Source organism: Eubalaena glacialis, chromosome 11 (assembly GCF_028564815.1).
Source record: "Eubalaena glacialis isolate mEubGla1 chromosome 11, mEubGla1.1.hap2.+ XY, whole genome shotgun sequence".
In the NCBI taxonomy this organism is placed as follows: domain Eukaryota; kingdom Metazoa; phylum Chordata; class Mammalia; order Artiodactyla; family Balaenidae; genus Eubalaena; species Eubalaena glacialis.
Window position 1 is genome coordinate 6,448,621 of NC_083726.1, and position 246,985 is coordinate 6,695,605.

At 47.8% G+C, this 246,985-nt stretch overlaps 3 protein-coding genes and 1 non-coding gene across 7 annotated transcripts; 3 read left to right on the top strand and 1 right to left on the bottom strand.

Annotated features, from left to right (window-relative positions):
* Positions 1 to 21,555: 21,555 nt before the first annotated feature.
* LOC133101612 (uncharacterized) lies at positions 21,556 to 22,491 on the bottom strand. Its single transcript, XM_061206620.1, has 2 exons — positions 22,288 to 22,491; positions 21,556 to 22,239 (listed from the first exon to the last, which is right to left on the bottom strand). The coding sequence occupies exons 1-2, from the start codon at positions 22,489 to 22,491 to the stop codon at positions 21,556 to 21,558; spliced, it is 888 nt and encodes a 295-aa protein (XP_061062603.1).
* On the top strand, positions 21,702 to 155,514 carry PACSIN2 (protein kinase C and casein kinase substrate in neurons 2). 4 transcript variants are annotated; one of them, XM_061204239.1, is made up of 12 exons: positions 21,702 to 21,850; positions 50,541 to 50,639; positions 114,009 to 114,147; positions 132,098 to 132,254; positions 134,275 to 134,510; positions 136,715 to 136,870; positions 140,833 to 141,008; positions 143,067 to 143,187; positions 146,883 to 147,004; positions 149,097 to 149,219; positions 149,662 to 149,858; positions 153,754 to 155,514. In XM_061204239.1, exons 3-12 carry the CDS (start codon positions 114,088 to 114,090, stop codon positions 153,864 to 153,866), a joined length of 1,461 nt encoding a protein of 486 aa, XP_061060222.1. In that variant the 5' UTR covers positions 21,702 to 21,850; positions 50,541 to 50,639; positions 114,009 to 114,087; the 3' UTR covers positions 153,867 to 155,514. The 4 variants fall into 4 exon arrangements, with proteins under 4 accessions (XP_061060222.1, XP_061060221.1, XP_061060224.1 ...); XM_061204238.1 differs by lacking the exon at positions 50,541 to 50,639; XM_061204240.1 differs by lacking the exons at positions 21,702 to 21,850; positions 50,541 to 50,639 and adding an exon at positions 64,944 to 65,025.
* LOC133101863 (U6 spliceosomal RNA) lies at positions 55,470 to 55,576 on the top strand. Its single transcript, XR_009702749.1, has one exon. It is a non-coding gene; the product is annotated as a U6 spliceosomal RNA (small nuclear RNA).
* A 10,570-nt stretch (positions 155,515 to 166,084) lies between the features above and the next one.
* ARFGAP3 (ADP ribosylation factor GTPase activating protein 3) lies at positions 166,085 to 220,057 on the top strand. The gene is made up of 16 exons (XM_061205050.1): positions 166,085 to 166,320; positions 172,669 to 172,787; positions 180,317 to 180,389; positions 182,738 to 182,869; positions 183,798 to 183,881; positions 186,530 to 186,617; positions 189,716 to 189,778; positions 191,084 to 191,130; positions 191,713 to 191,855; positions 197,537 to 197,665; positions 198,569 to 198,691; positions 204,424 to 204,555; positions 211,990 to 212,110; positions 213,125 to 213,215; positions 217,692 to 217,813; positions 219,031 to 220,057. Exons 1-16 carry the CDS (start codon positions 166,252 to 166,254, stop codon positions 219,046 to 219,048), a joined length of 1,554 nt encoding a protein of 517 aa, XP_061061033.1. The 5' UTR covers positions 166,085 to 166,251; the 3' UTR covers positions 219,049 to 220,057.
* Positions 220,058 to 246,985: the final 26,928 nt, after the last annotated feature.

Genomic DNA, 246,985 nt, shown 5'->3' on the forward strand with positions numbered 1-246,985 from the left:
GCCAGCTCACATCCAAGGCCATCCAGGAGCCCCAGCCTCCAGTCAGTAGCACAAACTCTGGCTTGCTTGGAAGGGACTTGTTAGGAACAACAAAAGATACCCATTTCACCTTTATGCTCTGTAGCAATTTCAGGAACTGGGAACAAAACTAAATATAACAAAGATGTCCCTGTAGCTCTTAGAAAGGAAATTACAAGGGTTTTAGGAGCTGTGTGCCAGGAAAGGGGTTGGAGACCAAATATATATTTCTTATAAATCACAATATCACAGTCTATTTCATAAGGGCTGTAAGAACTGATTCACAAATGTATAAAACGAGCTCTTTCCACAGAAAGTAACAGCTTCAGCATGTGATTTAGTTTATTACAAGGTATTCACGTTTTTAAAATTTGGCACTAAATTAAAAACAAACCCCAAACCTGAATATCTTACAGAATCATGCTGCTGTGAGAAAGCAAAATATTTAATCTGACAGCTGCTTTGGTTTCATTCCTTTTAGCTTGACTGCGATTTGGAGGAAAACAGGCGACTAGAAATATTCCTCAGCATTTATCGTTACAAAGTCCTTTGTCTTGATGCTCTCAGACAACTCATTTGAGTTTTGTAGCTGAGTCTGTCGGTCAGATGAGGCAATTCCCAGCATGTGGCTTATGTGACATCAGCATCTGGGTTTGCCACAGACGCAGAGGTAAGCGCTGTTGGCAGCCTTCGGCGGCGGGATAAGCTCTTGATGTGATGTGTTTACCCGCAAGCCACCCTGGTCGCCATTGACCTACAGAAAAATATGGGGCGGTAACCCGTGTCCCTCTATAGAGCGACTGATGCGTCCGAATAACCCATGGGGGTGTTCCTCTTAGTAAGAACCTTTTACTGTCACATGTGACATCTTTCATTGATGCTTCATTCACTGTCCTGAGTTTCTTTTTCAACTCCCCACCTCTTTTTGGTTACAGCGTTAGGAATAGGATTTTGTTGTTACATAATTACACCAAGGACATAGAAGATAGAGGTCTTTCCTGTACCCATGTGTGAACACCTGTCACGCTTACATGTCTCGTGTGTATACATGTGCTCACATATATTTAATGATGTTTCATGGCCATTTAGGGAAAAAGGTCCTTTTAAATGGATCTGGTACAATACAAAGTGAACGAAATGTAATACAAATGGCATTTAGCCAGAATCCAAATAAATTGCAATTTGGAGGGATCTGTCTGCTGTGTTCACGTTAAGCCTGAAACAGTTCCAGCTTATTGATCGATGCATTTCGTGTGTTCCTTAATATTTAGGCCCGCTGTGGATGGCAAGTGTGGCTTTGAGCCTCTGAATCAGACCTGGGCTTGAGGCCTGGCTCTGCCATTTATTAGTTTGTCCCAAGGCTGACAGTGGCTCTTTGGACCTTTGCTTCCCAGTGTTTAAGAAGGGGATTACTTATATTTGCCTTAGAAATAACAAGTGCCACTGCCTGCCCCACCTTGCTCTTGTTCCAGCTCTGACGGTGTTTTCTTCCCCAGGAGGGGACAAAATCCACGTGGCTGGTGGCCTCCACCCTCAGCTTCTGCACACAGCTTTTCCACCCACCACTTCTCACAACCCAGGTTCTCCATTATGTTGCTTTATTTTTGCCTCTCAGATGTGTCTGGGAAAGGGTGAAGTCCCTGGCTGGGAATGTGACCGCAGGCTGAACTCAGAGGGCAGTTCAATCACAGAGGAAAGAAGTTAGTTTGCCAATGACCAGGTTGCTAGGTGAGAGCGAGTGTCTGCTAAATAGATTTATGTCAAATATTGACTGTGACATTAGTGATGTCATGTTCTGGGGCAGATGTTTCCTCTGGACATTTCTAGAATATACATGGGTAGGAAGTATGCGATGTGTGAAGAGGCCTTGGGAAATTGTTGGGCTGTAAACAGACTGTCGGGTCATTCGGCTCAGGTCTTGGCAGTGGTGTCCCCATTTGGAATCGTCCAGGATGACAATTTTTGTTTTCTTATCAACTCCCATTATTTTTTTCCATTTGACGGGGTAGGAGGGGGTGGTTCCCAAAGTCTGAGGGTTGTAGCATCTGGTCATTTTCACAATGATTCTTTTTGTTTGATTTTTCCCAGAGTAAACCCATCATTTGCCTGCTTCCTGAACGGGCTGCTCCCTCAGTATTCTTTGGCAGATGCTCAAGCCCAGAATGAAGTTGTCTTCCTACATGTTCCCCGTCTCACAGCCCGGCAGTCCCCAAACCTGGTGACAAGCTCCTCGATGGGCCTCCCACCTGGACCACTGGGTCTCGGCTCGCAGCCCCATCCCATGCAACTGGGTTCCACCCTCTGGCCCAGAGCATTTTTCTGACCTGTGGCCATTTCCCCCAGCACACAGTTGTTCTTCGGCACCATCCACAGAGCCTCCTGTGCTTGGGGGGACCTGGAGGCCCTCCATACACGGTGTCCACCAGCCCCAAACTCACCTGATTTTCTAACCCCAGGAGACTGGCAGTTTCCACCATCCCTCTAGGTCCACTTTCCAGCTCTGCTGTCTCTCCAGCCAGCCCCGGGAGGAGCTTCCCTGGTCTCCCCAGCATCAGGCCATCAACCTCCTGTGGCCCAGGGAAGCAGGTGAGTGTCTGCTGCAGGGACCCTGGCCAGCCGGCCTCCCGCCTGATGCCTGGCACTGCCCAGTGACCAGTGCCCACATGGTGTTCATTAACAGGAGCTGTGCCCAAGTGGGGTGCCCTGGGACGTTTCAGGACACCTGTGAGGCAACAGGAGCACCATCAGATTTTGTTTCCTGTTTCTCATTCAAGCAGACGAGGTATTTTTATGTCTTTTCTGATTTGTCCCAGCCTGAATCATACTGTGTCTCATACGCTCCTCTCCCACGCCCCACGCCACGTGGCTTGCGGGATCTCGGTTCCCCAAGCAGGGATCGAACCTAAGCCCTCGGCAGTGAAAGAGCGGAGTCCTAACCACTGGACCGCCGGGGGATTTCCTCATACGCTTTTCAGCTGAAGATAGCATCCTCGTACTTCTGTGCCTAGAGGTTCTGAGCGTTCCAGCTCGTGCTGATTTCTTCCGTGGCTGCCGTGCTCCCTTAGCAGAAGGGAGCCTGAGGGTCCGCAGGGTCCCCTGCAGGGAGCCATGGGCTTCCCCGCCCCTTGATTGTCCTTTTTTTTCCCCCTTTCTTTTTCAAGTTTAATTCCCTTGACTTTTCTTACATGATAATGCTGCGTGGTAGCCCCGTATCTGGAGTCTGGGTTCTCCTCCTGGGATCTCGAGTGGGTCTAAGACAGCAAATTCTGAGCAAAGTCTCCTTCCAGGGGTTAGCGGTGAGGACACCATAGCTTGGACAGGACATGGAAGGTGGCCTGGCAGATTGCCCAGGTGGCCGTGGCCAGCAGCAGCAGCTTGGGCAGGGGCACCAGGCAAGCTGCAGAGCCGTGGCAGAGGGGCCAGTGGGGCCTTGCTGGCCTTGTTCCCAGTGGCCTCCACACCGGGAGGTTGGAAGCTTGGCCAGGATGGGCCCTGTGGGTGACAGCAGCAATTTCCTTGGAGCACCTGACACCCATTGAGTAGCCTCCAGTGCCAGCCAGGGCTTTGAACTCGGCCCCTGGGTCTACTTCTGCAGGGGCATCACCTTCAGAACCTCAATCTCGTGGGACACCAGTGACCCCAGACTTCTCTGCGGGTACACTGGGTTGAACAGTGTCCCTTCAAAACTCGTGTCCACCCAGAACCTCAGAATGTGACCTTGTTTGGAAATAGGTCTTTACAGATATAATTAGTTAAGGGTCTCAAGATGAAATCGTCTTGGATTTGGGGTGGGCCCTAAATCCCATGACTGGTGTCCCTATCAGAAGAAGAGAGGACACAGGCACAGAGGACAAGGCCGTGTGAAGACAGAGGCAGATGCCGCCCTGAGCCAAGCAAGCCAGGCGTTGCCGGCCGCCGCTTCGAAGAGAGGCGTGAACAGATCCTCCCTTGGAAGGAACCAACCCTGACACCTTGATGTTAGACTCTGGCCTGCAGAATTGTAAGAGAATAAATTTCTGTTGTTTAATCCAGCAAGTTTGTGGTCATTTTTCCCAGCAGCTCGAGGACACGAATACAGTGGGTGAGCGGCAGAGACAGCCCCAAGGAGTTGGCCCTCGACTGAAGGGCCCAGTGGTGACAGGTGACCACCTGGTTCTCAGGTTTGCCCCACCGCTCCCAGCTCTCAGTCCTGCTCAGACTCCCTACGAAGGCCCTGCAGGCTCGGCAGCGCTGGGCTGGCCACGTCTGTTCTCAGAGAAGAAGCATCACACCCGTGCCTTCTCTCTCCCCAGATCCCAAGCCTCCGCGACCTCCCCTCCTGAGTGCCCCAGGCCTGGCTGTGATTGTCCCCTGTTCTCTAGTTACTCTCTCACCTGAGTCAGATGCTTCAGAGAAAGCCCAAGTTTTCTGGGTTTTTCAGTAATGTGATTGCTATGCTGATGTAGGTTGTGGGTGACCCTCTTGCCTGAAGGACAGCAATGGCTGCGGTGTGGTGTCTCTGCTGGTACAGTGCAAGCCCGCATGCCCCTGGGGCTTTCGTGCCTCTGGTGTCTGATTCAGGGCCATTCTCCAAGCTCCTCTCCTTCACCTTTTGATTCCAGTCCTGGACTGAGCCTTTTGGGTGTTTGCCTCCTGAATTCAGTCCCCTCTGTCTCACTGCCCCCCCTAAGCCCCCCGCTCCCCGTTCATTCCACCCCTCCCCATCTTGCACTGCCTCCAGCCGGCCCATCAGGTGTTGCCCGGGATCCTCCTGGGGAGAGGGTGGGCCACAGAGAAGAGCCTCCGAGGGCTTTCTCCTGCCGGGGGTTTCTCCTGTTGTGGCTGAGGACGCCGGGCAGCTCCTACCTCAGGACCAGACTCCCATCCTGGCTGGAACATCGAGCTGGGCCGGCTCGGAGCTCCAGGTGTGCCTCCTACCTGCCCAGCCGCAGAGCAGAGGCTGTGGCTCCCCATTCACCTTGTGTCCCAGGCCTTACGCCCCACAGCAGATGGCGAGAGGTGAGAAAAAGATGCCTTAAAAAGGGTCCACAGGACTTCCCCGGCAGTCCAGTGGTTAAGACTCCGAGCTTCCAGTGCAGGGGGTGAAGGTTCGATCCCTGGTCGGGGAACTAAGATCCCACATGCCAAGTGGTGTGGCCAAAAAAAAAAAAAAAAAAGAAAAAGGAGAGGGGTTCCACGGAGGCACCTGAGGCTGATCTATCTGGAGAGACCACGAGCACTGAGCTTTTCTTTTTTTCTTTTATAAATTTATTTATTTTATTTATTTATTTCTGGCTGTGTTGGGTCTTCGTTGCTGTGCGCGGGCTTTCTCTAGTTGTGGCGAGCAGGGGCTACTCTTCGTTGCGGTGTGCGGCTTCTCATTGCGGTGGCTTCTCTTGTTTCGGAGCTCGGGCTCTAGGCCCACGGGCTTCAGTAGTTGTGGCACGCGCGCCTCAGTAGTTGTGGCTCGCGGGCTTAGTTGCTCCGTGGCATGTGGGATCTTCCTGGATCAGGGATTGAACCCGTGTCCCCTGCATTGGCAGGCAGATTCTCAACCACTGCGCCACCAGGGAAGTCCCGCGAGTGCTGAGCTTTGTCTGCTGACATTGTCCCCGAGGAAGAGAAAGCAGCCCTGACAGCCAAGAGCAGGCCTGGCCCTCGCAGCTTGGTGTTCTCCTGTGGAATGTAAACAATCGCACAGACCATCGGCATCAGACCAGGTCACTGTGTAACTGATCATCAAGGCAGAATCCTTCCATCATCGTGTCTGAACCTGAACAGCAGCATCAAAATTGTCCAAGCTGCAAAATGACCAAGCTTCCCCGACCCTGTCCTGGCCACAGGACTGACTTCACCAATCACTGCTCTTACCTGCCCCAGGCTCTGCTCCCTGTAGACAAGGTTTACTGAGACACCTGGTCACAGAATCACCTGCCCTTCCTCAGAGCATCCAATCCAGAGCAAAGCCCACCTCCCCATACCTGTCACCCAGCACACACCCAGTGCCCTAAAGTCCCAGGCTCATTCTCCTTCTAGGTAACAAGCGATTCACCCACCCTGTTCCCCCGCAGGGATGCTCCTGTCCTTTGGCTGAAGAACATAAGACTATGAGAATGTTTAATGATTTAACATGGGGAATTGCACTAGTTTTGACATGGCTGAGTTTTAAGGAAGACTGAGTCCTTCCCCAAGGTTGGCAGAGGTCCTGTTCAGTCTTAGAAACAGGTAAACACGTTTTTCTCTTCAGTTGGTGCTACAGATGCTGTGAGTGGGGAAGGGATAATGGAGGAGCCCCAGCAGCAGCTTGGAGAAGGAAGCTGGCCTCCGGTGTCCCTGCTCGGGAATGCAGCCACCTCCCTTACTGCAAGGTGGGGGGAAGGTGGGGGGAGAACCAGGGAGGCCCAGGCACTGGGGGGGGGGCTGTCATGTAGTTATTTAACTTTTACAAATTACATTTCCCACAAAGCCTTAAGGGCCTACTAAGTTAAAAACAAACAAACAACAACAACAAAAACCCAGCACCTAATTTGAGAGACACAGAATGCTGCCCAGTCCTTCATGTGCGGGAGGAGGTGACTCCCCAAGGTCACACAGCTAGTGAAAGACAGAGGCTCATTGGGACCCCGTGCATGTGATTTCCCACCCAGCTCTTTCCAACACAACGTGTTCTCGCCTATGGAAAAGGCAGGGAAACACCAGGTCCCTATGGTAGCAGGACAGTATCCAGGGGTTGAAATTGGAGATTATAAAATCAACAAATATTGGTTGCCACTTGCCATTCAGAAGGTTTGGGAAATTGGAAGATGCACAAGGGAGACTGCAGGGGGTAACAGAACAAGGACAGAGTCAGGTATCAGAAGACCCATGCCCTCTCCCTGCTCTGCTGCTTGTTTGCTGTATGACTCTGAGTTTTGCTTTCTTATCTGCCTGGTGGAGATTATAATCTGTGCCCTGCCCACCTCACAAAGCCATCACGAAGAAGGAAAGACAATGATTGCAAAAGTGCCAAATCAGCATTAGTTAACTAATTAGTTAATTAGTTTTTTGCTGTCACTTGAGTTTTAAGACCTGGTGTCTGCCCTCAAGGAGTTCACAAACTATTTCTTGTAAGAACAATGAAAAAGACAGTATAGGCTCAGTGCCAGAGAAGTGGCATGAATAATATACGCTCCAACAGCTGTGCTCTGGGTCGGCTGGGTGATCTGGGGTGGTTTCCTTGAACTGTGTCTTAAAGAATGAGTGGAAACTGGATGGGAGGCAGGGGAGTAGTGGGGGGTAATTTCAGAAAGAGGATTCAGGGCCAAATATGAAGGATCCTGGATGCCAGGCTAAAGAATTTGGCGCTAGGGAGCCATTGAATGTTTCTGAGGAGTAGAGTGACAAGGGAGGTGTTCTTAGAGATGAGACTCTGGGGGTGGTTCAGAGGATGATCGAGGTGGGGAGAGGCTGGAGGGAAGCACAGCAAAGAAGAACTGAGGTTGTGGACTAAGGAGGATATTGTGGGTGGGAGGGTTGGTGGAGGAGGTGGCTTGTGCACCCCGGGTTGCAGATCTTTAGAGCCAGGAGCAATTCTCAGTTGACCAGCAGGGGGCGTGTGTGTAAAGGGGGTTTGAGCCTTCGAAGCAGAATTAGGTAAACTTGGCAAAGTTATGTTAATTAAAGTACTTTCCAGGAGCTGTTCAGTGAGAGTCTATAATTCATGGCTATGAAATAATGTTGTTTCCATGTAACAACTGTGTAGCGAGAAAGTCACTGGTTTGCTTCAGTTCCTGAATCTTGTACTCAGAATAAGAATGAAAATGAGTCTGCCGGAAAGCTGGACTGACAGGCAAACTCTTCTCACACACGGTCTGTCCCAGGCAGAAACTTCTCCTTAGCATGCGGAATTCCCTGTTTTTCCATTAAATCACCCAATATTGAAGGAGCATTAGCGATTTGATAGCACTGGGTGCTGGGGGCACAGCCCTGGGCAAAACAGGCAAGTCCTTGCTCTGCAGAGTTCAGTCTGAAGGGGAGAGAGATGAGAGAGGAACATTCCCAGAGGTGGGCGAGACCAGAGGGCAAGCTGCTCAAGTGGACCCTCGGAGGGGCCGTGAAGGGCCTGGAAAGAGCTGACTGTGACCGGGCAGAGGTTTTGGAGGGACGGAGGGCAGTGGATAAGAGAGGCTGGCTCTCTGTGTTGTGTCTGGACAGATCCTCAGGATTAGGGGAGCGATCTGATCTGCTTGGGGGATGGGAGGGCTGGCTGCTGGGCACAGGTGATTTCTTCTGGTCTGGAAGGAGCTTGATCCCCCAAGTGGGTCTTGGGGACATGTCTGTGCTGCTCGGGTCAGCACAGAAACTGTTGAGGTGGAGGCCCCTTGAAGATGTGTTCCAGAAAGAAGGACCATGAGCTTCAGAGGCTGAGGCTGGGGGCTGTCCGGTCACTTTCTTTCCCTAGTCCTGACCTTTCAGTTCTTCCTTCGATCGCGCGGAACACTGCCTGTCTCCTTCCTGTAACTCCACCACTATTTTCAGCCAGAGTTAGAGAGAGTTGGCTGCAACTGAAAGAATTTTAACCTGTAAAAGGTCACTCAGGTTACAGTGTGGCGAACAGATGAGAGAATGGTCATCCAGACGATAGATGATGGTGTCCTGGAGAAAAAAAGTGGTGTTTGGAAGTAGCGTCAACAGGATTTGGTGGGGGAGGATGGGTGAAGAAGGGGAGAGAGACCTCAAGAAGGATGCTCGGCTTTCTGGAAGGAGGTACCATTCATGCAGGGCTCAGGGGACGATGACGCCTTTAGTGTTAGGGATGTTGAGCTTGAGGAATCTTGGGGACACTCCTGTGGGGTGTCACGTTGGCACTTGAGGATCTGAAGTTGGGCTGTGCTATAGAATCGAGGGCCACTGGCGTGGAGCTGGGAAGGGATGCTCCAGGAGACTGCCTGAGGGCGGAGGCCACAAGGAACAAGAAGGGGCTGAGATGGAGCAGGCAGAGGGGAGTGAGGAGCTCGGCTCCGCATCTCATGGAAGCCAAGATGTAGGAAAGCGTGACGAGAGCTGCGTGGGGTCACAGGAGCTCAGCCCTGAAAGGGGCTCTGGGACATCACAACCGGGGGCTATGGTGGGCCTGGTGAGAGCAGGGTCGTGGTGTGGCAGGGAGATCCCAGAGGAAGTGGACCAGCCGTGGGGATAAGTCTTTCAAGTAGGGAGGTGAGGGAGAGGAGAGGAGAGAGAAGGAGGCTCTGAGGGGCTGTGCACCCAACTGAAGATTATAACTTTTAATAGACTTCATTCATTCATTCATTCTACTGGTATTTACTGGGCGCTCACTGTGTACCATAGCTGTTCGAGGTCCTGGGGACACTTTGCTAAACAAGATGGGTCAGTCCCTGTCATCATGGAGCATAAAATCCAGAGGGCGCTAGAGGAGAAATCATCGTCTTGAACAGTTTTATTGAGGTCTAATTTACACACCATAAACACACTCATTTTAAGTGTACGATTCAATGACCTTTAGCAGATTTACAGGGTTGTGCAGTGATTACCAGAATCCGATTTTACAGCATCTCCATTGGCCACACAAGATCTCTCATGCCCATTTGCAGTAACTCCCTATTCCTACTTCTAGCTTCCAGCAGCCACTGATCTACTTTCTGTTTCTATAGATTTGTCTTTTTTGGACATTTCATATAAATGGAATCCTACAGTATGTGGAGTTTTTCTTCTTCTTCTTTTTTTTTTTTGCAGCTAGCTTCTTTTACTTAGCATCACGTTTTTGAGATCCATGCATGTTGCAGTGGGTATCAGCATTTCATTTCTTTTTACTGCCTAATAGTATTCCATCATCTGGATAGATATACCACATTCTATGTACCCATTACCAAGTTGATGACATTTGAGTTGATTTTACTTTTTTAGCCATTGTGAGTAATGCTGCTGTGAGCATTTGTGTATAAGTCTTTAGGCGGACAAATGTTTTCATTTGTCTTGTATAGATATCTAAGAGTGCTAGGTCATAGGTAAATATATGTTTACTTTTTAAGAAACTGCCAAACTATTTTCCAAAGCAGCTGTACCATTTTATATTCCAACCAGCAGTGTGTGAGGGCTCCAATTTCTCCACATCCTTGCTAGCCCTTATTATTTGTCTTTTTAATTATAGCCATCCTTTGGATGTGACATGGTATCTCACATGATTTGCATTTCCCTAATGACTAATAATGTTGAGCATCTTTTCACGGGTTTATTGACCATTCCTATGTCTTCTTGGGAGAAACTGTTTTAAAGAGGTGAATTTTCCATTCCTCGTAGGAGATTGTGACTTTTATTCTTTGGTAGAAGATTCCGTTGACTCTTCCGTGAAGACTTTCCTGATGCTCTTGTCTACACCGGTCTCTCCTTTCTCTTAAATTTTAAAGCATAAGTCAGATCATATCTGAGACTTAACGCCCTCCAAGAAAACTTCCCCTGTAATTTAGAATAAACTCAAGCTCCAGCCTCATCTCCCCACCGCCCACTCTCCCTTCTGCCCTTGCTCCTTTTGCTGGAGCCACAGAGGCCTTTGAGGGTGCCACGCTCACCACTGCCTCAGGGCCTTTGCACTGGCGGTCCCCTCTACGTGGAATTCTCTTCCCCTTGATCTCTGCGGGGCCGGCTCCATCTCATCATTTGGGGCATCTTCTCAGAGAATCTTTCCTGATCATGCTTCCAGCCACAATGTCTTATCATCTTCTCTGGCTTTCTTCAAAGCATTGATCACTATCTGAAGTTATCTTAGGTATTTACCCGCTTTTTAACTTTCTCCCCCACAAAACCATCAACTCTGTGAGGGCACCACAACCTCTGCTTGGCCCGATCCAGAGTATGGCATGCACCTGATGGATGACAGTTGAATGACTGACTGAAGGAGTCTAAGGTGCCTGCTCATTTGTGATGGTCCTCGCCCTCACCTGTGTGGCTCCTGCTGCCCCAGGCTCATGGCCACGTACCCCCAGGCTGAGGTAAGGAAGAACTGGGCGGGCTGGCATTTGTCCTGCGTGGCTGGGGCCCTCAGTGGTCACTGTGTGAAGCACTTCCGGACAGCGTTAGAGCAGCAGACACTGGCGGCAGTGACAAGCCAGAGCAAGATCAAACAGTGTGTGAGGAACGGTTTAAAACTGGAAGAAATTTAGTCTCAAGAAGACAAGATTTAGGGGTGACACAAAATATTGAAGGGCCGGGAGTTCCCTGGTGGTCCAGTGGTTAGGACTCATGCTTTCACTGCAGTGGCCCGGGTTGAATCCCTGGTTAGGGAACTAAGATCCCGCAAGCCGTGCGGCATGGCCAAAAAAACAAAAAATAAAAAATAAAAAAAAATTGAGGGGCTGTTAGGTGAAGAGGAATAATATGTAGTCGGGGTGTTTCAGAAGGCAGACCCAGGAGCAGGGGGCAGAAGTGGGACGGTAGATGTTGGCTTGGTGTAAGGGGGCCCTTTCTTGGTAGCATTGCTTGGGTGCAGAATGGGTCATCTTATGAGCCTCGCGTCTCAGGGAGGGTACCACTCCCAGGGGTGTGGTAGAGGGCATCCATCACGGATAAGACTGGCACAGGTGGCTGGTAGGGCCTCTCTGCCTCTGAGCCTCTAGGAGTTCCCTGAGCTGAAGGCATGTGCTGTCCCAATGTTCAGAGGTGACCTAGAATTTTCATCTGGGGCTTAAGGGGAAGAGTCATTTCAGGGCATGGGGAGGAAAGAGAGCAGCTTGCCTGCGCCAGCCCAACACCACTGGCGGGGAGAGGACGGGCCAAGTTCTAGGGCCCTGCGAGCAAATTTTCTGTTCACTTGCTGATTTGTGGAGTATCCCTCTCCCCCTCTGCCCCAGGGGATCTGCCCCACAAGGACAGGGACTTGCCATCTCATTCACCACAGCACCCAGAACAGTGGCCAGTGGATAGTAGGTGCTCAATAAATCTCTGATTTCAAAGCCTGACTCTGGAATCTGAGTCCCGGGAGAACCCTTGTCCACTGACTGTCTGTGTGGGTCTGCTCCATCACGTCTCTGAGTCTGTTTCCTTGTCTCCAAAGTGTGCATGATGACATGAGGGTGATTGCCATCCTTACCTGCCAGCTGGGAAGAGGCAGTGGCCGAGCTTGTGCACCTGGGTCTGGGCTGCCCTGGTTGCTGTCCTGCTATTTTTATTTTTATTTATTCTTATTTTTAAAATATATTAACTTTATTTATTTGGCCGCACCATGCAGCATGCGGGATCTTAGTTCCCCGACCAGGGATCGAACCCATGCCCCCTGCATTGGGGAGCGTGGAGTCTTAACCGCTGGACCGCCGGGGAAGTCCTGCTGTCCTGCTATTTTTAGCAGCAGTGATCACAAAGCTCTGTTGTGGGTCCCCCTTCTCTATTCCCACTGTCCCCTGGGCAGCAGTCTCCAGGTCCCAACAGCTGGCTTGCGGAGGAGAGCAGCCCAGCTGGGGAGTGGGAACGTGTGCGAGTGCCAGGGGAGGGGGAACTGGCAGAGCCCTGGGCTGGGTGAGGGCTGAGTCACAGCCATAAAAACTGGGCTGGGGGGGGTGTCATGGTTACATTACACTCACTTCCTGCCGGGAGGGTGCTGTGTCCCATGCCTCCAGGCGAGTGAGCCCAAACAGAAAGGCTTTGAGAAAGCAAGGAAACAGGAGGACAAATGGAAAATTTCAGTGAACTGGCCGCCCAGGAATCCCTTCAGCTTGGAAGCGTTCTTGGAGCCTCAGCTCCCATACCTGGAAAGACCTGTCATTTGGCCTGGAGCAAGTTTCCTACTTACAGATACGGTGGAACCTGCAGGCATCCCGCTTCCCAGCCATTCATGCCCCATGCCCGCCTCAAGATCACAGCTCCTGCTGTTCCCACAACCTGGCATCCTCCCCTCCCCTCCCCCACCTGCTGAAATCCTGCCCGTTCCTGAGGCCCAGTTAAACGACCACGTCCTTGAGTCTTTAAACCATCTTCTGACCCAGCACCTGCCACTCTTCTCTGCCTGCCCTTGACTTTTCAGTTCCACACAAGTGAACTCACTCTCACCTCTCACCTCTCTCTCCTCCCACTAAATCATCCTCACTTTTCCCCCCAGCTTGGGTATGGTTCTGGTGGCCTCAAACATTTTCATGTAACTCCACACATATTTATCCAAATTTCTCGTAGGTGCTTTTTCTGATCTCACAGTTCTATGACACAAAAGCCTGTAAATACAAAGCTGAAAAAAAAATCACCATTCCTTGGTATTTACCTAAATGAGAACTTCTGTCCACACAAAAACCTGCTCAAGAAGGTTTATAGCAGTCCTATGCATAATTGCCCAAACTTGGAAGCCACAAAGATGTCCTTCAGTGGCTGAATGCATAAATAAACTGTGGTACATTCTGGCAATGGAATATTATCAGAGACAAAAAGAAATGAGCTATCAAGCCACAATAAGATGTGGAGGAAACTTATATGCATATTGCTAAGTAGAGAAACCACTCCGAAAATGTAACAGACTGTATGACTCCAGCTCTACGACATTCTGGAAAAGGCAAAACTATGGAGACAGTAAAAGGATCAGTGGTTGCCAGGGGTTGGGGTGGGGAGAGGGATGAATAGGTGGAGCACAGGGGGATTTTAGGGCAATGGAACTATTCTGTAGGATACAATAAGGATGGACACACGTCATTATGCATTGGTCAAAATCCAAAGAATGTGCAGCGCAAAACATGAAGCCTAATGCAAACTCTGAACTTTAGTTAATAATAGTGTATTAATATTGGTTCCTCAATTATAATAAATTCACCACACTAATATGGACGTAAATAATAGGGGAAACTATTGTTGGGGGGGGATGTGGGTAGGTGGGAACTCTGTACTTTCTCATCAATTTTTCCGTAAACTGAGGGCACATTAGCAGGTGAGCGGGGGACAGCAGAGCAAGGAAGTGGGAGAGGGCGCGGAGACCACAGAGCAAGTGCCTGGAAACAGTGCCCGACATCGGGCCAGGCTCCAAGGCCAGTGCTCAGGGAGGCCCCCAGGCCAGGGGACACTGACGAGTGACATGGCCTCTGCTCTCTCCGTGCCCTCTCTACTGGGAGACTCAGCGTGGTGTGGGGTAGTGCAAAGGGTATGGCTTTGGAGCCAGACAAGAGCCTATGACCTTGGACAAGTCACTTTACCCCTCCGAGCCTCAGTTTCCCCAAGTGCAAAGAGGACTTGTCGTGAGGAAGCAGGAGTTCTCTTGTATAAAGCACCATCCTGGGACCTGTCGCCATGGAAGGGGGTCATTTGGGTGGCGAATGTGATTGTTATTGGGGCCTGGAAGAAGCCAGGGCCAGTTCAGCCCCTTGGGCCCTCCGTGGACACCCAGCAGGTGATCTGTCCCAGCAGGTGCAGGGTGAAGGCTGCCTGAACGAGTGAGTAGCGGCAGTCTCCCAGGCCTGGTCCCCGGGAGGGCCTGGGCCGGGGACCCCACTCTCTGGGCGCACAACAAGAAAGCCGTGAGCTGTAATGAAGCCAGGCCGGGCTTGGCGGGCTGGCTTTCCCCAGGGTCCACAGATACTCCCATCAGCCTCAAAGAGTGCATGGGCCGAAATCTGAAACCCAAGCCACGGGCTAGAACCAGTTGCACAGAGGACAGAGTTGTCACAACAGGAAGGGCGTGTCTGAGCCTGCTGGAGGGACAGCAGGAAGCAGCCTCGGCCCTTCGCCCCCCAGCCCCCCAGGAGCTGCCAGGACCCAGACGCCCAGAGGACAGCTCCCGGGAGCGTGCCCTCGGCTGGCCGCCCCTGCCCTTGGTCTCAAACCATAAGGAGGGATGTTTGCCTACAGCCGTGAGGGATCTGCCTGTGCTCCACCTCGGGCTGACTGACCCCCCCACCCCCACCCGCCGCCCCGAACCCCACTGCTCCCATTACCTGCCCCTCAGACCCGTCCTCCCAAGTCCTGCCCTGTGAATCTTCCGGAATCTACTCAAACTCTGCTTTTCTCAGGAGCCCTCCGGGACCCCGTCCCCAGAGCAATGCTTGGGCCCCTCACCATCACTGCTCACAGCCGCCTCCTCTGGCCCCCACCAGCATTACTTGCTGGGAAGTGGGGAATGCGTGTTTTTCATTCCTGCCCAGCTCGATACCTGGCGTCACATGTCTGCTGTGTTGGAGGGAAAGGGGGGATTGCTGTGGGGAAGTAAGGAACACAGGAGAAGGAGCCAGGAGGCCCTGGTTTGCGAGGGTCTCTGGCCCTGATGGCTGGAAAACCTCTGGTAACTCACCTGACTTCCCTGGACTTCCACCTCCTCACCTTAGACGCAGGGAAGGACTCACCTGGTCACCCTCTGGGGTCTCTGGCTTTGATGTTCTGTGGCCCCCAAACAGCTTCCTCCACCAATCTCTCCCACCCACCCCACCCCGTGCCCGGTACTGCACTCCAATGTCCCCGTGCCCGGTACTGCACTCCAATGTGAAATGTCACCCCTCTGCCTGCTACCCTGCTGACACCCCATTCTGAACTACTGTCCATCATTCATGCTGCTGGAGAAGAAAAGGAACACACGCTTCTGAGCACCTGCCACGCGACATACACAGCTCCAGTTCAGGTGGTTCAAAACCATCCGTGACCTACCTTGGCAGGCTCTGGTGTGGATCTGCCATCTGCTGCCCGGACCCAGAGAGAGGAGAGAGTGGGTGACCGTGGGCAGTCCACAGGGCACAGGAATTTCTTGAGCTTGATGTGGAGTTGGCCTCCCCAGCCCCCTGCCCACAGTGGGGCTGTCTGGATGGGAGGGTGGATTCTGACGGATCTCAGACTTGGTCGGAGGCTCCCACAGAGGGAGAAGGGTGCACAGGGAGACCAGGCGGGGGCAGGAACTGGGCCTGGGAAGAGCAGAGGGCTGCGGGAGTGGGAACACAGGCAGCAGGGTGGGGCAGCCGGTGATCTGGAGGGGTGGTGCCCACATTCCTTCGTGGGTGATGACGCCAGTGAATCTGGCACTCACTTGGGCTGGAAGTCCACCTTCCCTGGACCATGCCCGCTTTCGGGAGCAGTGCCCCGTGGCTCTGCTTCTTGTGGGGCAGGGGGTGCAGGAGAGGGAGAGGGAGCGGGAGCGGGCACGTCCCCTGGGCCCTGCCAGGCCCCTCCCCTGCCTGCCCTCCCCTTAACAGATGAGGAGGGGCTCCCCGCTCCACCTCCTCACTGCGCGCCACGTGGGATTTAGTTCCCCCACCAGGGATCAAACCCCAGCCCGCTTCAGCGGAAGCACAGAGTCTTTTTTTTTTTTTTTTTTTTTAATTATTATTTATTTACTTGGTTGCACCGGGTCTTAGCTGTGGCAGGTGGGCTCCTTAGCTGGGGCACGTGGGCTCCTTAGTTGCGGCATGCATGTGGGATCTAGTTCCCTGACCAGGGATTGAACCCGGGCCCCCTGCATTGGGAGTGCGGAGTCTTACCCACTGTGCCACCAGGGAAGTCCCAAGGAGGTGCTTGATGGTTTGGGCCAATACCAACATCAGCATCGGTCGGGCGAGCGCCTGCTGTGCGCTGGGCACCATGCAAAGTCCTTCTCATCCATTAGCATGTTTAATTCCTCCATGCCCCTCCCCGGGCGGGTGGTGAGCCACTGTTCCCCTGTCCAGATGAGGACATTGAGGCTGGGAAGCGAGGTGACGTGTCCAAACCTGTAAACCTAAAACTGCTCTACAAAAACAAAAACAAAGCAAAAAAAGAACAAGGAACCCCTGAGCCTTTGCCTGAGTCCTAGGTTTCCCTAATTGTTGGCGGAGGGGGGGAAAATTCTTTTTTGCAAAGGATAAAACTGGGCCTGTGGCCCTCAGGCCTCTCCTCCTTTCCTCTGACACCAGGAAGTGACCAGGACCCAATTAAGTATTTAACCAGAGTTGGGGTGGAAGCCTGACCTCCAGAGCTGCTTCTTGTACTACTGCCGTGACAGTAACATTGAGCTACATATAATCCCGAGCCCTGGCTGAGGAGGGGGCCCAAGTCCCACCCACCTGGAAGTGCCCACGCCCAACCCAGGCGAGATGTGGACGCCCCCAAGGCAGAGCCCCTGTCCGGCGTTCACAGATGGTGATTCAACAAGTCAGGCATGGACACGCGGATGAAGGTCACTCCTGGTCAGCAGAACCTTTGGTAATAGCTGGTCTGGGGGCCAAGAGCAGTCCTTGAGGGCTCCCCACTGTCTCCAACTGTGGTTTCAAAACCTCTTTATGTTTTTAATTGTGGGAGTCTTTCCATGACATCCTACATGTAATCAGTAGCAGCATTTTATTGGTGTACATTTATTTTATAATGTAAGTATTGGTGTACAACTTCTTTTTTTTTTTAAACAATCACTTTTGTTAACTATTTATTTATTTATGGCTGTGTTGGGTCTTCGTTTCTGTGTGAGGGCTTTCTCTAGTTGCGGCAAGTGGGGGCCACTCTTCATTGCGGTGCGCAGGCCTCTCACTATCGCGGCCTCTCTTGTTGCGGAGCACAGACTCCAGACGCGCAGGCTCAGTAGTTGTGGCTCACGGGCCTAGTTGCTCCGCGGCATGTGGGATCTTCCCAGACCAGGGATCGAACCCGTGTCCCCTGCATTGGCAGGCAGATTCTTAACCACTGCGCCACCAGGGAGGCCCGACTGTTCCAGTTTTTAAAAACAATTAACTTCAGTATCTAATTTTATTTTGTATCAAGGAAATCTGGGTTCACAGGAATAGATGCACATGATAACACTGTAAAACAAAATCTTGCTTTACAATCACAGGATGACCTTCCATTTATCTGATCCGGGAGCCTGAAAAAGGGTAAGACGATAACTTTGGATTCAGAATGGAATCACTGTGGTGTTCAGGACCTCCTCATCCTCCTGAAATGCAGGGACTCAAGGAAGGAGTTCCTGAGGGAGTTTATATCTTTATCACATGGTAGAAAATACAATGTATCACATAAAGTCTGGGCATTGCCAGGCCTTCATTCAAAGTTTCAAAACACTCAACTTGAACCTATTTGTCTCATTGTTGATACTGGTTCCACTTTGGCACCAATGGCAACACTGTAACTCTGCACTCCCCGAATGAGCTTTTCCACTTAGTAAAAGTTAGGGTATCTGTCAGTGTCAGGAATAGAGCTTCAAACTGTGTGAGGCATAAGAACCAACTGAGGAACTTGTGGAAAATGGGGTGATCCCAATGCAGGGCATCCTGGAGATGCCCACTTTGGGAAACGCGATCCAGATGATGTGACCATATCTTGCTGACTTTAGGAGGGAGCAGGCTCCAGGCCCAGGGGTCTTGCCCAGTGGTGTTGAGTTGAGCGTGGCGCATGTGAGTGGAGCCGTGTACTTGCTGGTACAATTTTATGTGAGCAGACGCGTACAGGCCAGCATGGCACAAAACAAAGCAAAGCAAGAAAGGCTGGGGTAATTGCCTCCTAATCAAGGACACATTTATACGGAATTCAGATCTTTACATGACTTGGCAGAGGAGAGCTTCATTCCAAGGTATATTCAGAAATGTGTTCCTCCGGCCTCAACAGTTAACACTTTGATGTCTCCAGAATATTAACAGTTGGTGCAGAGAGCATGTTCTTGGGCCCATGTTCTTTTTTTAATCACAAATTTTTAAAAAGAGCACTTTTACAAAATGCAAATAGGTCCTTGGAAAACATTCAACAACCTCTGGCTGTGCCAGCTATGTCCTAAGGGTATCACAGGTGTGATCTCAAGAATCTTTGCAGTTTCTCTAAGTGTTAGACTCTGTGATTATACCCATTTTACAGCTGAGAAAACTGAGACCTGGAGTGGCAAAGCAGATTGCCAGCATCACACGGCTACTCACTGCTCAGCTGCATGCTCCAGCCAAGCAGAACCCTCCTGTCTCCCTGGACAGCAGAATTTCTTGCCTCTGGGCCTTTGCCCTCATCCTTTCCATCCACTTTGGCTCAGTTAAATATCACTGCCTTCAATATTGTCACCCTCCAGGGATCACTGCGGTCACTCATCGGGGAGGCCTCTTCTAGACTCTACGTCCTTGCTGAGTCTTCCCAGGAGCACAAACAGGACCCAGGTCCGTCCCTCCCTCAATCCACCCCATCCCTTGCCCTGCACATTCTCTAAACGTCGGAAGTAATTGTCAATCAAGTGAATATCTGTAACAGATTTTGATTTTTTTTTTTTCTTGGAAGACACACGTATATCACTGTACAAGAACTGTGTCTGGATGTTTTAAATTTTTTGGAGAATGTTTTGTTCTCTGTGAAAGTATGTTTTAACATCGGCTGTCTGTTTATACTGGCTGTTTAGTGGGAAATGGCTAATAAAGGACCAGTCAGCCTTTGCCCCAGACTCAGGTAATGAGCACATTTTGCAAGAAGGAGGGAGCAAAATGACATTGACAAAGCGTGACCACGTTAACCGCTCAGATACTAAGCACTCACGCCTGCATCCAGGTGCTTTTACCTGATTTGTCCCATTTACTCCTTGCCACAGTCCTGTGAGGTGGGCTCTGTCATCACCCCCGTGTTACAGATTGGGACACAGAGATGCACAGAGCTGCAGCGACTTGCCCAAGGCCCCTCAGTGGGGGAGGAGCAGAGGCAGGATTGGGCTCCAGGCCTGTTTGGATCTGACGGGAGGAGGCTGGGTGCAACACTGTGAAATGTTTCTGGGGGTCAAAGTTGGGATGCTCACAGCTGGGAAAGGGGCGCTCTCTTTGGAAAAATAGCCTGATAAGCTGCTGGAACTGAGATGAGACTCAAAGAGCTGAGCAAGTGTCAGAGTTCTGGTGAAAGAAATGAGAGGAATTTTGTTTTTGTCTTCAGAAGGAAGGGGAGAGAAGAGAAGGGAGCCAGTGTGCAGAGGCCAGAGTGCTGCCTGGGTCACGTAGCCAGGTAGTGACCTCAGGGCCAGGAGGCCAAAAGGGCTCAGGAGGTGTCTCATGTTGCCAGGCAGTGCCAGGCTGGATGCCTCCCTGTGGGGTCCAGTCTGCAGGAACCCCTGCTAGCTTCACCAGTGGTCGGGGTGAAGGGGGATTATGTGAGTGTGTGTGCAAATGGAGACGGGGATGATGGCAAGGACCAGCGAACATGTGGGAAAGAGCAGGAGGCTGGAGGCAGAGGTGATGCACTTGTTCAGAAACCATGGGGAGACTCTGGATCTTCACAGGGCCTGGAAAAACAGTGCACCTGGAATTTCCCCAGATCTCAGAGGTCTGGGAGACCCCAGCTGATGACTGGGTTCTGCACACATGGTCCAGCGGTGTTTTGGGTGGCAGAGTGGTCCCTGCAGGCTGAGTCCTGGAGAATGGCAGGGAGCTCTTGGTAGTAGCTGGTCCTGGCACAGCATGGTAGTGCTTTTTAAAAATATATATGTCAATTGTATCTCTTTTATTATTATTATTATTTTTATTGAAGTCTAGTTGATTTACAATGTTGTGTTAATTTCTGCTGTACATCAAACTGATTCAGTTTTACACAGATATACATTCTTTTCTGTTATGATTTATCACAGGATATTGAATATAGTTCCCTGTGCTATACAGTAGGGCCTTGTTGTTTATCCATCCTATACATAATAGTTTGTATCTGCTAACCCCAAACTCCCAATCCATCCCTCCCCACCTCCCCTCCCCCTTTCTCTTTAGACTGTATGGATCCTTTTTTTTGTTTGTCTTGATTTTATTTTTTTTTAACATCTTTATTGGAGTATAATTGCTTTACAATGGTGTGTTAGTTTCTGCTGTATAGCAAAGTGAATACATATATCCCCATATCCCCTCCCTCTTGCGTCTCCCTCCCACCCTCCCTACCCCACCCCTCTAGGTGGTCACAAAGCAGGTGGTGCCTTTCTTTTCCCTCTTTCTCAATTATTATTATCACAAGCACATTGCAACAGAACAAATACTTAAAAAGGGAAAAACCACTCTGTTTCTGGTCCTTGTGCAAATGTAGTAGAAGTTTTAGAGTCCCCGCCATTTCGTATCTGGCTTTTCCTTTTAACATTTTAGTTTAAGCGTTTTTCCATATTGCTGCACCATCGTCGTGATTATTTTCAAGGTGGTGATGTGGATCCACTTCAGGCCTGGGGTCTGGCTGACCCGGGTTTTTAATCCTGGCTCTGACATTTATTTATTTACTCCGGGCCGCCCCGCCCCCAACCACCCCGGCAAGTTACCTGGCATCGGTTCCCCAAACCCTCGCGTGGGCTCTGTGCACACACGCGCGCGCGCGCACACACGCACACACACACACACCGCTCTCTGTCTTGCTTAAACTAAGCCGGCTCAAGTGAATCTGAGGAAGCCCTGATGACATTGGCTTCTGTGAGTGCCTTAGGGGAGAAAACTTTCAGAAAGACTACCTTCCCTGAATTCCCAGTTAAGTGCGGTGCTACCCTCCCGCGGTCCCCGCCTCTGGGCGCCCGCAAAGCCGAAACACTGGCTCCAGTGAGTAAGTCTTGCGAACCCCAGCTTCTGAGCGACTCGGAGAAAGTGACCCCAGCCGCCCTCTCCGCCGTTAAGTAGGCTCTCCCCCTTTGATTGACAGAGGTAGTCGCCAATGACGCCCAGGGGAGGTCCCTTTGGCGCGCTAGGGGGCGTGCCGCCTCGTCGCTCCTCCGGCCCAATCAGGGACGCCGAAGGGGCTTTGGGGCGGGGCAGGCGCCCAGCAGCCAATGGCGCGAGCACAGCGGGCGCGGCGGGGGCGGGGCGCTCGGGGCTGGCGGCAGAAGCGGCTGCGGCGGGGCAGGGTAGGGCCGGGCAGTTCGGCCAGAGCGAGGGCGGGAGCCGGGCCGGGGCCGGAGCCGGAGCCGGAGCCGGGGCTGGAGACGCGGTCGCGGCCAGACAAGGGTGCACGGCGTGTCGGGAGGCGAGCGGCGGCCAAGGTGAGGGGCACGCCGCGACGGTTGGGGTGCCGCGGGCGGACGCGGGGCGCTGGTCGGCGGCCGGGCCAGCGCCCTGTCAGGCCGCCACGCTGGGGCCGCGCTCCGCGCCCGAGGGCAGCCTCTGGGGCCGCGCCGCCGGCGCGCGAACTTCCTGTCGCTGTGGGAGGGGGTGTGTTCTGGGGCCACCGCGGGCGCCGAGGGGCGTCCGGGGGCCGAGGGGGGCGCCAGAGAGGACGTCGAGGGGCCTCCAGAGGGCGGGTGGGCTGGGCTTGAGGAAAGCTGGGGGCCGAGGGGTGCGGGGGCGCCACAGAGGAGAGGACGAGTTCTCGGGTTGAGGGCTTGCTGGAGTGAGAAGTTGGGGAGCGGGGCCCGCGGAGGCAAGAGCGCTGCTGCAGAAGGGGGGACGGACGACTTTAGGAGAGACTTGGGGAGGGGACGCGGGGAAGCCGAGGGGTGCAGGGGTTCCCTGGGGGAAGCGCGGGCGGCTCGGGGAGCCGCGCCGGAGGAGAGGGGGCCCGGTAGGCGCCGGTTGGAGGGTAGGGCTGGGCCCGAGGGTGACCTGGAGGGGAGGGGGCGGCCAGAGCAGGCGGGACACATATGCGGATGCGCTTATTTGGGGCGCTGTGATGACCGTCCTCCATTTCCTTCCTTCCCACCCTCCCTGTCCCTCTTCTGGTTCTGTGGGGCGGGGGGATGGCAAGCCCTTCTTTGTGAGCAGGTCCTAGGGCCGGGGGAACAGGCAGGAGAGGCTGGGGGTGTTTGCCCGGTTGCCCCTCGGAGTTTTCCCAGACCGTCATTTTTAGAAACGCGAGTTTCCAGCCTGCTGGGGCATCCGGAGAGGCCTGGGATTGGAGAGGTAGTGATTGCTGCTGCCGCTCGATTTCAGCGGCTTGTTGGGTTTCAGCTCCACCTGGGAAGGCTGGTTTTCTTTTCAGAGGAGTTGGTCAGGGCAGCGAGTTGTGCTGTCGCCGGGAGTCCCACACAGCTGCAGCCTTTGAGGATGCTGCTCTCGGGTTGGGTGCCTGAGGGAAGGTGGCCTTCAGGTGGGGTCTGTGCACCATTCCTGGGTCTTGTCTTCTCTCCTTTACCCCAGCTGTCCTGTGTTTCTGTGGTTAAGGAGGGTTGGCTGCTCAGAGTCTCCACGGCTACTCATTACTCTGTTTACCAAACACGCCCTGGCTGTCCTGATGAAAATCAGGAGACCAGCTCAGAGAATTTAAACCTGGGCTACAGGCGGTGAGCTCACACCAATTCCTTCCCTTCTCTGCAGTTCCTTCCTCTCCAGTTATCCCAATATTGCTGAAGTTCTGTTTTAACCCAGGGCAAGTGAGCCAACCAGGTGGGCTCGGTTGAATGCCAGCCCTCCCCTTCTTGCATGAAAGTTCTTATTCCACTTGATTCACAAGCCTGTCTACAGCCTCCCCATAGAGGCATTGAATGGGAGCCAGTGCAACTGGGGTTTCTCTTGATTCACATGGGAAACAATAATCTGTGTGCACTTAAACTTAATTCTAGAGTTTCACAGTCTCCTTGGTGAGGTTATGTTAGTTGAGATATGAGACCACTACATCAAAAACTTTTCTGTGGTGTGTTTTTCTTTTGACAATTGTCTTGAAGCTTTAAAGAAACTGGCCATTAGGCTGATGATATTTATTACTTGGGAAAGTAACGTAACACAGAGGAATAGATGAGTGATTAGGTCTGCACTCTTAATTCACTTTTTTGGAGAAGAATAAAAATTCATTTGAATGGAAATATCATTCTTAGCTCATGCTGTTGGGGAACTGAAACTTTATTACTTTTAGTCTCAAATGTATAAGATATAGGTCATAATATTTAAATGATCTAAAAGCAGGCATATATAGAAAGCTGTATCTGTTTTTTTAAAATAAATACTCCATGTCCTTTTTTTATAAAGTGTGTTGATTTTTAAAAATTAATTAATTAATTAATTCATTTATTTATTTGTGTCGGGTCTTAGTTGGGCGCGCGGGCTCAGTTGCCCCGCGGCATGTGGGATCTTAGTTCCCCAACCAGGGATCGAACCCACGTCCCCTGCATTGGAAGGTGGAGTCTTAACCACTGGACCACCAGGGAAGTCCCAATATCTAGGTTTTGAACATGGCTTGTTGCTGGGAGATAAAGTTGTCTTTCCCCAGTCTTGGATGCCCAGTCCAGATCTCTGATGGCCACGCAATTTCTGGGGTGGGAGATGAGGGGCATTTGTCCTTACATTTTTTCATTTCTTATTATTCACTTGAAAGTCTGTGCAGACCAAGTTAAGGGCCTGGTGCTCAGGTTTCCTTCTTCTGACCAGGTCACAGTTGATTCCAGGATGTTATGGAATATCAAAAAGGTGGCATAGATTCCTTAATAATAGTAATGGCACCTTGTGCTTAGAGATCATGGTAGCTTTTACCAAGTGCTCTCTGGCTACCCTTACCTGGACCTCCCATCTGACTCGGGCCTGCCTTATCTGCCATCAGATTGTACTGGTGACTTTGTGGAGGCCACCCTGTAGATTATTTGGGTAATGACCACATTCACATGAGCGATAGTGCTGGCTCAGTTTTTTTCCAATTAAGATTGTTTGGAAGTGCAGCTGCATACCTGAAGGCAGCGCAGCAGTGCCTTAGTTACGAAGTCAGTCAGTGTGCATTCCACAGGCAGAGACCTTACTTTATGGCCCTGGCAGTGATCTTTCGCATACCTGAAAGCATGTCAGTGCCTGAAACCTGGTTCCTGATGGGCCCAGTAGTGGGCCCTGGGATGGCTGTGTAGGATTTCCTTGAGACTGGTGGTATTCAGACGATTATGCTATGCTGACTGGAGGCAGTGTTAAAAGAAGAATTCTCAGAGTATTCTGCGCAATGCAACATTCTTGGCGTATGTGTGGTTCCAAAGGTAGCTATTTGAGGGGCAGTGGCCATCTAAGAGCACAAGCTTTGGTATTTTGATTAAAAACACAAAATGACAAAAACTCCTTACTTATGTTATATATTGGCTTGTAGTCATTCCCATGATTGTATGTTTATCTGTTTGCTTAATAAAACAGAGCATCATGTAGTCTAGTTTTCTTGTTTCCTAGAATAAAATCTTTATTTTCAATATTAAAACATCATCTGAGTGTTTCCTGACATTAGGAACTGAAAGAACAACATATGAGAATATAGAATGAATAAAATGCTATCTCAACAATCAAAGGCCTCGGTGATCAAAGGCCTCAGAAGCATTAAGAAAAAAAAAAAAAGGATGGAAATTTTGCTATAACTTTAGAAACCACGTGTGTGGTGGTTTGTTTTTTTTTTTAATTTATTTTTGGCTGTGTTGGGTCTTCGTTGCTGCGCGCAGGCTTTCTCTAGTTGTGGTGAGTGGGGGCTACTCTTCGTTGCGGCGCGTGGGCTTCTCACTGCGGTGGCTTCTCTTTGTTGCGGAGCACGGGCTCTAAAGCGCAGGCTCAGTAGTTGTGGCTCAGGGGCTTAGTTGCTCCGCGGCACGTGGGATCTTCCTGGACCAGGGCTCGAACCCGTGTCCCCTACATTGGCAGGCGGATTCTTAACCACTGCGCCACCAGGGAAGTCCCTTTTTTTTTGTTTTTAATTTATTTATTTAGCTATATGAGCTTTATGTGACTTTTTTCCTCCCTGGAATGTGGGATAGTAGAGGGGGAGGAGCATAGATGGAGACTAGGAACCCTGGGCTCTGTCCAGCCTTTTCCTGACTAACCCTGAGGCCTAGGACAATCGTGTATCTTATGGTCTCAGTTTTCATGTTTGTAAAAGGAGAGCCTTAGAGGTTCTTAACCTTTTGAGAATCTGATAACAACTATGGACTTCTTCCCAGAAAGCACACTTGTGGACAGCATCAGAGGCCTGGACCCCAGACTAGGAATTCCTGGATCATCCCATCTCTAAGCTCCCTCTCACCTCTGATATTCTGTAATCCTATTTTCCTGGTCATCTTTGAGCTAATAATAATGATGACTTGTATTTATGGAAGACACATTCCAAAGCATTTTCACCTCTCATTTTTTGTCCCCAAAATATTTCTGAACAGCGTGGGTGGTGATGGTTATTCCTTCTTCTGATGGAGAAAGCGGTACCAGACCTGTCCACCACTTTAGTAGCATTACACAGCCAGTGGCCTGTCCTGGGACCAGAGTCAGGGCTCCTGGTTGCCAGCTTGGAGTTTTTCCATTAGGTGTTGCTTCCTTGGTGGTTGGTTATGTTTGGCAGTGTAAATATCCCAGAATGTGTCGCTTGCAGAGGAAATACTTGTGCATCTGCTGAAAGGACTGTTTTTTTCTCTGAATTTGGATCACTAAACACCTTTCTGCCTGACTGTCAAAAGGTTACTTATTTTGTTTTTGTTATTTTTTTGTGCCATACTTTTCATAGGGAAACATTTGTGGGACTTGAGCGTTTTGAGCAGAGTTGTTTAATGTTTATTGATTAAAGAGTACATTGAGATGATTACTTTTCAGTTGAGTGGCACTTGAGAAACTTGTGAAATAAATGTTAAGTGAAAATTCCAAACATTTGACTTGTTCTGTCGAATATGTCCTCACAGATGAGACTTTTCCTGCAGCCTGAGAGGCCCCTCCCTGGGCCCAGAGCCGCTGGGTGGGTTTGAGAGTTGGGTGTGGATTGTGCCAATGACCATGACTATCCAACAGTGACTTCTTGTGGCCTTCTGGCCAGATTCTGAATATTTTAGGGACTGGTTTTTTCCAGTTTATTAACAGAATACAGTGTATCAGCTATATAAAAGGCTTGTGTAAGCAAAAGAATACTAAACTTTAAAGCCTCACAGATGTTAAATGGTTTATTACTGATGAAAAGAATCATCATAATAAAGATGTTTTGAATAACCAGACATGGAGGTAATAGGATGGTATACAGTAGGTACCACTCAAATGTGGTATATGTGTGTGTCCTCCAGTCTTCCTATTATGTTATGTCTGATACCTGTAAGGAGATTGGCCGACATCATTCACTCTCCAGGCATGGAAAAGGGTATTTGCTCATTTCACAGTGCATTTCTTTAGAATACTGGAGAGGATGAGGCAGACATGCACAGCCTCACTGACATCGAACATAAAGCCTGATGTCATGTGTCAGCTTCCCTAGGTGAGTTGCTCGCCAGAGAGGCATTGGTGAGGAGATGAGGCTGTTAGAGGGCAAGGCCCACGATGAAGTGTGAACTCCAGGCTGCCGCCACCGTGCAGGGATGGCATCCAGTTAACTACACAACCTGCCGTGAGGTCTGCTAGTATTCACGGGCCCTTCTCTGACCAGGAAACTTGCATCTGTTGGCTCTTTTCTTCCAGAGGCCTGTCTGTGATTTATATATTGATAGAGCGGCAGAGTTGTCAGTAATGAGCTGGGGAACTCCATTAGGCTGCTATGTCGAAGTACCTGCTTTTTATTTAAAGTTCACTCCCGGGCTGAGTGTTTGGAAGGAGTGTATGCCGATGACGGGAACTGGGCAAGGTGGGTCGGAGGGAGCCTTCCTGGCCACTGTGTGTGCTGTGCCCCTGACGCTTGTCTCTCCTCACAGTTCTGGGATCCCGAGATTCAGGTGACTGTTAGTCAGGAGGTGAGCTTAGAAGCGATCCCATCTTTGTGACAGTAGCAGATAGGAGTGTGTACAAAGTTGGGGCAGACAGAGGAGGGTGGATCTGACCGCCCTCAGGACACTGCACAGAAGCTGGCCTTCAGGGAGGTGACTTCGGAGTGGTTTTGCCGCTCTCCAGGCAGAGGCACGGAGTTGTAAAGAACGTGGGGGTGTGAGGGGGCTGCTGAGGGTGGAGGGGGGGAAGGCTGGGTGGGCAGACTTCAGGTTGTGTGACCTGCCTTGCAGGCCAAGCTCAGGTTTGGACCTCCTCCTGAAGGGTGGAGTTCAATGGGGAGCTGTTTTGGGGCAGTAGACACAGCAGGTTGAAGCTCTGCACAGAAGTGAGAGGTCAGGTGAGAAGTCAGAGATGCAGATGGGGGAGGGGTGATTCAAGTGGCTTATTTTAACAAAAGTCACTTATGTCCCTGGAGGCTCAAGGATTAGTGTGGAAGTTCTTAGGAAGCAGTGCTAAACTCTGATGAGAGGGGCTTCCACAGTAGGACTGGCGTCAGTCTTAACTCAGTTCCTTTGCCTGAATTTACGTTTTTAGTTGGTAATACAGCAGCTGCCTGGGTTCTGCTTCTCTTTTCATATGGCTTATGCTCACAAATCCACGCAGTTAGTGTGTAACTTTCACCGCCAGTTCCTGCAGAAAAAAGGTAGTATTTGCAGTAAGGTATAGGAAGTAGCATGGTTTCAGAGCCACACAGCCCTGGGTTTGAGTTCCAGCTCTACTACTAGGTAACCGTGGTCTTCCTTGGCCAAATACTTCAACTTCCCCAAAACCAGGATACTGACAGCCCCCTCCTCATACGACTTGGGGAGGGCAATGTGAGGGAGTGGACCGTAGACCCCGAGAGCTCAGCACCTGTGCCTGGTTCATGGTGCCAGCTCAGTTACTTTGGTATCGCTCAAAGTGCAGTGTCTACTTGAGTGAATTTGCTAATTAAGAGAAATATACGTTTAAAGGGTTCAAACTGATGTTATATTATCCAATGCTATTGAAAATCCTTCTAAGATGTGTTATTCTTTTCTCAGCCTAAGTGTATTCAGTGTACTCGGACCTCTCCTTGGTGACTCAGGGTCACAGGGATGCTGTTGAGATTGTCGACACGGATGAGGCTTCTGACCCTGCATGGAACACCCTCCCATCCCGCCCCTAACAGGGCCTGTCTTGTCTCTTCTTTCCACCTCCAGGCTTCTCTCTGATTCTGTCCCCTTTGTTGGGGTGAAGGCCTGAGGGCGATCTTTTCTTTCCTGGGTTTTGAGGGCAGCCCTGCCGCACAGAGGCCTTGCTCCCGTCTGGGTTGGTGATTCTGTGCTTGAGTTGAATGTTACCTAGGTTATAGAAAACCTGACCTTTGGTGTTGTGACTAGCCTTAGTGAATCAGAATTGGAAGGGACCATGTGTGATGGTGACAGTAGCTCATACTTAAGTAATGAAAAATTTAAAGGCTTGAAAAAGCAAATTGTAAAGCAATAGGTATACTCATCACAAGTGTAAAATATTAAAACAATGTACAGCAACTGTAGTTAAGGTTGTAGAATTACGGAAAGTTTCTCCTTGATTTCCAAACTGTTCCATTGCCCTTTTACTTTTAGAATTAATATTTAAGTAATAACTTGACTCTATAATTTAAAAAAAAATTATATATATAAATGGCTTGATTGTGTAGGCATTTTCAGTTTACTAGGAATTTTCCCATAGTCCTGATTTTGTTTTCAGAACAGCCTTGTTGGTTTGCTCCCCTCTTCATTTTTCAGAGGAGGATAAGAGGGAGGACTGGAGGGTCATTGGTTTTGCCTGAGGCTGGCCAGCCAGGACCCCAGGTGGGCCTCAGCCCAAGTCTATAGCTCTTAGAGAGCCTAGTTATGGGGGTCTCTGCTGGGGCCTGCAGGGTGGTCTTTCACATATAGAATAAGCTGTGGCTAGTGCTTTGAAGTTTCCTATTGAATAAATGAAATTTTATTATTGTAAAGTGATACCCAAACCATAGTTTGTGAACATTTTCATATTTTAAACTACGTTTGTGTTCCATTGTATCCAATTACGTTGTCGCCAACTGAGCGTGCCAAGTCTGTGAGTTGTGGTCTTCAGAAGAACCACAGAGCAGGCTCTGCACCCCATGTGGACCTCCAGGCCTGCTGTTAGTGGGTTTTGTAGCTGACTGATTGCTGGAGGATGGACCTGGCCTACCTGGGTACTGTTTAGCTTGGACATGACAATGTTTTAATTAAGGAAGCAATTGTGCCCTCTGCACCAGTGAAGGTAACCATCAGCTGAGGAGCATGGGCAGCCAATGAGGAGGGTAGATCAGGGGCAGGGCATCACCATCTGGGACAGGCCTCTGGGGGTTTCTGAGGGACCATACAAGAAGCTTCACGCTCCTGCTCATTTAATTCTAGCAACAAGATAAAGTTCACTTTACACATGAGTAAACCAAAGCTCTGAGAGATGAAGTGACCTTCACAGGGTCACCGGCAGAGCTGACCCTCAGCCTGGCTCTGAAGCCACACTTATCTGCTGTCTTGAATAAGTGGATTCTGAGTCACTTGCCCTCAAATATGAAAAAAATCTTTAAGTTAATCTTCCTTCCCCACTTCTCAGAAACATAGAAAAGAGGCAAGTTATGTGGTCTTTTGTTTAAGACAGGATCTATGCCTACAACTAACTTGATTAAGATAATCCAAGAGTTTGCAATAATTTACGAAGTGGGGAGATAAGGGCAGAAAGGGAGAGGCTTCTAAACAGTCCAGAGCTCCTGGCTTAGGTGGGAGTGCTCTCGCCTCGCCTTGGTGTCATATGAGATTGAAAAAGCACTTACTTAGGGGAGGGACTTTCCTGGTGGCACAGTGGTTAAGAATCCGCCTGCCAATGCAGGGGACACGGGTTTGAGCCCGTCCGGGGTCCGGGAAGATCCCACATGCCACGGAGCAACTAAGCCCGTGCGCCACAACTACTGAAGCCCGCGCGCCTGGAGCCCGTGCTCCACAACAAGAGAAGCCACCGCAATGAAGAGTAGCCCCCGCTCACCACAACTAGAGAAAGCCTGCGCGCAGCAACGAAGACCCAACGCAGCCATAAATAAATAAATAAATAAACAAACAAAAAATTTAAAAAATAAAAATTAAAAAAAGAGAAAAAGCACTTATTTAGGGGAGAAGAAATTACATTTCTGTAAAGCATTCATTTGCACTACACTTTGTAAAAGAGCTTCACATTTTGTTGACATTGTGATATCAAATGAACATCATTTGTACAGGTAATTTAGAGCAGATCTTTGTTTTTATGCTTGTAAATATTTGTCACTTTTGTGTCAAAAGGCTTTTTTTTGTTTTGTGTTTTTGCTTTCTAGTCTTTTAAAAATTGAAGGTACAACATAGGAAATAGAGTTTTTTTTTTTTAATAAAGAACTCTTTGTATTTTACTTTGCATATGCGTAGGGGTTTTTATGTATCTTAGAAGCAGTAGCTGCCACCTACTGACTGCTTTGCTCCACACTTCAGAAGAGGCTAGAGGCATTGCCTCTGTCTGTCCTCCCAGCAACACTCAAGACTCTGAAGTTACCAGTTTGAACATGAGGGCCCTGCAGGTAGTGAGATCATGTGCTTAGTCCAAGGTCATCAGTGTTGTAAACAGGGGAGAGAATTTGAAGCCTGCACTGGCTACATGGGGTTGTCCCCTTCTCGTCAATCTACACTGTCACAATTGTATTCTTCAGATTCCCTTATTTTATCAAATATCATGTTTTTATCATTGTCCTTAAAAAGATTTTTAATGGTTGTGTAATCCTGTTAATGTAATGAGATTAAAACATTCCCCTAATGCTGGACATTTTAGGTTATTTCCACTTTTTTTTTTTTTTTTGCTATTGTAGATGAATTTGCAGTTTACAATTTCATTTTTCTTTTTTCATTTGTGTAATTAGTTCCTGGGTATAAATTCCCAGAAATAGAAATCTTGGATTAAAGGGTATGAACATCTTAGAGTGTTTTGAAAGCCTACTCCGTTGCTTCTGGGTTTACCTTTCTGATATTTATGGTTGAAAAAAATTGAGGGATTTTTTTTTTTTCTCTCTAAAATGCTTTGGCCTTTAGAACTTCCAAGTATCTGTGAGATAAACTTTTGTGAGGTTTTCTTAAATGAGTCACATTTCCTCCTAAGTTTCTGGATATCATTTTACTTGAATTAGATGTTTTTGCTTTCATAAACAAGAAACAATCTTTGAAAAAGTCCTTACTACTTTCTTTATTGATCATCTGAGCCAATGTTCTGCATTCCCTAGGTTGTAAATGTTTATGGTTACATTCCTTCATCAATTCAGCTGTCATGATACTCTGAACCACAGTCTCTCTGAACTTGTTCGTCTTTTCTTTTCCTCACTTGAAATACGCATAGTGGGAAAGACCATGCAAGGTTGTTTCTGCTGGTATCGTCACACATCAGGACAGCCTGGAGGATCTCGTTATCCTTTGGATTTTGCCTGTGTAGCTTCTAGATGCTGCTCTCACGGACATTCCTACCATTGCTAGAGGCAAACATCTCAGAGAAGTACTGGGAGGTTTGTTTGGCTGCAGTGCGCAGCATGTGGAACTTCCCCGACCAGGGATCGAACCCGTGCCCCCAGTATTGGAAGCACGGATTCTTAACCACTGGACCACCAGGGAAGTCCGAGAAGTATTGGGAGGTTTATAGTGTTGGTGCTTACACTTTTTTCTTTTCTTTTCTTTTTTTTTTGTCTTGTTTGTTTTTCTGTTCTGAAGTCACTGTGTCCTTTACCATGTCCCTTCACCATGGGCTGGCTTACTTTTTCACCTTCCATTGTTCCTTAGGTATTCACCTGAAGATTAAGTGGAGTCCTATTTTCCTGGTGGTTCATTTTCAGGGTCTGCAAAGGAAAAGGTGCTTAGCAGGGACAAGGAGGGCCCCAGGTGGGGAGCAGTGGCCAGACCTCAACTCTCACCCTCGGGTTCTCTCCCTTGGATTCCTGCTGTGCCTCCATCACACTCCTCCACCCCCAGAAGGCTGCTTCCTCTTTAGTTCTCTGGCCTCATCCTGGGCAAAAACTCCTCTTTTCTTGGTTCCTCTTATCCTAGCTAAGAAAGTCTGACGTTCACAACACAACAAAACAGAAAACATTACTATGTACTAAGGTAGAAATAAGAGGAAATAATCACAAACAACACAGAAACATAACAAGAGTGTTGTTTCTCGGGCACAAGTAGGTTTTTGATGCCAGCACTGTAGGGCTAGTCTGACTGCATTGGCTCAGCTCGGTGCTGCCTAGCTTCCTGCTTCCTCTCCCCACCCGTTTATTTAGTCAATAAACCCAAATTTTAGAGTAATACTTTGCTCTGTGCTGGGTAATCTGTGTTTTTATCACAAGTATGGAAATTGTACTTTGCCCTGGTTTCCACAGATGCCTAAACATGTCTAAGTTGGCTGTTGCCTGGGCAACTGGCAGAGCTGTTGGCTGTGTGTGTGGTGAAGGCTCTGGTAGAGGCTGGGTGGAAGCACCAAGGCATCCTTATGGCTTCTCAACCAAGCTGGATGGTAACTACCAAGCCCCAGAGGCACACGCTTTTGGCTTCCCTTTGTCTTTTCCACGTTTCCTGTTTTATTTCCTGAGAAATCTCTGCCCAATTTTCCCAGCTTGGCAGGGTGTGGCATGTAATGGAATGGGGCTACTTTATTTCAGGACATGGACCTTTGGACCATGAGGCATGATTCCTTGGCAGCTTTTAACCCCAGCTTTATTCTGGGTTGGACAGGTGCACATTGTTCCATCAAGTTTCTTCTGCTTCTTAGAACTGGGGCCGGTGACTGGAGTCCAGAGCTAGGCCTTGCCTGAGAGTCCCACAAAAAAAGGGCCTTGAAGTGGGGCCTGAGGTGGTAGTCCTGGCCATGGGGAAGTCATGGAAAAAAAATAATTTGATTGGATAATTGGAGTGCTGCAGTATGCCTCCTTTTATGAAAACCGAGTGAAGTGGTTGGTATAGTACATTCCAGACTTTTTTTATCTTTTGGATTTCTTTCTTTCCTTCTTGCTCTTGCAGGTGTGGGTCTGAAGTTGCTTGATTGGGGGTGGGCTGGGCTGGGCTGTCTCATTGTCTCCCTTTATTTTTAAAAATTTATTTATTTATTTTTGGCTGTGTTGGGTCTTTGTTGCTGTGTGCAGGCTTTCTCTAGTTGCAGTGAGCGGGGCTACTCTTCGTTGTGGTGCACGGGCTTCTCACTGCGGTGGCTTCTCTTGTTGTGGAGCACGGGCTCTAGGCGCGCCAGCTCAGTAGTTGTGGCTCGCGGGCTCTAGAGCGCAGGCTCAGTAGTTGTGGCGCACGGGCTTAGTAGCTCTGCGGCATGTGGGATCTTCCTGGACCAGGGCTCAAACCCGTGTCCCCTGCATTGGCAGGCGGATTCTTAACCACTGCGCCACCAGGGAAGTCCCTCATTGTCTCCCTTTAAAGTTCAGACAAGTCACCTTCCTTGAAGTTTTTTTTTTGCTCCAGAGTTGGGGCAAATCTCCAGAATTGTTATTTTGGACTTGTGCTTTTTTGTCTATAACCTCCAGTAGGAACTTACAGGTTCATGAAATTTAGAAATAGTTGAAAATAACATGCTCTCTTAACTAACAAGTAAAGAAGCAGGGGGAAAAAAACCCCCAAACCTTTAAATCCCTGCCTTACAGAAACTTAATGTTGGTGGTGTGATTGGAAGAGGCGGAGGCCCACTCTCGAGAGGCGAACTCTGTCAGCAACCTACCCCCCACTGCACCCCGCCCCAGAACTCCTGGGGGGGTGGGTAAGAAGAGAGGGCTTTCCCTCCCTGGGGTAGGGGTAGAAGATTGCCAGTATCTACAGGGGCTGCAAAGGCTCCTGCTGTAGATGGGGGACTGGCTTTTGGTCCCAGGTTGCTCTCCCCTGTAGGAGGGCCCTCTTGGAGCAGTGGGACAAGCCCTGCTGAGTTCTGGTTCTGGGCCAGCCTGATGTTCTGTGCTGCAGGTGTTACGTGGCGAGTTTATCACGTCACGAGCTCTGCAGGCAGATTGCCTGGGCTTGAATCCCAGTTCTGCAATTTATGGTGGGTCCTTGGGCAAGTTACTGATGTCTCTGTGCCTCAGTTACCTCACCTGTAAAATGGGGATAATGATAGGATTGTTGTGAGGACTGGATGAATGGGTATGTGTCCTGTACTTGGTTGGGGCAGTGCTGCACTTTAAGAGCCCCATTTAGTGTAGCCATTGTGTGCCTCTGAGCCTCCCAACTGTCCTGCCACGTGACTCTTTGATTCTCACTTTACAGTTGAGAAAACAGGCTCACAGAAGCTTAATAACTCCTTAGACCCAGATCTGCCTTAAGGTTCTCTCTTCAGTGCACTGGTGGTTCCCCACAGGGACCCTGGTTCTCCAGGATGCTAGGGGATGATTACAAAGGGATGGCTCACTCACAACTATACCCACCAGGCATACTTTGTAGGGGGATTTTTTTTTTTTTTTTTTACTGCCCCTGTACACAAGCAAAGACACACAGACACACAAAACATTTATATGTTACTGTATAAAAATGATGGCTGTGCTTACGATGAATAAAATACCAATTCATTTTAAAGCTTGAATTTATTGTAGCCTTTTGTCACCTTGATTTCCTCAATCATTGAATGCGAAAAGTACTATCGTCTAGGGATCTAAGGACCTTGTTAATATTAAAAAAGGGTCCTTTTTGGGGGAGAATTCAGTAGATGTTTATTGTTGCCCTTTTCTTGCCCTGTATTTTTTTTTCAAATTAAAAAAAAAAAAATTTATTTATTTTTGGCTGCATTGGGTCTTTGTTGTCGCACGCAGGCTTTCTCTAGTTGCGGGGAGCCGGGGCTACTCTTCGTTGCGGTGCACGGGCTCTAGGCACGTGGGCTTCAGTAGCCGTGGCACGCGGGCTCTAGAGTGCAAGCTCAGTAGTTGTTTGCCCTGTATTTTAGTATATGTCCTTCTGTATGTCTGGCATCTGCATGCCTCCTCAAGGATCAGGGCATGTTGTGGAGATGGAGTCTCCATCGTGGCTGGGCCGAACTGTGAGCTGGAAGCAAGGTTGGGAGCTCAGAATCCATACCAGGTTCAAACAGGAGGAATATCTGAAGTCTCCATGGGAGCAAAGAAGGTAGTTACACCTGAGGTATCTTGAATTCTGCTGGATCCCTCGATTCTCTGAGGCATTGATTCTGGTTCACCCTCACTAGTGTCTCCTAGGGTGCCTTCCGGGGGCAGAGTGATACATATATATTTTTATTTTAATTTTTAATTTTTTCATATATATTTTTAATTTTTATTTTTTAAAAAATATTATTTTATTTTATTTTATTTTATTTTTGGCTGCATCAGGTCTTAATTGCAGCAGTGGGATCTTTCGTTGCAGCACGTGGGATCTTTCATTGCAGCACGCAGGCTTTTCTCTAGTTGTGGCTCGCTTGCTCAGTAATTGCGGCGCATGGGCTTAGTTGCCTCACGGCATGTGGGATCTTAGTTCCTTGACCAGGGATCGAACCCGCGTCCCCTGCATTGGAAGGCGGATTCTTAACCACTGGACCACCAAGGAAGTCCCTATATCTTTTAATTCAACAAATTCCTGCTCCTCTTTAACGTAAGGCTCTAGTTGCAAAGTACATTCCCGAATCCAAACCACAGACTTAAAGGCTGGGGCCTGCCCCTGGCTAAGCTGCCAATTGCATGGTGGCCAGCCCCTGAGAGGCCTTCTCTTTTCTAGGAAAGCTCTCCTCTTTGTTAGATTTTGCTCTGCAATTTTACTTCCCTACTCACCTAACCTTGGTCATCGGTGTTCTGATATATGTGCTTGAAACTCAGCACTGTGTTTCTTGACCTTTATTTGGGTCTCAGATCTCCTTCAGAATTTCATGAAAACAGATTACATCCCCCCACCCCCCCCGCAAAATGGACACAAACATTTTTGCATTCACTTCTGACAGGTTCATAAATCCCATTCATTTAATGAACAAATATTTGAATTTCTGTCATGTGCCAGACACAGTTCTAGGCACTGGGGTTACAGCAGAAACACAGTAGACCAAGACCATACATTCTAGTCGGGGGAGACAGAATATGGTTAGACAACTCGTGTCCCTTATGGAGGGAAGGTCAGCCTCGGTGGGCTGGAGCATCCAGGCCTCATCCTGCCTGCTTGGGGCTAGGCTCTTTGCCAACCTCCCAGTTCACTTCCAACTTTCACCTTCCTGAACTGGTTTTTGACGTCACCATCGTTATCGCATAGATTTTTAACGATTTAATATTTATTGAGGCGTATTTTGTGCCAGGTACTCTACTTTTCCATGCATGATGACACTTATTCTTATGACAACTTTGTTTTGCAGGTGGAAAGCTGGCCTTAGAGAGGTTAAGTGACAGGCCTCATAGCTAGGAAGTGTGGTGCTTTTGATCAGTCTGCAGCTTAGGATTGTGGAATTCAGCAAGCCAGGCCTGAGGACATCATCAGAAATGGCAACAAAAATTAAGTGTGACCATTTTGTCCTGGACATGTCCATTCTCTGACTGGTTCCTTTAGCGGTCAGAAATTTTTCACCTGTCACATCAAATTGCCTTGCTCAAGGCTGGAAACATGAGTGGAACATGCTTTCAGGCCTCTACATGGTAGACGTTACAGACACTTGAAGTTACCAAATATATATATTTACTGTTAGCAAGATTGCATAATTCCATCCTCAGTCCCAAATAACTGCCTTCTGAGTGACATTTGAAATGCGCATTATTTAGTACTTGGCTAAAGAGATTTATATGCACACTGTTTTTTCCACACCAGTTATTTTCTTGTTTTAATTTTTAAGGCACTACCCAATGAACAGAATAACTTCCTGAAAAGTTGCTTTAAAAAACTTTGTATTCTCTGCAGAGGGTGGAATGAAACAGTATTAGTGACCTTTACTCAGCCCCTGACATAACAGAGTCATTATTCTGACTGGAGGTTTGCAAGCTGCCATCCCCCTGGCATTAACAGCTGTTAGTTCTTTAAATATTTACGTTTAATAACTTTATATCTCTGCTTCCTTCTAAGGCTTGCTGCAACTTCATGTCAAACACAAAACTGCACCTTTGAAGTTATTTTGAAACGTGACTAAATGCCAGGGTGAAGTTTCTCTATAGCCATCTCACGTCATGGAGGAACACTTGGACTGTGGGTCTGGCTCAGTGCTAATTAAATGTTGCAGTGTCCAGCCGTCCTTCCTGGGCAGCTGGGTCCGGAGAAGCCCCGAGGCTCGGAGGGGGAAGTTGTCCCTTTGTAATGTGACCAAGGGGCGATTGTTGGAAGTCGAGTCCTGAGAGAGTCCGGGAGGCGTTCTAAATGGAGTTTCCAGTCTAAAAGGTGAGGCAGGGTTGGAGGAGTCTAGGTTTGAAGCCCACCCTGTAGGATTTCTGAGCAGGGTGGGTTGGAGAAGGCATCTGTTGTGGCTTCTTTCCATGGCCTCCCCTTCTAGACCATAATTCCCTGTCCCAGCAACCCCTTACCCAATTGCAAGACCCATTTGGGCCTCTTCCCTGGCTGTGTCCCACTGGACTGGGTGGACCATGCCATCGTGTACATATGCTTCAGGTTGAGAGGTGGTCAAATGGTGGCTGTGTGCAGGGCGTGTGTGTGTAGGTGGGGCTTGGGTGTGCAGGCTGAGGTGTTCCCACAAGTGCACTGGGGGTCCTTGTGGAGCAGGGCACTCACTTTTCTGGATTCATTGTGTATCTGGCTTTTGGAAATAAAGTCCATACTTACTTATTGAGTGTGCTTGTCCCATGCCACCTCTGCTGCTCATGGTACCCTGCGGAGCTTGGAGGTGTCCCTCCCTGTCTGATAGCTGGGGCTTGGGGAGGTGGGTTCAACATCAGGCCTCCCCTGCTCAGCTGTTCTTAGCATTAAATCAACCACACCAGAGGAGGACCGCTTGCATTGTGCCATTTTACCCAAAGTCTCCTTCTAAGACTTGGCTGATTGAGGTCTTTTAGATTTTGTTAGCATTCTGGCACAGTATCAGAAGGATTCTAGTTTATATCATGGTCTTTTTTAGAGCTCATATTTTATTTTCATTTTATCCATGGACTTAAGCGTGGAAGATTCCAAGCGAACAGCTTTAACATTGTCATATATAACTTTTCTTTGCCTCAAAGCACAGATACTCTGGCTCGGGGGTAAATAGCTCTTCTAGAAACAAGTCAGTTCACTTCAGCAGCAGCAAAGCAGCGCTCCAGGAACCTTTCAGGGCACATCCTTCTTGTGACTTCTTGTCCTCTGGAAGGGGAGGGACACAGTGTCTCGGGTCACTGCCCTAGCTGCAGTGTCCCACAGTACACTTGACTATCCCAGTGCGTTGGAGCTGGAGTGCCGTCCCTCCAGAAGTAGCTCCAGGTTGGAGATGGAGACAAGCGTGGGGACTGCCTGAGGACTGTGGAGTCTTCAGCGTGTCCCCAGCCCAGAGGGTCACAAGAGCTGGTCTGAAACCGTGTTCTTACAGTGTAGTTTTTATGTGTTAAGATTAGCAACTGCCTTTTCTTGGGAAGGATTCTTTTAGTATAAGATGGTGACCTTTTATCTTTCAGTTTTTTTTTTTTGGGGGCTGTGTTGTGTCTTCGTTGCTGTGCGCGGGCTTTCTCTAGTTGTGTCGAGAGGGGGCTACTCTTCGTTGTGGTGTGCGGGCTTCTCATTGCGGTGGCTCCTCTCGTTGCGGAGCACGGACTCCAGGCGTGCGGGCTTCAGTAGTTGTGACCTGCGGGCTCAGTAGTTGTGGCTCGCGGGCTCTAGAGCGCAGGCTGAGTAGCTGTGGTGCACGGGCTTAGCTGCTCCGCGGCACGTGGCATCTTCCCGGACCAGGGCTCAAACCCGTGTCCCCTGCATTGGCAGGCGGGTTCGTAGCCGCTGCGCCACCAGGGAGGCCCGACAGGCAGATTCTTAACCACCGCGCCAACAGGGAAGTCCCGGTGTCTCTTTTTGAAAGAGGAAGAAGTTTGGCAAGAAATGCTAACTGAACTGTGTTTAGTACAGAGAGCTATTTAGAAGTGTTTTGCTGCATTTCACTGTAGTCCACATGCCTGTGACTATGTGTTTTTAGTCCTGAGCTGCTGTAGTTCAAGGAATTTTAGACTTTTGGCTGATGGATCCTGAGGCTGGACTCTCCTGGGTTGTTGAGATATGAACCTTTGAATTAAATTTCCAGTTCATTGCATAATGTATTTTTTGCTTTAATTACTAGGAGGCAGGATTAATCAATCTTACCCGTCTACTTTCACGTTGGTGTGTGTGTGGGGAGGGGGAGGAAGGAGGTAAGGGAAATAGAAGGTTGAGTTGTAGCTTTATGAAAATGGGTTTAAGTTTTATTTGGTAGCTGTCCACTCCTGCTCTTGGCGCATGTCTGACTTCTGAACACGGTGCCAGTAGGGGTGTGTGCAGTCTTTCCTCCTGAGCTCAGAGTGGGTGGTCTTGAACCACCACGGTGGGTGGCCAGTGAGGTCCTTGAGGGGAAGAGCCAGCTGCGTTTAGGGGTGTTGTTTAGGGGCTTGAGATAGAATTCTCCTCTGTGGAGAGCTAACCAGCCTGAAAGATAACAGTAGGGATCAATGTTCCAGCCCCTACCATGTGGGAGGTACTTCACATACATTATATCCAGCCCTCACTGCAGGGGTTCAAGGCTAACACTGTTATCTCCTCTTTACACATAAAGGAAACAGGTTCAGAGAGGGAGCTAAGCTATTTGTTCAGTGTTACCAGCTAGGAGGTGCAGAGCCACGATTTGAAGGCAGGCCGGTCTTGGTCTTTACCCGTAGCACGGGGCTGGTAGGCGTATGGCACCCTTGGGCTCCTTGACACAGCCTCTCCTCTCAGCGTCCGGCCGCAGAGGGCAGTTAAGACAGCCTGGGATGTGAGTGTGCGGCCTCCGCTCACACACAGCTCTGCGTGGGGGTGTCAGTGGTTATGTCTGTCCTGTGTTCCTCTGAATGCTGTGATGTGCATGGCTCCGTCCCGGTCTGTGTTGGGGGGCAGAGATGTGGACACACCCCAGCCATGGGAAATGTCTCCTCTCATTAACCAAGTACGGAGGGGGTAGCAGACTCCACAGCTGTCAGAGTGGTGTGAGGGGAGAGAGCTGTGGGTGCAGCCCGGAGATGGTAGTCAGGAGAGGCTTCATGGAGACAGTGGAGATGTCTGTATCTCTGTGTGGTGTGGGTATGCATAATTTCCATACAGTAAAATTCGCTTGAGAAATTCAGGGACTTGGATATTATATAGGCATTGGGAATTAACAAAAGTTTTTAAGCAGAAGAGTAGGATAAGATCAGATCTGGGTTTCAGGAAAGTTTTCTGGAATGGCTAGAAAAGGGTAGAGTTTGGATGTAGAGAGGCAAATGTTTGTTGCAGTAACAACTGCCCCTTCTTAGAGTCTTTGCACATGTGGTTCCTACTTCCTGGACTGTCCTTTGCCTGGATGGCTTCTTCTCATCCTTCTGGTTATAGCACCAAAGCCGCCTCCTCAGTGGGCTTTCCCTGACTACTCAGTCTAAACTTGCTCCCTGTCCTGCTGTCTCTGTTGCATGTCTGAAGTCATCGTGCTCCCACATGGATCTCAGTGCGTGTTAAGTTACCTCGATCCCTCTCTATTAGACCATCACACAAGCAGCGGCCTGTCCCGTATTCTGTCCTCTCAGAACAGTGCGGGCCTTGCAAGGCCCTGATGAACGTGTGGTGTGAATGAGCAGTTGTGGTGTGAGATCTAAGATATGGTGGGTTGGAGCTGGTCTGGTGGTAGCATGGCTGGAAAGGGGAGAGAGGCTCCAAGGTCCTTCTTTTTAATTTCGTTTAACCAGATTAATGCTGCCCTTGGCTTATACTTGTGGATGTTCCAGTTGGGTGGCCACTGCTTTTTCCTAAACAGCTGGGATGTTTGCCAGACTTGCTGACCACTTCTGTGGGCGAGCTTTGTGGCTTATGACAACGGCATCATTTTGTTTAGTTTGGATGGCTTTTCCTTTCCCGTTGAGCAAGTTTTCTTTTGGTAGCTATCATTGCCCTCTTTTAAGTCTCCAGTGTAGCTCCTGGTCTCCGTTTTCATGTTTCTCCCCTGTCTAATGCTTGTTTTTTCTGTATTAATTCTGAGGAAAGGGAAATCAACTTGGAGTTGCCTGACCAGATAATGTAGAACATTTTGAAATTAAAATTCGAGCTTCCTGATTCTGGACTTTTGCGGTGTGCCAGACCCTGAGGCTCAGTCAAGATGACCTTGATGTGTCCTTTGTGCTGGTGGTGTGGGGGTGAGGATAGGTGGCTGGTGGCTCCCTATGAACCCATAATGGACATCAACCCTGCAGTCGGCGAGGGGAGGGCACGGTGGGGTGGAGGTGGGTGGAATGGCTCCAAGTGGAGATAGGGCTGTAGAGTCCGGGGTGAGAATGTGGGTGTACTCAGTGATTTCTGGGTGGGGATAGGGTGGGGAGCACTTGTCAGATTTCAAGGTCTTTTTCAGACTTGACCCCTTCATTCAGAATATGATGTGGTGTAGAGGCAGAGGTTAAAACCACCTGAAGCTGGAAGACAGACGTGTGAGTGTGTGTTTGGGGTATGGAGTGCGGGGGTGGGGCTGTTCTTTGTGCTGTTCTCTTTATGTTAGCAAGTGTTTCAAAACCAGGTAGGCCCTTCTGAGGGGTTGGCTGAGGACTGGTTCATGTGGTCAGATGGGGGTGCTGGTTAGTAAAGGGTAACGTTGCTGAGCCCTGGAACTGGGTCTGGGTGTGGAAGGAAGTGAAGCCAGGGGTGTGTAGAGCCTGGGACCACCATGGAGCCTCCAAGCATGCCCATGTGCTGGCCCCAGGGGGCAGAGTGTGGAGCCCATCAGGAGCAGCCCTGGGAGGAGCCAGCCAGTCTCTGGGGGTGAGCACCCCGCCCTGAGAGGTGTGCAGCTGAAGGAGAGGGTCTCTCTCTGGTCGCGCCATCCCTGCACACTTCCTGATTTCATTCTTTATAGGGAGCATCCGGCTTTCCTGACCTTTGGTTATCAAACAGAAGAAACAAACCAATATGTATCCATCTCTAGGGTTTAATTTAGAATAAGGAAAATTAAGTATTGGCCTCATTTCTATTTTCCAACCACTGTCCCCGCCCCACACCGCTTTTTTTGGGCAAGCACTTGCCTCTTTTGGTGTAGTCACAACAGCTTGACTTCAAGATCTCATCGTTATTAAATTGGTGGCATTGTTGGTGAGCCAAGGGGAGGAGGAGACCTCTGTCTCCGTAAGGGGGAGGTGTTAAACACTTCCCCAGGCTAAGTTAATCTTGTAATGGTCAAATAGGCCAAAGCTTTGTAATCTTTGGCACAGGTAAGGTAAGAGAAATTTAATTTCCATTTTCTTCCGGTTTGCTTTGCTCCTTATTCCCAGATGTCCTGAAGCACCGACTAAAGGGAGTGTTTTTTCCACTTGGAGCCATCTCTGCATCAGGTGTAGCTAACCAGCTGTCCTGGGTCAGGCACAAAAGCTCATAGGCATCATACTTTTGTCCCTGGCAGGTGGGTTTTCACATTATCTCCAGGCTCAATTTGGGGAGGTGGATGAGTGCCAGGTGGGAGCAAAGTTTTGTTTCTGTTTTTGTTTTTATACAGCAGGTCCTTATTAGTTATCCCTTTGGGAGCAAAGTTTTATTAGGTTAACATATCAACATCAGAGTGCCTTCAGGGAAACCTGAGGCTTTTTCTTTTCTGCCTTCCTTCCCTCCTTCCTTCCTTCCTTCCTCCCTTCCTCCCTCCCTCCGTCCCTCCCTCCCTCCCTTCCTTCCTCCCTCCCTCCCTCCCTCCCTTCCTGCCTTTTTCTCTTTCTCTCTCTCTTCCTCTCTCTCTCTTCCTTTCTTTCTCGCTTCCTCTCTTTCTCTCACTCTCCCTCCCCCTCTCCCTTCCCCTCCCTCCCCCTCCCTCCCCCTCCCTCCCCCTTCCCCTCCCCCCTCCTCTCTTTTGTGCTGGGTCTCGCCTGCTCCTTAGTTGCGGCATGCATGTGGGATCTAGTTCCCTGACCAGGGATCGAACCCGGGCCCCCTGCGTTGGGAGAATGGAGTCTTAATCACTGCGCCACCAGGGAAGTCCCTTCTTTTATTTATTTTTATTTATTTCATTTCATTTCTTTTCCTTTTTTTGGCCACACCGCGCGGCTTGTGGGATCCTAGTTCCCGGACCAGGGAACGAACCCGGGCCCACAGCAGTGAAAGTGCCAAGTCCTAACCCCTGGACGGCCAGGGAATTCCTTGGGGCTTTTTCTTTTAGATTGGAAATTGAGAATTCTGAATTAGATACTTTTTATTAATTTGTCCTGGTCTTTAAGGGAATTACATAGCTGTTCTGTTTTCACTGATGGCAGGGAAGAATGTTTTTAATGCCATGCTAAGTGTGGTGCCTCATAGCCTGTGCACAGCTCCTTCAGCTGAGTCTTACACTAGTTTATTTTACATGAGGCAGTGCTGTCCCCAGTGCTTGATATGACCCCTGACCAATGGTAGCTTAGCATTTGTCTCATGGGACTGAGACTGGCCAGTAGTCAGCTAACTGAAGAGGTTAGGTAAAGCAAGAATCATTAAAAAAATACATAGTTTAGGCATTTTATTTCTAACTTTAAAAAAAGATTATATTTCATGTGCCAATCTTTCATTGACCTTTTCTTTTACTTTGAATTAGCTGATCAGACTTGTCAGTTGTTTTCTTACATAAACTACACCTATAATTTATTGTTTGATATTTGGTTTTTGCCTGAAGAGGATTGAGAACTTGGATATGTAAAGCAACCTGAGTTGCTAAATCCTAGATTTTACAAATTTTCACCCAGTCCACTTATCTTACCTGTCTTACCCACACCTATGATTTAGTTAGGGTTTTTAAAGTTTTTAAAAATCTTAGCAACTGTACACTTATTTCATAGGCTTATATAGTTAAGTATGTATGTATGTGTATATGTATGTATTTATATACATTCACATATACACATCCATATATATTTATAAGTACATATGCATTTATTTATTTAAGATTTAATTTTATTTATTTTTGGCTGTGTTGGGTCTTCGTTGCTGCACGCAGGCTTTCTCTAGTTGCGGTGAGCAGGGGCTACTCTTCGTTGCGGTGCATGGGCTTCTCATTGCGGTGGCTTCTCTTGTTGCGGAGCACGGGCTCTAGGCGCGCGGGCTTCGGTAGTTGTGGCTCACGGGTTCTAGAGCGCAGGCTCATTAGTTGTGGCGCACGGGCTTAGTTGCTCCGCGGCATGTGGGATCCTCCCGGACCAGGGCTCAAACCCACGTCCCCTGCATTGGCAGGCGGATTCTTATCCACTGTGCCACCAGAGCAGTCCCTGCAATTTATATGTACAATTGACATAAACAGGTTTGGGGACAAACACTTGTTTAGCACACTGGGCAACATGCGGTTCTGTTTGTCACATGTGGCCACAATGCCAAGGGGCTCTTTTAGTAAATTAGACAGGGATTCTGCTCTTAGGAAGCTTCCAGCCTGGTGGGGGCAATTTCTGTATTTCAGAATCTGTAGCACAAGTTAAAAAGCGGCAGATGCCTTCAGAGACAGCATGTACTCCCAGCAGGAAGGGATCAGAGAATTCATGGAGAAGCAGGTATTCGACCTGGGCCATTCATTTCTTTCTGTCTTAGTTGAATATTTTTCTGTTAGTAGAGGTATAAACAGATGTAACTGTCACTGGGCCTTAGGCAGTGGGAAGAACATCTGAAGGCTTTTGAGGTTTCTTTGTCTATCCTTTGTAGAAGCACTTGCTATTTCTCCTAAGTGACAAAGCTTCATAATACCCCTGTTGTTGGGGGTTCCTCAAGAGGGATGGTGTTCCTTTCAGTCAGGAAACAATGTACTGGTCACAGTTCTGTGGTGCTAAGCTAACCTGAGCATAAAAGCACTTCCTTGGGAGACGTTGGGTAAGGTAGCTTCACAGACCCAGAGGGACCCTGCAGAGGAGCTGGGGAGGGGATTGTTTCCAGGGGGTGGGGGATTCCTCAAAGCCCAGTTGGAATGTTGTTGCCAGAAGGAGGAGGAATGGGTGCTGGACAAAGAGCAGCCTGTTGGGAAACGCTTTGTAGAGTGCCCATGAAATGGATAACACATTAACCAAAGGCCAGGATGCATCCTGATAGCAAATGCACTTTTGTATTATCTCCAATGAGTCCACCTGAGCTTCTAGAGGCAAAAAAACATAGCACATCACCCATAGGAGCTCAAGAAATATGTGATTCTTATGAATTCAAGAAATGTTGCCAGACTGCCTCCCGAAACTTACTGCCCGCATGAGCATAGCAGCCTTCCTGAGTTCTGTCCTGTGTGGGTGGGTGAACTCAAGTGAGGAGAAACGGTATCATCTGGAGTGAAGAGCCCAGCTTTGCGGTCAGTCAGCCGGACAGAGGGTGGACTCTTGGCTCTGCCGCCAACTTGATGTGGACCTTGTGCTCTTCTTTGTTGTGTGCAATGACAGCTGTTTGCAATATTCTTTATTAGATTTCTCAAAGTTACAGGTTATTGCATTTTTTGCTGTATGCTCATGCCAAGCGAAACAAAAAAGATGTATGCACAGCAAGATGGTAATAAACCTCCAACACCGACAGTCTGAGATGAACCAGCGTTGACCACTTCAGTGTAGCAGAGCCTTCACAACTTCCTCCATGCTCTCACAAACATCAGTGTGTGTTTTAATAAAAGGAGTAATACTGTAGGCATCACTCAGCAACTTGCTGTTTTCACTTCCCCTTAGCTTTTACGCTCCTGATTTTAAGCTCTCTCAGAACAAAGATCTAACAAAGTGCTCTGCATGTGGTAGGTGTTTATTGTTGAGTGAATGAATGAATGAATGCTATACTCTGGGTATCTCTCCAGGTCAGTAGTTTCTGGAAGTTAGGCCAGATTGAATAGCTTCAGCCTTTTTGTAGGACATACACCAACAGTGTATGAGGACACCATTTACTGGGCATTTCCACCAGCACTAGATGTTTTTTTTCCTAATCTGATGGGTAAAATTCATATCCCATTGTGTTTTTTTTGACCAGGGATCAAACCTGGCCGGGCAGTGAAAGTGCCAAGTCCTAACCACTGGACTGCCAGGGAGTTCCCTCCCATTGTTATTTTAATTTATATTTTCCTGAGTACTAGTGAAGTTGAGCATCACTTCACATGTTTATTGGCCATTAGTATTTCTTCTTCTTCTGTGAATTCTATATACATGCTTTTTGTCGTCCCCCCCCACCCCCCGGCATTGAATTGTTTTTCTTTTCAGTTTTTAGGAGGTTTTGTATATTGGGCTATAAATCCTTTGTTGTTAGTATTGCAGATACAACAATCCCCCTGGCTACTGTTTCTATGATTTGTTTTTCCTTTGTTTAGATGTCTTTTTCCATAAAATTTGAAGATTTTTATGTAGTCAAATATGCTTATCTCTTTATAGTGTTTAGGTTTCCTATTTCCTGTTCCATCTATTATCTAGAGAAAGCTATAGACCAATTTCCTATGTGTGTGTGCATATATATGTTTATATATATATCTGCAACATTTCTAAATATGTTTCTAAGTAAAACAATAACTTGAATACAGTAGTGTAGTAAAAGGTTAATTCTGCATGACCAAGCAAGGTTTATTCCAGAAGTACAAGGGTAGCCTCATGTGAGGAACTGTGTCAGCTGGAGAAAGCTGTGGCCCAGGGCTTAGAGCATATAGTGTATCCCAGTCCTGCCATGTACTAACTCTGACTTTGGCCAAATTGTTTAATCTCCCTGAGCTTCAATCTCCTCATCTGTAAAATTAGCAGGACAAGAAGAGTGCCATCGTACAGAGTTGGTGTCAGGACTAAATGGGATATTACATGTAAAGTGGTTAGAGCAGGGCTTGGTGCATAGTAAGTGCTCAATTAAATGTCATGCATAACAATTCACTACACAAAAAGAAAACCTACGTTGACTAAATCAGCAGATGGTTGGAAGGCATATAATAAAATTCTGCAGCTAATCCTAATAAAAATCTAAGAAAAGTGGTCATAGAGCGAGTACAGAAATACTTACCAGAACTCAGCAGTGAGCACGTTAAGTGGCCATTTAATTAAACTCTAGGCATGACAGGGAGGCCTGCATGCAGCACTCTTCCCTCACATCTATGAATCCCCAGATGATCCTGTGGACTTGACAGGCTTGTGGGGAGAGGGGCCAGAGGAGCCGCTGTGGCAGTGTCTGTCCAGCCTGAGCTGGCCCTGTGTTTCTCTTCTGTCTGGAGCACATGACCACCTGTTCCTAAGGCCTGCCCTTCCCATTGCACCGTGGGTGTGGCTTCTGCTCTCACCCTGCAGGAACCAGGAATAAATCCCTGGGGTCAAGGGGGGAAGAGGATTGCAAAAAGTAACAAGCCACCTCTAAACGGCCAGGGGAGCAGTTTTGTTGTAGTAGGAGCACTGAGAACCAAGTATGACATCTAGGGCACCGAGGGTCAGCAGCAGGTGGCTTAGCCTGGCAGGTGCACATGGTTCTGTTTTCTCTCTGCAAGGAATTAGCCCAGTCGTAATTTCTAACCTTCCCCTTCCTCTTCCGCATGCAAAATAAGTGGACCAATGTTCTCAACATGAGAGAGGGAGGGAAGGCCTGAATGATCCGAACCCTGGAGGGGTACAGGTCAGATTAGACCTTCCAGACTGGCCTGGAAAGCCTTGGTGGGAGGGGCGGGTCTCAGCATTGGTCTGATTTTAGCCTGGCATTTGTTGAACACCTGTGTTTTTTTCCTTGGGTCTTTCTTGTAGCACTTTTCTTTTTTGCCTCTAGTTTAGAAATGCTTTATTAGCTTAAAATTTATGTAAACAATGGGTGATGGATATGTAAGTTTCGAAGCATAATTATAAAAACCTCAAAACCAGCCTCCCAGCTTGAAACCATTGTGCACCACAGGGAGGCTCTTGGTTGGGGCTTCCTGCCAGGGGCAAAGGTATTCCAGGATATTTGATCATTCTCTTGCTTTTTTAAAACAGAGAACACTTACACACATATATATGTGTCTATAAATAATATATTCAGTTTTTATGAACTTTATCAAAAGGGAATCAAGTAATCTGCGAATTTCATTTTTACTACTGAATAATATTCCACTGTGTATATTGTATTAGGGTTCTCCAGAGAAAGAGAAGCGATAGGATCTATATGTGTACAGAAAGAGATTTATTTTGAGGAATTGGCTCACGTGATTGTGGAGACTAGCAAGCCCAACTCAGCACAGGCTCGAGCCCAGGAGAGCCGGTAGTGCAGTTCCAGTTCCCTGCAAAGGCTGGCAGCCTAGAGACCCGGGAGAGTTGATGGTGCAAATGAAGACTGAAGGCTGACAGGTGGAGAATTCCCTCTTACTTGGGGAGGATTGGCTTTTTGGTTCTATCCAGGCCTTCAAGTGATTGGATTGGGGCTCGCCAACATTTTGGAGGGCAATCTATTTTACCAATTAAAATGTTAATCTTATCAGAAAACACCCTTGCAGAAACACGCAGAATAATGTTTGATGAAATATCTGGGTATTTCGTGACACGTAAACTTAACCATCACATGCATAGACCACAATTTATCATCCTCCTGTCAGCAGATATTGCGTTGCTTCCATTTTTTTTGACCAGTAGGAGTACTGTGGTTATGAACCTTCTTTGTACAGGTCTCCTGGCGCAATCATTTCTCTAAGGTTTACATAGGAGTAGACTTGCGGCCTCTGGGGGCGAGTGTGCTCAGCATGCAGAAATACCTCCCCCGGGGGTGTGCCAGTTTACTCTCCCACCCGGCACATGTGTGAGTTCCCATTGTTCACATCCTCGCCCAGACGGGCGAATGGTCACGCTTCTTAATCCTACCCACCTAGTGGATGTCAAATGTTATCTCATTCTAGTCTGAACTTAACCTGCTTACTGAGGGTGATGAGCCTCTTTCCACATGGGTATTAACAATTCATGGGTTCTCTTGGTGACATGCCTGATTAAGGCTTTTCCCATTTTTTCTCTTGGGTTGTCTGTATTTTTCTTATTGATTTGTATGGGTTCTTTATACATTCTGTATACCAATCAATTTATTGGTTATATGAGGTACAGGAATTGTCTCATAGTTTGTGCATGTCTTTTCACTTTCACTATGTTGTCTTTTGTTAAACATTTTAAATTTCAATGTAGCTGTCTATATTAATCCTTTCTTTTATGATAGGTATTTTTAAGAACTTTTTAAAGGAAATCCTTTTCTGCTGCGAGATCGTAAAGATATTCGGTATTTTCTTTTAACAATTTTAAGTTTTTGCTTTTCATATTAACCCTTAGTCTTTCTGGAGTAATTTGTAACTGATTTTTGAGTTTGGTGTGAGGTAAAAATCTGGTTTTCTTTTCTTCCGAGTGCACGTTTGATTGAGACAGCATCACTACTGAGTGGCCCTCCTGAACCTTGGGACTCTACCTCTGTCACTTAGGAAATCTTGAAATATGTGTGGGTCCGTGTCTTTTTTTCTAAATTAAAATTGTGTGTGTGTGGTAAAATATACATAACATAAAATTGACCATTTTGACCATTTTTAACTGTACAGTTTTGTGGCATTAAGTATCATACATTCACACTGTCGTGCAGCCACCATCACCAGCTAGCCACCTCCAGAGCTTTTTCATCGTCCCAAACTGAATCTCTGTCCCCACTAAACGATAACTCTCCATGCCTCTCTCCCCACAGCCTGTGGGTCCGTTTCCAGTCTGTACCTGGTCAATATAAGAAGAGGCAACCCCTCCTTCCTCTATTCTGCTTTTTAATAGAATTATTTTTGTTCTTTCTTCCTGATGAGTAAATCACAAGAATGGGGACTTTGACTTAAAGGATCTCTGTATCCCTTGAAAGCACTTAACTTTGTGGTGAGCGTATGGTGGGAGCTTAATACATGCTAATAATTGAGCATTGGCATTGGATTTGAGAGAGTTCATAAGTTAAACTCACTCAGGTTCAGACCTATGAGAGAGTGATACAAGAGAGTCAGAATGTGACCAAAACACCACCTTTGTAACAGGTCCGGAGGATATGGTGCACGCAGCAGATGCCGCGCTAGCCGGGGGACGTGCTGACTTTCCCTGACTGTGTTCCAGGCTTTGGCACAGCCTCCGCAAAGGTCAGATGCTTCCGTAGAGCAGACACGCTTGCTCCACATGGCTACCTTGTGTTGGTCTGGGATGGAGAGAGAAAGAAAAGGGGTGGGAGGGGCTGATCTTTTTACAGTCGAGGAAACTGAGACTCAGAGTGAAATCACTTTGTGAGGCCACAGCCGGTAGGTTGTGAGCTGGGATTTGTTCTAGGCTTCGAGTTGAGGTGCACTGCTATTCCTGAGGCTTGGCATTCACACCTGAGCTGTACATGCCCAAGGGCAAAGCTGCCATTTCTCTCATGGATTTTTTTTTTTTTTCCTTTCTTCTTTTGGTATATGCTGTGCCCCTAGGTACTAAGCCCTGTCCTAGGTGCCAAGGAAACGAGGGCAGTGAGACAGGATGGGGAAGGGAGTGGGGGGGGACAGGCACAGGCCTAAGATTGGATGGAGTACAACAGCCTGCTTCCACAGCAGCTCAGAGAGGGTAGCACCCACCCCACCGGCTATCTGGGGAAGGGGGCCACGCCTGGCACTGGTGCGGGGCTTGTCAAACCTGCTGGAGCCACAGGCGTGTGGCCTGAGAGCTTTCCCATGAACTGTGCAAAACTGACAAATGTGTAAAGAGTCCAAGGTGTATTTGGAAAGTTTCTAGTTTAAGAAAACATTAAAAAAATGAATGGGGGAAGCATATGTAGCCTTTTTCTTAATGTGACGTTAAAGGGTGAAGCCTCAGTGGAGGGCTGTTGAGCAGTGACAGTCTTGGCCAGATTCCTAGTTGCATACTTCAGGGCACTGGGGGAGTTTTGACTTGCATTTTGTAAGACGCTCTTCAATTACTGGATACGCAGAAATAATGAAGTTGCTGAGGAGGGATTGCCTCATCGATGAGAAACATGGCAGATTGTGTTCATTTTCAAATTGTTATGGAGAACAAGTACAACTTTTTTAGATTGCCATCTTATTTTAAGATTATTTTAAAAACAGCAGTGCTGGTTTCCTCTCTTTGTCTTTCAGTAATTTTGTTGCAGGGCATTTTGGGCAGGAATATTTCATATAAGTTCTTATTTGGGCTGACATTCAAGCGCAAGACACGTTTGCTTCTGCGCGAAGGCAGACATCCGGCTGCTCTGCCACGGGTGTTTACTTTTGCATTGCTCCCAGCCACAGAAGTCATCTTAAATCTGCTTCAGAATGAATGAAATCCCCACATGCTGTTCTTAGTTTGAAAATCCAGTCTGCACTTTCATTTCTAGAATTGTGTCCTGTTTCAAATGGAGGATGGTGCTGTTATAAAGAAGCACGTACAAAGCTATTTAGAAGCACGAGTGAGCACTCGTAGGCTCGGTTGTTCCACGCGTGGTCTCCAGGTCAGAAAGACTGCAGGTAGGATGCTGCCGCTGCTGCTGCGTCCAGCCCCTCCCTTGTTCAGTGCTGCAGCTTCAGGTCTCCTGGTGTACAGTTCTGATCGCAGGTCATCTTTGCTCTAGATAAACTACTATTTTTAAAAAACGAATTACTATGTAGTGGTTTGTACTACCGCCTCCTTTTATTGCTTTCAGCTTAGTGGTAACCTGCAGCCCCTCAGAGATTGCTGAGTGAATGAAGAGAGGTGCTGGTGCTGTGAGGGTGGGCGCAGGGGGAGGGGACTGGGGGGAGGCTGGGGGCAGCTTAGGGTGGTACAAGGAGACTGGGTTGGCACCTGACCAGCACTGCTCTGGGTGGAGCGGGAGACCAGGCAGGGGCAGCCTCGAGGTTAGGAAGTCACTTCTGGCTGTCAGCCCAGTTCATTATCACAGTCACAGGTTCCCCAGTGGTGTGCTGCCACCAATCACCTGGTGTGGCCGGGGGCCCTGCCTTCATTTCAAGGTGCTTACTTTCTTTGAGACTTTTTAACAAATTGCTTTGTTTCTTTAGGTTTCATCTTCCCAGGCTGAATTTTGAAATGAAAACTACATTGTCACTGACTCCTCCTTGTGAAGGATATAATGAATATTCATTAGCCAGTTAAATTTTTTATATTATTATTTTTGTAATAAACTTTATTTTGGAAATATTTTAGATATACAGTAAAGTTGCAAAGATAAAACAGAGATTCTTCATGTACCTTTCACCCAGTTTTCCCTAATGTTAACTTAACCTAAACATGACACATTTGTCAGAATTAAGAAATTAACATTGGACAGTGTTATTAAATAAAGTACAGGCTTTACTTGGATTTCACTAGTTTCCCTAGTGAGGTTCTCGGTCTGTTCCAGGATGCAGTCCAGGATATCACATTGCATTTAGTCCTCATGGCTCCTTAGTCTCCTCCATCTGTGACACTTTCTGTCTTTCCTTATTTTTCATGACCTTGACAGTTTTGAAGAGTGCTAGTCAGATATTTTGTGGAATGGCCCTCAATTTGGGTTTGCCTGGTGTTTTTCACACTGTTAGACTGGCCTGATGAGTTTGGGTGAAGAATATGCAGAGGTGAAGTGCTGTCCTCATTGTATCGTATCAGGGAGTACAGTGACGTCAGCATGGCTTATCACTGCAGAGGTTCACCTTGCAGGCTTAGTATTTTTATTCCTTGATTTTATACATGTTTTATGTGGCTCTGGTTTCCCACTGGGTTGCTGGTCCTTTCAGGCCAAGACCCCGGCTCTTTTTGCTTTGTGCCTCTTCCCAGCGTGAGGATGCGTGCTGTGGACCTGCAGGGTCAAGTAAAGATTTTTTTGAGTTGCATGCTTCTGTGAGCATTTAACAATTTTCATAATCATAGGTGGAACAAGATTGGCCATGTGTTGATAATTGTTGAAACTAGGGGTCATTGTTCTAGTCTCTCTTTTTTATATGTTTAACATTTTTGATAAAAAATAAAGAGAAAGGGCTGCCCTGGTGGTGCAATGGTTAAGAATCCGCCTGCCAACGCAGGGGACATGGGTTCGAGCCCTGGTCCGGGAAGATCCCACATGCCATGGAGCAACTAAGCCCGTGCGCCACAACTACTGAGCCTGCGCTCTAGAGCCCACGAGCCACAACTACTGAGCCCACGTGCCACAACTACTGAAGCCTGTGCGCCTAGAGCCCGTGCTCCACCACAAAGAGAAGCCACCCCAATGAGAAGCCTGTGCACCGCAATGAAGAGTAGCCCTGGCTCACTGCAACTAGGGAAAGCCCGCATGCAGCAACAAAGACCCCACGCAGCCAAAATAAATAAATAAATAAATTTTAAAAAAAGAGAGAGAAAAACATTTCCAATCTACAGCTATAATGAATCCCAGGTTGTTTTTGATAGTGTAGGTGTTATGATGTTGATTGTTGCCAGAGTTGTTCAGGCTGTTACTCGTCTTAAATGTATTTGTTTCCTCCTCAAGGCCCGGATAGGAAGAAAAACTTGCATCTAAACCAATGTGAAGTGGTACTGCTAATAACTATGTAATAATATTTCTTAACATCTTTGAAGAAGAAAAATCATTAGTGTGCCATCAGACAATAATTCCAATTAAAATGAGGTTACAAATTAGTTGGAATGTATTTATGGAATAGAAAGAAAATCTTGACTATTTATTGTCACACTAATTTACTGTAAAGAACATTTGAATCTAATGAATTTGGATGTGGCCTATTTCTTATATGTGCAGCAATTTGACCTTACAAATTGTGAGTCTGGTCTTTCAGTGAATGTAGTAGAGAAATACTGATTCCATTTAAAGATCCTAGCCCCTCCTCCTGAACCCCAAGACACTTTCTAAGAGGTGGGGGATTGTGAGTGGATTGTGAAGGGTATACTGAGGGAACAAGCACAAAGTGACCCAGGATCTGGATAAACTCGCTGTCTTTGTGCTCCCTCAGTTAACCTGCAAACACAGTCACCGAGTTATGAGTTGTAAAAGTGAACATTGTCATGATGTATAATAAGCACACTTGGTGGTGTCACGCTTTAAGAAGATCTTGGCCCTGGAAGTTAGTACTAACTTGTGACTGTTTATACAGTTACCCCCAGCCCTACTCCCAGTGTGTAGGTTTGTCTCGTCTTACCTGTTTCAGGCCTTTATGACAGCTTTGTGTGTGTGTATGTTAACTGAATGCGTTTGGTGGTCACCAGTCATGTGAGCTGTCAGAGGCACTGTCCCCTCTTAGGGAAGGGGCGGTCTGGCTGTTGAGAGCCTAAGTCTCGTCCTTGCCTGTGTGTGGATGGCGCTGGGGATGGGGCCTTTCACTTGGTTCTCTTCATCCAGCAAACTAAGACTTGATTATATACCAGATTGTCTCCCTTAGACCTGCCTCTGCATGGAATTAATTCATGTGATGTGGAGGTTTTAAAGAACTTCCACACTGTGGATGAGATTTCTGGCTTGAGGCTGGGGCCAGCACCTGCTGCTTTTCAGCGCAGCTGGAGAGTCTTAACTCTTCCTGGAACTTGTGTTTCTTTACAGAAATGGTTTAAAATCTCAGACTTTATGGAATAAATTTTGTGGAGTGCTCAGGAATCTCGTCCCTCCTCTTTCCCCCAAGAAATATTGCACAATTGGTGAAGCCAGCTGCAGGAGGTGACATGCCCTGCAGGCAGGGGTTTGCCTGTGACCTCCCTGTATCTGTCGGTTTACAAAGGACTTCTGCGAGTTGTGGTCCTGAACCCCCTCTCAGTAGTGGGGATCTGGACAGCCCTTTTGAACCCAGCCTTGGCATCATCTGTCTGGTTTTAAAAACTCCTAAAGGAACTCATTTATTTTTTCATTATAAAATCAGTACATGTACTTTGTAAAGTACAAATATAGGTTTTCAAAAGAGAAAATCACTGTCAATACCTAGATGTACACTTCTCCAGATTGTTAAAGTCACACACGCAAATGTGATTTTTAAAAACAAACAGGGGTGCTCGCTTCGGCAGCACATATACTAAAATTGGAATGATACAGAGAAGATTAGCATGGCCCCTGTGCAAGGATGACACGCAAATTCGTGAAGCGTTCCATATTTTTTCAAATCTGTTATTATGTGCTTCATCCCCTTTGCCTATCAAATGCTGGACATTTTCAATAGAATCTCTGCCTATAAGATATCAATGAGATTAATCAGTTTTTCTGTTTGATATTTTATCAAATTAGGGCTAACTTTTTGGTATGATTAAAGGATAGCAACTTTAAAAACAAAACAAAGCAAAACAAATGGGGTCATAATATTTAAACTGTTTTGTAACCTGTCCGTCTTTAGCTTAGTTTCACACATGGGAGATACATGTCCCTCATCTTAAGATGGGCCACCTGTCACAAATGCAAAGTGACCACTGCCAGGCTGAGTGGCTTGCTTTCTCCCTGTGACTCCTGCCAGGTGCTCAGCCCAGTCAGCCTCTTGGCAGGGTTCCCTCACTTTATCTTCCTTCATGAGACCTTCTGAACCAGCCTCTCCGTATCCATACTCCATTCCTGTGGTCATTGTGAGTTCGTTTCCATTTGAATTGTTATGGCATTGATTCATTGATTTTCCGACATTTACTGATTGCCTACTCTCTGAATTTCCTGGGGGTTAACCTTATGCTGCTGCCGCCTGAGTATGTGCCTCCTGTGTTTCAGCCCTACTCTTGGAGAGGCCCCTTTGACCCTTCCCTGACTTCAGTTGTGACCAGCATCCTCTGGAGCGTCCAGTTCTGTCATCAGGAGGTGATCTCCATGGCTACCATTGAAAAACACACTACGTGTACCTTATCTCACTCAGTCTCCCCAAGCCCTGAGGTGGTTATTGAGGCCGTCTTCATGTTACAGGTAGAGGCACAGGAAGCTTACAGACTGGCCAAGATCCTGCATCTGCTCACCTCTGCCCCCACTCAGTGCTGCTTTTCTCACGCAGAAGTCTGTGGATGGCCCTGTAGGGGACCTGCCTCCAATGGTTACCTGGCCTGTGTCCTCACACGGCAGGATCGTGACCCGTGCCAGAGTATGACTGGGAACATTGTGTTAAAAGACTGTTTAGTATAGTAGACTTCCATTTTAAATGGTGAAAGTAGAAGAAAAACGTAAAATTTGTAAAACAAGATACACTTCTAAGTTTGTATTATATTTGTAGTCATATTTCAGACTGAGAATGGAAGCTTTTAGAGGTTAGAGACCATGTCTTTTAAGTTGACTTTCTATAACACTCAACAGTGCCTGCGAGCTTTAGATTCATTCATTTATTAAACACTTAATGTATTCTTATTACATGCCAAATTGAAGTATAGGATTGAAAATCTTGAATAAGAGTTCAAATGTTTCCAGTTTCTTGGCACATGGGGTTCTTGATCTTTTCCATCTTTCCCATCTTATCCCTAGCACAGGTCCAAAATGGGGAAGGAGAAAGGAGAAGGTAATGGTAGCATTCTGGAATGCTTGGGATCACGTTCATTTATTTACATATTTATACCTCTCCTGGTTTCACAAAGGATTTGAGTTGGTTGTTTGGGACTATCAAAAATAAATAAATAAGTAAAAGGTGGCAGAGCTGAATTCTTCCTTTGCTATCCCCAAAGCAACAGCAATAAAATAGATGTTTAGTATCTGATAAGGACCTCAGAGTTCACCTAGAACGCTCCTACTCAGTGTTTGTGGGGCCCAGGACAGGCTCCGCTGTCAGAGGGAACCAAGTGTAGCAGTTCTGCCCATGCACAGCCACTGCTGCGTGACCACAGAGAAGCCACTGCCCCGTCGGCCGTAGTTTCCTCATCTGAAAAATAGGGACAGTACTCCCACCTTGTAGGGCTATCATGAAGTGTAGAATCATTGTATGTAAAGATCCTGGCAAATGTATATAAAATGTCATAAAATAGTTCCTAATTTTATCCTCTGTTTGCAGGGTTTCCAAACACAAGTTTATGATGGTATTTTTACTGCTGTGCCGCTAAAATATCAACAGTATAATCATTGTTTAAGCTAAAGACACTTAGTTTGAGGCTTTTCGTTTATTCTGAAGTTGTATGACCCACATTTTAGTGTTAAAATACCTTTTTAAAATTATTAAAATGCCTTTGAAATGGAATAATGCTAAGTGCTAGGTTTTCTCTTTTCTTAACGTCCTTAGTGGACAAAATAAAGTTGGCAGCCTTAAGTTGGGTGATTCTGCCTGTTGACCGAAAAAAAATGCACAACCTAAAAGTTGAGAGTTACGTTTTATTTGGTGGACATTCTGAGAACTTCAAGCTTGGGACACAGCTTCTCAGATAACGCTGAGAAACTGTTCCAAAGAGGCACAGTGGGGAGCCAGGATATATAGGAGTTTTTGTAACAAAAGACCAGGTAGTCCGTATATCAAAGGGTTACTGTTAATAAAAGAAAACCAGATATCTCAAGTTAAGGAATTTAGCACTTTTCTATGTATGGGAAGATACAAGAGTCTGGGCTCACTGAAATCATTCCTTTGATATGCACCTCAGCTACATGGGGCCAGCATCCTGTGCTTTCTCATCCTGAGTCTCCTCAGGGTGCACCATCGGGGTTGGCTGAGGCAATTGGCTGCTAGATGGTGGGCATCTTGTTTCTATCCTGAGTTCCTTCAGGGCTCACCGTCGGGCCGCTGTAATGTGGTGGCTTGATGGCTGTAACATCCTTTGTTTACTGATATGGCAGGCAATATTTTAGTTCACATGCCCTTAATGAAAGGCGCTGGTCAGTGAAGTTGGAGCTTTCATATGGTGCCCTGCCCTCTCCCCTGGGGAAGAGGAAGCCATAGCCAGAGGTGCAGAGTGACACAACCCCTTCTTACCTGACTCAGCTCAGGGTCCCCTCTCCTGGGGAGTCTTCCCACATCTCTTCCCAGCCTCCCACCCCCAAACCCCCTTCACTCCTGCTTAGGTCTATTACGTAGCACTTGTCACACTGTGTGGTCCTCTGGGGGCTTGTCTGTCTACCCTACTAAACTCTAAGCTGCTTAAGGAAAAGTGTGGTGAATTATTTAGCTTGTGACTTCCAGAGTCTAGCAGAGAGAGCGTACATATAAATAAATGAGGGGGGAAATGACACCAATAAGCCTCTAATAAAACATTAGCACAGCATATCTCTAACTCTATTTCTGAAAGTACCCCAAAACTCACCACAAACTCTGCTCACCACTCTTTTTTTGAATTCAGATCTTCTTCTTTGGGTGTGTTGCCCAAAGAAGGCTCGAGCTGTTCCCGGGACTGGGGGGCAGCGGCAGGAGCTGTATGACATCCTGACCACTGAGATGTTGTGTTAGAATTCCAGGTGTTGCTTCTCATGCTGGCATTTTATAAAATGCATAAGGAAAGAAATTAACGTGTTTTTTTCTATCACATTGGTGCTTTGAAGTTTTTCTTAATTGGGCTTTCTGCTTTAATTAGCCTGGCTTCATATTTTCTTTCTCTTTTTTTTTTTTTTTTTTTTTAAGCTTTGAGCAAGTGTCAGAGAAGCAAAGAAGCTTATATAAAAGGTTTTAACCTTTTTTTTATTTTAACTTTGCCAAAGATAGAACTGGTACTTAGCTTGTCCTGGCAACTTCTTTGATAGAGAGTGATAGAAATTTGGCTTTGTTTATTACTTTTTATGTACATTATGTGAGAAGAGTAAAGGTAAGATGGCTCTGTTTATGTCTTGGTTCATGAAAAATATGAAAGGCTAACCAGTAGGATTCGAACATAGCCACTACGCTCTCCCCAACCAAAAAACAAAAACAACAAAAAGATCAGAATGTTTTTACATAACCCATTTATGAACATGGTAGGTTTCTAGAATTTAAGATTTACTTATCAATTAAAAAAAAAAGGAAAAGCTAATACCTGTAATTATCGTTATTAGATTTTACTTATTTACTGACTGTCAACCATTGAAACCTGTCACTGAGAGGTGCCATTTCTAAGTTGCTGACTGGCATTATCAAATTTTACTGCAGTGATGATGGAGAGAACTGAGCTAACCTGGTTAGAAAGTGGGCCATTCAGGCTCATCAGAATCATTTGTGTGTGTTAGAGGATCAATTATTCTAAGAATTGAGACCTAATAAAATATACTTAGTGCTGACATTACACAGAACTTATTTTATTTGGCCTTTGAACCAGAGGACCTTGAAGTTCAATTCCTGGTGAATGTCAGTCGCTGTTGTACCGCTGATGCAGATGCTGGGAGCAGGAGAAAGTTCTGTTTTTCAAGTTCTGCAGAGGGCTCCTTTCCTCCTCTTTTTCTTTCTTCTTCTTCTCTCCTGTCCTGTCTTCTCCCCCTCCTCCCCTCCCTTTTCTCTTTACTGAGATATTAATTAACATACAACTGAATGCCCTCATTTAGAGGCTTTGACAAATAGATACGCCTGTGTAGCCACTGTCCTAATCAAGACACAGAACATTTCCATCATTTCAAAAAGTTCCCTGTGCCCCCGTGCAGTCAGCCCCCCTGTCCCCAGCCTCAGGCATACATTGATCTGTCACCCTAGGTGAGTTTTGCCTGGTTTAGAATTTCATGTAAATATGAGACACACGGTGTGTATCTTTTGCATCTGGCTTTTGCTCACCATGATGTTTCTGTGTTTCCCTCATGTTACCTCTGTCAGTGGCTCATTCCTTTTAAGTGCCAAGTAGTTTTCCACTGCGTGTCGATGATGCTGCACACAGTTGTTTTTTGATGTCCTGTATGGAGAACTGTGGCGGAGAAATCAGGGCTCTGCAGGAGTATACACATAGTCTGTTTGTAATAGTCCCTTCCCCCAACTTTCCTCAGCACTTGAGGAAGGCTGAGAGGAAGAGCAAATAAACAAACCGAGATTTTAGGGGTGTCACCTTTTCATCAGAGCCTTGAGTCTTGTTAGTCCTTAAGTGGTTTGGCTTCTCAGAGCAACACTATTCTGGTGACTCTTAGCTTGTGGCAGCCGATATGATCTTGGTGTTTGTCTTTCTGGAGATGGGGGGATGGGCATTCCGAATGGTTTAAGGTCTTGTGACTAGAGAGGCTCTTCTAGGGCTTTTGCATGACTTGTGCCATCCCTGCTGGCGCTAGGCCGCTTGGCTCTGCATTTAGGGCTTGCTAAGTTCCGAGACATGTGAACCGTGGAGCACAAGTAGCATGGGGCCGCCAGGCACCCCCGCCTCCCACCCCAGCCTCTGCCTCTGAGTCGTCTGGCTCTTGTCCTGCTCTGTCCTGGCTCAGCTGTTAGCTTTAGCCCAGTTGGGAGGAATAAAGCACAGAACTGCAATTTGCACTGTTTTATTAACAACCCAATTACTGTGTGCCCATAACCTCTTTAAGAATCACCTTGTGGGACTTCCCTGGCGGTCCAGGGGTTGGGATTCCGCACTTCCACTGCAGGGGGCACGGGTTCAGTCCCTGGTTGGGGAACTAAGATCCCTGTGGTGTAGCCAAAAAGCAAACAAACAAAAAAACACAGAATCACCTTGTAAGAGGCAGTGGTTGCTTAGGGCTGGGGGAAGGCATGGTGGGGTAGGGAGAGGGGTGATAGCTAAAGAGTACAGGGTTTCTTTTTGAGATGATGAAAATGTCCTAAAATTGGGGTGATGGTTGCCATATCTGCGAATATACTAAAAACCATTGAATTGTACACTTTAAATGGCTGAATTGTATGGTATGTGAATTATACTTCAATAAAGCTATTTTTTTTTAAAGTGTGGTATTAGAGCAAGGACAGACCAATAGAGGAATGGGGGGAAATTGACATCATAGAAATTTTACTCTTTCCCCATATGACATGACCTGTTGCTAAATATCCTAGTTTGCTTCACAGCTCTAGTTCCATGGGGGGCATAAGAGTGTGGCAGAAAGAGGATGGGCTTTGAAGTATCAGGTGAACCTGAGTTTGAATCCCCATTCTGCCGTTATTAGCTGGGTGACCTTGGGCAGGTCACTTAACTTCTCTGTGCTGGTTTCCCTTCTGTAAAAGGGGACTAGTAGTACCTATATTATGGGATCTTTTAAAAGAGCTCGGTAGAGGCAGCCATTTTCACCACGTGACAGTCACATAACAAAGGTATCAGACAGAAGAGGTAGCGCGGTCAGACGCTGTCCTGATGTCTGTGAGTTCTGCTAGGTTAACCGCTGTTCACTTGAATCCCCCTGCTGTTGTGCATTGGTAACGATGACTGAGGTAATGGATGACCCTGGCAGTCTTTAGCTAATTTGCTGGACTCTCTGCTTCTGAATTTTTTTTCTGCCTTAATCCACATGGTTTGAGTAGGTTGGTGGCAAGCTCTTGGAGAGCCCACTTGTGTCCCCTGCTTTGTGAAGCCTTCCCACCCTGGGTCACTGCTCTCTTCACGCTGTTCCCTCAACCCTTGGGGCACGTTGGTTCTAGCACTTATCAGCTCATGCCATTTTAATTTATTTACACTTCTGCCGTGACCATAAACTGTGAGCAATGCAGGGAAGGGACCTTGGCTTTTCGGTCATGGGGCCCCGAGGCCCTAAGCACTGTGCCTGGCACTAATGTTTGTTGAATGAATGCCCAATGGTTTCAAGTCTGGTGACAAACCAGTTTGGAACTGGAAATACCAGTTTAGGCCCCACATGCTAGAAGTTAGCAGGTGGGTTTCCCTGGAGCAGTGTTTCTGTCCCAGCACCACCTCCAGGGGCTGCACCCCTGTCCCAGGATGGGAGAGCTGCCAGAGGGCCAGGAGAGCTTGCCTCCTGCCAGGCATCCACTGGTGAGATGTGGCTGAAGTTATGAGGAGGGAGAAAGTGCCCTGGCCACGCTGGAAAGCTGGTCTCGCTACTTCATAGTCCTACTGCTATCTGCGTTCTTAATTCAGTTCATATACAATTTTTATTAAGCAGTAGCTGTATCCAAGACCCAGTTATGATTCTTTAGGGAAGCCAAGATGGAGAGGCAGTGTGGTGTAGTGGTTAACAGCTGGGCTTTGGAGGCTGACTGCATGGGGTTCATTCCTGGCCCTCGCCATGAACCAGCTCCAGGACACAGGGCAAGTAATATAACTTCTCTGTGCCTCAGTTATCTCACCTGGAAAATGGAGGAGGTAACAGTACTTACCCTCATAGGGTTATTTTCATGATTGACCATAAATAAAGTAAGCACTATATAAATGTTTATTGAGCAGCCTTTGTTTGTTGGATTTTAAAAAAAAATAAAGAGCATGAGGCTCTTAAACCTTGCTGTGATTGTCCCTCCCATAACCAAGAGCGCTAAGTGGGGCTCTGGGGCAAAGAAGAGTTTTCTGTCATGCTAGCTGATAGCAAGGAGAGGTAGACAATCAGCTTGCTTTGCTAGAACAACTCAGGTGTGTATTCCTTCTTAGTGGAAGAAAATACCCCCAGACAAAGGCTTTGGTGACCATGTTTTTATTGCTGCTTAAGCTTAGTTAAAGTACGTACTCTGAAAGAGAGCTGCCATGCCATTGGTTTTAGAAAGCCTGTCTTGGTACTCAACAAGCCTTTTGACTTGTTGCTCAACCTTTTCCACCCTTAGTGTCCACCGCTGGACAAAATGACCTTTAGGGCCATTAGACCTTCAGTTCCTGATCCTGTCTGTCCCACAGCAAACCCTGGGATGAAGTGGCCAGCCTCCCTGCAGAACAGAGGATGCTGCCGTGGCGTGTGCACCTCTGTAAGGGTGTAACTGACTTAACTAAGCTGGCGGCAGAGTACGGTGAAGTCTGCGTTGGGTTGACTTCGTGGGGAGAGTGAGGGGAAAGTGGTATTATAATTTTCTGAGTAGTGTGAATGATAATCACATGTCAAATAATTGAGGCTTTTGTTGATATGGTCTTTGCTTTATTGGTGTTTTTCCATTAAGGAATTTCTAAACCGAGATTTTTTTTTTTTTTTTAAAGAATCAATTTTATTTATTTATTTTTGATTGCATTGGGTCTTCGTTGCTGTGTGCAGGCTTTCTCTAGTTGCAGCGAGCGGGGGCTCCTCTTCGTTGCGGTGTGCGGGCTTCTCATTGCGGTGGCTTCTCTTGTTGCGGAGCACAAGCTCTAGGCGCGCAGGCTCAGTAGTTGTGGCTTGCGGGCTCTAGAGCACAGGCTCAGTAGTTGTGGCACACGGGCTTAGTTGCTCTGCGGCATGTGGGATCTCCTCTGACCAGGGATGGAACCTCTGTCCCCTGCAATGGAAGCGCAGAGTCTTAACCACTGGGGCACCAGGAAAGCCCCTTAAAACACTTTTTATTCAGGTATAAATATATGTACATAAAAGTGCGCATATTATACGTGTGTATACCAATGAATTTTCACAAATACACCATACCCATAACAGCTCAAAAAACAGAACACTGCTCAGAAGCATTCCTGGTGACCCCTTCCTGCTCTGTCCCTCTCTGCTCTGCCCTGTCCTGGCCTCGCTTGGCACAGAGTTGTGTCTTCTCTTTATCTAATGGGAATTATACAGTATGTTCTTGTGGGCACATACATTTGAAAATGAGGAGATAGGGGGATTTCCCTGGTGGCTCAGTGGTTAAGACTTCGTGCTCCCAATGCAGGGACCCCAGGTTCGATCCCTGGCCGGGGAACTGGATCCCACATGCATGCTGCAGCTAAAAGTTCGCATACCACAACTAAGGAGCCCGCGAGCCACAACTAAAAGGAGCCCTCCTGCTACAACTAAGACCTGGCGCAAATAAATAAATAAATATTTTAAAAAAAGGAAACCCCTCAACACTTAAAAAATAAATAAATAAAATGAGGAGATAGGATCTCTTCCTCCTCACCTAAAGTTATATTATTCTTTTTTTCCTTCACTTTCAGTTCTTTGTAAAACTCTAGGAAGTAAGGTGTTTTTGTGTTGATTTTTACTTCTAAGGAATCACACTTGCATATTTGAGTGCCCTAGTTCCTAGGAGGCAGTCACACTGCTGAGACCAGGGTCCCCTGCCTGTGTCCAGCATGAGCCTGCGTCAGGCTTCCCCTGCGTCTCCCACTGTCAAGCTGCTTTGCCTTGTGTGTGGAGTCACAGAGAGGAGCTGAGTTTTACACGTAGGGGCAATGGAAGATTATCCCATGCAAGTAAACCCCTGTCACATTAACTCCTGGCTCCTTAGAAACAGAGCATGTCTTTTTTTCCTCCTAAGTGGGAGGATCCCAAATACAAGAAGAGACTCTAAGACCGTCATATACAGTGTAAGTTAGTTTATATATAAGTTGATTTTGGGGGGTGATTTGACTTTCGTTCTCAGTCCTTTTCTCTCTGATTTTCCATGGAATACTGAGATTTCTGTTTGGCTACTTACTGAAAAGAAAGCTCTTCAGTGATGGTCCCAGCAGGCTTGCAGCGGCGGTCTGAGAACCTGGTGCCTGTAGGGTGAATGCAGCAGTGTAGGTGAATGGCCTTATCTCGGCTGCAAGGAGTCGGCAGCCAACAGGAAATGATGAAATGTGCTGGGAGAATTCAGCTGGGAGCCGAGGTCAGACATACCAGCAGGGACGGAAGGAGGCAGGTACGGAAGCTGATCTGCCAAGTTAGGCAGTTGAAGCCGCCTTTGACAGGAAAACGTGAGTGTGCTGTTTAGAACATGCATTTCCTTTAAGGGAGACCTTCTGAAAGTAAAATTTTCATTGATCTTTTTTTTCCCTCCAGAGTGATTGATTTAACAGAACCCTTACCTTTTAAGCACACCTAGTTTTAGAGCTTCTTGATGGAAATGTTCACCCAGTTCAATATCAACTGAACAGTGTGGAGTGTTTTATCCAAAATGCTTTGAGAAAATGTTAGAGTACATGTTTGATTTTCTTGGTGAATTCATCTTGACCTAAACAAATGAAGGACTATGCTTTATAATTTCTACTCTGGTTTTAGAACATATGTGCATGCTTCATTTCAAAATAGAGGAAATAAATTAAAAACTTAGGCATGTTTTAGACTAGTTTGCATACCTCTGGCTGTACTTTTTTCTTACTGTGTAGCTAAATGAATTACTCGAGTTAACAGTTAATAGAGGGTTGGTTTCTTTTCCCCCTACTGTCAGGCATTACGTTTATTACATGCTACAACTTCCTTTCTGAACAGCCACAGCTAATCTACAAACTCACAACTGGGACTTGTGATAGAAAATGAACAAATTAGCTTTTCCAGTTAACTGTAATTGCTGTTTCGTGACCGGCTCTTCCAGAATCGCAGAATTAGCATGCAGCTTGCTCCAAGGCCCCCCTCCGTCTTCCTCCTCAGTCAGTTCTTATTTTTCTTCTCATCTGGACCCTGTGCTCTCGTCCCCATCTGACTGCTATCACTGGACACTTTATTTTCATTTTTATTGGATAGCAAAATGGAAAACTTTCATTGTTTCAATAGCTGAGCAGCTTTACATACATATTTGTTTCTTATCTTGAAGTTGTACTCTGGAATTGAAAAATTTTGGCTCCCTCTCCCTTTCTTTTGTTTATGCAGTACTGTAATTCTAATTAGAAGATTTTTTTAAAAAATCCCGATATGTGAGTGATTCATCACTATTTATTGGCTTACCTATTGCTGTGAACGTTAGAAAGGCAGTGTCCTCTTTCTGTTCTCCAGAAAGCGCCATGCTGGTACAGTCTGTGCCACACACACAAGCATATTTTCTTGTTAGGTCATTACCTAGTGTGATGTATGTATTTCTAACACTTCTAAGGTTGCATATTTCCTATTTTCTAGACCTTAATCAGGTTTCCTATTTTCAGACGTTAATCAGGTTTCACCCTTGCTCTTATAATTTAGAACAGGGGTCCCCAACCCCGGGGCCGTGGACCAGTACCGGTACCAGTCTGTGGCCTGTTAGGAACCGGGCTGCACAGCAGGAGGTGAGCGGCGAGAGAGCGAAGCTTCATCTGCTGCTCCCCATCACTCGAGTTACTGCCTGAACCTTCCCCCCGTCCCCTGCCTGTGGAAAAATTGTCTTCCACGAAACTGGTCCCTGGTGCCAAAAAGGTTGGGGACCGCTGATTTAGAATATCTCAACTTCCTTCTTTCTTCATATATAAGATATCTTACCTAATTCTAGGTGAACTTTAATGCTGCATTTATGAAAATAATAAACAGGTATCCTAGCTTCAAACTGAAGTATGTCTTATAGGTCTGAGATTTATGCCAGTAGTAAGCCCCCCCCACTTTTATACATTGTTAGTATTCTGTTTTGCTCAGCCATATAATTCTATTATTTAGGAGGTGGCATAATTAAAAAGGTGGGAACATGATCTTCAGAGTTGTAATGGCTCTTGGAGTCGTTATAGTCAGGCCCATTCATTTAAAAAAAAATTTTTTTTTTAATTTTTATTTAATTAATTTATTTATTTGGCCACACCGTGCAGCACGTGGGAATCTTAGTTCCCTGACCAGGGTTCAAACCTACGCCCCCTGCAGTGGAAGCGTGGAGTCCTTTTTTTTTTTTTTTTAAACATCTTTATTGCAGTATAATTCTTTACAATGCTGTGTTAGTTTCTGCTGTATAACAAAATGAATCAGCTATACATATACATATATCCCCATATCTCCTCCCTCTTGCGTCTCCCTCCCACCCTCCCTATCCCACCCCTCTAGGTGGTCACAAAGCACCGAGCTGATCTCCCTGTGCTATGCAACTGCTTCCCACTAGCTATCTATTTTACATTTGGTAGTGTATATATGTCCATGCCACTCTCTCACTTCGTCCCAGCTTACCCTTCCCCCTCCGCATGTCCTCAAGTCCATTCTCTACGTCTGCATCTTTATTCCTGTCCTGCCCCTAGGTTCTTCAGAACCATTTTTTTAAGCGTGGAGTCTTAACCACTGGACGGCCAGGGAAGTCCCCCTTCATCTTTTTTTTTTTTAAACAAAGGAATTAAGACTGTGAGGTGAAATGCCTTGCTGACTTGTCCAAGGTCACATGGCTTGTTGGTGGCTGAGTGAGTCTGGAACCCAGTTCTCCTGACTTCTGGGCCACTGGCTTTTCCTTTACCTACTTTGTCCACATATTATCTCAAGATTAATAGGACTTGGCCAAGACTGGCTTTTTTCTTCTTATGAGTCCATTTTCATTTGTTTCATTTTCAAATACTCAGCTTTTATTCAAGAATTTCCCTAAGTGAGCACCATTCGGCACAGGTGTGCAATGAATTACCTCAAGCACAAATTACCTGTCAAGCACAATAAGCATTGACATTTCTCCCTTTGTGAGAGATTTTTCTTAAAAACAAAGAGTTCTCTATTTTATAAAGGTTTTCTTGTTTCTCCCCTAAACTAGGTCTTACTCAATTGTTACTGTTATAAGAAAACCTCATTATATGATTATCTGCTAGATGAGAAATCCATACTTAATAAAATCATAACTAATAAAAAAAATAGACGAAAGTACTTGATTCTTCTTTGAAAAGAGGATTCTTCAGATTGTGAAAGGAAAACCCTGAACTCTGTGGGAGCATTTTGGCCCCCTAGGAAGGAATACTGACAACTCTATCTTGCTAACTCTCAGTCTGGACTGACAGGGTTTTGGAATAGGATAGACTTTAAAATAATACATTATAATGTAAATAAAAGGGGTAGTGATTTAATTTATAAAAATGAAATTTATCTACAACCTTCCAGAAACATTTAAAAATAGTCTCTCCTAAAAATTGAATTTGAATCCTCTGAAATTCAAGTATGGGAATTAGATGCAAATAGAGGCATACTGAGAACAGTGAGTGACTGTTCTTAGACCTTGATGTGGCTCCCACTCTGTCCAAAGTCACCTTAAAATGCCTTGGAGAGGTTCATAGAATAGCACTTATTTGTATTTTCTGAAGTACTTAGAGTATATGTTGTGGAAAATTTCTGAAACAAATATACTACAGGAAAATAGGCATTTTTATAAATATTTTAATTGTACTTGAAATTGTGGTCAATAACTTTATACCTATTTTAATTTATAAAACCTGGGAATGAAGTAGGATACATGAGCAATGTTTTTTTTTTTTTTTTTTTAATGCTGACTGTGGACCTGCATTCTTGCCCTCTTTGCCTGGAGATGAGCAATGCTTTTGTGCACTGGGTTGGGACTGTGTCTTCCCTCCTGGTATTCTGGTACCACTTTTTGTCATTGTCCTTGAAGAAGCTGCTTTCAGTTGATGAGCCAGATGACTACATCGGGGGTTAAAGAAAGGGTGAGGAGGCTGCTTCAGGGACTGGCTTAGTTCACTTCTCCCATAATTTAGTTACCTTTGTTCCCCAATCAGCATTTTATATCTCCTGCTGTATTTTCAGTACATATTAACTATAGAATATTTTAACTGGCTTCCTTTTCTTAATACATGTCGGGTTGGCCTTAATAAATATATAATTATATATATGCATATATAAACAATTAATATATAATAGTCCTAGTCAGTAATAAGTAATATTTGACATTCCTCCTTGCCCCTAGCTTCTGTCCACATTAGTGTAGATTCTGATTGTGCCTGTGAGATTTAAATATGTGAAGGGGGATGTGGTGCTGGCTTTGCTGCAGGCTGAGGAGGACTTTAAAGGCAGCCCCTGAGGCTGCTCTTGGCCCAGAAGTCTCTGAGAGTGTGTGAGGTTGGGGTTATCTGGGCCTTCTTCACTTCCGTCTCTGCTCGAGGCATCTCTGCACGCCAGCTTCTAGCGGTGGCCTTAGAACCTCCGCTAAGGCTTTGAAGAAACTTCTCCTAGTAGCCCAAGTAGATCCCAGGCTCCAGAGGCAGGTAAAGAGGTCTGTGTGTGTGCTGGGGGTCAGGGTGGGGGTGAATAGTAACAATGGAAAACATGGGCCATTAATTTGAATGAGTGAGTGAACGAATGAAAGGGTTGCAATGGTCTCCTTCCCACAGAAATTGAAGGCACTATAGTTGTGTTTCACTGGGCTGGTCTAAATGCATTTGCATCTCACAGTTCTGCCTTGATGTCAAGTGGCAGACTAGGTGTCTATTTAATGTCTCCAACAGCCCTGGGAATCTGGCCTCAATTTTTTTTCTAATTAGACTGTCATACGTGAATCATAAGACATGAATCTCTCTGTGGACTCACAAAGCACAATGTTCTGTCTTTTGGATAACTTAAAGAATCTAACACAAAGTGTTCTGAATTTGAAATGTGTGACGATGGCCATCACAATAGTATGGGATTTTAAATTTCTTTATGTTAATGTGAAGCCTGTGCTACGAATTTCATACTCAGTCTTGTTTCTCATTGGAATTTGTTCTGCAGTGGAATCCTTGAGGGATATCAGGGAGAATGATTTTGCTGGAGACTGCTACTTGACAAGATGTTATTGATGGAACTAACAGGGCTAAAATGTTGAACTTACCAATTTGGAATTTTCTTTGATTCTCAAGTTCCTAACATGTATTGGTAGTGCTCGTTTAGCAAAATAAATGAAGCACAGGGCAATATGGAGACAATAAAGTGATCTTTTTATGGTTCTTTTCTGGTATGAGCTGACACATAAAGAAAAAATAACACAGGGCACAGTGGACTTATGACCAAGTATCTGTTGACTTGGAAAACAGAAACATTTTGTTAACTTACCACCTCTGAGGGTGTTCAGCTCAGGTTCACTTATTCGTGAGATCTGACCTTTATTGTGCGGGAAGAATGTTACACAACAAGACTACGAGGCCATGCGGAGAAGTGTCATGACCATTTTTTGAGGAGAAATCGTTGCATATTTAATGTTGACTTCTAAGGCATTAATTTATCTTAGGCACATCCAGTAGACTTCTGAGGTTGAAGAGTTTGAATTTGGGATGGGTAGAGGTTGTCATAATGATGAAAAGTCATGGTGTGAGACTTATGTAAACTGCGCTTGTTCCATCACCTGACTACTTTCATTAACAGCTGTGCAGGCACCTGAGCGAGCTCTGTGCTTATTTCTGACCATCCATTAGGTCACTACCTGGAGGGACAGTCCACCTAAACGCTGGCTGGCTGGATCACTTGCTTCGTTCACTTGTGCGGGCACGCATGCATTCAACTTACCCGCTTGGTGGAGTTTCTTGTGCACTCAGTTTGTGTCAGGCATGATGCTAGTAGGCCCTGGGATCCATGATGGTTAAGACTGAGTTCTTGCCCCTGAGAAGCCCACAGTCCAGACGGATAAAGAGACTTCTAAACTCCAGGGTGATACATCTTCTTACAGTGCTACAGGGACCTTATCTGCTGTGAAGAATGGGGGAGGTCGGGGAAAACTTCACAGGTTGGTGGTGTGTTTTGGAGAGAGAGGTTTGTCAGGCAGACAGGAGAAGCAGGGGGAAATATATATGCGAAGGCAAGGAGGTCAGAAGGAATATGCCGTGTTTGGGAGTTTGATACGGCTGAACAGTAGTATATATGTAGCTGGGCTTCAGGTATGTCAAATTTATCTGGCCCAGGCCAGTATTTTTCATCCTAACCCAGTTCTTTCTTCTGAATTTTCTGTTTCTCTTTGTGGCATCACCACCGACCTTGCCTCCAAAACTAGGAACTTTTAAGCCTTATTCCCCCTCCACCCTTCATTCACAGGTTACTTTATCCTGCCTGTTCTTCTCTTGAATATTACTCCTCTTTCCTGGTCTCCTAACCCTTTCTCTTTCTCCAATCTCTAACCTCTAGAGCTGCACTGTCCAATATGGTAGCTGGTAACCGTGTGTGGCTATTTATATTAAAATGAACTAAAAGTAAATACAAAAAAGTCAATTCCCCGGTTGTACTAGCTGCATTTCAAGCAAGTACTCAGCAGCTAGTGGCTGCTGTATTGGACAGCCCAGGTCTACAGGCTTGATGGTCTGTTCTCTGCTCTCTGTCTGAGGGAACTTTCTTTCACGGGCCTTTGATCAGGTCCCTCCCCATAACTTTCCCAATTCCCAGTGTGACCTTCAAGACCCCCAGCCTGGTGGCACTTGTCTTGCCTTGTATTCAGCTACTCCCTTTTTTGCTCTGCCACTGTCACATTCTTGATTCTTTCATACCTTTTAACCTTAGTACATGCTGTTTTGTCTTTCTCCAGAGTACCTACCATTTGCTGTCTGTGCATTCTCCTGCACACTTCAGACCTAGCTCCAGGCTCTCTTCGTTGGCTTTCTTCAGGTTAATCTCCTTCTCGTTGTACTCCAGTACTTGTAATCACACCGTCGTAGGCGGCTGTGAGAGAGCACAGATGGTGCTTATCGTGTGGTGCCATCGTCGTTTGTCTATCGCTCTGTGGCAGGCATAGTGGCTAAGCTTTGGAGACAGATAGGCTTAATTTCAAAACTAACCATTTACTTGCCATGTGCCTTTGGGCAAGATATTTAACCTCTGACTCTTGGTTTCTTCTTCTGTACAATGAAGATTATAATGGTCTTTCCCTCATGTTAAATGAAACCAAATGTGTAGAGCCCCCAGCACTGTACTTAACTAGACAGCTCTCAAGTCATAGCTGGGAGCTGTCATTCTAGACAGATATCTTTAGTGTCCTTCAGCCTTGCTAAAACCGTATCATCTACAAATAATGTTTTGATTCTCCTTTTCTAATTCTTATACTTTCTACTTATTTTTCTTATTGCTTTGGCTAGTCCTCCAGTACAATTTGAATAGAAGTGGTACTGAATAGATGTAGCCCTTTCTTGTTCCTGTGCCTTCTCTTTGCTACAGTTCTTCTGTGTGTGTGTTTACGTGTGTGTGCGCGCTCATGTGCCTTTTTGTTTTGATTGAGTTCCACCATGCTCCTGCTCCCCCCAACCCCAATCATTGCATTTGTTTTTCTCTCTTAGCTTGGAAATTAAATTTTGTCTAGTCCTTTAGTGGTTATCCTAGATATCCATTTTTAACAAAAACATTTAACAAAATCTGAAGTGATGACTTTATGTTTCTCTTGACTAATGGAAGGATTTAAAACATTTTAACTCCACATCCCCTCCCAACTTGTCCAGTATTTCTTTTCTGAATTTTTTAATCCTATAAATTAGATACTGTGTTTCATAGTGTCAATGCTGTTTAGATTTATCCGTGTATTTGCTAGTATATTTACTTACCATTCTCTCTTGTGCTTCAAGCCTTCCAGCTGAGATAATTTCTTTTTGCCTGAAGTATATCCTTTAAAATTTCCCTTTCTGCAGGGGTTTTTTGGGTGGTATATATTTTGTCTTTCTGAAAATGTCTAGTTCTTAGTTCTTAAAAACTAGTTCTGCTGGGTTTGGAATTCTTGGTTGGCAGTTTTTGTTGCTTAGCATGTTGAATATATCAATTCTCTCTGGCTGCTTTTATGATCTTTTCTGTACCTTTGAGGTTCTACAATTTTAATTTAATTTGTCTTGGTATGGTTCTCTCTTTCTTTTTAAAGTCTTGCTTGAGTTCATTGGGCTTCCTTGATCTGTGATTTAATGTCTTTCAGCGTTCTGAAAAATTATCTTTAAATATTGCTTCTTCCCCGCTCTTAATGTTATCTCCTTCTGGAACTTCATGAGTTGTAAGTTAGACTTCACTATTTCTTCCAAGTCTATTAGTCTTTCTTTTGTATTTTCTGTCTTTGTCACCTCAGAGAGAAAGCTGACTTATCTACTTATATTCTAGGGTTTCTCCTTTAAACTTACCTTTTTGGTAACTTTAGATTCTTTTTTTTGTTTTATTTTTTAAAATTTATTATTTATCTATTATTTTTATTTTTGGCTGTGTTGGGTCTTCGTTTCTGTGCGAGGGCTTTCTCTAGTTGAGGCAAGCGGGGGCCACTCTTCATTGCGATGCGCGGGCCTCTCACTATTGTGGCCTCTCTTGTTGCGGAGCACAGGCTCCAGACGCGCAGGCTCAGTAGTTGTTGCTCACGGGCCTAGTTGCTCTGTGGCATGTGGGATCTTCCCAGACCAGGGCTCGAACCCATGTCCCCTGCACTGGCAGGCAGATTCTCAACCACTGCGCCACCAGGGAAGCCCCTAGATTCTTTTATTATATTTTATAACATAATAAAGTGATACAATTTTACTATATTCAGTTTTTAAAATTTTTCAGTGGGAGCGTCATTAAGATTCCTGGTCTGCCTTGCTGCTGAAAACACAAGTCTGTTCTGTCATACTGTGTGTCTGTGCCCGAGCCTAGCACATTCCTTGACTCATTCCTTGCAGACGTGTTTATTGTGCACCTGTTATGCATCAGTGGTAGGGATGTAGGAGTGAACAAGACGGAGTCCTTGTTCTCCAGGAGCTTGCGTTCTTGTGACTGGAGACAGTATATAAGTACACAATTTGGCATGTGGGGCTGAGTGTTATTAACGAAATAATGCAGAGTTAGGGGCTGACATGTCAGAGGAATGGGGAGGGGTTAGGGAAGGCTTTCTTAAGAAGAAGGTGATGTGTGAGCAGATATCTGATGATGTGAGGCAGCAAACCTACAGATCCTGGAGGAAGGGTGTTCCTGGTAGAGCGGAAGCAGGGGCGAAGGTAGGCCCAAGGCTGGTGCATTTGGAGACCCAGAGGAAGGTCACTGTGGCTGGCACTGGAAGGAGCCGAGACTGGAGCTGGAAGCTGAGGCCAGATCACACGGGACCTTGCAGCGGGGGAGTGTAGGTAAGTGGGACAGGCAGCTGTTGACACGTTTTCAGTTTGGTGGCTTGAACCAAAGAAGCTGAGGCAGAGGTGGTGTGAGGTGGCCATGTTCTGCCTCTGTTTCAGGGTGGAGCTTTCTGTGCCCTCGTGGGTGTGGGCGTTGTTTTCAGTCTGTCTCCAGGCTCTCAGAGCAGCTCCTGATTCTCCCCTTGGTTGGAGCACCTCATACTCACTCTCAGTGGGCTGCAGGCAGCCGGCCTCTCCCTCCCTCTTCCAGACTGCTCTTCCGCCTGCCCCCTCTTCCCTCCCACCTGTCAGCCTAATCAGGTGGGACCTTGTCTTATCTTTCCTGCTAGACTGTGGTTCCTGGACTGCAGCACCACCTCTTATTACTGACTTATTTCACTCCCTTCCCCAGCTCTTGAGGTGGGGCATGGCCAGCGAGACCCAGGGACCAGGAGGAGTTGTACTAGGGACAAGCAGGTAGAGAGGGACATTTGCTGAGTGCCTCGTGTATGCAGGCACTCACATACAACGTGTCATTTAAATTTCCCATTACTTCCCCCTGAAGTAGGTCAGCCATGTTTATCCTCATTTTACAGGTGAGAAGAATGAGGCTTAGAAGTTAAAACTTACACCTATCATAGCCACCACTGCTAGTTCCCGCCCTGCTCTCTCTCCCCATTTAAGGGAGACTTTATTTAGCTCAGCAGCTTTAGATTGTTGCTTGATAAGTGGGCTCCCTGTTCCTTTCTCCAAATTACTGGATAGTCCTTCACGTTATGGGAACTTTTTTAAAAATAAAATCACAGTCAAGTTAGAACTCAGTTGTCAGTTTGTCACTCGAGGTCCACACTGGCACTGTGTCCTTCCTCCCCTGGAACAGAATGCTTTGGCTCCAGCTTGTACGTTTGAATGAAATGTAATAGTGTCTTGAGAAAGTGGCCCCATAGTTGAGTGCGTAGATACCTACAAAATACTTAAAAACCAAACCCGTTTGTGGTTTGCATGACTTTTTTTTTTTTAAACTTCAAAGGCACATATTTACAGCACTGCTTGAGAAGTATTTGAGTAGTTTGTTTCCTGACAGAGCTCTGATGGGTGTGAAGTCTAGTCAGTGGTTTCCTAGCCTTCTCGTGGTGGGCTTTTTTCAGGATGTGCTTTTTTTTTTTAGTTTATTTGGCTGCGTTGCATCTTAGTTGCGGCACATGGGCTCTTAGTTGCAGTGCGCAGGCTTCTCTCTAGCTGTGGTGCGCGGGCTCCAGAGCGCGTGGCTCAGTAGTTGCGGCACGAGGGCTTAGTTGCCCCGCAGCATGTGGGATCTTAGTTACCCGACCAGGGATCGAACCCATGTCCCCTGCATTGGAAGGCGGATTCTTAACCACTGGACCACTAGGGAAGTCCCCCAGGATGTGCTGCTTTTTATTGCTGTTAGGTGGACAGAGCAGAAGTCACTCTTTTTGCAGCATAATGAGCCACTGAGGCTGGCGACCAGATGGTGTGACCATCAGCACCCTGCCCTTTGTAAATTATCTCTCCTCTTTCCTTAAAAGCCACTTCCCAGGGCTTGCCCTCAGGATCTGTGTGACCCTCTACTGCACTGGTTTATCCCACCTTCTCTTTGCCATGCAGGTTCCTCTACTGGAATGCCCTTCCCTACTTCTCCAGCTGATGAATTCCCACTGAAATGTCAGCCCCATGTACCCTTTCAGGACCCTCCTGTTCCAATAGTGTGTTCTCTCCTAGGCCTTGGTGCTGTGTTGGAGGAGGTTGTTCAAATGTCCGTCAAGCCTGTGGGAAGGGGAATGCCTCAGTGATGGCGCCCGGCTTGTTTGACTGAAGCTGGCCCATAGTCACCATCACTCTGGAGGCCCCCACAGTGGCACTGGGCCAGGCCCCAGACAGATTCCATTTGATCTGCACTACCTCTAAGGCAGATTGGATTCCACTTTACAGATGAGCAGTGTCAATCACAGACCTCTCGAGTTTTTTGCCTGAGGTGATTAGGCCATCAAGGGATCACCCCAGCATGTCTTGTGAAGCATCATAGATGCAGCTTTCAGAGGCTAGATTTCAGTTCTAGCTGTATGCATCCAGGTGTGCCGTGTCCTTTGGTATTGTTCTCTCTTGCTGTGTCTAGTTTTCAGGGCGGGTAAGTTTCACCCCTTCAGCTGGGGTGCAGCCCCGCTAGAGTGCTCAGTGCTCAGTCAGACTTTGAGGGAGGGAAGAGCCTCGGAAAGTGCTGGTGCCCTGCACAGGAAAAGAGGCCGAGGAACTGCCCACAGAGGCCCTTTGTGTGACAGGAAGTCCTGCTTCTAGAAGGGGCCGCCTCAAAGTGGAGGGGCTGAAAGAAGCTGAAGTGGTTGACCTGGGGCCACTCTGACTCATGCTTGTTGTTAATAATGTCCTTTGTCGAATCTTGGGAACCTGCTTTAACAGAGCTTGGAGGGTGGCCCCATAACTGCCTGCTCTCAGTGGTCAGTGTTTCTCTTCCCCTCTTTCCCTATCACATCTGCCCTTGTTGAATACCCCCATTTTCTTGCCTGAACAAAGGACAACCTCCTGACCCATTCTGTATTTTTTCCTTCTACTTTTGCCAGAAGAATCTTTCTGTCTCGTCTGACTTTTCTTTTTTAGTGTTTAAGTATGTCTCTTGAGTTGGAAAACTTGCAGCTCAAGGAGGAAGTAACCCACTGGGCAAGAGATTCTCACTGAGAGAAGGAATCTTTGGGAAGTGTTTGATAAAGCTTAATAGCTGTCTCTGGCGGTGCTCCTCAAAGATTGGCACAGGGGAGGTGGAGCCGCACAGAGAATTTCAAGGAATAAAGGTGAAATGAGGGTGCCCGAATCGACAGCCCAGTTCCCTGCAACTTTCATACACATCTCTTGTATCTGTGACATCTGTCTCTTGTTAGGTGCTGTGTTAGGATGTAAGGACATCCTGAAGTGAATGGGGGAGCTAGTGGTGGTGATGAGCCAGTGCGTCCCCATGTGCTTGCTTCCCAACCCTGACCGCCAGCTGGACATGAGAGAGGAGCAGCGAATTTCCAGGACGGTGTGTGTGTGTATGCGTGATGCCACTTGTGTGAAGGCATTCTAAGATTATGTTAGAATAACACTGCTTCAGCCTTGGCAGGCAGCTTTGCGTGCTGTGGTGTAACTGGGGCTCCTTGCTGGGTTGACATGGTAGCCAATCAATGAGTACTTGTTCTTTGGAGCTGTAAAATGAGTCTTTGTTGAATGTGACTGCCTGGGCGATCATCATAGAATGCTTACATTTTGGGGACAGAAGAAGCCACATCTGTTGAATGTGTTTAATCGTGGCTGGCAGATACTTCCTTGAGATTCTGATGACCACAGGTCATAACCCTTTTCCATTTGGAATGATAGAAAATCAGAGCTGCAAAGACCCTTATCATTTAGCGCACCCCCACATTGTGGAGAAGGGAAAACTGAGTGTCAAGAGAGTGAGTGGGACAGATCTGTGAATGACTCCAGCCCCTTCCCCATTCATGTGAAGAAACCTGGGGTGAGTTACTTGGTGGCTCGGCCTTTGTTCGAGTACATGTGAAATGGGGCCTATTACAAACTTGCTGTGAGCGTGAGGGGCCTTGTGGAGAATGGCCTGGAGCGTGGTGGGCACACAGCACATTACTGCTGTCACCAAGTCAGAAGCCAGGAGGGGCCAGTGACGTGTGCTCAGTCTGGCAGCGGTGTCCCCTGCCCTGACAAGTCCTGGGGCTTTGTTATCTTCCTCTGTTCTTCACTTCTAGACTGAGGCAAACTTTGGGCACTCACCCTGGATTATATTAGCTATGTTACGTTGTACTCACATTCAATTTAAACATTTTTTTTATATTGTAAAACTAATTGAAAGGAGTTTTATAGTTTTGCTTTTGAAACTATTTAGCAGCGAGAAATTAATTCCTCCTCCCCTCATTCACTCCTGCGTTTGTTCAGCAGGAACAGCATGTGTGAAGGCGCAGAGGCTAGAGGAGCGTGGTGCTTGTGTGGAGCTGACTGCAGGTTGTTAACTGGCGGAGGGAGTACAGGGTGACCGGGGGCACGGTGTGAATGCTGAGCCTGGAGGGGGCAGTGGTTAGAGCGGGGAGGCCCTGCTGGCCACAGGAAGAAGTCTTGGAGGGATTTCAAGTAGAAGCATAACTTGATCTTCCAAAAGAAATACCACCAACCACCATGGTAGCATCATGGAGATAGACAGGAAGTGGGACCAGACTGTTGACTGGGGGATCAGTTAGGCCATTGGCGAACTAGGCAAAAAATGGTGGTGGCCTTAATAAAGGTAGCCATTGTTGTGGGAACTGGCAAAGTAAGAAGATTCAGGAGATACTGAAGAACTAGTGTTGTCAGGTCTTGGAAACTGATTAAATGTAGTGGGGTTGGTAGGGGTTGGGTGTGAGAAGAAAAGGAGTTTCTGGCTTGAGCAGCTGGGTGAATGGTGGGACCATTTCCTGATGGAGGAAACCCAAGGATGGGAGTGCGCTCAGGGAAGGTAGGAAATGGTTTGCAGGGACTGTGTGATGGCTGAGTGGAGGCATCCAGTAGGCAGTCAGATGTGTGGGTCTGGAGTTTGGGGCCAGAGATGCGTATCCAGGGTTATGAGGTTAAAGGTAGTTTGATGTGTGGGGAGAGAGGATCTTGCTTAGGTAGAGTGTGCAGCTAGAGAGCAGGGCCTGGGACAGAATCCTGAGGAGAGAGGAGGAGAAAAATCAGGAGATGCAGTGTTGTGGACGCCAGGGGCGTGCTTGTAGGAGGAGAGCGTGCAGGAGGGGCAGTGAGAAGACCTGAAAGAGCTGGGTGGTTTAACACTAGGGTGGTTTAACACTTCCTGACACCAGGAAGGTCTTGGGCTTTCTAGTCTGATCAGTTTTATTAGAAAGATGGGAGAGGGGGACTTCCCTGGTGGTCCAGTGGTTAAGAATCCACCTTCCAATGCAGGGGATGTGGGTTCGATCCCTGGTGGGGGAGCTAAGATCCCACATGCTGTGGGGCAACTAAGCCCGCACAGTGCAACTACTGAGCCCGCATGCTCTTGGAGCCCCTGTGCCACAACTAGAGAGAAGCCCGTGCGCCACAACGAAAGATCCCGCGTGCCGCAGTTAAGACCCGATGCAGCCAAATAAATAAATTAATCAATTTTAAAATAAGAAAAAGAAAGATGGGAGAGGAAGCAGTAGGCTGAGAAATGAACAGGTGGGGTGAGAACTGGAGAACTTGAGAGTGTATAGCTCTTGTAAGAAACTTGGCTATGAAGGGAAGAGGGGTGAGCGACTGCTAGAGAGGGTCTGGGAGTCAAGGCTGAAGACGGAGAAAGGGATTGATGGCTGGAGGGGGTCCTGTGGCAGTGGGAAGAGGCAGATGAGGGGTCAGCCTTAGACGGGAGTGTGTATGGAGAGGCTGGCCTGTGGGTGGCAAGAAACAGAGGAGCTTCTGACTGCCCACTTGCCCATGTTCTGTGAAGGGCAGGGAGGTACCAGAGAGAAGGTCTGCAAGAGCTGTTGCGGAGGGCTTGGGAGAGCTGCTGGGAGACAGAAGGCAGACTGCTTGTAACTGCGCAGGAGGCTGAGGGCCACGTGATAGGTAGAGGGCGGAGTTTTCACCAGGCAGGTGTGAAGGAAGAATTCGACTCAAGGAGTTGACATAGTTAGTTCCAGTGCTGCCCTGAGCGTTGAAGAGGGTTGAAGACAGGTGGCACCAGCCAGTCCAGGACAAAGGAGAGAGAGGAGGTGTGGTGACAACTCAGTATTACTTCTGTTGAGCTTCTGGTGAATTTTTTCCATTAATGTGAATATTAGTCCAAAGGAAGAAACAGGATATTTATAGTTACAGAAGGAGGTTCTATGATTACAGATAGGAATCAATTGAAAGTAGACACTGGGGAGGTCTAAGAAAGTGTCCAGGTGTCTGAATGATGCACCTTTACAGTACGTGTCCACACACTATAAAGTGGTTCGGCACATCGGCATCTGCAAAACAAGTAAAACTGTTAAACCAGCTCCTCGGGACCTGACCCTGCTTCTCCCACTGCCCAGCACAGACCACGACCTGCCAGCCTCTCCTTGAACTTCACTGTTACCACTTACTGAGGATTCCTTCCTAGTGTTTCAGAGCTTGGATTTTAGTGAGTTTTTCTTTGTGTAAAGTCATGACCCATCCCCTTGAAACATTAATCCAGCTTTGTTACATGAAGGAAGAATACTACTTCCCTTTTCCTAATTCAAATATATGCATCTTAAAGTGTACACACTGAAGTCATTTTACAGAAATATGGGGCACTCAACTCCGTCCCCAGAGTCTCCTCCAGACCTTGTCACCCCCCGACTTGGTTATTTGTTGGTTCAGACATTCAGTCTCTTAGCAAATATTTGAGCGTCTACCTCATGCTAAGCACTGGGGTTACAAAGATGAAAATACATAATCCTTGCCTTTAACACTTGTGTGTAATGAAGGTCTGTGTGCTATTTTATTCTGTTTTTTTGCTTATGCCCAATTTCGAATATAAAGTGGTTCCCCTACTTGTCTTTTATAATGGCTGCGTAGTGTCCACTCTGTCAGTTCACCAATGATTTCTCAGTTTGTGAGCATTTGACTTGTCTCCAGTCTTTGCTGTTATAAATATTACTGGGATGAACATTTTGTTCAAACTGTTTTTTCTTTGAATTTATTTGCTTGGGGCTTATTCCCCAGAGTGGGACTGCAGGGTCAGAGGTTGGTAACTGTTATCTGCCTTGTTCTGTGTTTCCAGATTTTTCCATGAAGTCTATTGGCAATGTTCGAGTTCATTCCTATTTTTCCTGTAGCCCCAGTGGCATTGTCATTTTAATTTTTCTCATCTTTACAAGTTATTTCCATTTTTACAGGAAGCTGTGCTTTTTTCCCCACACGTTAATTAGTTGTGTTAGATTTGGCTAGGTTAAGCTGCAGTAACGAGCCAACCCCAAATCTCAGAGGCTTACATAACAAAATGTCTCTTTTGCTTGCTCTGCATGTCCCTTGTGGGGCATTGGGGTGCAAGTCCACACAGTCACTCTGGGGCCAGGCTGACTCAGGAGACCTTGCTCTCCGGTAGCTGCAGTGTGATCCTCCTCGGTGGACGACAGGCAGGCAGGAGAAGGCTGGGGACTTTGCACAGGCTTTTCACTAGTTATGTGACCTGGCTTAGCAGAGAGAACTTAGCAGAGGAGGAGGAGGGAGGTGTGAGCGTTCCTGTCTGTGCCCCAGCTGTCTTCTCTCCTGTATATTCATCTTTGACAACTCCTTTGTGCAGTGGAAATGGATCTTCAGTTTCATATCAGTCTTTAGTATATTTTAGGTAGAAAGATTATCAGTTGTGTCAAATCCATTTTTCTTTGCTTTCTGCATTACACTTTATTGTGCAGACGTTTAAATAATATAAGTTTGGGGCACATCCATCTTTTCCTCTGATATCTTTTGTTTCTTTAATATTACAAATTTATCATTTTCTAAAAGCCAGAGAATAAGCTATTTTCTTTGAGTTGCTTAAAGTAGATTTTTATTTGGCTCCGCATGACACTTCAAACTCATCCAAGTATATAACATCAAGTGGTTTTAATCTAAGTTAACTTTGGTCCTTGGTCATACCTTTTTGTTCTGTAACAGTAAAAAACAAAAAACAAAACAAACAAACAAAAAAACAAGCAGAACAGTACAACACCCCTTCCTGATAAAAACATTCAGTGAAACAGGAATAGATGGGAACTTCCTCAGCCTGATAAAAGGCATGAATGAAAACTCACAGGGTTAAAAAAAAAAAACAAAAAAACTCACAGGGTTGCAAAGTAAAACACTGAAATGACAATGATGTCTACTCTCACCACTTCTATTCACTGCACTGGAGGCTTGCGAGAGCAGTTAGGCCAGAAAAAGAAATAAAAGGTGTACAGGTTGGGAAAGAAAAAGTAAAACCATCTCTGTTCACAGATGACATGATCTTATGTGTAGGACATCCTAAGGAATCCACTTAAAACCTATTAGAACTAATATACAGGTTTAGCAAGGTTGTAAGATACAAGATCAATGTACAAAAATAATAGTATTTCTATGAACTGACAATGAATAATCCAAAAATGAAATTAAGAAAACAGTTTCATTTATAATAACATCAAAAAGAATAAAATATTTAAGAATAAATTTAACAAAAGAAGTACACAACTTCTGTACTGAAAACTATAAAACATTTTTGAAAGAAAGTAAAGGTGACCTAAATAAATAGAAAGATATCCCACATCCATGGATTGAAAACATTGTTAAGATGGCACTACTCCCCAAATTGATCTACAAATTCAGTGCAAACCCCTATCAAAATCCCAGCTGCCTTTTTTTTTTTTTTTTTTTTTGGTAGAAATTGACAGGCTGATTCTAAAGTTCACATGGAAATTAAAATGCAAAGTACCTAAAATAGTCAAAACAATTTTGAAATAGAACAAAATTGGAGTACTCACATTTCCCAATTTCAAAAAGTCCTACAAATCTACAGTATTCAAGACAGTGTAGGGGAGTTCCCTGGTGGCCTAATGGTTAGGACTCTGGGCTTTCACTGCCATGGCCAGGTTCAGTCCCTGGTTGAGGAACTAAGATCCCATAAGCTGTGTGGTGTGGCCAAAAAAAAAAGACAGTGTGGTATTGGCATATAGGATAGACATATAGATCAAGGGGATAGAATTTAGAGAACAGAACTAAACCCTTAAATTTATGGTCAATTGATTTTGGACAAGGATGCCAAGCCAATTCAGTGGGGGAAAGAATAGTCTTTTCAACAAATAGTGCTGGGACAACTTGATATTTACATGTAGAAGAAGAAATTTGGACCTCTACTTCACACCACATACAAAACTGATACAATAAATCAGAGACCTAAATGTAAAGAGCTAAATCTATAAAACTCCTAGAAGAAAACAGGCATAAATCTGTTACCTTGGATTAGGCAATAGTTTCTCAGATATGATACCAAAACACAAACAACAAAAGAAAAAAATAGATAAATTGGACTTTATAAAAATTAAAACATTTGTACTTCAAAGCATGCTATCAAGAAAGTGAAAAGACAGCTTGCAGAATGGGAGAAAATATTTTCAAATCATATCTCTGACAGAGGACTCATACCTAGAATATATAAAGAATTCAGTTAAAACTCACCAATAAAAAGACAAATAACGTAATTTAAAAATGGACGAAGGATCTGAATAGGCATTTCTCCAGAGATGATGTACAAATAGTCAATAAGTACATGAAAAGATGCTCAACAGCATTAGTCATTAGGGAAATGCAAATTGAAACCACAATGAGATGTGACTTCACACCCCCTGTGATAGTTATAATAAAAAAGACAGACAATAACAAGTGTTGGTGAGTATGTGGAGAAATTGGAACCCTCACACACTGCTGGTGGGGATGTAAAACTGCTTGGAAGACAGTCTGGCTGATTGTTGGAAACAACTAACTTGGAAAACAGCTCCTCAAAAGGTTAAACATAGAGTTACCATGTGACCTGGCAATTCCATACCTAGGTACCTGAAAGAAATGAAAACATATGTCCACACAAAGACTTGTACACAAATTCTCATAGCATTATTCATAATAGCCAAAAAGTAGAAACAACCCAAATGCCCATCAACTTGGTAATGTATAAACAAATTGTGGTATATCTATACAATGGAATATTACTTATCAATAAAAGGGAATGAACTACTGATAAGTGCTATAACATGGATGAACCTTGAAAACATTGGGCCAAGTGAAAGAGGCTAGCCGCAGAAGATCACATATGATCACAAAAGATCACATCGTATGATTCCATTTATATGAAATGTCCAGAATAGGCAGATCCACAGAGACAGAAGTAGATTAGTGGTTGCCAGGCACTGGAGGAGAGGGGAATGGGGGTACAGAGTTTTTTTTGGGGGTGATGAAATGTTCTAGAATTGACTGTGGTCATGATACACAACTCTAAACACACTAAAAATCATTGTGTACATGTCAAATGGCTGAATTGTGTATGAATTATATTTCAATAAAGGTGTTGAAAAAATAGCAAAAGTTTCAGGTACTTAAACCATTACCCCTCCCACAACTTCTCCTGGCAAATAATATCATTCCTTTGTCTTTTCTTGAGATGTGTTCAGGTCTTTTTCACTTGTAGAAACAAAATTTTGTTTTTTCTTGAACCTCCTGAACTGTGATTTCCAGGGTTAACACAAAACCCCACAGTAAGGGAGGAGGAGGAGGAGGAGGAGGAGGAGGAGGAGGAGGAGGGAGGTGTGGGCTGCCAGCTGGAAGGGGAGGGACTGGGACTGGCGGGTCTCCATCTCCAGGCCACGTTAGTTTCCCTGTCCTTAGTGCAGGGCTCCGTTCTGGTGACACCACTTCCTACTGAACTCACTGACCACGGTGACTCAGCTTCTAAGTCTGTGGAAGGACAAGCAGGTATTGAAGAGAGTGCGAACAGTCCCTGGAGCACCACAGGCTCCCTGCTGTAACCTTCATTCTCGCCAACTGTAGGGACTTACTCGACAGTAGACACGTAGTGACCCTCTGCCATGTGCAGATTCTGATATGCAGAGGTGAAGACGACATGGGTTGCCTGGAGCAGATCACAATCTAATTATACTTCGCAATGCGTTTCTTTCCTTTTGATGCATAGAATATAAAAATCTATATTTGGAGTAAAATGCTGTCTTAATTGCTGAGTGGTTAAGAAGGAATTTGAGGTTTTATGCCAGCATGATTTCTTTCCGTTTAGTTTTAGTTTTTGTTCTTTAATGGCTGTGTAATGATAGTGATCGATACCATTTGTTAGGCTGATCACAGTGATCGTCCTGCTTGAGCCTCACCACCCTCTGAGGAGCTTCCCTGCAACAGGCTGCACTAATGCAGCGGGCCAGGGGGAGAAAATCCAGCTTCAGAAATCTACTAATTGGGTCTGGTGCTAGGTGGAGCATTCTCAAATTCAACAGTTTATCAAAGGCCTGGTATATGCAAATCCCACATTTAAAATGCAAGCTCTTCTTCCAATCCAAGAACATGGACGTAGATGTAGAGAACTGACATGTGGACCCAGGGGGGGAAGGGGAGGGTGGGACGAACTGGAAGATTAGGTTTGACATAAATCCACTACCATGTGTAAAATAGATAGCTAGTGGGAACCTGCTGTACAGCACAGGGAGCTCAGCTCCGTGCTCTCTGACGACCTAGATGGGTAGGATCGGGGTGGGGTGGGAGGGAGGTCCAAGAGGGAGGGGATATAGGCATACATATAGCTGATTCACTTCATTGTACAGCAGAAACTAACACAACATTGTAAAGCAGTTTTACTCCAATTAAAAAAAAAAAACAAGCTCTATGAAGTCAAAGACTTTATCTTGCTCATGTGATCTCCCCTACCTGAACATAGTAGGTGCACAAGATATGTTAATTGGTAAATAAGCGAATGACCAGAGGGACTGGCCTCAGTGCAGTGATACTGTTTGTGCAGCAATTTCTAACAGTCCTTCCATCGTCTGAGAGCTAGTCAGGGCAGGGAATGTGTCTCTTTTAGTAGGTGAGGAAACTGAGGCTGGCTGGGAAATGGCTTGTGGAGGTAAAAGCCAGAGTGAGCACTAGAGTCCAGGTCTCCTGGCTCTGTGGTCTCACTGTACATTCCAGTCCCACCCCAATCTTAAAAACATGGGTATATTTCTCATAAAAATATTGCCCTGTGGGGATGTGTCCCATTCCCACTGTGGGGCTGGCTCCTCATAGGAGCTGTGGGGAGGGGAGTAGATTTGAAAATGTGTCATTTTTAAAGTAACTTTCTCTATTTTTAAACCTGTGGAGCATTAACTCAGTATTTAGCTTAGGGAAATCTTCAGCCTGAGTCTCCACGTTCCCAGGGTGCTTGCCAACCAGAGGTCTAAAAAAGTACCACTGCAAAGAAGTCCAAGGCTCGGACCTGTCAGCTGACATGTTTCCATTACATAAGAAAAATGAGTTTTGGGGACACGTCTAAATTCTGTTTGCTCCAGCTCCTCATTAAATCATGTGGGTGAACCAGCAGCTGATAGGCTGGACCGAGGCCAGGTGACTTGGAGTCTCATCCTACCTTTGCTGCCGATTCTCTGTAACCTGAGACAGTTATTACCCAGAACGTGAAAAGCCATCAGAAAATGACCAGGGAGCTGGCCATCACTTGTTTTCTTTCAGCTATTAGGATGTAAAAGACACGAGGGGCAAAACATAGTCATTTTAAGGGTGACTACATGACTCCAAATCTAGTATTTTTTAATACTGATTTCTTGCACAGAAAATCTGTCACCTTCTGTAACCTTCAAGATCCAACTCAGCACCTCTTCTCTCCCCTTCTCTTCCCTTCACCTTCTGGTCCAGTCTCATTTCTTGAGCACCTGTTTTGGATTATACATAGATAAAAGACAGCAGAGTCCTTCCCCTGTGGGATTCCAAGTAAAGTAGGAGACAGACCTTTGTGAGCCTGTGCAGATGGCATGTGGCAGGAGGAAACGGCGGAGCCTAAAGGACACAGGGAAATTGCCAAGTGGCCTGTTTGGGGCCAGGCGTGTTTGTACACCCTCTGCTTGGTGTGGTCCTTGACACACGGTACATACTCGGTGAGCCCTTCTGAAAGAAAGAACTTCCCTAACTGCTTCTGAAGCCAGCTGTGTGATAGAACAGTTTTAAGATTTGAGTTCATTTCCTGTAAGATAATCGGAAAGGAAAGGTCAAGCCTTTTAACACCTCCTTGCATATCCCAAAGGTAGAGGCTTTATTAAGCTCTTTCTGCATCTGGGGCTTTACTTTCTTCTTCAGGCCAATTGTAAAAATAAAATAAACAGACACACCTTTCTCTGGATCTACAGAACCCTCTTAATTTTCATTCTCAGGCCTTAGGAATTCACAGGTGAGTATTCACTATTCATATCTTCTGCTGCTTCGTGAGTCCAGAAAACCATTTAGAAACTAAAGTCCTTGTGCAGATCCAGAGTGAGTGATTTCAAAAGATCTTCTCTAAACTTACCTGAAGTGACTGGTGTGCTTCAAAAACATTTTACATTCTGCTCGGTTTCAATGGCATTGGTTTTTAGGATTGTCAGCTTCAATCTAGCATTCAGCAAGATGATTTTGTTTTACTCTGTGCGTGTGTGGGTAGGGGTGGTGAGGAAATGAGCTTGGGAATAGTCTGCTGCGCAGAACAGGCAAGACTTCTTACCTCCCGGTCTCGTTCTGAAGTTGCTGAGTGGAAGACTGAGCCTTCTGGAGATGGGGCTCCAGGACTGCTCGGTGGGGAGGAGAAGCTGCTCTGGTTCATGCCTATGCAGCTGGCCCCCCAACAGTGTGGGACCTGCAGGGGTGCTGGACTTTTCCTGCTTCTCAGAACTACGTGGCTTCAGCGGAAAGGGCTTGGGGCCCACATCCCCGCTCCTTATCCGCAGTGGGTCTTGAGAAAGTCTGGGTCAGGGAGAGCTGAGCTCAGGGATACACAGGCCACGATTGCTGCCGGGCACATGTTTGTTGAATGCTTGAGCCCGGAAACCTAGTCAGGGAGTTGGGGTAGACATTGTGGTATGATAGAAGTTGAAAGAATGAGGCCATTTTGTTTTATCCTCGGTATTCTTTCAAAACTCATGTATCATTGTTTATCCTGCTGTCTGTGTGGTCTCAGCCACCATCATCCCTCCCTGGGAAATACTTAGGTAGCTGTTTCACTGTTTCTCAGACATGCCAGACAGGGCTTCTGTGCCATCATATGCGATCTTCCTTTTGCTGGGGGCCTTCTCCCTAGAGGTCCTCAGGGCTCCTCCTTTGCATTTTGTCTCAGATGTCACCTTTTCAGTGAGACCTGCTCTAGCCACCCTACTTAAAAGTACAGTCTCCTTTCCACGTCCACCCTCATCCTTCTTCCTTGCTTTATTTCCTTGCTTTATTTCTCTGCATAGCTGCTACTGTGTGATTTATTTTCTTTGTCAGTCATCTGTGCTAGAGCATAAACTCCATGAGGGTGGAGAGATTTTTGTCTGCTCCATACCCTGTTAGATTCCCTAGCACATCGTGTGACTACGGGTGTGGAAAGAATGGAAAATAAAAGCAGTAGGGTGGATAGATTACCAATGCATTCCCAATGGATATATGCTAATTTAATTAAAAATAAACCTCCTTTTGGTTGCTGCTTTGATTTATTAAAAAAAAATCATCTTTCTTCATTTGTTTTGAAACAAAATGCATAATACACATTTTCATTTAAAACTTTGAGCCAATGCCAGCCCCATCCATCCTTTGCCTGCATTTCCAGGCTCCCCTTAGCATGTTAGAGTCTACGCAGAACTTAAAGATCACCTACTTTATGAACAGGGAAGTCGAAGCCCCAAGGAGTCTTGTGCTGAGACCAAGGTCATTCTGTTCCATCGCGCTAAATTTGCACCAGAGCCAGGGAAGGGAACCAACATTTATCGTTTGCCACATAAGAGACAGGCGCTTCCTTGCATTATCTAAGCTAATCCTCGTTAAGAAGTCTGCAGGGTGTGCATGGTCATCCCCCTTTGTTTTATGAGTGGAAAACCAGAGGCACAGAGCAGTGATGTGATTTGCTTGGTGCACACGACTAGTCAGACCTGGATGGTTGGGCCAGTCCTACTCCCAGCCAGTGCTCTCAGAGGCACCCCCGAAGCCCCTCACGGCATGCACGGGGAATCTCCTCCTCAGCGGTGGTGGGGAGCATCGAGATCCTGCTGTCCAGACCTGGTGGTGTTTGATGCTGCTGCTGGTCGGTCACCTGTGTTTTCATTGGCTCAGTGTGTTCCATTTTCTTGCCATGAGCACGTTCTCAAGTTGACCTTTGTCTCTGTGGGCAACACTTTCCATGGCTCAAAGCCAGTGTGTGTTGGGGCGGTTCTTCTGGGCTTTTGGTAACAAACCAAATTGGAATCACAGTGATTATGGGACTTGATAAATAATTTATGTTGCAAAAGATTAAAAAATTAGCCCTAAACAAGCAAAGTGAATTTTAAGGGATGCCTGAGTACAGTTTCTTCATTGAAACTGTTTATCAGTTGGCAGCAAAGCTGTTTCGCAGACAAGTTCTTCTGGCGCTCTGACTCCAGACAGAATTGTAGGTGAGTATGTAGTATGTCCAAAACAGGTCTTTGGGCATGTGAAAGAGTGGCATTTTGGTCAGGAGAATAATTATTTTCGTGGGAGAAGAAGAGAAGAGATATGGTGAGTAAGGCTGGGGAAAGGGAAACAGGGAGGAGCCAGGTCCTGACTAATGAGGAATATGGCACAGACACGCTGGGACTCTGAGGTTTCCTGAGAGATGCATTCATTCCCTGGCTCCATTTCTTCCTTCAGTGACTGTCACTGAGCTTCAGGTACTGTGATAGGCACCAGGGTACCCCCAGGAGCTAATAGTCTGGTTGTGGAGATAGAGTTATAGCAGCCAAATAATACCTCCATGGAGGAGTTATACTGGGACAGTGCTAGGCAGAGGGTCACTGGCATGGTTGAGAGGCTCCTCAGAGAAGATGACACTCACACTGGCGCTTGCAGGATGAGTAGGAGTTGTTGAGGAAGGTCCGTCTCAGGCAGCACTGTGCTGCACACGTGGGGCCCCCAGGCCGGAGACCTGTGCGTTTATTCTCTGTGTGGGCCCAAGAGGGTCCTCTGTGTGAAGCTGCACATTAAAAGGTGTGTATGTGTAGTTAAAGGACATGCAGTGGAGATGGGGTCCAAGACAGGGAGGTGGGGTGTTCATGCAGGTGAAGAAAGGGAGAAGGTGGTCACACACACACAAAATGCCTTGAAAGGTTGTACATTAATGATAGAAATTGTGCTGCAGTGCTTTACCACATTTACTAGTATTTGAGCACTTAGTATAGCGCACTCTGCGGCCTCGGTTATTTTTGAATTAGTTTGACTTTTATTAAAAGCCTCAAAAAAGTTCTCTCTTCATGAATGTACATTTCCATACTCCCATCAAACTTTAAAACCTATAAGGTCCTATTCATATCAAGTTGCTCGTAAAATTAGAGAAAAATTTCAAAGCTTCTTTTCACTTTCTTTGTCTCACGTTTCTCCAATGGGGAAAATGCCTGGAAGACTGTCAAAGAACTGGCTGTTCTCATAAGTATTTGAGGAGAACAGTGTGAGTCATTGTAGCTTTTTGCTGGTATTTTAGTATCCGGTTTATTTTTAAACAGTTCTGTGCAACTGGAGTTTCTTCCGTGGTTTCTGTTACCATGGCTTCATAATATTTCCTTAAATCTGCTTGTTCATACTTTCACACACTTTAGTATCAAATTTACAATTCCTTATAATTAGAATATCTTATTCATGATATCCAAGAATGTTTCTCCAGCTGCAATGGCATTTTTCTCCAAATTGAAAAAGTTAGCTGTTTTTCCCAGTACAGATTTTGGGGAGAGAGAAGGTTTGGTTCTGTGAAGGACCGTGCAGTGAGTAGGGTGGGTAGAGATTATTAGGGGGTGCCCATTGGCCGTCTGAGCAGGGGACCGGTGGCGTCTGTCTGGAGCCACTTCCCCTTTAGGTCCCATAGTGAGCGTACAGGATAGACAGGCAGCTGCCACCTTTGCTTGGGAAGTGATGGCACTGGATGTTTTGGTTCAGACATCCAACAGACTTGGTTCTTGGTTCTCCTTAAGCACGAGTGTGTGTTTGTTCTCTTGCTCTTATTTGTTTATTCATTTATTTTTGGACTTGATTGAGGCTTCCACTTTGGGAAGGTTTCTTGTTTTAAGATTTTGCAGTCAAAAGAAAAACAGTGCTTGCCCTGGCAGTCACTGGTGAAGTTTGCCTTTCTCTCTCTTCCTGGCATTCAGGACTATTCAAGGAGATACTTTTCTGAATTTCACTGCTTTGAGAAATGTGTATTTCTTAAAGGACTGTTCAGGATTTAGAGAAAGTCCTAGAGCAATATGGAATTGTAGAGGTAGTTTGTTTCCAGTCTCTTAAAGTTTTTGACCTCTTCCACTTTTTAGGGATAACCAGGTTTTCCTAGTATCAGACTAGGTTCTGGGCCTGTATCTAAGGCATATTATAGGAGACTTGTCTGGCCAAACATTTTCAAATTCTACTATAAATATTAATGCTGACTTAATGATAGAGCAATTCCTAATACTTGAGAATTTAAAGTATATTATCACTGACTGGACCTTTGGTTACTAACATAGCCGCTTCCACTGATTCAGAGAGGACCCCTTTTCCAACAACAAAACCAAAATAAAACATGGTTCTGAGTGCCCTGGAGGCTGCCCAGGAGGCTCCACGTGGGAAGGTCTTCCGACTGAGTGACTATACAAGCTGGCCATTATAGAATAATTGACTTTTAAAGAATCACTGAAAAATTAAGTTTTGCTCTCAGCTCAAGAAACATTTGTGATTAATAATCTGAGTAACTAGTCTTTTTTTTTCTTTCTTATGTAATCCAAGAGATGTCACTATATGGCTTCATGAATGAAATTACTAACAACAGTATATTATTGTAAAGATCTTATAGATCTTATAGAGGTGATGGTGGTGGGAGGTGGGGCTGGATGAGAGAGGATGGTCAGGGAAGCTCCTCTCAGGATCTTTGGGCAGAGGCTCCTGTGGTGTCAGGGAGCTGGCCACACACTTACCTCAAGGAGGAGCATTCTAAGGAGAGGGAACAGCATGTACAAAGGCTCTGAGGCAGAGATGAGCTTAGTGTGTTGGAGAAACAGCAGGAAGATAATCGTGGCTGAGATAGAACAGGATCAGCCAGTGGGTGAGATCAGCCAAAGTGGCAGGCAAGGGCCAGGTCAGGATGGGACCTGTAGCAAAGCTGACGAATTAGGGTTTAGCTCTGAGTGCGATGGGTTTGGAGCAGGGAAGTGACAGGGTTTAAGTATTTTTGAAGGTTGTCCTGAGGGGACTAGAAATTGAAAGTGAGGGTAGATTTTCTGTTCTACCTAACATTGGGGTTACTTAGAAAAACATTAAACTTTTGTTCTCATTTTAGATTTGAAATTTTAGAGTTATTAATACCACCTGCATTCCTAGTGATCTGGGATTTTGTGAAGTTTTCTGGGTTCTTTTTGAGGAGAGGTATTGTGTAAGTAAATGTACTCTGGTTGTTAATAATGATAAAATGATCTCTGCATGATCCTGTCAATGAAAACATGTAATTATTAATACAGTCGTGTGTAAAATAGTTCCCAGCATAGCCAGCAGCTGGACGATTACAAGTTATGAGAAACTCATCAAGTTTAAACCACATGGGGATTTTTGTATAGAAGTGTGACACCAGTTCCTCCTTCCTTCCTCACTGTTCCTGTTTCAGGGTGGGCACCCCACCATGCTGTCTAGCTCTCTGAAGCCTGGGTGGCCGGTGCCCCCTCTCTACCCCCATCTTCCCGACCCCACCCTTTCCCCAAGGATTCTTCTGTCTGGGACACCCTGCCCCTGCGCCTGTACACCTGCCTGATTCCCACTGGCTCCTCAGGATTCAGCTTGGCGTCCCCAGGCTGGGAAACTGTCTGCGCTGGACATTGCTATTCCAGCCTTCCTCAGCACCGTGGTGGAGAGTGGCTATGTCCACCCTGAACTAAGGTATTTCATCCGCCCAAGAATCCCAAGGAGTAATAGGAAGTATTAGTTTTATTTTCTAGATGAGGAAACTGAGGCTCAGAGAGGTTAAGTAATTTGCCCATGGTTATCTAGCTAGTGTGCGGCAGGGATTCATTCACTGTTCATTCCTTCTCTCATTATTGCCTTGTCATGCTGGCCGCTGTGCCCACCTCTGAAATACACCTGTGAGTGAGGCAGGTGTGGGCTATGTGTCTGTCTCCCTCCCCAACCACCCTGAGTTGCTTGAGCAGGCACGCTTCCAGAACAGGACTCCTCCACAGGTGCTTGGTGAATGCTAAATGAATGAATGCGTGAATGCTAACATCCTACCCTTACTGGGGCCTTGGTTGGCGCGCCATCCCATCAGGCCCCCAACCTTTTGTTTAGTCGGAGTCATGCTCATGTTCCTCCCTTCTGCCTCTCCTTCAGTCTTCCATCGCCTCTGTCTCACCCAGGAGGAATGTAGCCTGGCGGCTACAGGGCAGGCTCTGGGGTGCCTGGCCTGGGTTTGAATCCCAGCTCTGCTACTTCCTAGCTCTGTGGCCTTGATCAAGTTATTTAAACACTTTTGTGCCTTGTTTCTTCACCTGTAAAATGAGGGTGATAATAGCTGCCTTGTAGGGCTGTTCTGAGAATGAATGGTGCCTAGCACCTAGGAAGTGCTCAATAAATATTGACTTACTGTTTTTTCTGCCATCTAGTGAGGACAGGACCTGTGTCCCATACAACTCCGAGGGCAGTTGTGAACCCCTCACCACTCTTACCATGGTGTCTGCCACTGGTTCAGGGCTTGTAAACGTTGGATGAGGGAAGAAAAGGTGGGAGGCGGTACTGGGCTGCATGTGACTGTCCAGGTTAGAGTTCCACCCACGCTGGTGCGCGTCTGATGGCTGTGGGGCACGTGGGTGCTGACCCTGTGAGACCCTTGTGAGGGGCAGGACTGCCTGAACTGTGGTCAGCTTTTGGCCCCTTATTTTTCCTGGTCTTTTCTCCTCCTGTCCTAGGTTTGGCAGGTTTCCTTGTTTTGTCCTACTTGTTTTCTCCCTTCTACCCATCCTGCTCCCTATCAGTCTTGACGTTTTAGTCCAGTAAATTATTATATCAGCTCATGTGTTGCCAGTACCCCTCTTAGCAACAGTAACCAATAACTGAAATGACCCCTCATCACCTACTTTTGCCCAGATGCGGTTATGCCTTTGCTGTGTCTGCTGCAGCCTTAGTAGTGATGTTTCTAAGATTATTACTTTCATTTGCTTAATATTTTCATTCTTTTAGTCAGTGAAGCACATGGAAATACATTTAAGTTACACAGAATATAATATACCAGGAACTCGAATATTAGTTCAAATTTAAGTGTTCAAGCTCATCTAACATCTCATTAGAAACCATTACACTATACATTTAGCATCTGTCTCTAAGATTAGGAATATCAGTAAGAAATAAAATACAGTTACTTCAAGGTTAGATTTACTTTTGTTTTTTTAATTTTTATTTTATATTGGAGTATAGTTGATTTATAATGTTGTGTTAGTTTCAGGTGTACAGCAAAGTGATTCAGTTATACATACACATAAATCTATTCTTTTTCAGTCTTTTCCCATATGGGTTATTAGAGTATTGAGTAGAGTTCCCTGTTCTATACAGTAGGTCCTTGTTGATTATCTGTTGTATATATAGTAGTGTGTATATGTTAATCCCAACCTCCTAATTTATCCCTCCCCCTACCTTTCCCCTTTGGTAACCGTAAGTTTGTTTTCTAAGTCTGTGAGTCTGTTTCTGTTTTGTAAATAAGTTCATTTGCATCATTTTTAAAGATTCCACATGTAAGTGATATCATATGATATTTGTCTGATTTACTTCACTTAGGATGATAAATTTACTTTTGAACCTGAACTGTCAGAAGCTTTCATTTTGTAATTCTTAAATTTTCCCATTGACTCAAACCAGGTTGAGAGATTGGATCACCCAAATCATGGAGGTGTTTTTTTTGTTTTTATCAGTATGCTGTTTATTCTTTTTTTTTTTTTTATAAATTTATTTTTTAAATTTATTTATTTTTGGCTGCGTTGGGTCTTTGTTGCTGTGCGGGCTTTCTCTAGTTGTGTCGAGCAGGGGCTACTCTTCGTTGCAGTGCGCGGGCTTCTCATTGCAGTGGCTTCTCTCGTTGTGGAGCATGGGCTCTAGGCACGCGGGCTTCAGTAGTTGTGGCACACGGGCTCAGTAGTTGCTTGCGGGCTCTGGAGCGCAGACTCAGTAGTTGTGGCACACGGGCGTAGTTGCTCTGCGGCATGTGGGATCTTCCCGACCAGGGCTCGAACCCGTGTCCCCTGCATTGGCAGGCGGATTCTTAACCACTGCGCCACCAGGGAAGCCTGGAGGTTCTTTTAAAACATTTTAAACTCAGGGACATCTAAGAGTTTGCTTAATCCCACACTCTTTAGGTGAAGGTAGTGGGATGCTGAGAAAATGCCCTAGGTCCCGCAGCTGTTTAGTGGCAAATTTGGAGCGAGTCTTCTAAATTCTGGCCCTGAGAGCCCTTTGTAAGAGTAAAAAATGACTTCGGAATCATCAAAAATTAAATTATGTTCAGTACCGCTTTACCAAGTTCATTTGTTTATTTGAGGTATATGAGTATCTGTGTGTATTTTTCTTTAAAAATTGGCATTCCCAGCAAGGTGTACCCAGTGATTCCCTAAACCAGACTGATTAACCACCACCATCGCTGCCTCTTGGGGGGAATTAATTGTGTTCAGACATTCACAACATCCCACTAAGATTAAAGGACATCGGTCCACCAGGATATCCATGCGTGGATAACAGGTGTCCAGGTAAGGTTGAATGGAGTGAGTCCTGAACACTCTGCAAATGTATACATCAAAGGAATTTCATATTTATAAGTTTCATAAATGTTTATTTACTTGAAGCTTTTTAAAAACAAACAAAAAACCACAGCCAATCTGATTTCTGTATTTACCAAGTGAGAAGTCAGAAGCTGTGATGAGGCTCATTTGTCCCCACTGCAGCTAAGTCTCCTTTTCACACGAGCTTATTCTTTTCCCTTTTCTGTCCATTTCTTATTCATGTGTAATATTATTGGTGCTATTTCATCTCCTAAATTATCCTCAGGGACTTCCCTGGTGGCGCAGTGGTTAAGAATCCGCCTGCCAATGCAGGGGGCACGGGTTCGAGCCCTGGTCCGGGAAGATCCCACATGCCACGGAGCAACTGAGCCCGTGTGCCACAACTACTGAAGCCCGCACGCCTAGGGCCTGTGCTCCACAACAAGAGAAGCCACCGCAATGAGAAGCCTGCACAGTGCAACGAAGAGTAGCCCCCGCTCACCGCAATTAAGAGAAAGTCCGCGTGCAGCAACAAAGACCCAACGCAGCCAAATAAATAAATAAATAAATAAATAAATAAATAAATAAATAAATAAATAAATAAATAAATAAGAAAGAAAGAAAGAAAGAAAGAAAGAAAGAAAAAAAATATCCTCAGATTCATTGTGTGAAACAAGTAAGACCCCAAAGGCCAAGGTGTGTTTTGGGGTCATTTTTTCTCCGTGCCTCTCAGGGTGTCTTTCCATCCTTTCTCATGGGTGTGTAATCGCCCCCTTAAATGTAGATTGAGGATGTCAGATTGAACTCCTGCTTTTTACACTGTATTTGAGAGGTTCACCAAATATCGTTAGAACGTGTGAGCCTAGAGCCCCCAGTGAAGTAACTGGACAGAGTGGGAAGCTGTATGTACTGTGACATTCCCGCAGTCTTGGCTCTGACTGGGAAAGACCCAAACCCCCGAGGTGTGACTGTGAGGGCCTGGCGTGGTCATGTGGGGCCAAAATGCTATGCTGTATAGCCGTTAGGAGTGATGGGGAGACGGCGTGGACAGCAGGGGAGGTGCTCAGGGTGGCTTGCTGGCCGTGACTGCAGCACAGACAGACAGTGGATGACAGGAGAAGAAAGGGCTGAGTAATGAGAATGAAGGCTAGCAGAGCAGAGCCCCGCCACGAGGAGCCCTCACTGGTTTTGACGGCCCTGTGGTGACCAAAAGAATAGACATTTGGACTTGAAACTGTCACGGGCTTAGCAGTACAGGGCGGGTTGAATGAGCAAAGCTATGGCAGCCGGGTGGTCACACGTGAGTGGGAACGCACCTGCTTTGGAACTGATGCTGTGCTGAACCAAAGCAGCGCCACATTTGATATTGTGGAATAGCTTCCCTGTTTAGAAAGTTTTGTTTTTCTTTAACCTAACCCAACATGATTTTTTTCTGTGGGGGGAAGAGGCCCTGTAGTGTTGACTAAACAAAATAAGATGTGTTTTTTTCCCCCCACTCTTTTTGTCTTTTCTTCTGAACTGTGACATTCCAGGGTCTGAGCCATGTTTGTTTTTGGCAGAATGGCTCTGTGTCCTAATAGAGTTCTTGAAATTCCCCTTCCTCTCACCAGCTCTTACTTCAGTTTGCAGCAGGTAGTTCTGTGCCATCAAGTGGTTGCGAATCCTTTACTAGTTTCAGGAGGTGGTTTTCACAGCAGCACCAACTTTGTCTGTGAGAGATGCTGACTGTTGTTTTCGTCTCTGGAAGTACCTTTGAGTGTGTTCGGCCCACGCTGCCCGCCCTTGTAGGTGCTTCTGGAGGACCCTCCCCGCCCCGTCCGGGGCCTGGGACTTGCCGAGGTGTGGCGTGTGCTTCCCTTGGAGTGGGCAGCCTTTAAAACTGAGCATCTCGCAGTGCACAAGCTGCTTTCCATTGTTGAAGTCAATGCACTACACAATGTTCCAGAGATATAAGTCACTTTATTTGCTGATCTCTATCTCTTCCTTTGAGGAATGTTCACTTTTCCAGATGAAATCGTTGGCAACAAAATAGTCTGTGCTGGACATTTGAGCCATTAAAAAAAAGCGTTCCTGCTTTGCTAATGGTGCAAAGGAGTGTATTACCTCAGGCCCTACTCCCTGGACACCGGCCGGGTGGGAGGTGGCTTGAGGGCCAGAGAGAAGCAGGAAAGCCCGTCCTTTCTCAGGAGGGACTGACTAGACGTACAGGAATAGCCTGAGCTGGAGGCAGAGAGGACCCAGGAGCTTGTGGGCGCCCATGGTGGTCAGGCCCCGTGGCTGAGCAGAGGAAGGGCTTCCTGTGTGGCTGCTGGTAGACAGCCGGGACTGAGCCACGCATCCCGCACGGTGGTTACTAAACCCAACTGTGGTTTAGTTTAACATGTGCAGAGTGTTTATAAGAGAGTTCTAACCACTAGAGTTAAAGCATCTTCACATAAATGCCCCAAGTATTTTCCATCTGTGGATCTTCAGTCTGTATGAATCAAAACTACCCAGACTTTTCAGTTCAACTTTTCTCCTCCTGAATTCATCCAGCAAGTTTTTACTGAGTGACTGCTCTGTGGTCTGACTTGAGTTTTGAAAGCGTCGCTGTGTTGAGAATAGACTGAAGGGCAGTGGGGGTGCCAGGACACCACTGGGAGATGACTGCGGTTATGCAACGGAGAGGTGCCGGGGCGGGGGCTTCGGACACCTCTGAAGAGGGGGTGGTCAGTCCTCTCTCGAGGCTGTGGTGCAGTCATGTGGCACACAGGGCCCCCTCCTTCATTCCAGCACAGGCCATTAACGAAACAAAGTAGGGTATTTTTTATTAACTAGTTGCTGTATCCTAAAAGTATTACATGGTGATAGTCAAAATTTTCAAACAGGTTAGAACGAGGTGAAATGTGAAAGTCCAACCCCCCCCCCAAGTCTGAGACCCCACTGGGACTTTCTGTGCGTTGGCACACTTTGGTGGGTACCTAACTGTGTTTTAATACAGTGGGATCAGATTATATCACCGTGCTACAACCCACTGATTCCACTTGATATGAGGGAACACCGATGTGTCATTCTTCCACGTCTGTACACACAGTTCCCCGCCCTCTCTCTCCTCTGGCTGCCTGTGTTCCACTCCACAGGTGTATCAGCACTTGTGACTCTTGATGGACAGTGAGGTGGTTTTCAGCGTCTTATTTTTCTTGCTATTGAAAACAGTGCCACAGTGAATATCTACCTTTAATCCTTGGGTGAGTTTATCTGTAGGAGAAGTTTTAGAAGAAATAGTTAGGTCAAAGGCTAGGTGTTTCTCTTCGGTTAAATATATCACATGTTGAGAGGCAGCACAGGTACAGACAGGTATGGAAGACTATGCGTATATACGTGCTTGGTTTTCAGTAGCATACCTTACAAGCACTTGAGGCTTGAATTTTTATCTGCTAGCACAGATACAAGATCTGAGTTACCACGCAGCTCACCAGTGACGCCGACCATTCCTCCCTGGCGTCCTCAGTGGCACCTCAGGCAAGCCTGTGGGCTCCTGCCCTGCTGGGACTGGAACAGCCACCTTTGTTCCCTGGGGCCTCCCTCTGCTGGAAAGGCCCCTCCCCGTCCTTCACACCCCCACTTGCTCTCCACCTTGGGTCCTCCCGACCATTCTACCTTCGCAAGTCCTTCCCCCCGTTCTTCCCTCCACTCTCTCATAATGCCTTATTTACCTCCATTCTAGCCCTTTTCACACTCGTGGCTGTTTTTACTTTACTGTGTGTCAGTCTGCCCTATTAGGATGTCAGGCCCAGGCAGGCAGGGGCCGTGTCTGTCTTGTACACTGCTCCAAACCCTGGACTTAGAAGAGTGCCTGGCACATAGTAAGTACTCAAACATCTGTTTGTAGAATGAATGGGTAAATCCACTCCTTGCTTAAGGATTGATCCTCCCCTCACTCCAGGCCAAACAGTGGCTTAGAAGAAATTGTAGTCACTTCTAATGAGTGAAGAATTTCCCACCCTGGATAATGAAGGAGGAACAAACCTTAGATCCAGTGTGTGCTCACGGCGAGGTCTGCAGGGCAGCACAGGCCAGGCCAGCGTTGTGTGTGGGCAGCAGTGAGGACGCCTTCCTTCTGTGCTGCCTTCTGCAGTTACAGAGATTAGAGATGGCTTCTCCAAGGCTGACCTTCAGAGAGATGAGCAACATGTGCCTCCTCTCGGAATGTTCTTGCTTTATAGTAATAGCCTTTTGGCCTAATGACCTGTTCTGTTTTTATTTCTTGGAATGAATTAAGGGCATTAAGGGGGAGCTGAATGTACTTATGTAATTTGTACCTTTCTTTACTGGATATATGTGTTATCAGGCCTGGAGGGGAGGAAAGATGTTATGCCAGCTCCCAGCCTGGACCAAGGGCACCCTTGGCAGCCTCCGTTAACCTCTGATACTCTGTGCACCATTTTGGGAATGGCTCTGACTCATGGTGTTTACTTACATCAGTGGCAGAAGTCATTGGAATCCAGAGATCTGGGAACCATTTCCCCCACCTCGGTCATTCCTAGATTCCTGAATGTATTCAGCAAGCATCTTTTGAGGGCCTACTGTGTTCCCAGGACACACATGGGGGACCACGAATGTGTTTTTCAGGACTGGGAGGGGAAGGGAGAGGGGGGATGATTTGTACATCTTTACACTTAGGATTTTCTTGCTCTCAAGTCTCAAATTTGTTGCTTTTACACCTTCAATGGGCAGAAACACACTGCCCCTACCCCTTGTGCAACTGGAATTTTAAAGTCTCCGAGAGGAGCCTGCCTGAGGGCCTGCCCACTCCACTGATGACCAGCAGTTCCCTGAGTGGCCATAGCAGAGCTGCGCTCCTCCCAGAGGCCTCAGAAAAGGAGGGAGAGGTTGGAAATCCCCACCTGCTATTCACTCACTCAGATCTTTGTTGAGCACCTACTATGTGCGGCACTGGGGGGCACTAGAGCCGAGTGGTAAGTGAGACACATGGCAGAGCCTGCAGTCCAGGGCTTCCCCTGTGCCTCCCCGCCTGCGAGACCTCCAGCCTGGCTCCTCCCTGTCCCTTAACCAGTCTCTTACTCCTCCTGTTTTATGTGACTGGAGGTTCCTGTGATCTTATCATCTAGGTCACTAGCTTCCTCTTTAATCTTGTCATTCTATTATACACACCAAACATTAAAATGTTAATTTTGGTAATAAGGTTCTTAAAAATTAAGAAAAAAAATTTACTTACTTCCTAATCACTCCTTTTTCATAGCAGCCTGTTCCTGTTTTACGGGTACAATGACCCTTGACTTTCTTGGAGAATTCTTACCAGCGTTTATTAGAATTTCTCTCTTGTTCCCTGAAATATCTGTGTTTTCCCCAGAGGTCAATTCAAAGTAAAAGTCGTCCTGCTTATCCTGGTCCTACTCTTTCATGGTTTGGGTTTTTATTTCATTATTATTTATTTAATGGTTGAAGATCCTTGGTTATCAGTTCATGTTCATGAAAGAAGAAGAGGGTTGATTAGGAAGCTGATCCGGGTTTCCCCGTTGGCCTCTGCCTTAAGAGGGAGGATGTCTGCGTTTCTGCAGAGGCTGGGCAAGGCCCCAGGTGGGCCTCCCTGAAGGGTGTCTGGGCTCGATGGTCACAAGTGCAGTTTTAAAAATTACTGTGATGATTGCTCCTCAGTCCCCCCTCCCCCAGCTCTGTTCGGCACCCCTGCCTGGGAAGGCTTGTCCCCACCCTGGCCTCTGGGATGGTTTTCTTAGTTTCCTCCCAGCCCAGACCTGTCTGCTTTCCTCTAGCACATCCTCCCTGCTGCTCTGTTGCTGCACTGTTACAAGTTCCTTCTTGTCAACCTAGTGTGCCCTTAGGGGCAGGGAGGGAGAGATGTGTGCACCTCTCTTGAACTGGCTGTTTTAGTGTGATTTGGAGGAGAGAAACAGAGTTGCAGGAAATACACGGGGAACATATTTTCTTGTCTCTTTCTCCTGTTGTGATGGGAAGGGATCAAGAATAACTCAGTATACACTACCTCATCCCAAAAGTTCATTTCAGAGCGGTTGTTTGGGATTCAGATGGCATTTTCCTATCACCAGGTTAGAGTGTAAGAGCCTGTTTCAGCGTGTTTGGCGCGCAGTGTAGCCCACAAGATAGAATAAGGACCGAGTCCATGCGCAGGAAGAGTGTCCGACAGGAGTGCTCTCCCTCACGTGCAGCGTGTGTTCCGAGGTAACGGAACTCATTCAGCATTATCGTCGAGTACTGTAGTTCAGTTTCTTTAGGGAGAAATAGTCAGTCAACTGCTGGGTGCTAGACAGTCTGAAATATACTACAGAAGTGCCAGACTCAGTACCTGTCCTTGGGAAGAGCAGTACGAACTCACTTGTCTGTCACTTCGCACTTTCCCAAAGTTCTTCCACATCCGTTACCACCCCTGAGCCTCTTCATACTCGGGAGGGCAGGAGCACCAGTGATGCCCTTGCCTTACAGAGGCGGACAGGGCCGTCTGGAGGGATAGGGGGCTGGGTTCCCAGAGGTGAAGCTAAGACTTGTTTTCCACCCATCCTCACACTGTCTTCTGAGGAACTTCACCTTCCTGTTGAGACGCACCCAATTAATTATTAAATATACATTTATGTTGTTGGCATTGATAAATGTATCTTAGGAGCATTCAGTACCATTTGGCATTAGAGACCGACTTGTGCCATAGCATGTCTTTTAAGACCCTGAAAGAATGAAGGAAGCAGAACTAGGAAATGTGCCCAACCTGATCTCCCTTTGAAGCAGAGTCTGCAGGTTCTCTTGTTGCCCTCAGAAGCCTCAGGTTCCCCAACTTACATGTTTCTTTACCCAGAGTGTACTGAAACCAGGTTCATTTTTATGGTTAAGGATGTTTGTGTGTGGAAAAAAAAATTCTGAGTAGTATTCCCTGACACGTCAGGGTCTTTGGCCCTTAATAAGACAGCTCTGAGAATCAAGCCCCCTTTCTAGGGAGCAGCCTCCTAGCCAAGCAGGGTTCCCAGAGCTGGGAATGACTCAGGCTGGAGTTGAGGTGTCCTGCTAGGGTTGGGCAGTATGGAGTCAGACAGGCTGGGTTGAGTCACGGCCTCGCATTTGCAAGCTGTGGGGCCCTTGACGAATGGTTTGAATGGTTTGCACCTCGGTTGCCTTCCTGTAAAATGGGCACAGTAATTCACTTTTGCAGGGTTTTTGAGGAACAAAAATAATATGTCTAAAGCTGGTGCTAAGATGTGCCCAGTATGTGGAAGCTGCTTAGATGTTGGTTCATGCCTACCCTGGGCTCCAGGTGGAGCAACAGAACCACACCTGGTTGAAGCAGGCTTGCTTTACTTGACACAGACATGGCTGACTTCAGCCCAGGGAGCCTTCTTTGGGGCCGTCTTTCAGTCATTAGATAGTTACTGAACACCTGAGTGGTGCCATTAGGCAGCTCTTCTAGTTCCTTCCTTGGTGGCCTTGGTTTCACTATGGGATTGAGAGTGCTCCTGGGGTGCGACCTGGTCTGCAGCTGGTCCCCCCTCAGGAGGGGGGCATACTAAAGTGAACCTGCACACACTAGAACAGAGCGCCAGTGTGTGGCTGGACATTCGGGGGCTTTGTTCAGAAATCTTATTTTTCTCTTTGTGTGTAGGCTGTGCCCTGTGCCCTCTCCTCTTACCTTAGACTTATTTGTCTGCAGCTCCAAGCCCCCTATTCACACATGTCCACCCCTATTCCCACCCCACTTCGCACTTTAAGGAGGGAATTAAGTGATGACTGGAAATAAGCTTTGAGGGAAGAGCATGCATTGTGTTGTCTTTGACAGATGGAACTATGGATAATCTTTCTTCCGGTTCTTCCTTTCTCTCCCAAACTCTCTTCTCTGAGTTCTCTATGGAAAACATGGGTTATTTTTGTTTTTTTAAGTTACAAATACATTAAAAGAAAAAACGTCACAAGTTGATAGGTACATTAAGACCCCATAGCATTGAGTATCACAGTTTCTCTTGTCTTATATAAATTTGTAGAGCAGATATCCTGTGATTTTATTTAGATTGTCATCAAGCATTTACTACCAATTTCACTTTAATTACAGTACTAAAAGGGCAAAGAGTATTCTGTTTGTGTTTGACAAATTTAACATTTGAGTATCTCCTGATTTTCCCATTATTTCTAGTCTAGTTTAGTTTTTCATTTTTACTTAAAAGAAATTGAGGTCTAGCCTACAAGCTGTTTGTATTCCCAGCACTAGTTCAGTTCTTGAAATTTAGATCTTTGTTGAATGCATGAATGAGGCTCCCCAGGAGCAGCTGAGGATGACAGGTCTTCCCTTCTTTCCAGTTTTAAGTTGACACAAGACCAGTGTGTCATTAAGCCACAAGATGCTTTCTGTGCTCTTTTCTTCCAGTCCCCTCCTGACCGTCTCTGAGCTTGGCTATCGCTGGTATGACTCAAGAGGTCATGTGGACCCAGGGATAGTGGTTGATCGTGATGCCAGTCAAATCCTGGCCATAAAAGAATGGATCTAACTGTTCATCATGGAGAACATTTCTTGAGTGAGCCCTGAAAGCTGAGAGCTGATTCTGTTACTTTTATAAAATCACCAATCATGGATTTCCAGGGACAGATGAGATTTTCTTGGCCTCTGTTAACCCATCTTGTCAACCCCTCTTGCCCCTCCCCTCTTCCCCTGCTTACAGATAGGAAGCCCTTCTCCTGTGTACCTAAGCAGAGCCTATTTGCCTGTAAGTCCCTTTCTAGCTTTTCCCACATCCTGTGGAGGAAAAGACCCGACTTTGCTTTCTTGATATTTTCATAGCATTTTATTCATAATACCTATAAACGACTAATTATATGTAATGTACTATAATAGGAAGAACTTGAATTTTAGAAGCACAGAACCTGGTTTTGAACCTTGATTTCACCATTTGCCACCATTTATAATTTTGAGCAAGTTACTTGACCTGTAAGTCTCCCAAGGCATTAGAAATAAAAGCAAAAAAAAAAAAAAAAAGATGGAACCCACTTACAAGCCTTTGTTCAGCAAAGGAAACCATAAACAAAACAAAAAGACAACCTACAGACTGGGAGAAAATATTTGCAAATGATGCAACCAGCAAGGGCTTAATTTCCAAAATATACAAACAGCTCATACAACTCAACAACAAAAAACCAAACAACCCAATAGAAAAATCGGCAGAAGATCTACATAGACATTTCTCCAAAGAAGGCATACAGATGGCCAACAGGCACATGGAAAGATGCTCAAGGTCAGTAATTATTAGAGAAATGCAAATCAAAACTACAATGAGGTACCAGTCAGAATGGCCATCCTTAAAAAGTGTACAAATAACAAATGCTGGAGAGGGTGTGGAGAAAAGGGAGCCCTCCTACACTGTTGATGGGGATGTAAGTTGGTGCAGCCACTATGGAAAACTGTATGGAGATTCCTCAAAAAAACTAAAAACAGAACTACTATATGATCCAGCAATCCCACTCCTAGGCATATATCCAGACAAAACTATAATTCAAAAGATACATGCAGGGACTTCCCTGGTGGTCCAGTGGGTAAGACTCCATGCTCCCAATACAGGGGACCCAGGTTCGATCCCTGGTCGGGGAACTAGATCCCGTATGCCACAACAAAGGATCCCGCATGCCGCAACTAAGACCCGGCGCAGCCAAAATAAATAAATATTTTTAAAAAACAAAAACAAGAAAACAAAAGGTACACGTACCCCTTAGTTCATAGCAGCACTATTCACAATAGCCAAGACATGGAAACAACCTACATGTCCATTGATAGATGAATGGATAAAGAAGATGTGGTATATATATTCAATGGAATATTACTCAGCCATAAAAAAGAATGAAATGCCATTTGCAGCAACATGGATGGACATAGAGATTATCATACTAAATGAAGTAAGTCAGGAAGAGAAAGACAAACACCATATGATATCACTTATATGTGGAATCTAAAATATGACACAAATGAGGGACTTCCTTGGTGGTCCAGTGGTAAAGAATCCTCCTTCCAATGTGGGGGACGCAGGTTCAATACCTGATTGGGGAACTAAGATCCCACATGCTGCGGGCAACTAAGCCCGCGTGCCACAACTACTGAGCTTGCACACCTCAACTAGACAGCCCGTGTGCTGCAAACTACAGAGCCCACGCGCTCTGGAGCCTGTGCGCCATAACTAGAGAGAAGCCCATGTGCTGCAATGAAGAGCCTGTGCGTCACAACGAAAAATCCCGCATGCCGCAACTAAGACCCAATGCAGCCCAATAAATAAATAATAAATAAATAAAATATTTTAAAAAATAAATTTTAAAAAAAATGACACAAATGAACCTATCTATGAAACAGAAACAGACTCACAGACATAAAGAACAGGCTTGTGGTTGCCGGGGGGAGGAGGGATGGGAGAGGGATGGATTAGGAGTTTGGGATTAGCACATGCAAACTGTTATATATAGAATGGATAAACAACAAGGTCCTACTGTATAGCACAGGGAACTATATTCAATATCCTGTGATAAACCATAATGGAAAAGCATATAAAAAAGAATGTATATATATGCATAACTGAATTACTTTGCTGTACAGTAGAAATTAACACAACATTGTAAATCAACTGTACTTCAATAAAAAAAATTTTTTAAAGTTACTTGACCTTTAGTTTCACATCTGCAAAAAAGAAAATAAAAATGCCTACCTCGTGGGACTCTTATGAAAAAATAAATGAGATTGTAGAATATAGCTAGAACTGTGCTTAGGGACTTCCTGGTGGTTCAGTGGGTAAGACTCCGTGCTCCCAATGCAGGGGGCCTGGGTTTGATCCCTGGTCGGGGAACTAGATCCTGCATGCATGCCACAACTAAGACCTGGCGCAGCCTAAATAAAAAAATAAATAGTAAAAACAAAAACAAAAAACACACAAAAAAACAAAAAACAAAACAAAACAAAAAAACACTGTGCTTAGAAGGAAATTTATCGCTTTAAATGCATACATTAGAAAAGAAAGGCTGAAAATTAATGAATTAAGCTTTAATTTCCAGAAGTTAGGAAAAGAACAACTTGAACCCAAAGATGGTAGAAGAAAGGAAATAATAAAGGGAAAAAATCAAGGGAAAAGAAGACAAATATTCAATAGACAGCTGAAAGAAGGCTAAAAGTTGATTCTTTGGGGAATTCCCTGGCAGTCCAGTGGTTACGACTTGGTCCTCTCACTGCCAGGGGCCCGGGTTCAATCCCTGATCAGGGAACTAAGATCCCACCAAGCCACCCGGCGCGGCCGGAAAAAAAAAAAAGGTTGATTCTTTGAAAAAAAGAACCAAAATCAATAAACCTTTGATGAGACTGATGAAGAGAAAAGGCACAAAAACCTAATGTCAAGAATGAAAAGGGGAACATTACTACAGGTCTTTCAGTCTTTAAAATGATCATAAGAGGATAATATGAACAGCCTTTTGCTAATATATTTGAAAAAATGAACTGGATTCTCTAGAAAACCACAACTTTACAAAATCATCACAAAGAAATAGAAAATATGTGACTAGTCTTCTACTTTTTAACTAGAATCTGTCATTAGAACTGCTTAAAGAAAACTCCAGGCCCAGATTATTTCACTGACAAATTCTGCCAAACATTTAAGGAAAAATAAAGCCAATCTTACACAAACATCCATATGTGATAAAAGCTCATAGTAGAATTGTAGTAGAAGGAATCTTTCTTAACCTGAAAAGTGATATTTAAAAAAAAATCCTATAGCAAACATTATACTTAATGGTGAACTGTTGAATACTTCATCTCTGAGACCAGAAAGGATCTCTACATTTTATTGGAAGTCCTCTCCAGTGCAAAAAAGCAAGGAAAAGAAATAAAAGCCCTAAGAATTGCAAAGGAAGAAATAAAACTGTCATTATTTGAATATGATATGAATGTGTGTATAGGTCATCCAAATGAATTTATAGATAATTAGAAATAATTACAAAAAAAGGAAATAAATAGTGCAAAGTTGGTGGATACATGATAAGTATACAAAAATCAGTTGCTTTATATGTTAGCAATAAACAAAGTGAAAAAAACTTTAAAATACTATTTATAATATTAATGTCATATTAAATGCTGAGTAGTACACTGACCAAAGGTGTGCGTGAACTCTATAAAAAGAGTACAGATCAATATTGAGAGAAATTAAAGAAGGCCTGAATAAATGAAATACATTCCACAGATTAGGAGACTCAGTACTGTAAAGTTGTCCATTAACTCAGAGTGGTCTGAGGATTCAACGAGATCCTGATCAAAATCCCAGCAGAGTTAGTTGGTTGGTTGGTTGGTTGGAACTGAACAAGGAGACTTTAAGGTGTATATGGAAATGCAGAGGGCCGTGGGACTTCCCTGGTGGTCCAGTGGTTAAGACTCCATGCTCCCAACGCAGGGGGCCTGGGTTCGATCCCTGGTCAGGGAACTAGAGACCTCATGCCGCAGCTACAAGATTCCCCCATGCCGCAACTAAAGATCCCGCATGCTGTAACTAAAAGATCCCCCATGCCGCAACTTAGACCCAGTGCAGCTAAATAAATACATACGTACATACGTCCAAGCATAGCCAAGCCGCTCTTGAAGAATAAAGTCGGAGGACTTCTTCTGCTAGATGCCAAGAATTCTTATAAGATTGTGGTAATTAAGACAATGTGGTATTGTCACAAGAACAGACAGAATACAGAATAGGGAGCCTACATAAAGATCCACACATCTGTGGACAATGGTGGCACTGCAGAATACGGAAGTAAAGAAGCTCTTTTTAACAAATCATGCTGGAACAGTTGGGTATCCATATGGAAAAAAATGAAACTTGACTTGTATATCATATCACATACAAAAATAATTTCTGGGTATGAAAAGTAAAAACCAACCAAAACAAAACCATTTAAAAGATAATAAAAGTAAGTGAATATCTTTATGACCTCAGCATAAGAAAAGACTTCTTTTTTTTTTTAGACACCAATTGTACTTGAACATTTGTTATTTTATTTATTTTATTTATTTTATTTTTATTTTTATTTTTTTTAAGTTTCATTCATGTTGTAACATGAATGAGTTCTTGCTTCCTTAGTAAGGAAACATACCACCACCACCTGGAAGCCAAATATGGTAGTGGTTTTACAACTATCCTTTCAATCTGGAATGAGTCAGTATTGCACCAGGCAGCTGGGGAGGGGGTGGCCGGCGGTGTTGATTTCATTCCCTTTACTATCTGAATGTCTTTTAGAGAGAAAGAGACTGAATAACATTTGTGGACCAGGAAGTTTTTTTGTTTTTGGTTTTTTTTAATTAATTAATTTATTTATTTATTTATTTTTGGCTGTGTTGGGTCTTCGTTTCTGTGCGAGGGCTTTCTCCAGTTGCGGCGAGCGGGGGCCACTCTTCATCGCGGTGCGCGGGCCTCTTACTGTTGCGGCCTCTCCTGTTGCGGAGCACAGGCTCCAGACGCGCAGGCTCAGTAGTTGTGGCTCACGGGCTTAGTTGCTCCGTGGCATGTGGGATCTTCCCAGACCAGGGCTTGAACCCGTGTCCCCTGCATTGGCAGGCAGATTCTTAACCACTGCGCCACCAGGGAAGCCCTATTTATTTTATTTTTTAAATTTATTTATTTATTTTTGGCTGTGTTGGGTCTTCGTTCCTGTGTGAGGGCTTTCTCTAGTTGTGGCAAGCGGGGGCCACTCTTCATCGCGGTGCGCGGGCCTCTCACTATCGCGGCCTCTCTTGTTGCGGAGCACAGGCTCCAGACACGCAGGCTCAGTAGTTGTGGCTCACGGGCGTAGTTGCTCCGCGGCATGTGGGATCTTCCCATACCAGGGCTCGAACCCGTGTCCCCGGCATTGGCAGGCAGATTCTCAACCACTGCGCCACCAGGGAAGCCCAAGAAAAGACTTCCTAAACAGAACATAAAAAGCACTAACTATAATAGAATACATTTGATAAGTTAGACTATATTAAAATTAAGAATATTTATGCAACAGATGGCACCATTAAGCAATGAAAAGGTAGGACATAGGGCAACGCATATAATTTATACAAGACATTAGTGAGGGAAATCAGATTAAAATCAGTGTTACAACTCACATGCATCTGAAGGCTAAGATCAGCAGACTGTCCGTGAGGATTGGACTTTAGTAGTAACTCATAAAGAAACAGCAGCAAGTGTTTTGTTTTTCACATTTTATGTTCTAGAAGATTTGAGCTCAGCACTGAGGTAGTTACTGTCAGTGGTTAAGAGCATGGCTGGTGTGAACCTGCCTTTATTCAGATCTCAACTCCACCACTTGGGCAAGCTCCTTACCCTTTCTGTGACTCAGTATCCCTTTAACAAGGAGCATGATTCTAACACTTCCCTCAGAGGGTTGTCATTAGGATTAAATGAAGGCCCCAGGACCCCAGGTCACAGCCCATGGCAGGGCCTCCCTCAATGGAAGCTCATCCTAGGTCAGCACCCTTGCAGATTGCCAGCACATGCAAGGCACTTAGTGCAGTGTCTGGCTCATGAGAATGTCTTCCCAGGCATTAGGTGATGACTGGCCTCCCCATTGCTGAGTGAAGGAGGGCTGGTGATAGTGTCAGGGTGGTAGGGGAAGCCTCGTACAAGTGCTTATCCCAGTAGCAACAGTCATGGGAAAACAAAAAGCAAATCCAGCCCCAGTCACTGGCATTTCTCACTACCTTTTGGTGGTTTGCTGGGTGGTGATTTTAAGAGCAATGGCTACCACTTCTAGGGTGTCAGATGTATGCCACATGACTTTGATTCCCTGTCTCTAATCCTCCTTCAGTCCTGTGAGGAAAATATTCTCATTCTTATTTTATTGAGGGGCTGACTCTTGGAAGAGGTGCCGCTGCTTCCCACATATGGGTGACATTTGAAGTCATAGGAAGGGATGAAACATTGCTGGGAGGTACAGGGAGAGCCTCAAGAATGGACCATGGGGCGTGCCAGTGATGGGGAGAAGAAGAGGGGGTTATCAGAGAGGGAGGAGAGAGCCAGGAGAGACCAGGATCACTGAGGTTGGTACAGGGTGCTTTGGGAGGGGTGGACGGTTGGGCAGGACCCCTACTGCAGGGCAGGAAAGGGGGACCTGGGGAGATGCTGGTTGAGAATTCCGTTTGGGTGACTGCGGCGGCCTGACCTCAAGCCCCGCAGAAGTTGGTGTTGCTCTGTGAATGTCAGAGATGAGTTTTCAGGTCAACTGGTGCTTTAATACCAGTTGGGTTTTCCTCTGTGGTACAGACCCTGGTCCCCCAGGCCCCTCTTTTTTTCCTGTCTGCCTTACGACTGTCATGTGGAGCTGAAGGAAAGAGTGAGGACACTTGGAGCCAAGGGTGTTGGCCCAGGGCGAGGCTCCCACTGAGGGAGGCCCTGCCATGGGCTGCAACCTGGGATCCTGGGGCCTTCATGCACCATTTTGTCTAACCCTCGCTCAAACCTGGTGGAACACAGCTCAGGAAGCTGGGGCTCAGAGAACAGAATGGCTTTCCCACGGTCACCTAGCTCATCAGTGGTAGAGCTCGTGAATCTGAGCTTTCCTGATTGCCACCATCCTAGGCTTTCATCTACATTATCTCACTAACTCTTTGGGCAGGAGATCTTCAGTTCTTCCTCTTACTTTCTATGTCTACTTGGGGTTTTTTTTATGCCTTGCCTCGGTTTCCTCTCTAGGACTTTGAATGTCTTTGCTGACTTCTGACCTCTTAGAGGAGACTGAACAGATCTGCTTTGAGGGTTCAGAAGGGAAGTGTCATCAATTCTGAATTATTACAAGTCAGAAGTGAAGTGGTGGCACAGAGCTTCCAAAAGTCATTTATTAATATAAATGGAAGGCCTTGCACAATTTTACAGAAAGAGATTGGCCTTCCTGATTTTGTTTTACTTAGATTATGGCATTTACTTAATGACATTCATATATAAGCTTGGAGAATGTGTAAGTGGGGAGATGGGGAACAAGAGCTGAGAATCTGTGCGGGGGAGCTGGTTCTGCATTAGAAGCAACTCTAAACAACACACACGCAGATAGGTGAGCTGACTGCAGTCATTGCACATTGGGCTGTGGCTACACCGGGTGCCGGTGGAGTCAGCTTGGCCTTGATCTTGGGAATGTCGCAGTCACTGAGCACAGTGCTTTGGTGAGAAACAGGTCCCTGCACTGACAGGGAAAATTACCAAGTTGCCACTGTGTGACTTGGGCAAAGAAAGCTGGACTTTCCTTGTTTCCACTGGTCAGGTATGCCCATGCCTCATCTCCAGTGCCCTCTGCAGCTCTGGTGTTTCTTGGTTTTGTTACTGGGCAGGGCATCCGTGCTCAGTGATTCAGTCTCTTGCTCCTAGAAGTCTGTGTCTTTTCGTGCTGAGCCTGGTGGCAACCTCTTCTTGGCTCCTGGCACTTAGTAGGCTCTTAATAAATCTTGTGCAAAACTCATCTTCTGTTAGTGTCTAAACCAGGGCTGAACCCAGGCAGAAAATGAATTCCTGAAAATGAGCTTTTCAGGTGTCAAGCTGCTTCTCTGCCCAGAGCAGGCGCCCGATCTCCCTGCACCTGTTCCCTGCAGCTGCTCCCCGGAGCTGGCCAGGCAGCCCAGCCAGTGGCTTGATTTGGCCACTTTGAGACTCGCCTGAGCCGAAAGCCCATATTCCCTGAGGAGCCTGGAGCAGAGACCAGCTGCTCTGGGTAGAAAACTTTCAGCTGTTGCAATCATGGACTGGGGTGCTTCTAGGAGGGCCCTGGCTAAGAGCATCGGATTCCACAGGAAGGGAATGCTGTGAAACGTAGCACCAGGGCCCAGGCCAGAGAAGCCTGTCCGGCCTTTGTTATATCCCAGGGATGAAAAGGACACGCTGCCTCTGTGATTATGGAGCAGAGATCCTGCCAGCATGCTGTCTGGAAGAGTGCGTGTGTGGCACCCATGCGACTCTGCCTGGTTATAGAGTGCGTGCATTTGGAGTACTTGGCTTCGAGGTACCATAATTTGCTCTTTACTTCAAATTTATTGTCCGTACAGGGCTGTGTTCAAGTTTGGAAGCTGTGAAATACATCAGATTAAACCTTTTAATTAGCAATTAGATCTTAGGTTATAAGATACCTGATTTATTTAAATTTGAGATCATTTTTAGAAAACATCTTGGTATGATAGAGAGAACATTACCTTAACAAACAGGCACAGTTGGTGTCCTGCTGGTCTCCACCACTCATTGCTTGGGTGACCATGGACAAGTTACTTAGCCTCCCTTAGCATCAGTTTTCTGAGCTGTAAAGTAGAGATAAAAGTAATGATAGTGATAATAATTACTATCTAATAATAATTACATTATCATTTACTACATAGCAGTTAACTGGAGACCACGTACTGTTCACCCCTGTATGTCCTGCCGCATTTGACCCTCACAGTAGTTCCTTGCAGTATTGTCTCTCTTTTACAGATAAGGCCACTGAGGTACAGAGAGCTTAGGTACCTTGCCCACTGTTGCCGAGCTAGTGAGTAATGGGTCTGGGATTAGAGCCCAGGCAGCTGGTATTCCTTACTCTGCTTCTAGACTGTCTCACAGGGAATCACGAGGATTAAGTACGATAACATGTGGGAAAGTACCTAGAACAAAGCAAAGTCTTGTACCTTGTAAGTGTAACAATGTAGATCACTCTGCGTACCCTGCCCTACCTTCTCCCTCCTGTGGCTAAGCTGAGGCTTTGGACTCCTGACTGCAGCAGTTAGGAAAGTTTCAGATCTCTGGCTGTGTGGTCTGAATGCAGGGTGATATATAAGGGAGGGTGGAATCACTTTTTCACCAAGAAGTCAGGGAATCTCATCTGGTTGTGGACGGGTCATTCCATCAACGTGACTTGTGCTTGTGAATATAGCGGGGGGTCCTTCAGCTTCTTCTCTCTGGCAAGGGAAATAATCACCCTGTTACCCTTGCTTGGATTTAGAACTTTACTCTTTCTAACTGACCCTCACACAGACTGTGTCAGAATAAATTGGTCTGAATCGGGGCATCAGTGGCTGAAATGAGCCAGTCATGGAAAGGGGGAGACAGCGCCCAACACAAGCAAAGCCTGGTGGAAACTCTGTGGAGGGTGGAGTCAGGTGTCGAAGGTGGGTTATTTCCACTCGCATTTTACCCCAGGTCCTAGTCCTGTCGGATGGGTAGGACAGGCTGGAACAGAGTGGGCCCAGAGATGCAGGGACTCTGCTTTGGCGTGTTCTCCTCACATGTTCTCTGTCCCCTTCTCCAAGGGATGAGGCCGATTAAGGTTATCAATCTGTTGATTTAAGTACACGGACTGTTTGCAGAAAGCTCTTTGAGCTCCTCAATTAAGATGTTGAAAGGTTTACTTGTTACTGTGAAATACACACACACATGCATATAACACACACGTGTATGTCAGTGCCAAGTTTAGAGTTTATTGACTTTCTCCCACCAGAAGGAGACATTTTAGACTGCTCTGTACTGAAGGCAGTAATGGAAATGGAAGTTGTGAAATGGAGATGGCTTGCTTTTTTACCTTGGGAATTTAAAACCACAATGATATGTTTTTCTTTTATAGGTTTGTCTACGGATTTTGAGCATCTGAAGCTGACCTCTGAATTTAAGCATTCCCTGCTGCTCCCTCACCCTTTGAAGAGATGTCTGTCACTTATGATGATTCCGTTGGAGTTGAAGTGTCCAGCGACAGCTTCTGGGAGGTAATGCCCACGATTTCTTCTGGATGAATGCAGAGACCAAGCCAATCGTGCCTGACACCCCCTCCCTCTTTTTTGGCTGGGATTTGGGGGATGAGATGAACATACCCCAAAACCAGCCAGGCATTTGTGGTCAGATCTAGGTGGCAGCAGGTATGGCTTAGCTCTCAGTGAAGGTGGTAAAATTAACTTGTTAGGAGAGTTGGATTAATGAGAGAGGTTAGAGGTGTTAATTAAGGTCTTGTCAATTTGTCCATTCTCAGAGCTTCCTTTCCACGTTTAGCCTTGATATGACTTGACGTGACGTACACTAATTACCGGGCTTGGCCTGAGAAGCGGCATTACTTTTGAGTTTTGTATAGAAAAGTGGACGGCGGTGATGTGACATCATGTTGGACAGTACAGGCAAGTGGCCAGAGGGCTGAATACACTACCCTTGAGCTTGCTGGAGCATCTTCTTGTCAGTCTGTGCCCATGAGGAATTCCTTTCCTAATCAGATTATTTTGTGGTGTGTGTGTGTTTTTTTTTTGGAGGTTACTCTTCCTGAACCCCACTTACTTCCTGCCTACTGGTTAAAGCAAAGTCCCTGTTTGATAAAATTTTGTTCATATGGCAAAACCCCTGGAACCTTCCCAGCACCTGTGGGCTTAGTGGAAAGAACACTGGCTCTGCGGTTGGAAAGATCTGGGTTCTGATCCCAGCTGTGCCATTACTAGATGTCTGTGTGACCTTGGGCAAGTTGCTTGACTAATCTGAGCTTCAGGGTTTTCATCTCTAAGAGGGAAAATGATACTGGTCTTCGAGGGAGGTTGCCAGGATGAAATAAGAATGGAGACATCGGCGCCATGTGGGTGCTTTCCTGACACAAAAGGCTCAAGTGCTGCAAAAGATGAGGGTGAGGCCCTGGGGTTTGCTGGAAACTAAAATACATTAGTTTTATGAACTTAGATTAATTAGGTGTATAATTTTGTCTGACATCAAATACCATCTGATATTGTAAATTTATTTATTTTATTTATTTTTGGCTGCTTTGGGTCTTCACTGGTGCGCGCGGGCTTTCTCTAGTTGCGGTGAGAGGGGGCTACTCTTCGTTGCGGTGTGCGGGCTTCTCATTGCGGTGGCTTCTCTTGTTGCGGAGCACGGGCTCTAGGTGCACAGGCTTCAGTAGCTGTGGCTCGCGGGCTCTAGAGCGCAGGCTCAGTAGTTGTGGCGCACGGGCTTAGTTGCCCTGTGGCATGTGAGATCTTCCCGGACCAGGGCTCGAACACGTGTCCCCTGCATTGGCAGGCGGATTCTTAACCACTGCGCCACCAGGGAAGCCACCCATCTGATATTATAGTCTAACAGAGACAAGTGATCACAGGAGCCCAAGTTTTAGAAAGATGGACTCAAAATTCTCTCAACACTTTTCTTCTTTGGGTATTGGGGGAAATGTCACTATTGACTTTTAGCTGAATACTTCGTTTTATTAAAAGTGTGTGTTTATTGAGCACCTCCTGTGTGCTAGGCCCTGTGAGTTCCAGGGGGAAATGTGACAGCCTGAGTCCCTACCCCATGGCTGGTAGCAGCCTTCCTGGTGGGTGTCCAGGCTGGAGCTCAAATTTCAGTAGCCAGAGAGGCACATGTGGCCCGGGAAACATTTCACCGAAGGCAGCAAGAGTGACGGGGCAGCAACGGAGTCGCGGGCGCATCCCAGCCACTCAGCAGCAGCAGCTCCCTGGCATAGTCAGGTGCATTCTCACAGCGTGAGGGAAGGTCGGTGGTAAAACTAGATAAAAATGGATCAGAACAGGCAGTTCCAAGATGCAGTGTGGAGGTGCCTCTGGGACATCGCTGGGATTCAGGACTGCCCCTCTGGTCCCATATGCAGTCCTGGGTTCACAGGCAGGCAAGCTCTGCCTGCTGTCCTCTGGGGAGGCTGTGGCCTCGCCAGCATTGCAGAAGCACTTGGGGAGCTGGCGCTGGCTGCAGAGACTTCCTGTGAGCTCCTGTGAAGCTGGCCTTCAGAAATGCAGGTTCCTGTTCTTCTCAACACTGATCTGAAACTATAGACAGAATCCTTTACAGTCGTGGGGAAACTTTCTGTTTGGTAACTGTCGTGACGTTGCCATCAGCGCCTGCCTTGAGCGAGGTGGTAGTATGGAGAGGCTAGAGCACACGAACGGCCTTGTGAGGGATAGACCAGGAGAGGCAACAAGGACAGGTTCAGACACAGGCTTTGGAGCCAGTGGCCTGGGTTTGACTCCCTGCCTTGTCACTTAACTGTGTGTGTGTGGCTTTAGGCAAGTATTTTTTTCTTTTTCTCACTTTCCCAATCTGTAAAATGGGGATACTAACAGTACCCACATCCTAGGATTGTGAGAGTTAAGGGAACAAAGGCATGTAAAGTGGTGTCGGGCCTCAAGACAGGTGCTGGCTGGGAGCTCTGTCCCTCTGCTCTGGGGGATGGGGGGCCATCAGCACACACACAACATATAATCTGTTCCTCTGGGGTGTGTTGGTCAGCATTGCCGTAATTACCCAGATGCCAGAAGCTGCTGTGGAAAAATTAAGTAGCTAAATATAGTGCTATTACAGAAGTCTTCAGCTGGTGGTTAAAAAAGAAAAAAGTAGGTGAAAGTTGCCAGTGTGTATTGTCAACATATGTTAAGTCAAGTAGCTTGAACAAGTCCTGTCATTGATGTAAACCCTTAGGCACCCTGTTAAATTCTTAACTGCGATGTCGGTAGACAAGAACATCTCTTGTATGAAGAATCCTAAGGATTCTTCAGGCTCTGCTCATCTTGTGATGCTGTCCCTGAAATTACTCTTCATCTCATATAAATCAGCAGTGCCGCCCTCCTCCTCCTCCTCTGATGGATGTGCCCTGGATTGCTCAGGCTGAACTGGCCCTGCTCGTCTCTGAGCAACTTAGGCGCACGTTGCCAGGTGCACATCTCCAAGCTGCCAGCAGGTTCCCTCTTTCCCATGGAAGGCCACTTCTCACTGGTGTGACCCACAGAGCTGTACAATCTAAAGAAAGCCTTGCGGTCTCGAGGTGGAAAAGTCTTTTGTGCTTAATTTTACTCCTTCCCACCAAAAGGTGCTAACTGAAGTGGGTCATTCCAGAACCATCTTTTGCATGCTGGCTGTGTGCCTGCACGGGAGGGACATGGCCCTGCCCTCCAGGAGCCTTTGGCTGTGACATTTGGAGGTAAGCTCCCTGAGGGAGGAGACAGATCATTGTTTGAGGTGCTACAGAATTTGCTGGGGTGCAACGGGGAGGTAGGGCTCCCCCTAGGGTGGGGGGCAGGAAAGGTAGCATGGAAGATGGGCAGGATCGGTACTTACTAAGCACTCAGATGTTTGCTAGATGAATGAGTGAACAAGTAGTGATCTTGGGAGGAGAGATTACCCACAGGGACATAATATCAGCCAGAAGTATTTAGTGGGCATTTGGAGGGGACACTTTCTGTATCCCCAACACCATAGTAAACGATTCAGAAGAGAAGAGGGTTGGATATCTGATTCCCACAGTGAAGGTGTTGGGAGGAGAAAGGATGGTGGCCTCCATGGAGAGTGAGGGCAGTGAGGCCAAGCCACAGCTCTGCTTCTCAGGGTCATGGTATTCAGAGGAGAGGGGTCTGCTGCTGGCATCACCAGAGAAGATGTGTGGGGTGGGTGGGACTGGGCTATGAGTTGGGAGCAGGGACAGCATTCTAGTCTGGAGCAACGTCTGGAGGTTGGAATGAGCATGGCCTTGCAGAGGACTGAGGATCTTGACCTCTTTGGAGCCAAGGGTCTGTTTTGGAGGTGAGAAGTCATGTGGGATTAGGTAGGTCGAGGCCTAGTGGAGGTGGTTCCCCAAGAGGATGACTCCTTTAGCCACCAGTTACCTGAAGTTGGAGGCTGGCACATCCTGCCCACAGGCTCCCCAGTGGGGCGTGGGTGGCTCGGTCGCTTCTGGCAAGTCCTGGCTCGTGCGGGGAGCCTGCAGGTGTCCCCCACGTCCTTCAGTTCCAGGCCCTCCTTCTGGGTCTCCTCTTTGGCTCTGGGGGCTGGGGTACAGAGAGAGCCTAGGCTGCAGACCATGGTGCTTTTCAAGTGTTACCAGTGCTTCCTAGGGAGCCTGGCCCCCCTCTGCCCTTCGTAGGCTCTGGGAACACGACAACGGGTTTGGCCCCAGCAGGCCTGAGGGCTGCTGCCTGAATCTCTGAGGGCTCCTGGGGCCAGGCTGGGAGGGCAAACTGCTGATTTCAGGAACTGGGCCTTGCATCTGCCTCATCCCTGAGGCAGGAGCTCTGTTCAACTGTCAGCGGTACGTGCAATTAGAGCTCAGATCTCCCCGGCTGAAGCCAGGCTGGGGCTGGCCTGTACTGCACTCTCTGTGGGCACAAGGAGCCTTTGAGGAGAAGGATATTTTGGAGATGAAGAGGACATAAATATCTTGCTGTAAAATGTTCTGGGAATGTTAGCCCTAATGAGTTGGCACGTGACTAGTATTTGCCGTCTCCTTCAGAGAAGGCTCTCGCTGCAGGGTCCTCTCAGACTCGAGCACTGTGGACACAGCACATCACATGAGAACATCTCCATGTGCATCAGTGTTTCGTCTGGAAAGCCATCAGTGTGGAATGGTGTGTACTTTTCCCATCCTTTTAGACCAATTTTGTAGGTAACATATTTAGAAGATGCTGCTGCCCCCTATTCATGGATTCCATAAAGCCTTATTTGGCACCTGCCACGATCCAGGCCCTGGGCTGAGTCCTGGGGTCCCAAAATGAGGGCACAGTCTTGGGACCCCAGAGCCAACATTTTTAGTGGCGGGCAGTCATGGGCGGTTGGGTGGGTGCCGTGAGTGGAAGCACGAGGTGTATGAAAGTAACTCACCTTGCCTCTCAGCAGCAGTGGTCCATCCCATGTGTTCTCCAGCCACCTCCCACATACACAGATCTGGATGGACTTCTCTGCATGGCAGCCTTACTGTGGGTGTGTCAGCCTTATCACTATTCCACAGCACTTGAACACAGCTCCCAGCAGGCTGGTGGCTTACCTTTATTTCACTAAAGTTTCTAAATAGAACCGTTAATTCATTCTTTCAAGCAAACTAGTATTTGCTGAACCATGACCAAGCATTAGGGCACTAGCCTCCCCTGTGCCATGTTCCATCTGTTCTCTACCCTGCAACCAGGGTAGCCCATCCAGAAAAGCAAACCTGTGCAACTCCCTGCCCCGGGTAGGAAGCTTCACTTTTCTGCATCACCTTCAAAGTAAAGCCGCACTCTTTAGCATGCCTAAGACTTGAGCATGTGCTGGCAGCTGCTGGACACCTGGCCCTTCCTAAGGAGCTCTGCCCTGGGCTCCAGCCAAGCAGAGCCCCACCAGGCTCCCATCCACCAAAAGCTGTCTCCCTGCCTGGGAGGGTGGGGGCTGAGGGCAGTGGTCTTTTCTCCAGCCTGACCTCCATTTCTTTCCCGGGGAGCCCCTCCTCCGGGCAACCTTCCCTGGTCCTCCCTGGCAGGACTAGGCAGCCTTCGCGCGTGCCTGCCTAGCATGCTGTACCGTTTGCTTCTCCCTCTAGGCTGTGAACTCCCTAGGGGCAAAGACGTGATTCTTTCCTGGGAATCTGATACTTAGCACAGTGCTTGACACACTAAATGATTGTTGATTGAACGTACAGGTGAATCAGAGAAAGGATAAGGTTTAATGCTGGGTAATAAGATATGCCCTGCTCATAAGAAGCTTACAAACAAATATTTGGAATTAAAATACGTATGCAAATAGCCATAATACTGAACAGAAATCATTATTTCAGTAAACACCTACAGAGCACCCACTATGTGCCAGATCCTATTCTAGGCCTTGAGGGTGCAGCATGAATAAACAGACAAAAGTGACTTTTACATCTGGCAAATGCTGTGAGGCTGTGGAAGAGGGCCCTCCCTCCTGAGCGGGGGGACTGCGCCATGTCAGGCGTGGCTCCAGGAGAGCAGTGACTTTTGCCGCCCCTTGTACCCCATGCATGGGTGTGTACGTGCTGCCAAGTCATGGAGCTGGGTGCCCATAAGCTCTCTGCGAGGGTCTGTGTACTCTCTGTGGGAATGTTAACCCACAACAAGAAGTTTAGCAATGAAAACCGGTGATAGCGGCTAGCATTTATTGCACACTTGCTCTGTGCCAGGCACCTACGCTGCTTCACATGGGTGCTCTCAGTCCTCTTCACTGCCTCTGCGATTGTGAGCTCCACTTTACAGGTGGGGCAGCTGAGGCTCGGGTGGTCTGATGGTGCTAGCAGTGGGTGGAGCTGGGATTTGGGCCCAAGCACCTGCTCTCTAGAACTGCTCTCCTGCCTCTGCTCTCAGCCTCCTGGGAGCTCCTTATAGAAGAGAGGTATTCCTTTGCAGTGACCGCCACGTACTTAAATGCCTCTGCTTCGGCGTGAGGAAGTCGCATCCTGTCTGGGTTCAAGGCCGGTGCCAGCGTCTCTTAGTGTGTGACCCTGAGGATTCAGGGAAGAGAAGTAACCTGCTCAGTGTCCTAGGCGCGAACACGGCATTGCTAATTCCTACTTCCCAGGATGGCTGTGAGAATTAACAGACAACACCAGCAGTGCCAGGGTCTGAATGGCTCCGAGCCCGAGTGGTCTCAAAGCGTCACCTCTTCACGCGTGAGCGTCGCACCCGTGGAGACAGGCGAAGACGGGCGAATCAGGTGGCCTTTCCCCTGGTCCGTGCAGGCCTGCCCCTCCCCTGCCTAAATGCCGCTGTTCTAGATGCCAGGTAGCGAGCCGCTCAGCTCTCGCCTTGAGAGAGTCGAACACTCAAGATGTTTTGCTGTCAAGCTTATTCTCTGAAGATAGATTTTTATTTTCTCTCTTGATTTCAGTGATGTCAAAGTAACCTGTGTAAGCCCTGTAGGAGAAAACGTTTTCCATTTCTACTCAGTAACAAATAGAAATGCATGGTTTTAGAACTGGAGAAGTCCTGAGCGCTCAGTTAGCCTGTGGTGGCCTGGCTGCACTGAGACACCTTTATACAATGTGTGGGTGCGTACGGTGGGCCTGGTGCTGAGGGGCCCAGGCACGGAGATGGGGCGGAGGCGCTCGAGTCCTGGGGCGGAGGGTTTCCTTTTTTAACAGGAGTCAGGAAGGTTCAACCAGGGAGCTGGGGGAGGGGCGGGGCGCTGTGGAAGCCGCAAGCTGGGGAGGGGGTGGACATGGTGGAAGTGGGGTGCTCCCTGGAGGAAGTGCTATTTATTCCCACTTTTCCAATCTGATGATTTCCACACTAGGTCTTTTGGCTTTTTACCCCAGGGGTTCACCAGTTTCAGAAATCTCTCTAACCATCCCTGCCTCCTTTCTCTGTTAGAGTTTCTGCCAAAAGCGGCTTGTTCTTCAGCGAGCCCTTACTTAACAGAGCCGGAACTTATCTCACTGTCAGGGTTGGCAGCAGCCCTTAGAGCGAGGAGGTGCCACTCATGCAGCACCTACTGGAGCATGAGGGGGAATAAGAGGGGCAGCGACCTGGTCACCAGGCAGCCGTGTGCTCAGGCTGCTTCCCGGACGCTTGGCTGAAGCATGAGCGTGTGCACGTACACTCATGCCAGGGAGACTGGGCGCTCCAGGGCAGGGTCTTCAGGGCAGTGGCTCACAGGTGGGGCATGTGCTGTGCTCAGGAACAAGTCCCCAGGCGTCGCTGGGCCTTTATCCTGACATCTGAGCAACGTGTGCCGAGAGGGCAGAGCACGGTGAGCCTGGCTGACCAGTGTTGAGGAGGAGTTCAGGCCTAAAATAACTTTGTTTAAACACATCCTTCCTCTGTACGTTATTATGTGTTCTGCTTTGAGTTAGATCTGAGAACTGGAATTTCTCACTTTCCATTTCATCCATTTTTCAGCTTGTCATTTTGAACATTTAGATTAAAGATTGATAATGCAGTTATTTTTAACATTGTTGAAGTTTGGGATTTGTGCTTTAAAACTCTCAAACAGCAAGGGTGATGAGCCACAATTTCTTCACCCTCCTACTTGATGAATACAAATTCCAGGAATAGGGGATAGGGCTGGTAAGTGTTGGGAGTGAGATCTGAAAACCAGGAGTTGGGACTGAGTGAGGCCCGGGGCAGTGACAGGACTAGTTTGGGTCAGCACACAGGTCAGGCTCAAGGTGGCTGGAAACTGAGGCTGTAAATAAACGACAGCAGCAGCAGGCCGGCAAGGAGCCTGATGTCTAACCCTCTTGGGGCCCTGCCAGGTAAACTGCATTACCCTGTTTCGAGAATGGGGAGCCCGGTGAGGTCAGGTTCAGGGGAGCACTGAGGTGAGGAGATCCTAGACCTTCTGCTCCAGTGCAGGACGAATTGGGAGCCCGATGGTGGGTGAGCTGGAAGGTAGGTTGGAGAACTGGAAGTGGAATCCTGTAGAAACGAGGACTGCCAGAGCCCAGTTTGAGAGCAAGGCACAGAGTTCATGGTTCTCCAAGGATACGCCTTACTCCTTGGTCCTTTCAAGCACATCACAGATTTTACAACCTTAAGATCGATTGTGACCCCTTGTTTGGAAAGGGAGGTTCAGAGTAGGGGTTGGGATGGATTGAAGAAGGGTGCCTGAGACGGGAGGCCCTGCTGGTGTGTATGGATATGGCCTCTGCTGTGCACTCCGCAGGGAATGCGGGTGGGGAAGTAGTGGCACTGAAAGGCCCAGTCCTGGAGCCCTCTCGGCCTGCGTGGACATGGCGGGACGTGGAGATAAACTGACTGGGAACTGGAATTTGACTGAAAGCCGTGCAGGTGCAATGAAGGAACTGCGAGGCTCTCCTGCTGGTTTGTGCTTGGCAGAAGTGTTAGTTGCTTACTTGTCATCTGTGGAGTTAATATCTGATGATGTGCTGAGAGGTGATCCTTTTTAGCTTTTGTGGGGAGAGCTCAAGGGACTCACTGGATTAAGAACTCAATAAATAAAGGATCGTGACTTATTTCATTGCCTGTGCCTCTAGCTGGGTACTCAGCAACTTCTCAGCCCCCTCCTGTCTATATAGAACGGAATCTCTGCTCCCAGCATCATTCGAGCATTGAGAAGATATTACAGGGTGCCCTCTGTGTGCCTGGCATGGTGGATGGAGAAGAATAAAGGCACAGTCCTTGCCCTCAAAACCCATATGTTACCACATTTTGCATGTGACAGCAGACATCGCGGCAAAAGTAACAGGGAGGGATGAGCTGCTGGGGAGGGGGGACCTGCACAGAGGGGGTGGCATCGCATATAGCTCATGCTCTGTGGGCCTCAACATGCTGCCTCAAGCCTTCAGAAAGTGGCCTTGCCCCAGAGGTCCCTCGGCTCTTACCTCAAACATCGTTTCCTCCAGGCAGCCCCGATCTCCTGGAGTGTTCCTTCCAGGACTTGTCACCGTCTGTAACTGTTACTTGACCGAAGTCCCACAGAGGTAGGGATGATGACAGTTTGTTCACCATTGCATCCCTAGTCCCTTGCATAGTCCTTGGCACACAGTAGGTGTTCACCCCTTATTTGTGAGTGGCAAGAGGGTGTTGCCAGACCCTCAAAAACAGAGTTCTGAGTGCTTCGGGAGGTAGCCAGCCAGCTACCTGGAATTGTGAAGGTCCCTTGGAGGTCACCTATTCCTGTCCCCTCTCTTCATTTTGTGTCTGGAGGGACAAGATGAAGAAATGGCCAGGTCTTGTCAAGTGATGGCTGCCCCAGGCTAAGAGCACGTCTGACTGGGAAGAAACCCACCCTATGCTGTGAACTTACCAGTGCATACGTCCTCACAAAATCCACCGTACAGCTGAAGGGATAGAAACGCAGGCAGAGAGACCTGGTCATTTCTTTCAGGGCAGGGCCAGCTCTTTGCTGCTCCCCTCGTGAGAGGGGGTAGAGGGAAGGCGGCCTCATCAGAGAGGGCCAGGGGCTGATGGCCACCTCTTCAGGCTTGTCTTTCATCCTTATCTTTCAGGCTGATTGAGAAGCTCCTGGAGCCTCTGGGCATACTGTAGCAGCTTTGGACAGAATGTTGGTCTCTGACTCTGTGCACATGCCTGGAGGGGCACCACCAGCGGCTTTTCCTTCTTGTCCGGTCAGCTCGGCACAGCTGGCTCACTCTCGGACCTGCCTCTCCAGGGTGTAGAGGGAGCAGCTCTGGGGCTTGGGACTTCAGAGTCACAGGTTAACGAGCATGAGCATTCTGAGTGTAAAGTCAAGGTCATCTCTGTCAAGCGGTCTTAGTAGTTTACAGGTTTGGGGGTCCCGGCATGAGCCTCACCGGCACAAAGAGGAGTAGGGGGGTTCAGGAGTGGGGCTCATATACTGCCTCACAGTCCTGAACTCTGTGGCCTTTCCTGGAACCTGCAGGGCTGGTTGGAAACATACACATCACCTGATATGGGCCCGTTAAGTCTTCATTCTACATGCTCTCTATTCTCAGCCTGAGGAAGGTTCTAGAAGGTGGGGTCTGCCTCCTTTTGGCTGCATGATTATGGGTGACTTTGCCTCTTCAAACCTGTTTCCTATTCTGTAAAATCCTCCTGGCTGGGATCATTACAGGATTAAATGAGGTTGCATGTAGAGCTGTGAGCACGCTGCCTGGCAAAGTGTAGGTGTGCTCTATTATGATGCTGCCACTGATGAAGAAACTCTGTGTGTGGCGCCTGTTACCAAGTGGTTTGCAGTCCAGCTAGGGCAGGGAGGCTAACATGCACAGTTGTGACCCATGTGGAACAAGCTACGACTGCGGGGCATGGGGACAGTGTTTGGAAGGGCCCTCGTGGCCCCCAGGTGGGCCAGCCAGCAGGACCCCATGGTGGGGAATTGGTGTCGCCTGTCTGCTAGTGCAGGCGATCCAGGCCCGCCCTCTTGGTGGTCCGGCAGGGATGGCAGGCGGTGTCAGGGAAGCCTCTGTGGGGAAGACCAGCTGAGCCTTAGCAGAGAGCTGAAACTGGGGCAGGTAGGACGGGACTCGTTCAGCACCACCTCCTTCTCCATTTCTTTCCCTGCTTTTGGCACCTAATCTCTCCCCCTTTCTAATATTATGGCTTTTGTGAATGTGTGTTCTTGTAAACTTTGTACCCTTGCTTCATGTGCAGCTATTTTTAATTCACATCAAGGCATCCTGTGCCCTGCCGTTCTGTTTCTTTTTCTCCTCTCTGCACTGTGTGTGAGGTCTGTTCCATTGCGGTGTCTACACAGTCCTGCACTTCCTTCTTGCTGCCACACTGGGGTGCCCCCCACATTCACCCATGCATTCCCCAAGGAGGAGACCCCTACGTGCCCTGTGACCCGAGCCAACATATCTATGGGGATAAAACTCCGGAGCCACGTGGCTGGGTCCTCCTAGGGCATGTGTATGCTTAGTGACTTAATTACTGCCCGGCTCTCACAGGCTTGCCCCAGGCTGGTTTCCACCATTGTATTCAGAAGGGGTCCTGTGTGCCCAGCTCCGCCCCACACTTGGCATTTCCCGCTCTCTACAGTGTGCCAGTCTGTACAGGTAAAGAGCTACCTTGCTGCTCTCATGGGCAGTCCCACGAGCGTGAGCATCTCGCCTAGGCCTTTAGCCCCATGGACTTCCACTTCTCTCTGAAGTTACCACTTCATACCTTTGCCCGTCTTCCCCGGGGGCCTCTCTTTCATGTTGATATGTAGGATTTCCTGGGATATTCCAGATTTTAGTCCCTTGTCAATTTAGACAATTTAGACAGATTAATAGACAGTATTTGAATCTGTTAACTTTGTCCTTGTTATTGGTTTCTGAACAGAAATCCATAATTTTTGAAGTAATAAAATTTATTTACACACACACACACACACACGGATGTGTGTGTACGTAACCTTATGGCTTTTACTTTTGAAATTTTGTTTAAGGAATCCTGCCCTGCCCTAAGTCACAAAGATATTTGCCTACATTTTCTTCGAGTCGCTTTATGGTTTTACCTTTCACATTTTTATTGAGTGCCTGACAAGACCCAGTGAGTGGAAGGCAGTCGAGAAAGAACGGTGAAGAAAGACAAAGGTGCATGCTTTTGCGGCACCATCGGAAGGTGCGTGGGGTTGGTGTCTTGTGTGCTGCGGGCTCTGGTCTGCCCAGGCCCGGGACGGTGGGCAGTGAGGCCGTCTGGGGGCAGCATGGGCAGAGGGGCTGGCTAGGGGAGGGCAGGGTGGTCCGGGCCGCAGGCCTAGGAGCACCCTCTGTGTTGTGCATCAAGTCAGAGTGAGACAGCCAGAAGCTCACTGGGGTTCCTGAGGACATCCAGAGTCCACAGGGATTCTTTGTGATGTTGAGATGAGCCACTGGAGGGAAGAGGCTCGTGCCTCAGGGCCAAGGCAGCACGGGGTGGGAGAGCGTGAGCTTTGGGGTGTCCCTGCCAGTTCCCTTCTCACCTGGGCCACTGGTTTCACCCTGGGACTTCGGTTGTAATCACGCAATTTGTCTGCAAGATGGGCTCGATGGTCACCAACCAAAGAGAAGGGTAAAAGGAATAACATGGAAGATGTACGTGAGGTGACCCCATAGGTTCTCTGACCTGAGCCCGCAGTTCACAGAGGTAATGGTAACTGAGCTGGCACTGGGGCCCAGCACTGGCACTGGGGGCCAACAGGTGGGAGGAGCTGCACGTCCGCATTCGCACTCCCTCTCATCCACCTGGGATCCCAGGGGTCCCACTGACCTGCGGAAATCCTCCAGCTTTCCTGTTGCCTTTGGCCACTGTGTTCCACAGAATGGAGTTGGCCAAGGTAAGTAGGCTGTAAAGTCGGAGAAGCAAACATTCTCCAGCGTCCTTGTGAAAGGCAGTTCCAGACTGTTTACACCCAGAGGATAAATGAGGAACTGGTGCGACCTGTTTGAACAGTCCTTCCCAGCAGCCCTGTAATTATAAACCTGCTGGTTTTTAGGCAGAGCCCACTGTCTCTGCTCTGATTCCTGATTACGCAGTTTCTGCCAGGGGATGTCTGCAACTCCAGCCCCAGACTTGTCTTAGCTGACTGAAACCAAGGCTTGTGTGACGCTGGATTCTCAGGGCCTGGGGCAGAGGAAAGCCAGAGGAATGATGAGATCCAGACTCACAGGCAGCCGGGAAGACGGCGGGCAGCAAGGGGCCTCTGGGCCCAGGTGAAGGGCACTGAGGGTAGAAAGGGGTAGAGCGACTCAGATTCCCGGGAGGACGGCAGGACTGGTCGGGCTCCTGGTGAGCCCAAGGCAGGCCTCTTGGTGATTGGGTGGAGGGAGGCGGGAGACTGGTTTCTGGAGGACTCTGGAAAGGAGGAGGACTCCGCTCTCTCCACCTGATAGGTCCAGCCTGCAGGAGCCACCCCCCCACCCCCCCAGGTGCCTGGGAGTTGGGGTCCTGCTACCTCTGTGCCGGCCCCATGTGCCACCCGGAGGACAGCGCAGTTCCTTTTTCCTGCTTTCCTGCTCTCCTCCCCACTGCTGTGCCCCAGAGTCAGCAGGCTACTCATACCTCCCCTCCAGGGGCTTCACCTTCCTGAACCCCACCGTTCCCTGAGCACAGCGCCCTTTCAGATGAAGGCCTGACCCTCAAGATTCTTCACCATCTCACTGACCTCACCTCGCACACCACTTGCTGTACCCAGCGCCCAGCTAAGTCTCTAGTCACCCCCCTGCATTCTGTGGTCCACGTTCTGTTCCTGATGGACTTCTCCCAGAGCCAGGTCTCCATGCTGTCACACCTTCTTCATTTTGCCAGCATTGTCTCTGCCGGGAATCATTTCCCTCACCTCACCTTTAATCTGTCCCCTTGTCCTTGAAAATTCAGTCTGGTTGTTGCCTCTAGTATACCTGCCCCACCCCTGGCCCTTCGGCCAGGTGGGTTCCTGAGGGGAGAATAGGGGTACCCCCACCTTGCACCCAGGCACTTGCATGTTGAACATCTGTCTTTAGCATCTTGGTATCTGAGGGGGTGAGTCTGAATTTAAAGGAAGTTAGGAACATAGATGGCTTCAGACCTAGTTTTTAAAATGGGCATTTTATGAACAAATCAATTGATAATAAGGATTGGAAGAAAGCTTGTTTATTTTCAATTCCTACCTAAAGTTATCTGTCATTTGGCCATCTCAAAACAAGCTAGTATTTTGAGAAGCAAGAGAGAAGCTTTTTAATTACAAAACTGATAGAGCAGAAATAGCTAACCATGTATGTCCTGACTTTAATGTATTATCAGTTTATCATATATTTGAAATTAATTTTTCTTGGATTTTAAAAAACAGTCATTATACCTCAGTTTTAAAAAAGAGAATACACTCTACCAAAGAAGACACATGGATGGCAAATGGGAACAAGAAAAGATGCCCAGTATCATTAGACACTAAGAAAATGCAAATTGAAATCACAATGAGATGTTGCTATATACTAAATGGCTGAAATAATTTTTTTTAAAAACCTGATAATACCAAGTGCTAGTGAGAATGCAGAGCAATTAAAACTCTCATACACTGCTGATGGGAATGCAAAGCGGTATAGCCACTTTGTCTTATAAAGTTAGACATACACTTAACCATATAGCAATTCCACTTCTAGGTATTTACCCAAGAGAAATGAAGACATATGTCCACACAAAGACCTATAGGAAATGTTGATATCTTCTTTATTTATAATTGCCCCAAACCAAAAACAACCCAAATGTCCTTAAACAGGATGAAAGGGTAAACAAATTGTGGTGTGTCCATATGATAGAATACAACTTAGCAATAAAATGGAGTGAACTACTGATACAGGCAACAACGTGGATCAGTCGCGAAAGCGCTGTGGTAAGTGACGGAGCCCGTCACTGGACATCGTGAAAACGGGACAAAAATCAGGTTAGTGGTTGCCAGGGGCTGTGTGGGGAGAAGATTGACTGCAAGAAGGTGCAAGGGAACTCTGTGGGGAGGTAGAAGTATTCTGTACCTTGATATGGTGATGGTTATACACAGTATACATTCATCTGAACTCATCTAAGTTTATACCTGTAAAGGGTGATTTTTATTTTATGTTGATTGTGTCTTATTTTAGAAACAAACAGTGGCTCTGCTCTTAGGATGACCGCCAGCGCCCTGCTCAGGGAGTGGGAAAGCCACATTGCTCTGCTGCTCTGTGGTTTATGGAGATGGAAGCAGTGAAACCTGATGAATGTCCCCGTGTGTGGACTGAAGTGATGGTCTGTCACAAGCCCATATGTAGCCTTTCATTGAGCAAAGTACAGCAGGGCCGATGTTGCTGGAGCATCTCAGTGCCTATTGTCATGAGCACTCCCCTTTCCCCTTGGGCCCAGCATTTAAACCTAAAACACATGCTTCCAGGAACAACCTTCGTATTCCTTGCTGCTTTTCAGATTTCAGGAGTTGTCATTTAAATATGAACAGTATCTATTTGTCGTGAGGTGGATGGACCTAGAGTCCGTCATACAGAGTGAAGTAAGTCAGAAAGAGAAAAATAAATACCGTATGCTAACACATATATATATGGAATCTAAAAAAAAAAAATGGTTCTGAAGAACCTAGAGGCAGGGCAGGAATAAAGACGCAGACATAGAGAATGGACTTGAGGACACGGGGAGGGGGAAGGGTAAGCTGGGACGAAGTGAGAGAGTGGCACTGACATATATACACTACCAAATGTAGAATAGATAGCTGGTAGGAAGCAGCCGCATAGCACAGGGAGATCAGCTCGGTGCTTTGTGACCACCTAGAGGGGTGGGATAGGGAGGGTGGAAGGGAGACACAAGAGGGAGGGGATATAGGGATATATGTATATGTATGGCTGATTCACTTTGTTATAAAGCAGAAACTAACACACCATTGTAAAGCAATTATACTCCAATAAAGATGTTAAATAAATAAATTAAATTAATAAATAAATAAATAACAGTATCTATGGTATGTGTTGATGGGCTGTACCAATGTGTACCTTGTTAAGAAATATCCTTTTCTTTTCCCTAAATCTTTTTACAAGGGTTTTGAAAATCAGAGAGGCGGGCAGGTTTCTGGAGAGCCAACATATTTTAATATTGATTGCCAGTTTGAATATTGTTGGTAACAGTGGGATGAAAACCAGATCTACATCGTGGTTTCCTGTTGGCTGTCAAGTGTGTGTTGAGCTGTGATTATCTTAGCTCTTCTTGCCACCAGCTCAGCAATACTGAGTTGTGTTTTGTTGGTTATTTTTTTCATCCTGCTGTAAATTTCAAAATGACAGCAAGGCCCTATTTTAAGGGAAGTGAACATGTGATGTCACTTCTAATTGGTTGTGAAATGCTTGCTTTCTCCTTCCTAAAAAGGGGCCGCTGAAGGATGGAGTTGAAAACTCAGGTTCACCTTCTGTGTTTTGGTGAGCTGCTGACCTGCTCTCCTTGCTGGGGGTAGCAGCCAGGCCACGCCTGGGCCGGAGGGGTCTGTGCAGGAAACGATGACTGATCGTGGGGCCTGAGAGCTGTTTGTGCAGTTCAGCAAGACTGCTGGAAATCATACCAGACCTCTGGAGAAGCCCACCCAGACTACCTGCCTTCCAGGGATCCTCGCGGTTCCCCAGGATTCTGGTTCCCATGGGAGTGGGGTCATCTCAACCTGTCCAGAGCTCTGGCCTCAGGGACAGCCCTTCCTGGAGGGACCACAGTCCCCTTTCCTCCTGATGCCCATCTCCATGTGTTCTGTCTCTTTGCAAGGTCTTCCTGCCACTCCAGTGTAGCCTCTTCTTCACCTGGCTAACTCAGCACAAGATGGGAGGGACTCAGGCAGTTGGAACTGTTCATAAGTCAGAGTTAAACAGGCTACGTGGCAGAGAGAGGACTGTGACCTTTTCTGTAGAAGTGGGAACTAGTCCTCCATGTTCTCCAGGAGCTTCCAGATTGACTCTAAATGGAGATGAAATATGAGAGTGATTAGCCAGGCAGAGACATTTAGAAACGGAAAAACTGACAAAAAGGTGACTACAGTTTTTGAAGACAGTTGGGAGGAAAGGGTTGAAAATACAGTTGATCATTTTTCTGTCATATTTCCTCCAAGTGCTCCAGTATCAGCTACCTGGTATCCTTTCTAATCAGCAGGTCAATGAATGGAACATATGGAACACTTTGATTTTTCACTCCAAATTAGCCGCTAATATTTTCTCAATGACTCTTTTATTATTTATAATTTAGATAAGCTAACTCTCCTCTCATATGTGAGATAAAGTAATCAAGCCTCACCTTGGCTCTCGTCAAAGCAGATAAGAGTGTGAGCTTTGCCATCGAGACTCCTACCTGGAACCATTTGAAAACCTGCTTTCAGCTGCAGCCCAGCCTCTAGGACTGCGACTGTGGGATCTTAGAAAACAGTGTAGCTTCCCTGAGCCTTGGTTTCCTCATCTTAAGATGGGGACAGTTATTCCTACTCATTAGGGCAGTGGCAATTTTTGGGGTGTAAAACACCTACTGTGGTGCCTGGCGTGTGCTCAGAAAGTGGGAAATAGTGTTTGTTGCTCTAATTGGGAAGTAATAGTAATCTAGCATGTGATGACATCTCAGCAGTAGGCACCTGAAAACCTGCTTATTCCAGTAATGCTCAAAAGGCCTTTAGCCAAGAGTCTATAATGTTAATTATAAAATCATTTTAATCTGAGTTACTAAAAAATTATTTTTCTGTTTTTGTTGTTTTTCATCTTTCTAGTTAGACATAACCCACTCTGGGAAGCTGCGTGAGATGCCCTCCGGGTGCCCTCAGCCCCTCACTTCCCTCCATCAGAGCCCTTCCCACTCTGGCGTGTCTCCCTCCCTGACCCACGGGTCAGAGCATGGACGCCGGCCGCATGGACATTGAGAAGCTCCGAATCACTGTTTTGCGTGTTTCTGCTAGTGATAAAAACGGGGAGCTGGTCATCTAGCAACGCAGGGTGCCTTTGAAACAGGAGGGGGGCATGAGCACCCGAGAGCCGGGCTGGCGTGGAAGCCGTTTCTGCAGCCGCGGCCCCAGGCCTCACAGCGTGGCTCTGTTTCCTAGGTCGGGAACTACAAGCGGACCGTGAAGCGGATTGAGGATGGCCACCGCCTGTGCAGCGACCTCATGAACTGCCTGCACGAGCGGGCGCGCATCGAGAAGGCGTATGCGCAGCAGCTCACCGAGTGGGCCCGGCGCTGGAGGCAGCTTGTGGACAAGGGTAGGGAGGCCACCGCTCGGGGCGTCTCAGCCCCAGGCGCCCAGGGCAAATCGTCGACCCTTTCTGAGCCAGTTTCCTCTCTTGGAAGATCGGGGCAGGAGTTTGTCTCACAGTTTCGGGGGGCTGTGATTCGTCACCCGGCAGCATAGGCTGCATGAGCTTTCCTCCCCTTTCCTGGGGACACAGGACTCCTGTCCTCGGACAGCATCCAAGACTCCTGTGGCAGTCCTTGTCATCCAGAGGACGTGCTGCGCTTGCCGAGTTAACAAAGAACGGCTCCTTCAGGGCCCAGACTTGAGTAGGCTCGTATCCGGTCAAAGGCCTTGCTGCTCAGCACCGTGGTTTCTGACACTCAGGCTGTTTATTTGTAAGCTTGGCCAAGTAGCACGTCAGATAAGCCTAGATGGTGACATCTGGCAGGCTTTCTAATATTGAATTTTAACAGGAATAACTACAGGTGTCGTATGATGCAGGTTTTGCCTCCCCTCCCTCTCTAGCAAAAACTCAGAAGATTCTAGAGCTTAGTGACAATGCTGCTGTGGATACAGATTGTGCTCAGAATGCACTTCCCAGCAGTAGAGGGGGAGCTCGATTGATTACAGGATATCCTGGGACAGAAGTGGGTTAGCGGGGGTTTCTCAGGGTATGTTTTGGGGCAGACTCTTCTACCATGACTGACTGTCCTCAGGGGAGCCGACCAGGGGAAACCAGGCTAGGGCGAGGGGCCCCCAGGTGACTTCAGTTGGGTCTAGACCAGCTGCCCGTCTTTCACCTGTTGCTGAAACGGGTTTTCTGTGGAGCTTAGCACAGTGCCATGGTACAGAGTGGGTGCCAGGGAGTGGGGCAGCCACGCTTGGGTGAGGAGTGACTGGGGATGAGCCAGCCACTTCAGGAAGCGGTAGCTGTTGTTATTTTATTTCCACCTGCCTGAATCCCCTGTCTCAGGATCCAGCTGTCAGCGCCGCCCATTCTGTTTATTCAGAACCTGAGGTTCATAAAGCACTCTTGCCCGCTCACTTTGTGGATCCTGCCACAAGACCTAGGCAGGACAGGGAGCTGCTCGTTTTGTAGACATGAGGGGTTAGAGGTTCAGAGGGGCTAATGTTCTACGTTTATTCATGCATGCACGCGCACACTCACACACACACACGCACACACTCACCCACCCACACACACTCACCCACACACCACGCCTCTCTGTGTCATTACCCGGCTCCAACAGTCATTGACCCCCGGGAGCGCCTTGAGGGCAGGCGCTGGGTCTTCCCATTTCCATCCTCAGCTTCTGTCATAGCCCGTCTCTCCCTCCATCACCTCACACCACACCCTCAACAAAATGACGGGCCAGATTAGTTAGGAGTTTTCTTCCTGAGAACAGTGAGTGGGGTGACCCAGGCAACCCCACACTGCTATCTAGAGAATTCTGTCTGGGCCAGAGTAGGTTCCTGTCTCCTCCTCTCCTTCCCCAGGACAGGGCTTCCATTCTGCTGAGGAGACAGTCCTTCATTCGACAAGCAGTTCCCAGGGTCCTGCTCTGCATGGAATGAATGGGCCTTGGGAGAACTTGTGGTCCAGTGGAGGGGGAGCCAGGGGGCCAGCAGGACCCCACGCGCGCGGGTGGGCTCAGAGTGGCCTGGCAGAGAGGTCAGCTCATTTCAGAAGGCCCTCCTTCTCTAGCCAACCTTAAGCAAGTCAAAACTTCCAAGATGAAGAAACTTGAGTTTTTCAAGAGCTCAATGACTTTACAGAAAGGAAATGTGTGTAATCCCCCAGTTTCCCTAACAAAAGAACAGATCCAGCTTCAGTTCCTTATTCTTTTCTTCATCCCAGGAACTGAAAAAGGAACGGCACTGAGAGAAAAATATCTGAAACAACCAAAAGGAAACCTCCCCACCGGGCAGCTGCCGGCCTAAAACCCCATCCCAACAGCTGAGGGAGGTTAATAGAGGAAATCCCCTCCCCCAGGGCCTGTCTGGGCCCCGCAGTGCCGAGTAACCCACCACCTTCTCTCCTGTGCCAGGGCCTCAGTACGGGACGGTGGAGAAGGCCTGGGTGGCCGTCATGTCCGAGGCAGAGAAGGTGAGCGAGCTGCACCTGGAGGTGAAGGCCTCGCTGATGAATGAGGACTTCGAGAAGATCAAGAACTGGCAGAAGGAGGCCTTTCACAAGCAAATGATGGGAGGCTTTAAGGAGACCAAAGAAGCCGAAGATGGCTTTCGGAAGGCACAGAAGCCCTGGGCCAAGAAGCTGAAAGAGGTGCATCCCTCCTGCAGGCCCCTGCCTGGCCCCTGCAACCTGCTTCTCGCTGGCCAGGCCTCCCACCTGCAGCGCCCCCTGCTGCACTCCCAAGGGTTCCTGCCTCAGCTTTAGGCACAGAATGCTGCAGTTGGTAGACAAAGGCCCGCGCTCAGGCCGGGAGCCTGTGGTGCCTAACGTTTACCCATGTTCAAGACGCTGAGTGCCTTATGTGCTTCCTTTACATAATCCTTATCAACCCATTTCCCAGTCTTGGAAACAGGATGAAAACCACACACAGGGCGTAGAACTCAAAACCCAAACTCTCTCTCTCTCTCTCTTTTTTTTTTTTTTTCCCAATAACTCCATGTCATGAACCTTCTGGTCTATCAAGAATATTAAATTGATGCAAACTATTACATTTAGAATGGATAAACACCAAGGTCCTACTGTATAGCAGAGGGAACTATATCCAGTCTCCTGGGGTGAACCATAATGGAAAAGAATATTAAAAAAATAACGTATATCTGTGTAAAACTGAGTCACTTTGCTGTACAGCAGAGATTGGAACAACATTGTAAATCAACTATACTTCAAAAAAAAAAGTTAAAAAAAAATTAAATCCACAGTTGCCAAAGGTTATCTGAGGTTAAACTATTGCAGAATAGTGCTTCTTAAATTTAAGCAAGCTTGCTAAAACCCAGATTCCCAGGCCCCACCTCCAGATATAATGATTCAGTAGGTCCGAAGTGGGGCCTATGGGACTTCCCTGGTGGTCCAGTGGTTAGGACTCCGTGCTTTCATTGACGAGGACCTGGGTTCGATCCCTGGTCGGGGAACTAAGATCACGCATGCCACGTGGCACCGCCAAAAAAAAAAAAAAACAAAACAGAGAAACGGGGCCTATTAATGCTCAGTTCTAATAATCTCCCAAGTGATGCCACGCCCACTGGTCTAAGGACTACATTTTGAATAGCACAGTTTTAGAAGAGCTCTTGGTAGCACTCAGGAGCTAGTAATTAATATCCTAGATGGAAAACCCCAGCTCTTAACCACTAACAATGCCTCCCCCAACCCTGGGAAATTGTCTATTACAGAGACTTAAAAGTCCATTTGGACTAGTAAAAAGGATAATTTTAAGTTGTTCTTTCTCTTGTATGGGTTTTTCTCTCAAATTTGCAATGATACTGATACTCATTTTTGTAAAAGTAGCAAATGGAAACCATTGAGTCTCACCCAGCCTTGGCTTGCTGGAGGCTGTCATACCTACCCCCCAGCCTTCAGCACGTGAGGACCTGCAGCCTGGTCCGCCCGGGCTCAGGGTAGACATGCCACTTCCTTCCAACCCCACTCCCGCCACTGGCTTTTCTCAGGAGCTGCACCGCCTTCCTCCTTCTCAGAATCACCCGGAACAGACCTCCGTCTTCAGGTTGTAACAACAGGCTTTCCTTCTGTGCTCTGTGCCTTGGCTTTTGCCACGTCTCCTTTCCCTTCCTTCTTGTCTCTGGTTCCATTTGTAATGACACTATCCCCCTCATGAGGCAGTGGTTACAAACTCATCTTTCTTCTCTAGAATGAAATCTGTGACTTTGGCTCAAGTAAGAAGTGTCTATTAAATTACATATATACACACACATACACACACATTCATATCTATATATACACGTGTGTGTGTGTGTGTGGAATGTGCCCATAACCCTGCCTCCCAGCATTACTCTCCTCTTGCGTTAGGTTTCCAGCTGCCTGCCTGCCGGCTCTTGCCTCAGACCCACACCTCCGTCACGTTCTCGCTCCATGTGTGTGCGTGGTTTTCTCTAACCGTTCCATGGACTGCTCGACCAGCCCAGACCCACCCACTGCACCTGCCTCTCCTCCCTGCTTTATTCTCCTCCTTGGCATTTGCCACCTTCTAATTTACTCTGTACTTGAACTGTTTCTTGGGGTTGCCTCTCCCAGCTAGACAGTAAGCTCCATGAGAGCCCAGGTTTTTGACTGGCACTGTACCCCTACTGCCTACATGTTTCCTGACAGCAAAGCAGGCGCTCCGCCAATAGTTGGTGAATGAATGAACTCTGTTTTACTTGTTGTAATTATACTGAACATACAGCTTTGTACCTGCTCTTTCCTCTCCTCTTGAGAGCGCAAGCACTTCCCACAGTCTGTGTAACCTCTAGCGAGGATTTTGAACTTTAAACGTGGTGTTCAGGAACTCATTCTCCCTGTAGGTAGAAGCAGCAAAGAAAGCCTACCACACAGCGTGCAAAGAGGAGAAGCTGGCAATATCACGAGAAACCAACAGCAAAGCGGATCCATCCCTCAACCCTGAACAGCTTAAGAAATTGCAAGACAAAGTAGAAAAAAGCAAGCAAGACGTTCTTAAGGTAAATCGTGCACTTCTCTTTACATATTGAGAGCACACGCCTCACCCGTTCATGTGTCTGGCACGCAGTGTACCTTCGTCGCTGCTTGGTCGGATGCTCGGACAGACGGCTGCATCAATGAAACACATTCCTGCCCTCAGGGTCACGCCTTACCTTACCACAGCCATTAGTGCCCACCTCAGGACCAGGGCAGAACCGAGTTCTGGTTAGGCAGGGGCAACGGGTGACTCCTGTGCGCGGGGGCCAGGGCAGTGGGGCAGCGGGAGGGAAGAGCTTGTGCAGGACACGAGTTGTGGATGTCAACAGCGGGGAGCTGATGGGCGAGCTGGTTCGGAGGGTTATGAGGACCAGACGGCCGGCGGCCTTGCAATGCAGGCAAAGTGAGGCGCTTGGGGCGTTGCGGCAGGGAGCCACCGGGAGAAGGTTCGAGAGCCTGGGAGGGGCGGGCCGACGTGAGCAAGGCTCTGGGCCTGTGCCCTTGGCTCCCAGCTTGGCCCCCAGCCCCACCCTCCTCCTTTGCTCTGTTCTAAGGGCTGGGCGGCCGGAGGCTGCCCCTGTCAAGGGCCTGCCCTGCTGCAGTGTTCACGGAAGAGAGTCCCAGCCTGGATTTGGAGAAAAAGGTGACGTTAGAGAGGAGGTGCGCTTCAGGAATACGTCGTGACCCCGAAAGGGGAAGCAGGAGTCCCGAGCTGATGTGTTACGACCTGCCCACCTTTTCGGGCCTCAGATGAGCATCGCTGAGCCCCAGGGAATTAGGTGGTGTCATCTCTGTTTTGTGACGTAGGAAACGGAGGAACCTTGGAGAGGTTCAGTCAGGTGCCACGCAGTGATGTGAGCGTGGGAGAGCCCGTGCCCTCTCCAGTGCTCCTCACACAGCAAGGAGGGTGGGGGAGGGGAGTTCGTTGCTCAGAGCGAGTGTCAGAATCCCTCGGGGAGAATCCCTCCACGCCCGCGCCTGTCTCTAAGACTGGGCCTGAGCCAGGAATCGGGGGTTGTGGAGCAGCCTGGGGGCCTCCTCCGTGGGATCAGGTGAGGAACCTGGGACCACCTGCTGAATGTGGGGGGCACCTGGACTCAAGGAACACAGGCTGGGGGGACTCTAGGGGCTGCCTTCATCAGGTACACAGGGAATCGGGTGCCCAGGAAAGTGCCTAGAGGAGAGATGAGGCATCTCCATACCCAGGTGTGTGTGTGTGAAAGAGAGAGTGGTGCGTGCCTTTCATGTTTTACAACCACCCAGCACAGACTCCGCCAAACTGATACGCTGGCACAACAAACCCAGGGCCTGAGGTCAGACGTAAGGCACGTGTCAGGATGACCAGGGCGCTTTGTAGAGAGTTCCCTCCCTGCCCCTGTGGTCTGGCCAGTGACCTCGGGGCGCGATGGTCCTTGTAGGCGGAGAGCCGGCCTGGAGAGGAGGGCAGCTCACTCCCGCTGCCCTTCTCAGCAGTTTCTAAGAACCAGCACTAACCGGCTGCACACGTCCTCTGTGTTGCGTGTGGGCCAGGCAGCGCCTACATCTCGCAGCACCATCGGGAGGGGCCTCTCACCTTCCGTGCTGAGCATCGCAGTCCCGGGGTGGGGGGGACTGCCTCTCATTTCACCCCGTGAGTATTTATTGGGAACTTTCTCTGTGCTAGCAGTTCCCCGAATGGCGATGACCGATGACCGATGACCGTGCTCTCTACCTGGCCTGTGCTGGGACGGGGCTGCTTGTGAGCACAGGCCGGGTGAAGCCCCACCACCACCACCAGGGGTCCTGGGAGGTTACCGAATGGTGAAGGAGCCCAAGAAGTGGTTGCTCTGTGTCACTCTGATGGCACCACTATAGTGTTTGAACCCACAGCTGCTTGTCTCTGGGCCTCTGAGCTCGAGCTGCTGCGAGGGGCCTCGCACGTATAGGCACGGGCAGTTGATGATGATGAATAACCAGAGCAGCTGTGGAGCCCTGCTCCTGCTGGGGATGCCCAAACTCTGGCAGGGATGACCTTTTTCTGGGGTCACAGAGGACCCAAGCCCAGCCAAGGCAGGAGGCTTAGAAGAGAACAAGGAACCAAAGATAGCAGGCGAGGGGTGAGGGGCAGAGGTGGGGGCTCCGGGGGTGGGCAGGCCTGCTCTCTGGAGGTTGGGGAAGGCTTCAAGAAGAGGGTCTCTTTGGAGCATAAAGGGGAGTCTTCCAGGGTATGAGTCAGAGAAAGTCGTCTGGGAGAGGAGCAGGGGAAGTGGCGAGTGGACTTGGATCCCAAATGGGAGCAGAGAAGCTGCTCTAGAGGCGGCAGGGGCCGGGCCCTGAGGCCAGGGCTTGGTCTTAAAAGCACGGGGTCCCGCAAAAGCTCAGGGAGGGTTCATTCCTTCCTCAGAAGGCCCCACGCTGTCGTCAGGAACAGAAAAGCAAAGTTCCTAGGTGACCAGCCCACCCATCCGTGATCAACCCCCATTTTTCAGGGTCTTGATAGTGGAAAAGGCTTGTGATAAATGAGCGGCCCCAGCCCTGCCATCCCTAACTTTACCCTAGGAGGCTACCATCACTTTGATGGTCCCACCAACTATCAAAACCATGTCGGGGTGGGGGGACTTCTCTGGTGGTCCAGTGGCTAAGACTCTGCGCTCCCAATACAGGGGGCTCGGGTTTAATCCCTGGTCAGCGAACTAGATCCCACAGGCCACAACTAAAGATCCCGCATTCTGCAACTAAAAGATCCCCCATGCCGCAACTAAAAAGATCCCGCATGCCACAACTAAAAAAAGATCCCGCATGCCACAGCTAAAAAGATCCCGCATGCCGCAAGAAAGATCCATCCCATGGGCCGCAATTAAGACCCGATGCGGCCAAATAAATAAATAAATATTAAAAACAAAAAACAAAAAAAAAAAACCATGTGGGGTGCAGGGAAGACTGCATGGGTTTACTGACCCCGGGCACATCCCTGCGAGGTAAACGTGCTAACTTTAGCCATGGCTCTTAGGCTAAAGGCATGACACACTGTCCCTAGACACCCTTGAGAATAGGGCATACCTATATTCATATTTTCTTTCTGGTAAAACCCCTTCTTGAGGACAGTCTGGGGAGGAACAGCCGTGTTGGGGATGTCTTGGGCTGGAGGAAAGGGGACTAGGACCCTTTTGAATGCCTTGGTGCCGCTTGGTGTCCTTGTCTGTCACCTCATTTGAGTATCAGGATACTGTGAAGTAGAAGTACTCCGTTTTCTGAGAAGGAAAACGAAGCTCCCAGAAAACGAGCGGCACAGGCTTTGGCCACGGGTCTGTCTGGCGCTCGGAGCCCTGTGATCTTGCCTTTAAGGTAACTGTCGAGCCACTGCTGCTGTGGGCAAGATCCGAGGCTCAGCCCTTCCCTGTGGGAGAGAGGACACGGGCGAGTGACGTGGGGCTCGAGGCCACGCACACTGGGCTCCAAGTGACCGCCTCTTCCCCAGTGGCTACCTGTTTGGGTCTTACTCCAGCTGAGAGCCCTGGCAGATGCCAGGAGTGTGATTTGCATTTCAGAAGTGGAGGGGCTGGGACTTGAACTTGGAATTCTGTCAGACTCTGGAGCTTGTGCTCTTTGGGTTTTGGAATCTGGGGCGGCTGGGGGACGGAGCAGCTTTCCCCAAGGGCGACATTGGTGGTGGGGAGAGCATCCAAGATGAGCCTGGGGGGCCTGGCGTGTGGAGTGCGGAGGGCTGTTTCACAGCCAGATTGGGTGGCTGCCCCTCAGGAGCAGAGGTGGGGTGTGAGTCCTCTGGGCAGGAGCTTGCGGGGCAAAAGAAATAGATCGGGTGCTTCTTGGACGCGGGGTCGCCTGAGGAGTAGTCTAGATGCCGATGGGTTCAGAAGTGGTGGAGGGGGACAAGGGCCGGGCGATGGATAGGGCAGTGCAGAGCCGGGCTCGCTCGCTCTCGGTCAGAGGGAAGCAGGCTGAGTGGAAGTTAGTCTTCAACTCGTGTGCCTGGACTTTCTCGTAGACCAAAGAGAAGTACGAGAAGTCCCTGAAGGAGCTGGGCCAGGGCACGCCGCAGTACATGGAGGGCATGGAGCAGGTGTTTGAGCAGTGCCAGCAGTTTGAGGAGAAGCGCCTGCGCTTCTTCCGGGAGGTTCTGCTGGAGGTTCAGAAGCACCTAGACCTGTCGAACGTGGCCAGGTAAGTGTCCCTTAGCTGAAAAGCACATCCCAGGGAAGTCAGCGGAAAGTTGCTTTGGAATAAAGATCGGTTGCTGCTCTCCAGCCTTGGGGTGGCAGTGCTTGTCAGAAGGTCTTAAGTTCCCCTGCCCAGGGAGGGCCCTTTGGCCGAGCCTGCCTGCGGCCATGCAGTGTCCTGCTGCCTGGGACAGCTGCTCGCTGGCCTGAGTCGGATAGCCGCCTGCCACTCTCTGCCAGCTCTGGGTGCAGTCCTCTGCGTCTGGGCAGGAAGGGAGGGCCGCGGCTCGGACCCGCCACAGTTGCACATTTGAAATCAACCCGGGAGCGAGTCGAGCAGTTCCGGGGCTGGCACAGCCTGCCCCCAGGATGGCCTTTCTTTGAGGACCTTTACGAGGTCCTTTCAATCCAGAGCAGCTGGCTGCCAGCTTGTTCCTTGACTTCCAGTGGTTCTGGGCCTCGGGCAGCACAGACCCTCAGAGACTCGGTTCTGAACGGAGACGCCGAGGCTGTGATATTCCTTCCGTACTTTCCTTGTCTTTGGTCCCATGACACCTTCGTCGGGGCAGAGGCCCGTGCTAACCCTGGACCTAGACTTCTGTCATCCACATAGCAGAGCCATTTAGAAATGACTCACAAGTTAAAGCTTGTCGTGAATAGGAAATTACATTCCTTTTGTCTCCTTCTAATAGGAGAAACGTCAAAAGCAACAATTATTGTTCAGCTCCTCTGGCAACAACTAATGGGTCCTTATGAGTGTCTATGAAGGAGGGGCAGTATTCCCCATCTTGCTGATGAGGGAGCAGGCTGGCGTGGTTAAGGGACTTGCCCAAGGCTGCACCGCTGGCTGGGGCAGGGCTGGGGCTGCCAGGCTCTTCTGCGGGTGGAGTAACTCCCGTCGTGCGAGGGCTTGTCCTCGGTTGATGTGCCTTGCTTCCCTTAGTCCTCCAAGCCACCCTGGGGAGGAGATGGTGTAGTAGTGTTCTAGGGCTGCCATAATGAAATACCAAAACCTGGGCAGCCTAGAACAACAGAAATTTCTTCTCTTGAGCTTCTGAAATCAAGGTGTCAGCGGGGCCTCACTCCCTCTGACGGCTCTGCTCTAGGGGAGGACTCTTCCTTGCCTCTTCCAGCTTTTGGTGTTTGGGGTCAATCCTTGGCCTTCCTTGACTTGTAGACGAGACGCATCACTCCAGTCACATGGCCGTCTTCTGTGTCTTCACATTGTCTTCCCTCTGTCTCTGTACCCAAATTTCCCCCTTTTTATAAAAAGGTGGTTTTTTAATTTACAGATGACCTCTGTAAAGATCCTATTTCCCAATAAGGTCCCATTCCGTGGTACTGGGGCCTAGGACTCCAACATTATCTTTTTTGGAAGACACAGTTCACCCCATAACAGGTGGCATCATGCACACTCAGTGAAGGAAGACACTGAGGCCAGGCCCAGAGAGGGTAACTGACTTGCTAACCATACAGACTAGAAGTGAAAACACCAGGACCCGCAGAGGTCACACTCCTGTCTGACACGGTCAGCTTCCTAGGGAGGCGAGCTGCTCTTAGCGGTCAAGCAGAAGCAGGAGTCCCCCCAGGTGGCTCGTGGGGTCTGCAGCCACCACAGCACTGGCCAATCTTCGTTTACTGTTTTTGCACAGCTGAGTGTAAACCTTCCTGCTTTTTTGAAGGGATGAGGGGGAGCTTTCTGACACTCAATTCTGGACCTGGTTAAATGGGACCACACAGATTGGTGGCCCATGTAGCCCAGATGCCAGCACCTTTTGTATTATCTGACACAGAGCACAGCCAGGTTGTTGCCACCTGGTTTGATTTGTCAGAAGCTGAAGCTGTGGCTTCCACGCCATGGTTGTTGTTTGCCCCATTCTGTGTGCATCACGGCCAGATGACCGTCCAGCTGAGCCAGGGCAGGGGTCTGATCTGCCCTGTGAAGTCGACTCTCGTGCGGCTGCAGACCATGGCGCCAGCTCTGGGCAGGCCCTGGGCGAGGCTGAGGGCTGGCCTTCCCTTCCTTCGAAAAGAGTCACGCTTCTCTGTCTCTCTGATTTAGCTACAAAAACATTTACCGAGACCTGGAGCAGAACATCAAAGCTGCCGACGCGGTGGAGGACCTGAGGTGGTTCAGAGCCAACCACGGGCCAGGCATGTCCATGAACTGGCCACAGTTTGAGGTGAGAGGAGGCTCTGCCTGTGACCTGTTGGCCTGGGAGGGGCCTAGGCCCACAGGGTCGAGTCATACACTGTTCTTTCTCCATCCAACTCAGAGCTGGCCTGTGCCCTGTTTATGTGGCAGCCTTTACACATGGCTACCCTAGAAACCAAGTGGATGTTTAATGTTCCGGGGGGCTTCAGGATTACCAAAGGGCCTTCTGAATCCCTGGTGAAGATGCAATTATGTTCTTTGTAATTGAGAACTTTGATGGTCACTTGTTGAGCATCTGGCATTCCCTTCGTGGTGAGTCCCAGGAGTTGCAGGAGTCACAGTTCCCTGCTTAGCCCTGCGGGATGGCCAGGGAAGGAGTGGCCACAGTGCATTCCAGGCCTGGTGGGCCAAGAGCACCGGCTCAGCAGCCTCTGGTCCAGGACGAGAGGTGAGCATGGTCTCAGTGTGTAGCTGTTCTTACCCTTCACATGAGGGCTTTTCCTTATCTTCTTATATAAATTCAACCAGCTTTGGTGTAGGATTAACTTTCTTCTTTTCCCATTTTCATGGGTCCAAGCTGTCCAGTATCTTTACATGCAAAATTCGAGGGCCTGGGGATCTCAAGACTCTTCCAACCCTAGAATTGGGTCCCCAGGCCCCACCTGGCCTCCTGCTGATAGCAGAGAAGGCAGTGGCCACAAGTCCCACCACCCTGTTCTCTGAGGGAAAGGATTCTCCCCACCTCGTGGCGAAGCAGGGGCTGGGAAGGGCCGCACAGGGCCATGGCTGCTGCCTCCCCCGGGGAGGATGCTGGAGGCAGCCCCCTCTGCCTTGGGCTCCAACCACCTGGCCCCGCTGACTCGGTAGCGGCTGGAGCCCAGGCTGCACTCAGATCCTGCCTCAGCACTTACTAGCTGTGGGATGCTGAGCAAGTCATCTGCCCTTTTCTGTGACTCAGTTTTCCCATGTGTAAAACAGGGATGACAACAGCCCCGATCTTCTTGGTGGCTGGGGGTTCAGTGACCTGGTCCATACTGGGTATTGCCCCTGGGCCCACCACACAGAAGCTTGTTTGGCCCCGTCCTAGCCTATAGTTTTTTCAGTCCGCATCCCTGTGCCTCTGTTTCCTGGAGTTTCTCAAGAAAGCTTCTCCAGATGAATGTGTGGGTCCCTGCAGCTGAGCATTCCCCCTGCACTGCCTTTAGGACACCTGCTCCCAACAGGGGCCAAGAGCAGAGGCCCGGGGCCTTCCCAGGTGGAAGTGGACCTAGAGGAGACAGCACAGCCCGGCTTCTCCTCCCCCTGGTGATGGCACACGGGCAAGAAGCGAGTTGGTGATGGGACTTGTGCACACACCTGGATTCTCCTCTGTGGGGAGTGTTTGCTGCTCTCAGGAGAGGCTCAGGAAACCCCCTGTGACATGCACCCCCTCCAGCCCCCAGGTCCCTTAGGGTTGTTCGTCCCTACCCAGAGAACAGAATGGTCTGGAAAGGAAGACTTGACAGGCAGTCTTGCTGGGGTGGGTGTCCTGGCCAGAGCCCATGGTGGCCCTTCTCTCTGTGGGTCCCATGGGCCGGGAACCCATGCCTGCATGTGGTGCATGCTTGCAGCTCTTACAGGATCATGCTTCCTTTCTCTAATGAAATTATTTGTTTTTATCTTCCATGCCACAAGGATGAAGTAAGTTCCTATTTTATGGCTAACTTATTGAATTCCAAACCTCTTGCAGTGTGTGTTCAGCCCAGGTGGGTCTGTGCGTGGCGTCCGCAGCCTGCTTCTGACAGCGTGTGCTGGTTAAAGAACCGTGGCCACAGTGTAGCACAGGCTGTTTTGTTGTCCAAGTTAATAGCGGACCCTTCCCTTCAGAGTTGGCCTGGTGTTGATCACATCGGCCCTTGGAAGCCACCCCGTCAGGACGGATTTATATTTCAAAAGGTCCTGTTTGCAGGGCACAAAAAGAGACACAGACGTAGAGAACAGACGTATGGACACCAAGGGGGGAAAGTGGCCGGGGGGGCGGTGGTTGTGGTGGGATGAACTGGGAGATTGGGATTGACATACATACACTAATATGTGTAAAATGGATGACTAATAAGAACCTGCTGTGTAGGGCTTCCCTGGTGGCGCAGTGGTTGAGAATCTGCCTGCCAATGCAGGGGACACGGGTTCGAGCCCTGGTCTGGGAAGATCCCACATGCCGCGGAGCAACTAGGCCCGTGAGCCACAACTACTGAGCCTGCGCGTGTGGAGCCTGTGCTCCGCAACAAGAGAGGCCACGATAGTGAGAGGCCCGCGCACCGCGATGAAGAGTGGCCCCCGCTTGCCGCAACTAGAGAAAGCCCTCGCACAGAAATGAAGACCCAACACAGCCAAAAATAAATAAATAAATAAAGCTGAGATTCCATTCAAATTTCTTCAGTTGTCCTAATAATGTAATTAGGGCAAAAGGATACAGTTCAGACTCATGTGTTGCATTCAGTTGTCATGTCTCTTTAAAATTTAAAAAAAAAAAAAAAAAAAAGAACCTGCTGTGTAAAAAATAAGTAAAATTCAAAAATTCAAAAAAAATTTTAAAGGTCTCTATGGGGATTCTGAGTGCCAGTTGAGTTCTCAGTCAGCTTATTTCAGTTAAGAAAATAATTAACAAATAAATAGGTGACCTAAGTTTGGGGTTGAGGGCCCAGGTCTGCCACCAACTCTGCATGGGCAAGTCAGTTTTCTTTCTGGGCGTTGGTTTCCTCATCTGACAAGTTGGCAGGTTAGACTTGAATGTTTCTAAGGTGGCTTCTAGCCTTGAAATTCCATAACTACACATGAGCAAAGCTCATGACTCAAAGCAAAGCTCAAAGTCATCCCAAATATTAATTCAGATAAAGTTGTTTGATAATGGGTGGAAATGGGGCGGGGGGAAGAGTTCATTAAATGTGTACACACACGTGCTTTTCTCCCAGTCTTTTCAGGGCAGTTGATAAAAGCCTGTTCACATGCTGGAAAAATAGTGAACCTCTGGGGAGATAAACACTGCTTTGCTTTGTTAGCTAGCCGCCAGCACGCTGCTCAGATGGGGGAGGACGTTCCTGGGCAGGGGAGGGCACTGCTCCTTGGAGACTTGAGTGGCCGGGTTGCCCCTGCAGTGATGCGGGAGCTCCCCTGGGCCCCTGATTTTGTTTGCACCCAGGGCCCATTTCCCACACTGCAGGCTTGCTCAGGCCCCCACGCCCAGCTCTCTTGCCCTGCTGACAGTTCAGGGCATGGATGGGAGAGTCTTCAGCACTGAATGCCAAGCCCCTCGGAGGGTGGGCTCTGTCTCCTTTGGAAGCGCAAGGAAACCTGGCGAGGCCTCTGGCTGCTGCTGTGGGCCTGAGGGTCCAGAGGCTGAGTGCCACAGGGACAGGGGTAGGACGGGGAGGCTCCCTGGGACTGGAATGCAGGATCCCTGAATGTCGGCTCCAGTCTTCTTATCATCCGTCCGTCCCTGCAGGCTGGACCTGGTGCTGACCTCCAGGCCCCCTGAGGAGTCCACACTTTGCACAGCGAGGAGGGGTCAGTGGTGGGTGTCATGAGCCCGGGGTCTGCTGGGAAACAAGGGAGAGCAGAGGCAGCAAGGCTAGACGTCACTAACTGTGCGGGGCAGGCCACTGGCTCGCTGGCCGGTGTTTTAGGCTGATGTGGCCTCAAACAAGTGAACTTCCTGATTTCTCTCCCTCGGTGCCCGTTGCTCAGGACTGGTCTGCAGACCTGAACCGGACTCTCAGCCGGAGAGAGAAGAAGAAGACCGCTGATGGCGTGACCCTGACGGGCATCAACCAGACCGGCGACCAGGCTCTGCAGAGCAAGCCTAGCAGGTGGGCACTGGGGCAGCCTCAATCCCTGGAAAGGTCCCCTTGGTCCTCTGCACGGGCTGGGAGACCCCCGCCTGGGACACCGGGAGACTCCCCGATGGGGCTTCGCAGGGAACCCCAGGGCCATCTTTCCAGACACTCCCTGGCTGCCCGCGCTCTGCTGGGCAGTGGCCCAAGGTCATCTCTGGGGAGAATCATCAGTCCATCTGGTGCCAGAGCTGCAGAAAGATCCAGAGGGGGAGCCTTTGCCACAAACGTGCTTTGGGCCCCAAATGAGGGGAAGAACTGATGTTAGGTGCTGGTCATTATGTGTCCCCAGTGGTGCACACGGGCAGGTGGAGGTCACTGTCGGTGGGGTCCTTCAGGCGGGTTCAGGTGCCCTGGCCAGGTTCGTACTTACTTCCCCGTGCCGTATGCAGGTGCCTGATTCGGGGGTGGGGCATTGTCAAGTGCCCCCTTTTTCAAATTACCTCTTTGCTGAGAGCACTGGTTATTTCTGACCTCATTGTTTGCTAAAACTGAGTTTGGATCAAAGAGGTGGCACTGAGGTCCTTTAGAACCTCCTGGAAAGCGTGTGCCAGATGAGGCCACAGAGTTCCCAGCAGATAAATCTTGCTGTTCTCTGCAGAGCTGAGGCTGCCCTGCAGGCCCCGGGCCCAGAGGCCTCCACGGCATGCTGGGTGATAACACACCTCAGGCTCGTGGCTTTCTGGGAAGGGTCAGCACAGGTTCCACAGGCCTTTCTGTAGCCCTGGGCACTGAAGCCCCCGCCCAGGCTCCCTGGGCTGACATGGCCACTTGTCATTCAGCTGCTGTGCCACCGTCTGGGCAGGTGGGCCTGGTTAAGTGACTGTAGCAGTGAGCACCGTGCCAGGGGTCAGGCCAGCACCTGTGTGACTAGGGGCGGGGTGGGGCGGCCTAGGCTGGCCAGGGCTGCTGCACAAATTCAGCTGCCCAGCACCAACCCCCTCTCAGGTCAGCTGGAGAACGGTGCCGAGGAGGGAGGAGGGCCTGGTGGTCTCAGACATGTGGCCCGGATGTAGGCAGCAGGCAGGTGTAGGCCCAGTGCCTCTTGCCTGGCCTGAAACCAGTGAGGCAGTTGCCGGCCACTTGGGGTCACTCTGGTGGCATTTGAAGCATTTCCTTGCCTACCCTCCCCCGCTCTGACTGAGCCATCCCCCCAGCACTTTGTGGGCCCGCTGCGTGCCGCCCTGGCTTGGGAGGTGGTGCTGGCCTGGGGAGCCCTGCCCTGCAGCTCGGTGGTGCGGTCCCTCAGCTCAGAGTTCTACAGTGGGGTGCCTGGGCTCTCGGGGGCCTGTCTTATCTCTACTGTCCTGTTCTGCGCTCAGTACCTGGAGTCACCGCATTTCATCGCCTGGCTGTCAGCACTCAGGCCAGGCTGGGGTCACATTTCTCTCTGCTCCCCTCTGGGCCTGGCACACAGTAGGCAGTTGATACAGTTATGCAGATGGATTTTCCCTCTCTGGAGCACAAAAGGGGTCCTTTCTTCCCAGAAGGGGCTATTCAGCAGGCTTTGGTTCCGATTTTGGAAGTTGCAGACCCAGAAGAACCAGGGCGGAGGCTGTTGGGCCCTTTTGTAGTCAGGAGGAGAGGGTACGCTGCGCTGTGGGGTCTGGAGAGCTCCGGGAGCCTCCCTCCTGCTCTCGGCAGGGCTCTGAGCCTCCCCGGCTGTCACCCTCCCCCGGCGGAGCCCCACAGGCTGTCGGCTGCCAGCTCTCAGCAGAGAGCCAGGAGGGGCGGACTATGGAGAGAACCCCTGAGCCCAGAAGCACTTTGCTCCAGCGACAGCCTGTGCGCACCCCAGGGCTCCTGTTCAGGATAGACTGTGTTCAGACACAAGGAGGGCAAAGGGAAACGTTGTTCTCTCTTAGACACTTAAAGCGCATTTAACAGCCAAAGCGTTGCCAAGTGTTTTGCTGAAACAGGCTTTCTGCGCAAACAACATATTCCTCCTATTTGACGGGGAGCCGATTTGTCCCTTCAAACCCTGGCCCTGTGATCCTGCAGCTGGGAGCACCGGGGCCGTGGGGGCCGCCGAGTTGGGGTCCCCTGAAAGCTCTCTCTCTCCCCGTAGCGACCTTAGTGTCCCGAGCCACCCCGCACGGTCAGCGCACTCACTGTCCAGCTACAACCCCTTCGAGGACGAGGACGACACGGGGAGCACCGTCAGTGAGAAGGAGGACATTAAGGCCAAAAAGTTGGTGAACAAACGTTTCCCTCTGGTTTCCACCTCGCTCCCTTTGTCTCTCCTCTCTGTCCAGGGTCTCACCCCCTCGGCACTCAAAGCAATGCATGAGGCCTGCAGGAGGTGGCCCGGCTGCCAGCTGGTGGACGGTCTCTGGCTTCTCGATCTCTTAGGGAGGGAGGCACCAGTTAACAAGCTGTGGTTGCTTTTTCTCTGCCCTCTGTTAACCCATGTCAAGGTCCCGGCACACCAGCACAGGAAGATGGGCGTGCCGGGTGGCCCCGCAGGGAGCCTGCCCACGCAGGGCTGCTGAGGGGGCCGTAATCCTGCAGAAGGGGTCCCAGCCCAGCCCCAGGGCTCCCTCGGCCACCCGGGCGGGGACCACGGCTCCAGGCAGGGCCTCAGGCCTCTGCCAACCCCCTGCTCAGGCCCCTGGGTCAACCCTCTCTTGCAGTGTCAGCAGCTACGAGAAGACCCAGAGCTACCCCACGGACTGGTCCGACGACGAGTCTAACAACCCGTTCTCCTCCACGGACGCCAACGGGGACTCAAATCCATTTGACGAGGACACACCCTCGGGGACGGAAGTGCGGGTCCGGGCCCTTTACGACTACGAAGGGCAGGAGCACGATGAGCTGAGCTTCAAGGCTGGTAGGTGGACTTCCCGGCTGGCCTTGGGGGCCAGTGCTTCCAGCCTGCTGGGGGAGGTTGGTTTTTTTAAGTCTGCTAAAATTCCTGCTAGTTTCATTTGTGTGTTTGCCAATCCACCCCCCATTTTAAAAGTAGCAGATGGGGGCTTCCCTGGTGGCACAGTGGTTAAGAATCCGCCTGCCAATGCAGGGGACAAGGGTTCGAGCCCTGGTCCGGGAAGATCCCACATGCCGCGGAGCAGCGAAGCCCGTGCGCCACAACTACTGAGCCTGTGCTCTAGAGCCCGCGTGCCACAACTACTGAAGCCCGTGCACCTAGAGCCCGTGCTCCGCAACAAGAGAAGCCACCGCAATGAGAAGCCCACGCACCGCAACGAAGAGTAGCCCCCGCTCTCCGCAACTAGAGAAAGCCCGCGCGCAGCAACGAAGACCCAACGCACCCAAAAATAAATAAATAATTAAAATAAATTAATTAAAAAAAAAAAAGTAGCAGATCCTCAACACCAAAGCTTAGAAGACAGCGAGGTGCCCATGTGCCTTTGCCCAAGATGCTGCCCCAGCAGGGCTAAGGCCTGTGCACAGGAGATGCTGATCGCCAGGCCCCCTGGAAGCAGCTGCCCTACGGGTCCCCAAGCGAAGCCCTTCTCCAGAGGCCCACAGCTGGCAGAGGAGCCCAGACCCCAGAATAGCAGGCAGCGTGTCCGTGGGCCCGCAGAGCCTCATCTCGGGGCAGTGCCTTTCATGCTCTTCCTGCAGCCATGCTGTGTGCACACCTACCACCAACACACCTTTGCTGCCAGTAGCTGAAGCCCCGGTTTTATGGAACAGTCTGGGTCCTGATTGTATGAGCTCTGCGTGTGGAGATTTTCTATCCTGTCCTTTTTTTTTTTTTCTTTAATGCTGGTTGCAGCTCACCAAATGGGTTGCAACCCTCCATTTGAAGAGCACTGTCTTAGAGCCTGTCCAGAGAGGCCTGATCGGCCTGGCGCCAAGTGGACCCAAAGGGAGCCAAGTTCCTTCCTTCTGCCTTGCCCCTCCTCAAAGCCAGCCCAGATTCAGCACCCATCCCTCCAGGGCAGGGGCTGTGCTGGGCCCTGACTCAACCAGCACAGGCTGAAGTGTGCCCTCCGCGCTCCATCTCTGGGACAGACCCTCACTTCTGACCCCACCCCACCCCGGCTGGGGCTGTGTCTGGAAGCCCTCCTCTCCGCACTCAGCAGGCCAGCCAGCTCTCCCCAGACACTCGACGCCAGGGTTGGTCATTGGGTGCCTCTGGCTGGTTGTAGAAAATTCTTTTTTTTTTTTAAATTAATTAATTTATTTATTTTTGGCTGTGTTTGGTCTTCGTTGCTGCTCGCGGGCTTTCTCTAGTTGCGGCGAGCAGGGGCTACTCTTCATTGTGGTGCGCAGGCTTCTCATTGCGGTGGCTTCTCTTGTTGTGGAGCATGGGCTCTAGGCGCGTGGGCTTCAGTAGTTGTGGCACTCGAGCTCAGTAGTTGTGGCTCACGGGCTCTAGGCACACGGGCTCAGTAGTTGTGGCACATGGGTTAGTTGCTCCGCGGCATGTGGGATCTTCCCAGACCAGGGCTCGAATCCGTGTCCCCTGCATTGGCAGGCGGATTCTTAACCACTGCGCCACCAGGGAAGCCCTGGATGTAGAAAGTTCTTACGTGTCTTTAAACACCTCTGTTGAGTTTTCTTTTCGTTTCTTTTTTTGGGGGGGGGGGGCGTGCCTTGAAGCTTGCGGGAACTTAGTTCCCTGATCAGGGATCGAACCCGTACCCCCCGTAGTGGAAGGGTAGAGTCCCAACCCCTGGACCGCCAGGGACTTACCTCGAGTTTTCTGACATCTTTGGTTGGGGTTGTTTCCCCCCTGCTTTGTTTGTTGACTGATTGGTTTTCAATTTCTCATTCTTTCTAAATCTTTTTTTTTCTCATTTGGCCCCACTGTACAGCTTGTGGGATCTTAGTTCCCTGACCAGGGATTGAACCCAGTCCCCGGCAGTGAAAGCGCCACGTCCTAACCACTGGACCGCCAGGGAATTCCCTCTAAATTTTACCTATTGGATTAGTCAGCAGTTTTATAGATTTAAAATGTTTCCTTCCATTCCCAGTGAATTACCAAAAGCAAACTGAAATGAATGTTTCTAGTCACCGGTTTACATTTTCACAACTTGGAAGGTTCCTATTAGTTTCGTCTGTTTTCCGTGTTATTTTTCTTTTCCCCGACGTGACATTAGTTCCCGGCCCATACCGCTTCCTCTGTCTTCAGCACGCTCTGGCCGCTCTCCACTTCTCTGGGCCTTGGGAGCCTGCGGAGTCTTCACTTGGTGCACTTTTCACCATGTGACAGCATCATAGAGCTGGTGCCCCGTCGGCTCCGGGGAGCCTCGCTCATCAGGGCCTGATGGGAGAAACACCAGTCGTCAGTGTTGGCCCTGCCGGGGGCCCACTGGGGGCACCTGGGGGTGGGCGAAGATGAGGTTTACCGCTCAGCACGCCACGCCTCGGCCCCCTGCATTCGCTCCTGATGTTGCCAAGCCAGACTTGCACGAGCACGGGTGCTGACCGAAGCGGGTCAGGTGCACAGCAGCGGGCAGGAGAACCATCTCGCTCATGGGCGTAACCGCAGCCCCCGTTTACCGAGTGCTTGCTACGCAGACCCAGGGCCCTTTTGTGTTTTAACACTTAGTCCTCACAGCGCCCCCCCCCACCCCTTCCCCCGGTCCACAGATGAGGAAACTAGGCCCCAGGGGCGGGGGCCTTGGCCAGGTCTCCCAGCAGCCCAGGTATTGGCCCCCCAGGCATCTGGATCAGTATCGCTGCTACACAAAGTAAGGAGTCAGGGAAATGTTGCTAAACAAGGCGTAATCGCCTGAGGAAAAAAAATGCAACTGAGCCTGAAAAATGGACCAGAATGCCAGCAAGAAATACAAAGCTGCAAACTGAACAAGAAGGACAGGCCTCAGCTGGCCTGCCTTCTGCCAGTTCCCACAGCCGTCTCTGCAGGGTGCTCACCGGCCAGAGCTCCTTCCTGTCCCCTGGTCTGGGCTGCTGTCTGTCCTGAACAGGAAAGTGCCAGGCCTGGACCTCCCTCCACCTCAGCCCTGACCACACCTTTGGTCCTTGTCCCCTGGCCTGTCTCCTTGAGGGACCAGGGCTCCATCTGTCCCTCTCTCATGTCTGTATCTCCTTCACCACCCAGGGCCTTGGCGTGATGTAGAGGTTCCTTCATGCTTGAACAAACGAAAGATAAACTGCACTAACACAGAGCCATGGGGAGATTCCAGAACCGTGCCAACACTCTCAGTGTTGGGAGGGGTTGATTTCTTTAAGTCAGAGGACAAATGTTCTGAGCTAGGTGCTGGGGATAGAATAATGGGTCCCCAACCCTCCCACAGCCTGCAGTCTAGACACACATTAAATGAAGGCACCAAGACCATGGCAACAAGTGCTGGAGGAGATACAAGATCAGGCGGGCCAGGGCCCAGGGGAAGGAAGGATGGCAGTACAGGGCTGTGAGGGAGGTGGCACGGACCCTGTGAAAGGATTCCTATGACCTGGCCTGGGACAGTCAGGAAGGCAAAAGTCCTGCAGCGTTTAATTCTGCAGCCTCTGTGGGAGCCCCGCTGGCAACTGAGAATGGCTTGCTTTAGGGTCGCTGTGTGAGAGACCGGGGTCTTTAGATCTCTCAGAGGCCCCCATGGCTAAACACGAAACCTCAGATGCAACTTGGTAGAGAAAGAGCCAGGCCCTCGGGCCACGTTGCCCCCAGGAGAATGCCTGCCCCTCCCACCCAAGTTACGGACCCTCTGTGGGCCCAGGGTGGGGGCTAAAACACGAGGGTGACTCTCTGACCCGGTGGTCACCAAGACCGCTTCCTTTTTGTCTTGCAGGGGATGAGCTGACCAAGATAGAGGATGAGGATGAGCAGGGCTGGTGCAAGGGACGCTTGGACAACGGGCAGGTTGGCCTGTACCCAGCGAATTACGTCGAGGCGATCCAGTGACGGGCTGGTGGGCTGGCTGGCGGAGGGGTGGAAGTGGAGGGCCCAGGAGCTCTGTTAGCCATTGGCCCCAGGCTCCGGTGCCTCCAGCCAGCTGTGTGGGCATCCACTCCTTTTCCTGCAAAAGATGATGGTTCCATTGCTCTTGGCTTCATGGTGTCTCTTGAAGGCAGACAAGCTGGTCATTTTACCTGGGACTCGGCACCCTTTCCACAGTGCAAATGGAGAGATGTGCAAACAGGAAGATGCAATACAACAGAAATCGCCGGGCCCCTCCCCCGCCCCCGCTCCCGCTCCCCCACTCGCTGTGTGTTGGCTTATCATGGATCTGTATATTCTTGACCTTGTCTTTCCTCCTCTCTTCCAAGTCCATGGTAACGGTGGGTTACACTGATTCTGGTTCCACTGATTACTTTCTCTGACGAGTCCCATCACCTGCAACTTAGATGAACAAACTTAAATGCCATTTTCTGAGGGAGGACTTTGAGGTTTTTAATTTAAAGGCTGTGTACAGTTACTTTTTTATATACATGTTCTTCCATTCATTTATACTTAAATTATGGCGTAGATGGATGTACACCAGTCTTAAGGAAATATCTCTATTTCCGTGTCGTACTGTTAATCAACCATGCCACTGCCTGGGGCAAGCTGCGAGAGCCGGTAGCTCATTTGGACAGACAATGTTTGAGACAAGAGATTGCAGTAGAAAGATGGGAACACATGGTTGGATTCCTGTTGTGAATGCTGTCCACATTTGGGGCATCCAAATGTGAGTTTCGCAAATAACCTTATGTAGTACTCTCCAAAGTCACCATATTTAAAAACTATTTTCACTCTGCTTAAAACTTCACTCATGCAAATTAACAATTTTATCAGTGATTTGAAAGGTTAAAAAATAAGACTAACTTTTCAAGTGAATGCATCTATAGTTAAGATGCTTTATATTAGACTGTCATGTCTTGGTGTATATCTGTATATATTATTTGATATTCAGAGAATCTAAAGAGCTCGTCTACTGTGTTAATGAGATTTAACAGCTTTTGACAGTGGGTTTAATTTGTAAACTGCTTGAAGACCGTGGCATTTGGGCACAGGCCTGGCTGGTCGGCTGAGACCCTCTGGGCTCGGGCCCTGGGCCTCTCTGAAGTGGAGCCTGCTGTAGGGAAGTCTGTCCTCACTGGCTAGCTGTGGGTCCAACTTCTAACTAGCCTTAGTCCTTTCTGTAGCAGAACACTGTACAAACCTCCCGTGTCTTTCCAGCAGTTGCAGATTTCACTGTCATCTGTATTCCTCGTGAGCAAACAAAAGCTGGGTCTCACCCCCCTAGCACAAGGGTCTCTTCTCAGCATCCTTAGTCATCAGGGAGCAGGTGTGCTGGGGCAGGAAGCTACACTGTAGTCACGGGGCAGGGGAGGGAGGGATAACCTTTATTTTGTGTAACTCAGACATTGGAGAAATGGCTGCTGCCATCACAAGCTATGCATTTTATTCAGTGTTTCCAGTGAGCTTGATGTCTTGCTTGGAAAATGGATGTGTGTCTGTCTGTCATGAACACTTAACAGCAAAAATCCTCATTCCTTTGCTACAGATGTACCAAAAATTGTCACGTCTTTTCAGTTTAGGTGTTTCTTTAAACGCATAGTATTTTAGAAAAAAATCAATAAACAGTTGATCTCGTGAGTATGACAGTCTCTGTGCTGTGCGTGCGCCTCACACTCTCATCAGCTGGTGGACGTGTCTTCATTGGCATTTATGCACCAGCTCTGGAGCCAGGCAAGATCCCAGGTACAAGACCACTGCCCAGGGGACCGTGTCCCTGTCCCACTGCCCCTGCCAAGCTAGAGGTTGGGGAGTTGAGGCACTGGAGCCCCTTGCAGTTCTCCTCTCCCCCAAACCTGCCGCTGGGTGGCCTAGGCTCCCCCACTGTGGGCAGCAGGCTGGCGCCTCCCTACCCACTCGCCAAGGCCCAAATAGCAGGACCAGACCAGAGACCACTCATCACCCGAGCTTCCTTGAACGTATTTCCTGAGCACCCGCTGTGCACTGGGCCCTCTCTACTTACATTATCTGCAAAGAGCTTGCCCATCTCCAAACACGCTGTGAGTGAGATGAGTCTCCCCGTTTCCATTTTACAGAGGAAGAAGCAGAGGCTCCAAGAGCCAGACTCACCCAAGGAGTCCCCGCTGGTCTGTGGCACCAAGTAAAATCCCTGAAGAGCCCTCCACCCTCACCCTCGGGGGTGACCTGAGTCGAAAGGAGGCCGGGGCAAAGCGGGAAAGGAGAGATGTGAGGGCTGCCGGTCTCACTAATGTCGGTCAGGCTGCCAGAGAGGCGGCCCACCTGGGCACCAGGGCCTCACGGGGGAGCAGGAGGAGCGAGGGGGTGGCTGCCACGGCGGGGGTCAACTTTGCCCAGCTCATGAAGGGCCAGGGGTGAATCTCTGTCATCTGCCACCTGGTCTGATGGTGATGGGGCCCCTGCTGGCCGCTTCGGAGGAGGAGTTGGAGCCCATCGCCGCTGCCCGCTGCCCAGGGCAGTCACCAGCTTCTGCCTCGCCAGCCCCAGGCTCCTCCGAGAGACAGGCTGGGCCAGGGCAGAAGGGAGGGGTCAGAGCAGGCTCCCACTCCCGTCTCCTGAGCTGGGCCTGCTGGGCCAGCCAGCCCTGGGCTTCCGGTGAGCTCAGGTACTGTGATGCCAGCGCACGGGGGAGGCTGGAGTCACCCCACTTTGCAGAAGACACAGAAGGTCTGGAAACTCAAGTCCAGTGACTTGCCCAAGGTCCTGTGACGGAACCGTGATTCAAACCCACATCTGCAGGATTCTCGAGGGCAAGCCCGTCCTCGCTCCCTCCACTGGCGGATAAAGAACAAGGTGAGTGAGCAGGAGGAACCCTCAAAAGTCGGGCCGACACCACCGCTGCTCGGCAAGGCCCTTTTCTCAGCTTCCTGTATCCTCAGAGCTCCTGCAAGGAAGCCTGAAGGGCCCACACTGCCCACCTGCCCTCTCCTGTCCTTGCCCTCAGGGTGAGCCTGGAAACCTTAACTCGCTCCTGGGCCTCATCTTCTCAGGCGAGAGTGATACCTGCCTCCCCGGGTGGGGGTCAGGGTTAAGGGGTGAAAGGCCACAGGTGCTCAGGAGATGGTAACTTTCGCCATGATTATGCGTGACACCTCATCCTCCTGGTCCCCGGTCAGGACCCTCTGGCATCCTTGGCTGCCCCTCCCACGCCCTCCATGCTGGGCCCCTGAGCTCTCTTTGCCTCTCTGTCCTTCCCCACCCCCATAGCCACTGCCTGGGCCAAGCTGCCCCTTCTCCCCCTGGATCACTGCTGCATCCACACCACCCTCAGCGGTCCCCAGGGCCCTCAGCAGCCCACCCCACTTCCCTCAGTGGGGGGGCGGGGGGGAGTATTTCCTCCTCTCCAAGCCCCCCAGTAATGCCCAGAGGGCAAGTGACCTCTGGCCTAGTGACCTGGGCAGGGATCTGATGCTGCCACAATACGAGCTAAAACACTGGGTCTTCTGAAGTCCCTGCAGATGGAGGACAGGGCTGGCCTCGGTGTCCCAGGCTTCCCTGCAGGGCCCTTATCCACCTAAACACAGGCAGGCCGGTCCCCTTGCCTGGCCTGGCCTTCTCTGGGTGGCCTGTGGGTCTGGGCTGTGCCAACGCCTCAAGTCCTAGGGGGCAGGCTTGGGGGGGCACTTGCCATCCATGGGATAGGGGTGTGGGAGGCTGAGGGGCCCCTCCTTGTTCACGGGGAAACTGAGGCCAAGTGAGGGTCAGGAGTGACGCGCCTGTGGCCACAGAGCAAGTGGCTGCAGGAGCTGAGCCAGGTCTGACCCCGAGTAGCCCCTCCTGGCAGGCAGTTGGCTCCCTCCCTCCCTATTTTCTGTTCCTGGGTTGTATTCATTCACCAAGCATTTCTTGAGCACCTACTGTGTGCAAGACTCGGTGGTGCCAGGACAGACATGAGGAAGGGCCCACGTTTGCCTTCAGGGGACTCCAGAGATCAGGGAGGGACGGAGTCACTGTGATACTGGCCGCAGTGGCCAGAAAGGAGGGGGCAGGATGGTCTCCTGAGTGTGCACGGTGGATTCTGGAGGTCAGCCTACAAGTCTCAGGAAATTTGGACAAACAGGGCCTCCCAACCCGGCTCCAAGACCCTAAGGGGCGGAGCACTATGGGGTCCTTGAGCTGCTTCCCCCACTTCCAGCAGGAAGCGTCCCCGCCTGCGTGGAGGTCAGGCTGGGCTGTGGGCAGACTGGGGGGACCTCCACCCCTGGGGGCCCTGAAGCCCGAGCAGGTGCCTGAGCCTCTCTGAGCTGGGTGTCCAGAAGCGGGAGAACTTGCCAGGTCGGGGCCCTGCTCTCAAGGTGTCCTGGAAACTACCTCTCGTCCCCCCACCCCTTCTCACAGCCCCAGCTCTCTCCAGGGTGGCAGCTGCCCCCTCTGCGCCCCTGCCCAGACACCGGCAGGAGGTGTGTGCCCCTTTCCAGGCCTTAGTTTTCCCTTAGACGGGCCCGCAGTGACCTCCGGGCTGGATCTCTGTGGTCTCTGGAGGGAGCGAGCAGAAGGGCCGGGCCACAGCGCCTCAATGGACAGACCTGGGGCCCCCTGGTGGAGAGGCCTGGGCCCGGGACAGAAGCAGCTCTGCTGCCCGGGGAAGGACAGACCCAGGTTGAGGTATGAGGCTCATGCCCCACCAGGCAAGGCCACTGCCAAGCACAGGGTCAGAGGAGCCAGGCTGACCCCGGCACTCTTGGGGGACAGGCAGCTTTTCAGCCTGCTGCTTCCAACCAGCCTTGGGCTAAACATGTATCAGCTACATGCCGGGCCCTGTGCTGAGCACCTTTCCCTGCAAAGGATCATAGAAAGCTCCTCACAATGTATGAGCACCAGTTTATAGATGAGGAAACAAACGAGAGAGCTTGAGTGACTTACATGGGGCCACACAGCAAGTCAGGGTAGAGGTGGGGTTTGAACGCCGATGCCCAACTCCAAACAGCAGATGCTGTTGTCTAAACTGCTGGTTCTCAAACATCTAGAGGGCTTGTTACAACCCAGCTTGCTGGGCCACATTCCAGAGTTTCTGAGTCACCAGGTTGGGGGTGAGGCCCAGGGCTTGCATATCTAACAAGTCCCCAGCTGACGCTGACCCAGGACCACCCTCTGAGCAAGTCAGAGCTGCCCAAAGTACCAGCAATTCCGTGTCCTCCTTGATTTGTTCATACAACCAGCAGATGCTCCTAACCCAGCTCTGGGGACCCAGAGACTGATCAACCACAGTCTGGGCTGAGGAGGTGGGCACGGTATGGACAAAGAGAGCCCAGGGAGCAAGGGACACAGGCCAATGTGACCTCCCATCCCTGGCAAGGGGCAGGGAGGGTTAGGAGGCAGCCAGGTAGTAGAGGGAGAGGTGCCTCATGAAGGTTGGATGGGCACCTTGTGTCCCTGACCCTTAGTTTCCTCATCTGGAAAATGGGGAAATGGTTCCTATCTTTTCTTTTTCATCATCATTTGGGGTCAAGAGTGTGAAAGTGCTTGTTAAAACACACAAATATGAGGCACCTTGTTGTGAAAGTGGTCTCACCCCCAAACACCATCCTAACTCAAGCTGGTAATAACCAAAGTATGCAGACCCCAGATGGAGACTCCGGATCCTCCCCAGCCAGAGGCTGGGCGTGAATGCTTCCTCCAAGCCGTATATTCATCCATCTCTGAAACCGTACGGAAGAAGGCTGGGTTTTCCGCACCAAAATTTGACAAAATATTTTTTTCTTCTCTGAAAATTAACGAGTCTTACAAAGGTGTGAAAACGAAGCCAGTGGTTAAGAGCATGGACTGTGAGGTCATATTCTCTGCACTCAAACTTGGCTCCAATCGTGGGACCTTACGTAGCTACGTTACCTTGAGCAAAATACTTAATTTCTCCGAGGCTTGGTTTGCTCACCTATAAAATGGCAATAATAGTAAACATTTGTATTTCACTCTGTGCCAGACCCTGTTCTAAACTCTTTAACATTTACTAATATTTAACAAAGCAGCCCTATGAACTAGGTAAATATTATTATTCCTATTTCTATAGGTAAGGAACCTGAGGCACAGGGAGGTTAGGTAATGCCCAAAGGTACCGTACAGCCAAGCGAGCTAGGTTCAGCCGTGGGTAGTGCAGTGCAGTCCCTGCCCACTAGGCTGTGCTGTTGGACAACGAGGTCGCCTGCCTCAGAGGGCGAGGATCTGCCTGCCCCCAGTGGCGCTCATTAACATACCTACCAGAATGGGAGTTACCCCATTTCGGAGACGCCGGACCTGAAAGGTCCTCCTCCGTGCTCTGGAGCACCTCAGTGCCACTACTGGCACGTCTTCTTGCTTAAACAGCAAGCTCCTTGGTGCAGACACTGGGCCTTAATCTTCTCTCTAGCCCCAGTGCTTTGGAGCGAAACTGAAAAGAAAAAATGAAATCAATTTTGGACCACCCAATAAAACTCAGATTGGACTGTTTTAGACCTCTTCAAATCCTCTGTGGCTAGGAAATGAAGGAAGGAAGGAACAGATGAACAAATGAACTGCATAAATAACATCACTCTCTGAGCAAAGGATAACTAACACCGGCCGTCAGCGGGCTAAAGCCCTGACATGCAGCATGGCAACCGAAAGCCACAGAAACCCGAGTGCCTGGCCAAGAGGTCTGAGAACAAAAAGCCCCGAGCCGGATGGCATTTGACCAACAAGGTGAAACTGACTGCAAGCGAACTGTGTGCAGCTCATTGGCCACTTCCTGGTCAAGATTAGCCAGGCTGCTCCTGCCCCTCTATAATAGTTTTCAAATAACAATGTTAATGACCACTCTGTAGTTGTAAAAGGAACAAAGGTTCAGATGAAAACTTGGAAACTAAGCAAAAGTATTCAGAAAAACATTAAAGGCCCAACATCCAGAGGTAATACTGCTGACGTTCTGGTGCATTTTTTCTAGTCTTTTTTCTATACATACACATGTGCCCATGTTTCATTGTCCTTATTAATGTGTGTGTTTTTTACAAAATTGGGATCATACTCTAAACGTAGTTTGGTACCCTGCTTCATTCTCTTAATATTTGATCATGAGCATTTTCTCCTGTCCCTAAATATGCTTCCACTAAAAATGTTTAATGGCTGCATGACATTCCATGTGTTAGAAGTCTCATATTGCTGAGCATGTCTTTGTTTCCCATCTTTTTTTATTTTTTAAGGTATAATTTACATACAGTAAAATGCACCGTTTAGTGTATAATTTGACAAATGCACATAAGTCATGTAACCACCACCACAAACAAGATATAGAACTGTCCCCTCACTCTCCAGATTTCTGCCTGGTCCTCTGTAATCAACCCCTCCTTGTATTTCCAGCCCCTGGAAACCACTGTTCTGTCTTGTTTCCATAGTTTTGCCTTTTGCAGAATGTCATATGAATGGAATCATACAATATGTAGCTTTTTGAGATTGTCTTATCTTTCACTTCACATAATTCGTCTGAGATCCATCCACGTAGTTTCATGGATCAGTTTGTTACTACTTATTGTGGGTAGTTTACATTGAATGAATTTACCATGGTTTGTCAGTCCAATTGAAGGATATTTGGGTTGTTTCTAGTTTTTGATTACAAATAAATGTGTTATAAACATTCAAGTACAGGTTTTGTGTAAACATAATTTTTCATTTCACTATCCAATTATTTTTTATAATATTGTAATGTTGCAAATGTCACAGTAATGAGGATTCTAAATCTTTTATCCCATTAAGGGTGGTAATGGCATCAGCTTAAATTTCTTTTTTTTTTTTAAATAAATTTATTTATTTTATTTTTGGCTGAGTTGGGTCTCCGTTGCTGTGCGCGGGCTTTCTCTAGTTGTGGCAAGTGGGGGCTGCTCTTCGTTGCAGTGCACGGGCTTCTTGTCACAATGGATTCTCTTGTTGTGGAGCACGGGCTCTAGGCGTGCGGGCTTGTGGCTCGCGGGCTCTACAGCGCAGGCTCAGTTGTTGTGGCGCACGGGCTTAGTTGCTCCGCGGCATGTGGGATCTTCCCGGACCAGGGCTCGAATCCGTGTCCCCTGCGTTGGCAGGCGGATTCTTAACCACTGTGCCACCAGGGAAGTCCTAAATTTCTATTTTTAAAAAATCAATCAAGGTGAATTCCCTGGCGGTCCAGGAGCTAGGACTCCGCGCTTCCACTGCAGGGGGCACAGGTTCGATCCCTGGTCAGGGAACTAAGATCCCGCAAGCCACACAGTGCAGCCAAAAAAACGGGGGCAGAGAGGGCATTTGTGAATTTCCAGAAGTGTGAAACCAAGCAGGACTCCGCGGGGCCCTCCTGGGTACAAAAGCCCCTCTGTGTCCCCTGTCTCTTGTTTGTGAAAAACGGCTTTAGTCTCCCAGAACTTCCCTGTGTTCCAAAGACCAGACTCAAGCAGCTACTAATCAAGGAAGTGAGGAAATGCAGAAACAAAGGAAAAGCAGTCAAGAAACTAGTTCATCGATAGAGCAGAGTCCTAGTTCCTCTTCATAACAATTGTCATAACAATCTGATGCATCTTTGAGTTGTTCTGAAGAAACTAAGACCCCACGCAGGTGGAGGTTGTTGACTACACGCTGACCCCAAGCACATTGACCCCAGACTGGTTGGAACCAGAAGATTCCTGAAATATCACCCTGTTAACTCACCACCAGCCAATCAGAAGAAAGCCCACGAGCTGAAACCCTCACCCCAATGTTGCCTTTAAAACCCATTCCCTGAAAACCATCGAGGAGTTTGGGTCTTGGAGCATGAGCTGCCCATTCTCCTTGCTTGGTGCCTGCAATAAACACTGTGCTTTCTTTCACCACAACCAAGTGTCAGTAAACTGGCTTTGTTGTGCAGCGGGCAAGCAGACCCAAGTTCAGTTTGGTAACAAGTGCACTGCCTGAGCATATACGGATTGGTGGAAATCAGATAAGACTGGGAATTCCCTGGTGGCCCAGTGGGTAAGACTCCACGCTCGCAATGCAGGGGGCCTGGGTTTGATCCCTGGTCAGGGAACTAGATCCTGCATGTATGCCACAACTAAGAAGCCTGCATGCTGCAACTAAAAGATCCCGCATGCCGCAACTAAAGATCCCACGTGCTGCAACTAAGACCTGGCACAGCCAAAATTAATTAATTAATTAATTAATTAATTAATTAAAAAAAAAAAAAGCAGATAAGGTTGCTCATGATTCCATGAGCTCATTTTCAAAAGTATCTAACCTGTATGGAAATGGCATGTCTGAGATAGTGTTCACTTTGTAAAGAAAAAAAAATGTTGCCTGCCATACCAGTTCTACAAGGATCAAGCCAATAGCCACTGCAGTCACCCACTGACAGTGTACCTGAGGGGAATTCAGGATGGAGAAAAACAGGAATCATTCTGTCCTTTGGATACTGGCCCTGAGATAGTTAAGATACACAACTAAAGAAAAATTTCAGTAACCCCAGATTCTTGTATCTTCCCATACAGAGAAAAGCACTAAAATCATTAATTTGAGATGTCTGTTTTTGTGATTCCCAGTAATCTCTTGACTTTCAACTACATGTTTTTTTCCAGCTCCCCCCCCCCCAAATTCATATATATCCTGGCTCCTCCCTCACCTCTTTGGAACAGTACATCAAGGCTATCTGAAAGGCTGTCTCCTGGGTTACAATCCTCAGGAAGACACTGAATAAATTCAACTCACAGCTCTTACATTGTGTGTGTGTTTTTTTTGTTTTGTTTTGTTTTTTAAAGTCAGCAATTTGTTTTCTTTTCAGCACTAACTAAAGTCCACCAGGGCAAGGACGAGATCTGCGCTTATTCTCACTTTGTGACTCATCATACAACTATGTAAGCATGTCTGGTTTTTCCTAGAGTGGCACTTGGCTTTCAGCAAGCTCCTGTCCAACTGGATGGACTAAATAAACTAAATGTTGTCTCACTTGGCCAGAGCCACACCAGGATATCCCCATAAGACACAGATGGCAAGGACAGTACCCAGAAGGCAACGTGGGCCTGCCTGTTGGCTGGGCCCTTCTTTCGAAGCTCTTCTGTGTTCTATTATGCTCAGATCTGAAGCAATGAATTTCTGCCTACCCTCCTTTGAGAGCAAGAGGATTTCCTATCTTTTTCAGGATTTGGTATTATTAGATTTTGCTTCTACTCCTGGCAGCAATGGATCTTTGCTTGTAGCCTGAGGGAGAGTGAATTTGCTGCTTTTGCTTTCTAAGAGAGAAGGGAAGCGGGTGGGGCTTTGTGCCCATCCCCCAAAAGTTGGATGCCTGCCCTACCAAGGGGTTTCTCTCTGGTGTCAGAGATCTCTGCCTCCATCTTTCTCATGAAGAAAGATTTCTGATGGAGGTTTACGGAAAAGAGCTTGTGAATGAATGTAAACTCTTGTTGTTTCTGAGGCTCCTAGCTATTCCAAATTGACATGCTAGCCCATGCTTGGCCTCTAACAATTCATTAAAATTTTAACTGATTTCCTCTTGCCCACTTGTGTGGCAGCCACCTCTTTCCCCTGTGCTTTGCCAAAGGTGAAATAGCTCTTTGTTCAAAGTGTCTTTGGAGAGGCTAGGCTCTCTTTGGAATTCAGTTTACTTGGTTGCTTTGCAACCTCAGCTCTCTGATGGGCTCAAGAGAAGTTATGATTTTAAAGGTTATCCAGCCTTTTCTCATTATTATGTTAGGAGTGACATTCTTTGCAGCTTTCTACATTCTAAGCCCATTCCACTCATCCTTATTGAATGCATACTATGTGCCAGGCTTTGTTCTAGGTGCTGGAGATAGAGAGGTAGATGCAATACATCTGATCTCAAAAAATTTATATTCAGTTGAGGGGAGTATTACACATTATGGCATTAGGTGATAATAAGTTCTATGAAGAACGCTTAAGCAGATGATAGAAAAGAGAAAGATGGGTGTACAAATGGTATTTTTTTTTGGGTGTGTGTGTCCCCTTATGCCCCAACTAGTGTAGATACTGTCTACACTTCATTGCACTTTTTTTCTTCTTCTCAGGGATCTCTATACTGGAGACTGGAGTAGACAATATCCTGAATCTGATATATAACTTGGTAAGAAGATTTCAACTCCAAATAGTAAATGGGACCATCATTCCCATTCCCATCAGAAAGCACAGGACTCATAAACATGCCAGGTATTCTGTGTAGGGTCAAACCCGTACCTAGGGACACAAGGTACAGGGGTATGTACATACTTTGACTCAGTACAAGGCAGAACTTTCAGTCACAGCTGAAACTTACTGTAAAAGTAACTTACTGTTCTGGAAGGTAATACATTTCCCTTCCTTGGAATAGTTCCAACCCTGCAAGCTTCCAACTTCCCTGAGGGCATCTAACCAGACAGGTTGAAAGACCACTGCCAAAGCCTTTCCCAGGGCTTCACTGGGAAGCTGCTCTCCTGCACTGCTCAGCACTGATACCCCATCTCTCACCCCCCTGTACAGAGGAGCAAACCCAGCTTTAGAGACGTGATCTCACCAAGGTCACAGAGCTGGGAAGGAGCTGGCTGGACTGAGCTTGGAGCCAAAGTGTTGCATTTGACTCCAAAACCTGTTATCCTTCTCCTGACCCGCGGAACCTCAGGTGACACTTACCTAGTGGCTCCACACCCACTAACGCAAAACAGGCACCTTTCTCCAAGCGTTTAAACCCTCCAGCTAGTAGTGTCAGCCGAAGGGTAGGAAAGGGCCAGCTTCTTTTCGTGTCTATATTCATCAGATTTGACTGAGCGCCTTTTGCCTCAGGAGAACTGCTGACTCTCTCACTGACGTAACCCAAACTGATCCCTTTCGCCATAAGACGCTTCCCACCAGGGCTCAGGCGACTAGCGAAAATCCGGCGCCTGGACTGAGTCCTCGGGTGTGGGGAGACGGCGGGGAGGCCCTTGCCCCGCAAGTTTCCTCCTTTGCCACTTGGAGTGACAGGTTCTGCCACTCTCACGGGAAGGAGGTGAGAAGACCTTGGCCGAGGAAGCAGTTCGTCAGCCGAAGCGGCGGTGGCTCGACCGGCCGTGCGCGTAGGCACAAGGCCGACCCGGGCCGGGCTTCCCCACGCACTGCCGGGAGTGGAGGCCCGGCGCAGGCCTGGAGGAGGCGCGCGAGCCTCCTGCGCAGGAACCGGGGCGGGGCCTGAGTGGGCGGAGCCAGTGGCACGGTTAAGCGAGGGCCACGGGGGAGAAGGGCGCGTGCGCTCCGGCAGTGGGCGGGGACATCGAGAGGCCGGGTCTCATCGTCACGGGCAGCCCCGCCACTCGGCCATCGTCTACCTCCCGGAGGCGGCAACCGCTCCTGCTCTGCCCTTCCCGGTTGGCGGGGCCAGCTGCGCCTCGTTTCTTTGTTGACCATGGGGGACCCCAGCAAGCAGGACATCCTGACCATCTTCAGGCGCCTCCGGTCGGTGCCCACCAACAAGGTAACGGCCGCCGGGAGTGTTCGGGCTTGCTTGGCATCCCTGCCGGACCCTGCGGGCGGCCCCTGCGGCGCCAGTGGCCGCGGCCGCGGCCGCGGGAGGAGGAGCCGGCCCGGCCTGTGACACGTCGCACTGTGCGGCCGCAGCAGCTGGGCCTCGCCTGGGTCCGGACTGTGCGCCGCCCCCCAGCTTCAGCAAGGGAGGGGCGGGGGAGGGGGCGCACCCGAGGGTCCGAGGCAGGGCGGGCACCTGGGAGTCCTGGGGGCGGGAGGGAGGCGAGAGCATCTGGGGATCCCGGGGGCGGACACTTGTGGGCTCCTAACACCGGGCCGGGGAACGTACGGGGGGCGGAGGCGGCTTTTGGTGGGGGCGGAGTGGACACGAGTTCTGAGAGAGCCGGGGGCGAGCTCGGGGGCCCGAGAGAGGGCTGGGGGCGTACCCGCGGCTCCTGCGACTGGGGGCGGAGACCGCAGGCCACCTATGACCCAGCCGGGAAGCATGCGCCGGGCCAGAAACTCCAGCTGGTAGCGCTGGGCGCTCGGGGAAGCTCGGCTCGCCCCCTCCCCGTCTCCGAGCTCACCTCTGAAGCTCCTCGGGGAAGCTGTGTCCTCTGGTGGCAGCCTCAGTTTCCCTGTCTGATAAAGCTGCTAAGTGATCACTGCTAAGTGGCTTCGAGCTCTTGTCTCTTGCTAAGAAAGCCCACCACAGACCCCTTTCCCTTCCTTCCCTTTTGTCTCTCTCTTTGGAGATGGGGGTTTTCCTTTTTTTTTTTTTCATCTCCAGAGACTGTCCCTTCCCCCCACCCATGACTCTTACAACTTTTCGCTACTGGCTGGAGATGTTGTGGTGACACATCGGGCTAAAGTGACACCCTCCGCTGAGGATCACAGGTCAGAGTGGAACCTGGACAGTGCAAAGGGCCGTCGTGTCAGCGTGGACTCTGTGTGCCATGACATGATGGCATAGAAAGAAAGTCCCAGAGTTTTACAAAACTTAGATGTCTTTGTTTTAGGTCTAGGCGGAGGGGAGCCCATGTTTTTACAGCCTAAGAGAAGTGAGCTAGGAAACAGTTTACTGGAGGTGTTATCTGATGAACATAGGAAAGTCAGGAGGGGAAAGGTTCCAGGAATTCTCCAGTGCCAATTTCTGTGCTATTTTCTTGATTTTCAAATTTAGGTTAATCTGTTTATAAAGAGGGGTTGATGTAAACTAGACCAGATTAGGCTCTGCAGTTAGCAGTGTAGAAACTATACATTGTTTTGTCTGCTGTATCTCAGAAACCCAACATATATTCTCTTTGACTGAATTCATCAAAAGATGCCCCTTTTAAATAAGAAGTCAGTGTCTTTATACCAAGAACACTTTTGAGGGACATGTGTGGGCTTGCTTGTAAATTGTTATCCAGACCCTGGGACTTCCTAACTGTCACTTTGGGCAGGTCACTTGACTACTTTGTGCCTTATTTTCCTCATCTGAAAATGGGGCATGAACTAGATCTAATTCAGAGAGTTATTGTGAGGATTAAATGAGAAAATCCAAGAAAAGCACTTAGAGCAGTACCTGTATATACTGGCCCTCGATACATGTCAGCAATTTTTTGTTGTTATTATTATTTTAATTATGAACAACACACTTGTAGAAAATTTTATATTCTGTAGTAGGATTCATAAAAGCATCGAGCAAAAATATTTTCTGGTAGTGTTCCACAGTATTGTGCTACATTTCTTGATTAAGACTTTTTATTTGATTGTTAATAAGAAACCATTACCTAAGCAAAGATGAAAACTAGTTTTAATGATGTGGAAGAGTTAATAAGCATTTTTAAAATGAGGTGGTTAAAAAGAGCTCTAAGACACACAAGACAGGAAAGTACTTAAAAACACCTCGGTTTACTTTTAGAATGTGGTGTCCAATTCTCCCTCTCATGTGTGATGAATCTTTACTCTGGATCAAAGGTTTTAACTCAAAGGGTCAGTTTTATAGTTTGTGAAATCCTCCCTTGTCTCTGCTGTTCCCTTAGTGTTATATTGATTGTTTGAGTTATTCAGCAAATATTCATTCAGCAAATACTGGTTAAGCACCTGCAGCGTGCCGGGCACTGCAGAGCACTGAGGATGTACTGATGGAAAAAGAGACAGGCTCCTGCCTTCAGAAAGCAGATGGTCTATCTGGTGCCTGGAGGACAGATAAAGGGCTGCCTGGCGGGGTAAGAGGCAGTGTAGTGAAGACGTGACGAGTGCGATCCGGGGCAGACTGCCCGGGGTCCAGTCCCTGTGATACCACGTCTTAGCTATGACACTTAACTTCGTGTTTCCTTAGTTTTCTCTAACACGGGGATGAAAACTGTATACTCTGCAGGGAACTTGAAATGTGTAAAGTGAACGTGCAGGGCCCTTGTTTGAAAAGTACTAAGAATTTCAAGATGAGACGGCAGAGCATTAACCACCCATGGGCCCTTCTGTGTGCAGCGTCCTGTGTGACTGCGTTGATCACACACACGCCCGGAAGCTGGCTCCGATGGGCATAAGAACAGTACCTTCTTATAGGGTTGTTATCAAGATTCCGTTGGCCAACAACAGTGCATGACATGGAGCAAACACTAAATATTAGCTGTGATTTCTATAGTAATTATTCTCACCATGTGGCAAAACAAATTGTTCGTCCAAAACTACTTTTTATCACCATAAGAACTGATATTCTGCTTAGAAAACCATATCTCCACTTTGGTTTAGGATTGCCCATCAAAACAAAATGGAGTCCCTGCTCCAACAGAGAGCCAGACTTGGATTTCGAACTGCCCTCTGACCTCAGATTCCCCAGGGCCCAGTCTCGGCTCGTGAGCTCTTCTACCACCTATATTTGCATTTGGTGCCTACTTTGTGCCAGGCTCAGTGCTCAGCGCTCAGCTCAGGTGAACAAGGCCCCAGCCCTCACAGAGCTACATTCTGCAATTCCTCATCTTTTTTTTTTTCCTCAGGAGAAAGCAGGATTTTTTTTTTTTTTTTTTTTGGCTGCCTTGGGTCTTCATTTGCTGCGTGCAGGCTTTCTCTAGTTGTGGCGAGCGGTGCATGGGCTTCTCATTGCGGTGGCTTCTCTTGCGGAGCACGGGCTGTAGGCGCACGGGCTTCAGTAGTTGTGGCACGTGGGCTCAGTAGTTGTGGCTCGCGGGCTCTAGAGCGCAGGCTCAGTATCTGTGGCGCACGGGCTTAGTTGCTCCGCAGCATGTGGGATCTTCCCGGACCAGGGTTCGAACCCGTGTCTCTTGCATTGCGGAACGGATTCTTAACCACTGCGCCACCAGGGGAGTCCAGAAATGGATTTATTTAGAGAGATACATATTCTGTAGACCGAATGCGGTCTGTCTCAAAAGGCGAGAACGGCCTTGGGAGAAACACACTCCACAGACAAGAGTGTGGGCCATCTCCGAAGGCGAGAGGCCTGCAATTCCTCATCTTAGTTGGTGGGTCAGGAGGATTCTGAGGCCTCTTGTTAGAAACCCCGCCGCTGTCTTTTCGTAACCAGCCTTGCGACCACCTCGGGAGTGATTCTCAGACTTGCCTGCTCTGGGCTGTGTGCTCCCAATCTCTGGGTCATGTCCCTGCACAGGGCCATTTCCTGCACAGGCTTTTGCCCCTTCTGCCCTTTTAGACTCTATTCTTGACATCCCACATGCCACTTGGACTCTGTCTAGAAAACTTTTTGCATCCTATCCTTGCTTACTAAGGTTCAACGTTATAACTAGTTGTCTTGCCCGCTGGGACTGCTAGACCGTGAGCTCCATGTGGGCTGACTCTTCCCGGGCCACCTTTGTACGTGCACTCCGTGTGTGCCGGGGGCATACTGATAGTGACAGCTGTTAGCTAAGTGAGTGAGGGATCGCAGTGGCCTCTCGCAGAGGGACGGCACCTTTGGCAGAGTCGGGCCCACTGTTTGGCATCCCAGGGGAGGGCATTCCTTACTCTGATGGCTGTTACCACAGGGCATCTTCATTTCCGTGTCCTTTACTCCCACTTCAGTGGCCTGTCTGGGGCGGGGGTAGGGGAAGGTGGGGAGACTTAGCAAGCGTTTGTGGAGTCAGTGCCGCCACCCACTTCTTAATACCTCAGCCTCTGCCGCAGTGCCTGGCACACAGCAGGCAATCAGTAAACACTGAAGTGAAGGCCTGGTGCCTCTCGTGCCAGCTGTCACCCCTCTGCCACTACTCCTGCCTGCTTATGGTGAACCTGTCACCATGAGGGGCTTTGGAAAATCCACGCGTGTTTTCACGCTTGTATTGCCCTCAAAAGGCCAGAAGCCAGAGCTTGCTTGCTTTTTTTTTTTTTTTTTGCCACACTGCATGGCATGTGGGATCTTAGTTCCCCGACCAGGGTTTGAACCGCTCCCCCCTGCATTGGAAGCGTGGTGTCTTAACCACTGGACCACCAGGGAAGTCCCCAGATCTTTCTTGATGGTTTTAGTTGGGACAACCTTCACATAGGTGGCTCTGCCTATAAAGCATACCTAAAAGATGTGGGCTTTTAAAAAACCTCCTATTTGTGGAATTTTTACCACTCCGTTGTGCTGATGTTAATTCATTACAAATATTAATTCCATGACAAGCACTGTGTATTTTAAAGGACTTTTGTGTCCTGTTATCAGATGAAGAATGTTTGACTTCATTGTTGAGGGGGCTGGTGCTAATTTTTGAGCTGGTAGTAAGTTTTGTAAGTTGTTCATTTGATTAACATATATTTCCTGAATGCTTTGTATGGGTAGGTCACTATTTTTCAGGCTCTGTGGGAGATGAAAAAACACACAGAAAACATTTATTGAGCGTTAGCCACGTCCGGGCTCTGTGCAGATGCAGGAGGAAGGCAAGGTGAGGGAAGGGCCCCCGACCCTGCAGGAGCTCCGAGCTGTGCAGGAGGGGGCCCACTCCTTGGACGTGAGCTGTGTGTCTGAGTGATAACAGTGACCTGGACAGAGTGGAGGGGGCAGAGGTCATGAAGGACACGGCATTTCACGCAGGGACAGCTCTCTCTATTAGCATCTATTGCGGAGCTCAGCATCTTAAAACAACAAACACAAGTTGTCTCACACAGGTTCTGAGGGCCAGGAATCTGGGGGTGGCTCAGTTAGCTAAAATATGGTTTTATTTTTCCTGGAAAACAATTCAAAACAAGTCTATTATTTGTGGAATTTTTAACTGTCCTGTTGTCCTGGCTCTAATTACTCATAAGTTTTCATTTCCACGGCAAGCACTGTGTATTCTAAAGTACGTTTTGTGCTCTTGTTATCAGGTAAAGAATGTTGACTTCAGTCAGTGCTGAGGAAGGAAGGCTCAGGGCTTCTCAGGAGGCTGCAGTCACCGAAGGCTGGGGCCTCCACTCCACGCTCACTCACGTGGTGGTCAGCCGGCCTCCGCTCCTCACTGGCCGTTGGACTAAAGGCCTCAGTTCCTCTCCACGTGGCTCTCTCCACTGGGCGACCCAGTGTCCTCAAGACATGGCACCTGGCGTCCCCCAGAGCCAGTGATCCAGGGGGGAGAGCGAGAGAGAGAAAGGAAGCCCCAGGGTCTTTTATGATCTCACCCCGGAAGGGATGCGCCAGCACTTCTGCCATATCATTGGTCACACAGGCCTCCTGGGCAAATCGAGGGTGGGGATTACATGAGGGGGTGAGTACCAGGAGGGCAGGATCCAGGAGGGCATCCAGGGGGCTCTCTTCCTCTGGCTGGGGAGAGAAGAAATATGCACAGACGCCTGCCATTTGGTAGAGAGCCACTGCCCAGGGGACAGTAAGGCCTTGGGCATTTCCAGCAGGGGACGTCCCTGTCTAGTGTTCATTCATGTGACTGGTAGGAACCCTGTTGATGCTCATGCATGAGTCATACTTGAGACAATAAACACATCTAAGTTCTCTTCACCACGCATACTACGTACTATTATAATAGATATGCAATAATATATAACTTATATAATTAATGCATTATATTAATAGTCTATTGATATATAATTATATAATACAGTAACATTATTATAATAATAAAAGAAATAGAAATTTGAGGTTTTAAAAAAAATCTAGGTGAGATATTTTTCTAATAACCAGTTTGTTTATCTATTATTATTATTTTTTTTTTTGCCGTACCGTGCAGCTTGTGGGATCTTAGTTCCCCCACCAGGGATTGAATCTGGGCTCTGGCAGTGAAAATGCTGAGTCCTAACCACTGGACTGCCAGGGAATTCCCTCTAATAATCAGTTTAAATTGTAAAGATTAAGCAGCTTTCAAGCCAAATCCTGTATTGTCCTATAGGATGGCTCATTTGGCTAATAAGAATCGATGAATAACTGAATTTTGAAATTTTCTTTCAGGTGTGTTTTGACTGCGGTGCCAAGAATCCCAGCTGGGCCAGCATCACTTACGGGGTGTTCCTGTGCATAGACTGCTCGGGGTCACACCGCTCGCTTGGCGTCCACCTGAGTTTTATTCGGTAAGGGGACCTTTCCTCACTGGGGGTGGGAGTGATTACCTCGTTACGTGGGTCTCTCTCCCCTTTTCCTTTATGTTTGTTTTGACGTCAAGTAAAATGAGAGGTTGGTTATGAGTCATGGAGATTTAAATCTTATGTAATTGAGTAAACTCGGAAAATGAGTTATTTTCTACTTGGTCGCTGTGCTGTAGAGCTTGGTGTGAGAGGAAGCGGTGCTGAAGCCACAGTCAGAACAGAAGGCTTGAGGCAGCATCCCCTTTTCCTTTCTTGTCTCTGATAATTAGCAGCACACAGGAGTCTTGCTCTGATGCCTCCTGGGGGATGGGGTCTCTGTCACTCCTCCAGGTGGAGAGTCACTGCAGGTGGCGGGAGACCCTCGTCAGAGCAGGGCTGCGCTCCCAGCAAAATCCGGCAGCTCAGCCTCCAAGGACACTTATAGCAGAGCCCGAGGGAATGATTTTTGCATGAATTTTAGTGGCAATTTCAAATGTTTGCAATGTGAAAGACGTGGGCTGCCTGGGCCCCTCTGGCTAGTCCCTGTCTCTGCTCTGACCCCTTGGTAGTAGCCTCTCTGGGGCCTTTGTGGCCATCAGAGAAAGATACCCCCTCTGGACACAGTCCCACAGTCCAGTAGGAGGCTGGAAGTGCAGGGGCACCCCTGAGCAGACGTGGCTCAGACCTCTGTATGGCTGGCCTCCCCAGGTCAGTTCACCTATTTCCCTGCCAGTTCTTTTACCAGGGAAAGAGCCAGCTAGGCAGGCAGGCTGTTTGAAATCATGGCAAGCAGTTTTATTTTATATTATGACTTGAGGAATACTGATACTCCAGTGTGATTGCCATAAAGAGCATTTGTTCCTGTAGGGTAAAATCTATGATAATTTATAACGAGATATTTTGTATCCTGGCGCAAAAACTATACAGTAATAATAACAACATAACTTTCTTTCTTTTTTTTTAAACATATTTATTTATTTATTTTTGGCTGCGTTGGGTCTTCGTTGTGGTGTGCGGGCTTCTCATTGCGGTGGCTTCTCTTGTTGCGGAGCACGGGCTCTAGGTGCACAGGCTCAGTAGTTGTGACTCGCGGGCTCTAGAGCGCAGGCTCAGTAGTTGTGGCGCACGGGCTTAGTTGCTCCGCGGCATGTGGGATCTTCCCGGACCAGGGCTTGAACCTGTGTCCCCTGCATTGGCAGGCGGATTCTTAACCACTGTGCCACCAGGGAAGTCCCCATAGCTTTCTTTTTAATGTATTAACTGAAAAAAACTTTGTGTACTTTCCTGAGTTCTTTTTTTCAGAAATCAATTTATCAAAGCAGAATGGGCTAAATATTATAGCCATAGAACTCCATAGGTCATGATTTAGAAAAGGGAATTCTCTTGGGTGTTCTTACTACTTTCAGAATATCTGTCAGTTTCCTGTCTTCTTTTCTGTTTTCTTAGATGCTGGACCCAGGATATTTTTAATACACTCCCCTGACCTTGTCTCTTTTTGAAATGTGGAGGGATTTGGTTGCCAGGGCAAGTTTATTCTTCATGCTTTTTCCCCCAGGTCAGTTGTCACCAGCTAGCACATGGTGACCCACTCTGTCCAGAGGCCGTGATGCCTAGACTCGAGGCAATACGTAGTTTGTTGTCTTCCTTTCTCTCTTACTGTGCTCTTTCCCTCTTCCTCTCTGCGAGGTCCCGCCCATCAGAACCTGGCCCTCCCTTTTCCTCACCACTGCAGCACACCACCAGTTTAAACCATTCCAGGAAATCAGGTGGTTTTCTGACGTGTTCCCCAGCGGAGGGAAGGGCTGCCTGAGAGCCTGATGAGGCTGGACAGCAGGGCCTGTTTGGGATGTGGCAGGTTTAATCACTACCCTTTTAAAAGTTAGATAAATATAACTGTATGAATCATGATGCTTATAAATGATTCAAGAACAACTGTTTAAAAAAAAAATCACTGTACATATAACCCAAGGGCAACAGTCTAGGATTTGGGCAACAGAAAGTCAAGGATGATAAGGGTACTAAGGATTTTCTTTCTAAGAGGTGGAGGGCTGCTCTTTAAACATTTTTTATTGATTAAAAAATTTACAAACATTAGTTCACTGGGGAAAAAATCCAAACAGTCCCAGAGTATATAAAGTAGGAAGTGAGAGTCCCCGCTCTAGAACCCCCTTGCCTCTCCTTCCTCTCCCCGTGCTAGCTGGCTGCACACACACGTGCACACACACACACACAGAGTCCCATTTCCCAGGCTTGAACATATTAACAGTTTGGCATGGGTGGAATGTTTATTTAAAAGGAGGTTTTGTTTTGTTTTGTTTTTAAGTAGAATTTCAAGTCAACAAGTTTACAAAGGGAAAAAAATTTTTAAACTACGGCTTTTGCCAAGCAAAAAGGAAAAGGCAGGTTAAGCATCTATGGAAATGGCAAGCTGCATTGGGAGCTGACTGCAGAGTGGACCTGATTGTCTGGCCCCTCCCCACCCCCCAGGACTCAGAGCGCTTCGCCCAGTGCCTGTGACACTGAGTCTCCCAGTGCTCCTGTCTCTGGCTCTGTTTATTCTCGAGTTCACCATTAACTATGTCATGAGCTGTGACAAGTGCAGGGGGTCTCCCCCTTGCGTCACTGTTGTTGGGCTGGGGGTACAAATACAACATAAATAAGAAGATAAACTATGAAGAACATTGATAGAAACAGAGCATTGTGTCTACTTCTGGTTGGAAAATTAGGCAAAGTGTAAAGGAGGAGGTCACATTTGCAGTGAACTTCGAAGGTCTGGTGAGATTTTGATAATGGAGACAAGGTAGGGACAAAGGAGGGCAGCACTCAGACTTTAAGAAAAGATATAGAGATGGGAAAAAGTGAAATGTTTAGTAGCTAGTTTTTATATGCATAGGAAAATGAGGAGAAATAAGATTCAAAGGGGAAGGTCTGTGTGACCTTGGGAGGGCCAGTCTGGGAGCTTAAACTTTATACTCCTGAGGCCCTTGGGGGGTACACGTGGGAAGGGAAGGCTGATGTGAGCCTGGGTGCAGTAGGCGCTCCAGAGATTGACAAGGCAGTGCTAGGTGGGTGATAGGAGTGAGGATGCTGCAGCTAGACTGCTGGGGGTCTGAATCCCGTTGCCATCCCTTACTAGCTCTGGGCGTGTTCCTTACCTCTCTGTGTCTCAGTTTCCTGCCCTGAAAAGTGGAGATGAGAAGGCTTATACTCGTCTTAGGACTTTGGGAGGAGTGAGCAAATGAACGCACATGAATCCTGGCACGTGGCCAGACCCCAGCTTGTTTTTTTCGTTTTTTTTTTTTTTAATAAATTTATTTATTTTATTTATTTATTTTTGGCTGTGTTGGGTCTTCGTTGCGGTGCGTGGGCTTCTCATTGCGGTGGCTTCTCTTGTTGTGGAGCACGGGCTCTAGGCACGCAGGCTTCAGTAGTTGTGGTTCGCGGGCTCAGTAGTTGTGGCTCGCGGGCTCTAGAGCCCAGGCTCAGTAATTGTGGCGCACGGGCTTAGTTGCTCTGCGGCATGTGGGATCTTCCCGGACCAGGGCTCGAACCCGTGTCCCCTGCATTGGCAGGCGGATTCTTAACCACTGCGCCACCAGGGAAGCCCCCCAGCTTGTTGATGATGTCAGATCTGAATTATCTGGGTGCCAGCTCAGTGGAGAGGTGCGAGCAAGAGGAGAACGTTTTTATGATGTTAGCCTAGAAAGGCAACATCTCTCATGATTTAAATCAATCAACCAAGCCAGTTATAAACAAATGGCTGCCTGGAAGCTGTTGCTGGGCTTGTCTGTACGAGTCTGGATTAATTATGGTGTAATTTACTCCACTGAAAAATTTTGATTACAGGGAATTCCCTGGCTAGGACTCTGCACTTCCACTGCAGGGGGCAGGGTTTGATCCCTGGTTGGGGAACTAAGATCCCACAAGCCACGCAGCACAGCCAAAAAACTAAATAAAAGTAAAAATTTTGCTTACCTAACTTTGTCATGTTTATTTGTGAGAGTCATTCGAATTTCATAAGTTTCTGAAATCCATTTAAATGCTCTACTTAAAAAAAAAAAATACTATGGTAGCCATTAGTGAAGCTAATTCATGCAATTTTTAAGGAGGTTATGTCTTGACTCATATAAGGATTATAGAGGTTGTGGGAAACCTGTTTTTTCATTTACCTAATTTGTTAACAGAAGCTATTTTGTTAAAGTGACACGAATTCTCCAACTTCTCTTACTTTCTGTGCTTTACTGTTTTCTTAGCACTGTCACAGACCCCTTCCTTTCACGTAGCTCTTAGTCTAAATTAAAGGTGAGAAGCCACCTACAGGGAGTTGCCCCCTGCTGTAGGGATGGGAACTGATGAGCAGTTCGGGTGTCTTCTTACGACTGACTGTATTCAGAGTCCATTACCACCAACCTTTTGTTGCGAAATGTCAGTGTTAGGAGAGAAAATCCCTGTCAGGTCAGTTCAAGGACAATTAGTTCTTACCTCTTACCTTCATTTCTAAGAAATATATAGAGAAATGTTTGCCTTTTTTTTTTTTTTAAAGATAGTTTAGGATTAAAAGTTGTAAGGCAGATACAGCCACTATGGAGAACAGTATGGAAGTTCCTTAAAAAAACTAAAAATAGAATTAACATATGACCCAACAATCCCACTGCTGGGCATATACCCAGAGAAAACCATAATTCAAAAAGACACATGGGGACTTCCCTGGTGGCACAGTGGTTAAGGATCCGCCTGCCAATGCAGGGGACACAGGTTCGAGCCTTGGTCCAGGAAGATCCCACATGCCGCGGAGCAACTGAGCCCGTGCACCACAATTACTGAGTGTGTGAGCCACAACTACTGAGCCCACGTGCCACAACTACTGAAGCCCGTGTGCCTAGAGCCTGTGCTCCGCGACAAGAGAAACCACTGCAATGAGAAGCCCACGCACCGCAACGAAGAGTAGCCCCCACTCGCTGCAACTAGAGAAAGCCCAAGCACAGCAACAAAGACCCAACACAGCCAAAAAAAAAAAAAGAAGGCACATGCACCCTAATGTTCATTGCCTCACTATTTACAATAGCCAGGTCATGGAAGCAACCTAAATGTCCATCAACAGAGGAATGGATAAAGAAGATGTGGTACATATATACAATGGAATATTACTCAGCCATAAAAAGGAACGAAATTGGGTCATTTGTAGAGACGTAGATGGACCTAGAGACTCATACAGTGAAGTAAGTCAGAAAGAGAAAAACAAATATTGTAAATTAACACGAATATGTGGAATCTAGAAAAATGGTATAGATGATCTTATTTGCAAAGCAGAAATAGAGACACGGACATAGAGAACAAACGTATGGACACCAAGGGGGGAAAGGGGGTGGTGGGATGAATTGGGAGATTGGGATTGACGTATATAAACTATTGATACTGTGTATAAAATAGATAACTAATGAGAACCTACTGTATAACTCAGGGAACTCTACTCAATGCTCTGTGGTGACCTAAATGGAAAGGAAATCCAAAAAAAGAGGGGAGGGACTTCCCTGGTCGCTCAGTGGTTTAGAATCTGCCTGCCAATGCAGGGGACACGGGTTCGATCCCTGGTCCGGGAAGATCCCACATTCCACGGAGCAAGTAAGCCCGTGTGCCACAACTACTGAGCCCACGTCCTGCAACTACTGAAGCCCGCGCACCTAGAGCCCATGCTCCGCAACAAGAAGCCATGGCAATGAGAAGCCCACGCATCACATCGAAGAGTAGCCCCGCTCGCCGCGACTAGAGAAAGCCTGCGCGCAGCAACGAAGACACAACGCAGTCAAAAATAAATAAATAAATAAATAATTTTTTTTTAAAAAAAAGAGGGGACATATGTATACGAATAGCTGATTCACTTTGCTGTACAGTAGAAACTAACACAACATTGTAAAGAAACTATACTCAAGTAAAAATTAATTTTAAAAGTGTTGTAAGGCAGATTAGCAAATCTCAGTACATATATCCTCAATTTTAGGACTTTTAAAAATGTTTAAAGTCAGCTCATATTCAGGTACCTATTACGTGCCTGTGCTAGGAGTTGAGAGAAACATGTGGGACACTCGTGTCCTCTGGAGCTTGCCGCTTATAACAGTGTGACAGAGTCACCACGATGATGACAGAGATGGTGATGGTGATGGTGATGATGATCATCATGATGATGGTGGTAGTGATGAGCATTTTAGCCATGTGGTGTTTACCATGAGCCAAGCACCTTTCAGATATTAGCTTATTTAATTTCTATGAGAGCAAAATGGATAATACTGTAATTATACCTACTTTACAGATGAGGAAAGTAAGGTGCAGAGAGGTTAAGTAATTTCTCCAAGGCCATACAGCTCGTAATGGCAGAGGTGAGATTTGTACTTTCAGGCTGCCTCCAGAGACTGTGCTGTTAACTGCCACCCTGTGACCAAGGGGGGTGGGGATGGCACCTAACTCAACCTAAAAATGTGGTGACTAAGCAAGATCGTTCAGGGAAAGGATTTCAGAGCAAGATATATAATTTAGTCACCTTGCTTGGTAATCAAATTCTAAAAAGAGATTTTTTTTGTCTGTATAAGAAATCTGTTTCTTATAAAGTATGGTTTAATTTTTACTTTTTATGTATTACCGTGAAGGCGATTTGTCCTATGTATATGTAATAATAATATGTATTAGTATTATTATTAATCTTATGGTAGCTATTGGCTTCAAAATAACATCCTAGTATTTACAAAAGTTAAATGATACCAATAGGCAGAGAAATAAGAGAAATAGGAACGGCAGCATAAAAGACATTTTTTGGTGAATCTAAAGCTTCTTTTCTTTCTACCTTGCCCATTTTGTAAAGGGTGTTCAACGTATACCCATTTTAAAATGTCCACATTCCTTTCCAGTTAGTGTGGGACAAGCTAGTGTTGAATATGGGTTAGCCTTGCTTTTTGCTCATGTCTATGGATTCAATAGAAAGATTTCTAATATTGTCGCGCGGTCATATCTTGCTTTACGGTGATCACTTGGTGAATTTTTTTTTTGTTAGGGACTACAATTATTGCCTTTTTCTTGCTCTGATTTGATCTTGGATTATAGATAAGTAGGGCATAAGGTGTCGGTGGAGGATAGGAGGCACTTGCAGTTTTCACTTAAGCAGCGTTAAAACCTGAGTTTTCTCTGCTCCCTGATGGTGGTGATGTTGATTAGGTCCCTTCTACTTGATGATAAGACCGTGAGCGTCCTCCAGGCTCCTGTTAGGGGTCACACTGGACAAATCGATAGCCAACCTGAAAAAAATCCAAACAGTACATCTATTTTTGGAGCCTTGGCTTCTAGGAAGGGTGAGAGGGGCCAGGAGTGGCTTGTACCAACTATTGTGCACCCTGGAGTCCTAGCATCCTGGAAGCATGTGTCACTGTTAGCACAAACTTAGAATTCTTCAGGATCCTGAAGATCGAGGAAAGCTTATCCTCAAAAGTTTAGTGGCTTGATTATGGGGAAGGACAGTATTAACATTTAAGAATATTTTTTCCATTTAGATCTACAGAGTTGGATTCTAACTGGTCTTGGTTTCAATTGCGATGCATGCAAGTTGGAGGAAATGCTAATGCAGTAAGTTCATTTCAGACTTGTCGTTTTCTTCTTGTATAAATATGTGTTGCACTAGTAAAGAAGTTCAACGTTTCCATGTAAGAGTTTGGGAGGCCCTGTCGGACCGCGGAAAGACATGGGCTTAGGAGCTGGACGACCCAGCTCGCTTGTTTATCCAGAAATCTATTAAAAACCTAATAAACACGAAGCTCTGGGCTAGAATACAGTGATGAACAAGACAAATGAGACCCCGCCCTTACAGGCGGAGACAGAGAGCAAGTAAAGCAGTAAATAAACAAAGTAAAAGGTGGTGATAAGTGATTTGAAGAAAATTAAACCAGGAAGTGATGGCATAGAGGAATTGGGAGACTTCTTTATGATAATACCGTTCTTTAATTTCTGAGGGTGACATTTGTATTCAGATGGAATGCTTCTAGCTTCTTTTACCTGAATTTTATTTAATTTATTAAATCTACAAATTAAAAAACCTGTTTTCCAAATCTTCAGTTACAGTTTATAAATAATCATGTATCAATTTATAAACTTAGTAATTTCTGTGTAAAAAATACTTTTTAAGTGTTCAATTAATTTATAATTTTAAAAGAGCAAATTTCCTTAACCCCGTTTGCAAATGTAGTTAAGGATCCTCACACATTTTAAACTTCATTTACAAATTCAATATATCTGATTTCTAAAATGCTAAACTGTCAGCCTTATAAATCTAGCCAGCAAAATCATCCTTTACATAAAATACCATTGTGTTTTTATAATGGTATGCCAAAATGATATAGGTTGAGTAAATAGAATTCCTTTAGACATACCATTAAACATTCAAAGTATTGGAAATCAAATTTGTCTACATTTCAAATAAAAATTATGTCTAGCATCAATTAAATATTTAAAATTAAAACAGTAAATCTAAAATAGTAGTGTTCAAAATACCCAGATGCCCCTGGACCAGTGTATCTCAACCTTTTTTCATTATTGTTCCTTAAGCAGAAAAATTGAATTAATTGATTAACTTATTTTAAATCTAAATTGGATTTAGTTTTCCCTAGTGAGAGAAATTAAATACTAGGGAATATGATTTTGTCAGGTAAGGGTGATCTTTGGAAGGCTACAAACCATTGTAATAACTAAGATTTTTTTTTTTTCCACTTTCCAGGAAACCGTTTTTGCCCCTGTTGAGAATGCGTGCCTTAAGTATTTCAAGCATGTTATTAGAAACCCATACCCATTTTCATTATGTCCACGAACTTGTTCCTCAACTTAATTCTGTGGGTTTGATAGTATCTGTCCTTGTTACTAAAGCTTCCTAGGTTGCAGAGTCCCCCACCAGCTCCAGAGAGCAGCTTCCTTGTCTCAGCCAGCGGAGATGGGGCGGATGGGGTGAGGCAGGTCAGTCAGGGGTCCGTCAGCTCAGGCAGTGGAATTGGAACCATCCTGCTTGGGTTTGAGTGCCAGCTCTGCCCCTCGCTTGTCTGTGTGACGTTGGGCAAGTTGTTGAACCTCTCTGCTTCAGTTTCCCCGACTGTCTGAGAATCTGGCCACGAGGATTTGACGGGATGGTGCCCACAAAGGACCAGACAAGACCTGGTACATGTGGGTGCTCCGTACCGTTATTCATCCCATTGAGTTAATAAGAGGGTCCCTCATGCAGGCTTTTAGAACACCTGCTTCAATTAAGATATGAATACTGTAATTCATGTCTGTACATAGATCAGAGGTGGTTGAAAGCAGTGTCCTCTAATTGTCTAAACATCTGTTTCATCACCTTGCCTATGCTGTGGTCTCCCCTGATGAAGAAATAGTGCTCGACAAGGAGAAGGTTAGCGCGGCTCCTGACTTGTTTGTCAAAAATTCCAATGCAGGGAGCCCCCTGGTGGCCTAGTGGTTAGGATTCTGGGCTTTCACTGCCGTGACCTGGGTTCAATCCCTGATCGGGGGACTGAGATCCCACACGCTGCACAGCGCAGCCAAAAAAAAAAAAATCTCGTATAGATACAAAGAAAAAAAATTCCAGTTTAGTGGAATCTAAACTAAAGTGGATTCCTCAAATTAAAAGTAGTCCTGAGTGGAACGCGTCCCCCCAAATAACATTCAGGATGATGGAGGTGGCTTAGTGGAGCAAGGAAGGGCCAGTTATTTTGTTTTGTGAGGCAAATCTCATGTCCACTTTTACCAGAATATTAATGTTACGTCTGTGGAAGGTATTACCCCTTTTACAAGGAAAAATTTTTCATGGTTTAAAGTATTTTGGTTTTCACTAGTATTTTCAAAAAAATCCTTCATAGCATGCAGTAACATTTTTGATCACCATGTTAGATTTAATGCAGCGTTGCTGTTAACCTACATATTTTCCTCTGCAGTCTTCCTTTTTCCATCAACACGGGTGTGACACCACCGACACCAATGCCAAGTACAACAGTCGCACTGCCCAGCTCTATAGGGAGAGAATCAAGGGGCTGGCCTCCCAGGCAACCCGGAAGCATGGCACTGACGTAAGCACAGCGGGTTGGGGGGTCTCCTTCAGAGGAACATTTGTTTCAGTAGAAAAAGTAGTTTTTACCCCAAACAGTAAAACTTGCTAGCCGGATTCTCTTACAAGGAAACAGCGTATAGTGGATTCTTATCATTCATGGTCCTGCTTGATAACGTCGCTGTGAGCACTGCAGGAGAGTCCTGCAGCATCACCTTTGTCAGCTGATCAACACTAACCTTATTTTACCTGTGTTGCTGTTTAACGACACCTTCTTTAGTGTATATCGTTGACTCACTGACACTGAGCTGGCGGCCAAGGGCATTGTGGCTCGAGCTGAGTGACACTCATCTAACTGCATCCCTGTGCTTAGGAACGCGAGGTGGCACTTCAGCACCGTGCTCGGGACCATTGTAAACAATGGATCCACCAACAAAAAGCACAAAAATGTGGAAAGCGTGTCAGTAAACAGCCCGTAAAAGGGACCCGTGTTTACAGCAGGAGCCGAAACAAGGAAGCAGAGCATCGCCTTGTTCCACCTCAGCTGGGAACGTGCACCTTGGGTGACAGATTCTCTGCTGCTCTGCGTGTGTCCATGCAGGATGGCAGATTTGGGGTCACAAGTCCATTGTAGCATGTAGACAAATTCACAGACATGGAATCCACAAATGATGGGGGTTGACTGTACTTTGGAACCTGCACTTAGACGTGAAGCCCTGGCTCTTTCCTTTTCGGAAATGGCTTGGGGAGCTGGCGATTGTCTTCCATAGGGTTTGGTGGCAGAAGTTACTGGATTGATGTGTTACTAAAATGTGCTCAGGGGCCCTGACTTTATAATAATGGAAAGTACAAATCTTTAGCAGACAGGCCTCCAGAGAGGGAGTGAAGAGCGTTAAATAAACACTTTAAAGCAGGTGAAATGCTGAGCGGTGCATGTGTTCTTGTTCCAGCTGTGGCTTGATAGCTGTGTGGTTCCACCTTTGTCCCCTCCACCAAAGGAGGAAGACTTTTTTGCCTCTCATGCTTCTCCTGAGGTATGTGTTACACTTCACATAATTTTCACGTGTGCTTCTAAGACATAACTAAAGTTATCAACAGTAAAGTTATAAAGGGCGTATATTTAAAATGTTTCAGTTAGGATATTGGCTAAGCTGCTGTAACAAACAGCCCTGAAATACAGTCAGGCCTGGAATAAGGTAGGAGTTAATTTCCCACCAGCAGTGCAGAGGTAGGCCGTCCAGGGCTGACCAGGGTATGGATTTTGCTCTTCTCATTGTGTGGCTCCTACCTCAGGGTCCAGAGTGGCTGCTCCAGTTCATGACCTTTCCCAGCCAGCGGGAGGAGGACAAACATTCGGGAAAGCAAGTGCCCCATCCTTTTACAATCTAGAGGTAGCACACGTCACTTCTGCTCATAGCCTGCTGGCTAGAATTCAGTCCCATGCCCTATACCCAGCTTCGAGGGAGGCTGAGGATGTCTTACCTAGGGGTCTTCCCAGTGCAGTTCAGAGCTTTGGAACTGACAAAGAATGAAGACAGTTTTTTGTTGGTTTTTTTTTAACCCAGATTTTAAGAGCGGTTTGAAACGCATTGCCCCTATTTAGCTGTGTACGTAGAACATATCTCAAGGCTATTGTGAGAATGAAGTGAGTTAACACAGATAAAAGTAGCTGGTACCTAGCGCAGAGGAAGCCTTCAACAAGTGCCGTTTCACTAACCTCATCTTCGTAGTCCTATAGGAGTAGTAACAACAATCCATGGTCCCTCTGTGCATTTTCCCCAGATCGCTTAGATCAGGGAACGTGAGGCCTGCACAGCCTGAAGTATTTACTAGCTGGTCCTTTAAGGAAATGCATGCGACCCCGGCTTACAGCCCCAGATGTTCTGTTAGCTGCCCTGCGTCTTCCACTCCCGATGGGGCGGGGCTGCCGTTCGCTTAACTGCTACTCAGTCCTTTAACTGATTTTCAAGTAAAAATTATGTAAAGTTGTATAGATTGCTAAACCTTGATTTTTTTTTTGCGATTGTAATTTGCACATTATGTACATGTTATCTTTGACAGAATCAGTAGTTACCAGAAATAGTTATCAAAAAAGATGGGAACAGAAAACAAAAGAGAAGGGTGTGCTATCGTGATCTGCTGCTATTGTTTAATATAGAACTAGATACAGAATATCCATGATTAGTAGCCGAGAAATGTTAGGAATAGAAATGATGGGCTAAAAAGAGGAGAGATATGAACAGTTTGGTATGGATTAGAGTTGGAGATATTAGTATGAATTCATGTTTATTTTAGTGTCTCTCTCTCTCTGTCTTTATATATCTATATGCACACACACGCACACACACACACACACACACACACATACACATGATGGAGAACTAATCGCAGATACGTGTGTACACAGGGGTTGGTACACACAGATATACGACCTAGCTCTGTCCACTGAGAGGCCTAGAGACAGTGACACCCCAGGACAACAGGCACGCCCAGCACCCACACCTTGGTTTCTAAATGCTGTTTTCCAGTGGAAGGACCCAGGGCTACCTTTGGAGAGATGGCCGGTTCTAGGACCGGGGCTGCTGCGGCAGATAAGCCTGGAGCGCCCTATGGTGCTAGAAGAAAGGAAGTGCTAGGAGGCCGGGCAGGGGGAATGGACGAGGACATGTCTGAAGGACTCAGGAACCAACCTGGAAGAGGTGCCAGTGGTCAGAGCTGGAACGATTTGAACAACAAAATAATGATAGTATTGGACTATAATCCAAAGAATAAATAAATATCCATACTACTATAAATGGATGATTGCATAAAGAAATGGAGGGAAAGGACAGTCTTCCTTACAGAAAATTCCAAATCATGCATATACCTCTCCACCCTTCTAGAGGTGGGGCTTAACCCCCCCTCCCCTTGCCTGTGGACTGGACTTAGTGACGCTTCCCAGGACTAGAGGATGGAAAGGGGAAAGCGGTAACTTTACAGGGAAAAGACTGCCAGGCGCCAACCTAACCAAGTGAAAAAGATTGGCATCACCAGTGCACAGTCGTGTTGACATGAGGCACTGAGGGGGTACCTCCTCGCTGCTCTTCTTCCCCCAGACCTAGTCTAATCACAAGAAAACATCAGACAAACTCAAAGTGAGGGGCATTCTACAAAATACCTATCAGTACCCTTCAAAAGTTTCAAGGTCCTGAAAAACAAGGAAAGACTGAGAAACTGTCACAAAGCAGAGCAGACTGAGGAGACGTGACGAATGCAGCGTGGGGTCCTGGGTGGGTCCTGGAACAGAAAAGAGACACTGGTGGGAAAATTGGTGAAATCCAAATAAAGTCTGGAGTTGAGCGAATAGTGTACCAATGATGATTCTTCGTTTTGACAAATGTACCCTGGGTATTTTAACATCAGAGGAAGCTGGGTGAAGAGTCTATAGAAACTTTTATCTTTGCAACTTTTGTGTAAGTCTGAAATTATTGCGTAATAAAATTTTTATTTAAAGAAAAGGAGGAAAAATAAGGAATTTGAGCATGGAAACAGAGACTTAAGAACAGGTATATTTTAATCTTATCCTTCCTTCCCACTAATCCAGGTGGGAAGGTGACTTTAAATTACTAGGTTCTTCCCCTGTTATTTGTTTTTTATGACTTTTCTTGCTTTGCTGGTAACGACTTTTCTCCCCTTGCTTCAGGTGAGTGGCACAGGGTGGGCGTCAGCACAGCCAGGACCATCTTCTTTAACACCAGGGAACGTGGACGCTCCTCCAGCGAACGATGAAGGTAGCGCTGAGACCCGCCCTGTAGTGCTGTCCTGTGCTTCACTGGCATCTGTGGAACTACTAGAAAATGAGAATCTTGCATTTGCTAGGGAAAGATGCCCATGGTCAGTTATAAAGTGGGGAGAAAAGATTACTGAACACGGAATATGATCTCATTTTTATAAAAAACAGAACCCAAATCACACACACAGTTAACACCAAGGTGTTCACTGGAGAATGAAATTACTGAGGATTTTTACTTTCAACTCGCTACAGTTTTTGTTTTGTTTTTTAATTTATTTTATTTTATTTATTTTTGGCTGCGTTGGGTCTTCGTTGCTGCACGTGGCTTTCTCTAGTTGCAGCGAGCGGGGGCTACTCTTCGTTGTGGTGCGCGGGCTTCTCATTGTGGTGGCTTCTCTTGTTGCGGAGCATGGGCTCTAGGCACGCGGGCTTCAGTAGTTGTGGCACGTGGGCTCAGTAGTTGTGGCACACGGGCTCTAGAGCAAAGGCTCAGTAGTTGTGGCTCGCGGGCTTCAGTAGTTGTGGCTCACAGGCTCTAGAGCACAGGCTCAGTAGTTGTGGCTCACGGGCTTAATTGCTCTGCGGCACGTGGGATCTTCCTGGACCAAGGATCGAACCTGTGTCCCCTGCATTGGCAGACGGATTCCTAACCACTGCACCACCAGGGGAGCCCCCTAATTTGAATATTCTCTTACAATTTATTAGCATAAAACACCTTCTGAGATTGAGGGTTACCTGCCACGGGAGGTCTAGTAACCTCTGAAGTTCAGATGTCTCCGTTTGTTTTACTAACAGAAAGCTAAGGGAACTGAATGCAGACCAAGATGTTTTCTTGGAAATCTCTCAGAAGCTGCGTCCCTAGCTGACAAATTTCCCCTAAAAGGTTTTATTGTTTGGAATCCCGCCTCTTTTGCACCTGCAACAACATTTTCCTCTCTCTTCTCCATCTAGAACTTTTCTTAAGCTGTGGTTAGTTAGGGAGACTTGTCGTCTCAAGGCTTAACCCAGAATTTCATGTGTTAGCATCGGGTGACAAGGTACAGTCTCTAGTAAATGTAAGGGTCACGCAGTGAAAACGAGAGAACAAAAGAATTTTAACAAATAGGATGTGGGGCCTGCAACGCTCTGCTTCTGTGCTGTCGTTCGCTGCTGTTCCTCCAGTGCCCGGAGCAGTTCCTGGCCCAGAGTAAGTAATCAATAAATGTAGAATCAGTTCTCTTTCTACAAATTGGCATTGTTCTCACTCATCCTGCTTTGCCTATTTAAATGCCTTAACTAGAGTTTACCTTTTAAAAAATGTATAAAAATAAAATACTTGAGTTTCCTCTAAACCACTGTTGGGCCTGCTATTTTTTTAAAAATAGCTTTATTGAGATATAATTTGCGCACCGTAAGATTCACCCTTTAAAGTATGCAGTTCAGTGGTTTTTAGTATATTCACAAGGTTGTGCTACCATCCGTACTATCTAATTTCAGAACATTTTCAGCAGCCCAGAAAGAAACCCCTACCCATTAATAGTCACTCTCCATTCTCTCCTTGTCCCAGCCCCTGGCAACCACTAGCCTGCTTTCTGTCTCTAAGGATCTGCCTATTCTGGACATTTCATATATGTGGAATCATACTCTATGTGGTCTTTTGTGACTGGCTTCTTGTGCTTAGCATAATGTTCTCAAGGTTCATCCGTGTTGTAACGTGTATCAGTATTTCATTTCTTTTTAGGGCCAAATAATATTCCATTGCATGGATATACTACATTTTGTTTATCCATTTTTAACGTAATAAATAAAATTAAATTAAGATAACAGCATTTTTAAAATAAAAACTTTAATAGAGTTCCTAACCAGAATCATTCTTTTTTAGATCAACTAGAAAACAGAGCAGATTTCTTGGCAACTGAAAATTTAGGTTTCTATCACTGATATAATTGGTATTAGAATTTCCAAATGTTAACATATATTGGGTGTATAGTCCACATATGTACTTGGTATCTCAGAACAGTTTACTTTATAAAGCATTTTTAAAATTTTATTTATTTATTTATTTATTTATTTTTGGCTGCATTGAGTCTTTGTTGCTGCGCTCAGGCTTTCTCTAGTTGCAGCGAGCGGGGGCTACTCTTCGTTGTGGTGCGCGGGCTTCTCACTGCGGTGGCTTCTCTTTTTGCGGAGCACGGGCTCTAGGTGCACGGGCTCAGTAGTTGTGGCTCGTGGGCTCTAGAGCGCAGGCTCAGTAGTTGTGGCGCACGGGCTTAGTTGTTCTGCGGCATGTGGGATCTTCCCAGACCAGGCTCGAACCCGTGTCCCCTGCATTGGTAGGCAGATTCTTTTTCTTTTTTTTTTTTTTTTTGAATTTTTGTATTTTATTTTATTTATTTTTTACACAGCAGGTTCTTATTAGTCATGCATTTTATACATATTAGTGTATACATGTCAATCCCAATCTCCCAGTTCATCCCACCACCACCCGCCCCCCACTTTCCCCCCTTGGTGTCCGTACGTTTGTTCTCTACATCTGTGTCTCAATTTCTGCCCTGCAAACCGGAGGCGGATTCTTAACTACTGTGCCACCAAGGAAGTCCCTCAGAACAGTTTACTTTAAAACACCAGACCATGGGACTTCCCTGGTGACGCAGTGGCTAAGACTCCACGCTCCCAATGCAGAGGGCCCGGGTTCCATCCCTGGTCAGGGAACTAGATCCCACACGCATGCCTCAACTAAGAGTTCTCATGCCACACCTAAGGAGCCCACATGCCGCAACTAAGACCCACTGCAACCAAATAAAGAAAGAAAGAAAGAAAGAAAAGTAAAATAAAACACCGGACCATAAGGTAGAATTCCAAATGATATTAATTAAGGAGACCAATAACATTTTTATTCTACAAGGCAACTGGATACAAAATATACTTCTGTTTTAATGGACTTTTAAATTAAAATTCTTAAAATGATAAAATAGAATATGGAGCTAAAAAGAAAAGACAGTCATTGACAGAATTGGATAAGATTTGTAGTACTGAGCAAGTTGAGTGTATTATATATTCAAAAGTACATTTGATGAGTCTATATTCTGCGTTAATATCAATATTTTCAACTTTCAGGTGGACCAGAACAAGGACCAAGTGTGGAAGGTCTTAACGTACCAACAAAGGCTGCTTTAGGTGGTATGTGTTACCCTATATTGTGATTTAGAGAGTGAGATTAACTAAGAAAAAAATGAATCCTGTCTTTACATTCTGCCTAGAACTTAAAATGTAATGAGATTTATTTAAGCAAAAAATGCTGTTCTGTTTCGACCAGCTTGATGACTGTGAAATGCAGCAGCCTCTGTACCCGGCGAAGGTTGCTCTTGATGCTTTTGATTTGCTGGTTTATGTCCCAGCATAAGCAGAGGTCAGAGCAGCCAAGTCGTTCCTAGCTGCTCAAGAACTCTTAGCATTTTCTTCTCTTTCTGATTTTATTGTAGGTGAACTTAATTTCTAATTTTTCATTATCAGGGAAATACAATCTGAAATTAGTGCATATTACACTGCATTAATTGGAAAGCAACTGCTTTGGTGAAAAATAACTAAACTATTAGAAATGTTCCAGGTATTTTCATCATGTATTTATAATAGACTTGTAGGAGATTGGGAGCAGATTATGTGACTACCGCAGTACAAATCTAAAAGAAAGTGATGAAAAGGAGAATTTCCATGGATGGCTTTTTTACACTTGAAATGTAATGAGGTTATTCCCTCATTAGGACTAAAAGTTTTAATCTTTGTTGTTTGTGGTTTTATGCTATCTTTTTCCTATTAAAGCACGTTCTCACTTTGTAAGAAAATAATGTTTTATTCTTACTGGGTCTCTTTAACATAATTCTAAACACAGAATATGTAATCTATGATTAAAATTTACCCAGAAAACAATTTTTAAGAAACTTTATCTGAAAGCATCATATATTTTTGTGCGAGTTAGAATGTAATGCTACCAAAATAATAGAGTGTTTTATATTTCTTATTGGTTAATATGATAACATAAATCAGAGTGGAAAGCACTTCCCTGCTTTAGTTGTATACGTAATGCCTGGCTAACTTTCTACTTTAAAACAATTTTGAAAATTTTTGAAGAGTAGAGATTAATAGGAGGGTTTGTTCTAATGTAATATGAAATGCTCCTGAAGAAAGTAGTGAATGGGGCAAACTTAGTCTCTTTATTTCTCTTTAGTGTGGTGTCCCAAAAAAATATGTACTCTCTGAGTTTGGATACTACGTGGAAATACTGAGGACTCTATTTTGATGAAGCTCTGTTCATCTAAAGTACACTCGTATACTTGGGCCTTCTGGATGACAAACTAATGTGGAAAATGTTATAGTCTCTTAAATAATAAAACACAGTATCTTAGAATTTTTAAAAATACACTGAAAATATACACTGAAATTATATATTTCCATTGGTCTGACTTTCTACTTTTTATTTTTTGACAGAGGTTTCCTCTATCATAAAAAAGAAACCAAATCAAGCTAAAAGAGGAGTGAGTATTATGTATAAAATATCTGGTAGTTTAGCTGTAAAATGGCTTATGCACTCAGAAAAGCCACCTTTGTCATTGTACTTTTATTTTGAGCCATATTATAATGAATGTGGCTTTGATAAAAAGCTTGTTTTGTTCAATGAGGGGATGTTATACTTAGTGAAGATTTTCTAGAATGAGTGTTTAACATTTCTCTGTCAATGACAAAATTCTGAAAAAAATCAACAGAGGATCCCTGGGAGTTTCTGCCATGGTCACGGTTCTAAAAGCAGTGCTGTCCGGTGAGGCTGGGAGGGTTGTCATTGGTTGAATGTTGACATGCCGTGATTCCGTTCAGAGCCCCTGCTCTGGAGGTGGGTGCGGGGTTTGAGTCCCGACCTCATCACTTGCCAGCTGTGGGATCTTGGTTGAGTCACTTAACTGGCAGGCGCTTCAGGTCCACATCCATCACCCGGGGGTGGTGACAGTGCCGGCCTCATGGAGTCGTGAGGACTAAGTAATAACCCTCGATAAATGTTAGCTTTTGTTGTAAACGTTTTCAAACAGTTTGGGTGGAATGTAATCTTATACTGTATCTTCTAGCTTGGGGCCAAAAAAGGAAGTTTGGGAGCCCAGAAACTGACGAATACGTGCTTTAATGAAATTGAAAAACAAGCCCAAGCTGTAGATAAAATGAAGGAACAGGAAGACCTTCTGGCCAGGGCGGCACCTAATGAAGAATCAGTGTAAGTTTGATTGGGTCATAGTAATATGTTTCTAGTGACTAACCCTATTAATTAAACAACTCTGAGATTTGCTTTCCAAATGCCATTTATTCTTACATATGTGTGTGAGGAGGATAATGCAAAATTCAGTTTTATGATAACGAAAACTGCATGGACGTGTAGATGAGAAGCGGAGAGACCAGGGGTGAAGGAGGCAGTCGCCATTTCCGGTTGAAGCTGTGCAGGCAGGATTGGGATGGGGTCGCGGGAAGGGAGAGACAGAGCGCTCAGGAGGTGCTTACGCAGGAAGGACGCTCAGCATCGTCAGTCGTCAGGGAAATGCAAGTCAGAGCCACAGGGAGATGCCACTTCACTCAAGGTAGCTGTAATCAAGACAGACAGCAAGTGTTGGCAAGAATGCAGAGAAACTGGAGCCCTCGTGCTTTGCTGGTGGCAGTTACCGTATGACCCAGCAATTCCACTCCTCAGTATATTCTCAGAGAAATTAAAATATGCCCATGTAGCCACACCAGAACTTGTACATGTGTCCATAGCAGCATTAATCCCTGTAGCCAAAAAGTAGAAATAACCCAAATGTCCATCAAGTAGTGAATGGATAAACAAAATGTGTATGTCCATACAATAAAATATTATTCGGCCATAAAAAGGAATAAAGTACTGACACGTGCTGCAGCATGGATAAATCTTAAAAATTTTATGCTAACAAAGAAACTGGCCACAGAAGACCGCATATTGTATGATTCCTTAGAAATGGAATGTCCAAATTAGGCAAATCCAGAGACAGAAAGCAGACTAGTGGTTGCCAGGGGCTGGGGGCAGGGGAGAGAACTCCGTGTGACCGCTAATGGGCAGGGGTTTCTTTTGGGGGTGATGAAAATGTTCTGGAATTAGATAGTGCTGACGGTGGCAGCCTTGTGAATATGCTAAACTGAATTGTGTACTTTATTTTTATTTTATTTTATTTTTTTATAAATTTATTTATTTATTTTTGGCTGTGTTGGGTCTTCTTTGCTGTGCACAGTCTTTCTCTAGCTGCGGCGAGCGGGGGCTACTCTTTGTTGCGGTGAGTGGGCTTCTAATTGTCGTGGCTTCTCTTGTTGCGGAGCACGGGCTCTAGGTGTGCGGGCTTCAGTAGTTGTGCCATGTGGGCTCAGTAGTTGTGGCTCACAGGCTCTAGAGCACAGGCTCTGTAGTTGTGGTGCACGGGCTTAGTTGCTCCGTGGCATGTGGGATCTTCCCGGGCAAGGGCTCGAACCCAGGTCCCCTGCACTGGCAGGCGGATTCTTAACCACTGCGCCACCAGGGAAGCCCCTGAATTGTGTACTTTAGAAAGGTGGATTTTATGGTATGTGAATTATATCTCAGTAATGAAAAAAGTGTTTATAATGTGAAGCCCCGTTGAACTTGGTGACTAAATTCTAATTGTCTGATGGAAGGTTGTGGGTATGGTGGCATCTCCAGAGCTTTTGAGCCTGGATCTTGAAGGAGTCTCAGAGTCAGACTTGGCACGGGGCAGGGGGAGAAGGAAGAGCCTAAGAGAATGAAGAAGAGGGAATCCAGACGGTGGTACTGGGGTCCTGCCTGGATTGGGGACATGGGAATGATGCTGTGAATCACCCTGAAGTCAGGCCAGCAGTTTTACATCACATCTGAGGGGAGTGCTATGAAGAAGGGGGGTGTTTTGGAAAGTGCGTTTGGTGGCGATATCCAGGACAGAAGGAACGGGAAAAAACTGGAGGCCAGGAGGCCAGACTAGAGACTTGTTTTAGGTAGATACTTAAGGCTCCTGAGAGGTTTTCGTTTGTGTTGAAAACAGAAGGGACACATGGCCGCCTGGAAAGTGCCCGTGACTGGGCATAGAGGATGGTAAGGAGAGAAGAGAGGAAAGGCGACTTGGACTCCTGTTTTGTATGCATGTTTATTTTATTTATATGGTGTTTCCTCTTATTTTCATGTGTATCTGTTTTAGCTTGAGTTAATTACTACGGGTTGCCTAATGAAGAAAATACTTTATGAGGTTGCTTTGCGGATTCCTTTAGTGAATTCTCATTAAAGTGCATCAAACAGTGCCTGGCGCGTAGTAGGTGCTCAGCCAGTGCGACTTCTTGCTATCGATGCTCACGGTGCGCTAAGAGGACCTTCATGTGATGAGCCCAGATCATTTGAAATCGCTAGTTATTCCTCACTGTCCTTTAACTCACAGAACCTAGGGGGCAGCACGAAACTGTATTTGGGTAAAATGTGATTTGAAATGCTCTATGTGAGGTTTACTCTGAGTTGTCACAGACTTCACTTTGATGTCTCTGACTTAGCTAGGCTTTTTGACACTGGGCAAGGGGGAAGGTTAAATCTGAGTATGTTTGGGACTTCCCTGGTGGCGCAGTGGTTAGGAGTCCACCTGCCGGTGCAGGGGACACGGGTTTGAGTCCTGGTCTGGGACGATCCCACATGCCGCGGAGCAACTAAGCCTGTGCACCTCAACTACTGAGCCTGCGCTCTAGAGCCCGCGAGCCACAACTACTGAGCCCACGTGCCGCAACTACTGAAGTCTGCGTGCCTAGAGCCCGCGCTCCGCAACAAGAGAAGCCACCGCAATAAGAAGCCCGCGCACCACAACGAAGAGTAGCCCCCTCTCGCCACAACTAGAGAAAGCCCACGCGCGGCAACGAAGACCCAACGCAGCCAAAAATAAATAAAATAAATTTTAAGAAATAGTTTTAAAAAAATCTGAGTATCTTGGGAGCAGGCTCTGTCCAGATTGCTTGTGCCTGAGGTTTTCCCAGAGAACGTGTGAAATCCCCGCCTGATCAGAGCAGGAGACACGGAACACAGGAAGCAGCAGCTCCCTCCCTGCGGGTCAGGTGGACGGAAGCTAGCGTGTTACTATTAGAAACAACACCAGCCTTAACATGGCTCTTTCATTAGGACCATTCAGTACAGCATAAAAGCAAAGATGCAGATCATGGGGTATTTATGAACTGGACTCGGGAACCCAGTTTGACCCCTTTCGTGGCCTTGTTCAGAACAGCTGCACCACCACGCCCTGATCACCGTCCTGCCGCTCCGACACATCACAGCTCAGTTTCACCAAACTAGCGCTGTGCCAGCTATGAAGAAGTGCCCAAGCTTTATGTCAGTCTTCTGCAAGTTCATTTTTTTAACGGCTGCAAATAAAGTTATTTCAGTTCAGTCAGCTGTCAGGAGCAGTATCGTTTCTTGTGTTGTCGGACTGCGAAACTAAACCCTCCGTGCAGTAGCCTGAGCCTCAGCTGGCAGTCTCTGGGCCATCCTCAGAGGCGTCTGTGTGCACAGTTGGTAACCTGGCAGTCTCTGGGCCATCCTCAGAGGCGTCTGTGTGCACAGTTGGTAACCTGGCAGTCTCTGGGCCATCCTCAGAGGCGTCTGTGTGCACAGTTGGTAACCTGGCAGTCTCTGGGCCATCCTCAGAGGCGTCTGTGTGCACAGTTGGTAACCTGGCAGTCTCTGGGCCATCCTCAGAGGCGTCTGTGTGCACAGTTGGTAGGAAGAGTAAGAAGACACAGTGGCGCCGCTGGAGCTGCTCTCTTGCTGACCTGAGTGTCTGGCCAGCCCTCTCCTGAGCCGAGCTGGTACTGGAAGGGCTTCTGCGGGTCTGAGAAGCTTGGAGTCCTGGCTTCCTTATTCCATTAGTGCTTCCAGGGCCCGGCTGTTAAAAGTGCACACTTTTAATGGAGGATAGACCCAATCGTACGTCAAGTACCCCAAGAAGGAAAACTTCCCCATCTCGTACCATCCCTATCCATTCATCTCCAGAAGACTCTGTTACCACAGTTCTACTGATTTTAAACAGATCTATTGTTTTCCTCCAAAAATTATACTTGAAAGAGTATATTGTATTTTCCAAGTAATAAAGTGGGTATATTACCATTACCTGATCTGTAGGAATAATAGTAAAGAAAACAAACTGCCAGATTAAAACAAAATAGAAATCCTGCTTGACTCATTAAGGAGGGAAACAGCAAAAGCAAGATTATTTTTTCCTAGTAAGAAATTCTGTTGTCATTCCCTTTTACTACAGAGAAATGTATTTGTATTATTATGGAATTTATACAGTGTCTTTCTTATGAAGAATTCGTGACGTTTTACACAATTTTATAAAATGGATGATAGCTTAGAAATCCTGATAAGGTAGGTATATCATTTTTCAAGGCCCTGAAATTTTGTTGCTATTTTACTAATATGATAATATACTCTTGTAATTGTTAATATAAGCCTGGTTTTCTTTATGAAAAATTAAGTATTTATAGCATTTTTGGAAACCTGAGAGTAAGGGACAGTGTTTTTTATTCGTTGTTTCTCACCTGGGTGCTTTATTTGTCACAAATATTTGAGAGGTAGGTGATGAGTATCTGACTGGTGGTGCAGAGGAAACTATTGGCTGAGGAGTGACAACTCCAATTTTTTTTTTCTTTTTCTTTTTTTTTTTAGTTTTTATCGGAGTATAGTTGGTTTACAATGTTGTGTTAGTTTTAGGTGTACAGCAAAGTGAATCAGTTATACATATACATATATCCACTCTTTTTTAGATTCTTTTCCCATATAGGCCATTACAGAGTATTGAGTAGAGTTCCCTGTGCTCTACAGTAGGTCCTTATTCGTTATCTGTTTTATATATAGTAGTGTGTATATGTCAATCCCAATCTCCAATTTATCCCTCCCTGCTCCTTACCCCCTGGTAACCATAAGTTTGTTTTCTACATCTGTAACTCTATTTCTGTTTTGTAGATAAGTTCACTTGTACCCTTTTTTTAGATTCCACGTATAAGCTATATCATATGATATTTGTCTTTCTCTGTCTGATTTACTTCACTCAGTATGACAATCTCTGGGTCCATCCATGTTGCTGCAAATGGCATTATTTCGTTCTTTTTATGGCTGAATAATATTCCATTGTGTGTATATATATATATATATATATATATATATATATATATATATACATCTTCTCTACCTATTCCTCTGTTGATGGACATTTAGGTTGCTTCCATGTCCTGGCTATTGTAAATAGTGCTGCAATGAACGTTGGGGTGCATGTATCTTTTCAAATTATGGTTTTCTCCGAATATATGCCCAGAAGTGGTATTACTGGAGATAACTCCATTTTAAATGCTCTCAGAGCCTGATTACATAAAGAGACCCTACAGGAAATTTTCTTGTAAACTGAAGAACCCTTTTGCAATGAAGTAATCCCTTCTTAATTTATCTATTTGTTAAGTCAAATTTGTATATATTTTTTATCTTAAACCAGAGCAAACCAACGAGACTAACCTCGTATTTTTGATGTGTAATGTTGAAGTATAGTAAAATATTAGTCCAAGTAAGAAATTCTGCTTTTTACTATCCTTTAGAGAAATAATTTCAGTATACATCATGTTATGACATGATAATAAGTGATATAAACTAGAACAGTAATGTAAGTTCAGCAGCAACCAAAAAGTATCTGTAAACTCATTCAGATTTTCTTGAGCATCTACTCAAAAAAGACCTTTACCCAAAAAAAATGCCAACTTGCCTTCATAATCGTTAATTTATGGAAAGAAGCACGAAGCTAAAAGTAGAGTGATATGTTTAATGTTCTTCGTATTTTAACTTAAGAACACAGAATTAAAGCTAAATTAAGGAGCATTTGGTTTTTCTGGCAGTGTGTCATCATTACGATTAGCCTATAAGGATCTTAAAATTCAAATGAAGAAAGATGAAAAGATGAACATGAGTGGCAAAAAGAAGGTGGAATCAGAGAGACTTGGCATGGGATTTGGAAATTGCAGAAGGTATGTAAGACTCTGCTTTCTTGGATTTCAGAATTTAAACTAGTTTGCTAATCATGAACGGATTTTCCTTGTTAATTTCAACTTCAGAAATGTTTTCTCATTACTCACTTTCTTCAGTTGTTTTGCTTTTGCTCTAATACAGGCCGCCCGCAGCCCTCTGTATCCACGGGTTCTGCATTTGCAGATTCAACCAACTGGGGATTGAAAATGTTTGGGGGGGGGATTCCAGAAAGTTCTAAAAAGCAAAACTTGAATTTGCTGCATATACCACTCTTAAGGGCAACTATTTACGTAGTATTTACATTGTATTTGCAATTATTTATGTAGCATTTACATTGTATTAGGTGTTATTAGTAATCTAGAGATGATTTAAAGTACAAAGGAGTACTGTGGATTTTTTTTATCTGCTGGGGTCCTGGAAGCAATCCCCCTCAGAAGCCGAGGGACAGCGGTGTTCACTGTAGCATGAAAAATTCCACATTTGATTCTTAGGTAAAAGGAAGTAGATCTGACTTGTCATTAAGTGGATGCCATGAACATAACTGACACATGTGACTGTGTTTTGTATAATCAGTCACAGTCCTCACTAAGGTCCAGTATCTTTCAATGCTTAACACCAAAAGAATATTTTTTTATTGCTCATGTTTTTAACCCCGCTAATAAGTATATTTTTGTTGAGAGTATAAATTAAAACATTCATGGGAATTCCCTGGCAGTCCAGAGGTTAGGACTCCACACTTCCGCTGCTGGGGGCCCCGGGTTCGATCCCTGGTCAGGGAACTAAGATCCCGCAAGCCGCGCAGCGAGGCCAGAAAAAAAAAAAAGATTCGTTCTTTGGTGAACACACAAGTGTCTTCATGAACTAATATTATTCTTTTCCATTTTATTCTCTATTTTCTCAAGTGGTATTTCACATTCAGTGACTTCAGATTTGCAGACCATTGAACAGGAAACGCCAATCACAGCAAAACCAAGAAAAAAGTATAGTGATGACAGTGATGACTCGTATTTTACTTCCAGCTCAAGGTAACCTGTTAAAAATCATCTTTAAAGTGTCTTTTTGAAAAGCAGTGATCACTATGGACTCACGAGTTTATTTGCATTAGGAACAAATACAAATCAGTTTACTTCATTGTTTTTAAAAGCTTTGGCTGGAGTCAAGGATGTCCTTTGGAAAAAAATTGGGGTAAACGTCTTTAGTGGATGATGTTTGCTAATATTGAAATGTTTGATAATAAAATCTGCAACCCGGGGCTTCCCTGGTGGTGCAGTGATTGAGAATCTGCCTGCCAGTGCAGGGGACACGGGTTTGAGCCCTGGTCTGGGAAGATCCCACATGCCACAGAGCAACTAGGCCCGTGAGCCACAACTACTGAGCCTGCGCGTCTGGAGCCTGTGCTCCGCAACAAGAGAGGCCGCAATAGTGAGAGGCCCGCGCACCGCGATGAAGAGTGGCCCCCGCTTGCCACAACTAGAGAAAGCCCTCGCACAGAAACGAAGACCCAACACAGCCATAAATAAATAAATAAATAAATAAAATAATCTTTAAAAAAATAAAATAAAATAAAATCTGCAACCCAGAGTTAAAATCAGAGGTGGGAAAGTTGTATTTATCTAAAATGTGAAATTGGAGAAATACGCAAAATCCCAAAGGTATATGTTAAGTTGTTTAGTCTTATTCCAACAGTTGGAATATTTCACAGCTGTGCCTTCAGCAGCTTCTTTTGTTTTCAGAATACCAGCTTCTGGAGTCTCCAGTTGGCAGGATAGAATATTAAATAAATGCTCTTTGTGTGTGCATATTTTTTTTTTTTTTTTTTTTAGTAAATTTATTTGTTTTATTTATTTATTTATTTATTTTAGCTGTGTTGGGTCTTCGTTTCTGTGCGAGGGCTTTCTCTAGTTGCGGCGAGCGGGGGCCACTCTTCATCGCGGTGCGCGGGCCTCTCATTGTCGCGGCCTCTCTTGTTGCGGAGCACAGGCTCCAGACACGCAGGCTCAGTAGTTGTGGCTCACGGGCCCAGTTGCTCCGCGGCATGTGGGATCTTCCCAGACCAGGGCTCGAACCCGTGTCCCCTGCATTAGCAGGCAGATTCTCAACCACTGCGCCACCAGGGAAGCCCCCTGTGTGTGCATATTTATGAATGTAAAACATTGTTGCTTTCAGAGGCGTGTCCCAGGATAAAGCCTAGGCCCCATCCTTCAGCGCTCCCCATCCGACGGGGACAAGTTGCCTAACTCCAGTGTGAAGCTGACCATGGAAAGGCCGTGGTTCAGGTTCAAGCCGCCTGCAGAGGCCAGAAACAAGTTTAACTTGAATTGACTCACTCTGTGCGGTTCCTCCAAGAACCTGATCAGCACAGGGAGAGGCCTGCTTCACAGGCACCAAGTAAACTCGGGATATCAGGAGGTGGGCACCAGCTGGGAAGCTGGGCGACCTGGACTTGAACCCTGGCCCTGCCACTTACTGACTGTGTGACCTGGGCCGAGCTGTGTAACCTCTCTGTGCTACAGCTTCTTCAGCTGTAAGTTAGGGACACCAGCAGTACCAACCTTTCAGGGTGTGCAAGGGTTAAATGAGTTCATACAGAGCACTGGGAATAGTGCTGTCATGTTTAGCTGCTATTATTATATAGAAACTCAGTTCAGGAGACGTGTGACTCAGTCTAAATGTTTAATTACTATTGTTAGATACTTAAGTTAACCGCATTGAGGGCCACCTTCAAGTTTGGAGTTCGGGGAAATTGAATGTGTGCCCATCAGTAATGGGCGGTCCTTACAAGGAGACGCCATCACTCACCCACATCTCAAAGAGCATTACTGTTGTCTGGCAATTATACAGGCTTGAAGCGTTTTCATATACATAGCAGATATAAATATATGTTAACTAATTAGAATCTAATCCTGAAATTCTGTATTCTATCAAAGTTCGTAAGTAAGGAATTGTAATACAGAGAACTATCTTTAAATCATTCTCCTAGCATAGCTTCAAATTACTTCAAGTCCAGATATTTTACCCAAAAAAAAGTTAGTAGTTTAGAGGTGTTCCCTGTCAGTGCTTTCAGAGACAGGGATGGTTTGATGTTTGCCGCTTGTGAGTAACCTGTATAACATACTGGGTTTCAGGTTACTTAGAGGTAACTTCCAAATCATGCCTTTTAAAGTATTTAAATAAAGTATTTAAATACATTTTCTACAGGCTAAAATTAAATGTCTAACTTGATTTGAAGGCTGCATGTGTGTCAGGTCACTTCAGATGTGCACACTAGATGAGAGGATGTGTCCGGGTCAAGAAAAGTCCCAGTGGTGCAGGGTCTACACTCGCCCGCTTGGCTTCTCCACAAAGCCTTTTTGATTATTTCACTGCTCATTACAACTCCTGCAGAGGAGAGCGTAGGCAAGTAAAGGAAGTAGGTTTCCAGCTCCATGAGTGGTGCCGCTTGGTCACAGGGTTGGAAGGAGAGGTGGCTGCGGGTGAGGACGGGCCCTGGGGGGCAACTGGGGAGCCTTGCCCACTCCAGGCCACCGCCGGGCTCCTGTGGGGCTTCCTCTGCCCGTTGGGAGCTTTAGGAATCCTGTTGGCCTCCCTCTCCAAAAGCTTAGTCAAAAGAGTTAGCCCTAAAGGCCTTCGTTGCTATGGAACAGTTATTTACGGTTTGAAACCGGGGAGCAGACGGCGTTTTTATGTTGGCCGCACTTGCTGGATTCCTGCCAGAGACCTTGGTGTGTTGTTTGTCATCACCTGCAGGTTGTCTAATGGGAACGTAAGCGCCTCTGCTGGTCCTCCTTGTGGTAGCCACTATTGGTAGAACAATACTTACTTTGGCAAATGAAGTCAAATAAACATGGACTCTCGGAAAGCAGGCATATTCCATGAAGAGCTCTTATTGCTTCCAAATAATTCATTAGCCCATTAGAACTTGAATATTATGAATTATGAAAGAGTACTGTTTCTATTAAAAATAAGACCAACCATATCTTGGGGGTTTGTTTTTGTTTTTTTTGTTTGTTTGTTTTTTTGAGTTCCATTATTTCCAGGATATAAACAATGTAATTATATATTGAGTACCAAATAATGAAACTAGAACAATTTGTTCAGCCTTATAAAGCCAGTGTGGCCTTCAAGGGAATAGACAGTTGTCTATAGCTGTAAATCAGATATGTGCTATTAGGGGCTCTTATCAAGGGATTGTAAGGAATGTTTTCAGGTTGGGTGAAGACAGACTGGGAGGGCGAAAATAAAAATGAAATGTATTAAATAGAACAAGGATCTAGAAATCAAAACGTTAGAAAGTCAATAAAGATTTGGAGATCCAGGGCAGCTGTTGTGTTTCCGAGGAAAGGCAGGTGCCCCACAGCCATTGGTGGATGCCCATCCTCCACCGCATCCTCCCTGCTGCATCTGGAGGCCCTCCCGCACTGTGTACACCGTGTAGGAGCACTGGGAGCCTCGCTGCTGATTGGTGGGAAGGGCACCCTCCCCGCCGCAGTGCAGAGAATGCGACGTAACGGGCTCCTGCTAATCAGTAGGACCCCAGCAGAATGGCTTTCTCTCTCCTTCTGATTTTTGAATTGTCCAGTCATGTAAAAAAAAAAAATCCGATGGCCCTACATTCCAGGATAAGCACTTTGGCTTATCAGAATGAAGAATATTCCCTTAGAGTGATACTAAACTCGAGAAGTCGTGAGTACCAGTGCCTCAGAGCTGTGAAGGGTCTGGAAGTTCCACCCACCTCCATCCAGTGCTCACCCCCAGCCCCACCCCAGAGCCTTCCAGGGGATGCCGCAGCCCCTCAGCACTCCCCCTCCTCCCCCTCTTCCCCCTCCCCTCCCTCCTCCCCCTCCCCTCCCTCCTCCCCCTCCCCCCCCCTCCTCCCCCTCCCCCTCCTCCTCCTCCAGGCAGCCGTTCAGTCCGACAGCAGCTCCATGAGAAACACGGCCCTATGCTTACATATCTCCCCGGGTTTCTGAGCTCAGGTCAGCCAACCGCGTAAGGGCAGGGTCTGAGTATGTCTCCTTGCCCAGTATCCCCACCCAGCAAGTGCCTGGCCCCTCATAGGTGCTTATTAAGTAGTTTTAAAATTCCTTATTGAATCGGTCCTAGTTCTTTCACTTGGTCCCTTAGAAATATGTCCCTCAAATATTTGAAGGTAACTTTCCAGGCCAACACGTGAGTCACATCTTTCAAACCTTCTTTCTCAGACGTGACTTCAAGCCTCTTCGCTGTTCTGGTCTCTTCTCTGAACAGGGATTGGTTGTCTCTGTTCCTCTGAGCAGAGCCCAGTGGCTCGGGGCTCATCCGCTGATCGGCCACAGGGAGAGCCTGGTCAGTTTCTAGCTAAAATCCAGATATGCTTTGAACACTGCATGTTTTCCTTCCCGGGGAGAGAAGGCTAGTGTAACAAGTTTTGTTCTTAATGACCTCCTTGCCAGAGAATGCAGAAACCACATTTGGAAATTCTGCCTTTTTTCTATTATTCATATGAAGTCATGCCATCTGCTTCAAACGGCAGGTTTATCCCCCCTCCTTTTTCTGGTTTTTTTTTTCTGCGAGAATAAAAGAGTATATTTAGTCTTTTCCCCCGCCCCCCATCTTAGCTCATCTTTGAACTCCTTCTGCCCTTGGGGCTTGGCCCTCACCTTGTTTCCTGTGTGCTTCCGTTCTTACTCTCTGCAGAAACCTTGGTGACATTTTTGAAGCCTCTGTATCCTCTTCCATCATCCTTCCTTTCCTAAGGCCCAAAGCACTGGGATCCGCGTCTCTCTTCTGAACTTCGGGAACCACCTTTATAAGGAGTGCATGCCTGGCCGGGTTTTTTTCCACCCTAAGCGGTCCTGCATTCTGAGATGGCACGGTCACTTCTCATTGCGGCTCTGGCACATCCGCCTCACCTATCAATCTCTGTCCTGTTCCAGGCAAACCCTGCTGCTCTTGGTCAAAGATTTTTCTCCCACCACCCAGGACCAAAAGCTGTCACTGAGTCTTGCTCTCTCAGCGATGCCCTGCTCAGTGGCGCTCAGCTAATGAAAGTGTAAACCCACCCAGAAGGCCAGCAGCTCCCCTGAGATGCTTCTGGACAGAGCTCACATCAAGCTCCAGACTGAGAGAGCATCTCGGGGCGGTGGTCCTGTGATCAGCGATCGCAGCGCTGTGACTGGTTCCGGGAGGAGGCTGGTCAGCATCACTTACGCTAAGTGCTGGTTGCTGTTCGGGGCGACGCCTTGCACCGTGGCTGACACGGCAGGATTGCCGGCAGAGAGCTCCTCGGATGGGGTCGAAGCATTATTTGTGCCTAACCTAGAGCGGGGTAGCACTCAGAGACGTCATGCGCTGTTGGGATAAGCTAGGTTACGCTGCAGTGAGAAATACTCCCCCCCACCCCCCTGCCCCGATCTTAAGGGCTTAGCACAGTGATGGTTTGTCTCTCATTCACTAAAGTCAGCTGAGGGTACAGGTGATTGTCCAGCTTACCTGTCCTTCTGGTGGAATCCTGGTTGTCCAGGTGGATGGTGGTTTCACCTGCCCGAGGCTGAAGCACCTGGAAAACCCGACCTCTTCCATGCGGCGAGGGACGAGAAGACTGGGCACCTGAAAGGCCTTGGAAATGACTCGCCTTATGTCTGCTCCTGTTGCGTTGGCCAGATCACGTGGCTGCCCCCAACTTCAAAGAGGCTGGGAAGGGCAGTCCCCACGTACCGGATGTGAGTGGTCATTGGTTAGGTCCTCCCAAGTCACCGTTCTGCTCTCTCTCACACAGGTACTTTGATGAGCCAGCGGAGTTAAGGAGCAGTTCTTTTTCTAGCTGGGATGACAGTTCGGATTCCTACTGGAAAAAAGAGACCATCAAAGACACTGACATAATTCTGAAAACCACAGGCTACACAGACAGGTACGAACACCAGAGCAGTGGTATTGTAAATAGTGACTCCATGCATCTCTAGGGAAGTTCTCTAACGCTAGTAAATGATTTTCTTGTACTCTTTCAAGAATATTCTTTGTATCCTGGTCTGTATTCTGACCTCACAGTTTTTGCTTTCCCAGAATGTCATGTAATTGGAGTCATGCAGTAACCAGCCTTGTTAGATAGGCTTCTCTGACTTTTCGTAGTGCACTTGAGATTCATTCATGTTGCTGTGTTCCTCCCTCTTTATTTTTGAGTCTGTTTATCCATTTACCTGTCAAAGAACTGTCTCCAGTTTTGGGTGATTATGAGTGAAGGGCTGTGTAATGTATCATCCAAACCAGGGAACTCTTTAGAGTGCAGGGGGACAATACTAGTACGTTGGGACAACAGGTGTGACCTGGGATTGTCCTCGGTGACTGGGATATACCGTCATCCTACTCATTTTGTATCCTACATAATGTGGAGCAGTGTCTTACGTGCATGACAATATATTCAATATTTACTAATTGATCCGTGGAACTAACTGAAGAGTGAAATAACAGGCCTATTTTAAATAGCAAAATTCATTCAAATGTTGTGTGGTTTGGATATTTATTCATTTTTCTAATTAGAATTTTCGGGCTTTTCAAAGTGGCCTAAAATCCTTTTACAAAATTACTGCTGTTGGCTTTTTAAAAAGTAAAATGGCATGTGCATACATTATAAATGAGAAGTGCATTTGCCTTACCTCAAATCAGTTTAACCTATTTTGGCTGTTTTTGTTCTTTGTGCTGAGAACATTTAAGCTCTACTCTCTTCCCACAGTTCAAGTAACACTACAGGATTATTAACTATAATCACCATGCTGTACGTTAGATCCCCAGAACTTATTCATCTTATAAATGAAAGTTTGTACCCTTTGATCAACATCCGCCCATTTCCCCCATCTCCCTGGGAACCACTATTCTGCTCTCTGTTTCTTTGAGTTCAACTTCTTTTTTTTTAGATTCTGCATACAAGTGAGGACATACAGTATTTGTCTTTCTCTGACTTCCTCCAGGTTCATCCATGTTGTCACAAATGGCAGGATTTCCTTCTTTCTTTTTTATAGCAGAATATTATCCCATTGTATATTATATACTACATTTTCTTTATCCATTCACCCATTGACGGCTACTTAGGTCGTTTCCATATCTTGCCTATTGTGAATAATGCAGCCATGCACATGGGACTGCAGAGATCTCTTCATGATACTGATTTTGTTTCCTTCAGATATATATACCCAGAAGTGGGATCATATGGTAGTTCTATTTTTAATTTTTTTACAAACTCCCACACTGTTTTCCATGTGACTATACTAATTTCCATTCCCACCAGTGGTGTACAAAGGTTCCCTTTTCTCCAATCCTCACCAACGCTTATCTCATGTCTTCTTGATAATAGCCATCCTAACAGGTATGAGGTGGTATATCTCACTGTGGTTTTGATTTCCATTTCCCTGATGATCACTGATGTTGAACACCTTTTCATATACCTGTTGGCCTTAAACTTCCCTCTTAGTACTATATCCCATAAGTGTTTCTATTTTTATTTGTTTTAAGATATCCTTTTTTTCTTTTTTTTTTTAATTGAAGTATAGTTGATTTACAATATTGTGTTAGTTTCTGGTGTACAGCAAAGTGATTCAGATAGATAGATAGATAGATAGATGCAACTGAATATGTAAGAATATATATATATATTCTTTTTCATATCCTTTTCCATTATAAGTTATTATAAGGTATTGAGTGTAGTTTGCTGTGCTATATGGTAGGACCATGTTGTTTATCTATTTTATTTTATTTTTTAGAAAATTGGTGGGTTTTTTTTTTTTTTTTTTTTTTTTTTTTTTGGCTGCATTGGGTCTTCATTGCTGTGTGTGGACTTTCTCTAGTTGCGGCGAGCGGGGGCTACTCTTCGTTGCGGTGCGTGGGCTTCTCACTGCGGTGGCTTCTCTTGTTGCGGAGCACAGGCTCTAGGTGCGCGGGCTTCAGTAGTTGTGGCACGTAGGCTCAGCAGTTGTGGCTCGCAGGCTCTAGAGCACAATCTCAGTAGTTGTGACGCACGGGCTTAGTTGCTTCGCAGCATGTGGGATCTTCCTGGACCAGGGCTCGAACCCGTATCCCCTGCATTGGCAGGCGGATTCTTAACCACTGTGCCACCAGGGAAGCCCTCTGTTTTACACTGATATGTAGTAGTGGTATCTGTTAATCCCAAACTCCTAATTTATCCCTTCCCCCAGCTTTCCCCTTTGGTAACCTTAAATTTGTTTTCTTTGTCAGTGAGTCTGTTTGTTTTGTAAATAAGTTCATTTGTATCATCTTTTTTAGATTCCACGTGTAAGTGATATCATATGAAATTTGTCTTTCTCTGTCTTACTTTCTTCACTTAGTATGATAATCTCCAGGTCCATCCATGTTGCTGCAGATGGCATTATTTCATTCTTTTTTATGGCTGAGTAGTATTCCATTGCATACATATAAACCACATCTTCTTTATCCATTCATCTGTCAATGGACATTTAGGTTGCTTCCACGTCTTGGCTATTGTAAATAGTGCTGCTATGAACACTGGGGTGCAGGTATCTTTTAGAATTAGAGTTTTTGCCTTTTCTGTATATATGCACAGGAGTAGGATTGCTGGATCACGTGGTAGCTCTATTTTTAGTTTTTTAAGGAACCTCCATACTGTTCTCCATAGTGACTGCACCAACTTACATTTGCATCAACAGTGAAGGAGGGTTCCTTTTTCTCTATACCCTCTCTAGCAGTTATTATTTGTAGACTTTTTGGTGATGGCCATTCTGACCAGTGTGAGGTGATACCTCATTATAGTTTTGATTTGCATTTCTCTAGTAATTAGTGATGTTGAGCATCTGTTGATGTGCCTGTTGGCCATCTGTATGTCTTCTTTGGAGAAATGTCTATTTCTGCCCATTTTTCGATTGGGTTGTTTGTGGGTTTTTTTGATATCGAGCTGTAGGAGCTGTTTGTATATTTTGGAAATTAAGCCCTTGTTGGTCGCATCACTTGTAAATATTTTCTCCCATTCTGCAGGTTGTCTTTTCATTTTGTTTATGGCTTCCTTTACTGTGCAAAAGCTTGTAAGTTTGATTAGGTCCAATTTGTTTACTTTCGCTTTTATTTCTTTTGCCTTGGGAGACTGACCTAAGAAAACATTGGTACAATTTATGTCAGAGAATGTTTTGCCTATGTTCTCTTCTAGGAGTTCTTCGGTATCATGTCTTATATTTAAATCTTTAAGCCATTTTGAGTTTATTTTTGTGTGTGGTGTGAGGGTGTGTTCTACTCCATTGATTTACAGCGTCCAGCTTCCCAGCACCAGTTGCTGAAGAGACTGTCTTTTCTCCATTGTATATTCTTGGCTCCTTTGTTGAAGATTGTGTTTTAAGATATCCTTTAATTTCCCTTTTGATTTCTTCTTTGGCCCATTGGTTGTTCAGGAGTGTGCTGTTTAATTTCCACCTATTTGTGGATCTTTTACTTTTCCTCCTGTTATTGATTTCTACTTTCATACTATAGTGGTTGGAAAAGATACTTAATGTGATTTCAAACTTCTTAAATTCGTTAAGACCTAAATATCATTCAGATTTGTTTGTGACTTAGCCTGTGATTTATCCTGGAGAATGTTCTGTGTGTGCTTGAGAATGTGTGTTCTGCTGCTATAGGATGGAATGTCCTGAATATGTCTGTTGTTCCATTTGGTTCAAGTCCAGTTTTCCTTATTGATTTTCTGTCTGGATGATCTGTCCATCGTTAGAAGTGGGGTATTAAAGTCCCCTATTATTATTGCAGTACTGTCTATTTCTCCCTTCAGATCTGTTAATATTTGCTTATTATATTTAGGTGTTCCTGTGTTGGGTACATAAATATTTGCAATTGTTATATCCTCTTGATGAATTGACCCTTTAATCGTTCTATAATGACCTTTGTCCCTCGTTACAGTTTGTGACTTAAAGTCGGTTTTGTCTGATATAAGTATGGCTCTCCCTGCTCTCTTTTGGTTTCCATTTATGTGGAATAGCTCTTTCCATCTCTTTACTTTCAGCCTATGTGTGTCCCTAAAGCTGAAGTGAGTCTCTTACAGGCAGTATATAGTTGTATCTTGTTTTTGTTTTCTTTTTTTTTTTAATCCATTCAGACACTCTGTGTCCTTTAATTGGAGAATTTAATCTGTTTGCATTTAAAGTAATTGTTGATAGTTAAGGATATACTATTGCCATGTCATTAACTGTTTCCTGGCTGTTTTTGTAGTTCTTCTATTCGTTGCTTCCTCTCTTGCTGTCTTCTTTTGTGATTTGATGATTTTCCATAGTGGTATGTTTTGATTCCTTTCTCTTTTTCTTTTGTGTTTCTACTATAGGTTTTGCTTTGTGATTACCATGAGGCTTACATAAAACATCTTATAGTTATAGCAGTCTATTTTAAGCTGATAACAATTTAACTTAGATTGCATACAAAATCTCTACTCTTTTACTCTCCTTCCCTACATTTTAAGTTTTTCATATCATAATTTACATCTTTTTATATTGTGTATCCACTAATAAATTATTGTAGCTATCGTTATTTTTACCACTTTTGTCTTTTAACCTTTATACTAGAGTTAAGTGATTTACACACCACTATTACAGTATTAGAGTGTTCTGAATTTGGCTATATGCTTACCTTCACCAGTGAGTTTTATACTTTCATACGTTTTCATGTTACTAATTAGCATCCTTTCATTTTAGCTTGAAGAACTCCTTCTGGCATTTCTTGTAGGACAGGTCTGGTGGCTGGCAGTTGTTTTTGTTTTTGTTTTTCCAGCACTTTGAATATATCATCCCACTATATTCTGGCCTTCAGGATTTCTGCAGAGAAATCTGCTTATAGCCTTACAGGGCTTCCATTTTATAGAATGAGTTTCTTTCTCTTGCTGCTATCAAAATTCTCTCTTTGTCTTTGATTTTTGACAGTTTTATTATATTATTTCTTGGTGAAGGTTTCTTTGGGTTGAATCTGTTTGGGGACCTATGAGTTCCATGTATCTGGATGTCCGTATCTCTCTCCAGATTTGGGACGTTTTTAGAGATTATTTCTTTAAATAAGCTTTCTGCCCCTTTCTTCCTCTCTTCTCCTCCTGGGACTCCCATAATGCATGAATTGTGTTCTTGATGGTGTCCCATAATTCACATAGGCTTCTTCGCTCTTTTTCTTTTTCTTTTTTTCTTTTTTCTGTTCTGACTGGATAATTTCAAATGAGTTGTCTTCGAGTTCACAGATTCTTTCTTCTGCTTCAGCGGTCCGCAACCTTTTTGGCACCAGGGACCGGTTTTGTGGAAGACAATTTTTCCACGGACCGGGATTGGGGGGTGGGTGGTTTCAGGATGATTCAAGCGCATTACATTTATTGTATACTTTATTCCTCTTATTATTACATTATAATATATAATGAAATAATTATACAACTCACCATAATGCAGAATCAATGGGAGCCCTGAGCTTGTTTTCACTTGCCACTCACTGATAGGGTTTTTTTTGTTTTGTTTTGTTTTTTAGTTTATTTATTTTACCTATTTATTTATTTATTTTTTATTTTTGGCTGCGTTGAGTCTTCACTGCCGCGCGCCAGCCCTCTTCCAATTGCGGCAAGCAGGGCCACTCTTCGCTGCAGTGCACGGGCCTCTCAGTGCAGCGGCCTCTCTTGTTGCAGAGTATGGGCTCCAGGTACGTGGGCCTCAGTAGTTGTGACCCGTGGGCTCCAGAGTGCAGGATCAGCAATTGTGGCTCACGGGCCCAGCTGCTCCACGGCACACGGGATCCTCCCAGACCAGGGCTCGAACCAGTGTCCCCTGCATTGGCAGGCGGACCCTCAACCACTGTGCCGCCAGGGAAGTCCCCACTGATAGGGTTTTGATATGAGTCTGCAAGCAATTGATTTATTATGGTTTCTGTGCAGTCAAACCTCTCTGCTAATGATAATGTGTATTTGCAGCCGCTCCCCAGCGCTAGCATCACCGCCTCAGCTCTACCTCAGATCATCAGGCATTAGATTCTCATAAGGAACGCACAACCTAGATCCCTCCCACGTGCAGTTCTGGTTCGAACCTACTGGGTTCATGCTCCTATGAGAATCTGATGCCGCCTCTGATCTGACAGGAGGCGGAGCTCAGACGGTAATGCGAGCGATGGGGAGTGGTTATGATTTCTGTCTCTATGTTGAACTTCTCATTTTATCTGTGTATTATTTCCCTGATTTTATTGAGTTGTCTGTGTTCTTGTAGGTTGATGAGCTTCCTTAAAACAATTATTCTGAATTCTTTGTCAGGCAATTCTTTGGGATCAGTTACTGGAAAATTATTGTTTCCCTTTGTGGTATCATGTTTCCTTGGTTTTTCATGTTCCTTGGAGTCTTGTGTTGCTGTCTTTGCATTTGAAGGAGCAATCACCTCCTCCAGTCTTTACTGCCTGGCTTTGGGTGGGAAATACCTTCAATAGTCAGCCCTGCTAGAGACGCTGAGGCTTACGCAGACCTTTTCTATGGATGCACTCACTCCACACTTCTTATTCCTTTTGGCGGGTGACGTCTTAGGATGGTATGTCTTCTCTCAATCCCACAAAGCAGGACCAGGTGCTGAGAGCCTGCTGCTTGCTTTCCCTAGGGTGTGCCCTGAAACGCTCAAGTTTGTGTGCTTTCTGCGAATCCCACAGAGTTGGGCTGACTTTCTGCACATGCTCACTTGCTGTCTGCAAAGGCTTGCCCTCACCATCTGCAGGGGCATGTGCAGGGAGCCAGCTGTGGGGCCAAAGGTGCATGGGTGAGGCATGCAGAGCATTGGAGGGCCAGTTGGGGGCTCCCCAGGCAAAGTGTATCCAGTGGTTTGTGAGCAGGCCTCCTCGTGGAGTTCGGGAAGTGGTTAGTGGAATCCACATGGCTTTGATGAGTTCTGAGCCCTGGCTGCTCTGCTTCCAGCCTCCCCTGGCCCCTAAGCCGTGTTGGTCACCTCAGTATCCTGGGTGGGATGAGAAAGAAATAGGCACCCTTGGCAATGTCCCACACAGCTGGGGAGACCAGGCACCCGCTCACCACCTTCTCACCTTCCCCTGTGGGAGAAATTGCAGGCCACGTGGATCTCTGTTGGCACTGAGCTGTGCTGCCTTGGAGGAGGAGTGACATGGGCCCAGTGAAACTATTCCTCTTACCCTCTTTAACGCATCCAGTCTTGGATTTTTTGCTCCAGCAGTGTGCTGGACCCTCTCTGCTGGACTCCTGGACTCCCACAAAGGCATTCTCATCTGTGGGTGATTGTCAAAACCAATGTTCTCTAAGGGGTAATGGTAGAAAACTCCTATTCCATCATCTTACTGATGTCATTCCTGTTTTGCCTGTTGCTAACTGTAGACCTGCTCGCCGCAAGCCAGACTATGAGCCAGTTGAAAATACAGATGAGGCCCAGAAGAAGTTTGGCAATGTCAAAGCCATTTCCTCAGATATGTACTTTGGAAGACAAGCCAAAGCTGATGTAAGTGCCCAGGGGGTTTCTGTGTGGTCCCCACACAGCAGGAAGCCAGCAGGGCCACGGGAGGTGTGGGAGGAGGTGCTGGATGCTGAGTGAGATGGAGTCAGGCTGCAAGGGACCCCTGTCCCCAGCGTGCTGCAGCAGGACTCGAACCCAGGTCTTTCTGACTAATCGCCCCACTTTGCCGCTCCAGCTAGAGGAGTGATTGGAAGGTAGGGACAGTGTCTCATATTTCTCTTATTCCTTTCTCAGTGTTTTGAATAGCCATCCATTCGATATCTTTTGAGTAAATTTCAGGAGATTTTTGATACACCTGTAATTTACTTAGCAATTTTTTAACCATAGTTAAATGAAGTATATAGATAGTTTCTCAATGGTAGGTATATTTATTTTCAGAAAAGAGATTATTGCCTCTTTTCTCAGAAATGTTAATGAGCTTATCTTAGTGGAGTCTGGCTAAGCAGTAAGACTCAAATGGAAATGGGGAGCTTAAAGGTTTCCTTCTAATTGTGAAGCACTAATGTGCTTACGCAAAACTCTTATAGATAAGTGTTATTACTAGGCTTCTTGCACGATACAGAGAATAATTATTTCCTAAAGTGTACCGATTTTATTTTGTAGCAGTAGAAATTCCACTAGCATTTTGAGTGTATTTAGAGTTGCCACTTGGCTATTCTCCACCCACTAAAATCTGCCTTGTTTTAAAGTTGACAACATTCAAGTTCAGTTAAGAAGTAACATAAGGCTATTGGGAGAGAGCTTCTTGGAGTGGCCTTTCCTGGCAGCTGGGTGAGGGCGGCACGTGACAGAGCTGTCACTGCCACTCTCCCTCTGGGTTCCCCTCCACTGACCGTTGTTGGCCGTGGCGTTGTGTGTTCATCTGTCTGCTTGTGACCCGCAGGACGTGAGTGTCATGCCGGCCCCCAGCCCGGCCGTGATAGCTCCTCAATGATTCTTTCTGCAAAATTGCTCATGGTTTTTGGAGCCTAATGTTTCTTTTCTCCTGGTCTCCTCTAGTATGAAACCAGGGCTCGGCTGGAGAGGCTTTCGGCAAGTTCCTCCATCAGTTCGGCTGATCTGTTTGATGAGCAGAGGCAGCAGACGGCAGGTAACGCGGGGGAGGGGCAGGCGGGTAATGAGGCTGGTCTCCACCGTGTCTGCGGCGTGAATACGTTTTCTCTGGATAGGACTTTTTACTTTTTCAGGATTGTTAGCGGCCATTATTTGATGCTCCTATGGCCTCTGAGTCAGGCAGAGCAGAAGTTATTATTCCGGGCTTTGCATGTGAAGAGACCACGTCATGGAATTTAAGCAACATCCCCAAAGTCACCCGGCTTGTCGTCTCCCTGAACCGTCGCCATGGGGGGTGGGGTGCCTAGCATGGTGTGAACCTGGTGTCTGGCTCGTGTGGTGTCACAGCCTTGGAGGGGACAGCCCTGGGTTCCCGTGTGACGGGACCCACTCCCTAACTGTGAGACCTGGGGGATTTCAGGTCGCCTTTAGCCTCGGTCTCCTCCTCTGTAAAATGGGTGGGTAATATCCATACCTATCTCACCAGTTTGTACCGAGGCTGAAATGAGGTCCTTTATGTAAAGTGTCACCTCGGGGTCTGGCACATGGCAGGCCCTCCCAGGCCCCTCCCGGACCCCAGGGGTAGTCAGAGCAGATAGAGCAGGTGAGTCCACCAGCCTCTGCCTCCCAGGGGAGACAGAATGGGGCTTTGGAGCCAGGCAGGTGGAGAGGAGGGTCCAGACCCCGGTGAGGAGATGTCTGGGCACCCCCCCGCAGGGAGTAAGCCTCGGCACACAGGCCCGTCACGGGCGTCCAGAACCAAGCGCCTCTCTGCTTGTCCCTCTGACCCTGAGCCGTAGGAAAGCCGTTTTCCGGTCCCAGTCAGCCCTGAGTCAGGCCTCGGGGGTAAGGGGAGGGCCACGTGTCCCCCTTGTGTCATGGCCGACATTCAAGGAGCAGGGTCCTCTGAGGTCATTTCAGGAGCCCACTCGTCAGCAGGAGCACCCAAGCGGGGGGGAATCTCCAAGGCCTTCAAGGCCCGGGACCACCCCTCGTCTCCAACCCTGGAGGAGCTGGGCGTGGGCACGGAGGGACCCCACGCGGGCGGCCGCTGGGCCTTGCAGCCACAGAGAACGACTGTTTTCTGAGTCCAGAGAGAAACAGAGAAGGTCATGGGGGAGACCCGAACGCCTGGGGCCTTCTGTGTTGGGGCTTGGGGGGCGTTTCAAGAGCCACCGTGGCCCCGGGGTGAAGCAGGCACTGCCAGGCTGCGGTGCTGCAGTGAGAGGGAGGGTTCTAGCCAGGTGGGTGGACCAGAGACCCGCGGGACGCAGGCCCCGTGCGGGCCCCGGGCAGGGAGCATCCTAGGCCGCCCTCTGGCCTCGAGCCGGAGGGGCTGCTTTCTGACTGGCCGTTTCCTGCACTGCGCCTGGGCTGGGGCAGGTGCGGCTCACGGGCTTGTGTTCCCATATGCGAACTTCCGGTGTCCTGGCCTCTTGTCAGGGCACTTCCTTGTGTGGCCGCCCCGGCAGAGGGGTGCTCGGCTCCTGTGGAGGCCTCCCAGGGTCCCGCCTCCGCCCCCTGTGGGTCAGTGCTGGGCTGCCTCATGGGCGCCCTGGCACAGGGGGCAGGGCAGTCCAGAGAACCTAACAGGTTGAAACTCACCCCTGGGCGTGTGTGTTTTTGTAATTCAAGTTACTGGAAGTTTCACTCTGAAACGTTATTGTTTGTTAAAAAAACCTTTCAGAGATCAAATGAGCAGCCTTTCCAATTGTTGAAGGAAGGTTGCAGCCAGCGATGACGTTTACCTTCCTGTCCCCTTTCAGAGAACAAAGGTCCATTGATTTTTTTGGCCCTCTGTGGGTCCCAGACAAGCTCCCGTCCTGGGGACTCGCAACCATGATAGGACCATCCTGGGGTGCGAGGCAGCCCCTCCCCGGCGGCCAGTGGTCCAGCTCGCAGCACCTGCCCTCCCTCCCCTTCCCTCCTCCATCCCAAACCCAGATGGTTCAGACCACGATTACCCTCATTCTGCATCTCTCATCAGATGCCTTTAATAACTGCTCTAAATGCAAGCGCATTGAACAATTCTCATTAAATATTTACTTTTTATTTAGAGTGCATTTCAGCAAAGAGCAAAAGCTGGTTTTAAGAGAGTATTCTGTGTTCCTTATCTTAAATGTTTCCCCATCCGTGAAATATCAGTGCCACTGGGTAGATCACCTTTATAATTTCTTCAGGGTTAAGGGGAAGATAGCTCCAAATTAGAAATGCCTCCTGGTGAAGTGAAATACTTCCTGGGGGCGTGCTTTAACCCTGGCTTTGCTCGGAGGCCATTCCCTTCCACGGTCTTGGAGGGAGTGGATGAGGAGCACACGTAAGCACCCACAGCTGGCACAGTGTCCGTCCCTGCCGTCACTCCAGAGCAGGGTCGGTTGGGGGACGGGGGACGGCCATCGCTGGGCACTGCCTCAGAGGGAGCCACTCAGGCTCAGAGGGAACCAGATGACAGAGCAGAGGTGGCTTTGTTCTTTGTTGAGAGCAGTGTCGGAACAAAAGAAGCTGGAAACCCAGCTTGCCCCTCCGGTGTATTTCTTTCCAAAACCTGATTCTGATCATTTGAGTCTGAACAGGGCCACCTGGGAAGCCCAGGGTGCTGCGGACGGACACCTCTGTCCGGGCTCGATGCGCACTGCCCAGGGTCGTAGGGGCTCCTGGCGCGTTTGCTGTTGTCCCTGGGTCTCGAGGCTCCCTGGAGGCACCTCGGCCACTCTCTCCTTTCCTCCTGGCTCTGGCCCGGGGTCCAGGAGCCTGGCCTCTTTGGGCCTGTCGGCCTCCAAAGCACTGACTTCAGCCGGCCGTCGGGCGGTTTTGTTTGGTGATTTGCTGAACGTGTTTGTCATACGTCACAGCTGTGCGGTGCCGTCGCCAACCAGGTTCAGTTACACAAACCAGAGTCTTGTCAACCTGAGCGAAAAGAAGGGGCGTCTGTGCGCCCGAGTGGAGCAGCCACCGCAGCGCTTTGGTTCCACGTTAAACCTCCTGCCTCAGCTGTGCTCTCCTCTTTCAACGTTTCTCGAGTTGGAAGCTTGTAAGTGGAGGCGCTTCTGCTGAGGTCACCTCCGCTGACCTCTGGGGCACAGCTCCCTCGCCCCTCCGGACCTCGCCACGCCACGGAGCAGCTGTGACTCTGGCCCTTTGCGCTCAGGATGTCACACTAGCTCTTCATTTCCTCTCAGATGCATCTTACCGGCTGGTAGCACCACTGTGCTGGGCTTTGAGCCCAAGTCCCGTCACTGGGCTGGGCTGTCGCTCTGTCATTGGCAAAGGGCTACAAGACTCTAAAATGTCACCCAGAGGCAGAGAGGAGAAGCAGCCACACCTGTGGCCCCTGCCCAAGTGCTGGGCACGGGACGGCGCTGTGGAAAGACACACTGTCTCTCCTGGGTGGCGTCCGTGCTGGAGGGTAAATGCGTGCCTCCTATTTGGTTCTTGGAAAGGGACCTGGCTTCTGCTGCTGCTTAAGGGGCAGGTGGGTGTAGAGTGACCTGCGGAGCCATGGGGCAGCTGGGCTGGCTCCCTGGAGGATCTGCAGGGTTTGGGTTCTGTCACAAAGTCTCTGAGCCCCTCCGGCACCTTATTACAGCTGTGTGACAAAAGTGCGCCACAAAAGCCCGTCTGTCAGCTCTAGGGACCCCTTTATGTGTAATAACTCTGATGCGCTTCACCTGTGTGCAATATGCTGCTGTCTGTGTTGGGACAACCAAAACTTAAGCAACAGAAACCCAGCCGACGGCGGCCTCGCTGAAGGTGAGGGCTCGGCCTCCACCTGGGAGCGCTGGCAGTGCGCTTGGCCCTGCTGAGTCGGCAGACAGCCTCACCCACCATCTGGCTTTCCTCCTGGGGTGAGCCTCCTCCCGCACTGCCAGAGGCTTCCTCCTTCCCTCCTTGAGGAGTGAGTGGGAGGGGACAGCCCTAGTCCCAGACAGCTGCAGCGGCGCCTCGTCCCCACCAGTAACCCCAGAGCAAGCAAACGGCTCCCCTCCCTTGAGAATACGGGAATCCAGGAAGGCTCTGATTGGCTAGGTCTGAGTCACGTGCCCACGCGTGGTTTAGGGGGCTGGGGAAGAGACCTCCCGCAGAGGAAGGGAGGAGGGCTTTTACCAAAAGAGGGAAGGGATGCTGAGTCCGAAAAACCCACAGATGTCCGCCCGTCTGCCATTGACTGACTACTTCTCTGTCAGGTCTTGTGTTAAGTGCCTGGAGGAAACAGGGGCCCAGAGACGGTAAGGAACCTCTCCAAAGGCACACAGCTTGGAAGTGGCAGTGCCAGTATTTGAACCCGTGGTGGTCCTAAGACCTAGTGCTGCATCTTCTCTCACCGTGGGGTCTTGCAGCTGCTTCGTGGTAGGGCTGGCGCTGAAACCCACCGCAGGCTCCTTTTCCCTTAACCACAGCTGCTGCTTATGGGCTGGAGGGGAGGGGGGCCGAGTTCTCCAAAGCCATCGGGTCCCTGGGCACTGGCTGTGCCATCCCTGCGGTAGTGACGAGCCAGCGTCTGCTCTGTGTGCAGGAAACTACAACCTCACGAGCATGCTGCCCACGGCCCCCGACATGGCCCAGTTTAAGCAGGGAGTGAGATCCGTTGCTGGAAAGCTCTCCGTCTTTGCTAACGGAGTCATGACTTCGATTCAGGTTAGTGAAATGGGGATGACGTTAACTGAGTTTGATGGTGGGTTCATAGTTTTGAAAATGAGATTTGGACCACTCTTCAGTTGCTGGAAAATTAGATTTTATATTATTGATTTATATGTTTGCTACAGTGTAACCCAGGACATCATGAAAACCAGAAATTATAATTTCATATTTGTTTAAGTTTTCTAATTTATGACTCCAGAGGAATTGTTACAGGAATTGTCGTGATCATGACCTACGTTTTTCCTATATTGAAACAGAAATATTAAGAAAATAAAAAATTACCCATAATCCCACCTCACAGGGGAGACTTCCGTTAATATTTTGGTTTATTCTATTTTAATTCTAGATTTCTGTGCATACCTGTTTATAATTTTTAAAGGGTTATATTGTATGTGTGGTTTTGCATCCTCTTTTTTCTTCATGATGTTTTGTTATGAGCACTTCCATGTTGTTAAAAAGTCTTCGGAAACCACATTCTGAGTGAAAATAGATGTAATTTATTTAAATATTCCCCGAGTTGGGTATTTAGATTGTATTTCAATCTTTTAAATGAGGCAAGAGTGGAACATGCTCATGTATAACGCTTTAAGGCTGGTTCTGATTATACGAAGGCTATTTTGTATACCTTCTTGCTTACGTCACGTTATTTTAGGACACTATTATTAACGTAAAACACGGCTGTAGGGAGTAGGACCTAATCGACGTGGACTCTGCTGCCGCTAAAGGGGGCTCCCGGGTTGGGGAGGTGCCCCCACTGTGGAGAGGTCCTCGGCCCTGGGGCTCCTGCTGTTGGTGACACAACCTTTGGTTAGAATTCGCAGAGCTCTTTCACGTCCCTTAGGTCAGCCGAGCCCACATCAGTCCTTCTGCGGAGGTGACATCCCTGTTTTTTGTAGGTGATCATCCCCAGTTTATAGATTGAAAAACAGAGGCACAGAGAGGTTCAGGTGCTCCTGCAAGATCACTCAGCTGAACCAGAATTTCAGGGTTCCTCTGTCCCCCCATCACACCTGCCCCCCGGAGGGCTCACCATGGGGCCCTGCACCCCTCACAGTCCTTCCCACAGCCCAGGGGCCGCGGCGCGGGGGCCAGGAGCTCCCAGTTCCCACTTCCTCGGGTGCGGGTTCCCGTCGCTGCGGCACCCGTTTTGGTGGCGCTGAGAATGAGGAACTGATGCTGATAGTCGTAAACTTTCGTGTTGGTTCTTTCTGTAGGATCGCTATGGTTCTTAATACTGACGTTGCGATATGTATTTCCTGGAGAAATTCCTCTTTAAATGAACCAGTGACCACATCACAGACTGCAGTGAAGACCAGCCAGTTTTGTGGATTGTTTTGCTACTTTTTCATAGGGTATACATACATTACTGATTTTTAGTATTTCTTTTGAGAAATTGTTATTTTTGATGTAGTAGAAGCTTCCTTGCGATTTCTGTTTTGCGTGACTACGTGCACACACCTTCCTTCTGGCATATCCGTGCACACCCCTGCTTTATTTCCTTGGACTCTTTGGTTTCAACAGCTGGGGGTCTGGAAACAAGGGCTCCTCCACCTCTCCTTGGGGGCGGTGGTGGGGGGGTGGTCTCAGTGCTGTGAGGCTCATGGGCTAAGGGTTACCAGCGTCAGCTGATACGAGAAGGGCCTGGAGAAACAAAATTCACAACATATATTTCATTAAAAAGGGAACAAAGAATAAAAACAAAAGACCAAAAATGGCTGGTGTCTAATTTGACAGATTGCTTCATTTATATTTCCACATATTAAGGTGATTTCAAAATAATGTTTAAAGACGTCTGTCCCTTTGAAATTGTTTATTTTGGATGATCGATAAATTTAAAAATAATTTTCAGTGAGTGCTTTTAACAGCCTAAGCTTCTACATTGCCAAGCAAATTAATCTTTTGACAAGGCGTTGCTGTTTGAATTTATGAGAAATGTAAGATGAGAACTCCCTAAGTGCATTTATAAATCGATACAGTGTACAGAAGTAAAAATGAATAAGGTAAGAAGACACACCCACAGAAGATATTCCAGTACATGGGAAAATAGTCATTGTAATTGGCTAGTTTTCTTAACATTTTTTATCTTAATCTTGGTTTTCAAAAAATTACAGAATGTGTACAAATGAATGAAAGAAAAATAGTTTGGCTGTGTTTTAGACAGCATTAGAATATATTGTTCAGCACAGTAAAATATATTTGACATTTGATGAACCAGAAATGTGGTTTCAACTGAATATTTTGTGAATTTTTCTTAAAAGCTCAAATTTGTGGACTTCTAAATACAATAAACAGTTGCGGCAGATCGTGTTGCCTACTTTTTTTCCTCAACGAAAGCTTTCCTAATGAATCATAAATCAAGGCTCGTGGGGTAACATTGATGCGCATTTGATTAGCACGTAATTCCAGATGGATCTGTTTTTAGGGTGTGTGTGAGGCCTGAGGTGCAGCTGTCCTGAACTGAGGTGTCGTCCATAGCACCGGAGCAGAGCGGGAGCCCTTGTTGAAAGTGAGGGTGTGCAGAGTGGCGTCTTTCAAGCCCAAAACGCTGCCCTAACAAGGTGCCACAGCCCAGGCAGCCTAAACGGTGGAATGTACTTTCTCACAGTCCTGGAGGCGAGAAGTGCAGGATCGGGGTGGCGTCAGGGTGGTTTTGGAAAGGACTCTTTCCCTGGCTTGCAGACAGCTGCCTTCTCTTCTGTGTCTCACCCGGCCTTTCCTCGGAGAGAACCAGAGGTCCCTCTGTTGTCTCTTCCCCTTATTATAAGGGCACAGTCCTGTGGGATCTGGGCCCCTTTAACCTTAATTACCTCCTTAAAGGCCCCATCTCCAAATGCAGTCATGTTGAACTTTAGGGGGATACAATTCCGTCCATAACTGTCCATGAGACGCTCCCACACTGAGTTAGCCCTGCTCCAGGCTGGGGCCTGGGCTCAGTCCACCTCCAGGAAACCCTCTGAGCAGGTTATGTTCCCATTTTACAGAGGGAGCGAGTGAGACTCAGTGAAAGGTCCTCCCCCGACTCTGAATGTGGCCTTGCTTTTCTCCATCATTGAACTTCTTCACACGAAGGGCCTCTGGACTGCAGGGCCGGGGCTGGCGGGAGCCCCATCTGGATGGGCTCGCCCCACTGCACAGCACTACCCGCCCCATGGTGTTTTGTTTCGTAATCAATTTGCACGAGTGCTTCAAATAGTAAAGATGTTAGTTAATAATTGTTCTAACAAGTCACATTTGGGATCTATTGATTAAAAAAGAAAATGGTGGGCTTCCCTGCTGGCGCAGCGGTTAAGAATCAGCCTGCCAATCCAGGGGACACGGGTTCGAGCCCTGGTCCGGGAAGATCCCACATATCGCAGAGCAACTAAGCCCGTGCACCACAACTACTGAGCCTGTGCTCTGGAGCCCGCGAGCCACAACTACTGAGCCCCCGTGCCTAGAACCCGTGCTCCACAACAAGAGAAGCCACCGCAATGAGAAGCCCGCGCACCGCAACGAAGAGTAGCCCCTGCTCACCGCAGCTAGAGAAAGCCCGTGCGCAGCAACGAAGACCCAACGCAGCCAAAAATAAATTAATTAATTAATTTTTTAAAAAAGAAAATGGTGATATGACAATCCAAGAACCTGAAGGAAACTGGCCAAGACTGGGCTCTAGGGTTAAGCAAGTGGTGCTTTGAGAAAGATACTTATTACGCTCTTGTTCTTGAGAGCAAAGCTAGTGAGGGCCAGGCATTTCTGTGAAATTAGGAAAAGCAAAGGGAGAGAAAGGGGAAGCGGAAGGGAATGTTTTACCAAACAAGCTCTCTGTGAAAATGCGGCATTTTTTGATCACCTTGAAGAGCTGTTGGGAATGTAGGTAAATGGATGTGAATGGAGATGTAGGTGCTGCCTGGAGGGGGCTTTCCCAGTGAGCTTGAACCCAAGAGTGAGACCACGGGGCTCCCAGGGGGGTGGGGAGCCTGGGGGGCCTGGGTGACGCTGGGGGCCCGAGCAGAGCCTACCCGAAGGCCTCAGACAGACGCCAGGACTCCGGCCAGACTCCCCTCTCCCACTTGCTCACAGGCAGTTTGAGGCTTCAGGACACCTGTATCCTTCTCGGCTCTGGACGCTCAGCCTGAACACCTGGCTCCAATGTGACTCTCCCCCAAATCGTGCGACGCCACCTCGGGAACCCGGGGTCTCCTCGCTGGCCCCTTCCAGCTGTCAGAGCCTCCCCCAGACCTCCACTCTGCCAGGCCCCTCTTGGACCTGGGCCGGCCACCTGGGTGCTGGCCAGCGTGCCCCTCCTCCCACCTAAGGCCCCACCCTCAGGTCTCCTTCCTTCTCAGTGACCCCGATCTCCCTTCTAGAAATTGCAGCCCTCCCCGAGACTCTTCTGATGCCCCAGTCCTGCTCTCCTTCCGCCTTTTCCCACAGTTGCCTCCCTCGTCCTGTTTATTGCTTGTGTCTTCCCAGCACCGGTAGAACACAAGCGCCCTGAGGACAGGTTAGTTGGTCCATCTGGTCCACGGGTTCTGCCGGTGCCTAGAACCGTGGCGGGAGCACATTTTGAGGGAAGGAATTCCGTCTTCCCAGCCCTGCCCTGCAGAGGGTGATGTGCTAGCGTGACAGGAGATGCTGAAGCAGGAGCTGGGCCGGGCCTCAGGCAGGACGCTGGGGCTCGAACCCTGGACAGACTTTCCCGGCACCACTAACCCCGTGCCGCAATCCCTGTTTTAGGCACATTTTCCAGCCATCTCTTTCACCACCACTCGTTTTGGTTTGTTCACAACGCTTTCCCTGCCCACCCCCCCAAGAGCTCGGCGGGCCCACTGCCATAAAAAGCAGGTTGCTAAGGTGGGCAGACGGGTGACAACCTCCCAGGACAGACGGTGGGCAGCGGCAGTGGCGTAAGAGGATTCGGGAAGCCCGACATCAGGGTCTGGGTCCGCCACTGGGACTCAGGGTGACCGTGACCTCCCAGGGTCAGACCCTGAGGCCCCAGCCCTCCCCCAGCGGTGCTCCTGAGCTCAGGATGTGGGGTCACTGACCTTCCCCCCAGACCCGAAAACTGCTCTGCTCTCCGTGGTTGCGTGGCTCAGACACCTTTGTTTGCACTGAGTCATGTGATCGATTTACAAAGGCACCTGTGCTTTCTCCCGTCCCTTCCATTCCGGGTCCATTTTCCTCTATTTGTAGTTCTTATCGTCCTGCCTGCACAGGTCATTTGTCTCGCTGAAAACAACAGCGCAGTGGCAGGAACGCCAGCCGTGGGCCCGGCCTGGACAGATGGATGGACAGACGGACGGAGACACCAGGGGTATCTCTGACCACACAGGCTCCCTCGCCTGGCCTCCACCCTCTGTGCTGGTCCCTCTCCGGGGCCCGAGGCGCCGGGTCATGGGGCCCCCTGCCCGCTGAGTGTCCCAGCTTTGCCCTGAGGATTTGGTGCTGACTCCCCACGCCTGGGTCACCCTTTTCCTACCCCGTCCCCACCCTGCTGCCTGCACCAGGCATGACCTCAGTCTTCTGAGCGCCCAGTTCCTCTCTTGCACTCTCTGACCTTCCTGTCGGCTGGGTCACTGCGCCCTGTCTGCACCACACGCCGCAGGTGTGGGAACTGGCCTCCCTTTCAGCAGCGCAGATGGCCCCGGGCCGCACGTGGGGCTCAGGCACCCAGGGCTCGGCCTGAGTTTAGGTGAACCCTGCCGGGCATTCGAGTCCACCCCTCCTCCCTCAAACCGGCCCCTGCGACCCCTCACCTGCAGGCAGCCTCCCCTCTCACCTCCCCAACTCACCCGCACCTGGTCCTCCAAGGACCACCGGGGCCGTGGCGAGAGCGGCACCTGCCAGGCCCCTGCCCGGCTGCTCTGGCCGCCCTGCTGCTGCTCCCACCGTCCGCACGCGGAGAGCTCGTGCGGAGCCTCCTTCCCACGTGTACCCAATCCCACGGCCTCCCCCCGAGCTGAGCCCCCGCTGTCCCCGGCCAGGGGGGCTCTGCAGCCCCGGGGGCCCCTCCTCCGGCTGCTCACTTACACACAGAGGCCCCCCTGTCCCCCCAGCTCGCGCCCTGCGCCAGCTCCCTCAGAGTGGTCCACAGACCCTCGGGTCTCCTCCCTGTCGGCCCCTCGCGGGCCCAGGGGCAGCCAGGCTCTGTCTCTCCTCCGGGCCTTTCCCCAGCGGTTGCCTGTGCTGGGAGGAACCCTCACGGGTGGTGGTTAAGAGCTGGTTCAGGAGGTGAACAGGCTACGAGGGGCGATGACAGTCTCACCGCTTCATCGTCCAAATGGGGAGAAGAGCAGGGCCCACCGCCTCGCGGGCGATGGGAGGAACCACAGGAAGTGCATGAGGTGCCTAGTGGGGCCCCCCTGCACACAGTAGGCCTGCGGCTTGGGCCCTTGGGTGAGGCCCCTGAAGGTAGGTAAGGCATCCCTGCCCCTTCACGGAGAAAGGACAGAGGCACGGAGTGTGCCCAGGATGTGCTCAGGTCACATGGGTAAATGCGGGTATGGGGGGTGCCAGCCTGGGGTCCCCCTCTGCAGGGCGGCCTCACTGAAGTGGTCTCACTCCTTCCTTCACTGAAGCCCCCGCCGTGTGCTCTCAACACACACCCGAGTGACCATCACCCAGCGCCCAGCAGGCTCCCTGTGCCCCTTCTGTCCCTGTTCAGGCCTCTGTCCTGCCCCCTCCCCGAGTTCCTCAGGCTTTGGAGGGGAGGCTGAGAGAGGCCCAACCTGGCTTCAGTGTAGTAAGGGTAGGGGCGGAAAAATTCTTTTTCCTTCTACCCTCCTAGGTTCTCTGGCTGGGGCCCTGTAAAATTAGACTGACTAAAGGCAGATTAACAAGAGAAAAGCAAACACAAGTGTGTTAACACGTGTATCGCACATACACATGGGAGCACCCATGGTTAGGACCAAGGTTTCTATAGCATCTTTTTTGTTGTTTTTAATAAATTTATTTTATTTATTTATTTATGGCTGCGTTGGGTCTTCGTTGCTGCGCACGTGCTTTCTCTAGTTGCGGTGAGCGGGGGCTACTCTTCGTTGAGGTGCGCGGGCTTCTCATTGCGGTGGCTTCTCTTGTTGCAGAGCACGGGCTCTAGGTGCGCGGGCTTCAGAAGTTGTGGCTCGCAGGCTCAGTAGCTGTGGCGCATGGGCTTAGTTGCTCCGCGACATGTGGGATCTTCCCGGACCAGGGCTCGAACCCATGTCCCCTACATTGGCAGGCGGATTCTTAACCACTGCGCCACCAGGGAAGCCCCCAGCATCTTAAGAAAAGAATAATATATCCTTGGAGAAGTGAGAAGACAAAGGAAAAGGGATTTAGGCTTTCAAGAGCAGCAAACTGTGGGAAGGTAAATATACAGGGAAACTAATGGAGTAATGTTTGTTCGTGCAGGTCCATCTTGGCCCAGAGCTTCCATCTTCTTTGTGGCCGTAAAGCTCTCCCGGGAGAGGGGATTCATGGCAGTCCCCGTTTTTCAGAGGTTTCTGCTTTAAGTCAGGTGAGGGAGGTTCCAGGAAGGCATCCTTCTGCATTTGTTGATTCTCATATACCTCCAGCTCAAAATCATCCTTATGCCAAAGTGGCATAGTCTGGTCCCGTATATAAGTCAGAGGGAAGTTGGAGATGGCCTAATGCCTGCTGAACAGGGCTGCGTTCCTCTCTGCAGGATCTGGGGGTGAATCTGCTTCCAGGTTCATTCAGGTTGTTGGTGGAATTGGCTTCCTTGCAGTTATGGACTGAATCTCTGCTTTCTTGCTGGCTGTCAGCTGGGGCTGCCCTGAGCAACCTGAGGGTTCCCCGTCCTTACCCAGGGAGCCTCCATCAGAGCCAGCTGCAGTACGTCAAGTCCCTCTCACTCCTGGAATCGCCGGCACATCTCCTGCCTCCAGCCAAAGAAAGTCCTCTGCTTTTTTTTTTTTTTTTTTGGTGAAAATTTTTTAAAAAATTTATTTATTTTACTTATTATTTATTTTTGGCTGTGTTGTGTCTTCGTTGCTGCATGCGGGCTTTCTCTAGTTGCGGCGAGTGGGGGCTACTCTTCATTGCCGTGTGCAGACCTCTCACTGCGGTGGCTTCTCTTGTTGCGGAGCACGGGCTCTAGGAGTGCAGGCTTCAGTAGCTGTGGCTTGAAGGCTCTAGAGCGCAGGCTCAGTAGTTGTGGTGCACGGCCTTAGTTGCTCCACGGCATGTGGGATCTTCCCAGACCAGGGCTCGAACCCGTGTCCCCTGCATTGGCAGGCAGATTCTCAACCACTGCGCCACCAGGGAAGCCCTCTTTTTAAAATAAAATTAAAAAAAAAAAAAAAAAGTATTTATTTATTTATTTATTTTGCTGCGCTGGGTCTTAGTTGCAGCATGTGGGATCTAGCTCCCCAACCAGAGATCAAACCCAGGCCCCCTGCATTGGGAGCTCGGAGTCTTACCCACTGAACCACCAGGGAAGTCCCCGCAGGCAGAATTTCTTCTTCCTGGGGGAAACCTCAGTTTGGCTCTTAAGGCCTTTCAATTGGTAGAATCAGCCCGACCCATGTTATACAGGATAATCTTCTTTATAGAAAGTCAACTGATCACTGACATTAATCACATCTACAAAATACCTTCACAGAAGCACCTGGATTAGTGTTTTTTTTCTTTTTTAAATATTTATTTATTTATTTTATTTTGGCTCTGTTGGGTCTTTGTTGCTGCACGCGGGCTTTCTCTAGTTGTGGCGAGCGAGGGCTACGCTTCGTTGCGGTGCACGGGCTTCTCATTGTAGTGGCTTCTCTTGTTGCAGAGCATGGGCTCTAGGCATGTGGGCTTCAGTAGTTGTGGCGCGAGGACTTAGTTGCTCCGCGGCATGTGGGATCTTCCCAGACCAGGGCTCGAACCCGTGTCCCCTGCATTGGCAGGCAGATTCTTAACCACTGCACCACCAGGGAAGTCCTGGATTAGTGTTTGATCGAATAACTGGGCGCTATAGCCCAGCCACATTGACATAAAACTGACCATTGCAGGTTCCAGTCAACCCCGATGGCCTATAGAATTTACCAGTTTAGTAGAAATGAAGAATCAGGAACCAACATGATCTAAGTCTTGATATGCATCCTAAATCTGGGGAAAAATGCATTTAGGAAAAGCTGTCAACCTGTCAGCTTTCTCCTGGGTACAGGATTTGGAGTTGGTTTTTAAATTATTACTGTTTCTTTTTTAAAGTAAGTTCTCGAATTAAGTATTCCATGACTACAAAGATACACACAGCAGAATGGATTTTCACAAGTGATGCCCCCATAAAACCAGCACCAGAAAGTCTCCTTGGGCCCCTTCCCAGTCACTATCTCCCATCGTGTGGTCTTCCCAAACCGCAGTCAGCATTGCCTGTTTTGTTCTTTTTTGTGTGTGTACATTTTCTCACTCAATGTTGTATTGGTGGGCTTTGTCCACACTGTTGTTGTGGTGTTGTGATTTGCTCACTTTCAGCGCTACTTTTCCATTTTGTGAATACACCACGGGTGTGTATCCATTCTCTTGTTGAGACTTTTGGGTTGTTTCTGGTTTGGGGTTATTATGAATGAAGCTGCTGTGAACATTCAGGTATGAGATTTGGGGGGAACATCTGTGCACTTTCTGTTGTATGTACCTAGGGGTGGAACTGCTAGGTCATAGGGTGTGTGTCTTCGGAAGATATTGCCAAAATGTTTTCCAAAGAGGCTGTAACCGTGGGCACACTCACCAGCAGCGTGGGTGTCCCAGTTCCTCCCCCTCCACAGTCTCACCGGCAGTGAGTGGCACCTGTCTTTTCACTCGAAACCTGCTGGCGGGTAAACAGTGCTATGATGTGGCAGCATACCTTTAATCTCATTCCTTGATGACTAACACATCTGCACGTCCACGCTTTTATTACTGACCTTTTCCAGATCCTCTTCTGTGAAGTCATTCGCTCCTGTTTTGATCTTCTTTATCATATTGATTTGTAGGAGTTTCCTATATATTCTAGATACAGACCTTTGTCATAAATGTATATTGCAAATATCTTTTTTCTTTCTTTCTTTCTTTCTTTATTTTTGGCTGCGCTGGGTCTTTGTTGCTGCACGTGGGTTTTCTCTAGTTGCAGCGAGCAGGGTAGCGCTACTCTTTGTTGCGGTGCACGGGCTTCTCATTGCGGTGGCTTCTCTTGTTGCGGAGAACTGGCTCTAGGTGTGCGAGCTTCAGTAGTTTGGCACACAGGCTCAGTAGTTGTGGCTCACGGGCTCTAGCGCGCAGGCTCAGTAGTTGTGGTGCACAGGCTTAGTTGCTCTGCAGCATGTGGGATCTTCCCGGACCAGGGATCGAACCCATCCCCTGCATTGGCAGGCGGATTCTTAACCACTGTGCCACCAGGGAAGTTCTATGTTGCAAATATCTTTTCCCACTCTGTGTGTTACCTTTTTCTCTCTCTTAATGAACAGAAATTCTTAATTTTAGTGTAGCCTAATTTATCAATCATTTCATTTATGGTTAGTACTTTTTGTGTCCTCTTTAAGAAGGCTTTGCATAACCCAATAAAGATATTCCCTTGTTTTCTTCTAGAAGCTTTGTTCGCTTTTCTCATTGTTTGATTCTCAGTACACTGGGAGTTGATATTTATGTATGGTATGGGTGTTACCAAATTCAGGTTTGGCTGCTTGTTGCTCAAGAATCCAATACTGATGGGACTTCCCTGGTGGTCCAGTGGTTAAGAATCTGAGCTTCCAGTGCAGGGGGCATGTGTTTGATCCCTGGTTGGGGAACTAAGATCCTACATGCCACGTGGGCACAGCCCAAAAAAAAAAAAAAAGAAGAAAGAAAGAATCCAATACTTAGAGACAAGTGTTGGGTAAAAGGAAAGAGAGCTTTATTGAGGAAACTGGCAATCCTGGGGAGAAGGTGAACTCATGTCCCAAAGAACCAACTCCCCTTTGTTGATCAAGGGGCAAGAGTTTTTTTGTTTTGTTTTGTTTTTTAAATATTTGTTTATTTATTTATTTGGTTGTGCTGGGTCTTAGTTGCGGCAGGCGGGCTTCTTAGTTGCGGCAGGTGGGCACCTGAGTTGTGGCATGCAAACTCTTAGTTGCAGCATTCATGTGGGATCTAGTTCCCTGACCAGGGATCCAACCCGGGCCCCCTGCATTGGGAGTGTGGAGTCTTAACCACTGCACCACCAGGGAAGTCCTGCGGGGCAAGAGTTTTTAAAGGGGAATTTCAGGGGTGCATAGGCAGGGGTGTAGGGAGGCCTCATGCAGAACAGCACAGTTAGCGCTGAAAATCATCTTAAAATTGGTCATATGGTAGTCTGCTCAGGGTCATCTTGATGATTTTAAATACAGTTAATCTTCAGTTCCAAGGTCGGTTTGTTCTCATTTCCTTGAGGCCAGTTCCCTGAATTGTGTAAGATGGAGCAGCTTATGTCATGGCTACAGTCTGGTCATCATGTAGTTAACTTCTTCCACCTGGTGGGGGTTTCAGTACCTATAAAATAGCGCAAAGGATGCGGCTCAGAATATTATCTACAGCCCTTGAGGAGGAACTAAAGGTCCTTGACTTTGTTTAATGACTAAACTGTTATTATTTTGTCTTGTTTGACTATTTTCCTTTGCTGCTGTATTTTTTCATTTTTCTGATTAAATGTATTGTTTGACTAAAGTTTTTCTACAGACAAGAGGCAGGCAGAGGACTTTGTGGGGGTCGTTCTGTCCTAGGAAGGCCCATAGGGTCCTGCTCCATTACATGGGGAATGGTGTTGAAACTCACTTATACCCACATGGATATCCCATGGACTCAACACCATTTATTAAAGCCGTGTGTTATTGTTACTATTGTTAGTTTTTTAACTCTTACATGTTATTTCTCTTATTTCAACAATTGTGAGGGCTTCCCTGGTGGCTCAGTGGTTAAGAATCCGCCTGCCAATGCAAGGGACACGGGTTCAAGCCCTGATCCGGGAAGATGCCACATGCCGTGCCGCAACTAAGCCCATGAGCCACAACTACTGAAGCCTGCGCTCTAGAGCCCGCGAGCCACAACTACTGAGGCTGCGTGCCGCAACTACTGAAGCCCACGTGCCTAGAGCCCATGCTCCACAACAAGAGAAGACACGGCAATGAGAAGCCCACGCACCGCGACGAAGAGTAGCCCCCACTCGCCGCAACTAGAGAAAGCCCGCACACAGCAACGGAGACCCAGTGCAGCCAAACGTAAACAAATAAAAATAAATAAATAAATTTATAAAAAAGAACACACACAATTGTGAATCTTCTTAAAATTTTCCTTAAAACTGAAGGACCACACCTGTGCTGGAAGGACAAGCAGGGCCTAGGCAGCTGCTACCCTGAAATCGGCCCCATTTGCTGAGCCCTGTGGCGTGGCTGGCCCTACCCGGGCCTTGCCTGTGATTCACTATCGTCCCCATTCTGCTGGGGAGGAGACTGAGGCTCAGGAGCCAGGGGACGTGCCCACAGCGCACAGGCAGTGCTCACACGGCAGAGCTGGAATTTGAATCCAGACAGATCCAGCTCCGTGGCTGTTTTGGAGGAGAACGGTGATGACGATGATGAGCATTTGGGGTGACTTTACAGTTCTCAGAGCATCCTGCAACCAGAGAGGGGCTGTGACTCTGGCCCATTGTTCCTGGCTGGCTCCGGCTGGAGGACAGGGTCTCGGAGCCCAAAGAGAAAGACAAACCCGCCTGAGGAGGGGACATATTTCAGGGTGGCTGTAGCTGAGACATTCCTGGGGCTTCCTGGAGGAGATGCAGACAGGGTTTGGAGGGTAGGGGTAGTGGTGGTAAGAGAGTCTCCCTGGAACTCACCCAGAAGACCGAAGGCGCTTCGGAAATGGCAGGAGTCTGCCTCGATGATTTCTTCCTCTTACTCAGAAAAATACCACGTCAGGCCAGGAAAGCCCAGCCATGGATCATGGAGACATAATTGGTATTTAATCTGCTTGTCTTATCCATTTGGAGAGTGGAACAGCAAGGGAATCTGCAGGAACTGTAGCCAGATGCCCAGATAATTTGGTTAGGGCCAAAGCTGTGTGGACGGAGAGCCTGACAAGTGTCCTGGGAGGACAAGGGAGTGGGGCCATGGACCACAGAAGCACAAGCCCTCATGGCGAGAGGGTTACCCTCTCCACCTCCATGGTGCCCTCCCTGCCCAGGCCCCCAGGTAGCCGGCACTTCACCCTGAACCTGGGAGGGAAGGATGAATATTATTTCTAGTTTGAGGATGAGGAAACTGAGGCTCTGAATGGCCCACAGTCTCCTGGAGGATGAACAGCCGAGTGACACCCAAGGAAGCCCAAGGCAGGGTGGACCATGGGGTGGGTGGTGGGGAGTCTGGTGTGGCCTCCGGCCCCTTCCTCCTCTGGCCTAGAGGGACTGGGGGACCCTGGCATTTCTGCCCCTCCTCTCTCCCCTTGCCCCACAGGGGGACCCAGGGACAATGCCTGTCAATGCTGCCTGAGTACCAGGAATGCCTGTCACCCCCTCCCACATGTGTCTGTGATACGAAGGACAATTTAAAGTCCTCTCTTGGTTCCTAAATGGTTGACACATTCTGGGCAGCAACTGTCCTGCTTTTCTGGGGAACCATTTTTAAGTCGATTAGGAGACTTTTTCTTTCTTTTTTTTTTTTTTGGCCACACCTCGGGGCCTGCGGGATCTCAGTTCCCCCAGGGATTGAACCCGGGTCATGGTAGTGAAAGCCCGGAATCCTAACCACTAGACCACCAGGGAACTCCTTAGGGAACTATTTTTATATCCTGTTTGGCTTTACTACAAATAACAGGTCTAAGCAGCTTAAAGCGGGGTAGTCAGAGAGAGAAAGTTAGATCCCACCCAGGGGCAGCCTAATCCTGCCGACTTGTGAGACAGCCAGAGGCCCGTGGAGCTGTGGTCCCAGCCCCAGGCCCCCCACAAAGACGACCCGGGTTCTGAGCTCGGGCGGCAGGACGGGGGCCAGCGGGTGTGCACAGCTGGCATGGCCCTCACTCTCCACTCACCCTGGCCTCGCCCTTTGGGAGGCCTCACCTCCACGGGAGCAATTTTTATAGTGAAATGTTGGCCGTGGGGGACCTTGCCTTGATCCTGCTGTGTCTGGGCCCGCTGCCTAAGGAAGAAGGTTAAGAAGAAGGCCTGGCTCTTGGCTTTCTCAGAGCCCTGGGGTCCTGGGGCCCAGCTCCAAAGCCCGACTCAGCCCCGGCTGCCGGCCCCTTGCTGGCTGCAGTCCCCCTTCTCTTCCTCCGGTCCCACCTCACAAGGCTCGGGGAGGGCGAAGCGACCTGGTCATCACGCTCCCTCCCTGTGTGTGTTCTTGATTTTGCCTTTTGTTTGGTGAACAGAGGCCCAGAAGTCCCTGGAGCCGAGCCAGCCCCCGCAATGGGTGCTCAGGGGACGGGGAGCCAGAGCTCTGGCTGATGGGAAAGCAGAACTCGCGGGGCTATAGTTTATAACGATGAAATGAAGTTCCTGTATTACAGCGAGATAAGAAAAATTTAAATATAAACCTTTTCTTTGTCCGTTTGGGCCTCCTCCCTCCCCTTTAGTGTATATTGTGCGTCTGCATTAATCAGACCTTCTTAGGAGAAAACATTCCTCCTTAATCTCACCAAAGGTCAAAACTCCTTAGGAGATAACCTTCCTTAATCTTGTAAGAGGCCACAACGACCTATGACTTGCTTTCCACACGTAGATCTGGATTGTGTAAACTGTCAATAACATGTCGTTTGACGTACAACCCTTTGTCTCCAACACTTAATCACTGTGCCTTGACCTCTCATGGGCAGAACAGTCCTCAGAGCTTTCTGAAGGACTGTCTCCTGGGTTATAATCCTCAGGTTGGCTCGAATAAAATTTTCCATTTCTGTCTTAGATCGACTATTGATTAATTTTTCATCAACAGTAGTGATGAAGGACCTGGGCCCAGGCTGAGGCCATTGGTCATTGGCCAACCATGGACCTACACTCAGGGTGACGAGAGGCCTGGCTGGATCTATGCCTAGCCTTTGACAGGGGCAGTTGGGCACCTGGAGAAACCACCCAGCAAGATGGGACATGCCGGGGACACACCCGTCATCCCAAAAAGAGGTGGGGGGCAGGACCTTCAGTGCCCAGGACGCTCACCATCATGCTTGGTCCCGATGCCACCTCCACACACACAGGGGACCTGGAAATAACAGTTGCAGGGACACTTGGGCAGCCCTCAGGTGCAATCAGGCAGCATCTGAGCTTTGCAAGATGATCCCATCTTAAGAACAATTACTATGAGGTACGTACTCTAAGGAAGCAAAGAAGCAATACAAGCTCTACCTTGTGCTGAGTTCCTGCTGTGAGCAGGTGCTCCCGTCCACCCTGAGAATGTGCTGTGCAGCAGTAAATATGCTTATTTCTGCTTCAGAGAGATGACGTGTTTCACCCAAGGTCCCACAGGGACGGCGGGGCCCGGTGGACACTGGAAGGAAACGCAGGCCAGACATTCTTCCCACAGCCAAGCCCCAGCCTACGAGAACTCAGGAGAGCACAGGGTAGGAAGGGAGATGTTTTAAGCCCCACAGGAGGGCTCAGCACCCTCACCCACGGAAGAATCCAAACCTTGCTCCAGGGTGAGCTGGACCCTGCACTGCCATGCTTTTCCTGCTGCTGGGGCAGGGATCCTCATTCCATCTTCAAGAGGAAAAAGCTGAGGCCCAGAGAAGGCCAGGGGCTTAGCCAGGACCACACAGGCTCAGTGGCTGACCCAGGCCTCCTGAGGCTGAGGACAGAGAGCCTGCAGGAACGGGCCCAGCCAGACCTGGCGACCGGGCAGTGATGCAGGGGCATCCCAACCTGGCTCGGGGGGTGGTGAGGGCCAGCCACCTGGCCCACGAGGCTGGGGAGGGCGGAAGCGCAGCTCTCAGGAGAGGAAGGGGTTGGGGAAGCAGCAGAGTGGCAAGTCCCTGGAAGTCTATGAGCCCGCATCCTGCCCAGCTGTGAAGCCAGGGGAGCTGACTTTGATCGAGGCAGCAGCACGGTGTGCGCAGGGGCCACGGGAGCTCAGAGGAGGTGTCTGAACTTTGCAGTTTTGTGAAAATGAAATCGAATGGGACCCTGTGGGGCTCCCGGGAACGGAGGCCTTTTTTGTCCCCCATTTCTTGTAGGCAAGATTCCAGCCTCCAGGACCTTCCCTGAGTTCCAAAGAGCAGATTCAAACAGTTGCCAATTAAGGGAGAAGCAACCAAGAAACCACCTGAGGCAAGATTAAAGGGACCAGAGAAGATTTCCTGAGGGTGACCTGGTGGTTAAGTGGTTAAGACTCCGGGGCTCAGGTTCGGTCACTCTTCGGGGAACTAAGATCCTGCATGCAGAACAGCCAAACTAAGGTTAAAAAAAAAGGATTACCTGGGGTGAGATTAAAGGAAGAGAGGCCCTACACACACCCTAATCTTATCAGCAACCCCACCCTTGAACCATTGCTGTAAAACTCCTCACCAAACTCCCCTGGCTTGGGACACAGTTTCCAAGGATAGGACCCCGCTGTGGCCCCCTTTGCCTGGCAAAGCAATAAAGCTATCCTTTTCTACTTCACCGAAAACTCTGTCTCTGAGATTCAGTTCTGCACCGGTGTACAGAGAAGCTGTGCTTTCGGCATCAAAAACATACCTAGGTTTAGATTATTTTTATTTATTCTGCTTAATATATGTTGTGATTCCCATATTTGTAGATTCACGACTTGCACCATTTCTGGAAAATTCTCAGCCATTATCTCTTCTTTTGCCACACACACACCCCCGCCCCCGCCCTCTGGGACTCAGGTTAGATGGGCTGTGTCTTCTTACTTACATCTCCTGGTCTCTCTGTGCTGTGTTCTGAGTAATGTCTTTATATCTCTCTTCCAGCTATACCCTCCAGCTAATTCTTCTGTGTGCCTAATGTACTGTTTAAGCCCCTCTTGGTTGAGAATTTAATTTTTAAAAATTGTATTTTTAATGTCTACACGTTCTATTTGGTTTCATTTTAAATCAGTTTGACCGCTTTGGATGGTCTCTTGTTCCCTGCTCACTATTTTTACTCCATCTTTTATATTTCTAAACATCTGAAACTTGGTTTTATAGTCTAAGTCTGATATCGACTACCTACCTGTAGTCTTCGGTGGGGAGGGGTAATTATGGCTACTTTTCTCATGTGTTATTTCAGCTCTCAGAGCCTGTGTGTGTGTGTGTGTGTGTGTGTTTTGTAAATTCATATGTTGTTGAACTTAATCTGGAAATCCAGAGAGCTTGAATTGGGGACGTTTCCCTCCAAAGAGGACTTGTACTTGCCCGTGCCAGGAGCCAGGTTCCTGGATCATCACTAACCTGGAACTTTCGTGCCCTTTGAAGATCCCAGCTTTATGAGGCTATAACGAGCTTAGTTTTTCTTTCATCCCACGTGGGCCTGAGGGAGATGTGACCCCTTCCGCTGTTCCCTCCCCTCAGCGCTGCTGGGTTGTCTCAGTTCCCCTCCGCTGTGCTCGCCCTGCTCTGAGCCTGGTTGTGGCCTTGGCTCACGAGGCCTGTGGCTGGCTCCTGGCACGGGCAAGTACAAATCCTCTTTGGAGGGAAACGTCCCCAATTCAAGCTCTCTGGATTTCCAGATTAAGTTCAACAACACATGAATTTACAAAACACACACACACACACACACACACATACACAGGCTCTGAGAGCTGAAATAACACATGAGAAAAGTAGCCATAATTCCCCCCACACCGAAGACTACATACAGGTAGTCGATATCAGACTTAGACTATAAAACCAAGATTCAAATGTTTAGAAATATAAAAACAGGTTAGGGCTTCCCTGGTGGCGCAGTGGTTAAGAATCCGCCTGCCAATGCAGGGGACACAGGTTCGAGCCCTGGTCTGGGAAGATCCCACATGCCGCGGAGCGGCTAGGCCCGTGAGCCACAATTACTGAGCCTGCGCGTCTGGAGCCTGTGCTCCGCAACAAGAGAGGCCGCGATAGTGAGAGGCCCGCGCGCCGCGGTGAAGAGTGGCCCCCGCTTGCCGCAACTGGAGAAAGCCCTCGCACAGAAACGAAGACCCAACACAGCCAAAAATAAAGAAATAAATAAAAAGCCTGCACGCAGCAACGAAGACCCAATGCAGCCAAAAATAAATTAATAAAAAAAAAAAAAAACAGGTTAGACCACAGCGGGCTCCTGTCCTTCCACCCCTGGGCCTTTGCTTAGGCTGTCTCCCTGCCTGCAACGCCTTTTCCAGCCAAATTTTCCTCTCTTCTTTCTCACCAGGAAGCCTCTCCAACGTGCCTCGCTGGGGCGGAAGCCTCTGCTGGGCTCCCGTGGCCCCTGGACACACTGTGCTGCCCTGACTGTCGACTGGCCTGTCCCCCTCGCTAAGGCGTGAGCCCCCCGGGGTGGCCAGGTCCCCAGCTGGCAGCACAGATCCTGCTCCGAGGGTGCTCCAAGAGGGTCTGCTGAATGAATGAGAGGGTCGGCTGCTGAGAATACCCTGTGCTGGTATGAGTGTGGCCACAGCCTTACCCCCAGTAGCCTCTGACGGTCTGGTCGCACTGAGGGAGCCCCGGGCCCGTAACCAGTGCCCAGGGGTGGTGTGGTCATGGCCGATGTGGCGTGTGGCCTGGCTCAGTCCAGTAACAGTGTTCCCACTGTTCGTGGCAATACCCTGGGAGCATGGCTCCCAAACGTGTCCATCCCGGGAGGCCCACGGCCCGAGCGGCAGCTCTCAACTCCCTTCTCTCCAGGCTCTGGGATCAAAGGGGGCCCCCAGGGCTCTCAGCCTCTGGCCCAGGCGGCCAAAGGCCTCAACCTGCTTGGAGCTGAGACTGACCTCAGGTCCCTGGGGATGGAGTGTGTGGGGGGCAGAGGGTCAGCCTCTAGGGCTCCCTCCCAAGGCCTCCTCTCCCTGCCTCTGGGCCTGGTCTCCGTCCTCCCTCACGACCCTTTCCCTCTCTGCCCCATCTCTGGTCCTCTCTCTGTATCTTTTCATCACTCTTTCATCCTCTCTTTCCCCCCGCATCTCTCTCCCTCCCTCTCACACTCCCCTGCGCCCCCAAACCCAATCTCCAGGGATGCTCCCAGGCCCCAGCCTGACAAACCTGAGGGATGAGCACAGACCAGAGTGTTGTCTTCTTGGTTTAGCTGAGACCAGAGGGAATCTCCCTCAAGCAAATTTCCTAGGAAACTGGGGGCAAACAAAGGCCAAATGACAGAAAGAACAAAGGCTCCAAGAGGGGGAGACCAGGTGGGTCTCCTGCCAGGCCCATCCCCAGGGCCGAGCCTGAGCCTGGCTCCAAATGCCTACCCCCACCCCACCAGGGGCTACAACCCCAGTCTCTGGGGGTGGATATCAGTCAGGGGGCCCCAGATGTTCCCTCCAATCCCCTGGGGGCCCTAGTAGGGGAGGGAGAGGGGGCAGGTCAGGTGGGCACAGGTGGAGCTCCCCGGAAGCACTGACATAACCGAAAATGAAGCATCCGTCCTCTGAGTGGTCGGTCAGCAGCCCGGAACTGAGGGCAGTCTGGCTCCCGCCCCGTCTGAGTGTCCCCCGCCCCAGACCCTCACAGGTTTTCAATTTCCTGCCACCCCAGACGGCCACTGAGGGGAGGGTTCTCCCAGAGGGAGAGAACACGCTGACCAGCCATGGAGTGTCCAAACCACAGGCAATGGGCCGAGAGGACCAGTCAGAACCCAGATCCGGGATTTTGCAAACTGGAGCCGAGGACGAGAATGTCACGTTCCCCAGGGTGGAACTTGGAAGCCTTTGGCAGAGCCATTTCTGACCCCATGGAAGAAGCTGGTCCCTAGGAGAGATCAGGACGGGGGGTGGGGGGAGACCCCTCTTCTTCTGGCGGGGGCGGGGAGGGGTGGCATTTGAGCCCCAGTTTTGGGGCATTTCTGCCTTCCCCAAGATTTGGATTTGAAGGGGTTCAGAACATGCTACCCCCAAATACACCGCTCTGGAAATCGATTACTCTGAGCTGAAGGTACTTGAGGAACAGAAGATGCAGGAAGGACTCTCTGCCCTCCCCTTTCTACCTAAAAGCAGGTCATCCAGGGACTTCCCTGGTGGTGCAGTGGTTAAGAATCCTTTATAACCCCTTTAAAGACCCTGTCTCAGGATTTCCCTGGCCGTCCAGTGGTTAAGACACTGCGCTTCCACTGCAGGGGGGCACGGGTTCCATCCCTGGTGGGGGAACTAAGATCCTGCATGCTGAGCCATGCGGCCAAAAAATAGAAAAAAAAAAAAATTTTTTTTGAAGACCTTATCTCCACATGCCATCACATTCTAAGGTACTGTGGGAGGGTACTGTGTTAGGACTTCAGCCTATGAACTTTGCGGGGGAACACAATTCAGCCCATAACAGACAGTAAAATAAACAAATTCCTCAAAGGTCCTATCACTCAGAAAATTTTAAACAATACTTGGGGGAAAAAAGGAAATCAAAATTCAAACTGCAGAACATTTAGAGAAGACAATAGTAAAACACATGTCAGAACTTTTGGGATACGGGATAAAGCAATGCTCTATACATATTAAATGACAGGACTTGTTTATGTTAACAAACCAGAAAGAATGAAAGAAAATTAATCAAGGCACAGAGAAATTACAGAACATATCTAAGATCACACAGCTGGAATAGAACTGAGATAGGATGTGAACCCAGTCTCATTTAAGAGGCACAAACATTTTAATTACAGCACTGTTTGTAAGAGCCACTCCCCCTTGGGAAAAAAAAAGAAAAGAAAAGGAAAAAAAAAGATTAAAAGGGTGTCCAGAAAGAGGGGACCATTTAAATAACCATAACACAGCCATGGCAAGAGACACGAAGCAGCAGGAGGGAAGATTTGATTTGCATTTCTCTAATAATTAGTAATGTTGAGGATCTTTTCATGTGCCTGTTGGCCATTTGTATGTCTTCTTTGGAGAAATGTCTAGTTAGGTCTTCTGCCCACTTTTTTGATTGGGTTGTTTGTTTTTTTGATATTGTGCTGTATGAACTGTATAGTTTCCCTTTCTTATAATGTCTTCATCTGGTTTTGGTATTAGGGTAATGCTGGCCTCATAGAATGTTAGGAAAGTGTCTCCTCTGCTTCTGTGTCATTTCTTCTTCAAATGTTTGGTAGAATCCACCAGCGAAACGATCTGGGCCTGGTGCTTTCTGTTTTGGAAGGTTATGAAGGAGAAACATTCTATAATCTTATGATTAAATCTTCATGGTTGCTGTCATTGTTTTCTTTTTTTTAAATAAATTTATTTATGTATTTATTTATTTATGGCTGTGTTGGGCTGCACGTGGGCTTTCTCTAGTTGTGGCGAGAGGGGGCTACTCTTCATTTGCAGTATGCAGGCTTCTCATTGCGGTGGCTTCTCTTGTTGTGGAGCATGGGCTTCAGTAGTTGTGGCACATGGGCTTGGTTGCTCTGCGGCATGTGGGATCTTCCCAGACCAGGGATCGAACCTGTGTCCCCTGCATTGGCAGAGGGATTCTTAACCACTGCGCCACCAGGGAAGTCCCAGCTAACCCTAACTGTTAATTCACTTGGGTCTCAGTCACTTCTCTGGGTCTTTGTTTTTGTTGTGAGGGCTCCCACTTATATGTAAATAAAATCCGTATGCTTTTCTGCTGTTAATCTCTTTTATGTCAGTCCCAGCTGGAAACCCTAAGAGGGTAGAGAACAATTTTTATTTCCCTTACATTACAGAGAACAGAATGCTCATGATGTATTTCCAAATAATTGGTTTCCCCTCTCCCTGCCCAAAGCGTGAAAGTTTGGGGGTCCCCTTAAGTTTTTAACTCTCAGGCTAATCTACGCTGGAGTCTCCAGCAATTGTCACCCGCCGTATAAGTGTCCTACCAGCAGCACTGGATCCAGCTGTGGGCTTCTGCTCTGGGGTAGCTCTGCATCCACCTCTCTCTCCAGTTTTCAGGCCACTGATTTGCCCTGTGACCTCAGTTCTCTGAGGGATCTGAAAAGAGTTATTGATTTTCAGTTTGTTCAGATTTTTTTCTTGTTGGGAGAATGGGAGTGACGACTTTCAAGTTCTTTACGTGCTGGACTGGAAACTGGAAGTTCTCATTATTTTTAAGAGAAAAAAAACCCCACCACCCTGATAGTGGACATCTGGCGACTCTCCTGATGGGTTTTTGAACACTGGTGCCCCTCAGAGCTCTGTCCAGGTGTCCATCACTCTGAGCCAATGACCTCCAACTGTGTATCTCCAGCCCAGATCTGTGTTTGGAGATCTAGCTCCAATGTCTGTCTGCCTTTGACCTCCCACCTGGATGGCACAGGTGCCTCAAATGCATATCACACACACGTAACTTGAATTCACCATCTTTTCCCCCAAAACTAATCCACAGCCCAGGTTTCCTGTCTCAAGTGACTGGCATCCAGGTGCCCAAGCCAGAAATCTAAACTTCCTTCTAGATGCTTGCCTCTCTCCCCACCCCACAGTACCTGTCAGCCAGGGTGTCATGGAGCTTGCAGCTGGCTGGTTCACCCACAGCCAGCCCCCGGCAGCTGTCTTAGAGCCCTCAGCGTCTCTTCCGTGGGTTGTCTCAGTGGCCTCCTCATCGGCCCCTCTCAGCCATCCTCTACTCCTTCCCACTGCTAGCAGGGAGATCTTCCCCCCAAACGTTCACTTGTGTCCCTCTCCTGCACGCAAACCACCACTGGCCTCCAAGTGTACGCAGGGTAAACTCTGTTTCTCCCAGGTGACAACACAAGGTCAGGTGACCCTTGTACCTGCTCTGCCCTCCAACTAGAACCCCTTCTGCACTCCTAGCATTCTTCTCTTCTAAACCATTTGCTTCCTTTCTAGGATAGACCAAGTGCCTTGCTCACTTTTTGTGAGACTTAAGCAGACAGGTAGAATGTTCCAGGTGAAGGCAACACTTGTCCACCTGCCCACCCCCGACCCATCCTGCCAGGCTCAGCGCAGAAGTCGTCTTCTCCGGGAGGCTGTCTCTACCTCCCAGAATTGGATGAGCTGCAATGGTGTGCTGGCTAATGTTTAACCACTTGCTTTGCAGGAAGGAAGCCCTGATTTGTAGCATTTGCCAACTTCCATGGTGTAAATACTCCCAGCATAGCCAATTTCATGCTACCAATGTGATGTCACTGAACATGAGTTGGGAAGAGATGCCCACCATCAGCTCTCTCCAGCTGACATGAGTCAGCTCAAGCACATAACAGGTGGATGAGCCTCCTCTGGGCTCACATCACACCATGTATATCCCTCCATCAAAGTATGGCTCACAAGGAAATGCTAAAAACAAGCAAAACTCTGGTGACCCAACAGAAGGATAGAGTGAAAGGCTTAGCTCTAATCTCCACCCAATGCCTTCCTGGTTGTGTGACCTGAGGTAAGTGACCAAGCCTCTCTGAGCCCCAGATTTGTCATCTACAAAATGGTCAAAATAATATGTTCTTCCTAAGCTTGCACAGAAATTAAATAAATGTAAACACTGTAAAATCCTGTTAAGAAGTTAGAGGGTCAGTCAAGGAGTTGGGAAGGACATTCTTAGGCTGAGGACCAGCAGGAGGAGAACAGAGAAGCAGGAGGGAAAGGATGTTTCTTCTTGGTTAGAGCAAACCTGTGAATCCTGGGCTGGAAGGCAGTGGAGAAGTCCAGGAGGGTGGCCTTTGGAGGGCAGTGTAAAGGAGCTGGACCTCATCCTTAGCCCTGGGAGCTTCGGGAAGTTCCGAAAGGAAAATTAGATGAGGTATCTTAGAAGCAGGAGACCATTCAGGAGCTGCTGGTGGAGGAGCGCAGGGCTGGCCAGGCAAAAGCCCTTTCAGAGGCTGGGGTGGATGCAATGAGAGAGGAAGGGGTTGAAGGCAGTGTTGTTTGGTTTTTTTTCTCCAGAGACAGGATGAAAGCCTTGGGCATCTTAATTACCAAGCTCAGGAGGCAAGAGGCTCACCAAGCATCATGGGAAATTCCCTGATCCAGCCAAGAATAGCAGAAGAGGCCTGTCCTAGGGAAAATGATTTGATGAAAGAAACCAGAGTCTATTGCATTGGCCCTGGAGAAGGACTTAACGTCAATTGGGTGAAAAGACCCCTCCTTCCTGGCCCCTCCATGGCCCTCTGCCCATTCTGTTTGGCAAGACTCAAAACACTTGTGTAATCTAGGACCTTGGTACTCAAAGAGTGGGCCTGGGACCACCACCAGCAGCAGCAGCACCTGGGCGCCTCTTAGAAATGCAGAATCACACGCCCCAGCTCAGACCTGTAGCATCAAAATCTGCATTTTAACCAGTCCCCCGGGAATGGTGTGCACAGTAAAGCTTGAGAAGTGCTGGCTTAGGCTCCGAATGGCAGGCCCTGGTCCGCCTTGTATTTCTAGGACCTTAACATTGTGAGTTCTCAGAAAGTACCGAGTGATGGATTGATGGCTAGCTGAGGGCTGCTGTAAGGGGACAGAAAGGAGAAGGCGTGTTCTAGAGAGTGAGAAGGTAAAATTGGCAGGACTTGGTGGTTGATTGGGTAAGGGGGGAGCGGGAGAGATGAGGGCCCAGGAGCGTTGATGCTGCCGTTTCAGGAAGTTGAGCAGATGGCAGCTCTGGGCACCTGCAGCCCCTCTGCGGTCTGGACAAGGTTTCAGCTTTGGAAGGAGGCCAGGGTGGAATGGAGGCCAGGCCACAGGTACAGGAGACACATGGGGAATGTGCACGGCAAGGAGAGAGGGGGCTGGAAAAGGGCCTGAGGACTCCTGTGTGTGGCACGGGTGGGTTGAGAAGGAAGAGTCCACTAGAGGATGACCAGTCAGAGGGTCAGGAGGCCAAGGGCACAGAGAGTTCATGGCCAACTGTCAGATGCCACCAGGAGAATCAGAGAGGCAGCCTATAAACCACCCGCTGCATTTGCTGACAGAGCTGTTGCTATCAAGACATCTCAGTCCCTAGAACTATGTGGACCCTAAAGCTCTTCTACTTCATAAATAAAACTTAAAAATCCAATTTTTCTTGAGTATTCCAACCTTGATTACAAACTTGAATAAGTGAATCCCTGTCAATTTAAACTGCAGTTACAGATTTCTTATGGCTACATCCGAGAACAGCACTGTCATAACATTTATACTTAAAACTCTTGTAAAATGTCAAGACCGTGAGCATCATTTCCAACTTGGCTTTTATTTCTTCTTAGGGATTTTGCTGTATTTGTTGTGGTTTCTCCCCAGGGCTTTGTTGATGGAATTTGGATACCCTCTCATGTTTGTGATAATCTCCCAAGATAAGCTGAGGTCACTGCATCTGGATGTTTGACCTTGGTCTTTGGCTAGGACACAGGGCTTGACTGTCTCTGCTGGGGTGACACTTGGCTAATTAATCATTGTGGACATTTTCTGTGAACCCTCCTTCTCCTGGACAGCTGAGGGTGACCCCACACTGTGTACCTGAAGGAGCCTCATCAACCCGGTGGTCCTGTGAGACCACCACAAGTCAGCCTTTCCTTTCATGGTGCAGTTTCTGCCTGCCCCCGGCCTCCAGCCCAGGGCTCTGAGTTTACTCTTTTCTGATTACACAGATAAAGCAAACATGTCTCTCTAATTAGTTAACACCAATAAAAGAAACAAGATAGATACACAAACTAACACATCCCAACTTAATAATTTCCATAAAAATTCAAACAAGTCATATGGCAGTCATCTTTCTTATACTACAACCCTCTTTGAAGGCACATTATGGTAACGTTTCACTTTTGAGTATCATTATAGCCATGGCTTTTCACAGAGTGAATTTATTCAAATTAACTATATTTCCATTAACAACTTTTGATGCCTGTATTGTTATGGGCTGGCTAGCATTGGGGGAGACTTTTGATTGTTCCATCATCTTTCCCCTGCTTTCCTAGTATTTCTGAGGGTGGCCTTACTTCCTGGCCACAACAGGACATTCTGGACTGTTCCCCCACTCCAAATTATTTTTATTTTATTTTATTTTTTTAATGTTCCGAGGAACCCTGTTTTCCTTTGGTGAAGAAGGTCTTAGAAACCAAAGTCTGGGCACTGGGGTGTCCCTCAGACTTGGGGGTGGCAGACCAAAGGTTACTGTGGCTTTTGGGCCTCTCTTGTCAGAAACAAAGCTGGAAATACTGATATTTTTAAGGTCTTAAGTTTACAGTCAATTCTTTCAGTCTGTTGTTTTGTTAACAAAGGTTAACAATACTGTTGTTTATCCTATATTGATGGGATTTGGCCACAAACAGGTCACTATGATACTGGCAAAAGCCTCCATTCCCAGTAGGGGACAGGAGGCAGATGACAACAGGCAAGGGGGACTAGGAAGGGAAAGAACAGAAACAACAAGTGGAGGTGACTCTTCGGAGAAACCTGGTTGAAGGCAGGAGAGAACTGGAGGTAATGGGCGGAAAGGGGGGACTTTGCTTTTTGTTTTCTTATCCTGTTTATTAAAATGGGAGAGGCTCCAGCTTGCTTATAGGCAGAGCAGAAAGTGCTGTAGTGAAAACTGTATCAATTAGGATTCTTCTGTGTACAGGGAAAAGGAATCCAGCTTATCTGGTTAAACCAAACTTTATAATGGGGAAGCCGAGGGCCAGTCAGATCAAGCCCAGAGGGACACAGAGGCTCCAGTGAGGTCAAGTTCCGCTGCATGTGTCTTGGCCTCCCTGGGGGATGGGCTCTGTTCTGAGACGGGTCTGGTGGTGGCGAGACACCATAAAGCTCTGGTCTATACACTCCCCACTCCTCGTCCAGAACAAAGAGAGTACACCCAGTGCCCACACAGAAGAGAGAGGATACCCTTCTCTCCCAGAGTTCAACAAAAGTCCCTGGTGGCCAGGCTGTGCTTCCCAGGCAGCACTTTATAGATGGGTAAACTGAGGCCAGAGCAGGGCTGGCACCTGGGTGCTTCCATCCCCATTATCGCCTCCCCCGAAACTGCCCCAACAACCAGGCCAGGTCAGACTAGAAGGGATTTGGCCTCCGAGTCTGACAAGGGCTCAAATTCTAGTCTCTGTCCATTTTAACAAGCTCTGTGAGTTCAGGCCAGTTCCCATCTCAGCCTCAGCCTCCTCATCTGTAAAATGAGGGTGAGGACAGCATGTCCTCAGAGGATTGTTGTGAGATTAATTAAGCTGCAAGGAGGCAGATTCCCCGGGGATATCTGAGCACAGCCCAAGAGATGGCTCCCAGAAGAAAGCCATTGCCTTCTCAATTCTGGATTTTTTTTTTTTTTTTTTTTAAGCTCTCTGCTTAGGTCCAGGGGCAGGTCTCTGCTACGTGCTGGCCTGTCTTGACTGCCTCTGTATATCTTGTGAATCTCACTTCCTCACAGGGAGAAAGCGGGAGAGGGTTCAGCCCTTGGATAGGCCACAGGACCCCCAGAGCCTTAGAGCTCTGCTTTATTCTCATTTTCACTGTTTCCTTCTATTCTAGGCTAGTGATGGTGGCGCTCCATCCAGGGTAGTGATATAAAGTTTCCTTTTAAAATATATTTATTGGAATGAAAAAGCCAATGTACAGAAAAAGTATTGTGAATATTACCAGCGGTGAAAGGGTACAGGTTTATCCATTCCACACATGTTTGTTGGGTGCCCAGTTACTGTTCCAGACACCGTTCCAGGAGGGAGTCACAGCAGTGAACAAGTCAGCAGGAACCCCCTGCCCTGTGGAGCTCACATTCTAGGGCAGGGGACTGGCAATAAAATAAAGGCCTAAGAGAAATGTGAAGCAGGTCACATGGTGATGCTGATAGGTGTACAGGGGGGAAATTGAGGAGGGAAGGCATCGGGGTGTGAATGGAGGTCAGGGAAGCCTCACAAAGAAGCTGACATTGAAGCTTGAACCTGAAGGAGGTGACAGAAGTAGCGGAGCAGATATGTAGTCAAGGCTGTTCCAGGCAGAGGAGTGGCAAGAACAAAGGCCCTGGAGGGGGCGAGAGCCAGCAGGGAGGCCAGTGTGGCTGGGCAGGGTCTGGCTGATGGAGAAGAAGGGGATGTGGTCAGAGGGCAGAGGTGGGGCTTCTGAGTTCAATGAGGAGCCACTGGAGGGGGTGGGGCGGAGGAGGGATGTGATCTGGACCTAATCTACCATCATCTCTCTGGCTGCTGTTTGGGGGAGGCAGGAGTACGCGTGAGAAGAAGCCTCTGCACTCAGCCTGGGGAGGGGCTGCTGGCTTGGACAAGAGGGTGGGGTGAGAAATGTCAGATTCTGGGTATATTTTCAAGGTGGAGCAGATGGGATTTGCTCTTGGAGTGGATGTGGGGTATGCGGATTGTGGGCAGAGAGAGGAATCCAGATTTAGGGCCTGAGTACCTAGAACGTGGAGTTTTCGTTAACTGAGATGGGGAAGATGCAGGAGGACAGCTTTGGGGGAGAAGATCAGGACGTTGGATGGCGTGAGATAAGGGAGGTCTCCAGCACACAGTTAGATACGTGAGTTTAGGGAGCGGTCCAGGCTGCAGGCCACATTTGGTGTCATCCGCAGCTAGAAGCCTCCAAAGCCACAGGTTGGGGTGACATTTAGAAGTTGGGGGGGCTGCTACAAAAGAGAATGGGGGGTCACCAAGGAGGAGGAGGAGAACCAGTCAATGTGGTGTCTGGGAAGCCAAAAGAGGAAGGCGCATCAGAGGGGAGGAAGTGGGCAGCGCTGACAAATACTGCTGGAGGGACCAGTAAGACAAGGACAGAGACTCAGCACTGCATCCAGGAACATGAACATCACTGGGGCCCCCAAATGACAGATCTGGGGGATTAGTGGGGAGAGGGGCAAGAGCCTGATTAGATGGGTTTTAAAGGAGAATGGGGGAGAGAGACTGCAGACAGCCTGGAGAAACAACCCTTGGAGGACTTTTGCTGTAAAGGGAAGGGGAAAATGAGGCAGCCGTAGCTGGAGGGGGCAGACAGGTCATAAGAGGGTTTTGTTGTTGTTGTTTTTCTCTCTGGTTTTAGTTTTAGGATAGGAGAAGTAACACCGTGTGAATTGACAGGAATGATTGAGGAGAGGGGAGAGAGGGCAGAGTCACTGGATCAGTGTTGGCTTGAAGGGTGGGATCTTGTGGACAAGTGGAGGGGGCTTCCGGGCCAGCTGGGCCAGTTCAGCCTGGTCCCCAGAGGGAAGGGGAGGTTGGGCACCATCTCAGGAGGTGGACGGATGGGTGGTGGAAGCTGGTGGGAATTTTCTTCTAAGTCGTTCATTCAACGGCACATACTAAGAGGCAGACTGTTC

Coding starts and splice junctions, on each gene's coding strand:
- LOC133101612 (XM_061206620.1), bottom strand. CDS start 22,491: ATGGAGGACGGTCATCACAGCGCCCCAAATAAGCGCATCCGCATATGT. Junction 22,240..22,287: donor GCACCCCTCGGCTTCCCCGC/GTCCCCTCCCCA, acceptor CCCCTTCTGCAG/CAGCGCTCTTGCCTCCGCGG.
- PACSIN2 (XM_061204239.1), top strand. CDS start 114,088: ATGTCTGTCACTTATGATGATTCCGTTGGAGTTGAAGTGTCCAGCGAC. Junction 132,255..134,274: donor GAGGCAGCTTGTGGACAAGG/GTAGGGAGGCCA, acceptor CTCCTGTGCCAG/GGCCTCAGTACGGGACGGTG. Junction 136,871..140,832: donor GCAAGCAAGACGTTCTTAAG/GTAAATCGTGCA, acceptor ACTTTCTCGTAG/ACCAAAGAGAAGTACGAGAA.
- ARFGAP3 (XM_061205050.1), top strand. CDS start 166,252: ATGGGGGACCCCAGCAAGCAGGACATCCTGACCATCTTCAGGCGCCTC. Junction 191,131..191,712: donor CAAATCAAGCTAAAAGAGGA/GTGAGTATTATG, acceptor TGTATCTTCTAG/CTTGGGGCCAAAAAAGGAAG. Junction 204,556..211,989: donor ACCACAGGCTACACAGACAG/GTACGAACACCA, acceptor TGCTAACTGTAG/ACCTGCTCGCCGCAAGCCAG.